The following is a 284,901-nucleotide window of genomic DNA, read 5'->3' as shown; positions in this document are numbered from 1 at the left end:
AAGAAGTCTAGTTACAAATATAATTATTTTGAAGTGTTGGTGCTTAATGTAACAAAATCACATTTGAGATTTGTGCTGGTTACTGTATACAGGCCAACAGGGCACCATACAGACTTTATCAAAGAATTTGCTGACTTTCTGTCAGAGTTAGTACTGATTGCAGATAAGGTCCTAATTGTTGGTGTTAAAACTAATTGTTTTAATATACATGTAGATAACGAAAAAGATGCATTGGGATCGGCATTTAAAGAAATTCTTAACTCTATTGGAGTTAGACAACACGTGTCAGGACTTACTCATTGTAGTAATCATACTCTAGATCTATTATAATCACATGGAATCAATGGTGATGACGTTGAAATTCTGCAGCAGAGCGATGACATCTCAGATCATTGTCTAGTCTTGTGTAAACTACATTTAGCCAAGGCAGCAAAGCCGACCCCGTGTTACAAATATGTTAGATCTATCACTTCTGCCACTAAAGATTGCTTTATAAATAATCTTCCTGATCAGTTTCATTATCTCAGCATCCCATATAGCTTAGAAGAACTCGATATTGTGACAGAAACTTTTAACTCTTTTCCAGCACTTTAGACACAGTTGCTCATTTTCGCTTAAAGATTAAAGAAAATAGACCAACGTCATGGTACAACGAGCACACTCAGGCCCTTAAGAGAGCAGCCAGAAAAATGGAGTGCAAATAGAAGAAAACAAAACTAGAGGTATTTCACATTTATGGAAAGAGAGCACGATTGCATACAGAGAGGCCCTAAAAACATCTAGATCTGCTTATTTTTCAACCCTAATAGAACTAAATAAACAAAACCCTAGGTATTTATTCGAAACAGTGGCTAAACTAACGAAAAATAAAGCTTGAAGCACAGACGTTTCCAAGCAACACAGCAGTAATGACTTTATGAACTTCTTTACTTACAAGATTGATAATATCAGGGAGAAAATTATAACTATGCAACCGTCTACTACAGTATCGCATCAGAAAGTGCATTTTAGTCTCCCTGACGAAAAACTTGATTCATTCATTGCTATAGGAGAGGGTGAATTTTATAAACTCGTTAAATCATCTAAATCGACAACATATGTTAGACCCTATATCGACTAAACTACTGAAGGAGATGCTTCCAGAGGTCATAGATCCTCTTCTTTATACCATGAATTAATCTTTGTCCTTAGGATACATACCAAAAACTTTTAAGCTGTCCATGATTAAACCGCTTGTTAAAAAACCTGAAACTTGATCCTACAGAATTATTCAATTACAGGCCGATCTCGAATCTACCTTTTCTGTCGCCTTTTGCCTTTCTCTTCACCGGCGAAACCGATTGGGTGAGCGGCACACGCTTATGACGTCATTGTTGGCTCCACGCTGGCGCACTACACGCGGAGTCCGGTGAAACCATAGTGTCAGACATGTTATTGTGTTATCATTTTGTTTGTTATGTTTATTATGTTTATATGAGGATTTGTTTAAAACTATATCTATTGCATATGGTTAAAGTATATTGGAAGATTGATGATTTAATTACCAAAGCAATGGTATGTCCGTAGAGGGGGCAGAGTCTGACCTATAAAAGAGGAGGCCAGAATCAAACTTAGGGCTTGTCGAAGAGAGTCAGAAGTGAGCGTGCAGCTGTGGTGCCGTGAGCGACTAATCGAAGCGAGTATATTGAAAATACCCTTTGTGTATATTTTATTTATAAATTTGGTTCTTCTTTATTTTACAGTTTGTTGTTTGTTTGTCACTTTCTATTTTGGGGTTTTGAAGCTAGATTGTATATGTCTTCACCCCAGCACTCGTGGACGTTTTTTTGTAGCCTATATATCTTCAGTGCTGACAATAAATTACACCTTGCACAACAGTGCTGTTGTGGGTAGAGCCATCATTTATTTTCCTCACAAACGGACCCTCACGCTACCCAAAACAGATCTTCGGGGGTCGCTATTTAACAAGATCCTTCAAGGCACAAAGAATTTCAATGGATTTAACTGTGGAGAAGCGAGACATTAAAAGAAAAGTTTTTATGAATGAATGGCTTGCTCATCAACAACACACGCTTTTGCACCACCTGCTGGTGAGGTCGACTAACAGCAGATGGAGAGAATGCTCAGTAATCTACTGTTTTTCCTGCATTTGCTGGATGTCAATGTTGAATGCGAAGTTGCAAAGCTAAATAAAATGGACTGAAAATCGCCTGTTGAATATTATAGGTTGTATTTTTAAACAGTTAGAATATTTTGGAAGTGAAATAGGAAAGTTGAATATGGATTATTTAATTTTTAATAATGAAAATGTGTTTGAAATGTATTGAATTGAAATATTCACTGCTTAAATATTCAACCATGTTGAATTTCAGCCCATAAAAATGCAAGCCCTAAAAATACAATACTTTAAAATGCAAGCATGGTTAATGCAATGCCTATTTTTTTCGAGTAGCGAAATTCAACAGGCTATTTTGTTTCAAAAACATTTGGCATTATTTTACTTCCATAGAATCTCCTCAACCATCACTAATGTGCAGCATCCACCTGGGTGATGCAACGGCAGCCATTTTGCGCCAGAACGTCCACCACACACTAGCTTATTGGTGGAGAGACAGAGTGATGAAGCCAATGAGTATATATGGGGATGATTAGGAGGCCATGATTGACAGAGACCACTGGACAAATTTGGCCAGGATGCCAGGGTTACACCCCTACTCTTTCAAAGGAAGGATTTTTAATTATCACAGAGAGTCAGGACCTTAACGTTTCTTCCGAAGGACGGTGCTTTTTGACAGTATAGTATCCCCATCAATATACAGAGGCGTTAGGACCCACACAGACCACAGGGTGAGCACCCCCTCCTGGGGCCTGTTTCAAAGGAGGTTAAGTGAAAACTTTGAGTATGTTAACCCTGAAATGAGGGAAACTCTGGGTTTCTGTTTCAGAATAGGAGGTATGTCAAACCCGAGAAAGCAGCAATGGTGCGTTCACACCAGACTCGAATAGAACGTCTGGCGTGAGTGATTTCAGTGTTTAGTCAATGTAAAGACGCGTTTACGCGCATCTGGGTCCTGCGGTGCGAAAGACGCGTTTAGCGTGGCGCGGTAGATGCGAATTCGCCTCATTCGCGCGTCTGTTGGTGCGAATGACAGAAATTGAGTGTCTGGTGCGATATGCGCGTTACGCGCGAATGATTTTATTTTGTGCATTCACGCGTTTGACAGGAATTCGCATCTGACGACCAAGAATCTGAACTTTGGCGTCTGTTCGTGCCACGTCAACCACTCAGGAGCCTGCTTGCTGCTGTCACCTGGTGAAGTAAATATTTTATCACATAAAAACTTGATTTCAATATGAGACATATTAATTTTGTATTGAATGCCATTTATTCCCTATCTAATCTAGATTATATGAAACATTATTATTCTGCACTTCCCTTTTGCTCCTTATCATTACTTGGCTCCTGAGCACATATTTCACCATCGAAAGTTGGTGTTTCCGCAGACAGAAACTTCTTGACAAGTGTTGTATTCCGTGCAGACTTTGCTCCAGTGGGTGACTGAACAACAACGCTGTTACCTTCTCTGCGTACAACCTTGTGAGGAGTGCTGTGAAATGTTGTTGTGAATTTGTCTGTTTTATCCTGTTTCACAAGCACTTGATCTCCAACCGCTATGCCTGATGTCTTAGCGCCTCGTCTGTGGTCTGCGTATATCTTGGCTTTTCCTTTCTGCTCCGCGTCTTTGTCTCGAGCTTCAAGGTCACTATGTGGAGTTGTGATGTCTGGTAACTTCCCTATGATCTTCCTCTGAAAAAGAAGTTCTGCTGGGCTTTTGCCCGTTGTGGTGTGTTGTATGGACCTGTAGACAGTCACATATTTGCGTAGCTCTCTTTTCCAATCCTGGCCCTCAGCATGGGCAATCCCTACTCGTTTCATCAGTGATGCGTTTTGTCTTTCCACTTCTCCATTTGCTTGTGCCCACTTTGGAGTTGTTCTGATATGGTGTATTCCGTTCTCCTGACAAAAAGCCTGAAACTGACTGGATTTGAATTGTGGGCCACAATCTGACCTGATTGTTAAGGGAAGTCCGTGCCGACTGAAAATGTCTTCCAAACGGTCAATCATTTTTTCTGCTGTTGTTGACTTGAGGATTGCATATTCATAGTACCTGCTGTAATAGTCGTCAACAACCAGAATCGAATGTCCATCCGGTAAAGGACCAAGTAAATCTGTGGCTAAGTTTTGCCATGGCCCTTCAGGCATCACTGTGGGCGACAGCGGTTCAGGAACATCTGGTTTCGCTACCAACTGACAACCATGACATGTCCTCACAAGTCTTTCTGCGGCCCTGTCCATTCCGGGCCACCAAACCTTTGTTCTCAGGTGTTGTTTTGTTCCTACCACACCAAGATGACCCTCATGTGCCAACTGTAATGCTCTTCCTCGCAGCGACTGTGGCAAAACAATTCTTGTTCCTCTGAGTATTATTTGGCCAATGACACATAGCTCACCTGCAATATGTCTGTATGCAGGACAATCATCAAAACAACCTGTTTGAATAGCAGTCCTCAGTCTCTGTAAATCCACATCATTTGCTGAGATCTGCTCGACTTCCTTGGTGGTCAGGGCGCTGGGTGTGGCACAAACTGCTATAAACCGCACATATTCCTCTGCTTTGTGTGTGCATCTCACCTTTGGCTGATGGGCCCAGCAGACGTGACAGAGGATCTGCGATGTTGTGTGTTCCAGGAATGTGAATCACCCGGAAATCATAAGGCTGTAATCTCAAGACCCACCTTTCGATTCGTGTGCATGGTTTTGAGCGAGGGCTATAAATTGCTTCCAATGCTTTGTGGTCTGTGATGAGATCAAACTTCCGACCATAAACGTAAGGGGGCAATCGTTCACATGCCCAGACCAGAGCAAGTGCTTCGCGCTCTGTTTGCGAATACCTTTGTTCGCACTCTGTCAAGCTCCTGCTCACATAGCAGACAGGAACCATTCCTTCACTTTGGTCCTGAACTAGTACTGCTCCAACACCATTTGGTCCAGCATCAGCAATAACTTTAGTTGGTGCGTCCTTGTCAAAGTAAGCCAATGTTGTGGCCTCGGGCAACTTATCTTTGACAGTTTTGAAAGCTTTCTTCTGATCAGTTCCAAAATGAAATTTGGTGTCTTTTTTTGTTAGTCTGCGCAGAGGTTCTGAGATGCTCGCAAACTGAGGTATGAAGCGGCTACTATAGCCAGCTAAACCGAGAAAGCTTCTCACCTCTGAAACGTTTTCAGGCTCTCTTGCCTCCACAACTGCTCTCACCCTCTCTGCCGTCGGGCCTATGCCTTTCACTGACAACAGCATGCCCATAAACACCAATTTGTCCATGTTAAACTGGCCCTTCTCTACATTCAGAGTCAAGCCGCAGCTTTCCAGTCTCTTTAGTACTGCATGCATTCTTTTCTCATGAGCCTCTTTGTCAGGCGCATGGATGATGTCGTCTGATATGTTCTCTACTCCTTCGATGCCAGCTAGAACAGCGGCTATTTCGTGCTGGTACTGCTCACTTGCTGATGACACTCCAAACACCAGTCTTTTGAACCTATATATGCCATTATGAACGGCGAACGTGGTGATGTCTCTTGATTCCGGGGTCAATTCCAGCTGATGGTACCCCCATTTCAGGTCTAGTTTGCTGAAAACGACTGACCCATTCATACCTTGCAAAAGTTCATCCACTGTGGGGATCGGGAACCGCCCACAAATGATTGCAGTGTTTGCTTGTCTCATGTCCAAACACATCCTTATTTCCCCATTCGCTTTGGGTATTCTTCCTTAAAATACAGGTTGCATAAGTCAGGAGGACAACCCTATTTAAATTTACAAATAAAAATCTGCTGTCTCTATGGGAATTTAACAAAGGGGTGTCCTCCTGACTTATGCAACATGTATTTTAAGGAAGAACATTTATTTATTTACGATACATTATTCATTCACAAAGAAAATTGGTGTCCTTAAAGGTTGGATTTTTCCTCATTTTTTAAATTAAGGCATTAAGATCAATTTCCAAAAGATGATTTTTTATGCCTCTTTTTAGTCAACTTTAGCATGGGTGTGTTCACTTATGCTAGGCTCTGTATGTGGCGAGCCTGAGTATAGTTTCACACATCAGCCCAATCTATTCTGTAAAGTTAGTGATACGCCGGGTCAAGGTTTTTTGGCACATTAATCTGACAATAAATGTGGCACACCCAGTTTTTCTTATGCACACCCAGAGACGCTTTTCTGGCTACGCTAGTGGTTCAAGCGTCCAACTAGACGCGATAGACGCGAATTTGACGCTCTATTAGCGTTTGGTGTGAACGCAGCATAAGTCAAGCCTGTTTCTGAAAGAGAGGTAGCCTAACTTACTCAGAGTCAGTAAATTTACTCTGTGAACCTAACCTGGTCGGTAGCAGGTTTTCTTCTGTAAACCCGGAGTTATTCTTATGTAGTAAATGCATAAGAATGCAATGCAAAGTAAGAAAAGCATTTTTATTTTTTTTATTTTTTTTGTAGTAGGCTACAGTACATTCATTCATTGCGCATTTTTCTATATAGGCCTAACATCAGAGATGCAGAGCACATTAGTAAGGCCACTGTATCAGAGCGGGAAGGAAAGTGTGCCTCGCTCTCATGCATTTCTGAGAGTTTTTGTGTTTCCTTGACACAAACCTGTGAGATCCATCAAAGAGGAGTTTGCAGGTCAGTGGTGGAGAAATCGGTTTAAATTAGGATAATCTGATAAATGACATTCACTTGATAACATCTTGCTGCAACCTCCAGAAATAACCTAATAATTAGAATTTCCTTTAGGATTTCCAGTGTGGTTAGATGTACTGATGACACACATAATCCCATCATCGCACCTCCCAAAAATGAACCAGATAACTGAATGGGAGGATGCCAGATGGAAGGGTAGATATATGCTGTAACCACCACAGCTGTTAAATACACAAATTATTCACAATTTATTTGGTCATCTTTATTTCCTTCGAATACAAAAACAACAGTAATTCTTTTTCCTGTTGGATTTTAATATTCTTCCAGTATCTCCTCTTCATCTATCAGTGGTGGTGCAGGTCCAGCCTCTGTTGGCAGAGTAGTAGTCAAATATTAATTTCATTAGCCTAATTACAAAATGTAACAGGTTGAACAGAACAGAACATTTAATTATGTGAAAAGAGCATTATACAACATGGAAACATGTGCTGCACATTGAAATAGACACTGAATTATATTTATTAAATATGTCAAATGTCTGTAAAGTCCTACAGCCATGAACCTTTAAAGATTTAACTGATTGAATTATGGTTTTATTGGTCATTTTTAGTTGCTGAGCCTGTCACATTCTTTTCCCTTCTTTCTTCTTTTTTTGCCTGTTGGATACCATGAAAATGAGTATTAGTTCAATAACTTACCTTTCTGTCAGTTTTCACCTGATAATATAACAGTGATTGAGTATTATACTTGTGTATAGACTCGGAAGTATGCAGACGTATTTTTGTCGGGTGCTGTTGCCATGGTGAATCATAATTTCGGATCTCCATTGATCATGGCTTTTCATAGTCATGGTGTACGCGCTTAACTTAGATTCAATCTACTCAGAGTAGATTAAACTAACTCAATTCAGCTATTCTGAAACCGAAAACTCAGAGTTTCCCATTTCAGGGTAAATCAACTCAGAGTTCAAGTTTTAACTTAGAGTTGGTTGAACCTCCGTATTGAAATAGGCCCCTGGCCTCACTAACACCTCTTCCAGCAGCAACCTAGTTTTCCTAGGTCTCCTATCCAGGTACTAACCAGGCTCATCCCTGCTTAGCTTCAGTGGGCAACCAATCTTGGGCTACAGGGTGATATGGCTGCTGGCTGACAACAGCACTGTTATTTTGTCAATAATAGCACAGTAAACAATAAATAAATACATAAAACTGTAATACACTATGTACACACATTGTTATGAAAGAGTAGGAGAGAAATTTTCCCTCCACGGCCCAAACATCTTTTGATGTTTATATATTTATTTTATAAATGTTTTTTATTATTTTTTATTTGATCATTATCACTATTATTATCATCATTATTTTTATTTGCAATTAGTGTTGCAGTTGCTTTTGGCCTACTCTCTTGGGGCTTTTAGAGACTAAGGCACAGTTTTCTGCAAAGTTCTTTGAAACAATATGAATTATTATAAGTGCTATACAAATAATAATGACTTGACATGTCTTACTTATACTTACTTCTTAGTGATTTGTTTGATTAATGAGATTAAGGTCTGTTTTTAAAATACATTATATGTAAGTTTTGTTCATGGCCAAGAGAGGGAGCCCCAAGCTTGATTTTATGTACTGTATGTGAAATTATGCTTATGTGCAGACTGGAGAATGTGACTGACTTCACATTTACAGTTTTTTTTCTTTTCTTTTTCTTTTTCTTTTTAAAGGCCCTTCGAAGTGATGTTGCTATTAAGTAACAGGAAAATGTAACAATTAAATAATAAAGCATAGTGAATTAAAACAAGTGAGTGGTCAGTTCATGTCATGGCAGTTCTGAGCAGAAACAGGAGTTTTATCCAGACTGACAGCTATATTAACAGGAGGGTCCTGACCGCCGAAACATGTCACGATCCATCTATGAACCTGTACTGCATGTTATTTTAAACTAGTGGATGAATACAGTGTTCTGTGAGGACTCATGGAGGTTAGCATTCTGAAGACAAATTTTAAAGTGAACATTGGTTCACTTTACACTCAAGCAATAAAAATTATGGATAAAAAGCCAATCTGTTACCATCACTGTCATATACTCAAGACATATAATTTATTAAGCTTTGAAAGCTTCAGTAGGCTAATTTGTGATTTCTTAAATTCACTTTTAAGTATTCCTATTCATAATAGCACCTTGAGCCACTTAGCAAATTTATTCAAATACAGAACAGCAAAAGAGTTACCAGAAGCACCACAAATCATAACTGTCCAACACCATACTGTAGGACAAGCTTTGCACAGACAGCCTTTTCTTTTAAGAGCTGTAAGCTCCGGAATTCGTTACCATCTGACATTAAGATCACATCTGACTTAAAAAAGTTCACTTCCTGGCTCAAGTTGTGGCTAAAGACAAACCAAAACTGTAGCCATTTCTTAAATATTGTAATTTTTCTGTTGATGGCAGTGAGTGAGTGAGTGAGTGCATGTTTGAAGAAATGTGATTGTATTGTACTTGTATGTATCTGTTTTATAATGTACTTAGAAAAGCCCAACCAGGGACAGGAGTTTAAAATTAGCATTAGCTATAAACTCTATGTAGTTGTAGGATTTGTATTGTAACTATGTTTCGTGCATTGTCCCTGTTAAATAAATAAACAAATAAATAAATAAAATATAACTGTACTTTCTTTTACCAGCCAAGATGTTGAGAATAATCTAAAAATAGAAGAAAAACATGCAACAAAGATTCAAACATTTAGTGTGCAACTCAGTGTATTTTTGAAAACAATCAAAAATATGTATGCTATATCTACAAATATATCTAAAAGAAACTTTTACAAAATATCCATGTGTGAAGTCATTTCCATCACAACATGCCCCTTATTACATGTTAATATATTAATCTAAATCACTGTATGCCATTTTTTTTCTCATCCCTTATCACCTAAGCATTTTTACAACATGCATTAGGCATCTCAGTAACCTTTAGGAACCTGAGCTCCACCCTGTCACTTCTTTGTTTGCCTTTCTGAAATTATCATGGGAAAGTGTTCACCTTATGCTGAAAGGGCAACCGCATCAAATAGTCTTCACTTCCTTTGTACACTCCAGCAGATTGTTTGTACAATGGAAGTATGGCTGTAGATGTGATCAATTAGATATGATAGATTTGAGAGGTTTGGGTGATACTAATTTTTAAAACAAAGTAAATTAAAGGCAATTTTTTAAAGTCTTTTAATAGTACTGTTTACTAGGATTTAGTGTCTTTTTGAACACCAGGAACAACATTTGAGGGGGATCATATACTGCTTTACAAACATGTAACCATCACATTCTATGCATTATTATAAGTTCTACCAGCAATGGGCATGCTTTATTTATCATTAGCATACATACATTTGCATGACATTGCTTATATAATGTGAATAAAGCAGGATGCAGAAAATAGATTCACTAAGATTTACTGATAACATCTGCTTGTCAGTCTTTCAGTCAACTGTCAGATCCATCATTCAAAAAGCAAAAACTGATTTTAAAATTGAACCCTCTACTGCATGCATTTTGATGGCACATGATACAAATTATTCCACATAATTTCTTGTCTCATTTGGGAACATTTTATTGATTTATTGATAATTCCCCCACCCCAAAATATTTTTTCGGTGAAGAATCATAGAGAAAATTATCATTATGCTATACAAAAATCATTTTCCCCCCCAAAAAATGTCAAGAAATCAGTAAAAGTAAAAAGGGGGAAAAAAAAACTTGAAACACATCGATATATTTGATTTGATACGGACATCGGTTTGTATCATGTAGCGTATCATGTCATATCATGTCTTTGTGTATAATCATCCTCATATACACTATATTGGCAAAAGTATTGGGACACCCCTCCAAATTATTGAATTCAGGCGTTCCAATCACTTCCATGGTCACAGTTGTATAAAATCAAGCACCTAGGCATGAAGGCTGCTTCTACAAACATTTGTGAAAGAATGGGTCGCTCTCAGGAGCTCAGTGAATTCAAGCGTGGTACCGTGATAGGTTCCCACCTTTGCAATAAGTCCATTCGTAACATTTCTTTACTACTAAATATTCCACGACCAACTTTTTATTGGTATTATAACAAAGTGGAAGCAATTGGGAATAACAGCAACTCAGCCAGGAAGTAGTAGGCCATGTAAAATCACAGAATGGGGTCAGCGCATGCTGAGGCACACAGTCCACAGACCTCCAAACTTCCTGTGGCCTTCAGATTAGCTCAAAAACAGTGCGTAGAGAGCCTCATGGAATGGGTTTCCATGACGGAGCAGCTGCATTCGAGTCTTACTGTACATTACCAAGTGCAATGCAAAGCGTGGGATGCAGTGGTGTAAAGCGTGGGATGCACTGGTGTAAAGCGTGGGACACAGTGGGGTAAAGTGTGGGTTTAAGGTGGTGTAAAGCGTGGGATACAGAGGTGTTAAGCACACCACCACAAGACTCAAAAGCAGTGGAGACGTGTTCTCTGGAGTAACGAATCATGCTTCTCTGTCTGGCAATCCTGGGTTTGGTGGTTGCCAGGAGAACGGTAATTGCCTGACTGCATTGTGCCAAGTGTAAAGTTTGGTGGAGGGGGGATTATGGTGTGGGGTTGTTTTTCAGGGGTTGGGCTTGGCCCCTTAGTTCCAGTGAAAGGAACTCCTAATGCTTCAGCATACCAAGACATTTTGGACAATTTCATGCTCCCAACTTTGAGGGAACAGTTTGTAGATGGTGCCTTCCTGTTTTAACATGACTGCACACTAGTCCTGACCTCAACCTGATAGAACACCTCTGGGATGAATTAGAGCAGAGACTGCGAGCCATCTATCACTCTGTTTCCTCTCCACCAATAAACTGGTGTGTGGTGGGCGTTCTGGCGCAATATGGCTGCCGTCGCATCATCCAGGTGGATGCTGCACATTGGTGTCACTTAGTTGACTTTGGGTGTTCCTGTGCACCCAGGAACCCTGCATCTTCCCTTCTTGTAACACATTATTTGCCATTGTCAGGTATTGTCCAAGACATACATGAAAAGTACCCCTTATCGCACAACGTTGCCCTGAGGCAAAAAAAAAAAAAATTGAATTTGTGAACATGCAAAATAAAAAAAACTTAATAAAACCTGCCAAAAGGCTTCTATACACCTTCATACACACACACACACACACACACACACACATATTTTTTTATGTACAGTTCATGTCATTTTGAAATAAGATTACTTAAGCAAATAATCTTGCCTTCTTCTCACACCATGTGCTCCTGTGACCATGTGTCAGACAAGGATGTCCCACCTTCAAATGGTGCATGATAGTGACCCTCGAACCTTATTGGACCGTTCTTTGATACTTTTTCAAACATTCTAATTGGTTTCAATCATTTAAAGAAAAATGTACTGAACACAGGGCTTACGAAAACTTAGGCAACGCTGTGCTGTAGAGGGTTACATTTTATTGTAAGGGTCTTGTTCTTGTATTTTATGGGTTCAATGGAAAAATTTAACTGCCATTATTTTTAATTATGAAATAGCCTCACTTTAAATCAGTGCCAAACTGGGTTGGTAACTAAATAATTTATAGGAATAATTTAGGGAAGGACTAAGGGACATAGGGAATGTTACATTTCTTAGCATTTTAAATTAGGATCAAAACACCAAAAATAACCTGATATTGTACTGTTAAGTCCTCACCCCTGACTGGCGTTGGGGGAGGAAAAACAAATTTAAATAAATAAATAAATAAAAAATGGCAAAGACTTGACTTCTTTATCTCCTGACACAGTAGACGCTCACTCAACAGTTCCAAACAAAAGTAAGATATTTATTTACAATTATCTATTTTCAGATGCCCCAACACCTGTGAATAGATGAGTCAAACTCCTGCAAGGACTTGCAGCAATGCACCAATGCTAAATTTTATATATATACTAATCATTTGTTAACAACATGTATTCATTACTTCAATTCTCATTGAATATGAGAATTGAACTGAGCTGGAGAATTGAAAAATCACTGTTTTCTCCAGAGCAGTGATATATACAGGTCCTTCTAAAAAAATTTGCATATTGTGATAAAGTTCATTATTTTCCATAATTTAATGATAAAAATTTAACTTTCATATATTTTAGATTCATTGCACACCAACTGAAATATTTCAGGTCTTTTATTGTTTTAATACTGATGATTTTGGCATACAGCTCATGAAAACCCAAAATTCCTATCTAAAAAAATTAGCATATTCCATCCGACCAATAAAAGAAGTGTTTTTAATACAAAAAAGGTCAACCTTCAAATAATTATGTTCAGTTATGCACTCAATACTTGGTCGGGAATCCTTTTGCAGAATTGACTGCTTCAATGTGGCGTGGCATGGAGGCAATCAGCCTGTGGCACTGCTGAGGTGTTATGGAGGCCCAGGATGCTTCGATAGCGGCCTTAAGCTCATCCAGAGTGTTGGGTCTTGCGTCTCTCAACTTTCTTTTCACAATATCCCACAGATTCTCTATGGGGTTCAGGTCAGGAGAGTTGGCAGGCCAATTGAGCACAGTAATACCATGGTCAGTAAACCATTTACCAGTGGTTTTGGCACTGTGAGCAGGTGCCAGGTCGTGCTGAAAAATGAAATCTTCATCTCCATAAATTTTTTCAGCAGCTGGAAGCATGAAGTGCTCCAAAATCTCCTGATAGCTAGCTGCATTGACCCTGCCCTTGATAAAACACAGTGGACCAACACCAGCAGCTGACATGGCACCCCAGACCATCACTGACTGTGGGTACTTGACACTGGACTTCAGGCATTTTGGCATTTCCTTCTCCCCAGTCTTCCTCCAGACTCTGGCACCTTGATTTCCGAATGACATGCAAAATTTGCTTTCATCCGAAAAAAGTACTTTGGACCGCTGAGGAACAGTCCAGGTCAGGCGCTTCTGCCGCTGTTTCTGGTTCAAAAGTGGCTTGACCTGGGGAATGCGGCACCTGTAGCCCATTTCCTGCACACGCCTGTGCACGGTGTCTCTGGATGTTTCTACTCCAGACTCAGTCCACTGCTTCCACAGGTCCCCCAAGGTCTGGAATCAGTCCTTCTCCACAATCTTCCTCAGGGTCCGGTCACCTCTTCTCGTTGTGCAGCGTTTTTTGCCACACTTTTCCTTCCCACAGACTTCCCACTGAGGTGCCTTGATACAGCACTCTGGGAACAGCCTATTTGTTCAGAAATTTCTTTCTGTGTCTTACCCTCTTGCCTGAGGGTGTCAATGAGGTTTTGAGTAATGAAACAGGCTGGGAGTTTTTAAACGCCTCAGGAATCTTTTGCAGGTGTTTGGAGTTAATAAGTTGATTCAGATGATTAGGTTAATAGCTCGTTTAGAGACCCTTTTCATGATATGCTAATTTTTTGAGATAGGAATTTTGGGTTTTCATGAGCTGTATGCCAAAATCATCAGTATTAAAACAATAAAAACCCTGAAATATTTCAGTTGGTGTGCAATGAATCTAAAATATATGAAAGTTTAATTTTTATCATTACATTATGGAATATAATGAACTTTATCACAATATGCTAATTTTTTGAGAAGGACCTGTATATAAAATCCAACTTGGTGTCAATACAGGCAGATCAATAATATTGTTGAATATTAAGTGTCCCCAACTAAGCAAGCCAAAAGCTAAAGGCGACAAAGACAACAGTGGCAAGGAACCTAAACTCCATCAGATGACAGAATGGAGAAAAAAAAACTTGGGAGAAACCAGGCTCAGTCAGGGGGCCAGTTCTCCTCTGGACAATGAACAGCGTATGATTATGATTCAGGCAGCATTACAGGTCAGAAGTCAGATTACATTGGAACATTTAGAATATTTATCCAGTTCCATCTGGTTGAAGATCGGAGTCATCACGCAGGTATTGAGACGGGTTAGTTTGGGGATCAGTGCCACTGTGTCAGGGTTCTGCCCTGGCAGCTTTGTCTGTGTTGTCTTTGTTTCATGTCTCTATGTTTGTATTGTGCTTCAACATATGGTTTTGTTTGTGTTGGCTATGTGCTCCTTTGTTCCAGCCTCCTTGTTTCCCTGTACCATGCCCTCTTGTCTAGTTGAGTCCTCGTTTGTCTGAGTGTTGTCACCTGTTCCTTGTCCGAGTGTTGTCACCTGTTTCTAATGTTCTTAGCTCCCTTTATATGTGTGGTCTTTCCCTCATGTGTTGCCAGTTCGTTAGATGTTGTGCTGTGTATTTCTGTTACATAGTTTGTTTCTTATTACTAAAGTCTATAGTGTTTTATGTGTAGAAGTTCTTTAGGGCTTTATTTCTGCCATCTGTCCTATCTGTCTTGTCTCCTGTGTCTCTAGTTCCGGTCCTGTCCTGCTAGCAGAGCGTCCCTGGCTGCTTACACTCTTTGCTTTGGAGCAAACCTGGTGCTGAGCCTGAGATCCCTGAGTGCCTTGCTGTTATACTTGAAGTTCCTATTCTGGCTATTGCTAGTATTCTCAGTTCTCAATCTGCTCTGCCATTACTACTCCCCAGCCTACAGTCATCTTGTGCTAGTTACAACTGCTGCTCGGCTAGTTAAAACAGTCTCATTGTGTCTCAGCCCTGCAAATTGCCTGGACTGTTCACCTTTCCCACCAGATCTTGTCATCTGTCTACGGTTTGTCAATAAACCTGTTAACACTCGTTCTGCATTTGAGTCCTCCTTGACAGACCCGTGACACACTGGCTGTTGTGTCGTTGGGGCTTTCACAGGGGAGAGTCTAGTTGACACTATCTCTGCTGACACTTCAGGAATGCGTTGTGGTCGTGTCTAGGTGTAGTTCCACCATCTGATCTGGATACAGCCCGATGCGGCTGACTACATCATGCATTGTGGTCTTGTCTGGATGCAGGTCCACCATCTGATCTGGTTACGCCCCGGATCTGGCTGACTGCAGTAAACCTCGGAATAAACAGAAAGACTAACATTAGCGTAGATGCTATTCTTCTTATGATGTAACAAGTACATTCCAATCTTTCGGAAACATAAAGTGTCATTTCACTGCTACGCTGACAATACGCAGATTTATATGCCAGTGAGAGAACTAAATTCAAATTCACTTGATACTTTATTAGCATGCTTACATGATGTTAAGGAGTGGATGGCTGCAAACTTTTTGAAGCTTAATGAAAATAAAACTGATGTCATCATGTTTGGCCCTAAAAAACATGACGTGCTGCAGTGCTTAAATACAACTTCTTTGAATGGTTTTGTTAAATCTAGTGTAAAAAATTTGGGATTTGTTCTGGATAGTGATTTAAAGTTGGACAGGCAAATTAGCTCTTTGTTGCGATCCTGTTTTCTTAGCCTACGTCTGTTAGCTAAGACTAAACCATTTCTATCTATTTCAGATTTTGAGAAAGCCATTACATCCATTGTCTTTTCTAGAATGGACAATTGTAACTCCCTTTTTTATGGTGTTTTTGGATAAGATTTCGACCGGAAATATGTCAATGAAGTGTATTAGAACTTCCTGTTATCGTAGCGGCAAATACGAAAAATTGCAGAGTCGAAGATTCGCAGTTTCTGTTGTGTTCCAGGCTGTTTGTCTTCCACCCAAAAACAGCCCTACCTTTCATTTCATTCTTTTCCTGTGGATCCAAACCTGAAACCCAAATGAATACAAGTGATTCGAAGAGAGGAAGGGACAGTTTTAATATAAAAAGGCACTTCGCTCCAGATGATTACATTGGTGGCTGCGTCGTTCGTCGCCTGAAGAGTGTTGTCCCGAGCCTATTCCCTTGGAACAATTTTACTGCTCCTTTGAGAAGGGAGTCAATATATGACAGAACCTTCAAACGTCAGTCTATCCATCTATGCTGTGAAGATAGCATCATGGTGGCTAATGCAGTAAGTATGGATCACGACTATGTGACACACCCACCTGCACGTAAGATTGTTCATAATGTGTTTAGTAAGTTAACGCTAGTCAACTATGTGTACCGTTAATGGATAAATGCACTTCTAACTGAACAATTTAATATGTCTATGATATACTGTAAGCGGTTCACGAAATTCAGCTAACATTAGCCTACATCTGTAACTCTGTAACAATCTCATGCTGTCTAGCTATAGGGGGCATGCTCTGAATGGCATTCTTTCTGCAGTGATGTCATTGGAACCAGGAGCTGATATCATGGCAGACAAAAGGTTCCTCATTCAAGACCTCCTTGCTGACATTGGAGCTAAGCTCATCATTCCACCTTTTAAGCGTTCAGCTCAATTCAGCAAGGAGGAAACAGAACAAACCCAAGCCATTGCCCACCTCAGAATTATAGTGGAGAGAGTGATCGGTAGGGTAAAGTCTAGTCACATCTGGGACTAGGGTTGGGTATCGGTTGGGATTTATCCGATACCAGTACCTACTCAGTATTTTTTAAACTGTTCCGGTGCTTAAATAGTTCTTGAAACGGTAGGCTATTTAAGATAATGAAACCGCACACAATTTGTATAATTGTTTAATAATAAAACCAATATAAAATAAAAATTCACATTTACATAATATCAAATAAAACAATATTGTATCAAACAATGTAATAATACTGGAGATTAATAGAGATTACTACCAGGGTAATCTAATCTCGACATGGCTCCAGGTTCCCATGTTTTGTCTGCTTGAACCAGTCATGCAAGTTATCTGGTCGTTGTACTAGTTACGGCAGCGCTTAGCTTGGCGAGTTTGGTATTTCGTTCCCACCGCGTCTTAGCTACGCAGCGTTGAGTGAACCTATTGAAGAGAACGTCTCTGATTACTGGTGTAACCTATGTTCTCTGAATAGGGAACGAGACGCTGCGTTCGCTGCCAAGCTCCTTGCGCTGCCGACAAGCTTCCTTTTTCGGCTGAGAAATCTGAGGAGCAGATGATGCGCACGCTAATATAATATGATGACGTAAGAGCGTCGAGGCGGCGCCCGCACCATCAGCCAATGGATTGCTGTGATTCTATATGGGCTTCAGACAATCGGCACACCCAGAGGGGGTTCTGACGCGTAATTTTACACGTGAAATGCAGCGAAACCTTGGAGCGGTTTGTCTTCGGCATCTTCATTAATCCCCTCGCTATCAGCAGACGTTCCGGGAGTCTCCTGCATATTGATAACAGCTCCCTGATGCCCGCAAATTAGTTCAAATCTCCCAGAATCTAGAGCGAGCAAGAGCGCGCATGCGAGACAGAACAGACTGTGCTCCAAACTGTATAGTGCACGCACGGCGGAGAGAGCGAGAGACCTTGCGTGTATGCGCCTCATGACACAAAGTCAGGCACCGAAATTTTCATTTTTATTCGGTCTGGATACTACCGTTTACGTCAGAACGGGTTCCCTGTTGGCACCGCGTTTCGGCGAACAGCCTGCAGACCCAGCTGTGAATAATGCGCGGTCTGGTACAGGATGGCAACTATGTTATTGCAGAAACCTTTACCAGCTGCACAACTGCAGGAGAAAGCTTTCAGGTTGGCACTTTCTGCCTCCAGTGATATTTAGACACATTAACAAATTATATGGGTCACACTGAAGTCATTACTGCGTCAAAAGGGGTGTATACGGGAGAATTCAGACAATGAATTCGCCCGCTAAATGTGCTGTTTGGCAGGGATCTTTGGAACTTTGTTACGCGTACCTGTAAATGCCCGCAAAGGCCCGAAAACAGGAACTTGTCTGACCACATGCTGTTAGTTGATGGCTTGCTTTGTAAATGCTAATTTGTTTTGGGACTGGCAGGTCAAGATTGCCACTATTCCCCTGCCCCCCTCATTAGTATTCAGGCAAGGTGGGCTGATAAGTGCTTTACATTGTGTCAATCTACAACAAAGACTGTAGACCCTGAAAAGCAGTTTGTATCTAGGTGTCCTCTGCTCTTCAAGATGGCTTGCAAAAGATCGCTGGAGTTTTACGGAGAGCAGAGTAGAGATGTTACTCCTTTACGTCGGGACAATGTGGCTATTCAAACTCCGAGTCCGAACGAAAACAGACTGGTGTATATGGTAATTGCAAGTTTGAAGAGGATATTTGAAAAGCTGGAGACGATGGACAAGAGGTTGGATAAGATGGAGGCTGACATCAATGAGCTCAAAGAGGCAAAAGAGGAGCCTGCTTCAAAGAAATTAAAGAGACCTGGGAATAATTCTGTTGCGGTAAGTTATTTTCTGACCGTCACAAACATTTGACGGTGTCCGCTTAACTTCGTGTGCTTTATTTATTAATGTATTTGAATTGAGCCCTCATACTATGTTGGATGTTTACAGAAAGCTGTACGGAGATTGCACAATGGGGAAAACAACATACACAAATATGACCCACAGACAAGGTATATCTTTAAAACTATTGTTTCATAACAGTCCTTTCTTCTAAATTATATTTTAATCAACCTTCTTTAATTACTGCTCAACAGTCTATCCTCCCCCCACAACCTCGAGGTCACAACCTATCTTTATAATTGCGTTTCCATGGCTGTACTGGACGTAGATCCTGCTGTTTTTAAAGGTAAGTCACAAGAGAATGTCCCAATGCTACAACTATTTATCTATATAGATTAGTTAGTTATAAATAAACACATTCTCCCCCCTCACTATCTTCCTCTCTCTAGCATCCTGCAAGGCGTATTTTGAAACTGTTAGAAGGGGTTACAGGATGGCCCAAGATGAGAACAAAGACAAGATGGAGGACAGCAGGATCATTGTGCGCATGAGACAAAGAAAAAGAAGAGTAAGTGTAAATAAATATAAATCTCAGTAAAAGACTCAGCCTGGGAGAGGCTCCCATCCCAACCAATTTGATATTTTCAGTGGTTTAATTACTTTTTTCCCTCCTATTTTGCAGCTGCTGAGCAGCAGGACTGGCGTTCTCCAGACAAGAGGAAGAGGCAGCTATCTGGAAGACTACAACAGTTGACCACATGTCTGAAGAGGAGTCTGCTATCTTGGATGGAAAGTCAGTGTGGGTTGTTCGGCCTCCAACCCGCAGTACAGTTTTGTCTGCGCTGTGTGGGGTGCTACAAAAAAGACTGGAAGCAGACCAGAAGTACTTGGGAACTCATCATGCACGAGTTGGTGCAGATCGAGTCGCGGTGGAGGCCACAGAAGCTGGCCTGTGAATTATTTTAGTATTACGCATCTAAATATTATTCTATAGTATAATTTGAATATTCTTTTGTTTTTTTATATATAGTATTGTTTATATTATAAAATATTATTTATAGATTGTATTATATAATTCTATATAGTTTTCTATATACAGTATATACTACATTTATATATTCTATACAATTCCATATTGTTATCTATTTATAAATTGTATTATTTATATATTGTGCTATTTATATATTCTAAAGTATTTGTATATTATATTGTTTTCTATATATTATACACAGACCTTATATATTATATGGGGTTATATATTGTATGACTAATAGTAAAGTGTATTCTGTGCTAATGTATTTTTATTTATAGAATTTTGAATGTGTGTATATATATGTCATGTGCCCAGTGTCATTTACAAATAATAAAAATAACAAACTCAACTTTGTCTATCTGATTGTCTTGACATTATAACCATGAACACCAATGATAATAAATATTAATAATGAGTAATAATAAACCCAAATGAGGCCATAAACTGGACCAATAGTGTGGGGGTTTAGAGGAGGGACAAAGCATTGAGCAGCCAATCCTATGTAAGACCTCTGACCAATTGAAGGAGGCCACTGCCTTGTCTCCCAAAGGTGTGAAATGCTAATATTCCCTTGCATTGACCCCGACCGGGGGATTATTCACCATGGTAACTGATGGCCCTTAGTGGCTCCCTGCTGTGCCCCAAACTTGGTACATATCCAGGAGTATTCGGGATTGTGTGACGGGACAGCAAACTCCCGTACAAACACGTTTATTTGTGGAGTACACAGGAGTACTCAGGAGTTTTACATGCCCGATTACAGCTCTTTTCACGCAGTGCATACTTATGCAGTTACATCAATGTTCATAATAACATGAAACTATAACTTTCAATAAAGAAATAGAAAGTGAAGAAAGTGCCGCAACTGCAGCAAGAGGAGCGAACACGCAAGAACGGGCAACTTTTTGAACTTTTGCCAACCGGCATTCTGTCAATAGTCAAACATCCAGTTTGTGAAGCTCCTCGCTCTTCCTCGTTGACCTGAAGCATCTACCTCTCATTACAACCTGTCCCTGGAGTACATTTGATACTATAACCGCATGCAACAAGAAAACCTTATGTGTTATCTCACATAGAAATACCCAACTTTACTTCGTAACATTAACGTTAAGTCACAACACAATGTCAGTAACATTTCACATTTACCTTGTACAGCTTCATTACTAGTTGTTATTTTATCTCATGCCATCTCACTTAAAAACACACACAACATATGCACTGCGATGTGTTAACCTTATATTACAAATTCACAACACCTAAGATTAACTATTTCATACTTTACAGTTAACGTTAACAGAGTTATAACCAGTTATATGGCTAAAGCGAACTATAGCAATTTCTTCTTTACTTACCTTGATAATTGTGGATAAACTCTTTGTGGAATAATTTATATCCTTTGTCCAGTTTGTTTCCTTAATTGGACGAATGCATCTCCACACTCTTCACTACATCAGCGCTGTCAGGCTAGTCGAAAACACTCTAGTTGCCATTTATCCATCAACAAAGCTTACACCGGAACTGGGTTTACGCTTCCTTGACGTATTTCCAGTTTTTACATAAACGGTCCATTGGTTTGCTTCCACTTCACACAACCAACTTGACCCTCTACTCACCATGTACTAACTCTGGCAGCCATTTATAGTCTAGGCCACACCTCTGAAGTGTACAATTCTACAGGTAAGTTTTACTTTCTTACATATGCTCTTCTTATCACCTTATGCATACAAAACAACATCTATCCATGGTTAAATTACACAATAAAACAATGCAACTAATGATTTAACAAATATAAACCTTGTTTTACAGGAATATTCCTCTACGTGAAGTTTTATGACTTATAAATATATGACCATTCCATTATTTTATCCAATCTGTAACATTTTTATCATCACTGTGCATTTCTTGTAGAAAAAGAGCAAGTTGTTTCTGTTTCATTGTTTCATACACTTGCATTCTCTTTACATCACCCCTGGCTCCATTCACATTTAAAGATGCAATAAGGATATCTGCCATTTGTAAAGAAAAAAGTGAACAAAAAAAATTAAGCCATACAGAAACAGAAAAGAGTTATGCCACTTTGTCATCATTATTATTCAGCTGATTTTGGATTTTTGAAACAATATTTTTCAGTCGATCTACTTCTTTATCTAGAAAGCACCCATCTGACTCTTAGTGCTTTCCACAAACCGTTTCAGGTCTGGGAAGAAATCGGCAATCTGATTTTTTGTCGCTTTTAAAAACTTTTTAATTTCATCAGCACTGTAATCATTACATTTCTATTCACTATGTGGAGCTGAAATGACTAATTGAATTTGTCATCTCCGCCCATTTCCGTTGTCTAATGGAGAAAAAGGAAATGAGGTAATTGACCCTTCACTAAGCCCCGCCCTCCTTAGTTACTGTTGCTACGCCTGTCAAGCTTTCGCGTCTAGCACGTCTATTACAGTGTGTGTGCACCGGTGTCAGACATTCCCAATGAGATAATTAGTCATTTTTGGCGAACATGTGAAATATCTGAGAGAGCAAGACAAAAGGGACTGCAGTGTGCATTCGAGGGATATGTCCACGACATAATATGCAACAGATTAGAGAATAATTTCATAAAAATTGAAGCTAAAGCCTATAGTCGCATCAGCAGCGCCTCAGACGCCGACCATTCAATGAGAAACACACAAATCGAGGAACAGCGATGATCGTGCACAGCAGGGTAAGTTAAATGTGAAACTAATCTAATAATTATAAATCAAACAGTTTATCCATAAATCTTGTGGAATAACACTAACACCGGGAGAGCCGCGATCGGATTGGGTTAAAGTTACTCGGTCAGGGGAAGTAGGCCGTCGATAAAAAAAAAATGCTGAAATATATTTTAAAGTATGTCAGTGAGCCTCCGTCTTGTCTTTAATTGTCTTATTTCACGTTAAAATATGTGCATTATGAACAAAGAACCGTCATTATTTCCAAGCAATAGGTGTTTTTGTTAATCCTGTGGACGTGTAGTTGTGAATCACACACTGCTGATCCACGCACATCATTTCTCCCCTCTGCTTTTAGATTTTAGGGAAGGAAAAAAATTCCACTCTCCCGTCCAAACTCTTATGATACCGGGTATCAGATTTGCATAATCCATACGCACAGCGCTTCGGCATGTTTCCCTCGCTCGAAAGCTTGCCAGACCTCCCGCGCCTAGTTACGGTTGCTAAGACACGATTGGCTAGTGGCAGTTTTCGGGCGTGGCTTAGCGAAGGGTCAATTGTATAAAATGAGGAATTTAAACTAAAGGGGAGAGAAGAAAGTGTGGAAAGAGACGTGAAGTTTGTTGTTGAGAGTACGCTTTGTCAATGTGAGAACCAAAAAGCCTCAATGCAAGTCGAACGCCTAATGAAAGTAACCACATGAACGAACTGCTGGTAGTTGGAAAGTGGAATATTAAATAAGAAGGAAGGGGTTTTTCTCTTACCTGGGTGGAGGTGACGTAGTCAACAGCGGGTATAACGATGTGCCTTTTCTGAGGCGGATGCTGGAGAGTAAACCGCTCTCCATAACGTTGTCTTCAGCGCGGTGCGTTTAAATAAACCCAAGCGAACTGTGTTAACGACCGCCTGGATCCTGGGCTGCTTCCGTTGACGACCAACAGATGTTTACCATTGCTGAAGGTTAGCGGCTTTGCTGGATACATGGCTGGTCTCATACAATTCACACAAAACACTCACACACCTCTGCGGCCGGTTTATCAAGGTTCCTCCCTCTCAAACTAAGTAACATTTTTATTTTTATTTTATTTACTCGGTTTGCTTTTGTTTGCATTTTTTTGCCACAAAACAAAAATTGTAAATTCTTATATATATTTTATTTGGGGCGGGAGGGGGTGGGGGATGATATGATATGATTCTGTCCCTGGTGGAATGAACTTTCGAATCCGTTTTTTTTTTTTTAAATGTAAATTTAGGCAGCATTGACAACTTCAAAGTTATATTGTTGGGGTTTTATTGTTGTGTGTGTAGGCCCATTATAATTTGTTTTTTTTTATTGTGTGAAATACAGACATTCTAAACTGAATCCTTTGTACTTTGAGCTTATTTCTTTACATTTGAGTTGGTATGCAACTGGTGGTATTTAGTAGCCTGGGAAAACCCAGACGAACTTCCGGCAAATTTAGATTTTTTCTGCAAGTTAGTCTGGTGAAGAGCTCATTCAAGCTCATTTTCAATCTTTCCAAATCGAGGCACCAATCACAAACGTTGAGGCGGGCTTTACAAGATGACGATCGATCTGATTGGTTTTAAGGTCTATTCAATTGCTTACAGAGGCATTTGAGCGACATCCGTTGGTGACGCCCCTTTGGAAATGAGCTGTGAATTAACCTTCCCCAGACCCTAACTTCGTTACGACTGAGAGGGGTCTGGTTTTAACCAGGCTAGGTATTTATGCTATCTGGGTTCTTTCTCTTAAAGTATTGACAGGGTTACTCCTGTCTGGCACCCGAATTCATTTACTCTAATCTGAACAAAATCATTGGTTGATTATTTGAATTTATTATCGGGTCACCACTGTTACAGTGAGCAACTTAAAGCACTAGAGTCAGACAATTCACTTTCAATATTATCTGTGTCATTATTTTGTTCTTTTCTTGCTTGTTTTGATTCTTCTTCTCTGTCTTTTTCCTTTTTAGAGGAGTTTTGAAGATCGCTTGATCCATGTTTAAGCAAGCTCACACTCAACCTTATTTGATCTTTATCAGTAGAATCATTGTCTTCCATGATTTCGATCATGGTTTTGAAGGAATACAACTTTGTCAAATGTTTAATTTAGTTTCATATATAAACTGAGAAAGTTCTGTAACTTGAATTTAGCATTCAGCTGTGGAGCACGAAACTCCTGTTTTATTCTGTGTCTCTATATACAGCTGTCAGACGGGTTTTCTTTCTATTGTAAGTTAAATGAAACATGTTAATGAAACTCTTGGAGACTCTCGCGAGCTTTTGTCTTAGCAAGAGAGAGTCCTGTCACTCCTGTTCTGGAGTCTCAGGGTTTGAATAAGTTTTCCCCTCTCTCTTTTAATGCAGGTTCATAAACTGGTATACGAGTTTCCACCATCACAATGTAATCCCTCCCTCTTATAATGTATATATATTACAATGTTTGACTGAAGAAGTCAGACTTGATTGAGATGACTACAGCGATGAAATAAAGAACTTATACCTCAACAATCTCCTGGTCTGCAACTCTATCTTTTCTACACTTGAGAAGAAAAAAAGTTCACAACAGATGGTGCCGTGACCCGGATGGAGCTGAAACACCTGAATCCAGAACTGAATCTCAACAAAAGATTTCAACAAAGACTGAATTCCAGACTCAATCTTGAAACTTCAAGCTCAAAAAAGAATCTCAACAAAGAATGAACTTCTGACTGAATTCCATACTGAATTTTGAAACTTCAAGCTAAACAAAGATTTCAACAAAGAATTATCTTTCTGACAGAGTTCCAGACGGAATCTTTCCGTACAACTAAAGATTTAATGAGTTTCACTCTATTCAAAGAACAACTGCAGACCAGTACAAATGTGTTTTCCTCTGCACCGCCAGAGAAAAGAGTTAACAGACAGCTGTAGAGTTTGCTAACTAAAGTTACCCTTTAAAAGTTTGCTTTTAGAGATGAAAGATATCCTCTGTTTTTGTCAGGCAGGGAAGTGTTAACATTAGCCTACGTGTTAATATATTGGTTTGGTTACCCTCTGGTCACAGAGAAGGTTAGCATTACGTGCTAATAATATTTTGGTTTTATCCTCTGAATAGTCAGGGAAGTTGTTTGTATCCTCTGATTCAATCAGGGAAGATTAGCGTAAAGTGCTAGTAATTTGTGTTACCCTTTGCTCTGTCAAAGAAGGTTAACAATAGTTGATCTGTGTTAACAAGTGTACCCTCTGTTGATCAGATAAGTTTTAGTGTTTTTGATTGTGTGATAAAGAAACATCACAAAATGGTTAGAAGAAATGCTCGGCTGGTTCCAACAACGGAAAAAGGTGGTCTTGCGACCCCTTTGTGGTCAGATAGTGAATTTAAAACACTGTTAGGAGAACAAATGAACCTAATAGTCACAGAAAAAGTTAGACAAGAACTAACACAGAAATATGAGATTCATCCAGACAAGATTTGGTCGGTAGATGAGTGTAAAAAGGTGCTTGGAGCAAGTATCCGCAAAAAAAATGTGAAAGGGAAATTATGCTGCCATAGAGAATTTGGTTTAGCAGTAGCTACACAACAGTCTCAGCATAACTCAGAACTAGAAAAAGAGAACAAAGAGCTACGTGCTAGAATTTCTTCTTTGACTAAGTAATTGAACCGCAACAAACCTATAGAAAAAAATGATGTAGAAGAAGTTAGTCAGCCGGATAACATTTACCCTGACTTACGAGCGTTCTTTGAAACAGATGCGGCTCTCCGCCCAGTAATTGATGTGCCTGTAGATTCAGTAAATGTGTGTGGTGCTAGAAAGAGATCGCAGGGAATTGAGGGAACTGAAAGTGTTCCTCCCAACTCTTCTGTTGTCCAAATCCAAACTGTTGCAAAAGCACTTGGACCTAAAGACATAGAGCGACTGTCCCAGAGCCTACCTTCAGCACGTAAACAGTTTTCTGAATTTAGAAGAACATTAATCAGCAAAATGCGTCTATATGACATGTCGTTAACAGAGGTCACACAGTTAATGTCACAAATTTTAACTGAAACTGAATTCAACAGTTTTGAATCTGTTGTGACTTCTGAACTACAACATGCCAGTAGAAGTGATATCAGAGAAGGTGTTTTGAAAATCCTAAAGAATATCTTAGGGCCCAAAATAGATTGGTCTAGAATTACTAGCTGTGTACAAAAGAAAGATGAAAATGTGTGCGAATATACTGAGAGGTTTTGTCAGTCAGCCGTAACGTACAGTGGAATAGTGGATGACTCTGAAAGTGTGCTTGATGACAAAGGACCACTGATTCGTATCTGGTCAGATGGTCTTGTTGCTGAATACAGAAGAGCTTTGCCATTCCTAGATATAGCTTGGTCTAACAGAACTCTCAGAAGTAACTTAGACAGTTTGGCAGCATGGGAAAGAGATGCTGATGTTAAAGCCAAAGTGAGAGTAGCAGCAGCAGCTACATTTAGCACAACGCCACCAGTAAACAGGTGGTCTAAAAAAGAACGCAAATGCCACTACTGTGGAAAATTAGGACATTGGGAGAAAGAGTGTAGGAAGAAGTTGCAAGATACAAAAAGAAATGCTATGCATAATTCTGCTCCTTCTCAGCCTGCATACAACCCTGAAATAGTTCCGCAAATGTCCACTGAAACTTTAGGACAGCTAGTTCAGGCTCTTCTAAGAGCACAAAAAGACCAGGAAAAAAAACTAATTGTTGGGGCTGTGAGTAGGTACCTTTCACCTGTAATCCATCATAATGACAAAATAATTTTTGTGAAAGGTAGCATACAAGAGAAAGAAATTGATTTTTTGCTTGATACAGGTGCAGAGATTACAGTAATTCCTACAAAATTGGCTAAAGGTTTAGACATACCGTACAAGAAAACCAAACTTTCTTTAACTGGTGTAGTAGGTGAAGATTCTGTTTTGTATGAAACCCCGCCCATAGAGGTACAATTTGGCCCTAAAACTCTGACTACAAAACTGCTATGTGCTCCATTAAACACAGGTGCAATTTTAGGCATGGATCTCCTGAGACAGGTACATCTAACTTTAGACATGTCCTCAGAGTCTGTTAGCATTCAAATTTCCTCAGCACAAGTTTCTACCAATAATGTAATCCCTCCAGAGTATGCTTTCTTACAGAATCATCCAATTTGGGCTAAAGACAAGGATGATTGTGGTTTGTTGACAGGTGTAGAACCAATAAAGTTGACGGGGACTCCACCTCCGGTCACCAAACAATATCCGATCAATAAGGAAGCTATACAGGGGATCAAACCTATTGTAGAAAAGTTGCTGACGCAAGGAGTGCTAGTTAAAACCAACAGTCCCTGTAACTCACCCATTTGGCCCATCAAGAAATCCAATGGGACATGGAGACTTACAATAGACTACAGAGTAGCCAATAAAAATATTGATAAAATCACCCCTCTAGTGGCAGATCCTTCCACAATTTGTAATGGCATACCATTAGAGAGTAAGATTTTTTTCAGTAATTGATATGTCTAATGGATTCTTTTCTTTAAGTCAAGTCAAGTCATCCTCATTTATATAGCGCTTTTAACAATGTAGATTGTTTCAAAGCAGCTTTACAGAGATAAAGATATAATTTAAGGTAACAGAGATTGGTTTGGTTTTATAGTGGCTCTTGAAAAAATGTTTTTTCCAGCTAAAGTTAGTTTTGATTGATTCACTTCCATCTAAATGATAGTTTGTTATTAAATTAGGGGCCGCTAAGACGACACCGTTCTCTCTAAACAGACTTTAAACGTGAACCTGTGATAGACGCTGATGGCGTTCACATGCGCATTAAGAATTGATTCTATAGTTATGTGCGTTTGAATATATGTGCGCAGGTTTATAATTCCTTACAAACCATGCCTAAACAAACTACTTGTCTATAAATTTTGATGCAGAATTTTTATTTTATCCTATCACTTTGGGTAGGTACGCGAACCGAAAAATTCCACAACGCTTTATCTGTAGAGTGGTATAGGGATCCTCCATAGGGAGAGGCTAGTTGGCACTTCAGCACTGCATTGTCATCGGGTCCAGGCGAAAGTCCTTCGTCAGATCTGGAAACGGCCTGGATCCGGCAGGCTGCGGGAAAACCTCGGGATAAACAAAGACACTAAAATTAGCGTAGATGCCATTCTTCTTATGATGTAACGAGTACATCAGGATTTGAGGGAAGTGTTCCCAGTTCCGGCTGACCTAATCTAAGCAGCCTAATATTAAATTATAGAAGTCTATAGAATGTTATGTGAATGCTAGGTCAAAGAGATGTGTTTTTAGTCTAGCTTTGAACTGACAGACTGTGTCTGCTTCCCGGACAATGTTAGGAAGATTGTTCCAAAGTTTTGGTGCTAAATAGGAAAAGGATCTACCGCCAGCAGTCGATTTAGATATTCTAGGTATTATCAACTGGCCGGAGTTTTGAGATCGCAATAGACGTGAAGGACTATAATGCGTTAAGAGCTCGCTCAAGTACTGCGGAGCTAAACCATTTAGTGCTTTGTAAGTAATCAGCAATATTTTAAAATTTATACGATGTTTAATAGGGAGCCAATGCAGTGTTGACAGAACCGGGCTAATATGGTCGTACTTCCTGGTTCTGGTAAGAACTCTAGCGGCTGCGTTTTGGACTAGCTGTAGTTTGTTTATTAAGCGTGCAGGGCAACCACCCAGTAGAGCATTACAATAATCTAGCCTTGATGTCATGAACGCATGAACTAGTTGTTCCGCATTTGTCAATGAGAGCATATGACGTAATTTAGATATATTTTTAAGATGGAAAAATGCGGTTTTACAGACACTAGACACATGACTTTCAAATGAAAGATTGGTATCAAAGAGCACACCCAGGTTCCTAACTGACGGCGAAGACTTAACAGAGCAGCCATCAAGTGTTAGACGGTATTCTAGGTTATTACGTGTGGAAGTTTTTTTTCCAATAATTAGAATCTCTGTTTTTTCAGAATTTAGTAGTAGGAAATTACTAGTCATCCAATTTTTAATATCAACTATGCATTCCGATAATTTTGTGAATTGGTGAGTTTCGTTAGGTTTGGAAGAAATATAGAGCTGAGTATCATCAGCAAAACAGTGAAAGCTAATTCCATGTTTCCTAATGATATCTCCTAAAGGTAGCATGTAGAGAGTGAACAGCAACGGGCCTAGTACTGAGCCTTGTGGTACGCCATACTGAACTTGTGATCGATAAGACATCTCTTCATTTACTGCTACAAACTGGTAGCGGTCAGATAAATATGATTTAAACCATGCTAATGCAATTCCACTAATGCCAACCTAGTTTTCTAGTCTATTTAAGAGAATGTTGTGCTCAATGGTGTCAAATGCAGCACTAAGATCAAGTAACACTAATAGAGAGATACAACCACGATCGGATGATAAGAGCAAATCATTTGTGACTTTAATGAGAGCTGTCTCAGTGCTATGGTGCGGTCTAAATCCTGACTGGAAATCCTCGCAGATACCATTTCTTTTAAGAAACGAACACAGTTGTGAAGATACTGCCTTTTCTAGTATCTTTGACAGAAAAGGTAGATTTGAGATCGGCCTGTAATTGACTAATTCTGTAGGATCGAGTTGCGTTTTTTTAACAAGCGGTTTAATCATAGCCAGCTTAAAGGTTTTTGGTACGTATCCTAGAGACAAAGATGAATTAATGATGTTAAGAAGAGGATCTATGACTTCTGGAAGCATCTCTTTCAGTAGTTTAGTCGGTATAGGGTCTAACATACATGTTGTCGATTTAGATGAATTAACGAGTTTGCAAAATTCTTCCTCTCCTATGGCAACAAATGAATCAAATTTTACCTCGGGGAGACTATAATGCACTCCCTGATGTGATGCTGTAGTAGACGGTTGCATAGTTATAATTTTGTCCCTAATATTATCAATCTTATTAGTGAAGAAGTTCATAAAGTCATTACTGCTGTGTTTCTTGGAAACTTCTGGGCTGGAAGCTTTCTTTTTCGTTAGTGTTGCCACTCTTTCAAATAAATACCTTGGATTATGTTTATTTTCTTCTAATAGGGTTGAAAAATAAGCAGACTTAGCAGCTTTTAAAGCCTCTCTGTAAGCAATCGAGCTCTCCTTCCATGAAATCCGAAATACCTCTAGTTTTGTTTTCTTCCAGTTGCGCTCCATTTTTCTGGCTGCTCTCTTAAGGGCCCGGGTGTGCTCGTTGTACCACGGTGTTGGACTATTTTCTTTAATCTTCTTTAAGCGCAACGGAGCAACTGTATCTAAAGTGCTGGAAAGGAGAGAGTTAAAAGTTTCTGTTGCAATATCAAGTTCTTCTAAGCTATCTGGGATGCTGAGATGATGATACTGATTAGGAAGATTATTGATAAAGCAATCTTTAGTGGCAGAAGTGATAGGTCTAACATACTTGTAACACGGAGTTGGCTTTGCAGCCTTGGCTAAATGTAATTTACATGAGACTAGATAATGATCTGAGATGTCGTCGCTCTGCTGCAGAATTTCAACAGCATCAACATTGATTCCATGTGATAATATTAGATCTAGAGTATGATTACGACAATGAGTAGGTCCTGACACGTGTTGTCTAACTCCAATAGAGTTAAGAATGTCTTTAAATGCCAATCCCATTGCATCTTTTCCATTATCTACATGTATATTAAAATCACCAACAATTAGGAGTTTATCTGCAGTCAATACTAATTCTGATAGAAAGTCAGCAAATTCTTTGATAAAATCTTTATGGTGCCCTGGTGGCCTGTAGACAGTTGCCAGCAGAATTCTCAAACTTGATTTATCGTTTACATTATATATTTTTACATTAAGCACCAACACTTCAAAAGAAATATATTTTAAACTAGATTTTTTAGTGGTTTTGAAAATATTACTATAAATTACAGCGACACCTCCCCCTTTGCCTTTCAGGCGAGGTTCATGTTTATAACAGTAATCATGCGGGGTGGACTCATTTAAAGTAATGTAATCGTCTGGTTTTAGCCAGGTTTCTGTCATACACAGCACATCTAGGTTATAATCTGAAATCATATCATTAACTATGAGTGCTTTTGAAGTAAGGGATCGAATATTCAGCAACCCAAGCTTTATCGTTTGCTCATCTGTATTATATCTATTTTTTATTTGTTGAATATCAATTACATTTTTAACCTTAGATCGGTTTGGACGTTTTTTGGATTTCCAAATTCGGGGAACAGACACAGTCTCTATATGATGATATCTAGGTGAAAGAGGCTTTATGTGATGGGATTTATCTGACCTTGGTGACGCGAGGCCGCTAGCAGACGGTCGGTTTAGCCAGTTTGTCTGCTTCCTGACCTGATCCCCAGATTGTCATGTTTTGTCTCTAAGACTATGAACCAAATTACTAGAGAGAAGAGCAGCACCATCCCAGGAGGGATGAATACCATCTCTTTTCAACAGGTCAGGTTTGCCCCAAAAACTTTTCCAATTGTCTATGAATTCTATATTATTTTGCGGACACCACTTAGACAGCCAGCCATTGAGTGATGACAATCTGCTAACTATCTCATCACTCCTTCGAACAGGAAGGGGGCCAGAGCAAATTACAGTGCCTGACATCGTACTTGCGAGTTCAAACACCTCTTTAATATTAATTTTGGTGATCTCCGACTGGCGGAGTCGAACATCATTAGTGCCGACGTGAATAACAATCTTAGGGAATTTACGATTAGCATTAGCCAGCACTTTTAAATTTGCTTTGATGTCAGGCGGTCCGGGCTCCCGGCAAACATGTGACTATGTTGGCTGGTGTCCCTATTTTCACGTTCCGTGTAATAGAATCGCCAATTACCAGGGCATAATCAACAGAATTCTCAGTGGGTGTTTCACTGAGTGGGGCAAATCGATTTGTTGTGGTAATCGGAACGGAAGAGTGGTTTTTTGATCCGTGACTAGAGCGATCCCTCACTGTCACCCATCTGCCTGGCTGCACAGGCAATAATTCAGCCGGAACCGAATCATGTAAAGAGTTCACTATGCTAGGCGCATCCAAAGTAGAATCTAAAGCTCTAGCACACTTACTATCCTCAATTAAAGTTTGGATGCGTGTTTCTAATTCTGAAATCTCCTCCGTCAGCCTGACTGTCTCCTTGCATTTATCACATATAAACCCTATATTGCCGACGGGGAAGGCTATGCTAAACATGTAACATGAAGTGCAGGTGACAATAACAGGACAAGACATTACTCACCGTGTTTGTTGACTGATTCTTACTCACCTGGGCTTTTTATGAACTCCGACGCGCGGGCGCGCGAGAGAAAAAAAATAAAAAAATAACTGAGCGCACGGGTGGCGCGTTAACCGGCTAGCGAGTTACTAGCGTGTTGTTCTAACAATAACGGAAGCTAGCGATGTCAGGTTAATCTGGGATGTTGTCTAAGCTGTATTTAGTAGTATAAACAACTAGAAATGGTAGTAAATGATGGTTCAAAACAGAAAGAAATACAAAGCTAATACGAGGCTTAGACGGAGCTTACAGCCTCGAAGCAAACAAAACACAGCAGGCAGCTAGGCAGACACGAGCAATCGATCAGGATCAGGAACAGCAATCGAGCTGCCGAGAACGTGGTAATATTTAATTACCACGTTGCACTCTGACAGCCAGCCATGGTTAGCTTTCACAGTTGACTATGAGCAATACCAGTGGACACGTTTGCCACAGGGATTTCAAAACTCCCCAACCATATACCATCAGGCTGTCAGACGTGATTTGTGTGACCCAGAATGTCCGGTAAAACAGTCCACTATGATCCAATATGTCGATGATATTTTGATTGCCTCAACAGATCACGAGGTACATCAAACTGAATTGGCATCATTGTTGGACTATTTGCATAAGAAAGGACACAAATGCAGCTTTCACAAAGCTCAAATGGCTAAAAAGCAAGTCACATTTCTGGGTCAAACAATTGGTGCAGGAAATAGATCCATTACACAGGATCGAGCGGCTTCAGTCAAAGCCATACCCCCGCCTACTACCATTAAAACACTCCGATCATTTTTAGGAACAGCAGGTTACTGTAGACCTTGGATTGAAGACTATGCCTCAATTGCACAGCCGCTCTATGACTTGTTGAAAAGCCATGGTAAAGATTCTGATACTGTTTGTATGGAAGAATGTCACCTCAAAGCGTTCAATGATTTGAAGAGAGCACTATGTCAAGCACCAGCATTAGGAATTGCCCAAACTGATAGACCATTTGTGCTTTATGTCCATGAACATTCAAGCTTCATGACTGCATGTCTAATGCAAGATCATGGGGGCAGTTTACGCCCAATTCATTACTATTCTGGTAAACTTGACATAGTAGCTCAAGGTATGGGCCCATGCCTCAGAGCAGTACAGGCCGTGCATCTAGCGCTTCAGGCTTCATCAGGAATGGTGTTAGGTCAGTCTGTAAACGTAAGATGTCCACACGCAGTGTCCGCATTAATGAATCAAGCAAAAGTCACTTCTGTCACTTCCTCTTGCTGGGGAAATTGGTTAGCAACTCTCACAGCCCCGAATATTGTCTTACAGCGTGCACCTGTCACAAACCCATCCTCATGTATGATGTCTGCAATGACTGAGAATTTGTTAGAGGATAAAGGAGAAATGACTCACGATTGTGTTACGCTTACATATACACCTACGAGTGTAGTAAAAGAAACTGGCATAGAGAATTCAGAATTTGAGTTGTTTGTTGACGGTTCAGCTCAAGTAATTGAAGGTAACAGACGATCAGGTTAAGCAGTAACGTCCACTACAGAAGTGTTAGCTTCAGGACGTCTTCCAGATCATTTTTCAGCTCAAGCTGCTGAACTAGTAGCCCTAACAAGAGCATGCACGCTAGCTTCAGGATCATTTGCTAATATCTACACAGATTCCAGATATGCTTTTGGGGTAATTGATGATTATGGTGTCATTTTGCAAACCAGACAGTTTCTAACTTCTGCTGGATCCCCCATTAAGCATGCTGAATTAGTGAAAGATCTAATGTTTTCCATGAAACTTCCAAAGAAATTAGCAGTGATCAAAGTGAAAGCACATCTCACAACTAATACTACGGAAGCTAAAGGTAATGCTCTTGCTGATATGGCAGCTAAACAGGCTTGTTTCTATGCAACTGTACAAGTGTTTTCAGGTAGTGCAGCACAGAAGACAATTATGCCTCCTGAATCAATAATTGATCTGTACAAAGACGTTCCTCTGTATGAAGCATGGACATGGTTAGACAAAGGAGCCACAGTGGATTCATCTGGTTGCTGGACCAAAGGGGGAAAGTATGTCGCTCCCGAATCACTGCTGCCATATTTGGCTCAACAAATACACAGTTTAGGTCACAGTGGTCCAGCAACGATGAATCACAGGTTCTCAAATCAGTGGTGGAATCCAAAATTCAGAAATGTAGCCACAGAAACAGCCAAGAGGTGTGTTACATGTCAGAAGAATAATGATATACCAGCAGCCACTACACCAGCAGCACATACCCCAGCTCCACCAGGACCATTTCGTCACCTGCAAGTTGATTACATATCATTGCCTCGTTGTAAGGGAAAAACTGATGTTTTGGTAGTAATAGATACGTTCTCAAGATGGGTAGAAGCTTATCCAACAGGGCGTGCTACAGCTGCACATACTGCTAAATGTCTTGTCACTGATTTCATTCCCAGATGGGGATTACCAGATTGCATTGACTCAGATCAAGGTACACACTTCACAGGACAGATAGTCAAGGAAGTGTCTAGAATGTTGCAGATTAAGTGGAACCTTCACTGCCCATACAGGCCACAAGCATCAGGACAGGTTGAACGATCGAACAGAACAATCAAAACCAGACTAAGCAAAATGCATCAGGAAGGGGTACCATGGGTCGAAGCACTGCCATCAGTACTGTGTAGTATGAGAGCATCACCTAACAGAACAGTAGGACTGAGCCCTCATGAGATTATTACTGGACGCCCCATGCAGATGCCAGGTGTGACTGATCTTAGAAATGCTGATGTACACATTGCCTCAGATGCCCTGATTGCTTACTGTGAAAACTTAACAAAGGCGGTACAGAGTGCCAGAGGGAGAGTTGAGTCATGTTGGCAGACTCCACCAGAAGGTGGACACACAATCATCCCAGGTCAATGGGTCATGATAAAGTCATTCAGAAACAAGCCGTTAGAACCTAAGTGGCAGGGGCCACATCAAGTGATGTTGATTACAGCAGCTGCAGTATTGTGTCAGGGAAGGAAAACCTGGACTCATGTGTCACACTGTAAGGTTGTTCCTGCTCCAACAGGGATAGGACAGGACACAAACCAGTGAGGAGCCGAGGGAAGAACCGATTGCAACAGGCGTCGGAGGCCAACCCTTCGGTGAAGATTCCCTCATAGGCCCTATCCTAGTCCATCCTTACCTCACTGTTCCTTAGGTGTCAAAGGTTTAAGAAATAGGGAAAGATGGAACAACAATAGCAGACTCGGAAAATTTACCACCCTAGTGTTTGAACCAATACTGCTCTACTGTCGAGCAGACTCAGAAAAGTACAACCCTTGAACAAATACTGCTCTCCTGTCTTTTGTTTTCTTTCTTACTCTGTGCAGATACCACTGATGACTTCCCGAGACCCATACGCACTGACCTCGTCATGTGCGTATGAAGCCACAAGAAAACCTCAAGAAACAACTTGACCCACTTCCGAGCCAACTATCACAAAAGGATAAAGAAAAGAAAAAGAAAAAAATACACAACGCAGAGACTACGAAACCTTCAGTCATCCATCGACATGATCAAGATAGTCCTACTACTACACATCATGAAGATCGTACAAAGTCCGGACTCCAGAAACAACATATTCTTAGAGCTGATGAATATGTCACAAATGCCTTGTTTGCTGGAAAGAAAGTGTGCATGTCACATCCGAAGATGACTGCATTCCAGGACTCACTTGTGCACAAACATGTTGGTCCAACAAGACATTCTTGATCTTTCAGCACAAATTACACCAAGATGACTGAAGATAATTCTTCATGGTTCAGAAACTTGATTGATCACGAGACAATCACAGTTCCAACCAGAAAAGACTCACGGACCCTAATTGCATGTTTTGTTTCTGTGTCAACATGCAATTACAGAAAAACAAACACAGAACTTGCCTTATGTGCCTGTAACTATCACAAGTTGCAAGAATGAATTTTTAATTGTTTAAATTTGTATATAGTGTGGGAGTTATTTAGAACTCCCAAAGGGGGAATTGAAGGAATACAACTTTGTCAAATGTTTAATTTAGTTTCATATATAAACTGAGAAAGTTCTGTAACTTGAATTTAGCATTCAGCTGTGGATTAACAACATGTTAATGAAACTCTTGGAGACTCTCGCGAGCTTTTGTCTTAGCAAGAGAGAGTCCTGTCACTCCTGTTCTGGAGTCTCAGGGTTTGAATAAGTTTTCCCCTCTCTCTTTTAATACAGGTTCCTAAACTGGTATACGAGTTTCCACCATCACAATGTAATCCCTCCCTCTTATAATGTATGTATATTACAATGTTTGACTGAAGAAGTCAGACTTGATTGAGATGACTACAGCGATGAAATAAAGAACTTATACCTCAACAATCTCCTGGTCTGCAACTCTATCTTTTCTACACTTGAGAAGAAAAAAAGTTCACAACAGTTTCAACTGTTTGCTCACGAGGCACTTTGTTTGTTGTGCACTTGACACTCTGTATTGGATTCATAGGTACTGGCACAGATGTTCCAGCAGTGCTTTCCTTGTCTTGCACCAACCTTTCATCTATCGTATCTTGCCTATCGTATCTTGCCTAATTATATATCTGTATAGGCAGATATAATTATATATCTGCCTATACAGATATATAATTAGTAATATACAGATATATAATTAGTAATATACAGATATATAATTAGTAATATACAGATATTAGTAGACCGTATAGTTGGAATCATCTAATCTGAATTTCAGATTTAAAGGGATAGTTCACCCAAAAACGAAAATTCTGTCAGTATTTACTCACTCTCATGTTGTTCCAACCTCGTAAGACCTTCGTTCATCTTCGGAACACGAATTATGACGTTTTTGATTAAATCTGAGAGCTGGATCACTCCTCCATAGGCTTTGTAGCGACATTGAGTCTTACATTTAATTAGCTCAAATTATATATAGGGAATTTAATAATTAATCATGAATGATTAATATATTGCATATTACAGTTAAATTATCGAAGCTGAAAATAGATCGATTGTATATATGAATGATCACCATAATGGGTTATGGTTCGTCATTAGTATATCAATAGTCTTATTACAGATCGATTATATAAGATAACCTTAAATGGAATTAATTTAGTCATCGAACAATCTGTTTGTCCAGCAAACGGCCGTAAGATTAGCTCATCAACTTCCCAATAAAAGTTATCACTTCTTATAGGTAACGAGTACATCAGGATTTAAGGGATGTGTTCCCAGTTCCGGGTAGAGTGGGGGAAAACGCCCCCCTTAAGGAAAATGTGACATTACAGTGAAACAAAACATAGATGTGACTAGAATTGCCATCCTGGTTTTGAGTGACTATGGCAGGAGTTATTCACCAAATTTTAAAATTGCTCAGCCTTCATAATTAATTAGTATTTTGACTGAAAATATTTTTGTACAAAGGGGGCGTTTTGCCCCAGCGGTGGGGTAAAACGCCCCTCAAGGTGGGGTAAAATGCCCCCTTTCTTACCAACCAGTTTGCTTCAGATCAACAGTAAAATTAACAGGAAATAGTTTTTAATCTCTAAAAGTAAAAGGCAAGTAATGTATCAACATGTATATGTTAATATTTATTTCAGGAATGTCCAAAATAGCCAAGTTTAACCACCTTCCATCAGTTAACTGACTGTGCTAGCAAACTAGCTAGCTATGCTCACTTTAGTTAATTTTTTCATGTTTTGTTCAAATATTTTGATTTTACCACCTAGTTATACTGCATTTAGTGTAAAACAAAGAATTCGATAGACAAAAATATGTTATTATAGTAATTATGATAGAGATAAACTATGCCCCCTGGGGGGCGTTTTACCCCTCAGCGTAGGGGACGTTTTACCCCACAAGCTATGACTTTAAAAAAAATGATATTCCTTATAAATAACATATGATCTCAAAATACAGATTTCACTATTCATCTATCATACATCACTGAGATATCCTGCAGAACAATATTCTCTTAAACACTTTGTTTACTAATATCTGAAAATTATAGCATTTACCATGTAATCCTCTTCTCTTCAAATATGTCGCTGGTGTCAGCTTCTCCATAGAGATTTGTGTATCCCCGTTATCAACATAGTGCATAGCAACAGTAAAAACGTATCTTAACTACCTCTAGTTGTTATTTTGGGAAAAACAGGTGGGGGGCGTTTTACCCCAGGGGGGCGTTTTCCCCCACTCTACCCTAAACTCCAAGAAATATTAATTTTCTGGCCGTGAACATTAATTTTCTTGTGTTTATAAAATTAAACTACTCAACGTAGTAAATAATAAAGCTTTTTGTAGCTAAAGGACCAACATTTCATTGACTTTGTAAAATGAGCATTTTAGACAATTAGCAATCAAGAATATAATGGTTTTAATAAAATGAAACTACGGATACAGAATTCTACATTTAAACACGGGATACATGTATGTACAGTAAACAGTAAAACTAATGAGACAGACGAATAACGAGAGAGAGAGAGGGAGAGAGAGAGAGAGAGAGAGAGAGAGAGTGAAACTAACGGTCAGGACGAGAGAGATCACCGGGGTGATCGCAGCATGGCAAAAATCACAGACGTAACCCCAGTGGCGTAACTTTGTTTTAAAAAGTGGGTGGGACAGGTGTGTGTGTGTGTGTGGGAGGGGGGATGGAATATAGTATAGAATATACAATAGTACATTGTGTTGAATTTGTCGTTTAATGAGATCTGATCCGACTGTCATCTTTATGTACTTCAATGGTCCAGCGGCAGAACTTATGCCAAGCGTGCCAGAGGTTCTGGGTTCTAATCCACACTAAGTATAGTTTTTTTCCCCCTCATTAAAACCGATTGTTTATTAGTGGTTGTATATCAAGCAGGGACATGTTTTTTGTGCATTATGTTTTGTGATTTCACCGCAACGAATAAAGAGTCTCTCTGCAACGGATTGAAGCGCGCGTCCGTATGATTCGTGAAGACTTTGCGCGAGTCACAACAGAACACTGTGTCCCGCGCCACTGATAGCAGAAGCAACAAGCACTTTGGTCACTTGATTTCAAAAACAACACATTTCAGATCGCCTCTAATTTAACAAACAAACTAAATGAATGTTCTACTAGAGTTAACTGGAGATGTTTTATTTATTCAAATTGGTACAGCCGTGCCGAGAGATGTTTCAAAAGTGGTGGGGACACAATCCAACCTGGCAAAAAGTGGTGGGGACATGTCCCACCCGTCCCACCCGCAAATTACGCCTATGCGTAACCCTTAGAGAGACAACAAGAAATCACATCAATCAAATCAAATCAATAACCTATACTTGCGTATGGTTCTCTTTGTGTTGCTGAGGAACGCAGAGTCGTATGCGTGTTTGTCCTTCGGCGCTATAGGCTTGTTCTCTCGTGTCTTCCGGGGCAAGCAGACTCGCGGGAAGTTTTAAAGGTTCACCGAACGTGAAGTTACCAAGGAAATAGTTCAGAGTTCATCTCCCTCGGGAGGGAGAGGCAAAAATGAGACTGAAACTTAGTAAAGACAGGAAAAACGGAGATGAGAGCTCACACTCCCATCTTCTTCTGTTGAGCGCAGCTTGCGTGTTTCCTTTAAGAGCCGCGGGGATTTCAAAGAGTCCTTTTAAAGTTGAAGTTGCAGGCTGTTCATTTCACTGAACGTAGGAAAGGTCCGAAGACGAAAATAAAGAAAAGACTTAAAGAAAAGAAAATAGAAACGGAGGAAAACTCCCTAACGGGAGTCATGGGTCTTCTCTCTGGAAACGTAAGTGCTCTCTAGTGCTCCGTGAGAAACTTCTGTGTCAGTCTTTAATGGAGAGGAGGGGTTCACGCCTGCTTCGCGTACGTGAACCAATTATCTTAGAGTATCTCGAGCGGGAAAAGTTCTTCTTTGTCCTGTCAGGATAATTTATGATGGTATGAAATTTTGTCATTTCTACCCAGAAAGATTGTACACACAGAACAATACATTTTACTGTAATATCCTATGTATGACTTGTTTTGTCAAAACAAGACGGTCAAACAGGTACCAAGAATGGCCGGAAAGAGTAGAAGAAACATAAAGTTACATTCATATGCAGAATTACACACATTTAATGTTTACTCACATGACTATAAAGCCATAATACCGGCTACCATGACCTAGGAAAGATCAAATTCATGTTTATACATTTCTTAAGTGGTTATACTTAAAAATATAAGAAAATATAAGATTGCAGAGTCTATTCCTCTTTCTTTATCAGAATTCAAGTGGGAGCTGTGATTCCCTTGGAATTCCTTTTGGGGGTCATAAAGTTTTATGACCTAGCAAGAGGGAGAGTTACAGAAGATGATCCTGTTAGGTAATCTTTCTTTAGAAATACACTTAAGATTCGAAGTTACAGACCAGTCTCCAATTACATCTATAGAAGAAGACAAAACTACTTAGATATGCATGCATACAGGAAGGTCAGATAACATTCTGTGTTATATACATTAAGGACATTCCTATCCTAAGTCGCACACAAAGGACGTTTGTGTGCGGGAATGTGTGGGTATCCTTATGGTCAGCATCTGTCCATCCGTGGTGTGTACCACGTGAGGGTTTCGAGAACAACGGGGACCTGTTTCTTGATTGCGCAATGCGTCATAAATGGAGTTAATCAATGACCTGCTGGCAGACATTGGGGCACCATTTCACATGATTCAAGGTTTTGTGAATTAAACATATATGTGTTCATATTTGTTCAGTAGTGAAAGGAAAACAGGATTCGGTCAGTCGCTACAGCTTATTAAGGGATTGAAGCTTGCCAGCCCCTAAAAGTTATTAAAGATATTGTTAAAATAGTCCAAGTGACTACAGTGACTAAATCTTATCAAACGACGAGAATAATTTTTGTGCGCAGAAAAATAAATAAAAAACGACTTTATTTCAACTATTCGTTTCCTTCTCTGTGGGCCTTGAGTCAGTTCACTAGTGATATAGCGCAATTCTTCTGTTGTTGTACGTCACACGAATCACACACATGACCAGCGTCGGCCAATAGTGAGCCTACGTGTGACGTAGCTCTACGCTATCACACTAAGTTAACTGACTAGAGGCCTACAGAAAAGGAAATGAATAGTTGAAATAAAGTCGTTATTTTTGTTGTTTTTTTGCGCACAAAAAGTATTCTCGTCGCTTGATAAACTTAAGATCGAGCCATTGTAGTCACTTGGACTATTTTAACGATATCTATAACTTTTCGTGGCTGGCAAGTTTCAATTGCTTAAGAAGCCTATGGAGGAGTGATCCAGCTCTCAGATTTCATCAAAAATATCGGTAACACTTTAGAATACGGTTCCTTCGTTAATGAATAACAACACAAGAACCAATGAGTAACACAATATTAACAATCTAGTAACTATTATTAACCAAAAAGAAACTCTGATTAACGAACTAGTAAGTAACAGCGCACATATGAAAGTGGTAGTTCACTATTAACTGATCAATAACTACAATTTTTTTAATGCTTCCCAGAGAACTACTGAAAGTTTATTAACAATCTAGTAACTACTATTAACTAAAAAGAAACTCTGATTAACAAATTAGGAAGTAATAGTGCACAGATGAAAGTCATACTTCATACTTCTATGGGAATTACTAATTATTCGGATCCGTATTCTAAAGTGAAGATCATGGGAACTAACTAGTAATGACTCAAGTGTTACTACATGATCTAGTCATGATTTTTGGTGAACTTTATACTTTTAGAAAATTTCTTTAGAAGTATAGTAACACTTGAGTCATTACTAGTTAGTTACCATGATCTTCACTTTAGAATACGGATCCAAATAATTAGTAATTCCCATAGAACTATGTAGTAACACTTGAGTCATTAATAGTTTGTTCCCATGATTCTTACAGTAGTTACTAATGAAAAGCCAATAAAGTGTAGAATCTTCTCACTCACAAGACACACACACACACAAACACACACACACACACACACACACACACACACACACACACACACACACACACACACACACACACACACACACACACACACACACACACACACACACATATATATATATATATATATATGCTAGGAAACATAAATAAATTTTTTTTTTGTGAGGTAAGTTAAATAATAAATTCAATCTATATGTTACTTGGATGATGACTCAATATGTCAATATGTTCCAGTCGTCACCGTGACTCTAGTGATTCAATGCCAGTCCAAAGGAATGCCAGAAAATTGGCCACAGGACAAGTAAGGTCCCGAGTCCCGACAACTGCATTTAAAAATCCATTTCTTTAAAATTATTCAGTTGATAAATGGACAGCATAGGCCAATTATTAACAGCTTACATATTGATAATTTAAACAACCTTGTGTATTCGTTTACGGTAGCAGTTCAAATGTTAATGTAGTGCTAGTCATTTATCCTGCATTGGTAATTGATTAGTTTTGTATGAATTATGAAAAATTTCAGTAGTACTCTGGGAAGCATAAAAGAATATAGTAGTTATTGAAGTACCACTTTCATCTGTGCACTATTACTTCCTAATTCGTTAATCAGAGTTTCTTTTTAGTTAATAGTAGTTACTAGATTGCTAATAAACTTTTTCAGTAGTTCTCTGGGAAGCATAAAAAAATAGTAGTTATTGATTAGTTAATTAGTGAACTACCACTTTCGTCTGTGCGCTATTACTTACTACTTCGTTAATCAGAGTGTCTTGTTAGTTAATAATAGTTACTAGATTGTTAATATTGTGTTACTCATTGGTTCTTGTGTAGTTATTCATTAACGAAGGAACCGTATTCTAAAGTGTTACCAAAATATCTTAATTTGTGTTTCGAAGATGAATGAAGGTCTTGCGAGGTTGGAACAACATGAGGGTGAGTAAATACTGAAAGAATTTTAATTTTTGGGTGAACTAACCCTTTAAATTCAGTTCTGTTCTCAATCAAAATCATGTAAGTGAATCTCCTAAAATACACCACATGTTTGATGATAAACTCAGATTTACTTCGATCACGATTACAATCTTTTTCACTGGAGCAACCAACTTCATCTTTAATAAAAGGTGAGATATTTGACAGGATAACCTTTCTCGCAGGAGTTAAAAGAGGGAGCACAGGTGTAAAAAGGCCACAAATTACAACTCCACTTTCTACTACTTTTACTCTTTAAAAAACAAAACAATGACAGCATTCTGTCAATATAGCTTAACTCGTATTGAACCCAGAACATTTAAAGGGTCATTCCACCGGTGGAGAAATGAATATGTATTGAAAGTGGGTCATATATGTAGTAGAATAGTATCATAAATTTCTAATTTGGGACCTTCTTGGCCGATAAAAGGCAGAAAATGACTTTTTAGTGCTTGTGGATTGTAGACAACAATCCCTATAGTGCATTGCAATGCTCAGCTCCGCAGACCACTCCCACTACAGTAGCTAGCTTAACTGCAAGATATTTGTGCAATGAACCTGCCACGTTAGCGTGTTAACAAAATGAAAATAAACTTACTTTACAGAAAGACGACCATTTGACCCTGTAGGCTTTGGCTGACGTTGCCAGTTGACGTTAGGTATTCTAAAGTAGGTCTCCAGGACGCCGCTATCCATATGGGGTGCGAAACTCGGGTGAGCAACAACACACACGTCCGTGTCATCCTCCGATTCCGTAGCACCGCTGGAATTCTCGGCAGCAGACAGACTCTTGTTCTGTGTCCATTGGCGCACAGTGAGAGCACAGGCACCATCAATCTGCCCCAGCTCGAGCCATTGCGGGCTCCTCGTCCTCGTCTCGTCGGCTGTGGTGACAGCAGCTTCAGCCGCCTCCTGTTCCTCCATAGCCCTCTGCTGCTCGTCGCTATACTGTGGCTCATAAAGGCAGCCACGAACATCCGTTTCTACCATAACTTCGTCAAAATCCAGATCCTCCATAATGCATCCGTCTGCGTATTCAGTACCTTTGTCCATATTTTCAAAAAGTTTCTGCCGGTGAAATCAAACGCACCGGCACTGATCTGTGATAGGTCTGTTAGCGCATAAGGTCCAACCCCCTATGGGCGGGTTTGAAAGGGCGGGAACTACTGCTTGTAGTCTTCACAGAAGTCCCCCCCCCTTTTACACTTCTTCCTACAATGACGTAAAATGACGATTTTTGCGTCATTGTAGGAGGAAGTGAAAAAGGTAAATATAGGATTTCTCTCGTCTCAGGGGAAAATGAAAGAGTGTTGCACGACCATTCAATAGTATGACTGGATTTCTAACAATGGAAATCTTAATGCAAATGGGTGGAGTGACCCTTTAAAAATATAGAAAACTTCTATAGCTCCTAAACATCAGTCACTGCTTACAGAACTGTCACGGTCACCTCAGCTATTCGTTCCCCATAATCCTTTCTCCTTCCTACCTGCACACTCTCCACCATCACCCACACCTGCCATCAATTACCCACATCAGCTCTACACCATCAAAGCCTGCACCACACTCATCATGATTTGTCTGGTCTACAACTAGGGCTACGTCTACACTAATCTGGATACATTTAAAAATTGCGTGTTCGCTTAAAAACGCTCTCCGTCCACACTAGCGTTTTTAGGTGTTTTCCGACATTTCAGTCAGAACGAGAAACATTTGGAAATCTGAAAATGCTAAATTCACCTTACTGCGTATGCGTAAAACCTCACAAAAGCTCAGAAAGGAATACAGATGGAAAACTACAGTTATCGGGCAATTCTTCTGGCAGGATAATTTTATTTAGCAAAATTTCTCACCATTCACTGATGCGTCCAGGTCGCACTGTCACCAAATGCTTGGTCACCGTATGCATTGGATATGAAGAGAGTGCAAAGTAACATATTTAAGCAACTGAGTGAAAGTGAATAGCACATGACAGGCACAATACCAGTATAAACATGAATATCTATTGGTACAATATGTGTCACACGACTAAACTTAAGTCATAATTTTTTTAATACCTCTGTTTCGACAGTCCCCACTACAACGCGAAAACATTATTTTCAAATTTATCCACTTTGGAAAGCATTTTCAAAAAGGTTAGTTTTCATTAATAAAAACGCGTGGATGGTGTGGTGCCGTGGATGGTGCAGTGTGGATGGAAGGCCAAAACAGAACAAAAAAAAAGGGAAATCCGTTTTCTAATGAAAACGTTTTACTGTGGACTTGGCCTAGGACTACTATTGATTCTGATGAGCTTCTTACCTGAGATACCCATCTCTGTGTGGTTCCCTTCCTCTCCAATCCCATTTTATTCTATCTTTTGTCTCCCGATCTCCAAGTCTGTTCTCCAGAAATCTCTAAGAGAGAAAGATATCCTTTACCCAATTTATCACCGACTATTGTGTGTGCTTTTGGTGAAACATACCTTAATTGGACTGATCCATCTTCATCTCCATCCTCCTGGTAATCATTTACCTGATAATACTCACCTATACATTCTCCGGTTTATGAATAAAAAACATTGTTACTCACTATTCCTGCGAGTCTGTGTTCCCTGACAGAAGACCAGATCCTAAAAAAACAGCACCAATGTTGATTTTTCACAACAAGCATTCTACTCCGCCCAATCGACATCCTGTACTCCTTCTCATAAAATAGGTGTCCGATTGAGGTATATGCAGAGGAATTCTTAGAGCTGTTCTCCACAGTGGAGCAATGTATTGAATCTGTTCCTGAGAATTGAATTTCCGATTCTGTTCCTAAGGGAAAAGTGTCTGAACCTATTCCTGATAATATAATCTCCAAGTCTGTTTCAAGGAGTAATTTTCCCATATCTAATCCTGAGAATGTAATCCTCGAAACTGTTTCAGATAATGAAGCCTCTGAGTCCCTTCCCGTGAGTTTCAAGTTTATTCCAGTAAATCACCAAGTCTTTTCCAGTGAGTGAAATCCCTAAGTCCGTTCCATTGAGTGAAATTCAAGAGAAAGCAGCTCTAGAGGAAGCTGTTTCAGAGCCGGCTCTTCCTGTCTATTCTGGTGTTATCGAAGAGGAGGTCCATTCCCTATATGCTGCTGCTATGTGTTGGGCTTCTATGTGTCCATAGTTACCTCGTCAGGGCCAAGGAGTCGGCACCACCCTGGCTTCCTGCACTGCTGGCACCTCCCTGGCTCCCTGAGCTACTGCCACCTCCCTGTATTGCCAGTGCAACCCTGGAGGCTGCCCTTACAATGAAATTCAGTGTAATTGACAAAATCTGGTAGAGCTGTTTGACTGTTTGTCAGTAGTCTTTTGCATAATGGTATTATTCTCTCCTTATCTATACTGATGGAATATATTCTACCTAATGCAGAGTTCAAGGTGATTTTATGTTGTTACACTATCTGATGTTCTTGTTACCCTTGTGAAAAAGAAGTAATCTTAACTTTATTGAACATGTTCTTGTAGTGTACTTTAAATATTAAAAGTTTTTTTTTCTTTTTTTTAATCTGTCCTTGTAGATAATTGTGGCAAGCAGGCCGAGGGCCGTGAGCAGAGGTGTCAAGTAACGAAGTACAAATACTTCGTTACATTACTTAAGTAGAAATTTTGGGTATCTATACTTTACTTGAGTAATTATTTTTCAGCCGACTTTTTACTTCTACTCCTTACATTTTCACGCAATTATCTGTACTTTCTACTCCTTACATTTTATAAATAGCCTTGTTACTCCTATTTCATTTCGGCTTGTTTTCATTTCGGTTGTCATCGTTCAAAAAATGGCCAATTACACAAACGTTTAATAGATCTGAGTCCCACCTCCTGAACATCGCTAAACTGATTGGCTCTGTGTTTTCTTTCTAACTTGTGAGAGGCTGTTACATTTGGTTGTGTGAAGCGGCAAAACTCATCCGAAGGAATTAGGAAACCTAAATGCGGTAAGTGACGGAGAAATCAACTGTTTTCTGTTCAAGAATACGGGGCAAAGCGCGTCAAATATTGATTTGGGGACAGCCGTTTTTACAATATTGTAAGACAATCGTGGGATAAGTGGCAAACATAATCGAGAGTGTGTGTGTGAGACAGAAAGAGAGAGAGAGAGTGTGTGTGTGTGTGTGTGTGTGTGTGTGTGTGTGTGTGTGTGTGTGTGTGTGTGTGTGTGTGTGTGTGTGTGAGTAAGAGAGAGAGAGAGTGTGTGTGTGTGTGTGTGTGTGTGTGTGAGAAAGAGAGAGAGAGAGTGTGTGTGTGTGTGTGTGTGTGTGTGTGTGAGAAAGAGAGAGAGAGTGTGTGTGTGTGTGTGTGTGTGTGTGTGTGTGTGTGTGTGTGTGTGTGTGTGTGAGAGAGAGAGAGAGAGAGAGAGTGTGTGTGTGTGAGAGAGCGAGAAAGAGAGAGAGAGAGAGAGAGAGAGAGAGAGAGAGAGAGAGAGAGAGAGAAAGAGAGAGAGAGAGAGTGGGTGTGTGTGTGCGTAACCCTACATTATAGGATCAAAATATCCCCATAAAGATAGCAGTATCCGAAATCCTTGTCGGGATTTTTTTTTTAAATTTTATTTGAAAACGGCTTATTAACCAGACTAAGTGATGTTTTTTGAAAATGCAGAAAGTTATCTGTGATAGGGTTAGTGTAGGGGGGTAGAATACACAGTTTGTACAGTATAAAAATCATTGTCTATGGAAAGTCCCTATAAAACATGAAAAAATAACATTGCTTGGTCTGTTGAAATGAGAGGCCTGTTTGATCAAGTTGAACCCTTGTCATTCCAGTCTCATCAGCTGGACTGAAAGAAGTTTCAGTGCACTTAGGACGCTGAAAACATGTCTCAGAGCAATGGTCACAATGGCACTTGACAGTATTGCTGTGTGTCGTGTCCAACAGGACAAACTTGACAGTATTGATGCAAAACATATATGCCAACAGTTAATTTCTGTTAAAGGGATAAGTTCACTTATTTAAAATTGAAAATTCTGTCATCATTTACTCACTCTCAAGTTGTTTCAAACCAGATTCGTTCTTCTGCTGAACACAAAAGAAGATATTTAGAAGAATGTCGATAACCAAACAGTTGATGATAGCCATTGACTTCCATAGTATTTTTTTTTTCCTACAATGGAAGTCAATGGCTATCATCAACTGTTTGGTGATCGACATTCTTCTAAATATCTTCTTTTGTGTTCAGCAGAAGAAAGAAACTGGTTTGAAACAACTTGAGAGTGAGTAGCCTAAATGATTTTTGTTTTTGGGTAAACTATATCCTTTTAATGAAAGATGCCAACGTGTTTGGCTTCTTTAAAAAGCAAGGAACAGACAGTATTGCACTATTGCATTGCACTATGAACGGAGTAAAGTTAAGTCTCTGTTAAACTGCCTCCTTGTCTTTATTAGTTACCTTTAACATTACAGAATTAATGAATTAACGTATTTGTTAAGGTCAGTATAGACTAAAAACCTTAATACATTATCCTATTAATTTCCTGATTCCTCCACTTCTGTGGATGTCCCCAGTCCCCACCAATCTCAAAATCAAACCTACGCCCTTAAAGAGAAGTATAAACATATACCATTTCGATGATAACATGCCTCTGAAGTTTGACTTTTTGCACCATTACAATACTTATAGGCAACTAGTCATCATATCTTCCTCTCCATGAAACACATGTTAATGCTCAGTAGTACACACATATGGTTCTTTAATGTATTTGCATTTTACTAAAATGGAAATTGGACTGAAATTCATTTTCTATGGGCATATATGTGGCTGAAATAGGTAGTGCATCCCAAATTTTTCAACATTAACATTTTAATATAACGTTATAGTCATGGCCTTTAGAAAAATGTTGTTTTGAGGAGGTGGTAATGCCCCTGTGGTGCGGCCTAAGCTTCATCATTGAGTCCTTAATGGCATTTTTTTCTTTGCATTACTTTTACTTTTATACTTTAAGTAGTTTTGAAACCAGTTACTTTTACACTTTTACTTGAGTAAAACGGTTGAGTTGATACTTTAACTTCTACAGAAGTCTTTTTAAACCTTAGTATCTATACTTCTACTTGAATAACGAATGTGAATACTTTTGACACCTCTGGCCGTGAGAGAGCGGCACGAGGCCGGTGGCATGATTACAGATGAGCGCCACCTGCGCAACGCACAAGCGGAAGCGGAAGCATAAAAGGAGGAGCGAGGCCAGGCCTGGATTTTATTTAATGTTGTTTATTATTGTGTGTGGCAGCAGTCGACCGTGAGGGACTGCCGTACTTTAATTTTGTATTTGCTTTATTTTGTTATTAAACTGATTAAATGTTCGCCGGTTCCCACCTCCTGCGTTCACACAGAAGGTGTTCTGGCAATTTCCCGGGATCAACGCCCTGTGTGAAATGGGCTCATGAGTCAGCTGAGAACCCAGAGCCAGAGGACACAGAGGTAGGTAGTCAACCAGAATGCCTACAGGGCTGCCAACTCTCACGCATTGAGCGTGAGACACACGCAATTGACCCAATTCTCACGCTCTCACGCCACACCCCCGATTTCTCACGCTGAACTGTCAACCCGGTCAGTCAAAAGCCTGAAAGATGAGTTTATCTATATATCTACCTGTTGAGCCACTCGTGATCGACTAGTTATACCGCAAATTAGTAAAAATATCCCCTAATCTATCTAGAGCGAGCGAGCGTGCATGCAAGACAGATATTGTGCTTCAAACCGCGCGCGAGAGACCGTGTGCAAGGTGTCGTCGTCGTCCAACTGAATTTCCATTTTACACTAAGGAACAAATATTATCCAACAGAATGACTTTACATCTGTATAATAATACATATCGTAATTTCAAAAGCAGTTCTGTAAAAAAAAAAAGAAATATAGCCTATATATATTATTATTATTTGTTTTTTTATTTAAATTTTTTTTGGATTCCCTATTCCAGAGTTTTTAAAAACATGGTTTTAAGCAAGGTACGATTTGCCAGGGGGGACGGGGATTTCCTTCTGTTCTAAACATCCCTGCTGAATTATTTTAATCCCCCACGGCTTTTCAAAGGCTACGTTTACACATATACGTTTACACATATTACAACATCGTGCACACAACCCGCATAAATACGCCGTTAGTGCCATCATAACTATGCCAAAATATGGCCGGCAGTGTAGGGAGAAGGATAAAGCCATGCAAGCCAATCAGAATCGACAAGAGAGAACCTAAAACCCCGTTTCTCCCAGTTGACACGGCAACACATAACCGGCGTTTTCAGAAATCTCCACTTTGGCCGGCGTTTTTAGAGATAATCGTTTTCTGTGATAAAAACGGGTTTTTCGTGTAGTGGGAGACCTGGGACGGTTGTAACACGGGGCTAGTTGTAACACTATCAATTCCACCAATCAGGGGTAAGATAAGAGTCATGTGACATTTTCAGTTTCCTCAGGCTTCCTTTACGATCGCACACGGAGGTTTTCAAGTCTGTGTTGTAATCTCTCATGAAGCTACAGCAGAAAATCAAATTCTGAGATAAGAAAGTAAAAAAACATAAGATAATATTTTGTTTAGTACTTCTACCGTTGTAGATAATGTTGTATGAGTTATATTAGGTCAAACTGTATTTTCTATAGTAAAGAATGGTGTATCAGCCTCCTGCTAATTTCAAAGCACCATGCTAATACACCTATTTAAACAATGGTGACAGTGGCGGGGTAGTTTGTAACACGTGTTTTGAAAGTGTTACAACCATCCCTATACATACAACTATGAATTTTTTTGTGATTTTAATAATTATACAGAATGCCTAGAACTCGGGTGAGAAAGACAGATCGTGGAGTCGATGCCAGTCTTTTAAAAAGAGCAGCAGAGGAAGTTTGTTCTTGTCACCGTTTGTGACTTAAAATGCATTTCATTTGTTTTTCTTGTCACCATTGTGACTGATAAAGAATGCATTTCATTTGTTCGTTCTGTGGAATGGGGGTAAGTGTTTATGTAATTTGCTTTCTCACACGCACGCACGCACGCACACACACACACACACACACACGAATGTGCACACAGACACGCACACACACACACGCATGTACACACAGACACGCACGCGCACGCGCACGCGCACACACACACACACACACACACACACACACACACACACACACACACAAATGTGCCCATTCAGACATGCGCGCGCACACACACACACACATATATATATATATATGAATGTGCACATACAGACATGCACACACAAATGCACACATGTGCATGCACAAACACAGAAAATGCACATACACTATCCATATTCACACATATTTTATTGTTGCAGCCATTCGTTTAAAATAAAAATGTTGTTGGGGCATATGACTTGGAGTACGCTTATTTATTGTGCATTTTGTCTGTTACAACTTACCCCAGTATGTGTTACAACCTACCCCAGTAGTGGGGTAGGTTGTAACAAAGGACCACCTTGTATTCATGATCATCTCACAAAGTCTGTGATATATTTGAAGAAATTTAAATTGTTGACATTTGTAGTAAACAAATATTTGTACTTTGCCTAAAAGTTTCAGATGTGTAGCTAAAAAAAAGAGGTAGTTTTAGGTGCTGAAGAAAAAAGTGTTACAACCGTCCCCGGTCTCCCTAAATGAGAGGCCAAACCGCAGGGAAATATCTGTGTTTTCCCTTCGTGTAAAGGGGGCCAAAATGCCACAAAGCGTTTTGAGATTATTATGAATGAAATATTGAAGTTTATAATTAAGTGTTTTGGCACACCACGACGAGTGGCGCTATGCATTGTTCTAAAGTCGGGTTTTATCCTGGCATCAAAAAATGAACCGAAAGCCACTTGCCTCAGCTCAGTCACGATAAGAAATCGGCTATGTCTAACTCTAAAGCCTTTAAATGTCTAAATATTTAATAAATGTTATGTAATCCATATGAAACCGAGAGGTACAGAGGATCTACTCAAACATGTTTAGCTATAATTCATACAATGAGATACAATTTAGACAAAACGAAATTCACTTTAAAGAAAGGCTTTCTACAAAACTTATTGAAGTGGTCAAAATAATGTCTGATCCATATATTGCGCATCCTGTCTTACTCATGCTGTTCACTTTTCATAATCAACATGGAAAAAAATAACATTATAATATTTTAACAAATATGAAACTAAATGTTCTTATTTAATGGCTATAGTAGACCTACAGACTCTCTATTGCTGCACATTCAGAATTTTGCACACATACATTTAAAGGCATTTGTTTGTGCATAGTAAAATATATCTGCAACATTTATCAAGTTCACGGATAATTGTGTGTGCATGTATTAATCATTATGATACTAAAATCATAATAAAGTAGGCTACTACAAAAAATCAGATGAGCCCAGAATATGAACGCAACACTTTTAATTAAACGTTTAGCATTTTCCTCCCATAGAAAACCATTATAAAATGCATAATGTGGCTTAATGCAGATTAGAATGTCCCTGTAGTAAAGGTTCAGTGTTGGTGTGATGGAAGAAGACAGGGGTCGGCGTGACTGGGACTCGTACACTTTTATTTAGTTAAGAAACAGAAGAAATGCGCTGTGCGCGCTCTAACATAAATCACGTTCACGTTCAAAATATCACTCTTTCCACTATATCAAATATCACTCTTTCCAATATCAAATATCACTCTTCAGCGTCCAGCTCACGTCTCGTGCACGAGTACCCAGTCCTTCTCTCTCGCGCTCTCTTGCAGCAGCCAGCTTTTATGCGATCTCCCCACGCCAATTACTGCAATCAGAGACAGGTGTTCGTCATTTTGCACTTGACCTACTTACTCACCGCTCGGCTCCGTCGTTGCTCTCGCACTACAGACTTCGCTGAACCACGCCCCCCTCGCCACATACCCCCACCGCCCGACTCAGGCCGGGGAGCCGTCCGGCCTGCAGCCTCCCCCCTCTCCCCCCTCCTCCTGGAGAGGAAGTCAGCCACAACCATCTGTGCACCCGGCCTGTGGATCACCTTGAACTTAAAAGGCTGTAAGGCCAGATACCAACGGGTGATCCGCGCGTTGGTATCCTTCATGCGGTGGAGCCACTGCAGGGGAGCGTGGTCCGAACAGAGGGTGAACTCTCGACCCAGGAGGTAGTAGCGGAGGGTGAGAAGGGCCCACTTGATGGCTAAAGCTTCCTTTTCAATGGTGCTGTACATAGTCTCTCTCTTCGAGAGCTTCCGACTAATGTACAGCACCGGCCGTTCTTCACCCTCTATCTCCTGGGACAAGACTGCGCCCAGCCCCCTGTCCGACGCGTCAGTCTGTAGGGAAAAAGGGAGAGAAAAGTTAGGAGCCTGTAGGAGCGGTCCGCCACATAGAGCAGCCTTTATCTGGGTAAAGGCCTGCTGACACCGCTCCGTCCACTGGACAGTATCTGGTGCTTCCTTTTTAGTCAGATCAGTCAGCGGGCTAGCCAGGTCCGAATAATTAGGCACAAACCTCCTGTAATATCCAGCTAGCCCCAGGAACTGTCTAACCTCCTTTTTGGTCTTAGGTCTTGGACAGGTCGCAACTGCTGCGGTTTTATCAATTTGGGGACGCACCTGTCCATGACCCAAGTGGAAGCCCAGATACCTAACTTCCACGCGCCCAATTGCACACTTCTTTGGGTTGGCGGTGAGCCCCGCCCCTCGCAGCGTCCTGAGGACAGCTCGCAAATGCTGCATATGCCGCTGCCAGTCGTTACTATAGATGATAATGTCATCCAAGTAAGCAGCAGCATATGCAGTATGCGGCCGGAGAATTCTGTCCATCAGGCGCTGGAAGGTCGCGGGAGCCCCGAACAAGCCGAAAGGAAGAGTAACAAATTGGTGTAATCCAAACGGCGTCGTGAAAGCAGTTTTTTCTTTAGATATTGGAGATAAGGGGATCTGCCAATACCCTTTTGTCAAATCCAGTGTCGAATAAAAACGAGCGGTACCGAGCCGATCAAGCAATTCGTCAACCCGCGGCATTGGATACGCATCGAATTTCGACACAGCATTCACCTTGCGATAATCCACACAGAACCGGACGGAGCCGTCGGTTTTAGGCACTAAAACTATTGGGCTTGCCCAGTCACTGTTGGATTCTTCTATAACCCCCATGTCCAGCATAGCTTCTAATTCATCCTGAACTACTTTCTTTTTATGTTCAGGTAAACGATACGGCCGGCTGCGTACTATTACGCCCGGTTCGGTCTCAACGTGGTGCTGAATGAGATTTGTCCGACCAGGTAGGGGCGAAAACACATCAGCAAACTCTGCTTGTAAATTACGTATGTCAGTGATCTGGGACGGTGAGAGGTGGTCTCCACCAAATGCCAGAGCGAGAGATTGGGATTTTGAGCTCGCTTCTGGACGAGATCCTCCTCCCCACTTACCACCGTCGCCAGCATCACTGACTCCGCCTCATTCCATTTTTTAAGGAGGTTAAGGTGGTAAATTTGATATGCCCCGTCCCTATCTGATCGGACAACCTCATAGTCGAGGTCCCCGACTCGCCGTGTGACCACAAACGGCCCTTGCCACTTCGCGAGTAATTTAGAGCTGGATGTGGGAAGCAATACAAGGACTTTATCTCCCGGTGCAAATTTGCGTAGTCTAGTCCCCCTGTTGTACAGCCGACTTTGCTTGTCCTGAGCCTGTAACAAATTCTCCATAGAGAGCCGCCCCAAAGTGTGGAGTTTTGTTCTCAGGTCCAAGACATACTGAATTTCGTTTTTGCTATTCGAAGGTCCGTCCTCCCAAGCTTCTCTAAGCACGTCCAGCACCCCGCGGGGCTGACGCCCATAGAGAAGCTCGAAGGGGGAAAACCCCGTGGAGGCTTGGGGGACCTCGCGTACAGCGAACAAGAGGGGTTCTAGCCACTTATCCCAATTTTTGGCGTCTTCCCGTACGAACTTACGAATCATGGATTTTAACGTGCGGTTAAAACGTTCCACCAAGCCGTCTGTTTGTGGGTGATAGACGCTGGTGCGAATCGATTTAATGCCCAATAATTCGTACAGTTCGCGAATAGTGCGTGACATAAAAGCCGTGCCTTGATCGGTGAGAATCTCTTTCGGGATTCCTACCCGGGAGATTAATTGAAACAGTGCGCTTGCCACGCTTTTAGCGGAAATATTGCGAAGCGGCACTGCTTCTGGGTATCGCGTTGCATAATCCACCAGGACTAATGCAAAGCGATGCCCCCGTGCAGATCGTTCTAATGGCCCGATGAGGTCCATTCCAATTCTTACGAAGGGGACCTCCATTAAGGGAAGAGGGCACAAAGGTGCTTTTGGGTTGGCCGGTGGATTCACCAACTGACATTCACGACAAGACGCGCACCACTTGCGCACGTTCTCGTGAATGCCCGGCCAGAAAAATCGGGTCATTAAACGATTTAGTGTAGCTGCCTGCCCTAAATGACCAGCCATCGGATTACAGTGAGCCGCCTGGAAAAGCATTTCCCGACGGCTCTTTGGAACTAATAACTGAGTTGTATCTTGCTTTGACTGGGTGTCTTGGGTCACCCGATACAACTTATCTTTTATGATAGCAAAATAAGGATATGAGGGCGGTCGGTCGGGGTGGAGGGGCTGCCCGTCGATCGTACGGACCTGGTCAAACGCATTTTTAAGCGTCTCATCTCGGGACTGTTCCAGAGGAAAGTCATCACGCTCTGAAAGAATCCTTCTTTCAACCGCGTTCCGAACCTCTGGGACAGATACCGAGGGCCCCGGCACAGCCTCTCCAACCTGAGCGACCGCTCCCCTCTCCTGCTTCCTTTTTGTCCCAGAAGTACCCGCACACAAATAACCCAATAGTGTTTTAAACCCCGGCCAATTGGTCCCCAAAATTAACGGGTGCCGGAGGTGTTGGCTAACGGCCACCTCCACACTATGCTTTTGGCCCCGAAATTGGATAATGACTGGCATTAAAGGGTAATCCATCACCTCCCCGTGCACACACCGAAGCCTAACCGTGCGGCTCTTATCCAATGCCTCTGGTTGTATCAGATTTTGATGGATGGAGGTTTGGTTACAGCCTGAATCCACCAAAGCCTGATAGGTACCCCCCTTAATACTCACTGGTATTTGGTACAACCCAGCTTGATCGGGGGCAGCCTGCGGTGTGTCAGGGACCCTGACCAGTGTCCCCACCTCCATTACGGGGCACCGATCGATAAAATGTCCAGGGTCCCCGCAACGCCAACAGGCCGGCCCAGTCCTTCCCGCCGCCCCAATGGCGGGAAGTGGGTCAAGCGATTGGCGTGGGGAGAGCGGGGGTGCAGGAGGCGGAGTGGCGGAGGCTGTTCCCCTGGACGGCGTTCTGGGTGCGGGAACAGGCTCAGCCGTAGGTCCGGTCCTCCAGCGGGGCGCTGGCCTGGGCAGGAATCCTCCACGGGACCTGGGTAGAGGGACAGGGCGAGAAGAGAGAGAGAGAGAGAGAGAGAAGCTGCTGGAAGGGGTTCGCCGACCCCTGGGCACGCCACCATCTGGTCCTCCGCCAACTGGATGGCCTGGTTCAGCGACGTCGGGCGGTGGCACTGGACCCACTGCGCGGTCTTCCGGGGGAGCGGCGCGACGAATTGCTCCAGTACCATGTGGTCTATAATTCCCTCGACGTCGCGTCCGTCGGCCATCAACCACTTGCGGCACGCGTCCCGGAGCTGCTGCGCAAAGGCGAAGGGTCGGCCGGATTCCCCGAGCTCCAGTGACCGGAACCACTGTCTGCTCTGCTCCGGGGTCCGGCCAACCCGCTGCAGAATGGCGCGCTTGAGGTCTTCATAGACCAGGAGGTTCTGGACTGGCAGCTGTTGTGCGGCGATCTGGGCTTCTCCGGCCAGCAGCGGGATCAGCCGCATCGGCCAGTCCGTGGACGGCCAGCCCCAGGCCTCGGCCGACCTCTCGAACAGCTCGAGGAAGGCTTCGGGATCGTCTCCTGGACCCATTTTGTGGAGGTGCATGGGCTGGGCCGAGGCTGGAGCTGGCGATGATGGTGTGGCCCGAACCTCCTGGTCCATCCAGCTCCGGAACTGCTCACGGTCCTCCTGCTGGGCCCGGAGGAGTGTCTCGAACCGACGCTCCTGATGCTCCTCCATGGCCAGCAGGGCCCGATGTTGTTGCTGGTGGAGTCCCGCGAGCGCGTGGATGATGTCCGCAAGTGGGGACGGGGGCTGTGTGGCGGCGGCCTCTTCTTCCATCCCGGGTTTCGGCACCAGTGTAATAAAGGTTCAGTGTTGGTGTGATGGAAGAAGACAGGGGTCGGCGTGACTGGGACTCGTACACTTTTATTTAGTTAAGAAACAGAAGAAATGCGCTGTGCGCGCTCTAACATAAATCACGTTCACGTTCAAAATATCACTCTTTCCACTATATCAAATATCACTCTTTCCAATATCAAATATCACTCTTCAGCGTCCAGCTCACGTCTCGTGCACGAGTACCCAGTCCTTCTCTCTCGCGCTCTCTTGCAGCAGCCAGCTTTTATGCGATCTCCCCACGCCAATTACTGCAATCAGAGACAGGTGTTCGTCATTTTGCACTTGACCTACTTACTCACCGCTCGCAAGTTATAGCAAGTTATGTCGAAATAACAAGATATCTAAATAACAGATATTATGTCGAAAAATATATTGACTTATTATGTCGAAATAACGAGATGTGTTGAAATAACGACTTAATATCTGGAAAAAAACAAGATAAGTTTTCTTTTTGTTTCTTCACAGCCTGAATATAATTGCTTCCAGAAATTATTTTTGGGGGTGCTTTGGTCTTTCTTGGGGGTGCTGAAGCACCTGTTAGCCCCTCCCTAGCAACGCCAATGAATATATACCAATACAAATGAAAAATGTTTACAGCAATGTTAAATCAATAGCTTGTTTGCATATGACGTCACGTCACTGTGTTGCCATGGCACGAAATGCAGATGGAGGGCAGGAAGTGAATTTCTACATTTAAGAAGCAATATAACAAACTTGAAATGCCTATGTTTTACGTCGTTTATGGTTGTTCAAACCGAGAAACCACAAGGAGTTTTTATTGTGTACCAAAAGTAGTTGTTCATAAGGGGGGAAAATGCAAGAAAATGGACGAAAAACGGCGGAAAAAAAGGCTTGCAAACCTACGTCTGCGGTCGGGAGGAGCCGAATCGGAAAATGCACGTGTGTGGAGTGATCACTTCGTCAAAGGTGAGTTAATACAACTTATGTGGCTATGTTTGTGTAACGTACCAGTTTCCAAACTTCTTAAAGTCAAAGTAATTGTTTCTTCTTTTCTTTGAGTTTGTAAGTTAACCCCTGTAACTGAAGACAAACACGTAACGTTAGCAAAGTTACCTACAAATTGTTTTGGGGTACATCCTTATTGCCACAAACATTTAATTTGTGTTGTTCTCTTTAGGCTGCCCTAGTTCTTTAAATGACGTTGAGTCTGTAGACTGGGCCCCTACAGTTAACCTTGGCTATCAAAAAGGGAAGCCCGTGACAGAAGCATCGCAAATACGAGAGGATGAAGTCCAGGGACGATCAACATAGACACGCAGAAGGTGCAGAGTCCTTGCTGGATCTCCATAGTCCCTTTCACACAGAGATTCCGGAAAATACACGGATAAAGTGACCCTGGATTTGACCCGGGTTCGTTTGATTTTGGTTCATTCACACTGCCAGTGATTTTCCAGAACCAGAGAGTGCGTTCAGAAACAATCCGTAAAAATCCCGTAAAGACACGTGACATCGATGTGACATGTAATGTCTTAGCAGCGTCTATAGTTTGCTAATGAGCTGTGATTTCTCTCTCGAGAAACCACGCTTGTGCTTTTTTTTTCTCTGATTCGATCATAAACTAGCGCATTACGTACCGTTTCACTAGCCTGCTTTCACTTCAGCATCATTATTATGACAAGGCATTGATTACGGCTTTTGTTCACACAGCGCGTGTTCCGGGACTGATCCCGGCAATGTTACTAGGTCCCCAACCCGGCATCAATCCCGGGTCGTGTTTGCGTTCACACAGAAGGTGTTCTGGCAATTTCCCGGGATCAACTCGCTGTATGAAAGGGGCTCATGAGTCAGCTGAGAACCCAGAGCCAGAAGACACAGAGAGGTTACATGATCGACAAGGTGAAATAATTGTATTAATAGGTGTTACCAGTATTCAAGTTGTATAAGGCAGGCATGTGATTCCGACAACAAATAATGCATGTAAACTAAAACAACGAATGTTGATTTATTTAGATTTATTTTAATTTAATTCTTATTTTTAATTTAACACCTTTTTTTTACAGTTTTATTTACTTTATTTTTAATATATAGATATTGTTTATAATTTTTTTATAGTGATTAATGAACTGTATTAAATTAATTGTTCTTTTGTAATTAAGTGTTGCTTTGGCAATATTGTTGTTTTATGTTCATGCCAATAAAGCTAGATTGAATTGAATTGTAAACTTTGAATTAGGCTTCCACAATAGATTACTAAATTCTCTACGAACTACCCTGGTTAAACAACTGCATAAAAATATGAATGCAAATAACTTTGGTGCTATATAAGAATGTGGACAACTAAGCAAGTAAACAATTCACGTCATTAATAATTTGGAGAGTAATGTGAATAACTAATCCCTCTCCCTACTTCTATGTATGCAGATGCAGGATGCCAGACGGACCTAGCCATGGATGACATTGAGAGGATGGAAGATGTTCTGAAGCAAACCACAACAGAGCTGGGTGATCTTGGGAATAAAGCACTTGACACACAGCTTAGCCAAAAGTCTTTTCAGAAGAATAGACAAGACAAAATTTTACACTGGACTCCCCAACTTCTTAGTTTTAATGCAGGTTTTTCAACTGTGTGAGCCTTATATAACCTGTGACCATGTGTCTGTGCTTTCTAAATTTGAACAGGTCATTTTAGTTATACTGAGGTTGAGACTAAACCTTCCTCTGAAAGATTTGGCTTTCAGGTTCAATGTCTCATGCTCCACAGTTTCTAGAATTTGGCACAAGTTAATTGGCATTCTTAATGAGAGATTGGAGTTTTTAATTGAGTGGCCAGAACGACATGTACTTCAAGCCACAATGCAAATGGCATTGAGGCAAGCATTTGGATGTAGAGGTGCTGTGATCATAGACTGCTTTGAATTATTTATTGAACGACCTTCTAATTTGCTTGCTAGAGCACAAACCTGGTCAAACTATAAACATCACCACACTGTGAAGTTTCTGATCGGTGTTGCTCCCCAAGGGTATGTCTCTTACATATTTCCTGGCTGGGGAGGAAGAGTTAGTGATAAGCAGATTACTGAAGAGAGTGACCTCCTAAAAAACCTTTTACCTGGAGATATTGTTCTAGCAGACCATGGTTTTAACATTGGGGATAGTGTAGGATTCTACTGTGCTTCACTACAGATACCTGCATTCACAAAGGGAAAAAGACAGCTGTCAGCATATGAGGTGGAAGAAACTAGAAAAATAGCTAAAGTGCGTATTCATGTGGAAAGGGTTATTGGATTGGTTAGAAGGAAGTATCAGATTTTGCAGGGCCATGCCCATCGAACACATGGCAACAAAACCAGGCGAGCCACTGACATTGGAGTTATTTGCTGTGCCTTGTCAAATTTGTCAGAGTCTGTGGTCCCACTGGAGTAAAGAAATTACAAAAACTAACAGAACATGGCATATAAACGGGTCATAGTTGGTAAAAGTAATATCTGTGGTTAATTTGTCATTTCAGTGTAAAAAGGAACAAAGCCAGTAGTAGTGCACACTAATGCAATAATCGACAAACTATGAAGTAAACCTCTGATCATAAGCAATGATATGACTTTTTCTGTTTAACAAAACATGCTCAGCTGCGCATTTGACATTATTTCCTATGATATAAATAGACAACTGTTTAAATGAAAACTTTGGACGTTAATGATAAATTATATATTAAATGTTGGTATACTAACAGAATATCAGCATAACAATGCATTGTGTTTTTAGTGAACTTTTTGTGTAACCTAGGAGTTCAATCCAATCTAAAAGTACTGTGGAGTCCTGCAAAGATTCCCATCTACAAGATTAGCTACAGTAGCTTTGTTTGAATTTGAAACTGTTATGAAAGGTAAGAGAGGACCCAAATGGGAAAGTGCGATATAACACTGTCTTTAAATAAACAAGGAATCAGGCTCCAGAAAAAGGGCATAAACAGAAATCCTCTTGTTAAATGAATACACAGAGTAGAGCACAGCAGACTGAACCCAGGATCTGGCGGCAACAAGCCTCAGGTCTCTCAGAGAGGAACAGGTAGACAGCAGGCTGAGGCAAGGCGCTGACCAGCCTTCAGCAGCAGGAAAACTGGGCAGAGTAGACACTCACCTAAAGGATTATTAGGAACACTATACTAAAACTGTGTTTGACCCCCTTTCGCCTTCAGAACTGCCTTAAATCACGATTAAATCATGATTCCCAAGTCATAATTACGCTCAGATGGCGAGAGGCGATGAGAGAAGTGTGCGCAGGGGTGGACCTGTTGTCAGAGGGGAAGCGTTGAGAAAGGATGGCTCGGACGCCCACCTCTGAAGCGTTGACCTCGACTAGGAATTGTTTAGAGGTGTCGGGAGTCATTAGGATGGGTGCGGTAATAAAGAGGGTCTTTAGGTGATCAAAAGTCCTCTGGGCGGATTCTGACCACCAAAAACAGGACTTGACAGAAGTGAGAGCCATCACCGGCGTGGCCACTTGGCCAAAATTTCGTATAAATCAACGCTAAAAATTTGCAAAACCAAGAAAGCGTTGAAGCACGACGTGAGAGTCAGGGACCGGCCAGTCGGTGACCGCCTGAACCTTAGAGGAATCCATGCTTATCCCTTCTGCCGAGATGACGGACCCGAGAAAAGTCACAGAACGTGCGTGAAAGGTACACTTCTCAGCTTTGACGAAAAGACGATTCTCGAGAAGGCGCTAGAGGACACAACGTACGTGTTGAACGTGAACTTGGAGAGAGGGTGAAAAGATCAGAATGTCGTTGAGATGTACAAAAACAAAAATATTAAGCATATCTCTGAGGACATCGTTTATCAACGCTTGAAAAACGGCCGGTGCGTTTACCAGACCTGAACGGAAGAACGCGATATTCAAAGTGCCCTAAAGGTGTATTAAACGGCGTCTTCCACTCGTCTCCCTCCTTAATGCGAACTAAATGGTAAGCGTTGCGGAGATCCAACTTTGTGAAAACCTTTGCTCCCTGCAAGATCTCAAAAGCAGATGACATAAGCGGTGTAGCGACTGACCGAATCCTGTTTTCCTTTCACTACTGAACAAATATGAACACATATATGTTTAATTCACAAAATCTTGAATCATGTGAAATGGTGCCCCAATGTCTGCCAGCAGGTCATTGATTAACTCCATTTATGACGCATTGCGCAATCAAGAAACAGGTCCCCGTTGTTCTCAAACCCTCACGTGGTGCACACCACGGATGGACAATATACCCTAAGGATACACACACACACCACACATACCCGCACACAAACGTCCTTTGTGTGCAACTTAGGATAGGAATGTCCTTAATGTATATAACACAGAATTGTATCTAACCTTCCTGTATGCATGCATATCTAATTAGTTTTGTCTTATTCTATAGATGTAATTGGAGACTGGTCTGTAACTTCAAATCTTAAGTTTATTTCTAAAGAAAGATTACCTAACAGTATCATCTTCTGTAACTCTCCCTCTTGCTAGGTCATAAAACTTTATGACCCCCAAAAGGAATTCCAAGGGAATCACAGCTCCCACTTGAATTCTGATGAAGAAAGACTAATAGACTCTGCAATCTTATATTTTCTATAAGTATAACCACTTATACTGTAATGTATAAACATGAATTTGATCTTTCCTAGGTCATGGTAGCCGGTATTATGGCTTTATAGTCGTGTGAGTGAACATTAAATGTGTGTAATTCTGCATATGAATGTAACTTTATGTTTCTTCTACTCTTTCCGGCCATTCTTGGTACCTGTTTGACCGTCTTGTTTTGACTAAACCAGTCATACATATGATATTACAGTAAAATGTATTGTTCTGTGTGTACAATCTTTCTGGCTAGAAATGACAAAATTTTATAGCATCATCAATTATCCTGACAAGACAAAGAAGAACTTTTCCCGCTCGAGATGCTCTAAGATGATTGGTTCACATACGCGAAGCAGGCGTGAACCCCTCCTCTCTATAAGAAACTGACACAGGAGTTTCAAAAAAAAAAGAGCACTTTCCCTGTGAGAGGTGTCCGGTCCCATGGCTCCTTAGGGAGCATTACACCGCGTTTCTTTTCTTTTCCTTTCTTTACTAAGTTTTATTTTCATTCTTCGCCTCTCCCTCCCGAGGGAGATGAACTCTGAACTATTTCCTTGGTAACTTCACGTTCGGTGAACCTTTAAAACTTCCCGCGAGTCTGCTCGCCCCGAAAGACACGAGAGAACAAGCCTATAGCGCCGAAGGACAAACACGCACACGACTCTGCGTTCTTCAGCTCACACAAAGAGAACCATATACGCAAGTATAGGTTATTGATTTGATTTGATTGATGTGATTTCTTGTTGCCTCTCTAAGGGTTATTGTCTGTGATTTTTGCCATGCTGCGATCACCCCGGTGATCTCTCTCATCCTGACCGTTAGTTTCACTTTCTCATCCTCTATCTCTCTCTCTCTCTCTATATATATATATATATATATATATATATTTCACTCTCTCTCGCTCTCACTCAATCTCTCTCTCTCTCACTCCCGTTGTTATTCGTTTGTCTCGTTAGTTTTACTGTTTATTGTACATACATGTATCCCGGGTTTAAATGTAGAATTCTGTATCCGTAGTTTCTTTTTTATTAAAACCATTATATTCTTGATTGCTTTAATGTCTAAAGTGCTCATTTTTACAAAGTCAATGAAGTGTTCGACCCTTTAGCTACAAAGCTTTACAATTCGTTACTATTTCAGTAACCTAAATTTTATAATAACAGAAGGTGATTTTTCATGGCCAGAAAATAGCTTTTTTGGAATTATAAGAAAGAGATAATTTTTGTTGAAAATTGATAAATTAATCTTACGGCCGTTTGCTGGACAAACAGATTGTTCGATAACTAAATTAATTCCATTTAAGGTTATCTAATATAATCGATCTGTAATAAGACTATTGATATATTAATGACGAACCATAACCCATTATGGTGATCATTCATATATACAATCGATCTATTTTCAGCTTCGATAATTTAACTGTAATATGCAATATATTAATCATTCATGATTAATTATTAAATTCCCTATATATAATTTGAGCTAATTTAATGTAAGACTCATTGTCGCTACAGCGGCAAAGGGATAACGATTCTTGGCGGTTATGTCATTCCGCCCTCAATAAAAAAAAAAAAAAAAAGGACAAAGAGCCGTATTTCTTCTTTACAAAGAAGAATCCCGCACCAGCGGGAGAGGAGGAAGGAACGATAGTAACGGCGTCTAGAGAGTCAGAAAGATACAACTCTAGTGCTTCACGCTCAGGAGCCGACAGCGAGTATAGCCTTCCACGAGGTGGAGTAGAACCATGAAGAAGGTCAATACTGCAAATGTAGAGACGGTGAGGGGGGAGAGAGGTGGCCCAGGAGCGACTGAAAACTGCCCGCAGATCGAGATACTCCTCAGGAACCCCAGTCAAATCGCCAGGCTCCTCCTGAAAAACAGAGACAGAGGAAACAGGAGGGATGCCAGACATTAAACATTCTACATGACAAGACAGATTCCACGAAAGTATGGTGCCCTTGGACCAGTCTAAGTGGGGATTATGCTGTACGAGCCAGGGGTGTCCTAAAACTACTGGGGAAAAGCGAGAGTGAAAAATTAAAAAAGAGAGTCTCGCGATGGTTTCCGGAAACAGTGAGGAATAGAGGTATGGTCTCGTGGTCTACCCTGGGAAGGGCGCTACCGTCTAGGGCGAAAAGGGGAGTGGACTCCTCAAGCTTCTTCAAAGGAATACCTTGTTCCAGAACCCACGCCTCATCGATGAAATTCACCTCAGCCCCTGAGTCAACCAAGGCCTTGCAGGAAACACAGGAACCAGGCCAGTGCAAAACGATAGGAATGGTAGTGCAGGACTTAGGAGGAGAGACCAGAGAAGTTGCGCTCGCCAGTAACCCCTCCTCTACTGGCAAGCGTTGGCTTTTAACTGGCATGTAGAAACGAAGTGGCTGGCCGACCCGCAATACATGCAAAGACGGTTGATGATTCTACTTTCTCTTTCCTTAGCGGAGATGCAAACCCCCCCCCCCCAGCTGCATAGGCTCAGACTCAGAACTGGCGGAGGAAGGTGCAGTGGCAGCGGAGGGAGATTAGAGAAGAGAGGTCTCCATGCTGCGGGCACGGCGGCGGAGATCAAAACGCTTCTATGCGGATGGTAAGATCAGTGTGTGGGTCTAAAAGTGCGGGTATCTCACAGGCAAAAATCTCATCCCTTATCTCAGCAATAAGTCCCTCCAGAAAACGAGGGACCAGCGCTGGTTCATTCCAGCCGCATGTTGTAGCCAGGGTGCGAAACTCAATAGAAAAGTCCGCAGCAGTGCGTCTACCCAGGGTAAGTTGCGAAAAAAACAACTTACCCTAGAGGGACGAAAGGATTCGGGATGCCTCGTCCCTGTGAGCAGAGCCATCAAAGACGCGTATCATCTCCTGCTTGAACAGAGAAAAGTGATTAGTGCAATCTAACTCAGCCTGGTGGCGGTTCCCCACTCGCGAGCCCGTCCAGTGAGGAGAGAAATGACATAGGCGATCTGGGCTCTGTCCTTAGAGTAGATTGCAGGCTCGAGAGAGAAAACGACCTCACACCGAGTCAGAAAAGAGCGACATTCCGTCGGCTCACCAGCATAACACGGAGGGTTGTTAATTCTGGGTTCAGGGGCCTCCGGTGATCTCGAAGAGGCAGGCTGATCTCGACGGAGATGATGTACTTGCAGAGACAGATCAGACATCTGAGTGGCCAAGGTCTACACAGCGTGTCTAGCGGCAGACAGTTCCTCCTCACGCCTGCCCAGTATAGCCCCTTGGAGTTCGACGTCCGCCTGAAAATGGTTCTCCTGAAAATGTTCTCCTTCGCTGGGTCCATGTTGGCCAGATTATTCTGTTATGAAAGGTAAGAGACGACCCAAATGCGATTTAACAATGTCTTTAATTAAACAAGGAATCAGGCTCCAGAAAAAGGAAATAAACAGAAATCCTCTTGTTAAATGAATACACAGAGTAGAGCACAGCAGACTGAACCCAGGATCTGGCGGCGACAAGCTTCAGGTCTCTCAGAGAGGAACAGGTAGACAGCAGGCTGAGGCAAGGCGCTGACCAGCCTTCAGCAGCAGGAAAACTGGGCAGAGTATACACTCACCTAAAGGATTATTAGGAACACCATACTAATACTGTGTTTGACCCCCTTTCGCCTTCAGAACTGCCTTAATTCTACGTGGCATTGATTCAACAAGGTGCTGAAAGCATTCTTTAGTAATGCTGGCCCATATTGATAGGATAGCATCTTGCAGTTGATGGAGATTTGTGGGATGCACATCCAGAGCACGAAGCTCCCGTTCCACCACATCCCAAAGATGATCTATTGGGTTGAGATCTGGTGACTGTGGGGGCCATTTTAGTACAGTGAACTCATTGTCATGTTCAATAAACCAATTTGAAATGATTTGAGCTTTGTGACATTGTGCATTATCCTGCTGGAAGTAGCCATCAGAGGATGGGTACATGGTGGCCATAAAGGGATGGACATGGTCAGAAACAATGCTCAGGTAGGCCGTGGCATTTAAACGATGCCCAATTGGCACTAAGGGGCCTAAAGTGTGCCAAGAAAACATCCCCCACACCATTAAACCATCACCACCAGCCTGAACAGTGGTAACAAGGCATGATGGATCCATGTTCTCATTCTGTTTACGCCAAATTCTGACTCTACCATCTGAATGTCTCAACAGAAATCAAGACTCAGACCAGGCAACATTTTTCCAGTCTTCAACGGTCCAATTTTGTTGAGCTCTTGCAAACTGTAGCCTCTTTTTCCTATTTGTAGTGGAGATGAGTGGTGCCCGGTGGGGTCTTCTGCTGTTGTAGCCCATTTAAATAAATAAAACAAAATAAATAAATACTGGGTTAATCAAAGACACTAACAGGAAAAGGGATCCCTGACCCACCTTGTAAGTAATCACTCATTAGACTGCACCCACACAGTGACCCTCACTACAAAGGCAATGAAACAAATCCACAGTCCAGTGTGTTGAACACTACACCCCAAAAGCGGGTGGGCCAGATAGCCTTTCACAAATGTCTCAGAGAGAAAACCACAGCACTTAAATTGCAGGTTCCCAAGAAAAATACTCACAACGCATTAATACAGAAGACAAAAGCAGCAATACATTTACTATCAAGACAAAACAGCAGCGTAGTCTGGGTCCGTGTGTCCTGCTGATTACAGAGCTCCGAGCTGGAAGCACGCTGTTAGACACGACCCCAACCTACACACACACACACACACACACACACACACACACACACACACAGCAGTGAAGTTTAAGCACATTTAAAGCAGAAGAGAATCCCCAAAAAGAGATCATACTCACTGCGTCAGAAAAACGTATCTAAAACCACTGAATGCTGCAACATGCTCTCACTGCAACAACTGCAGAACAAGCTTTAGGTTACACACAAATATTACACAAAAATAAATCACATGCCACTTTACACTCATCCACATGCCAGAGATTGTAGAAACAAGTAACCCAAACTACACGACTCGATCCGGGAAGGGCATAAAACGGACAATTAGGAATGGCTGAACACAAGCTCAGCTACCTGTGCACCTTGCTTTTATTAAAAGAGCAATCATGATAATGATTAACCAGCCGGTATTGAACACAGCTGTATCCATGGGGAAATTATTGCCGTTCTCCACCAGGGGGAGTAATGGAGGAAAATCCCCAATCTGCTACACTTGCATAGCGATACACGTAATAATCTGTCAATGAAGCAGGAAAGAGAAAGCTAGAAGTAGCAAACATAATCAGAAGGGAAAAGAGAACCGGTGTGGGGGAATTAGCCCGATTGCTGGTAGAAACTAGGATCAGCTGAGAGTGATTGAAGGTGCGTGTGATTATGTGTGTGTGTAATGGAGAGAGCGAGAGAGAGAGAGTGTGTGTGTGTGTGTGTGTGTGTGTGTGTGTGTGTGTGTGTGTGTGTGTGTGTGGCCAGAGGAGGGAGAAAAAAGAAAGATACCAAACTATAACAGAACTTCAAAGTTCAGATTTTAATGAAATTTTATAAATTTTACAAAGTGTACACTTTTTTAGGTCTTGTAAATAATACACCAGTAATACCTTTCATTGTATAATTTAATCTTTTCATTGTTAATAATAATTGTTAATAAACATCTGATTGTCAAAAAATATTCATTCATGCTAATCAGTGTTTTTCATTGCCAAAAAGACTGAATGAAGGACCAGAGCTGTGTTATTTTGTAACTTGCTGTCCTAACACTTCACAAAGGCACAATACTCAGCATCCACAATGTGAAGCTGTGCCTGGACTTGGAAGTAGTAAGCATGGCTCCTGTCCAGTGTAACATCATCCCCATCTTTAATGAGGCTGAATCCCTTGTCTCCAGCACACAGGCGTAGATTTTTCTTCATTTTCCTTGCAGTGTGGGCACTAAAATTCACAATGAAAACAAAATGTAAAAAAGTTATATTTTTGCTTATTTCACTAATTAAAACATTTAATATTATTTGCAGACTGTGTGGTTTTCAGATCTTGTCACTTAGTGTTGAGCCAGGCTGTGACAATAGTTAAGTGAAATTATGATTTTACATGTCAAACATCTTTTTAGCACGTTTTTAATGAATCGCCATATTACCTTTATCTCACAAATCCCAGTTCCATGACAGTCACATGTGACAGTCCCATCAGTCGAAGCCCATGCAGTAGAAGCCCTCGTGCTCCAGACCCATCAGCCTCTCATACTCTCCTCTGGCTTGTGCCTCATGTTTACATCCGTACCTGTAAATAGTACCAAAAAACAATCAGCCAAAAATGAAATGGTAATTTAGTGTTGATTGTTGAATCAGAAAACTTTGGAGTGGGTCAGTATTTTAGGCAACATTATTACAATTCAGTGGTTTATAGATGTACCACTAGCCTAATCCCTATACTTAACCCTACTCCTGCCTAACCCTTGCCTAACAAGCCTACGCCTTATGTTTACCCTTGTGGTAGTCTTACCCAAAATCTCACCTCCGTCTTATCCTAATTCAATCCCTGTGTTTGCCTCTGGGTAGAATATGGCACTAATCAAGCTCTTGGATGGATTCAGAAGGTTAGTTTTAAGAACTTGTTTCAGCTTAGAGGCAGTTTTGCGTCCAGCTCTTTGTCGAAACCAGATCCTGGATGCACCCTGGCTTTGAGTTGCCATCTCTACAGCCTGGACCAGAGAGGGGGTTAGCTCTTCTAGCTGAAAATCCTGGAATAGTTTCCAAGTTCTTTGGGGGGTAGCTGCAGAGTCTCTGGTGATCTGTATTCAAGAACAGTTTTAGGCAGCAAACAAGATTTGGGGACAAATTATTTATGGTAATTCTCCCTAGCCATCAGTGCAGCACTCCTTGGACAGTTTCTGCTTAAGGACTCAAAACACCTAGCATACGTTTCTGACCCTTTCTTCACCCTTGGACATTGAACTGGGTTCACAACCTTAGGTTGTTCAGTTGATTTCCCAACGATGGCATCATCCAGTTTTTGTTTTTTTGGATTTTGCTGAGGAGAAGTCTATAAGAGCTACAGGAGCAGCAGGAATCTGGAAAAATTGAAAAGCATGAAAAACATTAAGTACTTCCCTATTGCTGGAAATGATAAAAAATAACTGCCAATTCTTAACACAGACTTCTGGGGTCTATAATATGGAATATTAAGATATGACATTGCAACTACAATTTGTGTTGTTTGTATTAGTCTAAGACAAACCATATGAATTGTGGTTGCAGTTTTAGGTCACACTTTCCCTGTGTTACCTGCACAAGCGTGTTTTAGGAATTGACAGCCGCTGTAATTTCCCTTAGTAAAGTAGGGTACAAAACAAAAAATTTTTTATGTACGGTACATTTTGAATACCTTTTTTACATGTGATGGCATCAGCCATTTGCACTTTTCCGTTGTGCAGGAGGCTGTATCTCGCATCTTAACACCAGCTTCAATAGAAAAAAGAACTGCCCCTACATGAGAACAGGACTCTGACAATCTGAGAAACTAATAGAATAGACATTTCTTAATTAACCACAAATTGAACATTGTATTTTGCATGGTTAATCTATGGGTGTGCACTGGCGATATGTTTAAAACAAATAGAACAAGCAACACTAACAGCTAACAGTTATACAAAATACAGGCGAAAATAACTAACCCTGCCATGCAATTGCAAAGAGCTGTAATGACTTCTCCGCCTTTGAGAGTGGTTAACATAATAAAGTAAAGTAAACAACCATAAAAGTAACGTCGAGAAGCACCGCAGCGTTGAATTGTTAAGGTTAACGTTACGGATTAATCCACAGGACAAAAAAGAAATGTCACTCACCCGGGCGAAAACCAAACGACAGTCATTGTGGAGCATCTTAGTACCGAGATCGTGGACCCAACCACTTACAAAAAAGTTGTATGCCTCCATACTTTTGTATGCTTTCATTTGTTGTCTTGAGTAGAAGGATGTCTGTAGGACAAGGTAGTCGCTGATATCTACCGCCTCGATGGCAGGCAAATCTTTCGATTCAGTTGAAAAAACGCTCCTCTTCGTAAAGAAAGGATCACGTACAACATATGTTTCGATTTTTTGTTTATATCTTTCTCTTCTATTAGCGTCTAAAGTAGTACAGTACAGACTTTCCTCCATCTCGTTCATTCCGCTCTTCACTTCTTGCCCTCCATCTGAATTTCGTGCGTCATCACAATCACGTGACTGCAAACCTCCTATCAAGCAGTCTAATTGTTTGAAAGAATGCTTTAACTTCACGATTGTGAAAACTATCGATAGTTGGCCAACATACAAGATAGCTAGTTGAAATATGTTATCTAACTTTTTAAATGTGCAAATAAAGTGCATGTTCTCTTCTGTATACAACGTAATTAGTGTAACATTTGATGAGAGCAATTATATAAATACATCATGACGGGTTACCGCCTCCATCAGCTGTTGTTGTATCTGATCTGAACCGCGTACATGTGACGCCACATGGGGCGAACATCTAAACTCCACCTGAGTCCATTTCACACAATGCCTTATAGCTGATGCCTTTTAGTCTGATGCCTTTTTGTCTGAGGCTGTTTCGTCTGATACCATTTTGTCCGAAGCCTTTATGTCTGATGCCGTTTCGTCTGATGCCGCTTCGTCCGATGTCTTTATGTCTGAGGCTGTTTTGTCTGATGCCTTTATGTCTGATGCCTTTTTGTCTGGAGCTGTTTCGTGTGATGCCTAATTGTATGAGACCAGACACCTGACATTGTTTTTCCTGAGACCTACAGCTTTTCAGTCTGAGACGCGATGCCATTTTGACCAATGACTGAAGCCTTTTAGTATGAGGCAATGATGCCTTGTCTTCATATGTCTAAGGTCTGAGGATGTCCTAAAATATACACCTCACGTCTGTGCAGCGGCTCTACTGGAATGTAGAAAGATTTATGTTGTAATGTGTCATTGATAGTTTAAAAAAACGCTTGAATTTAAATAAATAAACAGTTAATAAACTCGTTAGTAAACGGTTACCTATTTAAGCATCAAGAACGGTAAAACATAAATGATGTCAGCATTGGTCTACAATGAGATTCGATCTCGGATCACTTGAAGCTCTGTGAGGCTCATGTTATTGTGTTGACCACAGAGCTACCATCTAAACACTGTTAAGATAACGTCTTTTATGCTCGTAAGCCTCATTGATGTAGCCTAATATGTTTATATTGCAAATGTTTTATGTGGAAATGTTTTCATTATTTATTCAATTTATTCAATTTAATTTAAGTAATTATAGTATTGTGATTATGAATTTGTTTAACTACAATGTTTCACTTGAATTCATCTGCTACCAGCTTTCAACCACTCTGAATGAGCTGCGGCGTGGCGGCAGATTACGCAATAGAGAGGATAAACTGATACTTTTCAAAGTCTGTGATTGTAGCGCCTCTTAGGGGTAAAAGGCAGCATATACACACCCGCAATTTACCGCCGCGGAACGGCGACGGTAAAAGTATTATTTTGGTTGAGTACCAACTGTATTTTACACTGGTGCTGAAACCTGGGAAGAAGGAGGAACGCGCTGTCAGAGAGCCCTTGCCGATGTGGGGAATTCCCGGTGCGGGCCGCCTGGGTGCTGGAGGGGTGGCTGCCGTCCTTGAGGGAGCGGAGGAGTTGGCGCCGTTCGCCATGGGCCGGAGCCTGCTGCCATCCCCCTTGATGGGGAGCAGCAGGGAAAGGGGGACTCCTGCCATCTGCCCGAACCTGGAGGAGCCGTTGCCTTCCACCAGGCGGCAGAGGGGTGTCGAACCGTCCACCGAGGGCTATCCAGCCCCACCGCCAGGCACCACGGAGAAGATCACCCAGCTGGTGGAGGATCAGATGGCAGTGCGTTGTGGGAACCAGACCAAGATTATTTACTTATTTATTTTTCTCTCTTCCCTCTCTCCTCTCTCATCTCTGTCGCTCCTCATGCTTCCGTCTCCTTTTCTCTCGCCTCATTTGTCCATACCCCCTGGGTCCCCCCAGGGAAGGGGGTCAACTATATTTTAGTTTACCATAAATGCTTCTCAGTACATTTGGCAGTAAATTTTAACCATTTTTCAAAAACAATAGAAGTAATTATGAAATTGCTTGTAAAGATGTACTTACATCCTTCTTTGGTGAGTCAGAAAAAAAGTTCTCTGAAGGTCAGCTAAATGCATTAAATATAAATTTAAACTATAATAAATTTTCAATTAATTGAAATTAACATGTAGCCAGAGACTACAGATAAAAATAAAACAGCCTTTAAGCTAACTCTGGCACATTTACCAAAAAGTTTAAGATTCAGCTGGGAGAATATCTAGTCATTGATATCAGGTCTGTAACATGATTAGCCCTAAAACGACACTGCATCACTCTTCGGCATGATTGTGTCAATGACATTACTAAATGGGCCCAGGAATACTTCCAGAAACCACTGTCGGTGAACCCAATCGCCTGTGCCATCTGCAGATGCCAACTAAAGCTCTGTCATGCAAAAAGGAAACCATATGTGAACATGGTCCAGAAGCACCGTCTTGTGCTGTGGGCCAAGGCTCATTTAAAATTGACTATTTTAAAGTGGAATAGTGTTCTGTGGTCAGACGAGTCCAAATTTGACATTCTTGTTGGAAATCACGGACGCCGTGTCCTCCGGGCTAAAGAGGAGGCAGACCTTCCAGCGTGTTATCAGTGTTCAGTTCAAAAGCCAGCATCTCTGATGGTATGGGGTTGCATAAGTGTATACAGTATGGGCAGCTTGTATGTTTTGGAAGGCTCTATGAATGCTGAAAGGTATATAAAGGTTTTAGAGCAACTCCACTCCAGATGACGTGTATTTCAGCAGGACAATGCAAAACCACATATTGCAGCTATTTCAACAGCATGGCTTCCTTGTAGAAGAGTCCGGGTGTTTAATTGTCCTGCCTGCAGTCCAGATCGCCTATAGAGAACATTTGGCGCATCATTAAACGAAAAATACGTAAAAGACGACCACAAACACTTCAGCAGCGGGAAACCTACAGTATATAAGGCAAGAATGGGACCAACACCAAAACTCCAGCAACTCATAACCTCGATGCCCAGACGCTTTCAAACTGTTTTGAAAAGAAGAGGAGATGCTACACTATGGCAAACATGCCTCCGTCCCAACTATTTTGAGACCTGTAGCAGGAATCAAATTTGAAATGAGCTCATTTTGTGCATAAAATTGTACAATTTCTCAGTTTAAACATTCATGTTATCTATGTTCTATTGTGAATAAAATATTGGCTCATGTGATTTGAAAGTCTTTTAGTTTTCATTTTATTTAAAAAAACACCCCAACTTTTCCAGAATTTGGTTTGTATATTTTTGAAACCGAAAATGAAATGAAGTTCCTGAAAAGATTCAATGAACATGAAAAGAACCATCAGCTTATTATTTTAAGAGCACCTCATTAAATGTATACTTGCATGGCCTTTGCAGTGAAAGCATTTCTTGTTCCAAAAAAAGGGTCTTGATGGTTCCGTGAGTGTCAAACGTTGATGTTGCAATCTTTTTCTTCTCTGTTGGATGAAAAAGATATGATGAACTTGCATGGTTACTAGTAGTAGTAGTAGTAGTATACTTTATTGTCCTCGAAAGGAAATTTGTTGTGGACTACATGTTGCTGCATATACAGGTCCTTCTCAAAAAATTTGCATATTGTGCTAAAGTTCATTATTTTCCATAATGTAATGATACAAATTTTATATATTAATAAAAATATTGTATTATATTGTAACATAATGTAATAAAAAACTTTTATATATTTTAGATTCATTGCACACCAACTGAAATATTTCAGGTCTTTTATTGTTTTAATACTGATGATTTTGGCATACAGCTCATGAAAACCCAAAATTCCTATCTCAAAAAATTAGCATATCATGAAAAGGGTCTCTAAACGAGCTATTAACCTAATCATCTGAATCAACTAATTAACTCTAAACACCTGCAAAAGATTCCTGAGGCTTTTAAAAACTCCCAGCCTGTTTCATTACTCAAAACCGCAATCATGGGTAAGACTGCCGACCTGAGTGCTGTCCAGAAGGCCATCATTGACACCCTCAAGCAAGAGGGTAAGACACAGAAAGAAATTTCTGAACAAATAGGCTGTTCCCAGAGTGCTGTATCAAGTCACCTCAGTGGGAAGTCTGTGGGAAGGAAAAAGTGTGGCAAAAAACGCTGCACAACGAGAAGAGGTGACCGGACCCTGAGGAAGATTGTGGAGAAGGACCGATTCCAGACCTTGGGGGACCTGCGGAAGCAGTGGACTGAGTCTGGAGTAGAAACATCCAGAGCCACCGTGCACAGGCGTGTGCAGGAAATGGGCTACAGGTGCCGCATTCCCCAGGTCAAGCCACTTTTGAACCAGAAACAGCGGCAGAAGCGCCTGACCTGGGCTACAGAGAAGCAGCACTGGACTGTTGCTCAGTTGTCCAAAGTACTTTTTTCAGATGAAAGCAAATTTTGCAATTTCATTCAGAAATCAAGGTGCCAGAGTCTGGAGGAAGACTGGGGAGAAGGAAATGCCAAAATGCCTGAAGTCCAGTGTCAAGTACCCACAGTCAGTGATGGTCTGGGGTGCCATGTCAGCTGCTGGTGTTGGTCCACTGTGTTTTATCAAGGGCAGGGTCAATGCAGCTAGCTATCAGGAGATTTTGGAGCACTTCATGCTTCCATCTGCTGAAAAGCTTTATGGAGATGAAGATAGGAATTTTGGGTTTTCATGAGCTGTATGCCAAAATCATCCGTATTAAAACAATAAAAGACCTGAAATATTTCAGTTGGTGTGCAATGAATCTAAAATATATGAAAGTTTAATTTTTATCATTACATTATGGAAAATAATGAACTCATCAGCGTCACGGGTTGGCTTCGGTGTGAGTGGTTGAAATAGCACGTCGATAAAGATGACAGACAAGTGGCTTATCCAATCATATGCAAGGATTTTTGATAAGGCCCAGCCTTCTGAAGTGCCATTTCAATGGATCGGTTCCAGATGGATGAGTGAAGCTAGGCGGAGCGAAATTCATCTGGCTAGGGCCAGGTTAATATTGTAATGCATTACTTTTAAAAGTAACTTTCCCCACTGTTCAGCATTCGTACAGATACAGGCACAAATGAATTCTTATACCGATTTAGTTTGCACAATGGGACTCTATATCTTCTACCGGAGGGGAGCATTTCATACTGTGAATACAAAAAATGAGTTTGGTCCCCCACGATTTTCTGTACCTGATTCAGAATGCGATTCTCATATAAATTTTGAAGATTCAAATATTCCTCATGTCCAACAGTTTTTAATGCTGTCAACACCAGGTGTGCTAATTTAGATTTAAGCTGTGTAGTTAGGTTCCCAAACCATACTGTAACACCATACTTAACAATACTTTCTAAAACAGCTTTGTAAAACAACATCATGATTTTCTTATTAACCCCATTAAAACGTAATCTACGTAAGAAGTACAGTCTCTGGTGCAGCCGGGTGCAAACCCATTCCATGTGAGTTTTCCAGGTAAGTGAGCTGTCTATATAAACATCCAAATACTTGTAGATCTTGCTGGTTGTGAGTCAAGGCCTGTTGCCCTGGGGCCTGCTGAGGCCACGCAGAACAGCACAGCACCCCGAACGTACCGAGAAGGCCAAGAGAGGGATGGGCTTGTGTATATGCAATTTAAAACCTCAGAAAGGTCCCACCTCGCAGGGTTGGCTTGACCAATAAGAAAGGTGGAAATTCCAAGCGGGAGAATTTGATTTTTGGATCTTTTGTTTCAAGCGTGTTCATTTGCATGTGCAGCTGGATTGGTTTCTGATGAAGAAACTATGAAAGATTCTTGTAAAACGAATATGTTGCGCAGGTATCGACATATACACTATCATTTCAATCTTCAAAGTACCAATTTATAATGACCAAACATGGTATAGGTGAGGGTACACTGACCCCTGGTTCTATTATAAAATACACAGTATATGTATATATATATATATATATATATATATATATATATATATATATATATATATATATATACACAAAATAATAATAATAATAATAATAATAATAGTATTAAAAGACACTACACAAGACAGTAAATTATCACATACATTGTCCTTAGATGCATGTTCATTTATAGATCAGTTCGCAAATTACACAAAAATACGGCAAGGTTCTTAAACTCTAAAGGTCTTACGGGGTTGGAACAACATGAGGGTGAGTAAATACTGACCCCCAGGAACTGATGAGCAGCACAGAGTTAGCAGCGGAGGCAGAGCCGAGGAGCTGAACCACACCAGTGGTGCCAATGGATCCAGGGGACTGGCCATGACCAGCGATGGAGATGGGAGTAGGAGGACAGGCAGGGATACAGGTTGTACTTTCTCTTAATTAATTACACAAAAATACGGCAAGGTTCTTAAACTCTAAAGGTCTTACGGGGTTGGAACAACATGAGGGGGAGTAAATACTGACCCCCAGGAACTGAAGTAGAAAAATAGCCTTTGGCTTTAGATACAAAGCCCAATTGATACGTTAGTTTTAAAAGATCTGTCAAGCCAGCATGTGGTCATAGCTAAAGTAAATATGAAAGTCATGTTTCAGCATGGAGGGAGGCAGTGAACTTTACACAAATTAACCTTTAAATGTGACTGGACAGGCACCACCGGTTTAAAAAAAATCAGCGCAAGGTGTTTGTAGTTCCATTTGCACTCTATAAATCGTCTTCACTTTAGAATCTATAACGTGTTTTTCTTTAGATGACAAAAAAAGAGATTCACAATCAAACAACAGCAATATGCTTAAAAATCCTAAACGCAAGCTAATGGAATTTCTTATCATAACTGGAAATAGTTATTTGGTTAAATTTCTTGTAGTCTGATGCTGCGCGGCTGGTTGCGTGGAAACTGATCTCTCTCTCTCTCTCTCTCTCTCTCTCTCTCTCTCTCTCTCTCTCTCTCTCTCTCTCTCACACTCACATACACTTACTCTCGGCGTCCAGACGCGTCCACGGCTCGCGCTGCGCGGATCTCCAGCACTAAACTAGACGGAATATTTGCGCAAATGACAAATGCCGAGAAAAGCAGAGAACATTTTAAAAGACAGAGAGGAAAAATGTAAGTCAGTCTTATGTTTGAATGAGAAGCACAGTGAACGCTCGCTATTGCATGCCAACGCGATTAAACGTGAAAATATGCAGTAGACCTGGCAGCTGTAAAGGTTCATAATAATAGCGTAAACTATTGGTTTTATTTGTAATGCCATTTTTTCCTTCACATGCAAGTGAATGAAGAACAACTATGTAGTAATTTTAACTAATATTTTAACTTGAATAAAACGTATTACAAAGTCATTTAGATCTCACAAGCGAAAAATATTACTCTGCAGTTGTCTTAATAATTAATGGGAACAAAATGTGTTTTTAATAATGTGTTTAATGGTTCACTGATGTCACTTAATATCACTTAATTTGTCAGTTGACCTTTAGACCTTTGGAAAGAGTTTGTGTGTCAAGGCTTTGTGATTATTGATAGGTCAAATTTATGTAGATTATTGATTAAAAAAACTAAAAAAAAGTTCAGGTTGGCATCCAGGGCTCCATGTAAACTACCTCACACTCCAGCATTCAGGAGCAGTCAGACATTGTTTAAAATGAATTATTAAAGAAGACTAGAGACAAGGATGCACAATAGTTTGTAGACTAAGAACTGTCTCTTATGGTCAGCTTTCGTTGGTTTCATAAGACATAAACTAAACCAAATGATGAGCTGCCACACGCGTAATTTATTATAACAACCAATATGCTGTTTGGTGTACATCAAACAGCTATTATAATATAGTTGTTTTTTGTTTGTTTGTTTTTTACCACCAATCTCTGTTCCCTCACACACATATTTTACCTTTTCACTATACTGTGTACTGTATAAAACAGAAAATGTGCAATTTTGTCATTTAGTCATGTTAAATAAAGTTAGACTTGAATATTACCAGGTAAAATGGATTTACAGTGTTCTGCTGAAGACTAGCTAAATTTACATTTAACTTGAAGAGGCGACATGATTTTAAATTCTGAAATGTGTTTTTTTTTAACAATTATTGAAATTCATTCATTCATAAAACCTGTAGATACATATTAACATGCATCTCAGTGATGGTTGCTAAATTGGCACCGGACCCCCCAAAATTGCTGCCATCTTTGCTTATGAGCAGTTGGTTTTTGAAGATTTAAAGCCTAATACTTGAGCCATAATTTGAATGTGACTAATCACTCTGAAGCTGGAGAAAGTCCATTTCATTTTATTTAGTCCGAATACATTGACACATCTGAATGGCCATCAAAGTTGAACTGATTTATTTTAACTTCAACTCATTTTAGAGCTCTCTAGAGTCAGTCATCTACCAGGCTGTCTTGTCTCATAATGCTTACATTCAGAAAGAGCAACAAGAATAATTGCTTAAGAAAATGACTAAGTGGCAATATCACGCCAGTTGTCACCTAAGTCAAGTTCTATCTAATGACACGCCATTCAGTACACTTCAAAAAAGTTCAGTTCAGCTCTGTCAAAGATTCTATCCACCAACCTTTATTTTTCATTCTCTTCAATATTTACCTGTTTGAGAGTCCGGAGAAATCCTATGAAAATCATTGACAAGTCATAGAAGAAGTTATGAATTGATGAAGACAAAAATATCTGTGTACATGACTAAAAATCACATGAATTTCCATACTTCTACGAGTTGATTTGTACTGCTAAGTGGCGATTTGGTGCGGGTCTGACTGATGGACCAGCATAGTCATGTTTTTAAAAAGGACATAATGCTAGATAAGTTAGTTAAGAAGTGTGGTGGGCTAACCAGCATTCCATACAGCCAGCAAGCATCCAAAACACATACATGAAATAATGGGGTAGGGATGAGGCAGAAATAGTAATCAAATGTCTGTAATTTGCAACTCTCATCCATTATGTTCATTAATATCACTATTTACATTACTTATTTACTTTCCTACTCCAATCTAAACATATTTGTTGGCCTGTTATTGCAGGGTCAGGGTCACATCAGTTTTCTCCCCCAGAATGTTCTGTACTGAACCTTTTAACCTCATTTTTCGTCCTTCTCATCTTTCTTCTTTTCTGTAATGGAAGACTTGCTCCTCAGATTCTCTTGTTTCCTCTCTTGTTCTCTCTGTTGAATCATGTAAACATCCTGTGTGGTTTCTCCTCACCCCCTGCATGCTTCCCTCTCATGTATTGTTTCAAGCTTTACTCTGTCCTTCGTTGTCCATTCAGCTGCTATTGAGCTTTCTTTGATTTTTTTTCTGGCTCTCCGCTATACTTCTCTCCAAATCTCTGTTTAAGGTATTTGTTGTCCTCATCTTTCACTGTCTGTCTGTCTCTCCTTATGTGACCGGCCCACACTATCACTTGCGAAAATGTCATGACAGAACCCTGTTGTGTATTCATGAACGGTACAGCTTGGGGTTGTTTGTGACTCTTATCTAACCTCTCCTCCACCACTTTGCTCATTTTTCCTAAGGTCAACCTTCCCCACTTTAAGAAAGAAAACTTTATGGGACTAAAATCAGTTTCTCTTTAAACCTGGGTAAATAACTGTCTTTGTTTTATTTTGTTTTTTTGTCAGGGGAAGACTTTGGTCAATGAATCATGAAAGCTAAAGTAATGCCCTCTTTTCTCTCTTTCTCTTTCTCTCTCTCTTTCTCAGCCTTCAGTATTTGGCTGGCATTTCAGCTGCTTTTGGAGAACGTCTTATTTCCCCCTCCCTTCAACAGTCCCTCCTTTAGGAGACTCCCACTCGTTATGTGATACTAAGAGGTACTTAGAGATCGATTTCATTTTTAATCTGTGTAAGTGGACAGTGGCGGGTCCTCTGCCATTTGTCAACTACAAAACCCAGTGACTTTTATTCTTTCTGGATTTGTTATTTAAAATCGAGAATTAAAAGTGCACTCCAAAAAAAAAAATTTACTGACAATTTACTTAAAGAAAACAAATGAATCCCACAAATGAATTATCCATTCAGATTACTTAATCCATTCGAGTTGAGAATATAGGAATTATTTTATTTGTGTTAAAGTAGCATTATAGAAACTGGGAACAGGATTTCCTCTTCCGCTCATGGTTTGCACGGAGCTGAATAGGAAGAGTAAATGTTGAAATAAAGTTTTATTTTCTGCATTTTTTTTAGCATGATGAGAAAATATTTACTGTTCTATTATGTTGGTATTTAAATAGTTTCTGTTTTGTTGGGGAGTTTTTTGGTTACCATTGGTGAAGTGTCAAGCATGCGCTTGGGTTGAGGACATGCAAACAAAATTCTAGTTTCTTTGATAATCACGCAACAACTATGGGTGTTTTGAGTATGAGTGCTAAATGTCATGTGTGCAAATAAAATACAGTCATTTAAAAAAGAAAGGACACCCTTTAGAACTTTATGGTTTTTGATCAGAATGGTTTTACGTTAACAGGTCTTAAAATTAGGTAAATACAACCTCAGATGAACAAAAACAAATGACATATTAGACTGTGTCATTATTTATAATACAAAACAGAAAAGCCATGGGTGACAAACTAAGTACACCCTATGATTCAGTCGCTTGTTTAGCAACAATAAGTTGAAGGAATCATTTTCTATATGACAGTATCAGTATCTCGCATCGTTCTGGAAGAATTTTGGCCCGCTCTTCTTTACAACGCTGCTCCAGTTCATTGAAGTGTGCAGGTATTTTTTTATGCACAACTGCAAGGTGCCCAGGTTCTGTGGCTGCAAAACAAGCCAAAAATCATCAACCCCTCCATCAGCGGGATGGAAAGTTGGTATGAGGTGTTTGTGTTGATATGCTGTGTTTAGTTTTCACCTAACTTGTCGCTGTGCATTATAGTCAAACATCTACACTTTGGTCTCGTCTGTCCATTCAGCTGCTATTGAGCTTTCATTGATTTTTGTCTGGCTCTCTCAGCTATACTTCTCTCCAAATATCTGTTTTAGGTATTTTTTGTCCTCATATTTCACTGTCGGTCTGTCTGTCTCTCCTTATGTGTCCGGCCCACACTACCACATGTGAAAATGTCATGACAGAACCCTGTTGGCCCTTTGGGGGGAGTATAATAGCTGTAATACATAAATAGAGAACCGGTGATTTTTTTTTTTTTTTTTTTTTATACTGGTGGCTTTGGATTTATAAAAAAATTTTCTTACAATAGTTAAGGTTGGATGTTATTTAAGCCAACCTAGGCTTCTGGCTTCTAGAGCATGTTGCCTTGAAGATTTGTAAGAGGATAGCCGCTTCTTATATGGTGCTGATATATTAATGAGCTAAGGTGGAAAGCTATTTTTAGAAGGATGGACAAAATAAATCAAAAAGTGTGAATTACAAGGCAAGTTGTTGTTCATCGTTACTTGCACTTTAGAAAAAATTAGCTGCATCTTAAGTGAAACTATTATTATGGATTACTGACCACAACACTGGTGGGATTAAATATCCAAAATGGCAACCACAGTTCGAATAGCAGGCAGTGTTTCTTGCCCGCTCTCTCTTGTACTGTACATCATTTGGGCTGTTGTCTTTTCCATCTGCAATATTTAGGACAACCAGTGTTTGTGGCAAAACTAAAGAAGTTAAATATAAGTATTCAAATTAAGGTTTGTTTGGGGAGTTTATGAAACACAGATATAACTTTGGCTCAGGATAAAGCATATTGTACTTTGCAAGTCTGATATGTTCAAATGTCTGTCAAACTTTAACTGAAAACAAAAAACACTGAATATTTAAGTGTATCATCCAAGTTCGGATATCCATAAAAACTGCCTTTTCAATTGGATTTTTGGTAGAGAAGAGACTTGCTTTTACATTTTAAAGGAGTTAATAAATATAAAATGTGCTGAAAGCTTCAGTCAAAATACTTTGGGAAATACATTTTCTCTATCTGTCAGTCACTTTGCACATTTCGGTTTTCCAATAGTATGTGTTTGCTAACATGTCTTTGGATGACAGGGTTATGGATAAAGGTTGAGGGTAAAACAGCTAACAGCATCAAGCAGGGCAAAGCTGGTTTTCTGTAGCTGGTTGCATAAACTGCTAAGACTAGTCTTACAAGTTATTCATCAAATTTTTTTTGCTTTAAGACTGTTCATAAAATGTTCAAGTCACTTACCAAAAAAAGTAGATTGGTTTAAGTTGATACCAAAAAAGTATGTCTGATTGCCTCTTGACTAACTGTTAGTTGGTCATATTAGTACTTAAGGCACATAAGTGCTATTGTTATGCAACTGGCTGGTCTAGCTGATGGTCTAGTCTGGCCAAATTGACAAGTTCTTAAAACCCATCTTAAACCAGCAAACAAGTCCAATCTGACCAGACTAGACAATGTTTGTAGAGGTACTAGATGCATTGTTTTAGTACTGTTTATTAATAAGAAATGTCATAAATATTTCTCAGGTGAACCCCATGAGAACTTCAGATGAATAAAAAAATTTACCCATTCTGAAATCATGGCTATCCACTCTCACAGCTAAATGCTGGTTTTTGTATGATTGTATGTATGATTCTGTATGATTTCCATCAGACTCTGAGACAAGCTAAATAAGCTGTCTTGTCACAATGCCAGAGAAGGAAATGGCAAGTATCTGCCTCTCTAAAACTCTTTATGTAGCTAGGCCTCTCTGTCTAGTTAATTGAATATAATATATAACAGTTCTTGTTCCTTAACAAAAGAAAACTCATAAAAGGTATTTACATTTGGTCACTTCAAATGCTTTATGTGAGCAAAGGGAATCCCTGCAATCCATGTATGATGGAGCAATCATGAGAGATGTGACAACTGAAACACTAATTGCACATTCAACAGAAATTTTCTCACAGGGCATTAGAATAAAAATGTGAACACCATTTCGCTTATGTGGCTAAGAGCAGATGGACCCCAAGGAGACAGCAAAGTGTAAATAGGCTCAAAAATCTATAAGGCAAATTTCTTGGTAACTCTGCTTTGCGATTCATATTAGATTTTTAAAAAATAAAGAAAAGGGCAGACTTTATGTAACTGTTCTACCTATTTGAAGTTTCTAGACCCGAAACATCTTTTTCACATGCCTTTTGTCAGTCCTGGACTAAATTAATGCCTGTGGCAGAACTGTGAATTAGGCCAGCATAGCTGACCATAGCAGGGAATTCAATCAACCAACACTTTTGAGGAAGTGCCGCTTTTTCCCTTTTCAACATGAGTGCATATTCTTTGAAGGATTTCTGATTGTTTGAGCCTTATTTAGGGTGTGTAGCTAAACGATTATAAAGCCGTGGGTAAAAAATAATAGCTAAAAGCATTGAGCAATTGCTTTGAGCAATAAGCAAACCATTTACTATGAGTAAATTAAGATTTAAAGGTTAAGGCATCAATCTGCTTTTTAATCTGTTAATTACATCTGGGTTGTGTGGGTTTGTGAACCATCTGTCTGTTATTCTACACATACATTCGAAGGTAGGCTATAATGTGTTAATTACGGCCAAAGTACAAATTCTTAAATCATAAGAGACTGGTGAGGCATTTCTGCAATAGATGACAAGAAAAAGAAAATTAGATTTAATAATAGATTGTACATGCAGTTAAACAATAGCATGGCTGCATTAATGGGTATTTGTGATACCATGGTATTAAATAGCACTGGGCAATATAGAACAAAATATAATCTCTGCATTATTCATTCTTTTGACAATGTTTGAAATATATATCTATATTTATGCATTTGCTCTGAAAGGGTTTAGGGATCATTTGTTTCAGTTAGATTAATCATTTTAGACCAAATGTTTTAAAGGGGTCATACATGCACTTTTACAAGTTGATTGTACTGAAATGTGTGTTGGCAGTGCCTGCACACAACCATCATATAGTGATAAAAATCCATCCAGTGTTTTTGTTTTAATCTCCTTATATGTTTTCCCCTGCCTCAAATTGAGCCGTTCGATTTTGTGACGACTCTAAATTGGACGCCCCTCCCACGATTGATAATTGACAGCAGCGTTTCAACACAGACCCGCCCTGAGCGAGCTCGAGCTGTCATCGTAGTCCGCCATTGTTGATACACTGGAGCAGAATGGCGTCTAAGCGATTGTGGTGTTCTGTTCTTGGCTGTAATAAGGAACACAGCAGTCATTTTGGTGTTCCTAAATTTGAACCGCTGAAGACGCAGTGGCTGAGTTTTATTTTTGAAGGGTATATTCCCAACGATCTACATGAATGCTTTTATGTTTGCGCTAATCATTTCTCTCCAGACTGCTTTATAAATGAGAGTCAGTGTAAATCTGGATTTGCTAAGAAGCTGGTCCTGAAAACAGAATCGGTACCTACTATTCATGTTCCTGCTGCACCTCCAGAAGAAGTGAGTGTAACATTTTATTAACCTTTAAATATTAATCTTTACAAATCGCTTGCACGCTTCAGGATGAATGCGGCTAATGTTTACACTCAGGGTATATTACGGCATGTTTTCTATGTAACGTTACGACGTTCTCAATATAATTCATAATATACATTATTATGACAAGCCTACATTTACAAAAAAAAAGTTTCAACATCAATCTGTCAACGAACCAACCTGTAACGTTACATCAGTAAGCACATAGCGTCTGTATCTCACTACTCTAATGTTACCCTGCCAGTATAGAAAAATAGATCAAAGTGACATTACGTTAACCAACCATTCAGAAAAGTCCTGTTCGAGCCTTAATTGTCGAACTTTTTCGGGGCCGTCATCTTGTCTAGTGTTCTGACGATTCATGCTATCCCTCGAGATGTGCTACTTACCAGTTATGCGCATGTGCTGACTCAATAGAGAATTTAGGAACATGAATTTTAGGAGTTTAGGAAACAATAGAAATAGCATTTTTCGACAAGGCAGCACAAATCGTCAGAACACCGGGTCCGACACCGGTTTAAATTGATATGGTTGCACGGATGTATCCTCGGAGACTCCCGCTGCCATTCTTGTTCCAAAATATACCCTCAACTGTTGTCAAGGCAACACTTGTGAGCAAGCTCATTATCATTTAAAGGCATATGCACTGAAACGGCCTGCTGAAAACAGAGCTGTTTTTGACCAGGTAAAATTAGTGTTTTCTTACAATACTAATAAGAATTTTTACGAAAAGCATATTACAAAGTTTTCATTTAGACCCTAAAGATTCATATTAACTTGTACAAAAATGGCATTATATGACCCCTTTAATCAGTCAACAGAGTCTTAACATTCTCATACTACAAAATCATTGGACACATGAAGCACAATGGCATTCCAAGAAAACCCATTCTGATCTATACATATTCCGAAGTCTGAAACATTAAATAAATACATGTTCTCTATTAACTGGTTATGGTATTCTTCAATTTTCTAGGCTTGCAAGCTGTTGGGGATTTTGATGTTGGGTACAGCCTCCTGGATATTCTCAGCACAGGTGATACTCCAAAGGGATTATGCCCGCCGTCCCACAATGCTGCTACCATCAGGTTGGCTGCTTCGGCACTCTGTGGTCATGTGGTTGCTTGTTCACTGCTTGGTGCTGATGACACTGTGTTTCCACCACGTTGCAACTTCCTGCTCCAAACGTTGCTACTGTTCAGACAGCGAGGACTCATTTGGCGGCAAGACCATGCGCTGCAGCAACCTGCATCTTACTGAGATCCCTCAGGACATTCCCAATGACACACGACGCCTCTACCTAGACTACAACCTCCTGACCAGCATCCCTGCCAATGCTTTTCATGACCTTCCACTGCTAGCTGAACTAGATCTTTCCCATAATGAACTGGCTTTGCTTGAACCTGGAGCCTTTAGAGGCTTGAAAGACTCTCTGCAATTTCTTGATCTCTCGTCTAACCAGCTCACGATGTTGGACCCAGATGCCTTTGAAGGCGTTACAGCAAGATCTAACCTCACTGGAAACCCCTGGCACTGTGACTGCAGGCTGCAGAGAGCCCTTCGACGGCTAGACCTAGAGCATATGTCTTTGACTGGCATTATCTGTCAGACATCTGAACTTGAAGATTTTGGAGCCCAAGGTGTGCCTTTCCTGCTGGCCAAAGACCTGGACCTGTGTGTGGTGCTCAAAAAGACCACAGATGTGGCCATGTTGGTGACCATGTTTGGATGGTTCACCATGGTCATCTCCTATCTGGTCTACTATGTGAGACACAATCAGGAAGATGCCAGGCGCCACCTGGAGTATCTCAAGTCTCTGCCCAGCAGGCAGGGCAAGTCTGAGGAGTCTTCCACCATCAGCACTGTGGTATAGCACAAGGCCAAGTGCTCATGACATGTGGAGGAAGCTTCTCAGGCTGCCAAAAGGCAATGGACACACTGGGCAATGGGCTACCTGTCTTATACTTAAAGTTTAAAATTTATTAAACCCTTGGAAAAACAAAACCCCCTTGAATCATATACCACACCACAAGCAACCATTCAGGATTGATCTGTACCCTCCCAAAGAACCAGAAAGAACTTATGCCATAGGATGCTTCTTGGCCAGTGGATTGCAATGTCCACAATAGGGAAATGTGAAACATATCATGCTGAGACTAAAACCATCCACAGACATGCAGATGGACATAGATGGCTAGAGACAGAAGAAGGGAAATCACAGAGGCCATCTAATCCAATTCAGATGAATAATTGATTCAGAAATGGCCGAACTTGAGGCTCATCTTGACTAAGAGGTTTTTCTACTCTGCACGCTTTTAAAGGAGGCGTTTTCTTTTTTTTTCTTTTTTATTCAGTGGCTTTTTTTCAGTCAGATCTCCATTTGACAGGCAACGCACGGAGCGTAAAGCACTCATCCCACTGGGTATTTACAAAAGTACTTTTGTTGTCCCTGCAGGCAACATCAAGATTTTACAGAGCAACAAATTTTTGCATGCATCAATGATTCTTCAGGTGTCTCAGTAAACAGTATACAAACTGTGCAAAAGTAAAAATCACTGTCGATTGCTTTGATACTCAGTTGTTAGGTTTTTAGGGAAGCACAGAAGAGCTATTTTCTTCATGGATCCTCAGGCGTTAATGACGTTGTGACTTAAAAGAAATAAACAGGTTGGCTTGTTATTTTCATGATCAGTAACTGTAAGATAAATCACTGTTAAAGTCATTTCAAGGGAAAACACCCTGAGGCATTTTTTCTAAAAAAAAATATTTAAAATGTTTCAAAACTTCTATGCTTAAAGATAATGAGACAATGTAGACAACCACATAGTGTGTTTGCACTGTTAGAGTGGATCCTTGGTATGTCACATCCACTACTGTGTGATTGTTCAGTTTCTTATGTGGAGTGCCAGCAAGAATAATTCAGAAAGTCTGCCAAGATAAACCATAAGTTAAAATCAGCCTGAATGTTCTGCCTGCATGATTGAATGTCTTCAAAGCTACAAGTCATACCCATAAATTAAGAAAATAGCATTTTCTTAAAGGATTAGTTCACCTCAAAATGAAAATTTCCTGACAATTTACTCACCCCAATGCCATCCAAGATGATCATGTCTTTCTTTCCTCATTGGAAAAGAAATAATTTTTTTTGAGGAAAACATTTCAGGATTTTTCTCCACACAATGGACTTTACTGGTCACCAACATGTTGAAGTACAAATCAATGCAGTATCAAAGGGTTTTAAAGTGCTTCAAAGGTCTCTGCACGATCCCAGCTGAGGAATAGTGTCTTATCTAGCGAAACGATCGGCCACAATATAACATACTGGCAGAAGAATGAGAGACCTAAACATTTGTGTTTCAATCAGAGCAGTTAGCTGTTAGTGGAGTTCTCACGATCCCAGCTGAGGAATAGTGTCTTATCTAGCGAAACGATCGGCCATTTGATATACTTTTTAACCACAACTGTTCGTCTTGTGCTGGTCTGCGACGCACTCGGCATTACGTCATCACGTTGGAAAGGTCAAGTGGAAGTACCGCCCCATTTTTTTAAAAGTGTGGAGAAGGAGGATCGTTCAAATTTTACTGTATGTTGAATGACATATTTATGTCTTTGTGTCAGTTTATTGTTCAAAATGGTCCTTTCGTGTGCGTATCCTGGATGTTTAAAACAATGGGGCGGTACTTCCACTTTTATCCTTTCCAATGTGATGACGTAATGCCGAGCGTGTCGCAGACCATCACAAGACGAACAATTGTGGTTAAAAAGTATAGCAATTTTAATTTTTTTTAGAAAATGACCGATCGTTTCGCTAGATAAGACACTATTCCTCAGCTGGAATCGTGCAGAGATCTTTGAAAGCACTTTGAGCCCTTTTAAACTGCATTGATTTGGACTTCAACACGTTGTTGACCAGTAAAGTCCATTGTGTGGAGAAAAATCCTGAAATGTTTTCCTCAAAAAAATTTATTTCTTTTCCACTGAAAAAAAAAAAGACATGAACATCTTGTATGGCATTGGGGTGAGTAAATTATCAGGAAATTTTCATTTTGAGGTGAACTTTTCCTTTAATCCTTTACAAAAGGCAGTGTGGTGTGTGTCATGAAATTACTCAGAAAAGTCCAAAAGCTGCCTACCAAGACATTTTAAGGTGTCATATGTAATCATGACAAGAAAGTTGCAATTGTGCTGGCATTGGGCTATGTAGACAGTAGATAACAAGGCAGCTCACTAATGGTAACACTTTACAATAACGTTTCATTTGTTAACATTAGCTAACTGCTTACTATATAGAACCTTATTGTAAAGTGTTAGTGAAATAAATGATTTGGTCATGCATATGTTGGATCTTTTGTTTCAGTGCAAGCAACAGAAAAGGATGACTTATGTGGCAAAATGAATAAGTAAAGGTATTTGATTTTTCCTGTTTGCTTGAAAGTGTTATCTGTAGTGCCAACATGGCATTGTTTTTTGGTCTCAGTGATATCAGGGTGTATTCAATCCATTGATCCTAACAAGAAATTTCATGCTGAAAATTAAGGTAAACTCTGAGAGGTAAACCTTATTTTCATTTATAAAACTACTTTATTTTTAATTTAAACATGGATTGTGCACTTTTAGCTTTAAAAAATAAAAAATAAAAAAATACAAAGAAATAACAACACACTTACAGAGAAACCACATGATTTGCCCATGTTCTCCACGTGATCACATGTGGTGACATGTGATCACATGTAACAAACATGTTACCACATATTTGTTACATGTGGTAACATGTGGAAAATGTTTCCACATGTTGTAATATGTGATAACATGTGAAGCACATGTAGAAAACATGGTACCACAGGATATACCATGTGAACACATGTGGAAAATGTTTCCATGGATAACGTGGAGCACACGTGGAAAACATGTTACCACATGTCCCAAATACCGGCACATTTTCAAAGTTTCAGCATTATAATTTCAACAAGTGAACTAACTTGCCACAAACCCATGAAACCACATAGCAACCACCCAGAACACCCTAGTAACTGCCTAGCAACGCCCTGGCAACCACCCAAAATACCCTAGCAACCACCTAGCAACGCCATAGCAACCACCCAAAATACCATAGCAACCACCTAGCAATACCATAGCAACCACCCAGAACACCCTAGTAATCCCCTAGCAACGCCCTGGCAACCATCCAGAATACCCTAGCAACCGCCAAGCAACACCATAGCAACCACCTAGAACACCCAAGCAACCCTCGCATTATTAATCATTACTTGAATAAAACACTAAAATATAGAGACAATATTATATAGATGCATTTGGGTGATTAAAAATATTCGTTAATCATCTGTAAAATGAAATCCTAATGGTCACTCAACGACCATGTCATCTGTGACCGTGAGTTTCTAACAAAAAACAACACTTTACTAAAAATAATAAATACATAAAATAATTTACCATTATTAATGTGTGTTTATTTTTGTCTGCATTTTTTTTTATCATATTTAATGATTATACACATAATATCAATATATAATTACAAAATAAAGACATTATGGTTGTTATTAATATTATTTTATAAAGTAAGTAACATGTAAGATAAAAGTAGTTTAATCACTACGCGTGACGAAACCTTTTCTGCGACAGCTCCAGCACTCCGGCGCACAATGTATACCTCAGCGTCCGAATTCACTCACTTCACTTTGTTAACTCCTTAGAGATATAATCATAATGCACTCAAATTAGTTTAAATCTCCCGGAATCTCGAGTTTGTGAGCTCCAAACCGTGTTGCGCGCGCTCGGCAGAGAGGGAGAGAGCGAGAGACCTTGCGTGTGTGTGCAAATGTCAAGTCAAGTCAAGTCACCTTTATTTATATAGCGCTTTTTACAATACAGATTGTATCAAAGCAGCTTCACAGTGATAACATGAAAATAATATAACAAAGTTTGTTTCTAAAAGAAAATTGCGTCAACATCCACCTTAAGTAAGGCAGATCAATAATATTATTGAATATTAAATGTCCCCAACTAAGCAAGCCAAAAGCCAAGGCAACAGTGGCAAGGAACCAAAACTCCATCAGGTGACAGAATGGAGAAAAAAACCTTGGGAGAAACCAGACTCAGTCGGAGGGCCAGTTCTCCTGTGGCCAACGAAGGAACAGTGCATGATTCATGATTCGGGCATCATTACAATTCAGATTGGATCGGAACATTTAGAATATTTATCCATTTCCATCTTTTGGAAGTCCAAGTAATCACGCCGGTGTTGAGACGAGTTGTTGAGGATCAGTGCCGTCCACCATAGAGGGTCCATATCGCCGGTGTTGAGTCGTCTCTTCACAGGCTTTGTGATTGGGGCATCTGAAGTCTCCGTGAGAGGCTGGATACAAACTGGAGCTGACGTACACCGTTTTTCTCGGGACTAGCGTCCCGAGATAACAGCAGAAAAGCAAAAAGGGAAAATAATTAGCGTAGCTGCTGTTCATAATGATTTCCATAACACGGGCGTAAATGATAAAAAACATGAAGACAGTGATTCTTGCGTCCCAGAGTCACCCCCCTCCGTCACCCACTCAACTCAGCCCTGCTGAGTTTGTGTGTGTGCATGTGCGTGTGTGCCTCATGAAGCGCTTGTAAATGTTAGAAAAATCAAACAAATATGTCCATTTCACCTACAGGACAGCAGTGGTGGATGCAGAACGTGACAGATGGGTGGGCTTGGATTAAGTCGAGGTGGGCCTGAATCTAGGGTTTAGTAGGCTATATTTATGGAGATGAGAAATAAAAACCGCACTGTACAGCTATGATCAGTTGTTCGGCAGAGCTTTCGAAGTTGTTACGGAAAGGGCGAAGCTTAGCTGACCGGTTGGTTTTTGTCACATGACCTTGCGGCACACTCTGAAAAGTTTTATCCAAATAGAAAAACGTAGAAAGTACCGAGAAATATATCGTATATCGCCATTTAACCAAAAAACACTGAGATATGATTTTTTTGCCATATCGCCCAGCCCTACCCATAGACATCATATAGATATATTATGTCTATGGGTATTCCCGAGTCATATTAAAGATTTTTCACAATGAACGTATCTTTCATGACCGATCCATCACTACAAGGTGTGATTTTATTGGTTGTACAATCAAAGCTCGCTGCTGATTGGCTGCGAGGTCGACTTCACAGGAGCAGAACTGAAGTTCCCCCATTATTCTCTTGAGGTAAGTGGAGGCGGTTGTTTTCTAATATGCTGTTTTATAAAGCATTGAATTGTCAAATGCAGCTCTTTATTTGACTTAAATGTAGGTAATATTATTCGTATTGTTGTAGTTAGAGTTGTAGTTAATATCGTTTTTTCCTCACTAGTAGCCTAGCTTATCTGGTGATGTACAAGATACAAAATGACATGACAAATAAAAAATAAGACCAACAGATTATTAATGATGGTTGTCTCGTAATGTCTACACTACAGCATAACTAACATTTGTTATATATTTGCAGGTCCCAGAAGAGCCTTGGCAGACACTAATTTACTCCCCAAACACCGGTTTAAAGGTGCAATTAAAGCTATTTTTAATACATGCAATATTCTGACATGCCAATCAAGTGTGAAGACCAGAGGCCTTAGAGGTTAGAGGCCTCCTTCTAGACATGGTTTCCTTCCTGGGTTGCTGTAAAGTAGATCTCACTGCCCTGGACTGTTGCCCACGGAACCTTGAGGAATCTAATGGCAGCTTTGGATGTTGTGAAAAGGCATTTATGAAAAACATGACCTGGTCTAGTTACAGAGCCTAAAATAGCTTAAGTCCCATGTAACATACTGGCAGAAGAATGAGAGATCTAAACATTTGTGCTTCAATCAGAGCTGTTAGCTGTTAGTGGTTAAATACAGAAAATAATTGGAGGAAATCTTAAGGTCAACATGAACTGCTGTCTGCAACCAACTGAACTTCTGTAACATGGGGGATTGTGAAGTGAAAAGCGGTTCCCTTTCAGTCGCTCACGTTCGACATACTCAACGTGTCACCTGATTGGGATCACACCAGGGAGCCAGTCATCTTCGAGTACTATTGAAACGAGCCAATGGAATTGGCGTGCTTGATTTTCATCACACACTCCACGCCCGCGGCGCAGTTATAAATACGGAAATGGATGCACGCACTAGTTGCCTTTCGCTTCGGAGCCGATCGTTTGATGTCTCTGAAGAGTGCTGTTGTTTACTATGAGTGAATGTGTCGGTGTTCTTCTGGAAGACTCTCCCAGTGCTGGTGGTTTCAGCACAGCACACTCCCAATGCATGAGTGCAGCGGTGATCGCGAGATTTGAGGTCTCAACTGCTGTTTTAACAAAACAACAAATTTCTAAATGTTTGTGTTTGTTGACGGCTGGTTAGAGGGCGGAAAAGTGAGTGCTTCACTTGGGTCCTATTTCCTGAAAGAGCAACACAGGGGCATTTGCGTCTTTTTCAAGATGTCATTCCACCCGTGTGTTTCATGATGGAGTCCTGGGTCCCAAGAGAGCAAGTCTGGCAATGTGCGACCTTGTAAAGCCTTGCACCCCTCAGCCCCGTCTTGTTCGCCCTTTTTCGAAAGCCTCTGTTCAATTTGTTACACAGAGATGCATTTCTAAATGCTTCGTTCCCAAGATTGGTCTGCAGCGTTCGACCTGAGAGCCAAACCCTCAGTCCGTAACAGACCTTTTGTTTCTCCGGGCCAACGGTCCCTAGAACGAGTGTCCATCAATACCGGCTGAGGGGCCACGGACAAAGGGCATGCAGTAACGGAGGTCTGGCCGGCCCTCTGACTGCTTTGGCATCCATTGCCTCGAGTTGCTTGCAGTTCATCTCGCTTTGAGACACCGCTGACAAGCCCTTTGACAGCCTAAGGCCCAGGGAGAGTGGAGTCTCCATCCCCAGGCAGTCCATCTGTTTGGGACCACTTCGGGGCCGCGCAGTTACATATGTTGCCCCTCCAAACTCGTCCCTCCGCCAGTTGTTCTTTTCTCCTGTCTGAGTGGACATCCCTCGACACAGAAAAAACTCTGGCCCCAGGGGCCCCTTGCAGAAATGTATTCCCCAGTGAGCCTTCTTGCCCACAACTGTGCTAAAGTCAGGGAGGAGATGAAGCAGGTCTTGCTAGCAGGTTGCCCCTTATTTGCCCAACCAGACCTCTCCTCTCGACAGCCTGACTCCTTCCTCTGAGTATATTCCCTATAAAGAACGGGACGCGGAGCCTCTGGTTATTACCGCAATAATTTTTATGCCGTAGAGACCATCAATTCTGTGAGAGCACCCTCTCGAAGTGAGGCACGCTCCCCCTTAGAAGTGGAACCTATTCGTTGAATTGCGTCGTTTCTCCATGAGGAGATACCGAAGGTGTTCGATCACTTCAGTGCTTCTTTCCTGTTAATGGGTTGGACTGAGGGCTGTCTCCTCCACCTCAAAAAGTTGTTGTCTCTGTATTGACGCAAATCATGATGCAATGGACACAAATCCGTGGGAAGCACGACTTGATCGTCAGGTTCCTGAGGTGAGCAAGGAGACAGATCTCTGGTGCTACTGCACTGCAGGCAGTGATTTAAAAATCCTTTTTTTAGAGAAACAGTTCTCCTGCTTGCTGGGTCTTTATCTAGTGGGTAGGGACTTGCACGCATTTTCGGTCAACGAATCGTGGTGGGCCTGCAAGGGCTGTCCCGGAGGAGGCAGACCCAGCACTGGCTTTTCTCTGTCCGTCCGCTCCATTGCGATTATACGTGCTTAGAATGCAAAGCCTGGACCTCAGACCAGCTCTTGTCTGTTACAGAGACCAGCAGAAGGGAAGGCTGTTTCCAAGCAGAGGTTGGCCCCACTACATGTGGTTGCCTTCATCTTGGTGAGAAAGTTTTCCCAAGAAGTACGTGCCCACCTGGGTGGTGAGCTCCTCCTAAGTGAGACTATTGCTCCCTCCTAAGCGTTGACACAGACTGCCTTGCTGAACAGATGTTAAATAGAGTTGGGAGCTGGGTGACATCTATCACGTTCGCTAGAGAACTAGCCTATGTGTCTAACCGCTTCTTCCCGTGGGCTCCCTTCACATGAAGCCAGTTTCACTGTAAGCCCGGTCCGAAGTGTCAGCTTGCTGCGCCATTCCCCTCCTATGGACTGGATACCTGCGGAATTCTTGCTCCAGTAGAATTCCCCTTATTAGCCGAACCCTGTCGATTTCCTCTGAAGGAGGGAATGGCGACGTAGGCTTGTCGCCACTATTGATGTACCACCGCTGACTCCGAGTTAGGCTCGGCTCCTCTGTGAAAAAGTAACCAGTGCGTGCATCCACTTTCGTATTTATACCCGCGCCACGGGGGGTGTAGTGTGCGATGAAAATAACGCACGCCAATTCCATTGGCTCGTTTCAATAGTACTCGAAGATGACTGGCTCCCTGGCGTGACTCCAATCAGTCAATACGTCGACTACGCCTCTGTTCCCTCCTTCAGTTCCCTCCCTCCTTTTCAATAAGAAATAATTTAGAACATCTGAATGTCTGCAGATAAACCTCTCTATCTCTATCCAGTGTTATTATAGTATTGATTTTGAAAATTAGTTTTTTTATATATATTATTCTCGATTTTAAATTTAATTTGTCCGTTTTTGTATTGTAAAAACAATTATATTTAGTTATCATTACTTTAGTTTTAGTCATTTTAGTTACTGTATAGAGATTAACCTCTAACATGCAACGTTAATGAATATTAGATTTAAGGCATTATTAATTTCTGATGGTGTAAACCTTACAAAAAGAGAATATGACACATGTTTACAATTTTTTTACACAATTCCAATTTACCATGTTTAGCACTAACACATTTTCTATCATCTCCATATGATACACACATTAACAAGTTTTGGAGACGGAATTGTCATAGCGTGGGGTTGTAAATGTAGATATTTTGAAAAAGTGCACACCTGTAAGTGTTTATTCTGATATTTTAACGTTTTTCAATATGATGCATCATTCATGTTCATTGACAAATGGACAGAGTTACATATACCATTATTTTAATCCTTGTGCCTTATGAAAAATATTGAACCCCATTTATATAATTGTTATCCTTGAGCATTTTGAGAAAGAAAAAAAAAGAAAATCGCTAAGAAATTGTGTGGTGGCCCTCAACCGGTCTTCTGTGTATTTTTCTAGACGATCTAACAGAGATGCTGGGTTCAGATCCAAGTGCCAAGATTTTAATGAGCAATGCTGATAGCAAACAATTCTAAGTACTGAATCCCAAGACAATATCCAAAGGGTCAAAATAAGCAGTCAGGCATGATGAAGGGTAAACAAATGCAGATCACACAATTTAAAACCACATGTACTGTACAAGATAACTGGATACAAGATAACAGAAGTCAGATGAACCATGACAGACAGGACTATGATTATATAAAATTGCAGTGGCAATTACATTCAAGACTTGACAAAAACTGCACAGAGAGTGAATGAGACTATAAATACACAACTATGAAAAATGATGAGCAGGTGTAAGCAATCAAGATTTCAATTCCGTAAATCTTGGTTACAGCGAATTCAGTGAGTAAAACAATCAGCAGACATTCAAACCCTTTTTAAAAAATGTGCCTGTATGAAAACAGATTTTCATAACCATATCAATTTGAAGGATGCTCTGGCAAATATAAAGTCTTATTCTTTGAATTATGGGATAATGGTAAATGTTATTCTCATCTGAATTGATCAGATCAGCAAGAAGCAATGGTTGTTAGTGTTATTAATCAAATCTTGTCATGACATGAGGCAGCAATTGTGCAAGTGGATGAAATTAAAGTGCTGCAGCCAAAGCTTTTGTCTGGCTTCCGAAGACTTGGTAAATAATTATGATTTTTTAAAAATAATATGTTCATTTTGGGGATAAATATTCTTTAAGGAAGGCAATTTCTCCATAAAGGATCAGTACTTTTGAAATATAGAAGGTAAGACTTTCACTTGCTCACATCTCACTCTCACTCTCATGCAGACATGTGACAAAGATGGAAACAGAATCAGACAACATATGGAGACGTGTTTGAGTGTGTGTGTGTGTGTGTGTGTGTGTGTGTGTGTGTGTGTGTGTGTGTGTGTGTGTGTGTGTGTGTGTGTGTGTGTGTGTGTGTGTGTGATTGTTGGGGGGGTGTGTAACAGGTAATGTTACAGTCTTCTACCAAACAAACACCTGTTGCCTCAGGTTCATTTACATTTCAGACTAGCTCACCTTGCACTTTGGGAGGAGTGGAGTCGAAGAGTGTGTGTGTCTGTGTGTGTGCATGCTCAGGAGTATTTTCCGCCCTATGATGGACACAGTTTTGAATCATTGAATTGAATCTGCTTGTGTTTCATGAGGCTTGACATGTAGACCCTTGCAAAAATCGAGTGCAGTATGTATGGTATCAAATGATATAACCATACATACCATAGCATTTACATGATACTTTAGCATATTTCATATTTACTATCTAACTGTCTCTCACTTTGTTTTACTCCATTTGTCTCTGTGATTCTATGAACAACATTGCCCTCTACAGGTAAGTACATAGTTGCTGCATGGTCACAAAACACTTTCATGACAAATATCTAATCCCAAACTAACCACACTCAAGAACCCTGCAGATCTGACTTACAGGTTGTTGTTGTTGTTGCTTTTTTTACACAATTGCTTATACATTAACATTCTAAATAACACACAGTGAATGAAACCTGACACTCAAGGAGCAAAACCATTTTGCAAAAGAATACACTTCTCTACATTAGACACAGAAATGATGTCACTTCTTTGCCATTTCAAGGCACTGCTTATCGCAAACATGGTTTTGGCCAATAATTCGATAAATCTCAGAGAAATTCAAACAAACATCCTTAAGGACTACAGTTCAATAATGTCCATCAGGTCTCTATCAACACTGGAGCGGATCCTTAAAAACACATTACACATGAAACAACTCCCCGAGTCCCTTAACCCTTATGAAAAAGAAGTATACTTCAAGTTCATTTTATGAAGTATACTTAAGTAATGTTCAAGTATATTTTAAGTATACTTTATGTAGTAAGTATACTAATATCAATGTTTACTTGTAGTGAACTTGTAAGTGTACTATTTCAATACTGCTTGGGACTAAATACTATTTCAATACTGCTTGGCCCACTTTTAGTATATAAAAGTATAGTGTACTATAAGTGTAACAGTAGTAAACTTTAAGTACACAACTAGGTTTCTCATTTGTAATGCATCTGTACTACAAGGTAACTTAGAAGTATACTAGTAGTTTACTATTTTAGTACACATAGTACGTTTTTTAGTTTATGAAAGTACACACTGAAGTGTAGCCTACTCTCAGTAAACTACTAGTTTAGTAGTTTATACTGCAAGTATACTTGTAAGTTTTCTTTAAGTGAACATAACATTATACTTATAGTTTACTATTTATATATTATTTTTGCACTTGCCGTATACTACTTGTTCAAATGTAGATATTATTTTTTATACTTGAAAAATACCTTTAACTCTACTTTAATTTGTAAAGTACAGTTTAATACATGCATCCTCTTTTATCAACACTTGAATGTCGGTGAGTTTCATAAAGAGAGGTAACATTTTAAACAAGAAAGTTGAGGAAATCACATTTTTGTCAAAGACTACGCCTTGATCAGATTCAAAACGATGATCGAAAAACAGATGGAGTAGATCGAGTCCAACTTCAAAGCTTCAGCCGTTTTCTCTTCATGGTTTCGACATTTCATTTGGTAACATTATGCAGTTTTGATTTACATGCTGTTTAATGTTTGATGATCACGTTGTTTTACATTTGAGTGAGCAATATTCTATAGCTTGTTTCAGCTTCTTCTTCTCCTGTATTTTGATCCGGAGATTCTGTACTAGAAGATGTGACATAGCGCCTCCTTCACTGTATAACAGTGAAAACATGGATAGCTGGAAAATTCAGTCAATGGTCATTGGTGAGGAAAGAGTAAAGTAGAATTAAAGTAAATTCCTATGAACACTACCAATGGGCTTGCCTACACAAACATTCAGATATGCAGAATTAGAAACATGTTTTATATATACTAATCAATATTTCAAACAATGTAAGTTTCATAAGACTGCGTATGAAAAACTATGTGAAAAAGTGTATTTAATAGGCTACTCGATGAAAAGAGTTAACACAACTACAAGCCAACTATACTTTGAACACTTAATTATACTTTGAATTATATCTCGATCAAAAGATTGAGTACATTTTCAGGCCAAATATACTTGGACTTTTCTCTCAGTATAAGTCAAGTACACTTAAGTGTAATTTTAAGTATATTTCTGAGAAGAACATAAAGTATATTTTTGATAAGTATATAAAATGTAGACTGAACGTATACTTTCTTATTTTTAGTTTAAAAGAAGTATACTAACACTTGAATAAACTTCTTTTTCGTAAGGGAACCCCTGTATGTACAACTTTGTTGTACTATATTCTATTTAGAATATGTTCTGATTTGTGCAAAATGCTAACCTTTGGAAATGCATGGATGTATTGACTGATTTTACAATGTGGAGAGAAATAAAAATGTTCATCAATTAGCAGTACGGGTCTTGTGTGTTGTTGTGTTTGGCATCAACTTTACATCTACTTTGAAGTTGAAAAAAACAAAACTCATTAATTGAACCACAATGACCTCTCCTTATTTTTTATTTTGAATAAAACGTTTTTAATACTTTTTTTAACATAGTTATTAGTTTTGTTTGTAATTTAAAGGCAGTGAATGAATGAGGCATTTATATAGCGCTTTAATGTACTACTGTACACCCAATGCACTTTACAATCATATGGAGATCTCTCCTCAACCACCTCTAGTGTGCAGCATCCACTTGGATGATATGACAGCAGCCACAGTACAACAGCGACAATGCGCTCTCCTCACACCGGGGGTGCTTCTCAATACTTAGGTGGTATTCACTCCAGGAAAGTCCGCTAGTTCACTTGCTTTTGTCCGGACCAAATACAATGTTAATTTTTGTTTGTTTGGTGTGGTTCGCTTTCACACTGCCTTTTTTGCAAGTGAACCAAAATTTGTAGTAAAACCAAAGGTGTGGTAAGGTCATCCATTCATTGGACAGAAATTATCAAGCAGGGAAAAGCAGGAAGTGCCCAAACAGGCTAATCATCTCATTTAAATACAGGCTGATGGTCGACCTGCTGGGCATTGCTGCCTGATGCACCTCCACCGGTGCCTTTTGTGCAGGTGTGCTCCACCTCTTTGGGCATAAAACGGGTCATCAGCTGGGGACCACCAGTCATGGATGTTTTGCTCCTTTAACCCCAGTACATCTCCTGGTGGCGGAGCGATGGCAGGGATCATTCCCTGCCACCCCCTGCTGATGCCCTAGGTCAGGTGTCTCCGACCCTGCTCCTGGAGAGCCAGTCCAAACACACCTGGACCAGCTAATCAAGCTGTTCAGGGTTGCTTGATAATTATAGACAGGTGTGTTGGAACAGGGTTGGAACTGAAGTCTGCAGGACAGTAGCCCTCCAGGAGCAGGGTTGGAGATCCCTGCCCTAGGTGTTACTTGGCCCCCATCCTCTATGCTTCCTCCTTAGGCCTCATCCACACTACTCCATCCATTGGTTGTTGCGTTAAATCTTACCCAGATACAATAGTGCTATTTTCTGATTGGCTATTGTGTAGCTCGACGAACAACACGAGAGGAGACGCGCTTGATTCCTGCCGGTTCCACAGTGAGAGCGGCGCGGCCAGAGTTTTGGGCGCTGCGGTATATTAAATATATTACAAATAGTTTTTCAGCGTGCGACATACAATGTGTGGCGGGAGAGCGTGACAAAAGACCGAAATGAGTGACTGTCACGCTCAATGAGTGACACTTGAGAGTTTTAGGTCTTCGTTTTTGCCGTTTTAGTGTGGACGGGAGGTGCAAACGTTGCAAATGGTCTCCGTTTCTAAACTAAAACGTAGTAGTGTGGATGGGGCCTTAGCCACAGCCAAAAGCTGCCCCTCTCATTTCTTTAATGCCTTTTCGACACCCTGCTCCTGTACATCCCATTTCGCGGAGCAGGCGAACCGCTGAAAACCCAACGAAGACCCTGCATCCCACTTCAACGGGACGAGTGGTGGCTTTCCAGCCAGCCTCTCTGCAGTCTTCTACCAGATCTGCATACTTGGCACGCTTCCGCTCGTTGGCAGCCTCCATTCCCTCCTCCGATGGGACAGTAAAGACCAATGGAGATCTTTCTTGGTGCAATTTTTCTTCTTTTACTGATTTGGTGTTATCAGCTACTAATGTAATATCAATAAACTTATGAGCATCATATGATACAATGTCATCTATACAATGTTGTAATTAGGAACTTGTGAAGACGAAGATGTGCTGCAAGACTGTCCCTGCGGAGAGAGCATGCTCTTAACTGATAAAGTTCAAACATTATTAAAAAAAGTGAACAGTAAGTAATAAAATAAGAACAAATAAAAAAATAACAAGCAAATATGAATACTAAATAAAGTTATTTCAAATCTTACAGTAGTAGGCTAGGCTACTCATGTACAGGTATGCTCAGGTAAATTAATAATTAAGCCTAAATGTAGCCTAAAATAACACTATTTGTTCACTGTATAAATTAAATATAGTTTTATTTTTGTTAAAGCTATATTTTGTTGTTTTATTAACATAAACTACACAGACAACAGTAGGAATTGCGTCTTCTGTCACTTTAAGACCGAATGCACGGATCGAAAAAAACTGACAAAAAAGTCATGGTTTCTTTCTCAACTGCTTACTTAAGACATAAATGAGAGAATACTTGCCGAGACCCTTATTTAGATGAGTTTTTAACATAATTGAATTTGTGTGTGCATGTGTCCGTTCAAGGGCAAAGAAACGCAAAAGAGGAATCAATTCGGTGTTCGAGCGCAATCTTAAACGCGCGCCTCTCTCGCCCTCTCTCTGCGAGCGCGCTTCGAGTGTGTACACGCGAGTCCCGATGTTCCCCTCTTCTTCTGTTTAAAGTCGTTTGAATGTGTAAATTGGCAAGACAAAACACGTCCAAATTACAAACTGTCACTCTATGATGCAGTGGCGGCGGGTGAAAAATTAGGTAGGGCTGTGCCATATTCAGTCAGTTTCAATAGTTTGGTAACCATGGGAGCCAGGTATTTTAGTCTTGTGGCTCCCAGGTTAGACATCCGTCAAGCATCCACCCTTCTCTCCTACATCTCACCGTTCTCTCCTTGTTATTGATTTGTTATTTGCTTGAATCCCTCTTTGTTTGTATCTTTAACCTCACTTTGCAGGTGACCTTTGTATATTAATAATAATAATAATATGTTTATTTTCTATAGCGCCTTTCAAGAATCCAAGGTTGCTTCACAATGTAATACAAATAGCAAACAAACAACAAGCAAACAAATACAAAGGCCATCTGCTTATGAGAGACAAAACAGATGGAAACAAGCATACACGGATTGACATGAATCAAAGAAAGACATATTGTATTTGTTATGTTCTCTAAGACCTTTGCATTTAGTTTGTTACTTTCTCCCCCTAGTGGTCATCTGGGAGTAATTCATTGTGTTCATATATATAATTCTTACATTGCTTTTATTGGTTGATTTTATCACATGATGCAGTCTGATCAGGAAGCACATTAGTAGTTATATTGCATGCGGTCAACTTGCAGTTACAGTCACCTTATCCTGTTCCCACTCTGTTTGTGCCTTGGGAAAGCATCGCTTGTAAGTTGTATTTGAATTTATAGTTAATCACTTTGATACACAAGTATCATGTAAGACATTCTGTGATGTTACTTGAATATTTATTTGTTAATAAGTGAAAACTGCTATTGTATATCTAGTGATGGCAAAATGAGGCTTCCTGAACCACTGAGACCTTGCAGCCCATTGCTTCACCCAAAGGTTCATTACTCGAAGCTTCATTCAGCATTGCTCACTAGTGACACCTAGCTACTGTGCAAAGAAGTAGCAGACAAATTAATTAATTCTGAACCAATGACCTGAGCAGACTTATACCCCCCCACCCACCCAAACACACACACATTGTTTTATTTACTTATTTATTTTCTTCTCACTATTAAAGTCTGTAACCTTTCATTTGCAATAATAAAAAGACCTGAGCAGACATTTGTCCATTGCCTGGGTATAAAATAAAATATGTATCTTTCTCTGTCTGAATTTACTTGTGCAGAGACAACTGTCACATACATAGTTAATTAATTATTCAGAAATTGTTTGGATAGTGACAGTATGAACAACAAAAGTGACACTGTGTTGAGTGCAGTGCTTATGGTGGAGTGAGTGTAATAAAGTAAACTGCAACAGAATAGTCTGGGGTGGAAAAAGTTAAGATTGTTTTTGGGGTGTTTTGTGCAGTGAACTGTTTCTAGTTTAAGTGCAGTGTTGTGCTTATGGGACTGGGATATAGAGGAGCAAACTGCAACTGCAGTTTGGGGTGGGTGAAGGAAGGATTACAATAGATTTTTATTGAGAAACAAAACAATTTTCAAGTGTGTTGGGGTTTAGACGATTCCTCTTCTTGGACAAAACCTCTCCAGTCTTGGAAAATATCCTTTCACATGGAACAGAGGATGCAGGGGAACATAAATATGCCAGTGCCAGCTGGTATAAATGAAGATACTGATGCTTGTGTTGAGGACAGACAGGGGAGGATCTCCTCTTTCTTGCGGCTCCATTACCAGGAAAAAGGAAGAGTCGCAAAAAGCAAACAAATCCAAAAGGGCGATCCAAAACAATAAGCAGTCCAGTCCAGATCGGAAAATCCAAAGCAATCCAAATAATCTTATCTAATTAATATAACAAGATTATAATACAGCTACTATAATTAATAATAACAATATACTATAAGTATTCTAGCTTGATATAATGTAATAATATACAGCCCTAACAACACATATGACACAATAACGACAATGACAATGAGAATTCTCTAACTCTCTGACTCTGACACTGACTACTACAACTGCGTCTGCTACTCCTGACAACACCCACAAGGTGGCGCGAGTTTCGACACTCAAACCGAACCGATGACGTTTCCACACAAACCGAGGCCTCGTTCCCTTTCGAAGGGAACTCAACAATACGTCAACGACGTTATGGGGAACGCCTCAGGCGTGACAGGTGTCTGAAATCACTATCAAATCACGTCAATCATATTGACCGGCGACAGCCCGTGAATCATTAGCGTGAATGATTAACGTGCGACCTGGAAGTATAAAGGGGCGCCTTGCAAACATGACAAACCATCTCATCGTCTTCAGGGACTGTTTGTTTGAAACGCTATTCAAGTATACGAAGGTAAGAGAAGGATGAAACGCACAGCTAAGGCAGATTGTTTTCGTAAGTGTGCCGACCCGTGTCCGAGGTTTCTGACACCGGCCGACACACACGAGCTGTGCGTTTTTTGCTTGGGTGAAGAGCACGCACGGGAGGTTCTCGAGGGAGCCCTCTGTGCTAACTGCGAGCGTTTGTCTCTTAAAACGCTCCGCTCTCGTCTGGCCCTCTTCTCGAGTGAAGGGGGTTCAGCGTCTGGACCCCACGGCGCGGGTCCCGCTCGTGCCGAGGCCGAGCGGCGACTTAAATCATGGGGCTCCCAGATGGAGCTCGTCGATCGCCTCGAGAGGGTTGTTAACCTCTCAGATGATTCGACGGCTGACGAGGGCGAACTGCAGGTCGATGGGGAAGATTACTCACCGACTGTACCTGCAGTTGATGCTCTTCAGGACGCGCAGGAGATGGCTGAGGAGGTGTATGATCAGGTAGATCCTGAACCTCCTCAGCCACCCTGCCCCGTGTATGCAGAGCTGGTTGATGTGATGGAGCGCGCTGTCAATAGGCTGCAGCTGCCTTGGCAGCGCGCTAGAGGAGAGATCGCTCGCGGTAGGCTCGACGATCGGTTTCTCCCCGGCCATACACCACCAGCTCAGGTGAGCCTTCCATTCCTTCCTGATCTTCACACGGAGATCGAGAGGGCATGGAAGAGCCCATACTCTGCCCGTATTCACCGACATCAGCGGGCCAGTTTCGCTGATGTCGAGGGGATCGGAGAGCATGGGTACGTGTCAATGCCGCCCATTGACGAGACGTTCGCGAACTATCTCGTGTCTGGGCGGGCAGCGACATTGAAAGCTCCAACCCTGCCATCCAAACCGCTAAAAACAACGGCTCGTTTGAATGGCAGAGCATACACGGCAGCAGGTCAGGCCGGTGCTGCACTGCACACCATGGCAGTATTACAGGCGTACCAGGCCGACCTGCTGGGGGATCTCGACCAGGGGGCAGGGATGTCCCCTGAGGCGGTGGCTGAGCTGCGCCGCACCACAGATCTGGCTCTCCGGGCCACCAAGCAAACCGCTGCCGCGATCGGACGGTCGATGGCGGCGATGGTGGCCACGGAGAGGCATCTGTGGTTAAGTCTAGCCGACATCGGGGAGAAAGAAAAAGCCTTTCTCCTCGATTCGCCGGTTTCGCCTTCCGAACTCTTCGGCACCTCCGTAGAAGCGGTGGTGGGGAAGTTCAGGGAGGCGAAGGCGCGCTCAGCAGCGTTTAAAACTTGTATACCGCTGAGATCCGCGTCCGTACCCCGGCAAGCGGGAGAGCCTGGCCCTTCACGGTCTGAGGACCGTAGGCAGGGTCAGCGAGCCAGTGTCGCCTCTCGTGCGCCCCCTCCCTTGACGAGCAGGTCGCAGAGAAGGCGTGACTCCCGCAACAGAAGAGATGTGAGGGAGGTTATCCAGCACAAACGCACACAGCGTTGGTAATGGATAACCTCCCCGGAGGGTCACGAAATCTGCCCTCTCTCTTCTGACCCCCAGGCGTTCGTAACATCAGGCCTGGGGATGGGCCTATGATGAGAACTATGTTCTGATGGCCCACCTAGGCTTGGTTAGTGGAAACGCCCCTTTCAGGCATGTAAAGTGGCGGATCCCAGGTTTGTAAAGAACTATCTGGCGAGTCTTCACTTTGCACGCCGCAGGTGAGCTGCTGGTCTTTTCAAAGAGTACTTTTTGTGATTAAAAAATAACATATCTCTCTTTACAGACCTCGTTCCCTGTATAGAGTCATGGGGTCATGTCAAGGTAATAAGGTAAGAGAACTTTATTGGATTATCAGGGCCCTGAAGTTCCCCGTTGGGTGGCCAGAACGGTAACTGTGTTAGCCTTCGGGCTGCTAGCCACCTCAGGGTAGAGTGGTTGGTCTCTCTCTTTAAATTGTTTTACTTAGAGTGTTGACTGACGCTAGAGCTTCAGATAGATCTTATGTCCGGCCCACAGGTCCGTTTTGACTTTTTCCTGAGTATGTCGCCCCTTGAGCTCTGTTTGGGTTTTCATTAGGCTGAGCGATTCTGCAGCCCTTTGTATAGAATAATACAGACTATATTCTTTAGTAAGGCTGTGGCTCCTCCGAGCCCTCAGATAGATCTATGCTTGCAGGCTGGCCCTCACCAGGGCCGCCTCTGTAGCTGGCCTAGGCTGTGCCAGGGATATTAGAGGCGCTCTGCTAAAATTTTTTAGCATTTCTTCCTCTGACCCTTCACTGTGTGAATGTTGGTTTCTAGCATCCCTGTATAAACAGCCTCCTCCCGTGGGAGTCGTTAGGCCAAGGCCCGCCCCCTTCTCTGCATTCTGGGGTGACTAGAGTAATGCAGCGTGGTGCTGAGGATGGTTTGTAAGGACATGGTAGGCCTCAAACAGGCCTCCGTGGTATATATGTCTTTATTGAGCAGGGTTAGGCCGTCTTTCGCTTCACGAAGAAGACTGGGTTTCCTGCCCGACCCTGCCATGCAGAACTGGCCTATGGATTTAGGCCGCCAGTTTAGGCTTCACTCACCTCGCTGAGCTACTGCTCGAGCGCTAGGTTGTAGGTGGTTGGCTTTCATTCAAGCCCCACTCCCCTAGGTTGGGCACAGATACATTTCTGTCACCCCTAGAGCCGCTGGCAGGCCCGCACCCTGATAACCTCAGGGTGAGGTGTGAGTATTCCCCTGTGATACAGGGTAGGTCTGAGCACTTCACTCCCAGTTCTGTTTTATCCCACCTCGCACCACTATGGCTCGGGTCGAGTATGAAGTAAGCTTCACTTCTTCTTTGGTCGAAGTCCGCTCCCCTGAAGCCAGAGCATTGCCCTGAGCTGACGCCCATGCATAGATGGTAGGCCCCTGACTAACTGGGGCCTCCGTTGAGGCAGAGTGGCGTATGTTGTACTCCCCTTGTTTTAAGGGTGCTAGCTTTCTTGCGGAGTACACTGCCATGGGCAATGTGATTAGGCACCAGGATGCTGTAGGCGCTGTGTAAACAGTTTTTTCTGCCAACGAAGGCTGCGCCATTAGGTAGTAGGCCTCAGCAGGCCTCCTTGATTGGACAGCCCCCCAGAGGGCACTGTAGGCCAGCTCACTTTACGTGGTTGGCCTTGGTGGTTCGGGCAGTTGACTCACTGATGGGTAGTAGGCCTTAAACAGGCCTCCTCGGAGGTGAGTCCCAACATTGTGGGACATACCTTATAGCGGTACTGGAAGCCCATTAGTGAATTATGCTGTGTAGTATGGTTTCCAACAGTGTACTTTATGGCAGAATATGACTTGCTATTAGCTAGTAGGCCCGACCAGGCCTCCCTGATAGGCGAGTCCCCAGCTGGCTGGCCTTAGCAGGCCACCTTATACTTTGGATCAGGTAGTAGGCCTCTCCGGGCCTCCCTGTAACGCTCCCTAGTGGTGCTGGGTTTATGAAGCTAGTGGTCTCTTGCTATCAGTTTCAGCTAGCCTTAATAGGCAGCTGCTGAAGGCGAGCTTGCGCCCTGGCTCGCTAAAGTGTTCATTCTCTGCTAAAGGTTCCCTCCCGGAACCTTTTCTGCCTACAGCCTGGTTTGCCTACCAGGTAGACCTTGTGCTCCCCTCACGAGGGTCTCTATGAGCATGCGGCTTCCTGAGTCTGGTCAGACGGTCGTAGGCCTCTCGTGAGGCCTCCCAGTTAGATCAGCCCTTAGGCCTTCACAGGCCTCCTCAGTGTTTTGAAACACAGACACTGGATTGATCCGTGGATCGAGTAGAGAAACTCCCCTCGCTAGCAAGGGTCGGAAAGCACTATGCTGAGTCATACTCTCCGGGATATCCCGTCTCTGAGATCCGGGCCGAGTGGTTCACTGCCAGCTTCGCAGTCCCTCGGGTTGGATGCCTTACTTAAGGCATTTGTCCAGAGGCTCTGTCTTCAGACAGACAGGATTTGGCCAGACTAAGTGTCTATGTACTGGCGCCAGGTCAGGCCGTCCTGATGGCATTTCGGGGTGAGTACGTTCCCCTGAATAGTGACTGGCGGGGGTTCCCTTGGGTTCCCTAGCCACATTCCCTAGAAAGGACCCCTTCTAATTGGAAGCTGAGGTTCCAGGCCCGGAGCCGGCCCAGGTAGACCTTTCATTTAACCATGTTTATGAAGGTTTTTCTGTGAGGCTGTAGCTTGGGCTATGACCGTAGGGAATGCTGTCACTGACAGCCCAGTGTGACCTGAGGGTGAGTGGTTCTAGCGTTTCATTTGAAGTTGCTGGTTCTGACAGTTGTCACTGCCACCTGGCATGCACTCCCCTTAGCATGGCGGCGTTGGTATATCGTTCCCCATAACGTCGTTGACGTATTGTTGAGTTCCCTTCGAAAGGGAACGTCTCAGGTTACGACTGTAACCTATGTTCCCTGAGAACAGGGAACGAGACAATACGTCTCCCTGCCAGGTCGCACGTTAATCATTCACGCTAATGATGTCACGATTCATGAGTTCGCTGTTTTCTTCATGTCTCGTGTCATTGTTGTTGTGTGTGTGTGAGTGGGCGTGGCCGCTCGTGCCACTGATCAGCGTGCCAGCTGATCTCGTTCCCTGCACCAGCTGCTGCCAATTCACTCACCTATAAAGACTCAACACACTCTCCTCTCTTTGTCAGATCGTTGGTTTGGTGTTCTCTGTGTCGTGCTTCGTGTTCCTGTCGCAGTCTGTTCCAGTTGAGTTCCTGTTCGGTGTCTTCGTGTCCTGTCTCGTCTGGATGTCCATCTGCACTGGATTCACCATCACCCGCACCGGTATCACCACCACCTGCACGCTGACCACTGAGTCCCTGCGCCACCATCTGCAGTGTCCCTCGTGATTGTCTTTGTGTCTTCTGACCTTTAATAAAAGAGTCAACTTGCATTTGCTTCCGTCCAGTTCTTGTGACAGAACGATCTGACCTACAATGGAAGCAGCAGGGGAAACAGCCTCTTCCTTGGAAGACTTCATCAAGACCTGCATGGCGCGGATGGATTCCCAGGAGAGGAATACTAATGAATCGGGTCGAGCTATTCAAGCTCTTGTGGCGCAGGTGTCCGAGCTCACCCAGCGATTCCAACTGATGCAAGCTCCCACTGCGCCACCCACACCAGCCGTTCCTCTCGTACCACCAGAGAGCGCCTCCCAGTCAGAGCCCCGCTTACCTGTTCCTGAGTCCTACAACGGTGAGCCGAACTTTTGCAGAGCATTCCTAACTCGCTGTTCGATGCACTTCTCTTTGCAGCCCAGGACCTTTGCCAGTGAACGCAGTAAGGTCGCGTTCGTGCTCACTCTTCTGACTGGGAAGGCAGCGCTATGGGGAACGGCGGTGTGGGAGAACCAAGACTCGTGCTGTAACTCGTTCCAGACACTCGCCGCCGAGATGAGAAGAGTTTTTGACCGTGCGGTCGCGGGAAGAGAGGCGGCCCGGATTCTAGCAGACCTCAAGCAAGGTGAAGGATCTGTATCTGATTACTCTATCGAGTTCCGGACCTTGGCGGCAGAGTGTCAGTGGAACGAGGAGGCGCAGTGGGATATGTTCCTGCATGGGCTGGCTGACCGCGTCCAGAGAGAGATTTATGCCCTGGACTTACCTACTACCCTCAATGGGCTGATCGAGTTGGCACTCCGTGTGGACTCCCGACTCTCCAGAGTCGAATCTCGGAGGTTACCCGCACGGGTATCTGGAGCGGCGGAGACTTCGCGAACCAGCGGCGGGGACGCGGTCAGCCCCGTCTACGATCACGAGCCCATGCAGGTCGGGCGAGCTCGGCTTTCCCGGGAGGAGAAGGAGAGGCGGAGGTCCCAGGGCCTTTGCCTTTACTGTGGTGCAGCAGGACATTTTGCTTTCAACTGCCCGGTAAAAGGCCAAGCCCGGCAGTAAACCTGAGGCTACTGTCGGGTGGGATCTCCGCCGAGAAGACCTCATCAACATCAACGCTCCTCCCGGTAAGACTCAGGTGGTCCGTTCACTCTCACGACTGTCAAGCACTACTGGACTCTGGGGCTGAAGGTAACTTCATGGACCACACTTTTGCACTCAGGATTCAGGTTCCCCTTCTACCCCTCAGTCACACCATCGCAGTGCACGCGATTAACGGACAAACACTCCCTACCATCTCTTATACCTCTGGACCCCTCACACTCAGCGTATCCGGCAACCATTCCGAAACCATCTCTTTTTATATCTTGGACTCCCCCCTGGCACCCATTGTTTTAGGTCATCCCTGGCTCCTCAAGCACAATCCCAAAATAGACTGGCAGCAGAGATCAGTGTCTGAATGGAGCAATAAATGTCATGAGTCCTGTCTTGTGTCTGCTTGTCCGTCTGTTTCTGTTTGTACGTTTCAGGAGGAAGCAGCGGACTTGTCAAGCGTGCCCACGGAGTACCTAGACCTGAAGGAGGTGTTCAGTAAGTCTCGTGCTGCTTCTCTTCCTCCGCATCGTCCCTATGACTGTGCTATAGAGTTATTGCCAGGTACGTCTCCGCCTAAAGGCAAGTTATATTCACTTTCTGTCCCAGAGAGGGAGGCTATGGAGAAATATATTTCTGATTCTCTAGCAGCGGGGTTCATCCGTCCCTCCTCTTCTCCAGCGGGGGCGGGGTTCTTTTTTGTGGGGAAGAAGGATGGGTCTTTGCGACCTTGTATTGACTACCGGGGGCTGAACAACATCACGGTAAAGAATACTTATCCTTTGCCGTTGATGTCTTCAGCCTTCGAGAGGTTGCAAGGAGCATCTATCTTCACAAAGTTGGATTTACGTAATGCCTATCATTTGGTCCGCATCAGGAGGGGGGATGAATGGAAGACTGCTTTTAATACCCCCAGGGGGCACTTTGAATACTTGGTCATGCCTTTCGGCTTGTCCAACTCCCCAGCGGTCTTCCAGGCACTCGTCAATGACGTGCTGCGAGATATGGTCGACCAATTCATATATGTCTACCTGGATGACATATTGATTTTTTCTTCTTCTCTCCAGGAACACGTGCAGCACGTTCGACGAGTGCTTCAGAGACTGCTAGAGAATGGGCTTTTTGTCAAGGCGGAGAAATGCGCTTTTCATGCACAGTCTGTTCCTTTCCTTGGGTACATTGTGTCGTCTGAGGGAGTGCGTATGGATCCTGAGAAGGTTAAGGCTGTGGTAGATTGGCCAAGTCCAGATTCCCGTAAGGCCCTACAGAGGTTTTTGGGGTTCGCCAATTTTTACCGACGATTTATTCGCAATTTCAGCCAACTAGCCTCGCCTCTGACCGCCTTGACCTCTCCCAGAACGGCGTTCAGGTGGTCAGACGCAGCGGAAGCTGCGTTTGCCAAACTGAAAGGCCGCTTTGTTTCAGCCCCCATCCTGGTTACCCCTGATTCATCACGTCAGTTTGTGGTGGAGGTCGATGCGTCAGAGGTGGGGGTAGGTGCAGTACTATCCCAACGCTCTCTCACAGACGACAAGATGCACCCATGCGCGTTTTTGTCCCATCGATTATCCCCTGCCGAACGTAACTATGATATTGGTAATAGAGAGTTGTTGGCAGTCAAATTGGCATTGGAGGAATGGCGCCACTGGTTAGAAGGGTCGGGGGTACCTTTTGTCGTCTGGACAGACCATAAGAATTTGGAATATATCAGAACTGCTAAAAGATTGAACTCTAGGCAGGCTCGGTGGGCACTTTTTTTCGGACGTTTTGACTTTTCTCTCTCGTACCGCCCGGGCTCCAAAAACATCAAGCCCGATTCTTTATCGCGCATTTTTGACCGTTCCGATCGCCCGTCTACTCCCGAGAGCATTTTTCCAGAGACTCTAATTATCTCTACTCTCACATGGGAGGTCGAATCGAAGGTCAAGACGGCCTTACAAGGGGTAACGCCTCCGGTCGGTTGCCCACCGAACCGTTTATTTGTGCCAGAGGAATTACGGTCCGACGTTGTTCAGTGGGGGCATTGTTCCAATGTGGCTTGTCATCCAGGAGTTAGCCGCACTACATCTTTAGTCAAGCAACGATTTTGGTGGCCTCGTATGGCTCGCGACGTTCACAGTTTTGTTTTGGCTTGCTCAGTTTGTGCCACTGGTAAGACTTCCAATCGACCCCCAGATGGGCTCCTTCAACCGCTGCCGGTTCCTTCGAGACCCTGGTCCCACATCGCTCTAGATTTCGTCACCGCCCTCCCACCCTCTCAGGGTAACACGGTAGTTTTAACCGTGGTGGACCGGTTCTCGAAGGCGGCCCACTTTATTCCCTTGCCCAAATTGCCCTCAGCCAAGGAAACAGCGGTAACAGTCGTTAACCACGTCTTTCGGTTACATGGCCTCCCGACAGACGTGGTTTCCGACAGAGGTCCCCAATTTGTGTCCAAATTTTGGCAAGAATTTTGTAGATTACTGGGTGCGACTGTTAGTTTGTCCTCAGGGTTTCATCCCCAGAGCAATGGCCAAACTGAGAGAGCCAACCAAGATTTGGAGAGAACGTTGCGATGTATGGTTTCCAAGAATCCTTCCTCATGGAGCCAACAACTGTCAATGGTGGAGTACGCCCACAATTCATTACCAGTATCATCCACGGGCCTATCTCCGTTTGAGTGTAGCATAGGGTACCAGCCACCAATTTTTCCTAGTCTGGAACCCGAGGTCGCGGTTCCCTCCGCTCACGCCTTTGTCCAGAGGTGTCATCGCACTTGGACTAGAGCCCGAGAGACTCTACTCCAAGTGGGAGCGCGCACCAAGGCCAAGGCTGATCGCCACCGGCGGAGGCCTCCCGTATACGTCGTCGGTTCCAAAGTGTGGCTTTCTACCAAGAACATTCCTCTCCGCTCCGTCTCGAATAAGCTTGCTCCCAAATTCATTGGTCCGTTTACTGTCACCAAAATCATTAGTCCGGTGGCAGTCCGCCTCAATCTTCCTCCAGTGTACAGGAGAATTCATCCCGTGTTTCATGTATCCAAAATTAAGCCCGTTTTTCGTTCTCGTATTAATCCGCCTGTCCCGGTTCCCCCACCGCCGCGACTCGTAGACGGGGAGACCACATATTCGGTTTATCGTATTCTGGACTCAAGGCGGAGGGGACGCGGGTTCCAGTACTTGGTGGACTGGGAGGGTTACGGTCCGGAGGAGAGAAGTTGGGTGCCTGCTAGAGACATTCTGGATCACTCCCTTATTGATGATTACAATCGACAGGTAAGGGAGTCTGGGGACGCCAGGAGGCGTCCCTAGGAGGGGGGGTACTGTCACGATTCATGAGTTCGCTGTTTTCTTCATGTCTCGTGTCATTGTTGTTGTGTGTGTGTGAGTGGGCGTGGCCGCTCGTGCCACTGATCAGCGTGCCAGCTGATCTCGTTCCCTGCACCAGCTGCTGCCAATTCACTCACCTATAAAGACTCAACACACTCTCCTCTCTTTGTCAGATCGTTGGTTTGGTGTTCTCTGTGTCGTGCTTCGTGTTCCTGTCGCAGTCTGTTCCAGTTGAGTTCCTGTTCGGTGTCTTCGTGTCCTGTCTCGTCTGGATGTCCATCTGCACTGGATTCACCATCACCCGCACCGGTATCACCACCACCTGCACGCTGACCACTGAGTCCCTGCGCCACCATCTGCAGTGTCCCTCGTGATTGTCTTTGTGTCTTCTGACCTTTAATAAAAGAGTCAACTTGCATTTGCTTCCGTCCAGTTCTTGTGACAAATGATTCACGGGCTGTCGCCGGTCAATATGATTGACGTGATTTGATAGTGATTTCAGACACCTGTCACGCCTGAGGCGTTCCCCATAACGTCGTTGACGTATTGTCTCGTTCCCTGTTCTCAGGGAACATAGGTTACAGTCGTAACCTGAGACGTTTGTCATTAGTCACGTGATTTCCACGTTAACAACACAAGCCTCGAATCGCGGCTTCATCTGGCACGCCCATTTTTTCTCGACACAAGCTCCGACGCCTTGGTTCAAATGTCACATCACTATGTATATCCTTTCAACTAAGAGTTTGCCAATAGTTCGTTAGTATAGCTGTTGAGCTGCACATACTATATTTACAAGTTATTTACAGCTATAAGCATACCAGCTGAATGTAATATATATATGTTACAACTTTGTAGCATAACGGTATATTGTTTTATGTCTGTTAATGTATGACGTGTTTGAATAGCATTCAGTGATTGGTGCTATCTTTCTGTATCATTTCAGTTTTACAAAAATACCTTCATGAGAATTACGACAGCAGTAATGAGCCTTAAACTTTACTCCAGCCTCTGACTTTCTCTTGAAGCCTGTTAGCTATCTGTCGATTTGTGTACAGTCACACACACTGAGGACAGAATAGTATTATTTATCAAAATATACATATATACGACGAAGTATGTAGCAAATAGAGCTGGAAAAGTGAAGAACAGAGAATGCAGTGATGAGGATACTGATTTATTGGGCAAGCTTGAAGATATAAGTTTTAAGTTGTTTTTTTGAAGGTCCGTAGGAGAGTCTGACCGAGGGTACCACGAGTAGGTTTTCAGTGCTAGACCTAAGGGCCTGAGTTGGAACATATGGCTGTACCAAATCAACAAGGTATTTGGGTGCCGGGCCATGTTCAGCTTTATATACTAGAACTAACAGTTTAAATTGGATGCGGTTTATGACAGGAAGCCGGTGCATTTGGTGAAGGATAGGAGTGATGTGGGCAGATTTTTTATTAAATGTGAGGGCACGTGCAGCAGTGTTTTGAACCATTTGAACTAACTAGTCCACCCATAACTGAAGCGGGTGGAAAAGATGAATTCGGATCGATCGTGAAGTAAATTAGAATATCATCAGCATAGGTATGAAAATTGAGACCATGCTGTCTGATGATCTGGCCTAACAGTAGCAAGTAGATTAGAAATAGAAGCGGGCCAGGAACAGAGCCTTGGGGCACACCATGAGAAACAGGAACAGAGCTTGAGCGATTGTTACCTAGCTTAACAAATTGTTGTCTATCACCAGGGGTGTGAAGTAACGAATTACAAATACTCACGTTACTGTAATTAAGTTGTTTTTTTCAGAAATTGTACTTTTTTGAGTAGTTTAAAATTTTTGTAATTTTACTTTTACTTGAGTACATTTTAAGTGATGTATCGGTACTTTTTCTCCGCTATTTTCCTTCTGTTTGTGGTCGTTACTCGTTAAATGCTTGTTTTAAATGTATTTTATTTTTATCCATCAACGTGATTGGATTGAGTAAGCGGTCTCGTGACTGTCATCAAATCAAATTAAGCATAGACAACTTTAACCGCCTATTCCTGCTGTTACTCGTGACTGCTGTGGAAGTGCATTCTTCACGCATCAATCCAGATATCAATCCTCTAATAAGGTACATTTAACATTTCTGCTTAATATGATATTTATATATGCTGGCCTGTCTACAGGGCCTAACATTTGGTCTGAGGCTGGGGGTATTGCGTGACGAGTTCATAATGCGGTGAATTCCCGCTCCCATTTACTTCAAAATCACATTATAGAGAGACGCGCGTCACGATCTGTGCACTGCCGCGTCTCGCGCTCGCCATGCTGCCAGATTCAGAATCAGTGTACTCTATGAACCATGGCGTTAACTTGAACTGCATTTCTGTCAGTTTGTGACTACAGCTCGTTAATAAACAACGTTTTTTGATTGATCCATTACAATCCGTCGTCATTTGGCAAGTGCACTTGCTCAAAAACATTTTTCATGTTGAACTTTTTTTTTGTGTGTGTATGTGTGGATGCTGCTGATAAAACAGCTTCACCGAGACTACAGAGACATGCATTTGTGTGTGTGTGTGTGTGTGTGTGTGTGTGTTTGTTTGTTTCTTTTGTAAAAGTTTCCTGGATATAACTTCCCTATTTAATGCACAATTTTCCTTAAAAATTATATTATCAGCATTACAATGTGAGTAAATGTAGCCGTGTAAAATGTAAGGGATGATGCCACCCTTCTAGAACAAATTGTAACATATTTAATATCATGGAATTAGAGTGTGTAATTAGTGTTAGCTCACTATCTTAGCCTTTTTCAGTGCATTAGGTGAGGTAATCTGATAATATTAGTGATTCTCATTTATCAAAATGATAGCGTTTTGGAGAGAAATTGGGTATTTTTTAATCTCTCTATTTGATGCATTTTAAAAAGATGGATGATAGATATTCTTCAATCTTTTTAACAAAGAACAAAATATAATGTGAATTACAGTATGTACAATTTTTTTTAATTTATAAATTGTAGTGCACAGTGTTTATTGTAAGGGGTAGAATCCGCAGCTCAGTACTCACTACTCACTACTCATGAGTACTTTTAAATAAGCTACTTTTTTACTCTTACTCAAGTAGTTTTTTGGACAAGTACTTTTTACTCTACTCACACTACATTTTTTGGAATGTAATGCTACTTTTACTTGAGTATGTTTTTTCAGTACTCTTTCCACCACTGTCTATCACATAGATACGAGGTCAGCCACTGAAGTGCCGCCTATTGCAGACAATCGTGAGATAAGTGTAGAGTGGCACACAGTGTCAAATGCTGCACTGAGGTCAAGGAGAACCAGGATACTATGTGCATCTGAATCAGAAGCCAGAAGGAGGTAATTTAGTACTTTTAGAAGAGCTGTTTCTTTGCTGTGATATGTATGGAAACCAGATTGAAGGGGTTCAAAGAGATGATGTTTCTCTAAGTGTGATTGCAGTTGTGCCACAACTACCTTCTCAAGTAGCTTGCCAAGGAAAGCGAGATTTGATATCGGTCTATAATTGCTGTAAGTGGCGTTGTCGAGGCCGGGTTTCTTAAGGATTGGGGTAATGGCCGCTACTTTCAGATTAAGCGGAACAGTGGCAGTGGCAAGAGACCTGTTAATAAGGCGAGTAATAGGTTGAATGAGTAAAGAAAAATGATTTTTTAGAAGGTATGTTGGAATAGGATCAAGTGTACAGGAAGTTGAATTTGATTTGTTAGTCATATTTGCAACCACAGATGTATTTGTAAGTGAGAAAGTGTCTAACAGACAACCAATCAAATATGGAATTGAGGGGGTAGTGGCAGTAGAGGAAAATGACTGATAGATGTTGTCAATTTTTTGTAGGAAAAAAGACTGAAAACCTTCACAAAGATCAGCAGAACCAGTAAGAGCTATGGTGGACGGTTTGACCAGTTTATTTATTTCTGTAAAAAGTGTTTTATGTTTGCATTTAGCTTTGTTAATAACAGTAGAGAGATAGTTAGAGCGTGCAATGTTAAGTGCTTCTTTGTATTTCACTACTGAGTCAGAAAAGGCTATGGCATGAACAAGAAGGGAGGATTTGTTGTGGAGTCTTTCAAGACGCCTATATTGAGTTTTCAGAACTCTGAGCTCAGGGGTGAACCAAGGAGAGGAGTGAGTAGACGGAACAGTTCTAGTTATTAAAGGAGCAAGCTCATCCAGTACATCACCAAACGATTTATCATAGGTAGAAACTATCTCATCAGGACAGGACACAGCTGATTGAGTGAGGAAGGAAGAGCAGAAAGAGCAATGACAGTGGAGAAATTTTCAACAGTTATAGTTTTCAGATTTCGGTAGGATATAATAGTGTTAGTTATAGATTTTACAATGGGTAGTAAGAAATCAAAGAGAATTAGTTTGTGATCAGAGATGCCCAGATTATGACCCTGGACATGCACATTGTCAATACCAACTGTACAGAGCAGATCGAGAGTATGAGAGTGAGAATGTGTTGGAAAATCGATATGCTGAGATACTTCAAAATAATCCAGAACAGACAAAAAGTCTTTTGCAGCAGAACAATCGGAATCAACATGTATGTTGAAGTCACCAAGCATCATTATTCTATCATGCCGGGCAAATGCGAGAGTGAGAAGTTCAGTCAGATCAGAACAGAAGTTTGTTTCTAGGGGGTCTATAAATCAATAGAATCAGAAGCGTAGTGGGGCCAGCCAGTTGAAGTGAGAGACATTCAAAACTTGGAACATCAAGAATGACATATTTAGTCACTTTGTAATTGTTCTTAAAGATCACTGCCAGACCACCACTTCTACCACTCGAGGTTTTGTCAAATAACTATATCCAGCAGAGGTTAAAATGTTCAGCTCAATGAAATCGTCAGGTGTTTGCCAGGTTTCAGTCAGAAAGAGTAAATCCAGGTCTCTCTCAGTTGTAACTTCATTCAGTAGTGTACCCTTGCCAGTCAGGGAACGAGTGTTCAAAAGTGCGCAGTTGTATCGATGGGGAACATGCGACGAGTAGGTCACATCTTTGTTACTTTCTGCCCTTGTGTATTGTGCCTTGATGTTGATGTTGATGTTTATTTGTTTATAACCCAATGGTTCTCAAACCTTTTACAATTTTGTACCCCCTGAGGCTTTTAACATCCTTCTGCGTACCTGTTAAGTAGTTAAACTAGGGTTGTGTTCTCAGGTGGTTCTAATGTATCTAACCTTCCTCTTGGTGTGTCAATCAAAACACAGGAATGGATCAGGACAGTCGGGTTCACTCAAAGGCTAGATCTCACACTGTTCATTCAGACTAACTCCATGACAGCGGACAAATACCAGATTACCATTGAAAATAAATGCTATGACTAACAAGGATTGTCTGCTGATCAAACGGGTACTCTCAATCAGTAATAAACGCACACTATAGCACACAGAATAAGGGTTATTTCTCCCAGTCCTGTGCAAGTCTCTCTCTCGCTTCATTCGGCTGCGTCCGGGAATGATTGACAGGTGCACTCAGCCCCGCCTTTCCAACATTGCCGCAGCCAAATTTATTTGGAAATTTGTTCTGTTGTAAAAATTACTTCAGGGTTCCTGTTGGTTGTCTTCGCTTCCAGGATGCTCATCCTCTTCAGGGATTTCACGAAGCACTATCAGACGAGCTATAGGCCGAGTATACATTCTGTCTTTTATCTGTATCTCAGCTGTTCTGACACGGCCATCAGCTCCTGGGAAGACTTTAAGAATTCTTCCGATCTGCCATAGGGACCGAGGTAGTTGGGGGTCAACGAACATGGCTACAGAGCCAGGCTCGATGTTAGGTGATGGTCTTTGCCACTTTCCTCTCGTCTGCATTGCCGGTAGATAGTGCCTAATAAATGCAGTCCAGAATCTGTCAGCTAATACCTGGGAGTGTCTCCATCTCTGGTTTGTGAGGAGTTCAGACTCTGGATACACCACCTGGGGTAAGGAACCATCTGGCCGCCCCATCAGCAGGCAATTTGGAGTAACTGGGTCCAGATCAGCCAGATCTGCCAAAACATATCATAAAGGCTTAGAACTTAGGATGGCTTCAATCTCAATCAAAACTGTCTGAAGCACTTCTTCGGACACCGTGTCTGAACCTAGGGTTGCACGAAGGGCAGCCTTTACAGAACGGATCTCCCTCTCCCATACACCTCCAAAGTGCAGAGAGGCTGGAGGATTGAAGTGGAAACTGATCCTTTGTTTGGCTAACAGCTGTTGTAAGTCTGGACTGAGTTGGCTGAAAGATTCCCAGAGTTCTGTCTCTCCACCTCGGAAATTGGTGCCCTGGTCGGGATACAGTTCGGCAGGCTGACCACGTCGACTAATGAACCTTCTCAGTGCCATCAGAAAGGCATCACTGTTCATTAAGGCCAGGACCTCTATGTGCACGGGTGGTGAGACACTTGAATAGGAGGCCATACCTCTTCTCTACCCGGAATCCCAATTTCACCACCAATGGCCAAAAACAGTCCATTCCTACTGAGTAAAATGCTGGCTTAAACAATCTGAGCCTTGGAAGAGGGAGATCAGCCATCTGCTGTGTTGCTGGCTTCGACCTCCACTTACAACAGTCGAGACATGCCCTTTGGTGCTTCCTAATTGCCTCTCTGCCTCTCAGAATCCACACTCTCCTGCGGAGCTCAGCAAACACTCTATCAGGTCCTGGATGGTGAAGTCGAGTGCCATAGTCCTTAATCAGTAGCTGAGTGTTAGGGTGATGAGAGTCAAGTACAATAGGTGGCACGGTAGCTGGATCAATGGCTTCCACTCTCCTCAGTTGTCCTCCGACTCTGCTGAGTTGGTTTTCGGAGTCAAATACCGGAGAGAGAAATAGCAACCGACTGTTGGAGCGAACTGGCTTGTTGGACTTGAGCAGCTGAAAATCCTCGGGGAAACTTTGTAGCTGTGTCTTTCTCAGGACAACAGTCTCTGCCTCTCTGTAGGTACTTGTTGGAGGAGATTTATCCTGGGCAGCCGCCCCATGCAGCTCCTGTGCAACTGCGTCCACCAAATCTTTCCAGTGGTTGTATTTCCTTTCATTCAAAGTTAACGGCACAGTCTTAGTGATCCCACAGAAGATTCCTCTAAGTTCAGCTGCATCTTCAGAGTTCGGAAAGCGTGAGGTGGGGTGAGATGGCCACTTCTCCTGAGGTTGCAGTAGGAACTTCGGACCTTGAAGCCATCTGTTGGGGCCGATAAAGTCTTGCAACCTCTTGCCCCCAGTCAGGTCATCAGCCGGGTTTCCTTCAGAATTTATGTATCACCATTCTGTCCGGTTGGTCAACTCCTGAATCTCCGCTACCCGGTTGCCCACGAAGACTTTGTACCGACAGGACTCAGAAAGGAGCCAGTGAAGGACAATGGTAGAGTCAGTCCAATAGGTGACCTTGCCGCTTTCGTGGGGCCACTTTGGACCGAGCTAGAAGAAAGGCAAGGTTAAGTTCCCCCTGGTAACATTCGGAACGTAGATAAGCAACAGCCCCATATGCCTTCTCAGAGGCATCAATAAAAACGTGAATCTCCCGGCATACATCTGCTTGATCCATATAGGAGGGGTTATAGCACCTAGGAACCGTTACCTGCGATAGGAATTTAAGCTCCCCTTCCCAGTCTGTCCATGCTTGCCTGAGCTCACCTGGGAGTTGTGGATCATCCCAGTCCCGATGGTTTAGCCAAAGCTGCTGCACGATCATCTTGGCTCTGGTAGTATAGGGAAGGATGACGCCAAGGAGGTCGTACTGACTCGCCAGCACCCAGTAGATGCTCCGAGGATTCAATGCATTGTATGTGACAGGTCGGTGTTTGAACCCAAGATGGTCCAGCACTCGCAGTGCCAGCTCAGGCCCAAGGTTGACTCTCGTGGGTCGGCCTTTTCTTGAGAAAGCCACATCTCCAGCTTAGGGGACCTGGCTCCGGGAGGTAGATGACTGACAACTTCCGCTGTATTACTGGCCCACTGCCGGATGTCGAAACCACCAGAGGATAGGAGGGTACATAATTTATCCACTAACAGTCGTGCTTCTTGAACAGAACTCAAACTTTGTAGACAATTTGTAGACTTTGTCCACGCAGAAGCATCTGTCTAAAGAGAATCTTACATCCTCATCAGTCGAACTGTGTAGTGCCACGTGCCACTGAAGAGTGAAGGATGCACATCAGGGGCTGCCCGTAGTCCCGAAAGGAAGTACTTGCCACTCATAAGTATCTGGAGGGTCATCCCGACACAGGTCATGCCATAGAAAACATAGGAGTGGTCTATCCTCCGGCAGTAACAGGACCTGATGAAACATCCCGCGTATATCCCCACTTATGGCCACACTATGCTCCCTGAACCGCAGGAGGACACCCAAAAGAGAAGGGCTCAAGACTGGACTAGGTAGTAAAGAGTTATTAAGGTTTAGCTCCTCATACTCGAAAGAAGAGTTAAACACTAGGCGGTTCTTATCATTGTGAGTGACCATGTGGTGTGGGATATACCACTTCTCTCCTGTGGCTTCATCTTCCTCATGCTGCAGTTTGATGGCAGCACCAGTCAACTCCAGCTTCTTTATCTCAGACTTATACACCTCCGCAGGGGCGTAGCCATCATTTCAAAAGTGAGGGGGACAGAATGTCAAGTGTAATACCAGTTTTATTTTTCTTCAGACTTTTGTTGACAGATTTTTGCTTAATTGGCTTAATATGCTATTTATTTTAAAGCAATAAAGCAGAACAAAAATAAAGAAAGTTTCCAGTACTTTATATTGCAAATGCAGGGTTTTTCCTGGCTTAAAATGAGCCGAAGGTGGTAAAATCCTGATCATGTATTTTAGCTTTTAAAACTACTACAAACTTTCTAGTTAGGCTTTTTCAAGAGAACTTAAAGTTTGTCTACAAACTTTTTTTATCTAATTGTAAAGTGTTACCAAATTATGATAAACATCATGTACACATGTTACAACGCTGCCTGATTCAAGCAGATCGTGGCTGTTAATGCATGAAAATAAAAATTCAGCATTAACATTCACCATGTTTATTCTAATTTGAAGGGCTTTGATAACATATCTGTGAAAATAAAATGCATAACGATTAAAAAAAGATTGAAAATATTGCATGTTTGTTCAGGTAGTGAATTTACAACAAAACCTGTTAATTATTCAACAAGAGAAATAGGCAGAGTTATTCATCATTGTGCAACACAATTCGGATACTACATGACAACTTACTTACAGTGCTTGACTTTTTCGTGAAAAAGGAGTGAAGAGTTTTTTGCCATTTTGAACTCTATGAAACTGATGGATTCGGCGCGGGTGCTGGCGTGTCGTAAGCTAATGCACTCGTGACTGATTACCATGGAAACGACTATCCTTGACTCTATTGATTTTAAATATCGATGTATACACACCCGTGAAAACCTCAGCTTGTCGTTGACACACTTGCCCTATGAAAAAGTGCGGGGGACGAATTTACATTGTATAAAAAGTGGGGGGGACACGTCCCCCCGTCCCCCGTGTAATCTACGCCCATGCACCTCCGCCTTCTCTGGTGATCGAACAAGTCGACGCTCCATGCCTCTGAGACTAGGCATTACTGCTTCCTTAGGAGCACAAAAGAAAGGGAAGTCCTTCCTGCGCAATAAAGGCGTTGCATAGCGGAGGATGCCGTTAACTTCAACCCGAGTCGTCTTAGTCTCCAAAAGACTGATAGCCTCTTGGTCCTCTTTGGATCGGGTGATCTGCTTCTCAGAGCGGTAGGGTAAGGCATCAATCTGCCACAGCCTTTCAACATCTGTTCAGCAGGAGTGAGGGATAAGAAGAAGCACTGTTGTGATCGAAAGTTGATCCTTCAAGAATCTCGCCGGTCCCTGCAAGGTCCATCCGAGCCTTGTCTGAACAGCTGCAGGTCCTCCAGAGGGGCCCAGACGAACAAGCGATATGGGAGTAATGAGGTGCGTATTATCAGCCACAATCAGTAATAGTGGGGTTACTCCATCGAATGACTGCAGTGGAAGGTTCTTCAGGTGCTGATACTTCTCCAGTACATTTAGAGGGTAAGAATGGTCCGCTAGACCAAGGCACTCGGCAGTGAAGGCAGCTGAGATTCTAAATATCTTCTGTGGTGAGTTACTGGAGAAATCTGGAAGGAGACTACGGCACCATTAACAGTTTGAACCTCTTGGCGGATAGTACGCAGGGCTAAGCTCTCCATGGGACCATGAATTCCAAGTTTGGTGGCTGCAGGGGATAGAAGAATCGTCCTCTCCGAACCATCATCCAGGACGGCATAAGTATCCATGGTCTTGTCTTTGTGACGGAGCAGAACTCTAACAACCTTGAGGAGAACTTTCCTACACCCTGTAGGTTTATCCAGATACAGGGTTTCAGTCACGGAATTAACCAGACATGACCCTTCAGTCACTGGTTTGGAGTTCACTTCATGAAGGATCTGTAGGTGTCTGCCTTTACAGATACCACAGGGCTTTTTGAGGGTAAACTTAGCTGCTGGGTGAGCACGCCCACAGCGCCAACAACAGTGATTCGTCTGGATCCAATCTGTGATCTGCCGTTTGTTGAAGGACTTAAAGGTATCACACTGACTGAGGTAATGGTCATTTTTGTCACAATACGGACAGAAAGCTTTGGGCTGTGCTTTGATGATCCCTGAACTGGCTATTGGAATCAGAGCTGGTCCTATAGGTAAGTTGACCGGGCTCTCGTCCGCTCCATGAAGTACAGTAGCTGAACGTCCGGCAGGGTTTGTCGCTCTCCCCCGGTCCGTCTTCTGCTCTACCCTCCGCCGACGGTCCGAAGTTTGACTCTCGCTGCTCTGACAGCACGCTTCATACTGTAACCATTCAGAGAAGTCTATGAGGTTATACACTGCACCAGGACGACGAAACATGCGTCTTCTGAACTCCGACCTCTTTTCAGGAGGTAGTTTGCTTAGCAGCCTCTCCACATGCGAACCACACCTCAATTCCGACTGACCTTCATGGCCCAAAGTCTCCAGCATACCGAAAGGGATCTAATTTGCAAGGCAAATTTGTCAAAGGATGCTGTATCACCTCGTCGTATATCAGGAGCGTCCATCACCTTAGCTATCCTTCTGAGGGCTAGCTTGTAAGGTTGTCCGAACCTCTGTCAAAGCTGCCATGGTATCACTATACGGGAATGGTGAGTTCAAATAGGAGTCAGCTACCAATCGGGCTTCATCTAATCTCAAATGATCCATCAATATCTGATAGCGGAAGAGCTCAGTCGCATCCCGGGGTAAAAGGTTCTCCAGAGCAAGCTTTAGTCTGGTGAACTCACTAGGATCTCCTGTGATGAAGTCTGAAATGGTCGGTGTAGGCCCACGGTAGGTCTTCTCTCTCTCATTTGAATGCAAGGTGGAAGCTCTGGGCATAGGTGTCAGACATCTAGGTCTCCTTGACTTATAGCTTTCAGGAGGTTGAGGATGGTAGGCAGCCCTAGCAGGCTCAAACCTCTGCTCTGGATACCAACTTGGCTTATGGGAGTAAGTACTGTACTCATTGAGTGGTGGAGGTAATCTGCGAGAAGGACAGTCTGCTTCGGGTTCGAAATTGAACCGTAATCCCCTCTAAGGGCAGACGAATCTGAGTTTACTGGTGCAGCAACTGTGCTGGCTTACCGCCTTGACTGCAAGTTGGTAGATGAGTGTGGAAGTGGTGTTGGAAGAGACTCAGAGCGCAACATGGATTCTGAAGGCCTGAGTGCTGAGCTACAGACAGTTGGTGGAGATAATTGAACCTCAGTCTTTTCCCAAGGCCGATGATATGGTGAAAACTGAGATTGAGTAGAGGGCATAGGAGCTCTCACCTGATGTCTTTCATAAGAATGCTCTCTGTTGTAAGCAGCCGATGACCACTCATCCACCACATTCCAGGAATACTGACTCAAGGGACTAGAGGCTCCATCGGAGGGGGAGGGAGAAATCCTGGCAGCATCCGATGGATCCCCTCTCTGTGGCTCCTCTGCATCATAAGGCATCATCGGCTGTCTGATCGGTCTATGTCGTGCAGCTGTAAGATCGTAGTCCTCGAGATAGGCAGGAGTGCGAACATGGCGTTGAGGTCTGCCACTATCTGCATTTAACCCTTCTGGTTGCATATTAGAGCTGATAGATCCACTTTATCCAAAAGCAATGGCCGATATCCGGCTCGAAGGACCAATTTTGTTAAGTAGTTAAACTAGGGTTGTGTTCTCAGGTGGTTCTAATGTATCTAGCCTTCCTCTTGGTGTGTCAATCAAAACACAGGAATGGATCCGGACAGTCGGGTTCACTCAAAGGGTTTATTGAACACTGAGAATTCGTTGGTCTGTGTGAGGTATGTGTGTGTGGTACAACAATAAAACAAATAAATAAATAATCCGCATAACATGACTTAACTGTTATATCAAAATAAATCACACTATACATCACATTGCATTGCACTATACAATGTTATTGGACTTTAACCATGAACGATCATAACGACAAAAACATAAAGATCATGGGTTTGTGTACATCATAATATAATCCATACACAGGAAAAAAAGAACAATGACAAGGCTAATATCTTTAAATAGTTCTTCATAATACATTAATATATATATATATATATATATATATATATATATATATATATATATATATATTTCATCCCTCAGGCTTAAACGGAAGGTAAATTCAACAAGAAAAAGGAAAACTTAAAGGATTTTTTTTTGGATATAAAATAAAGAAATTAACATATTAAACAGATGTTTTTAGGATTTCTTAATAAAAAATTATATAGTTATAAGGATAAAAATGTGGGTCACATTAGTAGAGTTTAAAATATAACAACTTAAATCAACCCTAAATGTATTCACAAAATAAATTGGCAGCTGTTTCTTCAACAATACCACAAAATGAGCAAGTTTCATCAATACCAAGATATTTACAGATAGATTAATTAAACTTGTCGTTCGTATCTTTTAAGTTGTTGCCCTTGTGATAACGTGTCATATCACATGATAACGTCAACTTGGCAGATGTCAGATCGTATTCATACTTAACGAGATTTGGCAATATAGTACCTACTCTTTTAGCACTCGTTAAGTAAGTACTTACTGAAATAAAGTACCTACTCATTGAGTATGCGGTTTCGGATGCACCCTTGGTGTTTGGAGAAGGGTTTGTATTTAGAGCAATGGCAACAGCCAAAAAAAAGGAAGACTTCCCCTATCTGGGAATATTTTGAGTTTATAGCTTCCAATGTATGCTAGCATTTCTCAAAAAGAAGGAAAAAGAAAAAATTATTTATTTATTATTTAAAATTTTACTTATTTTATTGTTGTATGTAATTTCTTACTTTCATATAACTTTTTCCAGAAGGTGAGATGCTTGGTGTGTAACAAAGAGCTTGTGTATTGAAACATCACATCATCCATGCTAAGGCATTTCAGAGCTTTACATGAACTGCACAGCCCAAAAACAATACAACCACACAAAATAGGACTGTAGCTTCATGATTTTTATTCATAATTCTGAATGCATTATCATGATTTCAATTAATATATGTCTATATAACTTCTTTCATTATAGCATCTCGCAAGCAAATGGTTGATGAGGCACTGGTCAACATGGTCATAAAAGACTCACAGCCATTTACAGTGGTTGAGGATGAGGGTTACAGGGGCCTCATCAATGCCCTTGATCCTTCCTATATAATCCCAACCAGATGAGGTGAGTATAGCAGAGGTCGATTTTGATGTATAATCTATATTATATATCTTTATATATAATAATATAATTTTACTATAAATGTTTTGTGAACTCAAAAAGGCTTTAAAGAAAATGGTGGCTTCAAAATATGAAGAAGAAAAGAAGGCCAAGGCCAACATGGAAAAAAACAATCTGATATGTGGACTTCTATCAACATGGATGCAAATCTTGCAATAACCTGCCATTACATTGATGACAGTTATAAGCTGAATACAGTGTTGTTGGATGTTGAGAAGTTCCCAAAGACACACAGCGGAAAATATGGCCCTGGTGAAAAAGAATGTCATGATGGAGTGGGCAATCAAGGACAAAGTGAAGTGTCTTGTAACAGATGCAGCAGCAAACATGATTGCTTGTGCAAGAATTCTGCAAGTGAGACATCCAGTTTGCATTTCACTTGCACCATGGTTGAAAAGTCTTTTGATCAGGTACCAGCTCTGTGGACATTGGAACAAAGCAAAAAAAGTGGTCACCTATTTTCAAAGCAGCACCTCTGCCAAAGAAATGTTGACCCAAATGAAGTAAGCGATGAACAGGCCAGTTCTTAAACTAGTGAATGAAGTGGAAACAAGCTGTGTTAAAATATGTTCATTATGTCCTCAGTTGTATATTGTGTAAGTAATGCAGTACTGTTCTGTATTGTGCATATGTTTATACCACAGGTGGCCACTAATGTGCAGGTTATAGAGGACGCATTTATGTTATTATGTTTTTCCCAGTTGATTTACCGTAGTTAAGAAAATAATAACTCTATGCTGTCCGACCGTGAGACTGATGTGTCTGCAGCTGAAAATAAATATGCCAAGAAAGGCTAAAGATGATTAATATCTATCGTCGACTCTTTTCCTCTGAATGCAACGTTAGCAACAACAATAGTGTAATATAACTCAACAGGTTATGTGCCCAGGAGTCGTTCGGAAGAAAAGTTTGTCGTTTTCCACCGTTTAGAAAGTCGCAACAGACCGTGTGCTAACAGACTGCTAGCTAAGAAAAAGAGCAAGCTGACATGACGGAACAACGAAGGACGTACAGTTTGCCTCGCCTGGCGTTCGATGGAGATGAGACTAAGTATGAGCTTTGGGAGACTAAAATGTTGGGACATTTTCATTTATCAGGGCTAAAGAACGCGGTGCTGGAAGAACCGGAGTCAGAAGCCGAGATAGCAGCTGATGCAAAGAAAAATGCTGACGCATATGCAGAGTTGATTTTACTACAAGATGATAAAAGCCTCTCATTAGTTATGAGGGATACGCCCAACAATGGAAGAAAAGCTCTGAAAATATTGAGAGAGTATTATGCAGGGAGGGGAAAACCCCGTATAAGCAACTTGTACACCACGTTGACATTGCTTTAGAAGGCAAACGATGAAAGTGTAATGGACTATATCATCAGAGCAGAAACCGCTATCACAGCACTACGGAACGTGTGTGAAACATTAGGAGACGGACTGCTAGTGGCTATGTTCTTAAAGGGATTGCCTGAGAGTTTTAGGCCATTCGCAATACATGTGGCTCACACAGACGATAAAATCACGTTTGCAGAATTCAGGACTAAACTATGTAGTTTTGAAGAGACAGAGAAGATAAAAGCAGCTGAGTCGAGCGCTAGTGTGATGAAGACTCAAGATAAAAGACGAGCGCCCGTGGCTGGATCAAGGACGACACAGAGATGGTGTGCTTCAAGTGTGGCACCAAAGGCCACCGAGCGAAAGGATGTCGAAAGACAGCGACACCCAGCATTCAGCATCCAGGAGAGGGGTCTGATGTTGGACATGGGGGCTACCTCTCATATCATCATGGACATAACCATGTTCAAGAGCCTTGACAGCGCGTTCAGGCCCGAAACGCACAGTGTCGAGCTGGCAGACTGCACCCGATGCAGTGGGGAAATGCTGAGGTTTCCCTCATCGACAGCAAAGGACAGCGACGCAAGGCGGTGCTTAAAGACGCTTTGTTCGTACCGTCGTACCCTCAAAGCATCTTCTCAGTGAAGGCAGTCGAAACTACTACAACCTGCAGCGGACCTCGGGTTACCACTGGACCAATGCCAATATGCAATGGTCCGCGGACTAGATTTGGAGCTGTGTCAACCTGCAGCAGGATACGGGCTTGCATTGGAGCTACATCCACCTGCAGCGGGCCTTGGGCTAGTATTGGAAACACGTCCGCCTGCGGTTGGAGGCGGGCTAGCATTGGAGCTTCCACCTCCGTCAGCGGGCCGCGGGCTGGCGCCTGAACAACGAAACGGCTGCAGCTGGAGGCGGGTTGGCATCGGAGCTTCCACCTCCAGCGGCGGGCAGCGGGCTGGCATCTGAGCCATGAACACCAGCAGCTGGCTGCAGGTTGGCGTCGGAGATTCCAGCTCCGGCGGCGGGCAGCGGACTGGCACCGGGGCTACGACTACTAGCAGCGGGGCCGTTTGGACAAGCGAAAGGGCTGATAAAACTTCCACCACCAAAACCTACAACTACAAAGGTATTAAACAGACAATTGCAAACTAAACTTTTACAAACTGTTAACCATGCGAACATTATATAGGAGCCCAAAGCTAAACCAAAGGGATTTTTGGGGGGTCACATTAATATTAAAAGCCTTCCATCTAAAACGGAACAACTGGAAAAATTATTATATGACTCAAATCTTGACTACCACATAAAAAAGGAGGTGGTGTGCTGCTATATGTTAAAAGGAATATCCAATGCAAGCAGATGGTTCTTCCCGAAAATCGTGTGGAATGTGTGGGAGTTACGATTTGTCTATCTCCAGAAATGTCTTTTAATGTTGTAGTTTTATATAGGCCGCCTAACGAGAAGGATGCATTTTTCGATATATTAAAACTAAGATCTACTCAACGTCTTTGGTAACAAGGAAACTATTCTCATGGGGAATTTTAACTTAAATTGGTTGGATAAAACGCGTTCTAATACGTTAAGGCACCTTGCCAAACAGTTTAATCTAACTCAAATGATAAAGAATCCAACTAGAATAACTAGCTCCACTAAAACAAGATTTGCTAGATATATCAAATTGCTAGATTTGATATTTACTAATAAGTCAGATTGTGTCAATAAAACCTATAATCTAATAACTGGTCTATCGGACCATAATCTAACACTGGTCTCTAGGAAACTTTCCAAGACCCGTTATAGAAATCAAAATAGAGATAAGACCTATATATCACTTATCCCTAAGCGTGATATGGAGCTCTTGGATATTGAAATAAAAACTACTGTCCAAAATAATTTAGTTTGTGGCCAAGACTGTGAGCAGGCCTGTAGCACTCTTAATAAAATACAACTACTCAAATTCTCTCTAAATACACAAAAAGATGAAAGATAGATATACTGCTCTAAAAAAGTGTATTGACAATCTCTCTGGGAAAGAGCGGACTAAAAATGGACCAATTGAACTTAATATAAACATTGATAACAATGAAACAATCGCACCTGGAATGCAAGTTACTGCAAATGACCGCTTAATGGTTGCCAACATGTTTAATGACTACTTCATCACTTCAATTCTGGAACCGAGTAAACACTTAGAGCTGCTTTTAACACCATTTGTAGCCATTGTTGGGGCCACGACTGTTGGGCCCACAGAAGGACGACAACCCACTCTGGTGGAAGTACTGGACTTTGAATATGTAAATGAAGGCAAGGTCAACAAAGTTATTACATCACTCTCTAACTCGAGAGCAAAGGACTTATGGGGACTCATGTGAGAATTCAATATAAATAATTAATCTTGAAGGAACTATTGAGCTCAAAAGTCCCAAAATTTCATTCCGGGTAACTGTCCCGGCTTAAAATCTGAATACAAAAATACGACAAAAATGTAAAAAATATAAATCAAAGTATTTATAATCTACTTAGGCATAATTGTATTGATGTTTTCAACGATACCTACAAATATAGTGATAATACTAAGTTTATTTACATTTTTATGACAAAGACATTTGTCTCCAAATTGTGATTTCTCTAATGCCATTCCTGGATAACAGACATAAATTACCATTTTGGACTATAATGCATTTTGGTATGTCATGTGACATAATATTGTATCAAAAAGAAGACCCTGAAGGAGCACCAGAACATGTGCAAATGTGAGTAAGCTTCTCTTAAAATGTTGATATTTTGACCTTTTCGGTCACTGGTGCACTTTGTAGCAATATCATGTGTCCTTTTGGATAACACTAATAAAACATTTATAATGTTTTTATATTGAAAAAATGTATTATATATATATATATATATATATGAGTTATATATTAAATAAAAAATATTTGTTTTGTCATTCCTGGATAACATTTCATTCTTGAATAACAAAAAACCTCTGTTAGCCAGGACATGTCATCCGTTATCCAGAATGACATAAACGTAACAATCTAGTTTTTAATTAACATTTGTAAACTTTTAGGCATAGTTATTTTAGTTGTATTATTAACATTAACATTATTTACATAATTGTATGTTTTTTTGCCATATTTTTGCTGTCATTCATCATGATTTCATTTGATTCAATTAATCACATTCAATTATCTTTGAATTTAATTTTGTAATGTTAATAATAATGTAATCACGAATGATGTAGTCATATTTATTAATTATACCCCATTTTGGTAACACTTTATAATAACTGCATGCTATTAATCATTAGTTAAGCATTAGTAAATAGTTAATTCATAATTTATAAAGCATTAATAGATATTAATAAGCAGTTCATAAATACAGCTATAAATGCTTTATTCTTGATTTATAAGCATATCTATAATGTGTTTAATAATTGTATTTTCATACTTTGTTAATGATCAATTTATAAATTCTAAATGAAGTATAGCATTATTTACAAACCAGTTATTTGGGAGTTGATAAGTGATTCATAAGATCACTTAGAAAGTGTGAGTAAATGTAGTAAATTCAGGTAGTTATAAAGACATCTTATAAAAACATTATTTAGACATAGTAATAGCTCCTTAGTGTGTTAGTAAATGCTTTATTAACAAGTATTTCTACTGTAATTCAGGGTTAATTCAGGTACTTATAAAGCATTTAGTAGTGGTCAGTTAACTATTTTGTGAGCTCATCTAAAGTGAGGACTAGTTATGCCTTGTAACGCATTTATAAAGGAGATTTTTCTGCAAGCATCTCTTTCACCTTTTTCAGTCTCTCTTTATTGTTTAAAGCAATGGTACGCAACAGGTGCTTTAACAGGCATACAGGGCAGACTCCTTATGAGTTACTCAAGAACAGACAAGAAGCCTAATGTATCTAAAATGCAAAGGTTTGGGTCTGTATGCTACACGTACAAACAGGACAAGGAAAAACTTGATTCCAGATGTGACCAGGGGCGTTTTGTAGATTATGACAAGAACAGCCCGGTGTATTTGGTCTATCATCCAGATACGAATAAAGTACAGAAACACAGGCTAGTGAAGTTTATGAGCAAGGCAGCTGTGGAAAAACAGATACAGACAGGTGAGCCAGATCCAAGCGACGGCTATGACAGTGTGAAATCCAGTACAGAAAATGCTCCAGAGCCAACTGTTCGGAGTAGAAGTGTACATAGAGATAGTCCAGGTGCAGTAACAAGTTATAGTGACCATAATCAAATACAGCCGCAGTGTGTGACAAGTGGTGAACCCGAGAGTAGGAGTTATTCGACTAGAGATAGAAGAACACCGAGTTACTTAGATGACTTTGTAACTGAAGACAGTGATATAGGCCATAAGGTGAACTAGGAAAAAGTGGCTAGAAAATGATTTTCGTTCCCACACCTGGGCACTACTTTTTAAATTAATTTTTGCATAGACAATACCATTATCGACTTTATGTTAAAAGTTCTCCGCAAAATACCCTGCAGTTTTTTTTTTAATCCATAAATGTATATAATTGTGAATTGGAAAAAAAGAAAATCTTATGCTTCTGATTTTGTTTGTAACTTTATTTATATACATTTTAGCAACACAAAATATCTCTCAAACTGACATTTATACATGTACCTAAACACTTGAGACAGATTTTGGTGCATTATATACTCAAGTGTGAATGTAGACCATGAAATATGGCACATTTGTAGAAAATATCCTTCAACTTCACGGATTGGAATTAAACATAAACATTATAAATTTAGCAAAACTGTGATGTTTTATACATCAACATTTTCAATAGGTACTGTGCAATTACAGAAAGATACAAATATAAGCACACTTTGGCCCAAGTTGGCTGAAATGACTCGAAATGCTACACTGTCCCCTTATTTTTGAATGCTGCCAAAAAAAAAATACAATTCTACAACAGATTTTTTACAGCTCAAAATCACCTTAAATTATAACACAGCGGATATTTACTCATCGGTATCATTCCTATCACTATCAGAGGCATCATCCCATGTCGGTCTTTCTTCTTTTTCCTGTGAAACATTTGCACAATTTTGGCACCGACATAAATCAGTACAAGACAGTCTTGCAGACATACAGGAACATCTTCCAGTCTCACATTTGCTATGCTTGCAACTGCAGTGGACCGCCTGCAACACACTTTCAGGGGCAGGATTTCTAGTCATCCAGGTCACTGTTAACTCACCATCCTCGAGGTGCCATCCATTGCCAACGGGTGAAGGGGCACACATTATACCTTTCAGAGAATGTCTCATTATGGCTGCTTGGTAGTTTGCCCTTTTGCAGTGTTGGTACAGGGCGTCACTTTTCGGGGGCATGGATAGTTCTGGCAAAGCTGACGACGCCATGCAGAATGCTTTGTACCTTGCATCGTTCACATTTTCGGCAGATGACTGGCCATACAGGTGGCACACATATGTGCAAAGTAGCTCAAAGGTAGACTGGTCTAGGTTAAAACTGCTACCCAGATTTGTAAATGCAGTCAGATATTCCTCTTTCTCACAAGCAACAGAAAATGCCTTTCTTTTGCCTTTGCCATAAAAGGCACTTGTAGAGTCACAACCTGAGAAGGTATGGATCCCAATAAGTGCCAAACAGACACTTGTGCCAAGAGCTGACGACACCTTAGCTAAGTCAATGAGCCTTATTTTGTTGCCAACCCCCGTGAAAAAATACAACCTACATGGTAAATCTGGCTGCAGACTTAAAGCAATCACTGCGACATCAGTATCAGGGCTCTTGATGACTACAGTTTGATGTTCCTGTGCTGCATGTTGTGCATGTAAAAACACCCTGGTGTCACATTCCTCATGATCACATGTCAGATCGTCAACAGCACTGAGAGTTTGTAAACCCTCCATTACAGTCACGCAGTGACACAGGTCTCCATGTGCTATGTACAAGCTTAAGTCCTTGCCCACAGTGGTAAGATCAGCCTTTCGCCACACAACATAGAGGAATTCTGCCTGGGCTTCTTTGTTTGTTCCATCTGATAGAAACTTTTTCCATTGTGTTGGTGTCTTCTGATCCCGTCCATAAATTTTCACCAGTTGTGTACCACATGTACCAGCTCTACGTGACCGTTCTAGGTTTTTAATACTCATTTTCGGATACTGGTCAATCACAAAGTCTATCCGTGTACAGTTGTGTTTCAGAGCAAGCTTGACTATGTACTGCAGTATGGTGTCTGCAAGCTCTCCAAAGGTACTTGGTATGGAACGAATGGCTTGAATGACTGCCATGCCATCGAAGAGAATAGCTCCATCTGTCGGAACTTCGTCAACTAAACAGTCTCCACCTTTGGTTTCCAATAAATCCATAAGAGCTGATTTGTTTGTTTTAGCAAGTGAACCATCAGCACTGGCTAAAGGATATGACACAGTTCCCAAGGAGTAAGACAGAATTTCCCGCAGATCTATTTTTCTACTTTGACCTATGACAAGTAATCTGGAGAATAGTTTCTTGTCGGCACGCAGAATCACTTCCTTGCCTGCTGCAGATTTCTTCTTTGTCTTGGCTTGGTCACTAAAGGTCTTCAGTTTTTGTGTTTTGATGGGAGCAAATATGTCAACTGATGGTGATAACAGTCTTTGGTCCATAAACTCTTTGACAGCCTTTTCCCCCTTTTCCGGAGCTGCAAGCAAATCCCTCATGATTTCTTCAGCTGCTACTGTCCCAGAGCTAAGACACACAATGCCATCTTGGTGCGTGTCAAAAGGATTCAGCATGGAATCTAGGGTGGAAATTATTCTGGTCACAGCCTTTTCATCAGCAAGAATTCGTGTGCTGTCAAGGTCTTTACGTTTCCTTATATCGGGAGATTTACCTGCCATTGCCTCACATTGTCTTGCTATGGCAGCCCTTTCATGTTGCGACAATATCCAGCGATATACTGCAGCACGATTCTGTGTTAACCCTATCCAACCACCCTCTGTCTTCGAATCTCTGTTGCATGTTTGCTCAATGGCCTGGTCACAAGCAATCGAGGCAAATCCATGGACACTTTGACGTTGGACAGTCCACTGGCCTTTAACACTGAGCTCACTGTGGCAAGAAGGATGTGTGAGGGGCAAATTTCCAGCCAGTATGAAGGTAAATACCTAGCATAATTTACACGATCGTACGCAAAAAACCATGCCATCATCAAGCGCACTGTTGACAGGTGAAGCTGCCAGTCCGATTCTCGTGTTGCTCTCACAAATAGAAGGAGTATCTGTACCATGTCGATGTATGAACTCCAGAAGGCAAACGTTGGGTTTTCTGCACTTCTTCTTTTAACAAAGTATTCATATTTCGAACACATTTTGTCAAATTTCTCATTTGCAAACAAACATCCATTTTTCTGTCCGGGAATGCACATTTGATCTCATTGATGACATCCAGACACTCATATCTCTCCTCTGGTGGCAGAGAATCTAAGAAGGTGAGAAGTCTGATGCGTTGCAGACTCTTATACAGAAGTTTGTGTGCCCTTATGCTGCGGTTGTAATGATGACCACTGATCACTCCATTGATGGATCCTGGGGCAACAACTTCGGACTCAATGAGTATGTCTTGTGTTATGTAATGTGTTATGTAATGCAGTACTGTTCTGTATTGTGCATTATGTTTATACCACAGGGGTACACTAATGTGCAGGTTATAGAGGACGCATTGGCGTTATAATGTTTGTCCCAGTTGATTTACCGTAGTTAAGAAAATAATAACTCCATGCTGTCCGACCATGAGACTGATGTGTCTGCAGCTGAAAATAAATATGCCAAGAAAGGCTAAAGATGATTAATATCTATCGTCCACTCTTTTCCTCTGAATGCAACGCTAGCTACAACAATAGTATAATAACAGCACTTTTCACATGCTTCAATGGCTGCATGAGGAAAGGCAAACTGTGGGAGCATCCCTTGCCTCACTTAAAACTGATATAGCTCCACTTCATGCACAGGACTATGAAGCCATACAGCAAATTCTGTGTGTTCTCGCCCCATTCCACCTGGCCACAGCTGTCCAAGGAAAAACGAGTGTCTGGCTCCAAAGTAATTCCTTTGCTAAAAATGATTCAACATTCTTTACTGGTTGAACAAATTAGGTATTTATTTTTATTTATGTAGAATACTCATTAGCAATTTTATTATTTTTGCACAGAGTAAATCATTTTGTATTTCATAGGTTAACCATGGAAATCACAAAGGAATTAACTGAAAACCTCATCAGGCACTTGAGGGAACATATCTGGAATATGGAGTCGCTCAGCATAATGACCATGGCAACTCTGCTGGACCCAAGGTTTTAAAAAAAGTTGGGTTTCCTTAACCAAACTAAAATGACAGAGGCTGTCAAACGGCTAAAAGCAGAATGTGGTAATGTCATCAGAGCTCGAAGATGAAAGACCATCCACATCATCAAGCACTCAGTCAACAGAAGCACCATCAACCCAACAGCCCACACCAAGCTCAAGTATTTATTTATTATTATTTTATTTTTTTGTATTGCATTTTATAATTGTTGACCGTTGATGTGTCTTATATTCAGTCAATGTACATGTGCAGTCAGTCTCAATCAAAATTTTTTCTCCTCCTCACACTGAGGTGGAAACCTTTCGCTTCTGTTGGACAGTGCTGTAGACCAGCACAAACAAAGCTCAAATGCCACTTCTGATGCAATTGTAGAAGTGGATAAATACCTTAAAGAGACAAACATACAAAGAGCTGAAGATCCACTTGAGTACTGGAGAATGCAGAAACATGTCTACCCCCATCTATATACATTGGCATTACAGTATCATCTGTACCATGTGAAAGAATGTTCTCTAAGGCTGGGGAAGTACTGTCTAAGAGGAGAAATAGACTAATTATTAAAAATAATTAAAAACTGTATCACCTTTCTCTCATTCCTGCAGTTACATAAACACTATCACTACCAAGTGTCAAAAACACATTCAATAACAGATGATCCTATGACACAATGTCCTTATTCACTATGTGTGTGTGTAGAGAGAGAGACAGTAGGCCTATAGATCTTATTGAATCATATAAGCTCATTTTATATTTTATTGTCCCACTTTAATGGGTAAAGGAATTTATTTAATGGGCAAATCAAACAAACATGTAAGGCTTTTATTTGTACACAACATTGAAACCATGGAGTCGTTTTGTGGTTGCTTCATCTGACAGAGCTACTTGCAAAGGCTTCTGGCTGCTTAATTTAAATAAGCACCAGATGGCGCTGTTCTCGACACTCTCAAAGCTTTGAATCTTTTCCCGGAACAATCAGGGGAAAGCCTCGGTTCCTGAGGATTCATTTCCCCATCCCTATTATCTGCCTGTGTCCTGGTTTTCCAGTTCCGGTCTTACCCTCTAGATTTTTTTGTCATTGTTTGGACTGATTACCCTGTGCTTTTGACCAGTGCCTGTTATACGGTCTTTGATCTTGGATTTTCCCATTAAAAACTGCATTTGGATTCTCAACCTTCGTGTCTCAGAGCAGTTCGTTACAGAAAATCCAAGATCATGAACCGAATAACAGGCAGTGGTCAAAAGCACAGGGTAATTCAGTCCAAACAATGACAAACAAATCCAGAGGGTGAAACAGGAATGGGAAAACCAGGAACATATGGAAAAACAGTAGAAATGCAGTGTCACACATAGCCTACTACAAGACTTAGCAGGGAATGAATTTGAAAACCAGGCTATTATAGGGTGTGTTAAACAAGGTAATGATACACAGGTGGATGCAATCAGGGATGATGAGTCCAGGCAGAGAGTTATGGGAAATGTAGTTTCATTAGGGAATGACAATAGTCCGGGGTGGAGGGCCCTCTGGTGGTAATGATGGGCACTCTCACTGGTTTTTATTCGTTATTTGACACTATAAACACACTGACCTCCTCAAGCTTTTATTTTGGCACTTCAGGTCAGTGTGTGTGTTTATGGTCACCGTGATTTTGCCAAGTAAGACATGGTCCTGGATCAACATATTTTGTTGATCCTGGATCAACATTCCTGTCCCAAAATGTAGTCCTTACCCAATCCCTACCCCTAAACCTAACCCTACCCATAACTTTTCTCTAAAATCAGAGGGTAATGATAGGTGAATGACACTGATGTTTAAGTACTTCACCTTGGTTCTAAGCCTAAACTTGACATAAACTGTAAACTTGTCCCTCAAATCTGATTGGTTAATTGGAAAGTTGATCCAGGATCAACAACGATGTTGATCCAGGAACATGTGGTACTTGGTGAAATCACGTTCACCGTGTGTTTAGTGTCAAATAACGAATAAAAAACATCTCTTCCGAGGAAATAGACTCTTGGACATGGATTATAGTGATAATAACTACCTAAAATAATAAATACGTTTGACTGATCTGTCATGTTCGCTTGCATAAAGGGCAGCAAGAGCCTATCCCCTATCACACACTGACCTCCTCGAGTTTTTATTTGGGCACTTCCGGTTAACAGCATTTTTTTTTTTTTTATGCATATTAGTTAAATATTTAGTTTCACCCGAAACATTTAGATTCAACATTTAGATTTAGATTTAATATTTAGATTTAACATTTAGATTTAGATTTAACATTTAGATTTAATATTTAGATTTAACATTTAGATCTAGGTTTAACATTTAGATTTAGAATTTATATTTAACATTTAAAATTTAGGTGTAACATTTAATATTTAGATTTAACTATTTAAAATATCTCTAAGTTGACAAATATTGTTGTAAATGTGCTAAAAAGTGACTGTCAAAAATTCATACCAGTTTTTTAAAGGGTAACTAAACCCCTGGTCAGAGCCTGACTCCACCCACTGGCAATATTTGAAAAAAGCTAGAAAAGTGGGCAGAGCCCAGCGGAGGGGCGCGTGCACCTGAGACTCGTCTTTCTCTAGGCAACGGTGTGGTTAACTGGTGGTTGCTTCACGAAACACCGCAACATCCAATAGGAAAATTCAACTGCAGTAGCCACCATTCAACCTCAAGAGGGCAGCACTCAGCCGTTTTTGCACCATATATTGTAGAATTAAAACACTTTAAACCCAAATGTCAAAAAAATTACTTGAATCAATGAACAGCAATAATAAAGCCCCAGCCTTACAGATCATTAACTAAAAAAAGTTGGTTTAGTTACCTTTTAAACATTGCTTGAAGCTCAATGTGACAAAATGTTGCTGACTGTTATTTTCAGCGTGAGCCAGCGTATTTTCACCCCATACGGGACCTCATCGCTTTCACATATCACAAAACGGAAGTCTGAGTACGGTTCACTTTTTGGTCCCTTTAGGGGGGTCTGAGATCACTTGGTTGTTCATATTCATAGATGCCAGCTACGTCACTAGAAATAGAACGCCGCCATATTGACGACCGATCTCGCCCGGCGCCGCCCAAACTGACCATTTGAATGAGAGAGAAAGAGATAGATGGATAAAATTTTAATTTTAGACTCCAATCCTTATTTGTTACCCCAAGTTTTCTTTTGTCCTTTATCATCTGCCCCAGACTTGCCCCAATTTGCCTTCCATGATATATTTACCTTGTGCATAACCCCTCCTCATACAGTGGGGATGGATTATCCATCTATGGGCTTGAAGGCATTCAAAGAGTACAGACGCGTATCAATTTGCTGTGGCTGGATGGGTTACAAACGTAAAAGTGCGACACCTGGCCACCAAGGATTTATATTTAATCATGGGAAATGTTGGTATTATAAAAAATCAAATGTATGATTTTGGTGGTAGTTTGCTCTGACTAGGTTTGCGAGTTGTTAGCTAGCTAAGTGGCTCACCTGGTAGCTTGCCAGCTGTTAGCCACGGCTCACGGCTAGCTGTCATTAATCTGGATTAGGCCTGTCGTGATAGTCAATAAATCAATTAATCGCACGATAAAAAAAATGAGCTCGATAATTTTTCCCGCCGCGATAATTTCCATTTGCATGCTTTGTTTTTCTCGTCTCTCTCTCTCTCTCTCTCTCTCTACCAAAGAGACTGGATGACAACCCTGTTTAAGACATAACCGACATATTTTACGTGAATACTCTCCAAAACGGACATTTAAACATAATGTTGTATGTATTTGTCCATTCAGACATGCACGAAACAGAGCTCAATTCATTACTCGCGCGCTGTATAGGAGTCTATGCCTGCACGCTTCGGCTCGGATGTGCCGAAAGATGAGACATGATACAATATTAGACATTCATACAATATGAGACATTTCTTCTATCCTTTTCTTTTGGTATAGAATAAAATACCAGTTCGGGGTTCCTCTTTCGGCTGTTTTTGCAGCCAACTGCACAACACATTGCAGGCATTACTGAGACCGCCGGTCGTCAAGATGGCGACGCAAAGCTACAGTGACGTCATGTGAACCGAACGAATAGGTACACGCTGAACCGCTCTGTGAGTTTGAAGGGTTCAAACAAACTAGGTGTGAAAACACCCATAGGCTAATTACCTTTATAAGTGGAGGAGCGCACACTAGCTAATATTTTTTTAGTGGTTACTCAAAACGGAAAACTCTTGAATATTCATGTATTCAGAAGGCGGAGGTTCAAGAGCTTGTGTGTGTGTGTGTGTGTGTTAGAAGCTCCGATTACCTCATGCAGAAAAGCACTAAAATGTCAGAAACTGTTCTGCCTTTTATGTTTAAACTGGAGTCGATGATGGAGACACTCAAGAAGAAGTGACAACATCAAAAGTAGAATGCAACAGGACGTTTCTGAATGGTAAGTTGATGAATTATGTTGCTGATGTGGAGTTAACTATCTTCAATTAGCATATTCTGTCATGATAATCCGCTCGTTTAAATCCGGGAACTGTTGCAAGATGCCTACAGAGCCTACACATTTGCATTTGTGTTACGTACTGTATTGCATGTGAAAATACGGATGCGACAGTTTGAGCAGACCCACAAATGTGCTCTACTACAACAACTCTTCCTCTTCTCAAAATGGACTGTGTTCCCGGGGGCGGGGTTTATGTAAATTGTAAGGTTTGTGATGTCACTAATCCGGGAAAGATAAAAAAGATAAAATAGTAGACCATCCGGGGACTTTTGACAATTCTCTTTTCAACATACTATGCTTTGGGACACACCTCTTCACACACTTAATCTCACATAAGGATGGACAGTATATGGACATCGGGATGCAGGGAGAGAGATATTTGGAGGTCATGATTGATAAGGGCCAATGGAGAAAATATGGCCAGGACACCAGGGTTAAACCCCTACTCTTTTAAAGGAAGTGCCATGACCACAGAGAGGTTTAACCTCTGTATAACATCTCATTCAAAGGACGGTGCTTGTTACAGTATAGTGTCCTGTCACAAACATTAGGACCCACAGAGACCACAGGTTGAGCACCTCCTGCTGACCTCACTAACACTTCTTCCAGCAGCAATCTTGTTCAAAAATCTATAAAGAGTAAGGATTCATTATCTGAATGCCGTGCCATCATAATTTGTGATTGTAGCAGCACTTTCAATCAAGAGTGAGTATATGTTCTGTCGGTCTACTCTGAGCGAGTTCATGCTAATGGAGGGTTTCGTGCGAACACACGGAATTTAGCAACAACCCATCTTCCCCTTTCTCTGTCTATGAAGCTGTCTGCCTGTTTTTGTTTCTCTCCGATTCTCACAATGAAAACAGACAAATCTTTTTCTGGTAAAATTGGAGATTTCACAGTGTTGATGTACATGATGCGATGGTGAAGTCACATTTATTTTGCTTATGTCTTACACATGATACTGCTTGTTTCCATAGAAACCTTTCTTCCCCTTTCCCCTCATCTCGTTGACACTCTCTTCCCCTCTGCTTCCTTTGATGGAAACTCTGCCTGTGAGATTACACAACACCATGCATTTCTACCATGTGCTTAGTGTCATCATGACAGAGTAGAAAATTTGTGCTTTTTGACTCAACTCATCAAATCTATCTATCTAATAGTTAAAATACATTTTTACATGTTTTTCTCACCCCTGGACTGACATCATTCTAACAATTAATCTAATATATAATTAGTTCGGCAATAATCTCCAAGGAAGCCTACTTAATGTAATCTTGAGGACTATTATTTAAAATAATAATTTGAATTGATTGTGACAGATTGAGTTTTGATTCATTTACATTCAATCATTTAGCTGACACTTTTTTTCCAGTGTGCACTAGGAAAGAATTGCTTATGTAATATATTAGCTCATAGTCATAGCCATTGCAAATGTTTACACATTTATCAAATCAGTAGTGAAAATCCCATTGTACGTCATAACTGATTGGCCGCAGAAGTTGAGGTTAGCGCAACATGGAATTTCAGGGGCGCATTCATTTAACCCATACAGTACATGACCTTATGAAGCAATACTGATATATTTGAGTGTATATGTCACATCACTGTTTCTATTTCTGCTTGGGAGTGAAAGATGATAATTCAATGGTTCAAAAAAGACACTTTGTCTTGTATAATCCATGGGAAAGAAAGAGTGCAATACTGACATTAAGAGACTTTTTGGGTCACACAGAATTTGAATACACCCATGCTGTATGAAAGTTAAATATGGTATTACATCATAATATAATATAATATAATATAATATAATATAATATAATATAATATAATATAATATAATATAATATAATATAATATAATATCATATATAGTCATATTTTCTCTTGACCATAGATGGCGTAAAAACCCTTATTAACATTTAATGAGTGGCTATGCTCTTATTTACTTTGTCATTTCATCTGAATATCAACATTTGTGAGATTTAGTCATGAAAACCTGTTTGATTAATTTATCTAATTTTGTTCTCTGAAAAATTCTCTGATTTGTGACATATTATAATGAATATCAAATGCTTTTTTGACTATTTTTTATTGAGGGATTTTTTTGGACACATTAATGTTTTTAGATTTGTGAAGTAATTTATTTTATTATTTTGAAGTCAAAAGGTAAAATTAGACCCTTGGGGTGAGATGGTCTCTATGTAAAAGTCTTGTGCTACTACACGTACAAAAGCTGTTTCTATTTATTTCTCTTAATTGGCTGATGATCACTGTCCCTCAAAAATCAAAGAAAAAATATTTTAGATCATATTTTACATATACAGGCATGTGGTAAAAAAAAAAAAACAACTCTGAGCAAACTATCTTAATAATCTTAAAAATAAGTTTCACTTACTATATCCAATTTATGTTTTAGTAATCTCAGATTTTGTATTGTTCTCTGTTCATGATGTTTTATTTTTTAATAGAGTTCAATTGAATGTAGTAAAAAGTGGCTGTGGTAAATAAAACTGTCTAGCATTTAGCTACATAATACATTGCATCATAACTATCATTAATAACATTTAAAAAATACATTGTACATTTAGTTAGTAAGAAATGACTTGGAACATTTTTATGATATTTTTGTATATACTCATATATGAATGTACATGAACTACTGGTCTCTCAAGTATTATATAATGTTTGTTATGATTTATTAATGTATAGTCATCAATGAGCTTAAGTATGCTTTGACCCACAATTGGTTGTCTACGTCAATGTAAAAAAAGAGGAATTTCCCCTGCAGGATATATAAATTCTGAACATGATGGGGCTTTGTTACTGCTGGAGTCTGGTGACTTTTCTTTTTCTTTGCTGTTGTTATAATGAACTTCCAGGGTAAGCCTTTTCATTTTTGATTATATGAAATAATGATTCTAAAGAATTCTGTTTAATATACTGTTTTCAATAATATTTGCATTTATACCATCTATACCACTTTAATATAGATTTATAAGATTGATGTATTAAAAAATATAAATGAATAAGTGTTTGGAAATAAGTTAGGTAAAGTACCAGTCAATTAGAATCAGGTGCATTTATGCGAAATCATGATGTCCAACCATGACTGAAGCACATGTGAGTGTCTGAGCCATGAGTGTGAGATCTGCGTCACAGTTACACACTCTCTCTCTCTCTCTCTCTCTCTCTCTCTCTCTCCTCCTGTAGCTCTGTTATTCACGTTAGTCGGAATCGTGGGATCTGCCCCTGTCTCTCAGAAACTGGACATTATGGAAAAGGAAACTATTGAACAGGCGCACAGTTTAATCAGCAAAATTCTTAAAGATATTCCTACAGTGCACACAGCCTGGATAAACAGCAAGGTAAGCACATATGTTTCAGGGCTGTAACCCATTGAGGGGCAAAACATCCTCCATACTAAGAAGAGTAGTCAATCAATATTGGGTTTTCACTGATTGATTCTTAAACGGTTTCAATTGGTCCCTCTGAACTTGAATATTTGGTAACATGCTTGCTGTTTAACCTATTTATAGACATTTCTTTAATTTTTTACATGTGCATTGGCTTGTGGTTAGGATAGTCTTGTGGCCAAAGATCTGACCTGAACTGCAAATGTTAATACAAAAAAATGTTTGCCTTAACTTTATATCCTTATATAACTCTTTGGACACTTTGGTCACTTTTAAATCCCACCAGATTTTAAAACCTTTCTCATAACCTCACTTTGTAATGAATTTTAAAGCTGTTTTTATTGAAAATATGGAGTTTCCTAGCACAGTTCCTTAGAGTAACATCAGTGTAGTTCGCATGAACTGTGGACTGCGTTCTACATTGTCTGACAAGCATTACAAGGTCCAAATACTTCTTGAGGCCTCTGAATGCAAATGAACTTTGCTCTGGCATGTCGAATCCATGGTGTATTGACACAAGAACAAGAAATGGTGTCCTGTCGTGTTTAAACACGTCAAATGCTTATCTTTTCTCTCAGAGTCTGACTTTGGGCGACAACTCAACTTGGCTGCAGCTGCAGTTCTTGAAGACATGTATGATACCCTCTGCGCCGGTTCTCCAGAACATCTCCAGTAACTTCAGTCTGGTGAGTTTCATTCCTTGTTTTTTTTTTTTACATTAATTAATGGCATTTGCCAAGTCAAGCATGTCTGTTACTCTTCATCATATAGGCTAAGAATATATACAAATCCTTAACACTGTGTAGTACTGTAAACCTGCACCATTTGTGCTTCAGACATGAATGATATTTGGCCTATTCTTGATTTCTGAGAGACGCACCAAGATGGCAACTAGGCTATTTAATTTGCAATCTGGCTGTGCTCATTTATAGAGTTTACACTCATTCACATTCACACACACATTAGTGATTTTAGAGGTGCATGTGTAATATCATTCTATCCCCTGGCTCAGCTGTTATACAGCAAACACAAGGAGTTATTGTGTCTGCTGAATTTTTTCCCAGTTATTTGGTAGAATTTGTTTGTTTTGAAGCAATTATATGTGCCTTTCTGAATAAGGTATTCAGTTTCTGGAGCATCCGATTATGCTATTCCTTTTCTAAGCAATCAGACTTTTCTATAAAAAAAATTAAATAAAAAAAGTTGTAAACTAAGCAAAGATTATTGAAGTACATTTTACAAGAAAATACTATTTCAGTCTTTCTACTTCAACATTTCCTGTGTTACATTTTTGAAGGCATTTTTTTCATGTAATTGTAGTGTAATATTTGGAGAATGATTATTAGGCTTCTTTTAAGAACTTCATAATAGCAGATTTTCAGAGGAACACAATTTAAAGACAATTATAATAGGATTGAAAGTTCAGCAAATAAATTGTGAGATATGTCCGTTATTGTCACAGGAAACCTGCTTTGCTCACATAGTGAAGGGACTGCAACTACATCTGAATCTCTTGAAAGAGATCAGCAAATCAACCATGCTGAAACAGACAGACAACGTGAAAGGACTTCAGCCTGAAATTCGAGACCTTCTGCTTCTAATCGAAAAGGTAAAAGACATCAAGGGATTTAGGCTTGGTGACTGTTCTTCTATTAACCCATAGAGGAAATTTATATGATAGTTTTGTACTACTATTTTGCAGTCTCATGTCCTGAATTGCATGAGTGTTAGTCATGGCTTTATTTAGAGACTTACTTTCAAGCACTGCTAAATTTAAATCATGTCTGGAATCGTATTACAGTGTCCCTCTTAGGATAGCAATCAAGTTGTGCGTTTAATCCATAGACTTAATCTAAAGTAATTTAAATAGGGAAAGTCAACCTGATCTTTTTACTAATTACTAATTAGAAAAAAATGAGTAATCAAACATATACCTAACAACGAAAGCCCATTGTAATAAGAAAAAAACAACTATCTAAACTACTAAAGTCTTACTCATGATCAAAGTGTGTTGGGAAGGTGCAACTTTTGGTTTTATTTCCAAATGCAGTTTAATGGAACTGTCTAATAATATATTGCATGTTTGAATGCTTCATGTATTTATGTATTTTCACAGTTGCAGAAACAGGCGGGATTTGACCAGTCAAAGCAGGCATCAGACAAGCATCATGATCTGGCCAAACATCTGACCAGTGAATACATGACTCAGGTTGCAGCCCACCTCACTCTGCAACAGCTTCAGGACTTCAGTAGAGACGTCCTCCGCAGTATCCTCAGTATGACCTCCGATTAGTCCATCTCAGACAATACTAACACTGTGCAGCTCTGCGTAAATGCAGCATGCGTATGAGTGGTCTAGACCATAGACTGTAAAAAAAGATGGACGACGCCCCTTCGTTCTCTTCCATTGGCTAGAAGTGAAGCCGCCATTGTCCCGATATGGCGCTGAAATCTTGGGACTTGTGTCTGCGCAGTTGCGATTTCGGGACCAGACATGCCCAGTAGTGAGCAGGAAGTAAAGCTGCGAAATCAACATCCCGCTCTGGTCCCGCCCTCAAGCCCAATTAAAGCCTGTTTTATGCTTCTGCGTCGAATCGACGGCGTACCCCCGCAGAGCCCTCTGCGTTGCTGCGAACCCCTCCGCCGTAGCTCGACGTGCACCTCCAAAAAATTTTAACTATGCGTCGAGGCGACGCAGACCACAAGGGCTGTGATTGGTCAGATCCACCGCGATGCAACTCAACCTGACGCAGAGCCATAAAACGGCCACGACGCCGTAGGAGTGACGGCGTAGCTACGCCGTGGAGTTGACGCAGAAGCATAATGAGGCCTTTATACTTCTGTGTCGAACTTACGCCGTATCTACGTCGTAGGCTCTGCGTAGCGCGCGTACCCCCTTCGGCGTACCCCGACGTGCACCTCTCCAAAAATGTAACAACGCGTCAATTCCACTCGGACGCAAGCGCTGTGATTGGTCTGCTAGAACCCCTCCCTCGGGTTTCACATGCTCCCTCTGCATGTGTAATTGCGCGTCAATGCGGACAACACACAGAAGTATAAATGAAAACCAACGCATAGTGTATAGCGTAGATGCTCCGGCGTAGGTCCGACACAGAAGTATAAATCAGCCTTCACTCTCGCTGAATCAATCGTAAGCATGCGCCTCTGCTGCAGAACAACCCCATTATGTTGGTGTGAAATAATTAATTATAGAAATTTAGATATTAAATTTAAAGCTCCAATCTCCTTAGTCCTCCAAAGATCCCGAAAAAAAGTCCGTTGTTGCTTCAGTGACTACTTTGCTCAGAGAACCTGTCAATCACAGCTGTCAATCATGTACGCCACAGCGCCGTTTTTTGGCATCAAATAACTAACTAAAAACAAACTTATTTTAAAAACAAACACTTGAAATTACATCAGCGTGATGAAAACTACAGTAAATGACAGAAACTATCTTTGGAAAAAAGATATGTGAAGTGTAATTTAATTGTTTAGTTGGTCTCACATCCCATTGAATAACATAGGGAGGCGGGGTTTATGAGCTATACTCGGACCGGTCACTGGGGGGCGATCGAGACGTTTTGGCTTCACTTTTCAGGGCTTGTGCGGCACGCTAGTTATTTAATGCTATAAAAACGGCGCTGTGGCATACATGATTGACAGATGTGATTGACGGCAGGGCTGCCAACTCTCATGCATTTGACCCAATTCTCACGCTCTCACGCCACACCCCCGATTTCTCACACAGAAGTGTCAACCCGGTCGGTCAAATGCCTGAAAGATGAGTTTATCTATATATCTACCTGTTGAGCCACTCGTGATTGACTAGTTATACCGGATACCGATAAAATATCCCGTAATCTAGAGCGAGCGTGCATGCGAGACAGATATTGTTGACCACTTGATTTATTGTTATTTATTATTTATTTTTGTATTTATTTTGTATTTCATTTCACATCTTATTTATTATTTATTAATTTAGGAGCTCCGTAAACTACAATATTAATCTGCCTCAGAAAGCAACATATAATTTAAATGAATATGTGAAGTATTATATAATTCTATACAAAGGTTATTTATTGAGGACAAGTTATTTATTGAGCATAAGTTGCTAAATGAGATCATGGTCATGGGACTGATCTTCTGATCTCTGTGAGAACTACCTACTGCTTTTATTACTCATTTCATGTGATATTATGGTTCTTGTTTTTCTTTTTCTTACTTATAAAAAGCACCCATAAATGAGATTTCATTTTATTTTATGTACGGATCAAACATATATTATTATTTATTTATTTTAAGTGAATAATTATTTTTTTTGCCATTATTTATTTATGAAATGTTTGGAATATTTGAAGATGTCACATTTTATCAAAATAAAAGAAAAAAATATTGAAATGTTTGTGTTTTAAATCATGCTAACAAAGAAAGAGAAAAAAACCCTTCTTGAGGCTAATGAGTGTTAAACATTTATTTTTTATTTTTTTCAGTTGCTCATATTTTCTCTGTATTTTTCTGGAATTGAGATGTAATTATGTCATCTTTAGAGAGAAGACAATGATATAACAACCCATTCAGTTATAGACAGATAATGCACACCAAGGTGGTTATGTGGCCACAACGCAACACATTGTTGTCGTGGTTGGCTGCACAGATCTAAGAAATAACTAAAACCATTTTGCGAATTTTGATTTTGATATGGAACTGTAATGCGGTCGACAGACCTGGGACTACTTCAGCGGTGCATTTACTGAAAAGTAAGAGTATAGGGTGCTACAGTGCCCTTCTTTTTCAGCTGCCTTTGTTAAAGTGTTATAAGCCATGAACCAAACCAAACGGCTATGAGGTGAATCCTAAATGAATCAATAATTGAATGAATTGAAGAAATATACTATTTGAAAATGGGATGAAAAGACAACATTACAATTCTGTGCACTTAACCACTGTAATGAGGAATAGAACTACAATCCTATGAAGCCGTGTGAATGACATGATCGATTAATACTGTAGGTGTTGATTATATATAGCCTATAACAATATAATTTAGGTTTACTGCAAAATATGCATATAAAGGCCTTTAGATGTATGAAGACTTTTCGTGCAATTTCCTCGATACAGTTCACTGATTAGTGGAGCGTCTTTGCATAATCATGAGGAATGTTGTTTTTGACTAGGAATTCTGATGTTAAACTGATGTTAAAATTACGTTGCAGACTGATGGCTTCAACAAAAGAATACCTATACAGTCAACTCTGGTAGTTTCCTTTTGTTACCAAAAGTGAGGTGACTTTTCATGAAGTGTATCAAAACATTTGCATGTATCAAACCATTTACAAGTGGCTGAAATTCTTCAATAAATGCAGAAAATCTTCATCAGACATACCTCTCTTGACCCCATGTTGAGATCTGGGGAGTAAGGTGTATATATATATATATATATATATATATATATATATAAACAAACAAGCCCAGCCCAGACAAGAAAAAGTAACGCAAAAGTAAAATAACGCATCACTTTCCATAAAAAGTCACTAAGTAAAACAATTAGTAACTTTTTTAGAGAGTAACGCAATATTTACTGATACATATTTATAAACAATATTTACACTGATTATGGAAATAATATACTTTAAAATAACATACTTGCAAATTAAATGGAATGCTATTGAACACTTAACTGCAATTTTATTTACAATTGATAAAAAATGTTTTACTATAGTTAAAATTTATATTAAATGCAATTACTTGAGCTTTAGAGTGCGTTTTTGATCCACTTAAGTGGGACTTAAGTACATCTTTATATATAATGTCATAATTCTGTTATCTTTGAAATATGGTTAGAGTTCTGCTGAAAGTACTGACAAGAATTTATGGTAAACTAAAAGTATAATTTAATGTGATTTATATTGAAACTGTCATGGGTGGTTGCAGGAAGGCGGGTGAAGATGAAGATTTATTTCCATCAGGAAGTTTTAAGAATAATAATTCAAATCGACAGGCAAACAGGCAGGAGCAACACACACTAAACGTAGACCTGACCGGATAACAAACAGAGGGAAAGGAGGAACTTAAATTCACAACGAGAATGAGGAGATAACAAACAGGTGAGATGATCTGATAAGTGTCCATGCCAACTGATGACTGGCGGGAAACAAAGAAACAGAACACATTTGACTGAATCTGAAGAAAACCAACTGAAAGTTCATGAAAGCAAACTACCTGAACATAACTGTGACATGAATATCATGTATTTAAATATCTGTGTAATTACACATTTGTAATGATGAAGTTCATTTATATATTCACTTTAAATGTAATATTGAATAACACATTACAGTTACAATTATAATCAAGTCAACACTTCAATTTCAGTGTACTAAGCACAAAGACAAAAGTCTTTAAAGTAAGAGTTTTAATTATTTCAAAGTGACTTCTTAAAAGTGTACATTGTGTTGACGTAATGAGTGCACTTAAGTGGTCTTTTTCAACTTCATTAATATTACCTGCAAACAGCTTTTTAAAAGTACATTTTAAAGATTTGAAGTATTTAATACAATTAAGCACACTTCTTTTTCATAAAGGTAGAGAAGCGTGGTGTAGGCTATAAAAATTGTGGGGGAAACTAATTTTCTATGCCAACAATGCTTGCTGGTGAAAATTGGATAGTATAATTGCCAGTTTTCCAGAAAGAAAGTAACATCTGAAAATTTATTCGAGCTTTTTTAAAAATGCATAATAGGTATATAGGTATAATGACAGCTCATTTCACCTGCCATTCAGATTATACTGAGCGGAGCGGGTGACCGGTTTAAGATGGCGGCTCCAATTCTCGTCCGTGCCAATAGGCAGTAGCGGTCGATAGGGCGTCTACCTATATGATGTCTATGCACACACACACACACACAGTTCGATCGCGCCCGCGCCTCTCTCTCTCGCGGGCGCACAAACACACACTCCAGCATTGCAATCTCGACATGAATTGTGACTGCATGCAGATAGATGAGAGAGAGCGAGGAGTGTGGACTTACTTCTGGTGTCCACCCACGAACGGGTTTGGGAATTGCTGCCTCGAAAGGCACTGGAGACCTTACAGCCACAGCTCGAGCGGCCGTGTGGAGAACACGGTCCACCCGAACTCAATATCTCTAGACTCCTTCGGGATCTGGTCGAAGCTAATACGGGTGATATTATAAAGATAACATGAATTACATAATTAGCATTTTATGTCGACATTGTAGTAAAATAATTAAATCTGGAAAATATTAAATAATTAAAAATTATTTGTATAGCGACTCCTAGGCCTAGGGTATTCCCAGAGAATCTCAGCCATTTCCGCCAATGCCAATACTCATAAAAGCTTAAAAAAGTTATTATACAAATCTAAAATAAGAGTCCAGTCAGATAAACAGAATGACTGATTTTACTGAGAAAGAGTAAAGGGAATCCTCTGACAGACATTGTTCTGACACTGTGGGCTCTGGGCTTGACGTCGAAAGAGCATTATTGACATACAGGATATTATGTAACAAGTTCTATTTTTTATCCAGTTCTTAGATTTTTTGAGTATTCTTTTCCATTTGATTATACACTGGTATTTCCCGTTCATATACAAGTCCTATGGTTTCGGTCGAATTTTTTTTTTTTTTTTTGCTGACCCGCAACAAAATGAGTTTACTCACTTTATCCACTATGACGTTATGCCCACTACAGTTAAAAGTTTTCTTAATTAATGGATTATTATGTAGGATGCATTGGTTATATCACACATCATTGTTCTCTAATTAAAAATTTGGTTTATCCTTAATTGATTTTGATGGTGACTTACCTTCTGTTGACTGTAAGTGATGTTACACCTCTACTAACTCTCATTAGAGTGTCAGTCGAATATGACTGGTAGGGTTAGAGTTAGAGTAAGTTGACGTTACTTATAGTCAACAGGATGTTTAAAAGGGACTATTAAAATAAAGTGTTACCAAAATATTTAACACCAAGTGAGAATGCCCAAAGTTTCCAAAGAAGTAAATAAACGAAATTTAAAGACTTTATGAACTAAAAACAATTTTAAAACACTGAACACCCAAACTGTAAACAAATGAAGTAGGCTACAGATAAAGTTCGCGCGCGCACACACACACATATTCAAACGTGCATATCTATAGACTAAACACGTAATAGGCCTACGCATGTGCACGCGTACGTTTGACATTTTTAAAGCTTGCGCAGAGATAATATATACACTCAACTAAAGGATTATTAGGAACACCATACTAATACGGTTTTTAATCACCTTTCGCATTCAGAACTGCCTTAATTCTACGTGGCATTGATTCAACAAGGTGTTGAAAGTATTCTTTAGAAATGTTGGCGAAAAGTGAATACCCAAAACTAACTTTAGCTGTACAATAACTTTTTTCTTAGAGCTGCTGCTTTGAAACAGCCCATATTGTTAATAACGCTATATAAATGAAGGTGACTTGACTAACCTTTCTTTGTTTTAGGGGATCTTTTGGTTTGTCTAAACTGCCTGGGTCAGTTTGCATCAACTGGATTTGGGTCTTGACATTCCCATGCTTGCCTTAGTTAGGGTTGGATGGTATACCTATAGGCATTGTTGGGTTGGTCTTTGTGCTGTGCCTTGCTCTCAAATGTTGTGCAACAAGATTTTCTGATGACAAGTGTCAAGATTAACATTTTGAAAAATCTTGAAAAAAAGTTTATTTAACCTAAATGGGTCTAATTTAATAGAAAACACGGAGTTCATACTTTAGGAAGAACTGAGTAAAACTAAATTTGGTGCTGTTAAAAAGTAAAATTCTGATAGCTTAAATCAGTTTTATGTAAATGTAAATCAGTTCTTTATAACAATATAGCAGACTAGTTGCATAAAATGCATATTAATATCAGTTGTCATATCTCCCAATGGTATCTCTCAGTAAGATGATATTTAATTGCTTAGTTTTATAATCAAATCGCTGTAGTTTTTATTGTGGGGGCAGGGGTCATATAATGCAATGCTGTACAATGATGATCAAGAGATAAATATTCCTAAAAGTCTGTTGTATCATATTTGATACATTTTAACTTGATTTTTCAAAGAAAGAAAAAAGTAAACCTAAGTTAATTCAGAGCAGTTAATGTTCTTTTTGCATTACTAAAAATATGTCATATCTTTTGAACCAGCCATTTGAACCAGAAACAGCGGCAGAAGCGCCTGACCTGGGCTACAGAGAAGCAGCACTGAACTGTTGCTCAGTGGTCCAAAGTACTTTTTTCCGATGAAAGCAAATTTTGCATGTCATACAGAAATCAAGGTGCCAGAGTCTGGAGGAAGACTGGGGAGAAGGAAATGCAAAAATGCCTGAAGTCCAGTGCTGCTTCTCTGTAGCCCAGGTCAGGCGCTTCTGCAGCTGTTTCTGGTTCAAAAGTGGCTTGACCTGGGGAATGCGGCACCTGTAGCCCATTTCCTGCACACGCCTGTGCACGGTGGCTCTGGATGTTTCTACTCCAGACTCAGTCCACTGCTTCCGCAGGTCCCCCAAGGTCTGGAATCGGTCCTTCTCCACAATCTTCCTCAGGGTCCGGTCACCTCTTCTCGTTGTGCAGCGTTTTTTGCCACACTTTTTCCTTCCCACAGACTTCCCACTGAGGTGCCTTGATACAGCACTCTGGGAACAGCCTATTTGTTCAGAAATTTCTTTCTGTGTCTTACCCTCTTGCTTGAGGGTGTCAATGATGGCCTTCTGGACAGCAGTCAGGTCGGCAGTCTTACCCATGATTGCGGTTTTGAGTAATGAAACAGGCTGGGAGTTTTTAAAAGCCTCAGGAATCTTTTGCAGGTGTTTAGAGTTAATTAGTTGATTCAGATGATTAGGTTAATAGCTCGTTTAGAGACCCTTTTCATGATACGCTAATTTTTTGAGATAGGAATTTTGGGTTTTCATGAGCTGTATGCCAAAATCATCCGTATTAAAACAATAAAAGACCTGAAATATTTCAGTTGGTGTGCAATGAATCTAAAATATATGAAAGTTACATTTTTATCATTACATTATGGAAAATAATGAACTTTATCACAATATGCTAATGTTTTGAGAAGGACCTGTATATTGTATGGAATTAAAAGGTTAAAAAAGGTAAAATATCACTCAGACGACAGAAGGCATGTAGTGGATTATGTATGCACATCTCGATGGAAATAACATCACAACATTTATTTCCATCAAGAGGATTCATTTTTGGTCAAGATCTTGTGTTGACAAGCACTCTGTAAAGTCTACTCCAGCACATCCCAAAACCTTTCAATGAATTTAAGGTCTGGACTCAGAGGTGCCAATTCATGTATGAAAATTATTTTATACACCCTCTCAACCATTCTTTCACAATTTGAAATTTCATAGACTCGTTTGTCTTTTTAAATCCAAACAGCGACTTCCTTTTTTGGCTGGGCAGTGTATATTTATATATGTATAAAGAAAATTTTAAATCTTTAAATCTAAATTTGTAAATCTTATTTTAATCAAAGAATTAACTAAGGGCAGATTAAGAAAAGGTAGCCAACTAACGCTAAAATACACCTCTCCCATTAGTTGTTCCAATGAACACAGATAACATCTAACGGTACAAATCATCCACAGACAGATATTTCTTAGTGTGAAACCAGAGATGATTCTGAATGTTCAGAGGAAATCTAATAAGTAACCGCTGCTGAACAAACACTTTTGCTCATGTTTGATGACAGGAGACAACACAAGACAAATTATCATTATCAAGACAATTTTTAAAAAGACACTTCAAAGAGAAGCAACATCTCTAACAATTTTACCATTTTATTGGAATTTTTGTAAAAATATACAATTTTAGAGTTCTCATATTTTGCAAGAAATCCAAATCACCTTCATTGTTTATAAAAACACACAAAAAGTTGTCAACAGGCAATAATGCATGAACTGTTATAACATATATAAAAACAAACATTATACCACAATGTTACTTTCTGTTTTCACTTCTGAGTGATGGAAATAAATGTCAAATTAATGTGAACAGTCAGCTGTCAGCTACTCTCTGTGTGTCAAATCAGAACTAACACTGAGCTGTCCTCGAGACGACACACGTAAATGCAACATCACAACCCCCAGTGGTTACTGGAAACCTATGTAGATGATAAGAAATGACTCTTTTGGGAAGGGAGGTCGTAGTGGTTTCCTCACTCTTGCACACCCACCAAAACCACATATTCCTATAGGCGTGCTGGAGTGAATGTCCTCTATAGAGCAGCGATGGCTTTAGCTGCCATCCTACGGCCCAGTGGAAGACTCAAGTCTGTGATGGACAGCACAGTTTTGGGTTTTGCAAGTGCCTGAAGCTTCACCAGTTCTGAAATCTGTGAAAACAAATTCAAAAAGTAAAGGTTTTCCATACTAAAATTTAGAGCTGAACGATAATTTAACTGATAATCATATTTTATGCCAATACAAAAAGATTGAGATAACTTTTTCAGTGTCCTTACTGTAGTAACAATAACAGTAAATGATGCATAATTACATGCAACTAACTATAAATCAAACCCTACAGTAAGTAGATATTGTTAATTAATATTACTCAGTACTTAAATGTATAATTACACTGTAACAATGACACCTTAAACAAAATATAACCGATTTCGATTATTGATCAAGACTTCTCATTTGAGAGTTTTCTTTGGTTACCTTTTATTTTACTTTGTTCTTGTAACAGTGTAATTATTCATTTAAGTGTTGAGTAATCTCAATTAATGTACTTAATACTGGGTTTCGTTATGGTTTAGGAGGTAATTGCACGTAAATATGCACAATTTAATGTAAATAAAGTGTTATCCTTTCTTTTTACATTTCATTAGAATTTTTGCACATTCATATAAGCACAAATCAAGAGAACGCCAACTCATACGCAAGGTGTATTTAATCTGGTCTAGTTTCCTGAATTATTATATGTATTATTTACATCAACACACTCTCAACTTTATGAAAAATGGTAAAACCTTAAAGGGTAACTAAACCCCTGCTCAAAGCCTGATTCCACCCACTGGCAATATTTGAAAAATGCTGGAAAAGTGGGCAGAGCCCAGCGGAGATGGAGGCGACGAACCGAGGGCGGGGCTGAGCGGGGTGGGGGTGGGAACTTTTCTCCCCCACCTTCACCTGAAGTGGAGGAGGGTGAATTGTCTGTGGACACGAGCTCAAACTGTGGTCTTGACTCCCGCATTGCGATCGGCATCCGATTATTCTTATATTCAGTCATTTTGAGGTAATTTTTTCCAGGATTATTATTACTATAACGTTCAATATATTTTGCTGCTATGTGAAAAAAATTATCAGCAAATCGCGCCGGCGCGTTTGTCGACACCAGAGGATTAACTTTAGCCTAATAAGAAGGAACATAAATCGTGATTAAAAATATATGCTCACTCACATCATGACGCCGCTGCGGTGATGGAGTCCATGCAGGAAGAGCAGCGTTTGGCAGCGCGAGCTGTGTGGAGAAGCCCATTTCCACCTCCATTGCGTTGGAGAAGCAATCCCACGTAAAATGCAGGTTGCACACTGGAGCGTTAGGCGAGATTAACTACCTAGGCTACACGAAATAATCTAAATAACTATATAAATGCTATGCTAACTAGATGCTAATATATACAGTATCTATCCTGATCGTTTTCAATACTTGTAATTCCAACTCCTGACTCGCTACAGTAGTTTTGACGGAACCAGATGCTTTTATACCAGGGGCTGCCAAGGGCGTGGTGAGTTCGCACCAAGGGCGTGACAAAGTGACGTCAGAGAGTATTCTACGTCAGAGAGTACCCCTACTGCAGGAGCTTTCCGTTTAACCTGAAGAGGGCAGCACTCTGACGTTTTTACACCATACAGTGGGGGAAATAAGTATTTGACCCCTTGCTGATTTTGCAGGTTTGCCCACTTACAAGGAATGCAACGATCTATAATTTTAATCATATGTACATTCTAACAGTGAAAGACAGAATCCCAAAGAAAATTCCAGAAAATCACATCATATGAATTTATTTAAATTGATAACCATCTGATGAGGAAAAACAAGTATTTGACCCCCTGGACAAACAGCATGTTAATATTTTGTAGAAAAGCCCTTCTTGGCCAGCACAGATGTCAAACGCTTTTTATAGTTGGTGACAAGGTTTGTGCACATTTCGGCAGGGATGTTGGCCCACTCCTCCCTGCAGACAGCCTCTAAATCTTTCAGGTTCCGAGGTTGTCGCCTGGCAACTCGAATTTTAAGCTCCCTCCAAAGATTTTCAATTGGATTCAGGTCTGGAGACTGGCTAGGCCACTCCAGAACCTTGATGTGCTTCTTCTTCAGCCACACCTTTGTTGCTTTGGCGGTGTGCTTAGGGTCGTTGTCGTGCTGAAACACCCATCCTCGACCCATCTTCAGCTCTCTCACTTAGGGAAGGAGATGTTGGTCCAGAATTCCACGATACATGGCCCCGTCCATCCTCCCCTCAATATGATGGAGTTGTCCCGTCCCCTTGGCTGAAAAGCACCCCCAAAGCATGATGTTGCCACCACCATGCTTGACGGTGGGGATGGTGTTCTTTGGGTTGTACTCTGTGTTCTTTGCCCTCCAAACACGACGAGTTGAGTTGAGGACAAAAAGTTCTATTTTGGTCTCATCTGACAACATCACCTTCTTCCAGGCCTCTTCTGAGTCGTCCAGGTGGTGAATGGCGAACTTCATGCGGGCCAGTACATGTTTCTTCTTGAGCAGGGGGACCTTGCGTGCGCTGCAGGATTTCAATCCATGATGGCGTAGTGTGTTACCAACAGTTTCTTTTGTAACTGTGGTTCCAGCTGCCTTCAGTTGATTCATCAGTTCCCCCCTTGTGGTTTTGGGATGATTCCTCACCGTTCGCATGATCAGGGACACCCCACGAGGCGAGATCTTGTGTGGAGCCCCAGACCGAGGGAGGTTGGCGGTGGTGTGGTGCTTCTTCCATTTCCTGATAACTGCACCGACAGTTGATCTTTTCTCTCCAAGTTGCTTTCCGATTCTCTTGTAGCCCATCCCAGCCTTATGCAGATCAACAATCTTGTCCCTGATGTCCATAGAAAGCTCTTTGGTCTTGCCCATGGTGGTGATGTTGGATGCTGGTTGTTTGGGTGTTGACAGGTGTCTTTTATACAGGTAACGAGGTGAGGCAGGTGTATTTGATGTAGATAATTGGTTGGGATTGGGGCTGTGTCTTAAAGAAAGACTAACTGGCTTGTAGGAGCCAGAATGCTTGCTGTTTGGTAGGGGGTCATATACTTGTTTTTCCTCATCAGATGGTTATCAATTTTTATAAATTCATATGATGTGATTTTCTGGAATTTTCTTTGGGATTCTGTCTTTCACTGTTAGAATGTACATATGATTAAAATTATAGATCGTTAAATTCTTTGTAAGTGGGCAAACCTGCAAAATCAGCAAGGGGTCAAATACTTATTTCCCCCACTGTATATTTGAAAATTAAAACACTTTATACCCAAATGTCAAAAAATGTACTCGAATCAATGAACAGCATATATGAAGCTCCATTCTTACAGATAATTAACTAAAAAAATTTGTTTTAGTGTTTAGTTACCCTTTAAGAATTCCAAATTGTTAATGTTTTCCTATTAAAACAACACAACTTTGTATTGTAGCACAGAGGTTGCACAAGTGCATCCACAATCGCAAAAATAATCAAGTTTTTGTTAGGATTTATTATAGTCAGTCACTGAGAATGTTTGATCCCAGTTTTAGTCATAACAAATAGCACAAGCGGCCCCGTGAATGAACACAGTTTGGCTGTATTAAGCTTTAATTTGAGCAGAATAATTGTAATGGAGATCGCTAAACTCCAACAAACCAAAGCAATGCAAGATATCAGAAATGTCAAATTATAAATATCAAGCAGGCAAATAATCGCAGACGATTATACTAATTTAAGTGAGAGAAGCAGAAATGTTGATCATGATTTAAATACGATTAATTGTGCAGCTTTACCAGAATGGTGAATTTATATCAGTGTGTGTTGTGCATGTATAGTACTGTAGTAGATGATTCCCTCACCATGGTAAAGGGCAAAAATTGCAAGATACTGCCCCGACTGCCCTGTTCTGAGCACTCCACACACTCCTCGATAAAGCTCTGGACAAACTGTGTGTGAGGGCCTGCTGTCTTAGACCCCAAAAGAGAGGAAATCAACAGGAACAGATTTGCTAGAAAAAAGAAAAGAAAAAAAGAGACAAGATTCTGATTCCAAGCAAGGCTTGTAAGAGGTAGTGCAGTGGTACTACAGTACAGAGATGGTAATACCATGTTATTTAATCTATATAGTGGGACTAAATGTTCATCAGAGATGCAGCACAAACCTAGCACTCTGTTGAGAGGGTCTCTCATATTGACGGTGTGAAGCTGAGAGGCAGACAGTGAACTGCTCATGGAACGGTCACCTAGAAAGATAACATCAGTTTTAACAGATGATGTAACATACGTAGAAACCTCAAAAAATTTGTACTATGTCACAGTGGCTATCAAAGCGGATTTCACATCCCTTTCCCGGTTTACTTACTTTCATTTCCAGCTCTTCCTCCTTTTTAGTGAAAGTGACAAAATAGTCAATGCTTCCAGAAACTTATAACAATAGAGGTTTCTCAATATTCTCTCTTTCTATTTTCTATCTATCAATTTATGTTTATTAATTTAGCAGATGCTTTTATCCAAAGTGGCTTACAAATGAGGAATGCAACAAGCGATTCACACTAAAAAGACAATGATGTGAGAAGTGCTACCAATTCAAAGGTTCAATTGTCCAGATTAGTACAAGCTAGAACAGGGAGGGGGAAAAGTCTATATTTTTAGTGAAGTAACAATAATCTTAAAGGCATTTAAAAATATTTGTATGAATTCAGCAAATAATCTTAATCTAAATGAAGGCAATGAACAAAAATGTTTTTTGGTTTGTCTTTGGCAAATTACTTTTTTTGGAAAATTAGTTTAATCCATTGTGTCATGGGCATACAATGTGATACTGCCACAGGAAGCTCAAAACTATCGCAAGCTATGTTGCATTTTTGTGGGGATTTTTCTGCAAAATTGACATCTTACAATTATTGCAGCATAGGCAGATTTGGTTAACAAGTTTCTAGATTGACTAAGAGATAAGAATCGCACATCAATCCTCAGATGGATGTGATTTTAATGCAGTTGTTGTTTTTTGTGCAGCTTGTGTTAAGTGGGGCAGGCAGGAAATGACCTGGACTGGACAGCATGACAGACTCGTCCTCATTGGAGCTAAGCAGACGCATCAGTTTAGATGGCTGTGTGTCATCCAAAGGGAACAGGCTGGTGTAGTCCTACAACCAATGAGAGAACAATGAGTGAGACTTAAATTTTAGTTTGTTTTAAGAAGTATGTGCTAAAGGGGTAAGACATACATGTGTTAATTTTGCAAATGTCTGTAAGCACACACAGCTTTACTGAGTTCAGTTAAAGTGCCCATTATGCTTTTTTAGACATTACCTTTCATGAAGTGTGTAATATAGATGTTTGTGAATGTAAAAGGCCTGGAAAGTTATAAAGATCAAAGGGAACAATACATTGAGTTATTATCGGTCTCCCAAAGAAACTAAAAAAAAGACTGAAATGAGTTATCAGTAATTCCAGCCTTACTTCCTGTCCAGACCTACGTAGGTTTGTAACAAATTTGTATAATGCCAGCCTATTGTCTTCATTGGCTGCCCGCGAACAACATCTACTTTGACAAGTCCTCAAATACTGTAGCTGTAGTTGAGGACTGGAAGAGATTGGTTTCTTGTTGTCGACATGTCAAGTAGACACACTTTTCTGCGCTGTAAAAGCAAATCCACTTAGCAAGCAATTATCATGAGGATGAGGACCCGGGCTCAAATTGATTCGCTGTTGATATCACGGTGTATCAAGTGCTAAAAAGCCTCTGGAGCTGAAATTTAGATACGGTAATTCAAATAGGCATTTCCTTACTGACACACGCTGTAAGCGGTACACCAATCACAACAGACTGGACATTCTAACCAATCAGAGCAGGGTAGGCTCTCTGAAAAGAGAGGGTTTAGAGAGACCAAATCCTTTATCGAACTGTTTCAGACACTGTGAGAAAAGAGGTTATGCTGCAATATATATATATCATGAAAAAATGTGTATTTTGACATATGCATGTAAACCTATTGTAGGAGACATCCAAAACAATATTAGGAAATACATTTTTTAAATGATGCTTAAAAAAGCATAATACAGGCAATTTAAAACATAAGCTGTGTGAGAAACGGTGTAACCGACCTCTATATCCTCACGTTGTCTCTTGCGCTGTCGTGCCGATGCTTGACCCTTATGATGAGACGAGTAAGAACTGAGAGCACACCACACTGACAACCTATAACACACACCCGCACACACACATTATCATTTTAAAGACCTTGTGAAATCAAAATAGGATTTTTGTGGCTTTTAGTTCGTTTTGAAGTTAACAACTACATGCTAGTATACTTTGAAAGGTTGACAAAAAAGACATTTAAAATGTAGTCTCTCCTCTGTGTTAAAGCAGGTGTTCCCCCACGCAAATTCTGTCAGATGAAAGAAGGTTTACATCTACTAAGGGTGATTGACCTCATAAATGTACATCTAACTAACTAAATTAAAAAAAGAGAAACCAAGGAAAAAGCCTGACAACTTCATATTCATCACAACGGATCTCCGTTTTGAATCTCAGACTGAAAAAAGAGGAAGCAGATGAAAGAAAGAAAGTCAAAAGAGGAAAGAACTCATTCATTCATACATAAATGTGTCATTCATTTATGAATCATGTTCAAACCAACAAAAAAAGCACAACAATAAATAAATAAAAATAAAGTAAGATATTCTTAATATAATAAAATTAAAATCAATGTAAGATTTAAATTAAATAAAATAATTTTAAGCCACCATGTGTCTCTTTTGGAATTGTTCTTTTTTTTTTTAAAGGGGTGGTAAAACATGATTTCGCTTTGTAACTTTAGCTAGTGTGTTATGTTGCGGTTTGAGCATAAACAACATCTGCAAAGTTACAGCGCTCAAAATTCAAAGCGAAGGGAGATATTTGCTTTTTAAAAATTCAATTTCTAAAGACTAAAGCAAACGACCAGTTTTGAACTACACGACATTCCTCGGGAGTTGCTGACGTCAGCATATCCCATTATTTACATAAACCCCTCCTCCGAGAATACTTAATAAGCGGGGCGAGGCCATTTTATATTGCTGTTTTGGAGATGAGTTGTCGCAATGCCGTCGAAACACTGCTGTTATTTTTATCCCGGTTGCAGGTCCACTTTGTTCAGCCTTCCTAGGAATGAGGGAGTTAGGGATCAATGGTTAAAATTTATTTTTAACTCGGTCCCTCATAATTATGACCCAAATCTTGCTCTCTGTGCTGTACATGTTACGGAGGAAAGCTTTCACAATCTTCACGAGTTCAATGCAGGATTCGCACAACGGCTTGTCCTGAAAGATGGAGCAGTTCCAACTTTAAGAACAGAAGCTGTTGTTTACGGGCCACAACCTGTAAGCATGATTTATTTTCCGTGATGTGTTTTCCTGTAATAGTTCGTATTGTTAATTGTACGTTGTAGCAAGGAAGTAAACAAATGGCTGTGCTGGTTTGTTAAATGCTCATTCATACTTAACGTTATCCGACAAACACCTAACGTTACAAACTTTTTTTAAATCTCAACAGCGAACTTGGAATTAGTGTACATTATTATTTGATTAGAGCTTTTATGTATTGTTTATCGCTTTTTTATCTACAGGCATGCTAAACATGGTTCTGTGTTTGATTTGGCAGCCGATGTTTAGTGTTCGTTTTGGGTTAATAGTTCTGTCGACAGATATTTGTCTACAATCGTTCTAAAAATACAAAAGTAACGGTCGGTGGCATACAGTCAGAAACGATCACTATAGATCCGCAGTCTTTACTAAAAAAAAATCCCTTTGAGGACTGTAGTATAATTTGTTAGAACGATTATATGAAATTCTTGTTAATGAAGCTTATTTTTTTCTAATTCTATAATAATTAGTACAATTAAATAACAGCGCATCTAAAAAGTAATGAGAGAACAACAAAAAAACAAACCTTTCTGTAACGTTGTTTAACAGCCATTCTTGAACAGGTTCTGCTCGATCATCTTCACTAACGTTTCATTGTTTATAAGGCCGGTGACACACTGGCTGCTTAGCGAGTCCGTTTTTATTTCGGCGCCCATGTTCACAGGTTAGAGCTTGCAGACTGCCTGCGTGACGCGCGTCTCGGGTGCGGCTTGAGCCGCGCGGAAAACACATGCATGCTAGAAATAGAACCGACGCCTATTTTTCACGCGACACACAAGTGTGTTGGAAGCGTTTCCAGGCAAAATAGAATAGGAAAATATGTTATATGTTATTTTGTACATGAATACATATTAATAAATTACATTTTGATGGTTGAAAGTCTAGGTTTTGACAAATTCAGATATAAATATAATTTAAAAATAAATAAATATCAATTTTCAAATATTGCACCTGTCAATACAGAACAAAATATTCTGTAGTCTATTTTGCTGCCAATACTGCTGACAGTTTCTTTATATTTATGCTTAACATGAAGTAGGCTATATAGGGCTTCCACAACTCTCTCCCATATGTCGAACAAGGGTGATCTGTGTCAGCAGCGCCGCGTCAGACACGTTTCTGGTGTGCAAAGATACAGAAAACGCGACGCAGCTGACACGCAACAGAAACGCCATGCTCACGCCACGCAGCCAGTGTGTCACCGGCCTAATACACTGCACAAACTAGGTTACCGGTTAAGGTACGGGGCGTGACGTTTCCGGAGAACGTGCACTAGTCTGTTAGCGAATCACAACACACTGGGCCAGCTAACCAATCTGAGCCCATTGCGTAGTTTTGAGGGACTGGCTTCATAGAACCCGTAAACCATTAGACCATTTTTACAAGGAGGGGCAGAGCAGTGTAGAATAAAGGTAAAATATATGAATAATAATGCAATTTTTAAAAAACGAAGCATGACCGCATGTTACAGTGCACCCCACAAACACAATCAAGCCTTCGAAAAAATGTGTTTTACCACCCCTTTAAAGGTTAACATTTTAAATGTTTGTTTTTTTTGTATTTCAATTAAGTTAATATTAATATATTAATAGTAGTGGTGGGCCGTTATCGGCGTTAACGTGCTGTGTTAACGTGGGACTCTTATCGGGCGATAAAAAATATATCGCCGTCAATCTATTCTCAAAGTTGGGTTGGGAGCTGATGACTTTCACCTTGATATTTTAGCGCAGATGTATACCTAGCCGAATTGCACTAGGGGGCATTTAATACCAATATTGAAACGTCTGTTTATCCATACTCCCTTAACAAAGGCATTAGAAAAATATCAGTCTATGCGTTTTATATGTAATATGAGGGAAATACACATCCGTAACGGACGTGACACAAAAAAACCTTTAACTTTTAGGTAGCAAAAGTACAAAAAGTAATACTACCCACCGGATGAAGAAGGGTTGGCTCTCCACAGAACATAAAATATTCATTTTGTCTTATTTTTCGTGTACGCATTTATGAGGGAAATACAATGTTACGTGACAGTTCCCCGTTACGGACGTGAGCGCTCTGAAAGCGGCACTGAAAAACTGCTTTAAAACTTTCACTGAGACATCAAACATAAAGCAAAAGCCTTTCATTAAGGTTAATTTCGTTTTGTATTAATTGTATCTTAATTTTAATCAATGTTTCATCAACCAACTTTAGCTAGTGTGTTATGTTGCTGTTTGAGCATAAACAACATCTGCAAAGTTACAGCGCTCAAAATTCAAAGCGAAGGGAGATATTTACTTTTTAAAAATTCAATTTCTAAAGACTAAAGCAAACGACCGGTTTTGAACTACACGACATTCCTCGGGAGTTGCTGACGTCAGCATATCCCATTATTTACATAAACCCCTCCTCCGAGAATACTTAATAAGCGGGGCGAGGCCATTTTATATTGCTGTTTTGCCTAGATTTAATAAATAAAAACAGCAGACAGATAATCACAACCCGGAGGCGCTGGCGCGTGAACTGGAGCTCGTCTTGTGAGTCATAAATGAACCGAAACACAGCGTATAAGGTAGGCCTACTTGCCTCACGACACGAGTACAGTGGGTGACGTGAGGTGCGAATGTATAATGTAGAGAATAGTTACGAAACAGGAGAGAAAATATAAATCGGGCGCATTAAAAAGAAAAGAACGAGATAGTCTTTGTGTTTTATTTAAAATAAGCTTACTTGGCTCAACAAGTGACACATTATTACATATGCATTCATCAGATATTTTAGTTTTTTTTTACGGTTTTAATTTTAAAATTACTTGGTAGCAGAGGGCCCCATGATGAAGCTCCACCCCCACTGTACTGAGAGTCTAGCTCCGCCCCTGCCCATCTTACCTGCGAGGTTATTTATTTGGGTAGCCCACATATTCTGAATGCCTTCGGCAGAATTCAAATGAGCCATTTTAATCTAGATTAATTCCAAGATTACAGTGAGATTAATCTAGATTAAAAAAAATTATCTATGCCCACCACTAGTAATATTTATATCAGTTGAATCTATAATGCATTAATTTAAATAATTTGGATCCTGCTGCCCCCCTTGGAAGGGTGTTCTAAGTGCCTGTTTTGATTAGTCCACCAGTTAGATTTATGCTTTCAGTATAAAAACTAGTATCATATTAATTCTGTAAATTAAAAATAAGAACTATACACAAATAATAAAACAAAATTATACCCAATTTAGGATTTCATTTATAATTTAGTTGCATTCAATTACATTCTGCCTGCGCAAATATTTACACTCGAATACAAAATATAAAAATAACAATATTGCAAATTGTGATTCTGTTCCATTTTTAAGCATTATAAGGATTAATGTATTTCTTCTGCTGAAAATAAAATATGATATTTGAAGAATATCAACAGTTAATGGGCACCATAGTGTTTTTTTTCTCTCCATACTATGGAAGTCAATGGAGCCCATCAACTGTGTGGTTACCCATATTCCTGAAGATATCTTCATTTGTGTTCAGCAGAAGAAAGAAATTCATACAGGTTTGTAACAACTTGAGGGTGAGTAAATGATGACAGAATTTTCATTTTAGGGTATCCCTTTAAGGCCTAGGATGAATCCTATATCATTTAATTATCCTTAGTCAAACAGATTTGGAATAACAAGAGGGTGAGTAAACCTTACTGCTTTAAGTGTAGCTTAAGTGTAAGTGTACTTTAAGTGCGTAATGTATTCACCACAATTTTAACACAAATGCTATTTAAAAAAAAAAAAAAAACGATAAAAACAAGCCATACTTTGCCAGGGCTCTTCCGGGTGGATCTACCAGGCTGTGCCAATGGGCAGGGTCAGTGAGGAGACGTGGCAGAATGTGTCCCAGCAGGGTGAGGGTGATCTGCTGTGTGTCCAGGCAGAAAATACTGTACAGCAACTCCACCACACGAGACGCCCACTCTTTACGGGTCTCCTTCAGGAGCTCCTACAACACAAACACAGGTGTGTTACAGGTACAATTCATTTCCCTCAATCTTTCATAGTGCAAACACATTTACCTTAACCAGGTTGTTAGTAAACCAGAAAACCCCTCCCATATGTAGTAGGTTCTCAAAGAGATGGAATGCATGGGAGTCCACCCAGCCCTTCTCCAGAACCTCCCTAAACTGGGTTTGCAGAGCCTGGTGGATGGGCTGGCGTGCTGGGAGAAGGTTACGGTAGGGAATAACCTCCTGACCTTCGACTGCTGGCCGCAGGGACAGTCCTGTCTGCTGAAATACATCAGCACACATGTGCTCCAAGATAGAGCTCATGATCACCACACTGGAGAAGGTGTGAGAAAGAGGGAGACAAATACCAATCTTTCAGTGCTATTCAATTCTGTACCTGGAGGACCACGATCAGCAACCCTAATAGTTCCAACCCTAATCAAACACACCTGCCTGAAATCTTGGAGACCTGAACTAACACGGCAGTAAATGGCAAACAACTTTCATCAACTTTTCAACTTTCAAAATATAATCACTTTTACCCACTATATATATATATATATATATATATATATATATGCTCTGTCAAAATTAGTGCGTTAACGTATGCGATTAATTTTTTCACTTCAAACCGTTACAAATATGTAATGCAATTAACGCAGCATCCGTTTTTTCTGTAATCTTTGGCTGCCGTTACATTATATGATCAAACTCTTATTCATCGAAATGCTTTTAAACCATTCAAAAGACAAACAAGAATGCGTATACTTAATGTTTTTTTTTTTAATCTATTTCATAGAGACATCAGTTCCAGTATAGTATCAGTGATACTGGCCTTCATTCATAAAAAGATGCCATTACAATATATAATATTTCAGTTTGCATCTTAATTGTATGTTTTTTTTTTTACCATTTCAATCGATTTAGATAATCTTAATATAAACATTTTTCGGATCTCATGACCTGTAGTTTACTTCATAAGATTTAGTGTGGTTATGTAGTCAGGTGTGTTTGTGTAGAGATCCCTACCGCTCATGGTAGAACTGCAAAGTGTTTTCTCCTGACATAGGAGTCATGAGCTGACGAATCATAGTCTGAGGTTTATCTCTCTCATCCAATCCTAGCATCCGAACATGAGCCACCAGCCATGCCACTGCACAGATGGCCATACTGCACACCTTCCCTTTGATGTTATCGGTGATCTTCTACACTCATAGAAAAAGAAAGAAATCTCTTCAGTTATAGCCATAAAGATGAAACTACTGTATTCTGACAATATGGCACAACTCAGAAAAAAATCTTTGTGCTTTAGAATCTTTGAGCCATGAATGTCCTCACCTGAACAGCCTCTACTGACAAAACTCCATTCTCCCAGGCATTGAGAACCTCCAGAATAGCTGCTGGAGTACTGAGACATATTTCATGCCATTTCATCTGACTGGAGAGAGATAGAAAATGTTTTACTAATAGATCCTTAAGACAGAAAAAAGCAGCACACAACCAAAAACTTCCTCCATTTATTGAAACCAAATTGCAAAATATTAATTTAGAAGCCATAGCTCATTAACACAAGACAGCCCACAAAACCTTGATTCAACAATTCATAAAGTTTCATAAACAAGATTGTCCTGTTCCAAGAATAAACAAATTCTTAATCAAATGCAGTATATACACTGAAAATATGTGATTTTGGATGAAAAAATATACTAATTCCAGCTTTGTTAACATTTTATTAAAAGAAACTCTTTCATTTTAAACGAGATACCATACTATTTGGTATTTATTAAATTATATTTTAACAAATGTCATTTTAAAAGGTGCACTATGCAGGATTTTCTAAAAAAAATAAAAAAATAAAAAAACGACTCATACAAAAATAATGCCTCTAAATTATTATTTATGATCGGCTAGAAGTTTGTGGTGATGTTTGTGTCTACAGGGACACTGCACTGTGCCTGATTAAAATAATCAAGCTCTATACATAACGTTGGATTTATAACTATATTCAACTTTATTTGCATACATACAGTACCCTCATGTAGGGCTATATATACTATAGCACATCTTAACTTCTTGATTGTCTATATTGTTGAAAAATGTAAACAATGTTATCGCACAGCTCTATATAAAGTTGGATATATAAGTACACAATGAATATTATCTAAAAAGATATGCATTTCATCATTTTCATTTATAAGCACTAAATATATATATATATAGTCAAAAATGGCATGCATGGAATTGTTTGAGATGACAAATAAATTGTTGAAGCAATTCACAAACAGTTTAAACCGATTTATAGAAATAAATTAATGGGTGGTAAAATGCCCTTTTCACAAGATGTAAAATAAATCTCTGATGTCCCCAGAGTGTGTGTGTGAAGTTTTAGGACAAAATACCCCAAAGATATTTTTATATAGCATGTTAAAGTTGTCACTTTTTGAGGGTTAGCAAAAACGCACCGTTTTGTGCCTGGCCCTTTAAATGCAAATAAGCTGCCTCAGAGGGCGGGGTTTCAAGAGCTCTTGTTTGTTCGCAGCTGCCATTACATCACGCAGACACACTAAATTGACAGAAACTGTTCTGCCTTTAATGTTAAAACAGAGTCAGACAAAGATGGAGAGACTCAAGAAGAAGTGACAACATGTAGAACGCAACAGGACATCTCTGAATGGTTAGTTGATGAATTTATGTAGCTGATGTGGAGTTAACTATCTTCAATTAGCATATTCTGTCATGATAATCTATAAATCGCTCATATAGGAACTGTTGTGAGATGCACACAGACTGACTTTTTATTGCATGTGAAAAGAAGGATGCTAAAGTTTGAGCTGACTCACAAATACACTCTTATACAACAACTTTTCCTCTTCTAAACATGGACTGCGTGTCCCGGGGGCGGGGTTTATGTACATTTTAGGGTTGCTGATGTCACTAACCAGGGAGGAATGTGGTGTAGTCCCTACCAGCCCTTTGTTGTAGTCCTTTTCTTTAAAAGCAAATATCTCCCTTTGCTTTGAACTTTGAGCATTGTAACTTTGCAGATGTTGTTTATGCTCAAACACCAACATTTCACACTAGCTAAAGTTAGAAAAGTGAAATGGTGTTTTAACAACCCTTTAAACTTAACTCTAACACAGCTACTGAAGTGGACGCTATACAAATCAATGTTTTATGAAGATGTTAATGTGACTAGAGTGTTTGGTAGATGCAGCTGATGTGAAGAAGCGCTTACACAAGCTTCATCTCAGAGGAAGAATTGAGCAGGGCCACCAGACTCTCCACCTTTCCAGACTCAGGTCTGAAGCAGGGGTGGTCTGGATTCAGGGTTTTCCCTTCCTCTGGCATGCAAGTCTGCAACCATGTCTCAAAAAAGGGTGTCTCGCTCGATGGGCTGGGGTCCGAAAGAATCACCTGGACAGACAAGGAAGAGGATGTCAATGACTCAGGTATAGGAGAACGCCTAAAAAATAAGAAGTGTTCTGTAATGGCAGGATGTGGTTATGAATTATGTAATAATGTTACCTAACTTCATCAGACCGTAAATCCTTTTGCTCTATAGCTCAAACACATAATCTGTATAATAAATATGTGTGGAGACTGACCTCTGACCCATAGGTCTGCACAACATGGCACAACATGAGGAAGGAAATGTCAAACAGCAGAGCTCGTACTGACGCAGACTTCGCTGGAAAGTATATTCACAGGTGTTATGTTAAAAGTGTGTATACACACACGCTAAAAATAATCAACCCAAGTTCACACGGCAGGTGCGCCCCGTTTTACTCTAGTAATACTCAAGGACAGAGTGTCCTTCCCTTTCCGTTATAATTTAGAAAAATACATGAAGATGACTATTTTAAAAGTGTCCCGAAATTTTATCTTGCATAAACATATTAGCCTAATGCCCATCTGAATAATAACTGATTAACAGGCTGCATGTAATCGTAGCAAAATAAAGCACATGACTTACATCCTTCTCCACTGATGTGTTTTGGAAACTCATTAAGCCTGAAAGATAACAGCAAATATATATAAATATAGACACTTTGTTCATGTATTTCTTTGAGGAAATATAAGATGATCCTGATGCAATGTATACAGTTTCTGTCATATTGTCATACTTGATGAATTTGCGTGCGAAAGACTTGAGCTTTCCAGTAGCTGCGGCAGCGGCCAGTAGCAAATCAAGACTTTTCCCTGAGAGCATGTGACCCAAAACACCCAGCAGCCCCTCAGGAGACTTAGAATGATCTGCATCCACAGTCTAGACAACCAGAAAGAGAAGAAAATCGGTCAGCTAACAGGTTACAATAAAGTTCTATTTGTTAATATTAGTTAACATGAACTAACAATGAAAATATAATTCAAAAGCATTTATTAATTTGTGTTTTGTGTAATCTTAATGTTAATTTCAACATTTACTAATACATTATTACAATAAAAAGTTGTCTGTTAAAATTATTTAACGAACCTGAGCTTTGAACTAACAATGAGCAGTTGTATTTTTATTAAATAAAGGGTAACACTTTATTTTAGTGTCCTCGATACATATGTAACATGCACTTACCATAGTAATAACAGTAAATTATGCATAATAACATGCAACTAACCCTCCACCAAACCCTAATCCTAGCCTAACCCTATAGTAAGTACATGTTATTAATTAATATTAATCCGTATTGAACATATAATTGTTGTAACTATGACACCTTAAAATAAAGTGTAACCAAATAGAGTTAAAGGTGGGGTATGTGATTCTCTTTTTTGTCCATTTTTTCAAAATAACTTGAAATCCTATTCCTAACCCACTTCCAGCCACTGAGTTAGAAGCACTGAAAGAAAATTAAGCAATTTAATCATCTGTGGAACGGGCAGGACTCGGAAAAACTCCAGCCAATCATTTCCAAGACCACCTGGAATCATTGGACAGTAAAGTTCGTCAATCAAACGGTCGTACCACACCCCCCTCCCCCCCAGCGCGCGTGACCCCCTTCGTGCTCATACTCAAAGCTCGTGACCCATGCGCATCTCTTCAGTAAAGCCGGTTCCATGATTAGTCGTAAATCGTCATTACAATCTCTCGCGCATCTGAGTTTTCGCTCGTGCATGATTGCGCGTCCATGTTCTTCGAATGGGTGGAGTCAGGGCCAGCGTTGGAGGAAAGAAGGTAGGACCATTTGAATTGTGTATTTTCAAAATCTGCCGGTCGTTTTCCAAATCACATCCCCCACCTTTAAAGAGTAATAAATACTGTAACAAATGTATTGTGCATTGTTAGTTAATCTGTATTAACTAACATTAACTAATGAGACTTACTGAGAATTTTGTTTTTTACTCGTCAAATAAATATCATTGAGCATGAAACCATTAACCCACTCATTTAGAAGAGACAGACAACATATTCAAAAACATATTTTACTCTAATAGAAAAATATATATACATTTTACATAATGAAAATAAAGCCTATTTCCAGGACCATTACTTTTTTTATTTTGACATTTTTATAACAATTTAGCACATTTTCCCTCCAAATTCCCATTAGGCCAACTGTAATGCAAAAAATTGTCATTATGACAAATGACAAAAAAACATTTGCTCTAAAACACTGTAAATATAATACTATAAAGTATAAAATACTGTAAGGTAAACTGTCATGAAAATAAAATGTCAATAAATTTAGTTTTTGACCTCATAATGTTTCATCAAAATACCATAACTGGATCAGCCGGTGCAATCTTGTGTTCATCTGTCTCCACTTTTGAGTGCCATGCTCACATCTCAAAAACTGATGTACAGTAAATGTCACCTAAATTTTATTCTTTCCGAAAATCTGTAACACTCGGATGAACATCACTATGCAGAATAGAAAATCTGTCGCTACTTCGGTTTCATCTATATAAAATTAGCTATAAACAAGCTAATTTTTTCTTTTTTGATATTGGGGTAAAATATAACTTGCACAAGTTTTTAACAGACTTTGTGAGATTCCAAGACAATCAATATAAAATGATATAAACCAGAGGAGGACCTTAAGGATGTTGGTGACTGTTGGTTCGGCTCTCAGGATGAGGCCAGGGTTGGGCTGAATATTGGCATTCTCTGCTGTCTTCAGTCTGGGCGCATGTTCTCTGTCCTCAGTCCTGAAAAAAATAAATAAATAAAAAATAAATAATTTTATATATATATATATATGGCACAGAGAGAGAAATCAACAAGGAACATATGTGCATGTTGCCAAATTTTTATTTATGATATAATAAAAATAAGAATAAAATGTTCTGATCATACCGTTTTGCAGTAAGATTGGCAGTGTTCGGATCAGACAACAGACCCAGTTTATTACACTCCTGCAGTAACAGACTCAAGCAGTCACAGCTACACACACACACACACACACACAGAACAACAGCCTTATAACTGAACAAAAACACTATTGTGAAGTCAAAAACACACGTGGAGATTCAATGGTATACATGGTACATAATTATGGTAACAAATCAGTGTGTATATATTTATGTAAGTTCCAAGCTCTACCATTTGATCTAACACCATGGTATTAATAAATGCCTAGAATGTACTGCCAGTCATTTTGAATAAAAGCAACATGAAGTTTCCAGCTTCCTATGTTTCAGCACATAACTAATACAGGTTTTGGTAGTGGCGACATACTTGCATCTCTGGTCGGCTTTATCCAGCAGTGGAGTGAGATTCAGAAGATATTCAAATGCCAAATTCACATCCTCCGTAAAATCCTGACAAACACACACAAGGACAGGTCAGATGGAGTGATTAACATTTCGGATCATGTGGACTGTCATATTTTTCTGGCAGACATATGAGGTTTCAGGTGTCATGAAAGACACAAATTAGAACTAGAACCACAAGAGTTAAAATCCTGAACAGGTGAAGTAAACAGTCGAAAAAATGTACCTGTGTCTTTTCTCCTTGTGGGTACTTCTTCAGCCTTAGTAAAACCTGAGGAATCTGGAAATGTCATGTGAAAAAGCTGAATTTTACTCCATAAACAATAGATAATAATTGTCTGAAACAAAGTCAAGTAACATAGATTAAGAGTCTTGTTCTTCAAATAAGTTAACCAAAAATAAAAATGTTCTGTCTTCATTTAATCCAAATTTTCATTTATCTAACATTAATGGGGAAGGAAAAGCTTTCCACATACATGTTAGACCTTAAGAAGGAACATAAACATGTTTGTTCATAATTAAACTCCACAGAGTAGCTACCTTCTAATTTAGGGCCCCATGAAATACATTTTATTTTCTCCTAAATTCTGTTTTCCATTTTCATTTTTGTGGATTCTGTGTTTTATGATTTAATAAAAATGTATATACACTTTAACAACTTAATAAAGCTTTTAAAATGTAATCAAATGAAAATATAACAATTAACAACAAAGCATTGCATTTTTCTGTTCAGTTCTGCACAACAGAACCGTATAAATTTAAATGGATGAAAAACATTTTTGGTTGTATGATATTCCTTATAAATAATAATATTATTATTATTACTTTGAGAAGCACATTTTAGTATAGGTTAGAGTAGTGATATATTTTCTGTCATAATTTCTTGAACTTAAAGTAGCAGTGTGTAATTTTTAGCGGCATCTAGTGGTGAGATTTGCGAATTGCAAACAGCAAGTCACTCGCGGCCTATCCCTCGGTTTTCAAACTCGAATGAGAAGCTACGGTGGCCGACGTAAGACAAAAGATGTAGTCGTCTGAGTCAGCAGCAGAGAGTAGTAAGTCAAGCAATGAGGTTTCTTTAGCGCTGTTTGTTCGCTTTCGGCTACGGTAGACACATGACGTCACAATATGTCGACCTTCATAGAAGGGGATTCCCGCGCCTATGTAGATATAAATGTCTCATTCTAAGGTAATAAAAACATAACGGCTCATTGAGTAAGGTCTTTATACACCACTGAACACATAGTTATGGATCTTATAATTCATTTCTGTCAATAGATCCTAAGAAATATCACACATTGCACCTTATATATTTATATAATATATAATATACATATATAAATATATATATATATAATATATTTATATAATATAATATATTTTTAATGACTTCTGTCTCTAAATAAATAAAGCTGTCATTTTTATTTCGTTAACGGCAGTGAACTAGCTTGTAACTCTAAAACCAAAAAGGAGGGAAAAAAACGTTTTTGCTTATGCAGAACAAAATTCATTTTTAATTCCTAATTTAAGACAAATAACAAATATATTATAGTTTGAATTCAAGTTTAAAAACAGCGCTGCACATTTTTAGGAAATTAAACTTAGGCTATCATCATTAAATCAGAGGCGATACCGCCAAAAAAAAGAAAGAAAGAGAAACATCGGACCGTATGAAAAACAAGTAGGCAAGACACCTTTCTATAACATCAACATGCATTCACCATTCTTACAATCACCAAATTGGGTTCTGTTCCGTTCAGTTGTATTTAACATTTCTCCTCGCAAAACGTAATTCGTTTCAAACACAGATGCGATAAGAACAATGTGGAAATTATTAACAACACTAACATAACAGCAAAGCTTATGTTTTATGCTCATTTAAGCTCAAACTAACCAAGGTAAAACATTTAACGTTTCAATCTTTAAATTTAACTAAATCGCAGGCTATCATTAGATAAAGTGCAGCCAAACTCAACTTGACTTGTGTTAACGGTGTATGTCCGTAGTGTTGTCTCCGGCAGGGCGTGTTGGGGGCGGGGCTTGGGTAGATGATATAATCGGATATCGCGATATTTTTTAAGGCGATTATCGATAAAATGTTTTTTACATATCACCCAGCCCTACTCAACAATATGTGGGTGAGTAAATGATGACGTCACCTCGCATTCCCTCATTAGTACCAGGTGAAGCTAATCTGCAATCAGTTGTGCGTGCCCAGGCCAGATAAAGCAGCGCACTGTTGCTTTTGTTTGTGTGCACTGGGAGCTGACGCTACGGCAGACAGAAGCGCTGGATCGAGTGTTCGAGCTTGATGTCTGTTTGAACATTGTGCGGGATCGGGTACTCACCAAAAAACTCTGAAGTGACAGCCGGTAAGCTCGAAGCTCTGCTGGTTGAGAAACGCTGAACTTTGTTATGTTTGTTAGTTGCTGTATGTTTGAGATATTTAACAGCTGTTTAAATCATATGGAATATTGGTTTTAAACCCATTTGATATAAATAGAAATAAGTGTTTGACTATATCGTTGTATATAGATTGGGAAATGGTTAATTAACTTGGGTTAATGATGTGTTTGTAATGCTGCTCGAGTAAAATTAAGTCATGTCAAACCTGCCAACTTATGCACTTTATTGGGTTTTCCTGTGATTAACACTGTATGTATGTTTGTCTTTAAAGGTTTTTTACCTACATGAATTCTAAATAAATGGATGGAAATAATTCACAAGGCCTAATCATTGAGTGGAATCCAGTTTATAACTTCAGTAGTGAGAACCTATCTCTTTCAAGTGTGGGGAAACGCACAGTCACACAAAAACGCTTGACAATGACAGAATTTACATTTTATTTATTTCTCTCTTTAACTGGCCTTTTTTAGCACAGCCAATATTACAACTGAAAGTTCAAGAGAGACCAGTGATCAGTGACTCTGCCAAACCTTTAGAAATTCCTGTGTTCATGTCCTCACTTATATAGTAGTTAATTGATATTACTCAGTATTTAAATGTATAATTACACTGTAACACGGACACATTAAAATAAAGTTTGAATGATTTGTCTTTAGAGCAACCTTAAGAAAAAAGATTTTCTTAAATGTTTTTGGAAATACAATTTCTCTTTAAATAGAAAATGTTATTATTTTTAAGTTACAAAAAAGAAGCAAATAGCGGTTTTATAAGATAAAATAAAAAAAGTAGAAAAAAAATATTCTTAAGAATGTTTTGTGAATCCGGCAACCAGGTTTGGAACAATATGTGGGTGGGTAAATGATGACAGAATTTACATTTTCTATTTCTATCTCTTTAACTGGCCTTTTTTAGCACAGCCAATATTACACAGAAAGTTCAAGAGAGACCAGTGATTGGCAACTCAACCAAACCTTTAGGAAGGTGAAGGCGGTCCATTTGAGCTCCTCATTCCCCTCTGGAGACTCGATGAGTCCAGTGAAACAGGCCTTCCATATCTCCAATACAAACAGTGGAGCTGGGATACGCTACAAACACAGATCACAAAAACACATCAGAAAACCCACACATACACCACTTCATCTCAAGTATGAACACTGGTGTCTGAAGCCACCTGCATCCTCTTGATCATCATGAGCTGCTCAACTAACGGCTGCGTCTCTCCAGTGAGATTCATGGTTCCCTCCAACATGACGAAGGCATGGACTGAAGGAAATGTGGTGTGGACCGGTGGATCACACTGAAGACACAACATCTGAGGAATGCTATGAAAACACAAATGAATCATTTAAATAAAGGCAGCTTTAAGTGAAACATGGAAATTAATCAAAATTACCAACTTTTTTAAAGATTCATCTTTGTCATAATATATTAATATAAAGTGGGACTGTGTCTCCTTGTAATTGTTAAACTAGCCTAATGATTAAATGACCAAATTGCATTAAAATCACTGCAATAAATCACAACATTGCTTAATATTATAATTGCCAGCAACCTCTTTGCAAATGCATTGTGACTAATCATTTGGGGGGGGGGGGGGGTTTCCAGCTCTTTCATTGCTGCACTTCAAACAGTGAGTCTGAGGTCTTTTTGGATTCTCACCTATTGACCAATGAAACACACTCCTCAAGATTTTCCTTCAGCGTTTGATTGGTCACAGCATTAAGATTTTCAGACAGCTTGAGCAAAGCTTGCTCTACATTGGTCCAGGATGCTTATGAGACAAGAGAAGACATGGCAAATTAAATGGGATTCAATATAATGATCATCATGCTTTAATAATTTATAAACATTTTAAATGTCATTCACTAAAAATTACCATTTACCCACATACAATTTTTTTTAGATAAAAATAAATAAAATTGGGAAACCATTTCTGATTGGCAATGCAAACAAATTAGTAATCTGATTCTCTGAAAGGCAGAGTTTAAAATAAATTATTTGTAAAAATGAAATCACACTGAGTCATTCTGATTAATAAGCTGATACAGGCCACAGAAAAGGGTTATATTGGTAATGGAAAACTAGATGACTACTTACTGAATCTGTGTAGTATACACTATTTTTTTCTGCTGGCATTATGCAATAAACAGCAGTATGCTATAGTGTAACATGGCCTCATCATGTTGCAAGTGACGCAAGATTGACTCAGAAAATGGATGAGAATATAACAGTACAAAAATAAAACAAAGCAAATATAGCAAAATATGAGATTAACAGTGAATAGGTTTTTTTTAATACATTTTTATTAAGTGACAATGTCCAAAAGTGACACCGGTTTTACATTAACGGAAATTAAAGGTACACCACCATGACATTTGTAGGGCAAGGGCGTTTCCTCCGAGGAGGCAAGGGGGGCAGTATCTCCTCAAATATAACTGTGTGAGAAAATAATCGATATTACAAAAATAAAGCTACGTAAATATTACGAAATGTGACATTAAAACATGTAAAAGTTTTTATTCACTCGTTTTTCTAAAAGTAACATTGTCCAACAGTGACTCCAGCAGGTAAAATTACAGCGAGAGGCTGCGTCTCACTTGCCTCCCCGGAGCCCATTGATTTTTATCAGTCCCCCTTAAGCGTGCGCTATGATTGAATATGATTGGTTCGTGTGATAAATCCCGCCTCTTTTTTTTATGCGCAATCTCGAATTGGCCTGAATGAAGACAATTATGGTGTTAATGGGAAGACTAATTAAAAAACTCAGCCACTTAGATATAACCACTTTGTCACTTCAAAATCAAACTTGAAATGTCCTGAAAACATAATGACTATGGGGGTATATAGTGAGCGACTAGCTTAGCGAACTTAAAGGTACATCTTCGTGTCTGTGACCAGTGTGTACAAGCTTGATGACTGATACATTAGCTGGAATAAAAAAACACTAACTTGATGAAATTTATACTTGGGTTTTAATAAATAAAACATTACATAGTTAGTGTAAAAATACAAAATAGAAATCTGTCTCTATTTTATTTTTTGTAATGCTTATTAAACCATGAAAATTAAGTGTAACAGGGACATAAATATACATTATATATATATATACATACACACAACCCCAAATCAGAAAAAGTTGGGACATTTTGTAAAATGCAATAAAATCAAGAATCTGTGATTTGTTCATTCTATTTAACCTTTTATTAGCTGACAAAAGTACAAAGAAACGTTTTCCAATGTTTTCACTGACCAACATAATTGTATTTTGTAAATATGAACAAATTTTGATTTTGATGGCTGCAACACACCCCAAAAAGGTTGGGACAGAGACCAAATAAAAGTGAAAAGATTATCCAAATTAGATTTTCCAACTATTTTGAAACAGTCTACAATGAGCAGGTAAATTGGTAATAGTTGAGGGTATCATGTTTGGGTGAAAAAGTGCTTCTCAGTCTTTTTAAGCAAAGATGGGTCATGGCTCATCACTTTGTGCCAAATATCTTGAGAGAATTGTCAACAATTAAAAAATCACATTTCCCAATGCAAGATTGCAAAGAATTTATGCCTTTCATCATCTTCCATACATAATATTGTCACAAGATTCAGGGAATCCAGAGAAATCTCAGTCTGTGTTGGTAAGGCAGTAGACCTCTGTTGAATGAGCGTGATCTTTGAGCCCTCAGATGGCATTGCACAAGATAAAGTGAAAGTGACACGTGATGGCCAAGTATGGTAACCCATACTTGGAATTTGACCTCTGCATTTAACCCATCCAAGTAAGTGCACACACATTAGGAGCAGAGTAGTGAGTAGTGAACACACACATACTGCAAACGTGAATACACACACCCGGAGCAGCGGGCAGCCTTGAGTGGCGCCCAGGGAGCGATTGGGGGTTAGGTGCCTTGATCAAGGACACCTCAGTCATATTCCTGCCGGTACTCGAATCGAACCAGCAACCTTTGGGTCACCAGTCCAACTCTGTTACCATTAGGCCATGACTGCCCCCGTGCTACCATCATGCTAATCCGTTAAATACAGACACATGTGCTCAGGAGTAATTTGGAAAACCATTTTCACTGAACAGTCTGACGCTGCATCAAAAAATGCCACTAAATTCTCTGTTACGCAAGAAGAAAGCTTTACATCAGTTCTATGTGGAGAGGCCGGCGAGTTCACTGGGCCAGAGCTCATCTCAGATGGTCTAGAAGACAGTGGGAATGTCTGCTGTGGTCAGATGAGTCCATGTTTCAGCTTGTTTTTGGGAGAAAATGGACACCGAGTTCTCAGTCCCAAAGACGAAAGGGACCAACCAGACTTTCACCAGCGACAGGTGCAAAAGCAAACAGCTGTCCTGGTATTGAGGTATATCATTGCAAAGGGTATGGGTAACTTGCATTATTGTGAAGGTACCATTGACATGGAGGCATGTATTTGGATTGTACAGAGACATAAACTGCCATCAAGATGACATCTTTCCTGGGAAGCAAGACAATGCCAGGCCTCATTCTGCACGTGCTGCAATTGAGTGGTTTCTAGACACTCTGCACCATAGAAGGGATGTGCCTGCCTGTTTACTGCAGTCCAGTGTCTCTTATGGAAAATGTATGACCCATCATGAAAAGGAGAATCAGGCAATGATGACCACAGACTGTTGAGCGGCTGTCTTGTATCAGACAAGATTGGGCAAATATTCCACTAGCAAAACTCCAACAATTAGTATGCTCAACTCCCAAATGATTAAAAAGTATAATTAAAAGGAAAGGTGATGTGACACAGTGGTAAACATGTCTCTGTCCCAACTTTTTTGGGGTGTGTTGCAGCCATCAAAATCAAAATTTGTTCATATTTACAAAATACAATTATGTTGGTCAGTGAAAACATTGGAACACTTTTTTTTGTACTTTTGTCAGTTAAAAAAGGCTCAAAGAATGAACAAATCACAGATTCTTGATTTTATTGCATTTTAAAAAATGTCCCAACTTTTTCCGATTTGGGGTTGTGTATATATATATATATATATATATATATATATATATATATTAGGGGTGGCACGGTTCACAAAACCCACGGTTCGGTTCGTATCACGGTTTTTGGTTCTGTACGGTTCTTGTTATTTTTTCTTTTAATCTTTAACACTCCAGAAATGTACTTCAGCATACGATATAGGCTATAGCTTAATTATTCACAATTCAGGATACAGTATTAAAAAAAAAATGTATATCATGTAATCATGCACAAACTGAATTTGACTTGACTTTAAGCACATTATTGAGACCATCTCTGAGGAAAACTAGGTGACATATTGATACAGCAAGAGAGAAGACATTGATGAAATGCTTTTGGTTATTTTGCAAAAAAGGAGAATGTGTATTGCTATCTCTACGGGGACTTATGTGCATTTTTAGCACACAAAGATTAAAATTAACTTGCATTTATCAAACTGTCAACGTCAGTGTAGCTGTTACAAAATGTTTATCTTTTAAAAGAAAAAGAGAGAAACTCTTAAAGCACTATCTGTCAAATTGCCTATAATGAGGCTATAACAAAAGCAAAGGCATAACCATAAAGTGAAACATAAGTTCAACCTCAACACAAAAACAGTATCAACAATCCCTCTATTCCCTGAGAGTGAGAAACGGAGAATTAACACGAATACGATCTCCGAAGCTGCGTATTGGAATTGATCTCCGTCCACATAAAGGTCACGTCCACACAAAGCCAGAGCTTTCCCTATCCGATCTTTTTTTTCCTCATTCTAAATAAAAAATTCCGTAAACACGGCGCCGTCTCGAGAAATATCTGCGTACACACGAAACCACTGAAACCGACTCAAACCGATGTAGTATACATGCCAGACCAGTATGAGGCGCTGTATTTCTGACACACTAAAAACAGAGAAGACGACTTGCGCATAAACCTTTCGTGCTGTAAAATATACAGTATGTAATATTAGGCACAGTAGCTTCTTTTCTTTTTTACCAAGAACTTTATTGAACAATATGAAAAACCATAAATGGCCTGGTACAAAATAGGGATGAGTCACGATATTCGATTAGTTAGCTAAGCTTGCCACAAAGAACCGGCAAATAGCCTAATCATTATGAATGTGTCAATATAGCAAGGAGACATTTTAATTATTTATTAATAAACTAGTGTTTTCTGTGACGATGCTGACTCGCCACCTTCACAGTATTGTGAAGGTGCCTATAGAGAGAAATGCACACTTCACGGATTATTAGAGTTGTCTGTTTCTTTTCGTTTTGAATTGTTTTGTTTTAAAGTAGACATTTCAAGCTTAGATATATTTCTGTGTTTCTGTTCATTTATGAGACGAGCTCCAGTTCACGTGCGATGCAAGTTATATTGCGTCGGCGCCTCCATGTCCTGATTATAGGCTGCTATATTTGCTTCTTATTTATTAAATCCAGGAAATTGGTTGATGAAACATTGATTAAAATTAAGATGCAATTTATACAAAACGAAATTCACTTTAAAGAAAAGCTTTATACAAAACAAAACTTAATGAAGTGGTCAAAATGATGTGTCTCGATATTGCGCATCTTATGATTAGGCTACTCACGCTGTTCACTTTTCATATAATCAACATATATGAAATGGAAAAAAATAACAATATTTAAACATAAATATGAAACTACATTTTCTTTAATGGCTACAACATGTAGGCCTACAGTACAGAGAAATGTAATGTCTGAGCGAACGCCGTGTTACTGGTGAGCATGAGGAGGCAGAGGTGCGTTTTTTGAATAATAATAAAATAATTCCCAGCGATCATCGAATATTATTTTTGCTTGAAATGCCCATCCCTACAAAATACGAAATGTCTTAATCAGACAAAATACAAGCATCATAGCATAAGAAATAAATATAAATAAATAAAGAAGTAGCCTAAAATAAAGAAATAAAATAAAAATAGCCTACATTAAAGTAGGCCTAAATAATAAATAAAGTTGTTTTTTGCAGTTGTTGAAACTGATTTAGCGTGTCTGACTAGTCGACACGTGGGGTGATGACATCATCGTTTCACAAAATATACGTATTGGCCGTACACACGAAAACACAAGGGTGTCGTTTTCAGATTTATCCACCCTGGGACCCGGTTTCAAAAAATAGCGGTTTCAGTCTCCCAAAATGCTGGATCCATCTGGACGAAACGCCGATCCGATAAGTTTTTTTTTACGTATATAGCTAAACGCGTCTCCGTGTGGACAGGGCCTAAAGCCCAATTTATACTTCTGCGTCGAACTCACGGCGTAGCTACGTCGTAGGCTTTGTGTAGCGCGCATACCCTTCGGCGTACCCTGACGTGCACCTCTCTGAAAATTTAACAACGCAGTAGTTCTACGCGGACGCAAGCGCTGTGATTGGTCTGCTAGAACCCCTCCCTCGGGTTTGACATGTTCCCTCTGCATGTATAATTGCGCGTCAACGCGGACAACGACACAGAAGTATAAATGAAAACCGTAGGTCAGACGCAGCAAATCAGCCTTTAAACGACTGAAAACGCGGATCACGTGACCATTCACCTACACATGCCGGTGTAAACAGGAAACAGATTGACTATTCCTCAGATTTCGCTGAGGTTGATAAGTGCAGATCTGGACATTCGAAAGTTTTCGCACCATTCCTCAGGAACCACAACTTCATTGATAAAATTAGAGATGCACCGATTGATCGGCTGGTGACCGAAATTGGCCCGATTTTCACGTGATCGGTCTTACATATTTAGATTTTTTTGCCAGTCAAATGCACTCTGGCGCCGCATGATTACATCGCGCAACTTCAGCACCACACGTGCACACGGAATGCACATGAAGGAAACCTCGTGAATTACGGCCATTTCACACCGCAAGCGTGAGCAGCGCAGTCTTTTTTTCCCTGGCGTGCATGTTATCAATGAGTGCATTCACACCGAGAGCAGGAGCAGCGCGTGAGCGTCGAGCAGGAGCGTCGCGTGAGCAGCAGTGAAGCGATGTTTTGGGGCAGAGTCTATTTTTGCTGCGCTGCTCGCGCTCAATTACAGTGATTGTTTAGCCTGGCTGGACATGTGGCAGACGAGAGAACAACTGTTTACGAAATAAAACTTGCCATTGATGTACAAGTGATTGCAATAGGCCTGTGTGTGTGTGCGTTTTGAGAAACATCTTTATACTGCAAGGCTATATTTATTTAATTTTTATTTGCTATTTATATATTATTTTATTGCCGTTACCTGTTTTCATACAGAAGTTTAGTTTCCTAAATAAGTAAATATATCATTTTTATTTTTTTAGTTGAATATATGGAAATGAAAATGCTTCTTCCATTCCATAACAATGCGTGAATTTCCCACACCAGGAGTAATCATTTATATAGGCCCTAATTCTATTTTATTGAATTTGTTCAAATGTTCTATGTTCTATGTAAAATGTTCTATTAAAGAAAAGATATAAAATAAATATTAGTGTTTGCTGTAAAGTGGTTAGAAAAAATGAAATCGGAAACGGCTAAAATCGGTATCGGCAGGCCAAACTCATGAAAAATCGGAATCGGCCTAGAAAATTGTAATCGGTGCATCTTTAGATAAAATTATCCCACCATGCGCTGGTTTTCCCAGCTTAACCCAAAACTGACGCTCCATGTACGGTCGATACTGCCGCTGCACACAGGAATTGTCACAGATTGCTCAAATAATAGCTTGCCTCCAGCGCATGCATGTAGGCAGTTATAGTATTGTAAAATGCAGAATGTTCTTGCACTAACGTAACTGGTAGTCCAGGCTGTTGATGTATGTTTTCTCCCGTTGTATGACACCCAATCAAAGAGCCGAGCGTGAGCCTCTGTTAGGCCTGGAGCGGTATGGATTTTTTCTAACCACGGTTGAAAAGCAAGAAATTCCCGCGGTATAGCGGTAAACCGCTTTAAATACGCTCAGATACATTAATTGGAAATGAAAGATGAATACCTTTTCCAACAATTCCTTAATTACAAAAATTAGATATTATGTTTACATAATATAATGTTTTTTTTTATTTAATCTATGTTGATTATATGAAAAGTGAACAGCATGAGTAAGATCATAAGATGGGTCAGACATGATTTTGACCACTTTATTAAGTTTTGTAGAAAGCCTTTCTTTAAATTGAATTTCGTTTTGTATAAATTCTATCTTAATTTTAATCACTGTTTCATTAACCAATTGCGGGGAATTATTAAATAAGAAGCAAATATAGCAGACAAATAATCAGGACGTGGAGGCGCCGGTGCGAGCTCTTGCACATGAACTGGAGCTCGTCTCATAAATTAACCGAAACTCAGTGTATAGGCTACTTGCCTCACAGACATTAAAAATAAGTAGAAAGCTTGAAATGTCTACTTTTAAACAAAATTCAAAACGAATTGATAAAATTTTAGGCTACAGTCAGGTAAGGTCAGGTTTGCCGATGTGCGTTTTATTTAGGCTATTTATTTATTTATTTTTGTGCCTGTGCGCCGATCTGAATTCTGTGGATACAACATAGGCTACTAGGGACTTTAGCCTTTAAATATCTTTGCTGCATTAGATCAGTCTTCTTTCTAGAAGAGCCAGGAGCTTAGCCTCGCAGCAGCAGCGCCTCGCATCGCCCATAGTCATAGACCTTCAGCGGTCATAAAAAAATCAGCGGATGGTGGGCGGGTGCGGTTTTGAACATTGGTAATATAACATTGGCGGATGGATGGCGGATGGATGATGAGTTTTGTGATGCGGTTGCGGATGAAATAATAGCTGCCCAACTCGCGAAAGGTCGGATGTGCTCCATCTATTGATGATAAGTTTTGTTTAGAAAACCTTAAATCCATGTAAAACACAATGTCATTATACATAATCCATGTCATTAGAATCAATGAATCTATATAATTAGACACAACGTGCACACATGTGCAAGCCAATGTTTTTTTTTTTTTGCGGTGATGACGGTGACGAGCTCAGACCCGCGGTTGGAGTCACGTGACCGCGGTAACCGTCCGAGCCCTACCTCTGCGTCATCGTTTCTAAAGTCCTCCGTTTTGATCCGCCTTCACTAAAACGGCCTCCGGAGATGCAAAACGGGGTCGGCAGCGTTTTTAACTTTCTCTGTTTTAGGCCTTAGTTTTTGCCGTTTTAGTCTGGACGGGAGGTGCAAAGTCTGGACGGGAGGTGTGTGGATGGGGCCTTAGTTTCAGTAGTCATGTCAAAACAATAACTAAATCAGCATCCTATAATCTGAAAAATATTGCAAGAATTAGATTCTTTGTTTCCAGTCAAGACTTAGAGAAACTTGTGCATGCTTTCATCACCAGCAGGGTGGATTATTGTAATGGACTCCTTACTGGCCTTCCCAAAAAACAGTTGCAGCTCATACAGAACGCTGCTGCTAGGATTCTGAACAGAACAAGAAAATATGAACATATCATTTCAGGTCTTTACACTGACTCCCAGTTACATTTAGGATTGATTTTAAAGTATTATTACTGGTATATAAATCACACAATGGCCTAGGACCTCAATACATTGCAGATATGCTCACGGAGTATAAACCCATCAGATCACTCAGATCACTAGGATCACATCAGCTAGAAATACCAAGGGTTCACTCTAAGCATGGCGAGTCTGCTTTTAGCTACTATGTCAGCTGCAGCTGGAACCAGCTTCCAGAAGAGATCAGATGTGCTCCTACAGTAGTCACATTCAAATCCAGACTCAAAACACATCTGTTTAGCTGTGCATTTAATGAATGAGCACTGTGCCACTGTTCGTCCGATTGTTTGTACTGTATTTTACTTTCTTTTTATTCTAAACTGTTTTAATTATTCTTATTTCTTTTGATATTTTAATTTCTTCTATGTAAAGCACTTTGAATTACCATTGTGTATGAAATGTGCTATATAAATAAACTTGCCTTGCCTTTAAAAGCACAACTTCATTTTTACCACAATTTTACCAATATTTCTCTATTGAATTTTTATTTTATTTAAAACATTATCTCATAATATTATCAATGCCATTGTAATTGCATTTATGCCACATCTGATCAGCATTAAACAGTTTATAAATAATATCTATATACTAAATATATTTAGATGCTGCTTGTGCCACTGCAGTGCAAAGCTGGCTTTTGTTGATACTGATTTAATTTGATATAATTTATTCATTTAGTTGAATTTATTGTTGTATTTATTATATTAATAATTAAATCAGTGGAATTTTAAGAATTTTACATAAACCGTGAGACAAACATTTAATAGGGTTAGAAAAACATTGCCTTATTTATTAAATCCAGTCATTTGGTTGATGAAACATTGATTAAAATTAAGATATAAATAATACAAAACAAAATTGACTTTAATGAAAGGCTTTGTGCTTTCTGTTCGAGGTCTATGTGAAAGTTTTAAAGCACTTTAGTGCCGCTTTCGGAGCTTGTCATGTCCGTTTTTTCCTCATAAATGCGAACACGAAAAATAAAATAAAATGAATATTATATGTTCTGTTGAGAGCCAACCCTTCTTCATCCAGTGGGTAGTAGACTATTACTTTTGATTTGCGCAGTGGAATTCACTGAATTGATTTCTCTGATGCCAGCCTCTGTCACGTGTTGTGTGAGCTTGTGACTTATTTATTTAATCCAGGCAATTGATTGATCAAACATTGATTAAAATGCGTGGCGCGAGCGACAAATCTCCGACAGTAAACGGATGGCCCATTCTGCTCTGTAACGGGTGCTTTTCCGCGTTTGGGGTAAACAGCTGTAGCGACTCACGCGCGCAATAACGGCGGCGTCCGGTGTAGACACAGTGTTACAGCGCATTCTGCCTATAACGCTACGTTACAACATCAAGCAATATTCTAATAATGTATATAATGATAACACTTTATATAGGGCAATTTTGCATTAAGAGTAGCCTAGTTTCACGTTTAGTAGGTACATTTAGCTTACTACTTATTTAAAATAGTATAAAAGTCTGTACATTATGTAATTAAAAACGTTTTCATTATGATATTATACATTTTACTTTAGTAAAAAGATCTGAGTTATTCCTCCACTGGTAGAGATTAGAGGAATTAAGACTAAAAATAGAAGATAATGTCAGTGACACTTTTGATATATTTATTGATACAAGTTGTTTTATATAACGTGACTAAATTAAAAGAAAGTCGTTAGTGAAGATTATGCAACAGTATTTAGAATATAATATAATATAACATGCAATGCAAACTAGTTTGGTTACAGCTCAAATGTATCATTCTCATTCTATCATTCCCCCTGCCTCCATTACATATCTTTGTCACACAAGTGTTTGATCACCACATTTGAGTGATCATCGCAAAACGTTTATATATTTATTATGTTTAAATACTGTATATTCCGCTGGAATTATGCATCATCAACCTATGCCTTTGTTATTGTAAGAAGTTAGCGACCCCTAGCGGCGAAAAAAAATACATCTTGTAGCTTTAAATAAACTTTTAAAGAAAAGATAGATTTGTTCATGAACGACTGAGCACCAAATAGATTGAATTGACACTATTTATACTGTTGTTTAATTATACAAAATCTTTGCAAGTATATCATGTATATTCTATATACAGTACCCATCAAAAGATTGTACACACCAATAGGAAAGTGTGTCCAAACTTTTGACTGGTACTGTACTATAATAGACATAAATAATATTGCTACTGTACACATAAATAATGTCGGCCGATATATCGGTATCAGGCTTTTTTTTATCGGTATCGGCCCCCAAAAATCCATATCGGTCGGGCTCTACAACAAACTAACACATAGAATAACATTATAACTTTCAACACACTCAAATGCAGTGTGATAGTGTAGACCAAGTGAAACAGCACTGCGTTACCTCACAAGTTTTACTCGTCTAATAAACTGACCTGTGCGAGTATTAATACAGCACTTGCGGGTAGTTCGGTAGAATGAAATCTCCATATTCCTTTATATCCGAGGGACTCGCATGTGGCGCTGATATCTGTCTCTTATTAGCAATCGCACCCTGCTTCATACCACAGTCATGTTAAAAACATCAATGTATTCACTCATCCATAAACATTATTAGATCCATCAGCTTGACGACAAGTTCCATAATTCCGCTGGAATTATGCATCATCAACCTATGCCTTTGTTATTGTAAGAAGTTAGCGACCCCTAGCGGCGAAAAAAAATACATATTGTAGCTTTAAATAAACTTTAAAAGAAAAGATAGATTTGTTCATGAACGACTGAGCACCAAATAGATTGAATTGACACTATTTATACTGTTGTTTAATTATACAAAATCTTTGCAAGTATATCATTAAGAGATCATTATAATTATTAATTATTTTTAGTAAATACACACACACCTTGTTCCTCCAGGCGTGCGATATGCACCAGGGCTCTGTTCTTGGTGCTGTGTAACAGATTGTTCATGCGCTCCAGGCAGGCTCTCAGACTGTTTTCTACTGCAGGAAGACCGCTGGACTCCCGCAGTCTTTCACAGTACCACGCACAGCCCTGCAGGAGCCAAACCACGGCACACAGCATTGCGCGGCACAGGCCTATACACTCCTCTGTCTTTCCATGGCAGCTGCAGGAAAGAAACACAAGAGAGAAAAACATATTACTTCTGTCCTAGGAAAACTGCATCTCACTGACTGTTAGATGGACTGATGCGACTGACTGATGGATGGCTACCTGAGTCGGTTGGAGAACATGTCCATGATCTCAAGCAATGATTTGATACATAGATCCCGTGAAAAATCATCAAACTGTGGATAGACAAATGGAAATTTAGTCAATTAAATTGAGTCAAAAAAGTCTAAAAATAATATGTTTAAAATAAAATAAAAGAACACAAAATAACACAAACCTTGCTGATTGCTGTCAGCACACTGGAGTATGACACCATCTAGAGGTGGGAGAGAGAGAATATCACGTCAAAAAGCTGCTGGGCCTGTTGCATTCATCTTGAACTTATACTGACACCTAATGGTGTAGATGCAGCATCACACAAAAGTAAAGCTTACAGTTCCTGTTGTTGTTCACATGCACTATAAGCAGACAGTCATCATGATTCATTTATTCTGTGAAAAAAGTTGCAAATAATAGGCTATGATAAACCAAGCACTTCAAGCAGTACGTGTTACCTGTGAACTGATAGCATACTTAAGGTAGGACAAGATGAGAGGGTTGGGTGATGGGCCAATCATAGCCTGCTCCAGAAGAGCCTCTGTATCAGGAGAAACAATAATCACACGTTAACAACTACACGACAGGTTACATGCATCACAGCGTGTTATCTAACAGAGCTGCTGTCAACAGGAGGCTTGCAGGTCTGTTCTGACACAGACCTGGACAACAAAGAAAAAATATATGAAATATAAAAAGCAAATAATAAAATGTGCCATATTGTACCATATGGTGCATATAAAATTGTCAGTTTATTTTTTTATATAGAACAAAATTACGATGTAATAATATTGGAAAACAAGTATTATACGTATAGTTAAGCCTTATATCATGTAGCATATTTGAATGATTTCTGAAGAATCATATGAAACTGGAGTAATGGCTGCTGAAAATAGAAAATAAAATACAACTAAATTGTAATAATATTTCACAATATTACTATTTTAGATCAAAAGGTCGACTTGGAGAGCATAAGAGATGTGTACATGATTCCTCAACTGTGGGCAAAATTAATTGCTCACAAATGTCTAAAACTGGGTTGTGTGTAGTGTGATACAGTAATTTCTCTACTTAATATGAGATGATATATTTAGATATGACCTGCTAGATTGAGGTAGTCCCATGTGGCTCCTTTGGGAAAGTTCTTCTTGATGTTAATGGCCCATTGATAATCACTCCATCGCTCCTTCCACGCCTGCAGGATAGCCTGCTTCAGATTCACCACCTTCATTCTGTCTGTTTTATAAACTATACATCAAACATTAATTAATCAACCATATGGAGATCATTTGTGTACGGCAGAAGAACGACAGACATCATCCCTACTTACTCATACCGTCTCACAGAAAAATAACACATAGTTGTCACATAAGGTGTATAAATCAAATATACAAATGGGCTAAAAAGCACATTTATGAATTATTGTTTTTAGGTTCCTACTTACCACAAAATATTCCAATTAATGCAGTAAATGAATCAGGTTTTTGTTCATTTCAAATTCTCAACACCCCAGAGCTGCCATTTTGATCTGTAAGATCGCGTCCTCTGATTGGCCGAGAATGTCTGTTTGCTGCAGTATAGCTCAATCCGATTGGATAGTGTGATATCGGGTTCTCTTATTGGTCGGGAGATTGTATTAAACTTTTGATTTAGGAGGAGAAACGCTGGAAATGTAAGTTTAAACGTTTTCACCACAAAAAATAAACGAATTATATTAAAAGCAATATAATGTCATTTCATTATACCATACCATATTCATGGGTTTCTTTGATGTAAATACATGATACGTGGATAACGTAATCATTCAGTAAGTTATCATGCTAATAGCCAAGCTATATAACATGAATAACCCAACAGATCACGGAAAATACCACCATCAATGCATCATTGTACCATGTTACCCCCATCATGCTATTCTGTGTGTTTTTTCATGCATCTGTCAGTTTTGAGATTATTATCAGTTTTTCAGACTAGTGGACAGAAAACATCCAAAATACACTTCTAACGGTATCTTTTAGAGTACTTCATCTATTTGCATCTGTAGATTTCAGTTACAATAGGCCTAACTTATATCTTTAAAGGCTGCTTTCTCAAAATGATTTTTTTGCCTCCTACATTGAGCCAGAAATCTCAATTTCTGTAACACTTACACCAAACTTTACAGTTTTATTCTTATCTATATTATGAAGGTTTTTTACAAAGGGGTTTGTTCATATAGGCTATAATTTCCTGATTTTATACAACATTTTATTGTATAAAAAAAATGGCGAAAATTTAACTATTTTTGGCTGTTGACAGTATTTTCTGATTTGTGGAGTGAAAACAGAGATATCCTAAATCCCCTCTCTAAAACCCTTTGGCTCTAATATATCAAAACATTCTTTTTTAAACTGACTTCATCCAATGTTCAGATTTAATTAATAGCGAAGCTATAACATGAAATGTGCCATCATCATTGCATCATTGTAGGCTACCTGTCACCATTGACTTTCAGTTTGTTTTGATTTGTCACATGTGTTTTCCTGTCAGTGTTTCCCGCCACTGTCTTTTTCCATGGACACTCATCACCTTCCTCACAGCTGCCTGTCGTAATGTCTATCATCATTGTGTATTTAAGTTCCTTAAGTTTAAGTTCAATCTTCTGTTCAGGGTCCAGTAGTGTTCGTCTGATCTGTGTTCGTCGTAACTACTTTCATCGCCGTCTTCCTTGAAACCAACCCGTGACAGTACTTATGGGGGTAGAATTGTTGCATTATTCCAAATAAATAGATTATGATCCACGAATAAATGTAAAGAGATCCACAAAAATATATCAAATTCACAAATAAATAGATTAAGATCCACAAATAAATGTATCACAAAGAATTATAAAACTCACAAATATATAGAATGAGATTTGCAAATAAAAATATATATTTACAAATGTTGTTTATACCACAAACATAACTCTGCCTGGCATTTATTTGTGAACTTTTTTTGTGCATTTGTAAACCCCCTCACGCATTTGTAAATCCCCAAATCCCCTCATGCATTTGTGGATTTTGAAACACTTCTAGCGTCGACGTGCAGACAAATCCACAAATAAGTGGACTTCACCCACGTTTACTCAGATAACGGCCACATTCAGCTTACCAATCGTAGCACGTTCTCGCTACAATTAGGCCACGTCCACACGAAGCCAGAGCTTTCCCTATCCGATCTTTTTTATCCCTCGTTCTAAAAAAAAATTCCGTAATCACGGCGCCGTCTCAAGAAATATCTGCGTACACACGAAACCACTGAAACCGACTAAAACCGATGTAGTATACAAACCAGGGCCGGGTTTCCCGATAACGATGTATCTTAGCTCTTAAGAGCGCTCTCTACGTGCAAGGTTACGAACCCTCGCCGCAATTCCACGTGCGTTTCCCAAAACTGCACTTAACATGAACGCGTTCTACGTGCTACTTAAGCGTCGCTGTCCATTCGCGAAGTGCTGAAATATAACCTTATATGGAATCGTATTCTGAACGTTTAACCTAATAATCGTCATTTGTTGAGGATTCGAAATCAAGACAAGTCTATATGGATATAAAACACCTATACAGGCTGACAAAATGGCTGAACAAAAACAAAAAAACAAGAGAAGAGACATTTCAAAAATATAAAATTAATGTCCTTTTAGAGGAGATAGAGGGAAACAAAGATTTTATTTTTAACAGATTTAAAGGACACCATACAAATAAGGAAAAACAAAACATCTGGAAGGACATTGTCACATTGCAAACTAACTGCAACCGTGTTCAAAGATCAGGGAAGGAGGTCCGCAAGAAATGCCGAATACATGGCTGGTTTTCGTGCACGTCAGCAAGTCATTGACAGATTTTTTTGAATTCATCCCTATTTTGTCCGGTCTTTAAAGCATATTTCCCAGATTACTTATTTTATGATTTTTTGTTTTTTGTTCATTCGTTTAATTTAGATGTATATTTCTATTTTTTTCTTCCCTTTTTAATTATTTCATTTATTCATTTAAACAAAACACGAGTACAACAAAGTGTACAATAAAGTACAATCAAAACCTGTATATTATACTTACGTTGCAGTGTAAACTGTTAAATCTAGATAAAAGTGTAATCTGCCGGTTGTCCTGCAGGTGACCTCATAAATCTGTCTTCTTACGATGCACTTGGGGATGTACGATTACTCCAGAGCACTCGTTCTACGAAGATTTTCAAGTGCTACTTAAGTTATGATGCTTTTGGGAAACAGACCATAATATTAAGATCAGTCGTACGATCGTTTTTACGATCAACTTAGGCTTACGATGCTTTTGGGAAACGCAGCCCAGACCAGTATGAGCAGCTCTATTTCTGACACAAATACACTAAAAACAGAGAAGACTTGCGCATAAACCTAGCTTATTTTCTTTTTTACCAAGAACTTTATTGAACAATATGAAAAACCATAAATGGCCTGGTACAAAATAGGGATGAGTCACGATATTCGATTAGTTAGCTAAGCTTGCCACAAAGAACCGGCAAATAGCCTAATCATTATGAATGTGTCAATATAGCAAGGAGACATTTTAATTGTTTATTAATAAACTAGTGTTTTCTGTGACGATGCTGACTCGCCACCTTCACAGTATTGTGAAGGTGCCTATAGAGAGAAATGCACACTTCACGGATTATTAGAGTTGTCTGTTTCTTTTCGTTTTGAATTGTTTTGCTTAAAAGTAGACATTTCAAGCTTAGATATATTTCTGTGTTTCTGTTCATTTATGAGACGAGCTCCAGTTCACGTGCGATGCAAGTTATATTGTTTCGGCGCCTCCATGTCCTGATTATAGGCTGCTATATTTGCTTCTTATTTATTAAACTCGGTTACTAACGTAACCTCGGTTCCCTGAGAGGAGGGAACGAGTATTGCGTAAGCTGCCGTGCTTGTGCTTGGTTAGTTCGCTTCAGTCATTTTAACCTAAAGAACTCTCATGACGGGGCGCCCAATATATAGCTCTTGGCCACGCCCATCTTGGCGGGCTCTGACGCGCGCGGGCGCGAAGCGCGCTATTTGGTCGCGCATTCAGAGTCGCCCCGTCATTGGTTCGAGCAAGTTGCCGCAGCACAGCCAATGACCGAGCTGCCTTCGTTCATTGCTGTCAGCTGTGCAGCTGCAATGCGTTTTACATAAAGACTTCAATATTCTCGAGAAAAGGAGTTTTCCCATAGCGTAAGCTACTTACGCAATACTCGTTCCCTCCTCTCAGGGAACCGAGGTTACGTTAGTAACCGAGTCGTTTCACTCTCCCAAAACGCCGGATCCGTGTGGACGAAACGCCAATACGATAAAAAAATGTATAGGCCTACGTAGGCTATACAGCGAAACGCGTCTTCGTGTGGACGGGCCCTTAATCACGTTAGGCTTTACAATCAGAGTGGTCTTTCACAGAAATAACCATAGACAGTAAAAGAGGAAATAACTTTGCTCATTCATCTGCATTGGCTCAAATAGGAAGTGTAAGGCTAAAGGCCCATAATATTGCTTCAGTAAAATATGTTTAAAATTTGGATGTCGTTAGAGTTAGACCATGAGACTGTGTATCAAGCCAGACACATTTTATGAGCCTTTGAAAATGGCAGAGAAACAGCGCGGGGAACAACGCCTTATGGAAGTGTCACGTTATTCATGATAAAACAGAAAAGCGTCAATACGTTGCTGAAGGAATGACTGGATTCAACCTCGTGATAAATACGCGAGTTTGTGTAATATTGGGGAAATTACTGTCACAACAGATTTTCCCACTTCTTCATTCAAGTTTTAAATAGCAGGTCCGTGGATCTAATGATTAAATATATAACATGCATTTAAAAGTGAAATGCCCAGCAGACAAAAGCGATTTTAATTTATCCGTTAAAACGCTTGATCACACAAATAATATTTCATATGAATCAGACTTAATAATATTGTATTGTAAAAGTTACTTACAGCCTATAAATGCAAATGTATTTTTTCAGCATTGCATTATCCACTAAAACCCCATTAGCCTACACGCTGTTACATCTTCAGTGATGGTCATTTGGGCTGATATTTTGTATTCTACATAATATGTCCTATAGCTAGCTATATTTGTCACAAAGATTGTGCTTTAAAAGACAAAATCATCCGTTTTGTAATTTATTACATCGTGTCCACCCCATGCGAGGCTTTCTACATTGGACAAAGGAGCAAATGTGCAAATGATGTGTCCTCCGTGTAGTTGTGTGTAGTAGCTGCTACGTCAGAAGAAGAACGGGCATCCGTTTACTATCAATGAATCATCGTGTCGCGCTGCACCGCGTCCAGTAGCCTAGGCTAGACACTATCACGACTTATGAATTTTCATGTAGCCAGCATAATCAATAAAGAAGATTATGCGTCATGTATCTTCAGGTAAGAAAACAGACGTCATGGGTAAAATGTGTTAACATTGCAAACATGTTAGTTTTACATGATTTGAAACTGCTACGGGAGCAGGGAAGTTAATCGACTAATAAATATAAAGAAGCCTTAAACTCCAACAATCTTTTGGAAACGGGGTGTTTTAACCACACCAACAGCTAATTTGAAATTTGAATGAAGCTCCCATTACAGATGCTTTCAGGGGTGTCGATAATATCTGCAAAATTATTCAGATCCAGTTCTCGCCCCGAGTTTAAAGCCCAGTGCCATAGATACCCCTTTTCCACCAAGCCAGAGCTGGTGCTGGTTCGGAGCCAGAGCCTAGTTTCAATTCGGTTCTTTGGTTTTCCACACGCAAAGCACCAGCTCCGAACCAGGAAAAGTGGTTCTTAAGTAGCACCAAATAATTGCTGGTCTAGAACAGAGCCAAGTAAGAACCACTTGCGTCAGGGGCTGGGGGCGGGGTTACCGTGACCAACAAGACGAATAGAAACTTGTGACCGCCATTTTTAAATAGCAGCTAGTCGAGCTAATAGCAGCTCGATTATAAATATCCGTCTATGTAAGTTACGGCGAGCTGCACAAACGCGTTGGACTCCGATGTATTTTGTAAACCCATGAGCATCCATAGTATTGCAACGTCCGTTATTGTTGATGGCTTGTTCGAGATGCATCGGAGCGGCGCGGACCGATCGGAGCTGCGGGAGTGTTTGGAGAACATACGACTCCTTGTGCTTTTAGATCGCTATCGCAGCGCTTTGATGTCATGCGGAGATCGATCTGCGAGAAGCCGATGCATCTCGAACAAGCCTGGCGTACTGTTTGGCGCTACCGCACTAGCGTTGCTGGGCAACATGAGACGTATACAGTGACGTAAGATTTGGCTCTGTTGTGGCTCTCTAGCCGGTGGAAAGGCAAATCGGTTCTTATTAAACTCGTCAGTCGAACCCACTCTGAACCAGCTTTGGCTCTGGCTCTGATCCAGCACCCGGTTCTTGTTGGTGGAAAAGGGGTAAGAGAGAAAGAGTTGCGACACTCCCATAGACCGCCATAGGAACTTTGGAATGCGGAAGTAACGTTCCAAACACTGATAGTTCCAGCATTGAACCCTTTTCTTTTACTGTCTATGATTGAACCCCATTCAGTTTCAGTCTTTCCGAAGTACGCTCGCTGGTAAATTAATGAAATTACTGTATTTTTTAACACTTTTAAACACATTAGCCGACCTCTCGTGAAACTAGTCAGTAGTTATATTTTATGTAGCCAGTTTTAGTTAATGTTTATTGGAAGAAAATAGGTTAATTGCAGCTATAGCTTACGTGACACTAACGTTAGCTAACTTACGGTAACCTGATGTATATAATATTATGAATAATAATATTATATATATATACCTACATAATTAATATATTATGTGTATGGGTTAGGGTTAGTAATGTGTGATTGAAATATATATATATATACATGTGTACTGTACACAGTAGATCGTATACATGTATTTGTGTGTGTTTTCTGATGAATGGTTTAGTCTATGATTAGGGTAGGATGAAGGGGTACATTAGCCATACTGAAATGAATCCCGTTACCAGTTATTTAGCTACGTATTTAGGAACATAGTTAATTCACTCATTCACTATCTCTCCGGTTTCATTTTATGAATTTACCGAACATTGCTGCAAATATAGTCGTTGCTTTCTACGTTGTGGGAGCAGTTCATTTCCCTCCTAAATCATTCATTTGTACATGCACAGCGTAATTATTTATATTTTATGTTGGTTGGAATTCTGAACGGACCGCCACTGCAGACCTCTTTGCGTGATCACGAAGGTAGGCTAATGGCTGAATCGGAATTTATAAGCAAGATCACGGATCAATAGCCTAATACAGCCCAGTTGTGCTAAAATAAATATCATGACGTCCATCATCAGATGAGCCGCTAAAGCCAGTGCTACTACCCATGCGAACATGAACACTAAGCTTTTCCCTCCAAAAAACTCCCCTAAAAATATAAGTAATATACAGTATTTCGTTGTCACCCTGCCTCTCCAAATGCAAAACTGACATTAACTAAATGCAATAATGCAGTAACAGCTGAAAAAGTTCTTGGGTGTGTGTTTTATTTTATATTTACCGTTCAATAATGTAATCGCTGCTTTCTGTCCCATAGAAGAACATGACAGCCAGCGTATGTTTTGGAACTATTGGGGCTTACATGAACCACGTGACAGCCATAGCGGCGACATCAGAGCGTGACATCTTTCTCTCTATGGCACTGGTAAAGCCTAACCGAGAACGTGCTACGATTGGTCAGCTCAATGTGGCCGTTATCTGATTGGCTTAGGTAAAGGGTGGGTGGAGTCCAGTCCACTTATTTGTGGATTTGTCTGCACGTCGACGCTAGAAGTGTTTCAAAATCCACAAATGCATGAGGAGATTTACAAATGCACAGGAACCGATTCACAAATGCGTGAAGGGATTTACAAATGCACAGAAAGCGGTTCACAAATAAATACCAGGCCGAGTTGTGCTTGTGGCATAAAACACATTTGTAAATATATATTTTTATTTGCAAAGCTAATTTTATTTATTTGTGAGTTTCATATTTTTTTTAACCTCTTTACATTTATTTGTGGATCTTAATCTATTTATTTGTGAATTTGATATATTTTTGTGAATCTCTTTACATTTATTTGTGGATCATAATCTATTTATTTGGAATAATTCAACAATTCTACCCCAATACATGTTACCACCGTCATGCTGTTCTGTAAATATGACAATACCATTTTAAATATATTACAACTATCACTTTTTAAATTATAAACACTATATGGAAATATGGAAATTTATTAATTCCGCTGGTTCTGATTCTGGATCATCTGAATTCCAGTTCCTTAAAGATTCCATAAATACTCTTGTGAAAAAAAATAAAATAAAAAAGTTCTTGTAGTTAAATCATGGTAACACAGACAACTAAACACTCCTAGCTTATTCAAACAATTCAACTTTACTGCATAATGAAGTGCTGTATTTTTTTTCTGGTAATGGATTTATTAGAAGTAAATGCTCATAACTACCGATGTGTTCTCTATTGATTTTATAACGTAATCAGCTTTAGACACAAATACACTAATGAAATTCATGTTTATTGTAAAGTTCTTCAATGAGAAGTGTTGTTATATATTTTTTTTCCTACCCCCCCAAAATTCATACACAAATATTCAGTAACTGTTTACTCTGTTGTACAGTTCTGCAGTCAAAGTTTATTGATCACCATACAATTTACATCTGGCCAGAGAATTTCATCATCAAATATGCCATATGCATATATGCTAATCATACATGATTATGGTGGGGAATGTGAATGTTCTGGGTTAGGGCGATTTTAAGGGCCCACACATTTTTGGGGCCCTCAGAGATCGATTTTATTAGTAGTAAGTAACAGTAGTAGTAATGTAATAGAAATTATAAATGCATGATCTACAAAATTATAGGCCAATGTTGTGTTTGGTGCAAAATGGGTGCGGTAGGGGCCCCAACCTCACATTCTTTCATAGGGCCCAAAAAACCCAAGGCTTCATTACTTTGTATCTTACGTTATGGCCCCGTAGAAGCCGTTTTTGTAAAAATAGGCTAACGATTGCGTCATAACCTCGCGACTTTCAAGGGCAATAGAGAAATTACCGTATAGACAGAGGAGAAGCTTGCAGGCAATCTTTTACTGTCTATGAGGCAATCGGGGGGACATATAAAGTCAAGTGAGAAGCCGATAGAAAGAGAGTCCATAAAAGCAACGGGACAAAATATTTCAACAACGTTTTTGAGGAATTATGTGATTTAGATTTGCTTGGCCCAGCTACTAGAAGATTTACAACTGTCAGGCTGCTCAGTTTGGGTTGTAGTTCCACCAGAGTTCCACTGGGGGGCGATCGCCCTGAGTGCAAAATGAATGTGAGTCTATGGAGCTAGACGGCTAAATTTGTCTCTTTCACCCGATTGCCATTGAGAAATCTCAGATTTGATTGTAGATTTTGCAAGTTCAACATGGGTTATAAGGTCGAAAGTTGAATGAACGAGTACTTATGTCCTTTAGATTTCTTACAGGTTGAGATGTTGTTGCCCATAACACGCTAGCATTCTGCTAATGAGCACTGATTACGACCAGAGAGACCGGTTGATGGCATCGTGGCATCCGAAGCAGGACCAGAATATGTGTGTGTTTTCGGCGTGGTCTTTTAAAACAACAAAACAAAAACTCTTCTAGCGCGTGTATTTACCTGTCTCAGCAGTGTTGTTGATGAAAAATCTAACACCCAGTAATGAGTAATTTCTTTGCATCTCCTTTCGAATACAACATTCAAATTACTAGACAAATTATATCCTGAGAAAAGTGAATTTTTAGGGGTATAGCTCCATTGACCTCCATTCATTCTGCACTCGTCCTGTGAGCGCCCTCATATGGAACCAGAGTGGAACAGCAACCAGTTCAGAAGCCGGAAGTTTACTGAGTGAACGTTCTCCCCATATTAGACATTCTCTGGTACAGTTCTATATACAAATGAAATGTACGAGAGTCTGGTGGGACCAGGCTACCGTTAGGTAGCAGTCTAGTTCCTAGTTCATCCAGGTTTTTCCCAAAGCTGCAAAATTACATTAATGACGTTGATTTTTTTTCTACAAGACAGTTCCACATAAGCTAATGTCATCATCGCAGCTTGCATGATCCCAGAACACCCTTGAACTCAAATATTTCTCTGTTATGACAGATATTGACACAGATGACATATTATATTTATCAAGACTGTCATCAAGCTGTCTGCTATTCAAGCGCTACTTAAACTAACTTTTGTTTTTCTTTTTCTAAATATGTCAAAATTGTTATTGTTTTTTTGTGGATGCTTTCATGTCCACAAATATGTTGGGAATGTCTTATTAATAATTTACAAATGTACAACAATGTACATTAAATAACTATTTCTGTGCCTCATATGTCAGCAAAAGGAGTTAAAATAATGATGATTAATAAAAATGACACACTTCACCTTTAGACATCTTGCACTGATGTTCCAGAATCACTTTTTCAATAAAATATCTAAATGAAAAATTTTGCAAGTTATCTTTATTACTATATCAATCGGTAATACATTGCAAAAGCCAAAGCAACGTTTGACATTAATAATGGCACCTGCAGCATAATTGTATTCAGTCTTTCAGAAATGGCATCAAGTGGTCAGTAATTTTTGTCCATCTTCACTGTGTCCATTTTTCCCGCTGTCCCGTTTTCCATTAACGGCGTTCTGTCGCTCTGTCCGATCTTTACCAGCAGCAGAAAGCATCTTCTTTTTAAAACTGAAATCTGTGCCTCGACTGTTGTCACAGTCATTCTGAAAAAAGGAGCAAACTATCTTTAATATTATGCAAAATTGATTACAGGTGTAATGATTGAAGAATGACTACTTGAAGGAATAGTTCAACCAAAAATGAAAATTCTGTCAGCAGGGACAGAAAGCTCTCAGATTTCATCAAAAAGATCTTCATTTCTGTTCCGAAGATAATGAACGAAAGTTCGGGTTTGGGATGACATGGGATTTGGGATGACATGAGGGTGAGTAATGATAGCACAAGTACATCTTGGAGATGTCTATTTGATGTCTGCATTTAAATCTGTTTCCTGTTAGATGTCATATAGACATTTAGAAGATGTCTTTAAGATGTTCAAATGTATGAGATTTAAAACTGCCTTTTTTAAGACATATATCAGATGTTTTTACACAGCAGATGCTTTCCAGATTAACAGATCTTTAGCAGACATCTTGCAGATGTACCGGTGCTATCTGGACAGATGAACTATTCCTTTAAACAAAAACAACAGACAAATGTTTTAATGTAGCCTATTCAAACAGCACAGCAGTTTATTTACTGAGCACAAATTGAATATGGACAAACCACATTTAATATGATTAAGCTAGTGTGAATATGTTCCACTTCAAAATAATATGATTGTCCTTCCTAATGAAAGATGGTAGTATGCTGCATAGCAGTGTGCCAGCGCCATCGATCTCCAAATGTTCCTCTTTGCATTTGAGAAGAATGAAATGAAAAACCTATGTTAATGTTCTACTGTATATTAAAATGTTCCTGCAAGCAGTTCCGGACCTTTCTGCCCCTTTTTGCATTTAGCATTTCAAAAACTGTAAGACTGATGCCAGACTATCTAGACTCCGAAAGGGCTACTCACTGAGAAAACAAAGGACTTTTCTGGAAATTAACATTTGAACTCTCTCTTGCAAAATTAGCGTCCCCACCCAAGAGTCAATTACCTCAGTATTGTCTTAATTATATACACCTCATTAATGTTTTCTCAGGTAGATTAAGTAAAGGCTTATGTTTCCGCAAATCTGCGTCAGGTTAACCGACTAAAGTCCAGTTTTGAGCGGAGCACAGGACACACCAACTGCGATTTTAGAGCTTCGGCTAACACTTGGCAAGTTCAATTGTACTTAAACTGTAAAGGCTGAAAAGGGAATTTCCATTTATAGGACAAGAAAATGTTTATCGAACAACTTAAAAAGGGTGAGCCTTACCTCTGTTTAATGCAATGTTACTCTATAGCTAAGTGTATGTGGTAAGCCGTGGCATGACCAAATCAATGCTAATATACAGTAAGATAAGTAATGTTGGTCGGGTTATATCTGTAGTTGTGGTCATGACCTCTGACTAGAGATAGTGTTACTTTAATTCAAGTATACAGATCTAGGGGACTAAACAAAATACTTTTAGATGGAGCAAGCATGAAGGCGGCATCTAAACGTTACAGTCAATTACCTCAAGTCTATGATCGTGAAACCAGCGTTAAACGCGAGGCTCTCTGTGTGGCGAAGATTTCTAATGAACGAGTAAAATATAAAGTAAAGAGTTAAATTGAATTATCTAGACATTGAAACCTTCACCCGGTTATCGGAAACTGTCTTTAGGCCAATTGGCCAGGCATTACAATAGCTGCACTCTTAGGCATAATATACACTAGGCTCATTATACACTAGCATTCAAAAGTAAGGAATAATTAAACGGTTAGTTCACCCAAAAATGAAAATTCTGTCATCAATGTCGTTCCAAACCCGTAAGACCTTCGTTCATTTTCTGAACACAAATGAAGATATTTTTGATGAAATCCGAGAGCTTTCTGATCCGTCCATAGACAGCAAGCAAGGTCATTGCAACTTTCAAGGCCCAGAAAGGTAGTAAAAATTGTTGAAATGTAATGTTATGAAGCAACAAGAATACTTTTTGTTTGATTTTTTTTTTTAAATAAATAGACTTTTGTACCAATTTATCCTCAAAGTCTCCTGTACGCTGTTCGCGTTGCTTTGTTTTTGTTTTTTGTGCACAAAACGACATGGTGTGAGTAATTAATGATACGATTTAAATATTTTGAAATAGAAATATTTTGTAACATTATCAAGCTCTTTACTGTCAGTTTTGATAATTTTAATGCCTCTTTGCAGCATGAATAAAGTATTATTTTTTTTATTTAGTTTTTAAACCTCACTAACCTCAAACTTTTGAATGGAAGTGTATCACGGTTACAACTGTTTTCAACATTGATGATGATAAAAATAAAAATAAATGTTTTGTGAGCACCAAACTGGCATATTAGAATGATTTCTGAAGGATCATGTGACACTGAAGACTGGAGTAATGATTCTGAAAATATAGCCTTTCCAACATGTATGTCACAGCTGCGCCCCAATTCAGAGGCTGCATCCTTTCAAGGCCGCATTCAAAGGCTGATTGCATCACCGTGGCGTGACAAAGTTTGTCCCAATTCGAGGGCTCCTTCAAATGCGTCCTTCGTTTTGCGGGTAATGAAGAATAAAACAGATGGATCCTTTGCATCCCACGCTACCCCAGAATGCATTGCACTGAGGTGATGACAGGAGAAATTGCTGAATTTGGGCTGGTATGTTTGGATGAACTATTCTATGAAAGGCACAAACCAGTTGGACTGACCAAATTTAGAGATGTTAGTGGATGATTTGTAGTTATCTCACCCCATCTGAATGCTCGGGGAGGGTCTGATATGGTTGTGATGACTCAGTCTTGCAGGGTCTGGCGTCTTCCAGTAAACCCACTGAAGAATCAAAGTCCTCATCAGTACTGGAGCCCTTGAAGAAAGAGGAATGAGTGCTATAGTGCTGTATCATGCCATAATTGGCTGTTTAAAATAATTCTTCTTTTTTCATACAGGCATTGTAGGTCAAACCTGGAAGCAATTTAGTATTTTAGCCCCTCCGGTTTCATCGTCCTGAAGTCAATGGGGTTTCTAAATGGGTTTTACATTTTTTTTTAACTCAAATCATTTTAATGGATTTTTTTTAAACAAAGCCTGAAAGAGTTTAATGGTGGTGCATTTTGTTTATAGCTTACATTTAGCTTTCTATTTCTGACGATTGCTTCAAAATGTATAAAAGTTTTGGTCATTTGTGAAGATTATGATAAACAAAACCTGTAAGTATCATAAACTTTTGTTGGTCACAAAGCTTATTTTCTGAAATAATCTAAATGCCAATGGAAAAATTCTATTGGGGTTTTGACGAGGGAACCAAGTATAATGCTGACCTCCGGGTTGGCCTACAAAACTATGTCATCACTGCAACACTTTATTGTTCCTCATACAACAATAATAGGAAATATGGAATCTAGTTAAGGTTAGGTAACCTGGGTGAAAGGTTTGGATTGGGACTGAATGTTCTTGGGGGAGCCAGAGCCTCTTAATCTTTCACTGAACCAGGAGAAAGGCACAAACGGTGGACCAGAGGAACGTGAGGACCGGTTCTCTGTTCTCTCTGAATCCCTGCATACAAACACACAAAATACCTCACACACTTGTATCTTTACAGGTACACAAGGAAACATAGGTGCTCAGATGACTGACATTAGCTGAGCAAGGACAGACTCACACACATACCGATTTCCTGCTGATAGTCTGTTGGATCTGTCTTTCCTGACCTTTCCATATGTGCGACGTAAAGTGACCCTGCCCCGCAGAAAAAACAAGCAGATAATATTTAGATCCCAACACTGGCCACTACTATGTCATCTGTATGATGTTAGTGGTTGACAGAGAGCATAACAAATATTTGCTCTCATATACAAATTCCTGGTGTTTAGAGTCGTCAGGAAGTAAAGCAACAAATTGCCTAATTATATAGTTTCTATAGTGTCTGCATGTTTAACATTAAAACAACTTTTAACCTATGCCAATATTTTTACAAATAAAATGTAGCAAACAAACTCCTGATACGATAAAAACTGTAGTTAGATTGTACCTTAATTGATTAAAATTATAACCTAAACATGTTAACATCTATATTAACTGCTTTTATTCAATTTAAAAATATTATTTAATTGAATCAACTTAAATACAGTTATTTACAGTAGGACTTGTAGGAAACTTACCCCAGATCAAGAAAACGTCTCCTGGTTTTCTTGTCCAGCAGCACGGTTGGACTCTCTGGTTCATCAGGGCCTGTGTCATGACTGTCATCTGAAAAAAGATCATCAAATTGAGCATCAGAATCCAGATCAGAATCTGGGGCCAGGTGGTCAGATATTTTATGGCGATTTTTTTTAAAAAAAGATAGGATTGGATCACCTTAAAACAGATATAACTTCGATACAACAGATACGACTTTTCCCGATTACCAAATCCGGATTACATGTGCTCTGAATGGGCATACATATAACAGTGTAGACTACTAGCTACTGTCAATAAAAAACAACAGGTAGAATAGTTAGTGTTGGGACACTTTGTGTTTTTATTTGAATAGTTAGAAACTACCTTTGAGTGGTTCATCTCTGATAAATGACTAATATTTAATGTAAAGTGATAAATGGCAGTTAAATTAAATATTTTTGTTTAATACTGATAGCTGTTTGGGCCGAGGAGATTATATTATGGAGAATTATTTTTTTATTTACTGTACTGAAAGGCGTATTAGGCAACCTAATGTCAACTCTATCTACTTTTTTTAACGTTAAACTAATCAAGCGAAAAATGTAAAGAAATTTGAGTGGATATATACTATATGATGCAAATTTTGAATTATTTGACCAATTTTATAATTTTATTACATTCTGTTGCTGAATTCCACCCTTAATGCATCCTGCTGCTGAGATCACGGTAATGCTGATTCATTTATTTTTTTAGATCAAAGGTTTCCCAATCTTACTAAAAAAAGTTTTAAACAAAACCAAGACTGGGTTATCAGATTCAGAATCAAAATTTGTCCAGATCAGAATAGAAAGAGAATCAAAATTAATATCTATAGTAAACCAGGTCAGAGCTCAGAACCAGAGTGAGAGTCAGATTCATGATCAGAATCAGTTCAGATTTGCTATCAGAATCAAAATAAATTCAGGATTAGAATTCACATTTATTGTCCAAGTTACTCTTTTAAGTATCTTGTTGATTTCTGGCCACTTTAGGTATACTTTTTTAGTATGGGGTTGGACCCCCTTTTTGCCTTCAGGATTGCCTTAACTCTTTATTGCATAGTTTCAACAAGGTCCTGGAAACATTCCTCAGATATTTTTATCCATATTAACATGATAGCATCATGCAATTGCAGTAGATTTGTCGGCTGCACATTCATGATGCAAATCTCTTGTTCCACCACATCCTAAGGTACTCTGCAGGTTGAGATCTGGTGACTGTAGAGGCCATTTGAGTAGTGAACTCATTGTTATGTTAAATAAACCAGTTTGAGATGATTTGAGCTTTGTGACATGCCACATTGTCCTGATGGAATTAGCCATCAGAAGATGGGTGTACTCTGGTCATAAACGGATGGACATGGTCAGTAACAATACTCAGGTAGGCTGTGGCGTTTAAATAATGCTCAGTTGGTACTAAGGGGCCCAAAGTTCACCAATAAAACATTCCCCACACCATTACACCATCAGTGACCTGAACCTTTGATACGAGGCAGGATGAATCCAAGCTTTCATGTTTTTAACACCAAATTCTGACCCTATAATCTAAATGTTGCAGCAGAAAACAAAACTCATCAGAGCAGGAAACGTTTTTCCAATCTTCTATTGTCTAACTTTGGTGAGACTGTGTGAATTATAGGCTCAGTTTCCTGTTCTTATCTCACAGGAGTGGCACCGGTGTGGTATTCTGCTGCTGTAGTACATCTGCTTCAAGGTGATGTCTTCAGAGATGCTCTTCTGCAGACTTTGGATGTATCGAGTGGTTATTTGAGTTACTGTTGCCTTACTATCAGCTCAAACAAGTCTGGTAATTTTCATCTGACCTATGGCATCAATAAGGCATTTTCGCCCACAGGACTGCTGCTCATTTGATATTTTCTCTTTTTGAACCATCTCTGTAAACCCTAGAGATGGTTGTGTGTGAAAATCCCAGTAGATCAGCAGTTTCTGAAATACTCCATGCCACCAAGCAACAACCATGCCACCAAGCCACTTAAATCACATTTCTTCCCCAGTTTCAATGTATGAGTAACTGCCATGTGATTGGCTGATTAGATATTTGCATTAACGTGCAGTTGAACAGGTATACCTAATAAAGTGGCTGGTGAGTGTATATATTTGGTGATGAGATGTACTTATGCAGTTCAAACCTTCGCTCTGTGAGTATTCTCCATAGTGTAGGAGGGGTTGGCTGCCCTCCCGTGACTTGAGGTTGTCTGTCTCGCAGCGATGGGCTGGGGAAGATGTCTCTGAATGGACGCAGGGTCTGCAGGGGGATTTAGAACGGGTGAGGTGCAAAGCCTCCTGAGAGGAGGTGTTCAGGAGGTGTCTGTAGCTCCGTCTTTCATCTTGTACCTCCCTTTCTCCAACCACAGTGTAGGGGTCAAAGGTGAAGGACTGGTCTCTCCGTGAGGAAGGGGAGGAGAGAAGCAGATCAGAGGAGGGGGAGGAGCAGCGAAAGGAAGGGTGGAGTGGAGAAGATGAGGTCTGCACGGAGCCACCGTAACTCTAAACCGCAGACACACACAAAGACACACATAGCATTTTTGAACTGGATTGAAAACATTAACTGTTTTCAACATAATAATAATAATAAAAATAAATGTTTCTTTAGCACCAAATCAGCATATTAGAATGATTTCCGAAGGATTGTGACATTGAAGAGTAATGGCTGCTGAAGTTCTTTAAATTGTAATAATTCAAAATATTGCTATTTTTATTGTGTTTTTGATTAAACAAATGCAGCCTTGATGAGCATCTTGTTGAGCAACTTCTTTTAAAAACATTAAAAATCCACTGCACATTCTTTAGTTATTTACCTATAGTAGTTGATTAATCAGAGGTCTCACACATTCACAGAAAATAGTTTACTTCCAGTTGCATAATAATGTGGATGGGGCATTAATTGAGTCAGGAAATAGTTGTATTATGATGGCCCTTATAACAGCGAACAAGTTTGGAATGACATGTGGTTGAGTAACAACATGATACATAAGAGATTTTCATTTTTGTGTGTGTATACACACCATTCTATCAGTGCTATCATCCCCATCTATCGAGCTCACACTGTCTCTCAGGCGGGTTCGGGAGGGCCGATGCCTCTTGGTTTTGATTGACAGTTGTGCTTTAGCTTTTTGTAGGCTGCTGTCAAGTCGTTCTGTCTCAGGAACCACCTCTGTCAGATCTGATATGGTATAAAACACATACAGTATACATATGTAAGACTTTTTTGATATTGAGTATTTGGAGGTAAACATGATGAAAATCTTGATAAAAGACTGCTGTGCTGGTCTCAACACACACTCATGCACATATTAGTGTTCTCTTTACAATCCATAAAACACAGTGACACCGTAAAAGCAGGCCTGAAGCGCTATTAACCTGTCAACAGCCTAGATTACTTATATGAATGATGGGCGGTCATTCCTCATGTGCACCCTGGGGGTGTGTGAGGGTCAGAAACAGGAAGTACACAAACACACACTGACATATACATGAAAGTGACAAAATGACAATGGGCAATGTGTAGATATGTACAAAATACAAAGTTACTGATTTTTTTCACATTTCAGTATTTTGTGTTTAGAAAATGAACGTGTTAGTTAAAACCAAACAACACAACTTCACACAATTACATTCACAGACATAAATTTGTTGTGATTTAATGATTTTGATGCATAAATAAATAAACAAATTACTATACTGTGGTTAAATTCAGCAGTTTTTTTGCACATTTATTTGAATTCTTTATATTTTATACTGCTTATTATTTAAAAAAAGTATTATGTGTAACACAATTTGTAATGTGTAAAAGTAATATGATACTTTGTTGTCACATGGCATCTATGTTTGTAAAATTACCTCATCACAATGATTTTTTTATTATGAGTGGCGAGTTACAACGAGTTACAACCATCATCTTAGAAATTAAACCAAGGTCAAGTGAAGAGCATTGCATTGTGGGATATACAGCATTGTGGGTCTCTGAAAAACATTGGTACAAAAACTGACACTGGGGTGGTACACTTTAAATTGTACTGTAATTTGTGATATTGTGATGTGATATTATTATTATTTTCTTGCTGTAATTTTATGTAACAACATCCTGCCCAGGGACTACAGATGCAAATTAGCTATCTAGCTAACTCTGGCACAACATTTGTGTTGTGGATGGTCCCTGTTAAATAAATTAACTAAACGAAACAAAAACAAAAAAATACTAATGCACACTATTTAGTCTACTGTACACTTTAGGTAATAATCATATGCTGTAAAATGGTCATTGCCGATTACATTGTTCAGAGTCCGAGTCTGCATAGGAGTGATCCTGAGGTGGAGCTGCGGCATCAAGTTCCCGCCCACAATCCCGCTCCCGCAGACTCAATCGCAAACACAGCTGTCAATCATAACGTTACACCCCATTTTATAGCATCAAAAAACGAATTAAAACCAAACTTACTGGGGAAATGAACACTTGAACATACGTCTACATGATAAGAACTACCTAAAATAACAGAAACTTAAAAAAAAAAGTATTTGAAGTGTAATTGTTTTTTTTAGATTGGCTCACGTCTCATTTGATTACATGGAGAGGGCAGGGTTTGAGACCTATACTGCAGCCAGCAGACAGGGGGTGGTCAACATGCTTTGGCTTCACTTTTCAGGATGTGTGTGGCACACCTAGTAATAATATGGGCCTTTAAGTTACTAATATATACTTTAGGAGTAAATAAGGTACTGCGCTACTATAAGGTTATGCACTACTCCACTTTCCTGCAGAGTTTAGCTCCAGCCTTGATCAAACTCATACGCTGGTAGCTTTCTAGTAATCCTGAAGACTTTCATTAGCTTGTTTTCAGTCTGTTTTATTAGGGTTGGAGCAAAACTGCAGGAAAGTGGGCCTCGGGGGCAAGAGTTGAGCACCCCTGGCATTTCAGAATTACAGGTTTAAGAAGGGTGCTCGGTAACACCCTCTTTGCGGCCGATATAAGCCCTCAATGTGCACTCTTCCCAGGCCCGCACTAAGACGAGCTCCATAGCAAACTTCTACCCAACAGACAATGCGGCATTATGTTACGACAGTGTGGACTCGGAAGAAGGCGGCAAGGTTTTCCATTTGAGACTAGGCCAATATGACCCCATACCCTCTTTAAGTTTAAAACATTAACTACATGTAAAACATGGCTACTCATGTAACCCTGGTTCCCTGAGATAACGGGAATGAACATTGCGTCAGTTTAGCTGAAGCTTATAGGGAAAACTCCTTTCTTAGAATCTTGAAACCTGATTGGTTCACGTCTGTGGAAGTGCACAGACAAATGGCCTTTCAGCCTGCCGAAAGGGGTGGGATTGGCTGCCTATAAAGCCACGCAGAAATGCAGAATCGTTAGAATCTTTTTACTGAGGGCGGCTTAGCATGACTCGTTGGGCAACGTAGTAGCATGGCAAGTTACACAATGCTTGTTCCCATTATCTCAGGGAACCAGGGTTACGTGAGTAACCATAAACGTTCATTTTCAATATGGTTCACTTGCATTGCGTCAGTTTTAGCTGACGTGTCTGGGGAACCTATTCCAATAGCGCCGTGCTACAAGAGCAGAATGGAAGCCGCCACGCAGATATGCTGACAGCTCTATCACCTGGGTTCTGAATGGGGTAGAAAGCAATTTCGGCACGTAAACTTTCCTCTGCCTGAGAAACTTTACATCGCTAGGACTGAACTCAAGGCACGAAGGTTCCACAGACAGAGCCTAGAACTCGCTTGACTGACGCTAAGGAACATAATGACTAGGTTGTGTTTCCCAATCGATTGGCTGGCCACCGGGGTGTGATTTGCCGCAGTGGCTGCCACGTAAACTTTGGGCATGGAGGGGGCCACTGTCCAGCATCTCTTGCAGAAACGTGAGAACTGACACGGTATCACATTCAGCGGGGTCTATTTTCAGAGTTAAGCACCAGCTTGAGAAAGGTAGTGAGATCGTTCTCATGACTTCCCGTTGAAGGCCTAGTGGTTCCCATCAAGGGGCCACACATGCAGGTCCCACAACTCCAGTTGGGAGTGCCAGATCGTTCCTCTCGCCTCAGAGAGAATGTCTCTCCTCAGCGGTATGGGCCATGGAGCTGCTGACAGTAGCTTAACTAATTCTGGGAACCAAGGCTGGTTCTGCCAGCGTGGTGCAACCAGAAGAACAGCACATACTTCTTCCCGAATTCGACTGATGACCTGCTGAAGCAGGGCTACAGGGGGGAAGGCATATAAGCACAGAAGGCAGGCAGTGGGAGTTCTCTTCTGTCGCAAAGAGGTCTACATCCGCCTGACCGAAGGTGCGCCACATTGAGTTGACCGTCTGGGGATCGATCCTTCGTTTGAGGAGCCAGGCACGTGAAACGCCCTCACTGAGTGGAGGTTCGTCTGTGCCCATAGGATAAGACGGCTTGCCAGTCTGTGCCGAGGGCGAGACCTGAGACTTCATTGGTTGTTTATGAAGCCAACCACTGTCCTGGTCCCAGCGGACCAGGACATGATGACCCTTGAGTTCTGGAATCATTTCCAGGCGGTTAATGTGCCAATTCGACATGGGCGACCCACCCCAGAGTTGAGAAAGGGTGCAAATAACTGAGCCCAGAGTTAGCCCATTCTAGTAAAAACGGGGTGATTTCCAAGGGACCAAGGCTCTGACGCAGCCATGGGTCACCCTGAGAGTGACAGTGTGTCGGCCTGTGTGCCAGGCATGGGTGGGGCGAGTCCCTTTAACCAGAGTTTGAGTGGTCGCATGTGGAGAAGGCCCAGCGGAATTACAAAGGCCCAGGAGCTGTTGCCACCTTTTTTTAATAATCCATTAAATGTTATGTGTTACAGTGATTGTCTCATGGTACTCTAATCTAAAGGGAAAAATTAGTGGGGGGAAAAAATCAGATCCAGAGGTAAGCTGCTTATTGGGTCTGGGGGAGTAAGGGCATGCACATAAATATTTAATATTTTTAGGAGCCACCCTGCCACATGGTTCTACTCCATTCCATTCTCTAATTTTTTTTTCAGATCTTAGCACTAATTCCAGCGGTGACGTAGACACTGACTGAGCAAGGCTGCACCTTCAAAGCCTGTACTAAAATCCTATGAAGCCAGCCACTTGAATATTCCCATTACATCTACCATTAATTCCTCAATTCCCATTGCCGTGATAGATGGCATCTAAAAATTCACAAAAATGTTTGATAAAATATGAATAACTCTAAAACAAACCAATGCACATCCACTGAGAGAATCGTAGCCCCTGGTGCTTTTAGAGGCCAGACTGTAGCTGCTCTCTCCTGTAATGCGCTCAGTGTATTGGGAGTGTGGAAATGAAGATCTGGACATTAATGGAGGGGGGAAGGGTTGGGCAAACAGGAGAGGTCACTCACCAAACACATCCTCTTCTGCCTCGGCCAGTGGAGTGGAGGACATCTTAAATCTGAAAAAGAGAAACTTTGAAGTTTAACTGCATGGACAAGAGAACATTTCTATCCTGACCACATACAGAGCAGTGGCGGCCGGTGCTTTCAAGTGGGTAAGCACTAAACAATTGCAAAGTTCAAGGATCTGTTCTCTTTTTTTTCTGTAATGTTGATTCTAAAATCTGTTTCTAAAACTACCACTAAGCAGTGAAATGAAAATAATTGACCAAGCTCCTGTCTTCCCTGTGCTGATTAAAAGTTTACCAAAAAATGAACGTGTATGACTTTTTTTTCTTCTTTGGACCACAAAAGAATATATTTTTGAAGAATGTTGGCAACCAAATAATTTTATATGGACAAATATAAAATATATATAATTTTATATGGAAGAAAAAAGAAAACAAGAAAAAACATAGTTTAAAAAAAAAATCTTCAAAGTCTTATTGGTTTGGAACGATAAGGGTGAGTGAATGATGACAGAATTTCCATTTTTGGCAAACTATCCCTTGTTTCATTCTTGTTTGTATATTCTACATGTTTTATATTACATATAAATTGTTAAATTCACATAAGCACAAAGTCTCTTAGTAGGGGAACAAAAAAATACACATACAGCACTGTTGGCCATGTTAGATTTGGCTGCCACATAGTGTCCAGGCAACAGGCCACTGTGCCATCTGTTCCCCAGCACCTTCAGAACGGTCAGTGCCCCTGCCATTACATTCATAACATCTATCTATCTATCTATCTATCTATCTATCTATCTATCTATCTATCTATCTATCTATCTATCTATCTATCTATCTATCTATCTATCTATCTATCTAGCTATCTAGCTATCTATCTGTATGTCTGTCTGTCTATCTGTCTGTTTGTCTGTCGTCCGTCTGTCCATCCATCCATCCATCCATCCATCCATCCATCCATCCATCCATCCATCCATCCATCCATCCATCCATCCATCCATATGCCCACAGTCTATCTATTTGTCTATATTTGTTTGTAACACAGTAAAAATTCACAGTAAAAATAATAATAATAATTTAAAAAAAATCAGGTTTCAATGCAGACCAAATTACTTACATCTGTTTTTACTTATATTGACAACCACTTAAAAAAAAAGCTTTTCCATGTTACCACAAAATACTTATAGAGTGCACAATGTCATACACACAAATACACAACACTATTATGCTAACACACATGACACTAAAATAATGCAATTCACATGCATTTAACAACATAAGATGTAACATAAAACCCTTACATGAAGGATGAAAAAAAAAAAAGAACAAACCGTGATATCAATGAAAAACCGTCAAGTGTGAGCTGTCTCACAGAGCATTCTGGGAATGTCAATTTACAGTTTTTCACTGTAAATTATAAGATGGCATGTTCTTTTTCACTTCCAAAAACTATATTTAACTGCAGTAGACTATTTTACTGTAAAATTACATGAAATGTCTCATTAGATAGTTTTTCCCTCCGGATCTATTACAGTTTTTAACCGTATAGAGTAAGGTAACTGGTAACAGATTAACCGTAGGATTTTTACAGACTTTTATCGTCATGGAACAGCGAGTAGAGATGGATTGTTATTAGGAGAGGTGGTTGAAAGATACACGTCCCCTGTGGTTAAGTTCAAACTCCTGATCCAGTAGAATGGCTTCTTCTAGGGCTAAACAGTTAGGCCTACTAAATACAAAATAAACAAGACAGGACTACAATTTGATCTCAAACATCTAACTTTTGGTTCTTGTTAAGAAATCAATATAGGCTGAATGTCTGTAAGACTATAAAGGCCTCACTTTCAAAAGACATCTCCCTGTGATGGAGATATAAAGCTAATGGCCATAAAACTGCTCCCTCACACATTATCCCATCTATAAGAATGAGGGGGGGGTAGGGCTGCTAAGTAGCTGACAGGCAGGCAATGGCAATAGCAAACAAATCGATATGGAGATGGGAAGGGACGAATCTGACCTGTATGCACATATCAGCAAATAAAAGCTAACTTTCACTGCAGGGCTAAAAAAAAAAAGGGTACACGCTCATCAACATTCCCTTGCTACGTAGAGATGTATAACCTTGTATGCAATATAAAGCCTGATCAAAACATTACGTGTAAAAGAAGTACTTACAATCTCTATAGAAAGCATTAATATAGCTCACCTCTACAAGAGCTGCAGATGACAATCAGGAAGAACAGAGGCTGTAAATCATGAATATTTCATTATGACACATGGATGGAAGGGGGACAGGATGGAAGAGAAAGATGGATAAACAGACTCACCTCTATGTAGTTGTGTATCCCACAGCACAGCTCAGCTGCTGGGATAGGCTGTCATACTGTTTTTCTGCCCTCCTCACGGGATGCTGCTGGAGGACTTCTGTTCCTGGATGAGCACAAATTTACAACGTCATTGGGCTACTCTGCATGTACACACACACACACAGAGAGAGAGAGAGAGAGAGAGAGAGAGAGAGAGAGAGAGAGAGAGAGAGAGAGAGAGAGAGAGAGAGAGACCGAATGTCAGACACTGCAATACACACCCAAGGACAGTGTTGAAATGAAGGAGGCTGAGAGAGACGGAGAGAGAAGGGAGGAAGGGAAGAAGGGAGAGAGAGACATGTGCATCATGAATCAATGTTATTACCACTCCAACAACCAATCAGCTTTTATACCGGTCACAGAGGAAATCTATCAGTGTGTGCCTACTTCCATTTCACTTACAAATTTAAATTTAAAAAAGGTATTTGCGTGTCGGCTATGTATGGTAAATCTGCCTACATGTGGATTATCATCTTTAAAAATGCAATCACACAACTCAAAAACATATAAAGCGTGATTTGAATATGCATAGTAATAATAAAAAATATGTGTTTTTAGTAAAATAGGCTAAATGTATAGGTGAAATCATGATTTTACATTCATTGACATAGGACAACAGTGTGCAAACATTTTGTGTTGCGCATAAAGAACCTATTTTATGGAATATCGCAGTATTATAAATGATTCATAATTTATCACATCATCATCATTATCATTAATAATAATAATAATGCATGTGCCCTTGTAATCTTTAATCAAAATAACTCCCCCTCCCTCCTTGCATTGACACTTCTCTTCTTTGATATCGTGGTTACTGAAACGAGGGCGGGACAACCTGTCACTCACATGTGATCAACAATCCAATGATCCAATCAATTCTCGATATAGCCTACAGAGTCCCGCCCTACATTTTTTTTGGTTCTTAAAGCCGGAAGAAAATATAATTTTAATATAATTGTTCTTTAATAAAATTTAAATATTCATACACTGAACGTCATACACATCTAAATGTGATCTAATATATTTCATCCTCAAACTCTCATTTTTCGAATCTTTTCTCAATGTATTTTATACCATTTTGATCGTTTTTTTTACCATGAGATAGATCGGAACAAAAATCTCACTCGATAAACGGATGCTATCTCCAGAGAATGTCAATAAGACGGGCTCTGCTATCTCATTTGTTATTGGACTCAGAGCCTTTGAAATACATAAATATTGAACGGCTCTGATTGGACCTATGAAAGCAGGCGGGTCCCTGTTTAAAATCTATAACGCCATTGGTTAAGGATGTAAAAACCCAAACCACACCTTACAATGATTGGTCAGTGACTTTGGCGGGAGGAGGATACATCTGTGATTTGAAATTTGAAAGGCGGTTAAGTAAGACTCGTTGTTAGTCGCGCGTGTGTTGGTCGATTAGTTCAGGCGCTTAGTCTTAACTTTAAATCAGATAGTTTGAGGAATATCCTAGTGATCAGGGATAGTGATTTGATAGCAGTAAAAGACAAATCTGCATAGATTAAAGTTGGATGTGTACCGTTTCGTGCTAGAGGTAAACAGTGACAATGGCAGGAACAGAAGGACCCCTGAAGGTAAATTAATTTGTAAATTAAAACTATCATTATCATAAGCACCGGACTCGTTAAGATGTAAATGACGTACCCATGCTTTTTATTAATAGCATAAGATGAAAGATTACATTAAATGTTTTAGTCTATATGTCCTAACTTACCCTTGAGCGGCATGTAAATCCTCGTCGTGATAGACTGATCTTTTTGTTCACATTGATTGTCCTTAGTAAGTTAACGTTACTCATAAAAGTAGCTACTTTAGCATTGAGATGTTAATTTTTTATTTTAGTATACTAACGTTAGCCTACTGTTAATATTTGGGTCATACTTTTACTCGAGTTTAACGTTAACGTTAGCTGCTAGCTGATATGTTTTTCGCTAGCGAACGTTCCGCTACTTTTTGCGTTTTGTATGGGGTTGGGTAACGTTAGCATAACGTTAACGTTATAGCGTTGTTCTGTAACGTTAGTCTACATTTTTGCATTGCGTTGTATAATGAGTATTTTGATGTTAGGAACGAGTTCAATAAAATTGATGGATTCCTTTTTATGAGTAACTTAACGTTAGACCCTTACAGGAACGTTATCATAGTAATCACAGTTTCCGCTACATACCATACTATTGCGGCAATAAACTAGTAACGTGGTGTTCGCTAATTTACATTGGTCACCAAAAAAGGGGAAAAAGAAATTGACATCGATTCAAAAAGCAACATTTACCATTTCCCCACTAACGTTACCTCTCTTGTGGTCTCCTTTGTCTGTCGTTAGCTTTAAGAATAAATGTGTGCAGCTAAATGTTGACCAGGAACTTTTTTTGAGCTGCATGTTACATTTCACAGTCATTCTCATTTGAGTAATCGATCCACAATATTGATGACACTGTTTACACTCTATCCAAATGTGTCCAAAATACTTTAAAGAATAAGACTGTTCCTCGCCCTAATGACACCTCTTAAGGGTATTATGATCAGATTTAGTTAAAGCTGCAGTCGGCATGATTTTTTTTAATCATATTAACTGAAACTGACACTATGATTCGACAGAACAACAGAAATCAGTGCACTGGCGAGCATTAACTCGATGGGAGGGTGCTCAGTGGTAGTGGGGCAGGGGCATGATAGTTGTAAACATTTTTGGCTAAGTCCCCTCAATCTGCCAGACTTGCTGACTTAAGCTTTAATTTTATGGAGTGGGGTCACATTGACACTAATTGGATATAGTAACATTTAAAGGGATAGCCTAGTTCACCGAAAATGTTAATTCACCTTCAAGTTGTTCCACAAATCTGAATGAGTTTCTTCCATTGAACACAAAAGATATTTTAAAGAATGTTGATAACCAGACAGTTGACTGCAGCCATTGACTTCCATAGTATCCCCCCCCCCCCCCCCCCCCCCACTATGGAAGTTAATGGCTGCCGTCAATTGTCTGGTTACCAGCATCCTTTAAACTATTATCTTTTGTTTTCAACAGAAGAATGAAACCCATACAAGTTTGGAACAACTTGAGGGTGAGGAGGGTGAGTAGAAGTAATGACGATGACCATTTTAATTTGAGTGATCTATCCCTTTAAACCTTTTTCAAGTTACCCCCCAAAAAACTTAAGATTGTATTAAACTTTTATAAACTGTGAATATTATAAACAATATTAAATCTCTTTTTGAACAGAAGTGTGGAAACGGATTTGTTTTGTGTGCTTTCCTGAAGCTCAAACAGTAGAGCAATGCTAAGATCATGGGTTATATTCAGCTAACTAAACTTAAATTAAATTATAAACATGTACACTTGCAATGTAAATTTCTTTAGATAAAAATCATCAGCGTGGTTGAGAAACTGGTATAAATGAATTAAAAAAATGTCATAGTAGGCGTGGGAATCTCTATGCAACTCACGATTCGATTACGATTCAGAGGGCTGCGATGCTAAAACGATTATCACTGCATCTTTTTTGTTTGTGTGACTACTTGTACTTTTAAAAGCAAAGCAATTATAATGACCCTTAAAGAATTTAATTCCAATATATTTTATTAATAAAACAAATGGAAGTGATTTGGCAAGTCACCGGTAAGGTTACATTTACCAGCATATGTCCCAACATTGCAAAGAACCAACAGGAAAATAAATGTGTGCCTGTAATAGCAGCATAGGCTACTTGTATTACAAACTTCAGCATATTCTGAATCTCTAACATTTAATAAAAGACTTCCAACCAACACCCTCCTGTTATGTGCAATGAGCAATATAATTCTTCAGACAAAAAATAAATAAAAATTTTGCTGTAGCAAAATCACAAACCGCGTTTATACAAAAATATAGATTTATGTACCAGAAGCTTTCATACCAAAATAATGCTTGTGGACTTATGCATATTCTGAATAATTAGTAACATACAAAGCTGCTTATACACAAATAAATAATAAAGAGTCTAAGACGTATGACTTGAAATTATTGTTGTATATCACAATCCAAAACAGCTTGCATGAACATCTACAGAGAGCACAGTCAAAATGTAACTTTTTGTGACTGGCATTGCACTCATACACACTGTGCCTGTGGAGGGCAGCACAGTAAACCTATGTATAACGTACGTATAATAGATCTGTTACAGCATATTGATGTGAAAACAACAATACAGAAAGCAGCATACAAAAATAGAAAAAAGGCTACAATGAAATGATGCAAATTTTCTATATGTTAGCTTTAAACGAAGAGGGTGCCGTTAGGATTTCGCGCTCCGCCATCACGCGTCTCTGTTATGCGCACGGCACAGACTGTCCGAGCGCTGCGCTTCGGAGTTCTGCCTTTTGCATTACGTCAATATTACGTTATTAGAAAGATTTTTTTTTGTTTTGAAAATTAATTTTTGACATTTGTGAATCGATTCAGATTCGTCCACGTACGCATTGCGATGCATCTAAGAATCAAATTTCCCACCCCTACTGTGCAGCTGCCTTTAACAATGAAATGAAAGATGCTCATAATCTCAACTCTTTGCAGGCATTTTCTTGACCCTTAACGAGAAGGTCATAGAATTTCAAGAATATTATGTTAAGTATTTCCATCAACTCAAATTCAAATGGGTCAAACTGACCCGCAACATAATGTAAATCGTTGGACTGGTTGCTGTGAATGTTACCTATTGTCCTTTGCCCCACATGCACATCTTCTTTATCTTGATTTCTAAAAAAAAACATCTATCAATCTTATGCATAATAATTGCTGTAATATTTGTGTCTTTTAGAGTTTGTTTGAGAATAAGGCTCTCAGTAAGCATAAGAAAGATGAGAAGCGGCTGTCTGTGGAGCGGATCTATCAGAAGAAGACCCAGCTGGAGCATATCCTGCTCCGTCCTGACACCTATATCGGCTCTGTGGAGCCCGTCACTCAGGTAGAGATCATCCATTTGTGCTGAGAGAGGCCATAGCCTAATGTTTATCAGGACTACCTGTTCCCACCGTTTAAGGATATTGCATACTGCCCCATGACATGTTTCATAAATACTAAAGAATAAGCGTTCTACTAGGGCTGGGCGATATGGCCAAAGAAATGTATCACAATAATTGTTTTATATCACTCCATATTGATAATTATCACGATAAATATCATTTTTATTTCTTTCAAGTTTAAAGGCAGATTTTTGCTCCTAAGTGAAAGTTGTAGAAACCAGAGCGTTTATTGTGGTTTTAAAGTACTCGTTATTGTCAGAACATTTCACAAATCTCAGGTAGAACATTCAAACATTTGTCATTTTTCCTTAACAAAATAAATATATTAATAGAAAATGTATTTCTTAGTTTCTGCATGTGCTAATGGGGGATATTGTTTCAAGTCTTGAAACAGGTTTGTGTTGTCTGACTTTGATGGCACGTATCTTCATGACTTTGATGGCACGTAGGATGTCGATTTACTATGTTAAATTTATGTTCTTTAACAAAAACAGTAACATCTGTAAAAAATTAAACGACATCAATTTTATTTGGTAAAATGTAGGGCTGCAACAACTAATCGATAAAATCGATTATAATCGATTATGAAAATCGTTGTCAACGAATGTCATTATCGATTAGTTGGTCTGCTTACGTCACGGGGAGCGTTTACTGGTACGCACACACACGCAAGGTCTCTCTCCCTCAGGCGCTCTGCCGAGCGTGCGCGCTACACGGTTTGGAGCATAGACATCATATAGATAGACGCCCTATCGACCGCTACTGCCTATTGTCGCGGACGAGCCGTGGGGCCGCCATCTTAAACCGGTCACCCGCTCCGCTCAGTGTAATCTGTTTGGCAGGTGCAATGAGCTGCCAGCGCATTTAATTAATCATATCTCACTGAATACCGAACTGATTTTCACGCGGGTTTTTTTACTGCAAAGGTCATACACGTAGCTACGATACAGGACACATTGAATATTTTGTTCACAAAATACACCTATTAGTACGCAGTGTTTCCCCTAGGATTCTTTTTTGGGGGGGGGGGGGGTGTACTGCTAGTGTTGCGGAGCGGGCGTGTTACGGATACGTGGTGTAATTTTTTGCAATCAAAAACCATGTCTAATTAATTGAAATCATGTATTATGAATCATTAAACAATACTTTTTTTTAAAATATATGAAAAAAAATGTCACACTAATTAATTCTGCGCTAATTCACACTAACACTAATTCTGTGTTGTGTTTTTTCTGGTAATAAAATGAAGACATAAAACAAAAATTGTATCATTTATCATCAATTTTAATCATGTGAAATTAAATAAACTTTTTGTCAAATAACTTGCTGCACAATGAGCTTTACTGTTAAAATTAAAACATGGATTATTCCTTAAAAATTTCAGTTTTGATGATAATTTATTTGGATTAGTGTTAGTGTATTATTACATTGGGACATATCTAAATTCTAATGTACAACAGTAATATATTTCTGTCAAGTTAAACCGAACTTTTATTTTGACGGGTTGCCGTGAAGACCTTTTGAGTTTCTGTGTGTTTATGTCATGATGATAGTTGTTCTCAAATGAAGCGGTTAAATGATCACGAAGTAGGGTTGGGAACATACTGTCTATGGTTGGGAATCGTAAGAAATTTTTCGGTTCCGATTCCGGTTCCGCCAAACGATTCCGGTTCGGGTTCCCATTCAATAAAAATTATTAAAACTAATACAAATAGTAGTACGGGGAAAATACACAATCCTTTTTGTGTTTTATTTCTGATAGGCCCTACTTGTCAAATGAGTTTAACAGACTGGCAATGTCAACAAATGCAACATATTATTTAGCAATATTTTTTTCTGAAGGAAAATAAAAAATGTTGCATTCTCAAGGATAATTTGGGACCTCTCCTATATCTTATTGTATATCCAGCAGTGGAATACCCTCTCAGAAGGGGTAGAATATGCTTGAACACACATGTAAGATCCAGACAGGTGAAACATAATATTTTTTAAATCGGTTTGAATGATTGATTTCTGTGAAACTTCACTTGTTTCCTTACTGGATTAAAGTGCTCTAGCAGTTAATAAACAGAAATGCATGCGTCTTGCGGAAGAACATTGTAGCCGGAGCTACTTCTCTATGTTTATGTCAACGACGCGAGTGAGTCACGCAGGCACTGGGCTACTCCGCAGCAGTGCCGAACCGACCAGTGTAAAGTAGTCAGAGTCTAAACGCTTATTACAGCCTTACCGTAGTGATTCAGGATAAGACAAAAACACGTTTTGAAAAAAGGCATTCATGGTGTAATCGCTCATTATATACATTTTGTAAATTCTGAAGCGAATTTTCGTTATTTGAAGCGACTTTCAAAAGGTGATTAACTGTTTTAACATCAGTGTTTATTCTCGAACTATAAACTTTTATCTCAGTACTTCTGTGATCATTTGAATATTTTTAACACAGAAATATCGATACTGTGTTGTTGAAAAGACAGAAAGTAAAGCTAACGTTAGATGTTTCATGTCAGCGACAGCGCAAACAGATTTGAATGTCCCGGTGTGAAGTTTTTGTCATTTAGGAATAAGATCGCGTGGGTGTTTGAATCGAGATCGTTTAAAGATTAATGGTGCAGCTCTACTGTCTTATTCTCTCTCTCTGCGTTGATATCTAACGCAATTTTTTTTAACTTGTTATACGAATAGCGCGAGGGACAGTGCATTCATTACAATTTTAATATTTATGTGGTGAGACGTCGCTATTAAAGGATAAGCTCCCAGCACTTCGTCCACACATCGCATCAGAACCAAAAACACTACCGGTTCTGCATAAGAACCGGTTCTCGGTTCCCAACCCTATTACGAAGTGACTTTCAGAGTGGATCTAGAGCCTGGAGAGGAAGTTCATGCGTTTGTGTCTTCATATAGGCCAAAAAATAGCGCTAGCGTCACACGTGCTTCAGTGGGTGTGTGTGTGTGTGTGGTAAATGAAACTGCGCGTCGGCGGCACCATTCATTCACACAGAACATGCAGGATTCGTATTTAAATAGTCTTTGTGTTTTAATATTCACACACACTAGTCTACATCGCGATTTGATTTCAAGTGTACTGAACTGCTTTCTATTTTTTCCTCAAATTTACAAATTCCGTGAAATTCCGCGTTATACACTAAATTCCTTTTTTATGACTGGATTTCGTCAGCATTTTAGGGGGGGCGGGGGGTCGTTTTGGGGGGGCGGGGCGCCCCCCCAAAACAATGGTAGGGGAAACACTGAGTACGGTAATGTTAAATGTTAAATCTTACTTGTGTAAAGTAATTCCCGAGTGATGGTCCGCCGATTTGAGCAGGAATATACTGCACAGTGCTCTGAAATCTACTGCTGCTATGCAACGCAAATAGGAGCATGACCTGCTTAATATGGCGGCCGCGTTTCTTGCGCCACAGCGGCCAATAGGGCATCTAGTCTCTATATGATATCTATGGTTTGGAGCAGTCTCTTATGTCTCGCATGCGCGCTCTTGCTTGCGCGCTCTAGATTTCCATAGTAGATTTCGGGAGTTTGAACTAATTCGCGGGCATCAGGGAGCCGCAATCAATATGCGGGAGACTCCCGGGACTTCCGGGATCCTGGGATGTCTGTATTTTGTCTCGAGCATCAGGTTGCGCAATCAGTTCGCTCGCAACGTAAGTGATGGATTAAAATAGCGCTACCGCAGAAATAGGTTAAATTAAAACGGTCTTTACAAAGCGAAGCACTAAATATAAAGGCAGTTAATAACAGCAGCAGTAAAATATTGTTTTTTAGTCACTGTACTCAGTGGTTTTCAGCGAATGCTTGTGCACTAATGCATAATTTCTCCTGTCCTTTACTCAAGCCTGTTAGCTTGCTGGGTAACGTTACCTCCATTCCGTTCTCTTTTTATAGCATTTGTCTACTAAGTTTTAATTGTTTTTCAAACGCGATCTACTGCGGCTCTACATTCACACAATTGTTTTCAGTCTTTCTATATTTATTTAATCAATTTATCCTTATATTATATTCTTTTATATATTATATATAATATATATTATATTCTTTATCCTTATATTCCTTATATATAATTAATTTTAAATAAAAATTAAATGAATTATATATTTTAGATGTTTTTAGTTCAGATATTCACATCTGAACAACATGTCTGTGTAAATTTGTTTTAACAAAAATTGTGTTAAAACATAATATGTTGGATATCATTTTTTTAACAATAATCATGTTTGTCAACTTGCCATCAGCAATTATCATTAAAAACAATGCAAATATTGATATTAGTAAAACTCAATGTGTGGCTTTTGCACTTTTTAAAGTACACTTTTACACATAAATACCCTGATTTACGGTTTTATTTAGTTATAATAAAAAAAAATCTAATTTAATTTCTATCCGATTAATCGAAAAAATAATCGTCCGATTAATCGATTATCAAAATAATCGTTAGTTGCAGCCCTAGTAAAATGTAATATTCTGACTTTGAGTTTTATTAAAATTAACCATTGGTCATCCAGTATGCATTTAAATCATAACCACGCCTAAAACCAGGCATAGCCTATAGCACCTCACTATCATGGCAAAATGTAACTTTAAGGTGTCTATGGTATTTGTATGAAAAACAGTAGCCTAAATACATTATTAAATACTGTAATTATATTCCATTAGTCCTTTAATACATTGAGTACATTAATGATATAATACAATTCAATATGTATATCCCACATTTCATGGTGCAGTTAATATTACTAGGCTAACGTTACAGTAAATCCATGGTGAATTTGTAGACGGAAAAGCCTTCTGACTGTATCGTTGCGCAGAGTGTTTCTCCTGTTTGTCAGTGCTGTTTCATCTGCCTTTAAACTGGTTTAAATCACTGAGACATTTGTGGTGTTTGCTGAATTGAAGCGCTTCTCACTGGATCTCGTGAGGGAGACCGATCAGAGTAAACGCGTCTGCTCTAGTGAGCTCGCGCTGTGCTGCCGTTTGGACTTGGCCGAGCAGATAAATGGTCCGTGTGGCGCGCGGTTCAAATGAGTTTCGTTCCGCTTTTGGCACATAAACATTATCGAACTCTTGATATCATTTTATCGAGAAAATCGTTAACGTTTTATCGCCAAGCCCTATGCTCTACTATTGTGGTCACTCACTTTACTTAAGCAAGAAATTTTGCTAAGCTGTTCTGTAAAAGTCACGTGTACAAGTAACCAAATTAAAACCCTGAATCTCCTTAATCTGTGGAGAAAGACTATCTCATATTTTCTAAAACAGACTTTCAGCAAAACAGTTTTATTCCATTTCAATTTAAAGGTTTTTCATTTAATTTATTTAAAGTTAATCTTAAAATAATCCTACAATGTTAAGGTGCTTTGATGTGAAAACGGTTTTAGATTGAAATGTCATCCCAACGACCCATATAAATGACTTAGAATGACCCAATGTATCTTCACTTTCTTTTTCCTGTTTAGCAAATGTGGGTGTTTGATGAGGATGTGGGGATGAACTGCAGAGACATCACATTTGTGCCAGGACTCTACAAGATCTATGATGAGATTCTGGGTGAGTTTTGTCATGTGGTGTAGTGAATCTCGTGTAGTCTGCAGCTAACTGTTTTTACTAATGAACTAGTCTTACCATTATTAGAATAATTAATTGACTATTCTAGAGATCATTTTTATGATTAACAGCTTTTATTGTATTAGGTATATGCTAAGAATAAAGACTAGATGAAACTATCATTTAAAATAATGACCTCTGCTTAAAGAGTTAATAAAAAAGTTAAAATGTGTTCGCTCTCTCGTACATCATTATATATAATGAAATGCACAACTCAAATTAAATGCAAGTTATACATTTTTGTATCCGTATTTGCCTACGCACTATTTTCTTGTAGTACATAGGCTTTCCTTTTGATTAAAACATGCATCATTACAGTTTGAAATTGTTAATGGGATAGTTCACCTAAAAATTTTAATTCTGTCATTTACTCGCCCTCATGTCGTTTCAAAGACTTGTCACAAACAAACATGGACATTTTTAATATTGGAACCGGACAGAAATTGGTCCCTCCATGTAAAGTCCTTGCAAACAAAACTCATAAAAATCATAAACACATGGTAACATTAATCCATATAAATCAAGGGGTTCAATCGAAGTCTTCTGAAGCGAAACAACTGCTTTATATAATAAAGCGATTTAACTGATGCTTTTATTCGCATAAACATTAATCAACGCACATACATAGAGCACATTAAATGTGGTTAAAGGAAGCAAGCAGGTTTGAACGTTGACTCAGTTTTGACCTTATAAAAAGATAACATGCTCAGATGATTGCTGCTTGAGTGTAATATTCATTCTCTGATTCATAGTGAATGCTGCTGATAACAAACAGAGGGACAAGGCTATGAACTGCATCAAGGTCAATATTGACCCGTAAGTAATGCACATGCTCTGGCTGGTCAGTGTCGTAGATCGAGAGGATGTCTAAGTGGTTTGTGTTTGTGTGTGCAGCGAAAATAACACCATCAGTGTGTGGAACAATGGGAAGGGTATTCCTGTGGTTGAGCACAAAGTGGAAAAGGTGTATGTTCCTGCCCTGATCTTTGGCCAGCTCCTGACCTCCAGTAACTATGATGATGAAGAGAAGAAGGTCACAGGTGAGGTTGCGCTGGAAGTGAATGGTTTTATTTCAAAGCACTAAACTTAATGGGGAATCATGTGTTGTCATCAGGTGGCCGTAACGGATATGGTGCGAAGCTATGTAATATCTTCAGCACTAAGTTCACTGTCGAGACCGCCTGTCGAGAGTCAAAACGTTGTTTCAAACAGGTAAGCCTGATACCTGACTGCACCAGAACTTCCTCAATTTTTAATTTATAGATATATATTTTTGTTGTATGTAGATTCATTTTATTATAACATTATATCTAAGTATTAGTAAAACAAGTATGCAGTAGTATTATTTTGAATATTTGGATTATTAATCCAAAACAATGATTGCCATGATACTAATTTGTATTATGATCACTGATCTATAATAAACAACTGGTTTGTTTTTGACTTAATGTGACACCATCGTGCTGCTATATTGGGGTTCCCAGACATTCTATTGAATAAATAGGAAATCATTTTTTTTAATAGTGAACATTACATAGCCTAACAAGTTTATATCCGAACAGGGATGTGATATCCGCTGGCTCGCCTTCATGGTTTAAAATGGAAATATTTTCAAGATCAGTTCAATTTTCAAGATCGGATTTATATCCATTTTGCGAAAACACATTAATGTGTGCAGGTGTGAATGGAATCGTTTTGATAAATCAGATAACTATCCGATCTGAGAAAACGCATGAAGTGACCAGGTGTAAACAGCCCATAGTGTAACTAAGCCGTTGGCGCTGCAGACATTTGTTTTTATGTAATGTAAAGTTATGTTTATATTAGTTTATATTATTTATTTTACATGGTGTATTTTAAGTGTCGTTCAATAAAACCCATATGATTACTTTGATACTTTATTTGAACAAATAATTATTGCTTTTTTAAATATTTAGGTAACTCTTTACAATAAGGTTCATTAGTTAATATTAGTTAATGTATTAACCAACATGAACTAACAATGAACAATACATTTGTAACTATTTATTAATCTTTGTTAATGTTAGTGTCATTTTTCTGTTCATGTTAGTTCACAGTACATTAATGTTAACAAATACAACCTTTGATTTTTAATGTATTCGTAAATGTTGAAATTACTATTAACTAAGATTAATAAATGCTGTAGAAGTATTGTTCATTCTTAGTATACTAATTAAGGTAGTTAACTAATAAACCATATTGTAAAGTTACCCATTTGTATTTTTACTGCATGGAGCTCGTGAATCTCGTTTTTTATATAATATATTCATTCTTTCCCCCCAAAACAATGGTAGTTTGTTTTAAAATCTTTATTTGTTTCAAGTTTAAAGGAAGATCTTTGCTCTTGAGTGAGAATTGTAGAAACCAGACTAGGGTTATGCCGATAGACGATAGTATCGTGTATCGACTATTGTCTGAGATTTCGCCGATGGCAGATGCCTTTGACGATATCAATACGATAATTGGCTCGTTTTACCATGAACGTATTAAATTATTATTAGTGGTAGTATTATTATAGAGCTAGTATTGTTATTAAATTAATATTAGGAATGACAATTAATTTGCCTTGCCTAAATTCATAACGACATCACCGCATAGCCTAACACTTGCGACAACGCCAACACGCGCTTATGAGGACTCCTCTAAGAGAATGTTTTTAAAACAGAATAAAAACTAGGCCCACATCAAAATTGAATTGCAAGAGAATCCATTCACAAATTGTTAAAAGGGGTTGTTTTAACAGACGCATGCATATCTTATACAGATCCAAGATGAAAACGGCATCGTTGTTCATCAATTTTGTTTCCATAGCACATTAACAAAATGTTTAATGACACTAATAACACTAAAAACAATACAATTAAATATTTATAATAATAATATCACTAAAATTATATAGGCCAGTCTTTAGTTCACGAACACAGCACAACTCTGCCATCTATGAAAATCAAAAGCAGCTTTAAACACTTGTTTAATAAGAAATATTCTTCTAACTGTGCGGCAAGAGCGGCGCGGCGCGTCTTGGACGGTGTGAGCGGCGAGGAGAGTTGAAGTCAGGTCAACTTTATGGTAATAAGCAATGACGCGGTTCGGCGGCAACCAATCGGAATATAGAAGTGCTCCGTCTGAGAGGAGTCCAGAGAACGCAGTCCTGTAAACTTTGGTTCCGACCACATTATTTCCCAAGCAAAATTGAGGAGGTTGATCATTTGAATTTGATAAGACACGCAACACTAGTATTTATAGGCTATATTTTCGCGCTAGAACGCTTGTTTTTCAGCGGGAATGCAAATTCTAATAGCACTTAACCATGAACACAAAAGCCACACCACACAAATGGCTTTTAATTTGTTTATTTCATTAGCAAACATGTCACTATAATTAAGTTTTTTCCATCGATCAATTTTCTGCAAAAATAACGATCGACATGCTTGTTTGCTTTGTGGCCCCTTTAAATACAGTTGTAAAAAAGACCACGCCTTCGATCTACATCAGAGCGTCCACGAATCTTTCCACGGCGTCGCTGGCAGGGCGGCGAGAGCGAATTTTGCCGCTCTCGCCGGCGGCGGTGTGAACGTACAGTAATTTTTTCACTGTCATCATATAGGTCCACAAGAGAAATGTTAAGCCAGTAAATTAAGATAGTCGCTATACCGTTATATCCAACGTCGTCTCTGCGAGAACGCGGCGTTAATGCAGCAACAGCCGAAAGCTCAATCAGTTTCTACTTTCACTTTCAGAGAATGAGTGCGTTTACATGCACGTTCTTAACCCGATTATTCTGAATAAACTGACAATGCATGTGGTCATGTAAACGCATTAACCTGTTTTCCTTTATCGGAGTCAAGTCTATAAGCTTATAAGTTTAAGTATAAACCGATCGACTCAGCTAGATTTCTGCCCCTTACTCTGATTTCTCCCGGCATTTTAAACACAAGAACCCGCGTTCTTTGGGCTTATTGAAGTGCGCGTATGTGAAGTGCATCCAGACAGAGAGAGCACTGGTGGGAGGACATATATTGCAAACTCTGACTCTTTCTTGACCTTAGAAATTATTAAAACGTGTTTTCATCTCGTGCAGAAGTACAGTCAAAATGCTGCATCTGTAACGGCATGAGAGGATCATGTGTGTCCGTAAATTTACCGCTAACATGTTGAAATACTCGAGACAGATACAAAAATGATTAGGATCTTTTTTTCCCCCACTATAGTACCGGGAAATAACCTGATAGCCTAGTGATAAACACTCCACTTTTGCTAGCAAAATAAAAAAAAATATTCTCGTATAAAATGAAGTGATAAAACAAGCAAATTAATGAGTAAATAATCATGTTAATAATCAAATAAGAAAGCCCCGCCCCCTTACGATAATATTGTGTATCGCCGATCTCACAGGCTGACGATAGGACGATATGAAAATGGAGCATATCGCCCAACACTAAACCAGACATTTAATTGTGGTTTAAGCATCAGAGCATGACGCACTTGTCAAACAGGTGAACATTTAACAAATTATTACATTTAGTCTCTTAAAAATGCACATTTGACCGTAGCTTGAGTTGGGATGCTGATGTAAAATTATAGATATAGTTTTTTAGGAAATCAGACATGGGCTGCTCTAAAAGGTTGTCATATAAAAATGAAATCTATGATGTCTGAGGATCACAACCTGGGTGGACAACCCGGTCAACAAGCTGCTGGAAACTTGTAATTAGGGTCAAAACAATGCTACCACAAATTCTGCTTTAACTCCCCGAAATCACCCAATAGTCCAGTCATTTTATGAAAAAAGGTTGATCAAATTGCAACAGAAGCAAACTCAACTGATTTTGTATCCTCAATATGTCCTGTCCTGACTAAGGAAAAAAAGGCCCGAAGAATCCCATTAGGGGAAAGTTTCGAAAAATACCCAAATATAGCCTATTCATATGACTATTCATTCTCTTTCTCACATGAATAGGGTAACAATTTTAACCTTTAAATATCACCATGAAAATTACTGAGTTGATTACTTGCATCAAGATAAACACAAAATGTATTACAAGTTTTTTGAAATTGTTTGTTTACATGGACAAACGGTGCATAATCTAATTACGTATGTGCCAATTTGCATAAATACCACAACAGATCTAAACATTGGGTATAGCAGGTGAAAATATCTTGTTGACATATAACAGTAAAAGACTTGATGTTAAGGTCTGAATGGAGCACATTTAGGCTACCCTTGAACATTAATACATAGAGGCAGGAAGAAGTACTTTATAAACCAGCAGTGCCCGGACAGTCTGTGGTGTGTGCATAACACTGCGCGAAATCCGAACGGCACACTCTTCGTTAAAAGCTAACGTAGGCAAATATGTAACGATATGGCAAAAATATCATATCATATGATTTTTTTTCATTTTAAAAATGAAGCCTTAGGTAACAAAATATAAAATAAAAAAGAATGGCAGACATTTATGCCAAAGTGGCGAAGATAAAAATCGTTGTTCTTAATTTTTAATAAAGAAAATGACAAAGATATACACTACACCGGCTACACAACTTAATATACAAATGAAATAAACAGTGGTTTATTTTTCTCAGCTACACTAGGTGTGTTTAACAGTAGCATTGAAGTAATTAAATGAACAAATATGAAAATAAAACGTACAATAAAACGTAGACTTCACTGTATAAATTATAAATTGGTTCTTATTAAAGCTACTATTAAAGTTCTCAGTCACTTTGTTTTGTTGTTTTATTAACATTAAAGGGATAGTTCTCACAAAAATTAAAATGTCATCATTTACTTCAAGTTGTTTTAAACCTTAATAAGTTTTTCTTCTGTTGAAAATGGTATTTGGAAGAATGTGGGTAACCAAACAGTTGATGTACCCCAGTGACTTCCATAGTATATATTTTTTCCTATGGAAGTCAATGGGGACCAGCAACTGTTTGGTTTGCCACATTCATCAAAATATCATATTTTGTGTTCAGCACAAGAAAGAAATGAATACAGGTTTGGGACAACATTAGAGTGAGTAAATCATTTAATTTTTATTTTTGGGTGAACTATCCATTTAACAACAAGCGGCAGCATGTTTACTATTAGGCTACTGTCTCTTTAAGTCCTGCCCGTGACATGTCTAATATACACGAATTTGACAAGCAGATGTTCTCTCAATTTTCTGTTTGTTTAATTTTATACATAACCAACTTTATGTAAATCTTGTGTGTATTTGACAGTATTAGCGCAATAAGCCTCGAAAGATTACGGTCTAACAGCGTCTGGTTACTGGACTAAGTTGAGTGTATGCGCTCAGAAAAGCGCACGTTAGAACCGCGCATCAGCACGTGAATGACTTATTTAACCGGCAAGGCTTTAAAGCACATGCAAATAATCAACTTTTGTTAACATTTGATGTGAATATACGTTGCGTTTTTGCCTACAGTATGTTGAGACTGAGGCGCCAGAACTGCAACTGATAGAATGCACGATACTACGATATTACTTCAAAAGCAGATCGTGGAGACATTTTAATCGTCCACGATCAAAAATCGTGATATTGCACACTCCTAAGCTAGCGTTTGGAAAATTGTCAATTTCATTGTGACCTTTTTCATACGAGAGCTGCTTTCTGTATTTAGTTTTCGCATCAATATGCTGTGAACAGATCTGTTATAAGTAGGTTTACTGTGCTGCCCTCACAGGCACGGTGTGTATAAGTGCAATGCCAGTCACAAAAAGTTACATTTGGACTGTGCTCTCTGTAGATGTTCATTTACTTTTTTGTATAAGCTGTTTTTGATTGTGGTACACAGCAAAACGTTCAAGTCATAACTTTTAATTATTTGGTACATAATTCTATTTTTGAATGAAAGTTGTTTGTGATTTTGCTACAGCAAAATGATTATTTGTTATTTTGTTTGAAGGATTATATTGCTCATTGCACATAATAAAATTCTAACCAGCATCATCCTGTTATTAAATGTTAGAGATTCAGAATGTTCATCTACAAGTATGCTGCTAGTACAGGCACCCGTTTCTTATTTCTTTGCAATGTTGGGACATATGCTGGCAAATGTAGCCTTTCAGTTGACTTGCCAAATCACTTTAATTTGTTTTATTAATAAAAGATATTGGAAGTAAATTCTTTGAGTCATTATAAATACTTTGCTTTAACCTGTTAACCGTTTCCAGAGCGTCGGCGCACTGAAGCGGTTTTTTTTTATTTAGTTCAAATTTACTATCAGATTTAATGTTATACCTTGACAAACTATACATCATTAAAAAGATATAATACTCAAGATTCAGTATTTGACCACTATTGTATTCTGAGAAACTTATAGTGACAGTTATGTCTTAATTTGTGTCAGGAGTTATGAAATGGAAAAATGAGTCGATACCTTTAATATGAATTATGAGCGTCAGCTGGTCCATTCATAAAAAACACTCCGTGCTGTCGTCATGACAGCGATTCACAAAACATCGTCCCTCAGGGCTTTAGCTCAAAAATGTGCAGACTTGGAGAAATATTGATATATTCTCATAGATTCACATCATATTTCTATAGACAGGAATAATATTTGTTGAATTTATACCCAAATGCGTCGATGTAATCATTATGATCGCTTCTTACTGAGATGTGCTGTGTTTTCAATTCATACCAATAGCCTGAGAGCGCTATATGCACAATAACAGTCCATATATGGATCACGAAGAAGACCCATAGTCATGTGACATTCCAGGACGTCACTGATACAGAAAGTAGCTGACAGAGATCGCTGTAACATGCAGATAAAGATGTTTTGAAGACAATAAACATGATTGCAATGATATTTGAGTTACCTGTGTTCTTCAAGCCATGCCAGGTATTTCATAATAATAGATTATATTTATAATGCAATGCTAATCGATATAGATTTCATCATCGTGCAGAACACTATAAATAATAAATTTTCTGTCGGATTTTTTTTTATCTGAAGCCAAATTAGATCACAGAAGATTATTTAAAACACTCGACTTGCGTTATAAAGTAAGTTTGGAGCACAAACATGGTTTCAATCTCATAAATGGTCGTGTATTGATGGTGTGCTAAGCTAACATGCTAGCTAGCCCAGGTGCACCTGCCACCAGCAGTTATTGTTTTATGATTTTTTTCTAAATAGGAATGCTTACTGAAATGTTTCAGTGCATTTGATACCAGTTTCAAATATTTAGTGAGAACTTTGATAAAAGAAATTAGGGTTTGAAACCCTATGAATAGCCTGTGAATAGCCAGTCGTTAGTAGCTATAATGCAGACAAAAGAAATGCATATTTAGAGCCATAACCAGTCTGGAGAGGTGTAAATGTGTGCAAGGAGAGACTGACTCTGAATGGGGCTCGTTTGCACCACAAAATAATAGAGACAATAGACTGATTAGATGACTCAGAAGATAACTAAACATCAGTTTGCATTTTAGAGTCTAATCAAAATAAAGTAATTTGACATGATCTTGAAAAACATTTAACTAAATACAGAGTTTTAGACTTATCATTTTCAGATTTTAAATATAAAATGGTCACACATATGGCTTTAGCTGCAGTGCATTTCTAGATTGCTCCAGGGCCAACTTCAATTTTATTTTTATGAAGATGTTTCATGAAAGTAAATTTCTAATAACTTTACAAAACTTTGAAGCTATTTAAACATTTTTTTTTTCATTATGACAATAATTATTTCTACATTTACAATAAACTACTAGGTGTCAGCTTTCAAATGAGATCATACTTGTGCTTTTAGTGCAAAGGGTTCATGAACTGTATCTGTTTAAGTTTGGGTATGCCATTTCTGGGGATTTTTCAAAAGTGGCCTTGAAGGTTAACAGGTTAAAAGTACCAAGTAGTCACAAAAAAAAGATGCAGTGATAATTGTTTTAGCATTGCAGCCCTCTGAATCGTAATCGAATCGTGAGGTGCCTAGAAATTCCCACCCCTAATGCTGACAGTGATGTTTAATTTTCATGAATAAATAGGATAAGTTAATATTACAAACCATGTTTTCTGAACATAAACATTAAATGTTTGCAGTAACAATTTATATACCTATCCTAAAATCTAGTCTTGTTCAACAAATGCTTCTAACAAGGTCAATCAGCTTTGAGTCATTGATGCCCTCTGGTTGTTGGGAATATCAATATGGCTGCTCAAACACTTGATGCTTAACTGCTTGCTGTCCAGTCATATTTGGAGATCAGTGATTATCATATGACTTAATGGTGTCAACTGTTGATCAGAATGTGATATGCCTTCTCTTATAGTGGTAAAGTGTATATAGTGGAACAAAAGTGGTAAAGTGTTTTAATCTTTTCCCCAAAGACATGGTTTGATAACATGGGCCGAGCCGGCGAGTCTAAGATCAAACCCTTCGATGGTGATGACTACACCTGCATCACATTCCATCCGGACCTGGCAAAGTTTAAAATGCAGGCTTTGGATAAAGATACTGTCGCGCTGCTAACTCGACGAGCATACGACATCGCTGGAGCCACTAAGGGCGTCCGTGTCTTTCTCAATGGCAAGAAACTGCCAGTGAGTAGATGATTGGGTTTTGCACTTGGACCTCATGAATTTGTCTGTTTATATCACTGCAATTCAATTTTTGTCCTAAGTTTAAGTTTCTTTATCTTTCAGGTGAATGGTTTCCGTAGCTACGTGGACCTTTATCTGAAGGACAAGGTGGATGAGACTGGTTCTCCCCTTACGATAGTCCATGAGAGTGTGAATGAACGCTGGGAGGTGTGTCTTACCCTTAGTGATAAAGGGTTCCAGCAAGTCAGCTTTGTTAACGGCATCGCCACAACTAAGGTAAACGTCTTCAGGTTTACAACATGGCATTGTTGTTGGGGTTTAGCGTTTAATATAATGGTAATGAAATCCAATTTCTGTCCCTGTTTACTCAAATGTTTGATGCGTAAGGTTCCTTAATAGTAGTAATAGTCCATAATTCATGTTAATCTAGCAGTTTAATCCCAAATCTACTAACGAGAAATTATTGCTTGATATAAAGATTTGATTTAATTTACATTTGAACATTTATCAACGCACAACAAATTGCTTACAGAATTCTTACAGAATGTCTTCGTGACACAAGAACACTGTCAAGTCACATTTATATAATGCTATATACAATACAGATTTTCAAATCATTTTCAAATTTATTTGAAATTTGACTTCCATATTTGGTATATTATGCCTCTTCTCGTCGACTAAAGTTTGGTCTACTATTAATGGGCAGCTCTAGATTGGCTCCACCCTCCTACGTACTTCCGCTCAATTTTTTATTTTCCTTCTCTGTATGCTGTATGGGTTTGTGGTATATTCGCAGGTTTTCTCCGGCCAATTTTTACCTGTCCAATCAGCGAACAGGGGTCGTGGCCGAGAACGATGACGTTGAGGTCGTGCGCTAGTTTAGTCACGACCAAACGTTAGCAATTGGTTATGGCAGATCCAATAGTTTTAACTTCAGCAGAGTACCCGCCTTCAAGGAAGTTAATTTATTTTTTATTTATTACAAGTTATTTGTGTCGTGAACTAGAGGTGGGCGATATATCGTTTAGACGATAAAATCCAAATTGTTGTCTGGACGATATGCAAAATTGGGATATCGAATATTTCATAATTTGTACAATCCGACCCCCCAAACATGAAAAGAGCTGAAGGAAGTTAAAGAGAAAACAAATAACGCACACTATAACCTTCTAAACAATTATATGTAGCGATTTTAATACTGTAGGGGTTTGTTTGACTGTATTTTATTTTTTGTACAAAATCACGATCGTTCCTCAATTGCACGAGAGTAAGCTGCTAAAGTTACTAATTTGCAATATACAACTACGAAGTTCTTACCTGTGTGTTATGACGTTTAGGTTGAAGCAACAATCCAAAATCGTAAAGAGAAGGCAAAATATGCGTTGTTTGTGGAAAAATGATCTTAAGTTTTTCTTAAATGTCTGTGGCGTCCTCGAGTGGCGAGCTTCGTGATTGCATCATTAGAAAATTGCGTTGTATGAGTCCAAAAGATGGAATACATTTTCCCAAGAGATCGGTTCCGTACGCATTACAAACCGAACCATTCCGGTGGTTGGACCATTTTTCCTGCCGACCAAAATCCGCGCTGGAGCGAACACCACAATGTTGCGCAACATCAACTGGCAAATGTAATGAAAGCGTATCGAAACTCATTATTTTCTGCTTTACGGACCATTTATCATTTCGCACAAATATCAGTGCAGCGCGATCCGATCTTGAAGCAACACCGTTACTACATAAGAGATCCAGTAAACAAAGCATTTGAATTCGCCACTTAAATAATAACATCGCTACGAGATCTAGTGAGAAGCATTACAATTTCTCCATTATTAACTGATCAAACAGCGCTGATGTGGAAACCAGGAGAAACATTGTTCCATGAATGAACTAGTTATAGGTTTTAAGTCCACAGATCATTCACCATGGATTTAATGTAGTAACACTAACTTGTAACCATGGAAGTTTGGCAGAAATATTAAAATGCTTTCAAGTACGTCACACATCTTTTTCCAGCACTTCAAAACTCAAATGTTATATGTTATTTAAATTTAATTTTTAATGTGATGACCAAAAAATTATTTGTTCATCCTTCAAAGATTACCCCCGTTTATAAAACTAAAAGTTCCAAGATGTAGGAAAACTCACAATTATTTAAAAATAATTTTTCTATTAATAAATAGGAAATTTCTATGGCATTTCTTTATTTTTGCTGTATCGAAAACGTACCGAACCGTGACACCACTGTATCGTATCAAAACAAACCGTGTATTTTGTGAACTGTTACACCCCTATTAAAAATATAAAAGAACAATAAAGTCTTTGAATAATAAATGACTATTGAATAATATTTTATTATTTTAAAAAGTTTAGGAGTCTTTAAATCAATAATGTCTTATATCTTTTATGTACTAGTAATTCTATACAATAATAGGTCAAATGCAGCAAGTCAAAAGACCAACTAGACCTTCTGTACAAGTTTGCACATTTCTTTGAAGGATTGCAAAAATATCGTCTGAATATCGATATCAGATATTGAAAAAAAATATCGAGATATTCATTTTTGTCTATCTCCCACCCCTATCGTGAACTAGAGGAAAGGTGTCATGCTTTTTTCCCCGCTGATGAACAAAAGTGATCCTTTTTTCCCCGCTGATGAACAAAAGTGATCCATTGTTTTGGATGTTATCGTTTTCATAAGGGCGAACTGAAACCCCATTTAGAGTTGACCTGTAAACATATGTGGACATAATATGCCCATTTAATCTTTCCTCTGTCAATTTACAGTATCTGAGACAGTGCTTTCAATACAGTGTTTTGTGTTTTAGGGTGGCAGACACACAGACTATGTTGCAGACCAGATTGTGTCCAAACTGATTGAAGTGGTTAAAAAGAAGAACAAGGCTGGAGTGGCTGTCAAACCTTTCCAGGTACATGCAGATTATCAGCAAACCTTATAAAACTTAAGGATTATGGCTCTCTGGTTGACCTGGTTGAATTTCTTGTGCAGGTGAAGAATCACATGTGGTTGTTTGTGAACTGTCTGATTGAGAACCCCAGCTTTGACTCTCAGACCAAAGAGAACATGACCTTGCAGCAGAAGAATTTCGGTTCCACCTGCTCTCTGAGTGATAAGTTCATTAAACAGGTGAGAAATGTGAAACTTTATTCATTCATTTTGAATTAAGCATGAACCATGCTGAATGGGATAATTAAAGTGCTTGTAGTCTGCATATAATGCTCCTCTTCAGCATTTAATTAATTTTTATTTTATTTATTTCACATCCTGCCCAATGATATCCTTCAAACAATGTTGATATTGAAGGATATGGAAACAAATATAGTGAATGTAATGTAGGCTATGCAATATATTATGTGCAAAAAGGTGGTTAAAATACCATTACATTGTAACATTACAATCTAAAAACAAAAATAATGCTTTTGTTTTTAAATTGACTAAAGGCTAAACTGAAAATGAAAATGAAAACAAAAGAACAAACTAGTTATATTAGTCTCCATTTGAGACTGAGGCGCCAGAACAACTGATAGAATGCACTGTAGCATGATACTACGATATTTCTTAAAGCAGATCGTGGAGACATTTTAATCCTCTACGGTCAAAAAACGTGATATCGCACACCCCTAATATGTAGACTTCCATGGAACATTAGGTCATGGAAATTTATTGGTAAAAATCTGTATGAACCCTTACTTCAAAACTGTGAATTCACCTCTCTGTGTCTTGTCTGTAGGCAAATGTCTGTGGAATTGTGGAGAGCATTATGAACTGGGTGAAGTTTAAAGCCCAGGCTCAGCTCAATAAGAAATGCTCTGCTGTCAAACACACTAAGATTAAAGGAGTCCCCAAGCTGGATGACGCCAACGATGCAGGTAACGGTTTGTTGTGCTCTTAATATGTTAGGACACTTTGTTCTGCCTGGATATTCATTTCAGGATGATTTGTTTGTTACAGGTGGAAAGAACTCCACTAGCTGCACTCTGATCCTGACTGAAGGAGACTCGGCCAAAACTCTGGCTGTGTCGGGTCTGGGTGTGGTGGGACGTGATCGCTATGGTGTCTTCCCTCTGCGTGGTAAAATCCTCAACGTGCGAGAGGCGTCACACAAACAGGTCAATAAAAAAAACTACACTTAATGTTTTTTATTAACTTTGATAATTTCCATTACGTGGCCCCACACCTGCAAACTTGTCGCTTTTCGGCGACAATCGCCGTTTTCTCGGCCAATTGGGTCATTTACGTGAATCGCGTAGAACCGGAGAGTTTTTTCTTTGGGGGGGGGGGGGGGAATTTGGGTTAGGCCATTTTTCCTGCCGACCAAAATTTCGTTCTTTCAAATGTAGGCGCGTTGCGCGTGGTAAGCGCGCTCATAATCCGCCGGAGCCACCACAACATTGCCCAACATAAAATGGCAAACGTAATGCAAGCGGAATGAAACTGCTCGTTATTGTGTGGTTGACGGACCGTTTATCAGTTTGGACCAAAGCAGCGCGAGCCGAGCTTGATCAAGCGACACTGTTACTACACAGCGCTAAGAGATCAAGTAAAGGAATAATTTGAATTTGCCACAGAAGTAATAACATCGCTGCGAGATCTAGTGAGAAACATTCACATTTCTCCGTTATTAATGGATCAAACAGCACTGACGTGGAAACCAGAAAGAAACATTGTGCCATGAATGAACTATCCAGTGTCCACAGATCAGCAACATTCACCATGGATTTACTGTAGTAACACTAACCGCAACCATGGAAGTTTGGCAGGAATAGTAGGCTATAATGCCTTCCAAGTAATATTACGTCGGTTTTATTTTGACATTATGAATACAATTGCTGCCCTCAAACTAATCTGAACTAAAATAAACCTTTGTTTATAACTACTACAATATTACATTTCATTTTTTCCAAGGAGCTGTTTTGTTTTATATGCTCCTAAGAAGAGTCAATTATAGCTCCAGAATTGCTCAAAGTAAAACAAATATCATACTTTATGATGTTAGTTTTCATTTAAAAAAAGAATAAAAAAAATTAAATCAAGAAAATTACCAAAAACCTGGTAAACTGTAAATTCTAACAAAATAGGTCTATTTAGATAAACAATCTGGCGGGCATGTTGTTTTAGGTTAATACACCAACAGCAAATTTCTGTCTAATAAAGCGCTCAGAAATGTGTGAGCCCCCCCGCGACACTGTCACCTTTTTTACTCTGAGGAGTTTGCAGGTCTGGGCCCACAAAATATTATTTTTTTGTTTAGTTCTTGACCAGGGTTTCCGCGGGGCATTAACCCTCTGGTGTCCAAGGTGTTTTTGGGGTCCTTGAGATGTTTTGACATGCCCTGACATTTGTGCTTTTTTTTCAGTTGCTTATAAACATATTAATAGCAATGGTGTAATTACACTCTACTTAGCACAAACAGGGCTACCATAATATGTGAGCAAAATGTATGTACATGTTTGCATTTTTGAGAGAATATTGTTTATGCATGGTTATTAGGGCTGAAACGATTCCTCAAGTTACTCGATTACAAAAATTCCTCGAGGCAAAAACTCTGCCTCGAAGCCTCGTTAAATTCCTATGACGCGCACTATACGCGTGGCGCAGGGATTTGATTGTTTCACACCGACCGTTTATTCACACGGACCTGAAAGGAAGCATATATTTTGAATTTAGTTGGCGCGATGGCGGAGAATAAATATGTAAATAAACGGCAGAAATTGTCTTAAGTGTGGGATCATTACACACTTAATTCACTTAATACACTTAACTCGCTGAAACAAGGTAATGTAGTCTAACGTTAAGCATATTGATGTTCGCTGATTTTAATCCCATACTGTATTTGTAGCGATGTCGTGCTGCAGTTTGACTAGATATGATTTTTAGCTCTGATGACATTTTTAAGTATAAACGTAACTATCACGTTCAATTGCAAGAGAGTATAGCCTAAAAAAAGAACCCCTTCACACACACACACACACACACACACACACACACACACACACACACACACACACACACACACACACACACACACACGCCAGTCAGACCAATTGCAGCAATGCATCACATATGCTTTAACTTTTATGTAGCCACGCAACAATAATTTCAGCATGCATTCACTGTACACACCGGGACGTGATGGAGGAACAAATATTGTATTGCAGTCTTTGCGAGACCTTGTTTGTATTTCACGTCTGCCAAATAGTTACAGACAACAACAAAAAATTAAAGTCCCCAGCCCAACAGGCTGTTTGTTAAACAGTTTTTAATAAAGATTCGGAGTACTCATTTTTCAGTTAAAACGCACGGAACAAAAAGTGCGTCAGCCTTTACTGTGTGTTCAACAACAAGTCACGTTACAGCTCTTCTTCAGCGTTAAACTACCAGAACACACAAATATGCTTAGATGCTTAGGCCCTGTCCACACGGACACGGGTATTTTTATAACCGTGACTTTTTTTACGCGGTTCGGCCGTTCGTCCACACGAAAACGCACTGAAACCGAACATTTTTGAAAACCCCTGCCAGGGTGAGGATTTTCAGAAACGCCGGTTACAGTGTTGTCGTGTAGACAGTGAAACCGGGGTTTTTGCCTTGCGACGTCAGAGTGTGCGCCGTTATCAGCTGTGTTTGACATCAGATTTGCGCTTCTGATTGGCCAACGTGGCTTTAGGGTTAAGGTTTATATCACCGCCTGCTGGCGTGGCATGCTCTTGACCGCGCTTGATTGCGTGTTTTTACGTTTTCATGTAGACGGAGACCGAGCATGTGTGGACGGGATTTTTTTTAAAAACGCTGTAGGAAAAACTCCGGTTATAAAAATAGCCGTGTCCGTGTGGACATGGCCTTAGAGTGGTTATATTATAACATCTTAAAGGAAAATTCACATATGAGATAGCTTTATAACTTGCATACTATATAACTTATAACAGCTTTAACTGAAATAGACACAAGTTTAATATAACTATTATGTTAATAAAACACACACACAAAAAAATATCTGATTAATCGATCAAGTGCTAGATTAATCGATTACAAAAAGAATCGATTGCTGCAGCCCTAATGGTTATTGAAAAAACTAAAACTTAAAGTGTCTGAAATAAAACACGTACTAAATGTGTCCACAAGACTTTTGACTAATGGGCGTTGTTGCCTAGAGTTTTTGCTTCAAAATGATATTAAAATCATCCTGCCTAATCATTTACACAAAACAATACATTGATTTAAATTTAATAAGACACCTTTTGTTTGGAAAGGCAATATGCATGGAGGCGTGTTCACGCCGGAGAAGAGAAAGGCCGGATAATGTGCCACATACATAATGAGCTGCATATTAATTAGCCTTTCACACAGGTGTATCACTGGGTCCCAAAGAATGCAAGGACAAAAGAAATTATCTATATATACATATTTTACAATTAGAAATTGTAACCAATTACAAATAGGTTACAATTACAACAACAATTACAATTTTAACAATATTTCAAGTGTATTCTTTCTTTCTAAAAAGTATACATTTTATCATGCGTATTAAAAAAGGTAAGGAATCAGTAGTAGGGATGCTCCGATTGATCGGACGCCGATCATGATCGGCCGATATTGGCTAAAAATAGATCGATCGGCGAACCCCAAAAGCGTCGAATAAAAAAAGCCGATCACGTGACGTAAATTACTCGCACGACTTTTTCCCACCTGCATGTGTGGCGCACGGGCACACAACAGCAGAGTGGAGCTTGGCAGTGGCAACATGAGTTCTCCTTCACCGGAACTAATAGGGAGTCTCCCAACGGATTGAAGCGCGCGTCCGAGTGAAGACCGTGCACCGCGCGAGCCACAACAGAATGCGGTATCTGCGCCACTGATCGCTGCGACAACGAGCACTTTGATCACTTGATAAAAAAAAAAAAAAACATTTCAGCGCTAGATTGCCTCTTATTTAACGAATGAACAAAATTAATTTGTATTGGTACATTCGTGCCGCGAGATGTTTCAAAAGTGGTGGTGGTATTTTATTTTTTTTTGATCTGACGTAGTTGGTTCCTCAACTACATCAGAATCAGATTATTTTATTTAATGCCATGTCAGCATTCAAATTTATTTTCATGGCAAAAAATCAATTGTAAAAATACAAATATCATATAAATACAATAAAACAAAACAAAACAAGAAGTAATTTTATACAATATATATTTTTAAATGAACATATGATAAAAAATCCAAAACCTTTTCAGGCATAACCTCATTAAATATGTCCTTAATGAAGTAACTTCATAAAAGAGCATTCTGCTCAACTTCATCAGACGTTCATAATAATAACAGAAAAAAACTTGCCATAGTTTTGTCCTTTTATCAGTAGCCAGTTTTGGTGGTACAAGTTGTACATTTTGTTGCCAATTAGTAAATGTAGTGGCTGTATGAAGAGGCTACAATTTCCAAATATGCATAAGTGTAACTTGATCCCCTCCGGTTAGGCTGATCTGATGATGTGTTGGTCTGCCTTACCCCTCTTTGTTTGGAATAATTTAATGTTACTCTGCCTTATTTGGGAAAGCTGGCCTACAGTAGCCTTAAGACATCTCATTTTCTAAATACAATTAAATAAACACATTTCGTCAAATAGTGCAAACTCTGCTAGATTATAGATAAAAGATTCCCATTCCCCTGCCATTCTGTGATCGGCAATCGGCAGATCATGATTTTGGTGATCGGCCCCAAAAATGCTGATCGGAGCATCTCTATTCATTAGTTTGAATATTGGAACAAACACTAATAACATCTTAGTTGATAATTCAATATACCTACTTTATTTTTGACAAAACATCATACTATAGTATATTTAACATATGAGCAGAAATTGGTGAACAAAAGCTTAACTATTTAATGTGACAGTAGTCTTTTTTTTACAGTCAAAACTTTATAATCTATCCAAAACTAATCACAAAATCTTGTCTAAACATTCATATTTAGTCTGTAACATATTGTGTATGATATATTAGCATATACATGTTAATTTGCAGTTTGTTACTTATATAGACATTTTATTTCAACATATTTCAGTCTATTTTTACTCCTCTTAGTAGGCTATAGCAATATAGTTTGGATGTGTTCATGTAAAAATAACGTTTACTAATGTAGGTGCGAGAGTGAATGAACGGCACAGACACGCGCTGTATAACTGTAGTAAACAATGCGCGCGCGTCTATCCTGTTCATTCATCATTTAGCCTACACACAGACACGCAATTCATATTTAAAGTCTTTTTGCGGTGTACAGACACTATTCAATATCGCGATTAGAACAAAGCACTTAAGAATAAATGACTTACTACATCAGCTGGATCCGTTGCTCTTAAGTCTGAATGACCAAAAATGACGGAGTATTTTAAGTCTATTTTCCTGCTATGTGAATAAAATCGAGCAAAACCCTCTGGGGTCGAGAAACGTCATTAAGTCATTAAATGGATTTTGTGTAAATTAAGGCCTTAAATGGTATTAAATAGCCTTAAATTTGAACCCTTCTGGTATTAAAAATTTAGATTAGTTTTAAAGAAAATGTTACAGTATCAATTTGTTTGAATATAGCCTTTATTATTAATAATATTTATTCACGGTCACAAAATATGTACGTTAGTGTGATAAACGCCGAACCGGTTTGATTGCTTCCGGCTGGAGCAAAATTGCCGCGATGCGGAGGGGCTGGTGTTGGGCGATATGCTCCATTTTCATATCGTCAGCCTGTGAGATCGGCGATGCAAGATATTATTGTGAGGGGGCGGGCCTTACTTATTTGGTTATTAACTTGCTTATTTACTCATTAATTTGCTTGTTTTATTACTTCGTTTTATATATGAGAATCTTTTTCTATTTTGCTAGCAAAGGTGGAGTGTTTATTAATAGGCTAAATCAGGTTATTTCCCGGTATAGTGAGGTAAAAAAAGATCCTAATCATTTTTGTATTTGAGTATTTCAACATGTCAGCGGGAAATTTACGGACACATGATCCTCTCATGCCGTTACAGATGCAGCATTTTGATTGTACTTCTGCACGAGATGAGAACACGTTTTAATAATTTCTCGGGTCAAGAAAGAGTCGGTGTTTGCAATATATGTCCTCGTACCAGTGCTCTCTCTGTCTGGATGCACTTCACATATGCGCACGCCGCACTTCAATAAGCCCAAAGAACGCGGGTTAATGTGTTTAAAAAGCCAGGAGAAATCAGAGTAAGGGGTAGGGCTGTCACTTTTTATTCGATATTCGAATATGCATTCGAACATGACTTGAAATATCCGTATTCGAACTATAAATAAACTATCCGGTTTTTAAAGTGCCATGTTTAGCGCATTTTTTACAGTCTATGATTAGACCGTTTTTTATTATTGTTTGCCATCTCATCCAGGAGCGGGCGCTCTAAACGTATTGTAGCGTAAGCCCATGACCAAATCAAGCGAATAATAGCCTCCCTGTTTGAAAATGGAAGATAACGCACAGAACGACAGCCCGAGCGGAGAATTACGACCTCAACTCATCTAAAAAGTCGAGTCTGGAAATATTTTGGGTTCTACAGCTACACCGTATACCACTTCTCTCAACATTGACGCGCAAATCTGTGTCCCAGGCACGTGTGCGTGCACGGAGCGCTTGTTCTCCACCGCGGGGAACATCGCCAATAAAAAGAGAGCCGCACTTGACCCAGATCAAGAAATTATATATTTGAATACATTACTTGATATTCGATAACCGTTCGAATTTGATTTTTCTCAAAAGTGACAGCCCTAGTAAGGGGCAAAAATCTAGCCGAGTCGATCGGTTTATACTTAAACTTATGACTTGACTCCGATAAAGGAAAACAGGTTAATGCGTTTACGTGACACATGCATTGTCAGTTTATTCAGCATAATCGGGTTAAGAACGTGCATGTAAACGTGCTCATTTACTGAAAGTGAAAGTAGAAACGGACTGAGCTTTCAACATCTGTCGCTGCATTAACGCCTCATTCTCTGTCACTATATCGTTATATCCATCGTCGTCTCTATCTTAATTTACTGGCTTAATATTTCTCTTGTGCACCTACATTAACAATATTCTTCTAATTTTTTCACTGTCATTAAACAAGTGTTTGAAGCTGCTTTTGATTTTCACAGATGGCAGAGTTGTGCTGTGTTCATGAACTAAAGATTGTTATTAGGCCTATATCATTTTAGTGATATTAATATTTAGTCATTGTATTGTTTTGACAAAACGTTTAATGACACTATGGAAACAAAATAGGCCTGACTAACAACGATGCTGTTTTCATCTTGGATCTGTATAAGAATGATGCGTTCAAACAAGCACTCTTGACAATTTGTGAATGGATAACCTTGCAATTCAATTTTGATGTGGGATGTAGTTTAGTCGGTTTTAAAAATATTTTCTTCGAGGAGTCCTTATAAGCGCGTGTCTGTGTTCTCAAGTGTTTGGCTATGTGGTGATGTTATGAATTTAGGAAAGGCAAATTAATTGTGGTTTCTAATATTAATTTAATAATAATACTAGCTTAATAATAATAATAATTTAATACATTAATGGTAAAACGAGCCAATTATCGTATTGATATTGTCAAAGGCATCTGCCATCAGCAATATCTCTGACTATCGTTGATACACGATACTATCGTCTATCGGCAAAACCTTAACACGGGCATTTTGTACAGTGGTGGACAGGAATAAAACTAGACTAGAAAAATGGAAAAAGTGTAAATTCCAGCAGAAGTGGCTGGATGACAGTTTAACACGTTCAAATATTTAACGCTATTAACACAGCCTCCATTAATTTGTCACCCTTCGGCTAGTTTTACAATATGATCCCGCTCTTATTCATGAAAATGCTTTTAAACCATTCAAGCCCGACAAGACAAAATAGACCGCTGTCTGTGAAAGTCCTGTCTATGTAACGCACACGCATACAACGCACAAAGACGCGATAGTATTGTGCGCACAAGACAGCGTGCCAGAATACAGTTCTCTTTCGCGCTTGAACAAACAGTAACACACAATCATGCCAAAACGTGCAGAGTTGTGAGAGAATGAGGCGCGTGTGAGATCCGCATCTCTATCAGCAGCTGGTTTTAAAGGGACAGTAGCCACTAATTCTGTCATTAATGGTATTCAAAGAACAAAGGGAACAGAGAAAATCACTAACTGCTCTTGACTTTTGTAGCTTTAATAAGGATTAGTCTATATTTAATCTATGTATTATGCCTTGCAGACCTTCATTCATAAAACGATGCCATTAAACTAGGGATGCACCGATACCACTTTTTCAGAATCGATCCGATACTAAAAATTCTGAGTATCGACCGATACCGATGCCGATCCGATACCAATTCTTAAGTAGAATTTATATAACTCTCTGTGTGTTGACTGATAATCACTCTTTTGTGTGTTAAACACAATCTACTTAATACAGACAACTTCATTATAAAGAAAAACAAATCCAAAAAATATATATTCATATTCTATGACAAAAATGTTTTTATAAACTAGATTAGTGGATAATTCAGCAGTAAAATTTAGTTTAGAAAAATCATAAGTCCACAATAATTGTATAAAATCTGAACATCTAGTGAAAAATACAAATAAGAGACAAAAAGTGTAACACTAAATCTGGTAAAACGTTACACATTGCTCTTTGTATTGTAAAATACATTCATGAAAAACAAGTTAACAAAAATCAAAAAGATAAATTATTTTATATATAGCTATAGGCTACTATACAATTGAGACATTTTAAATGTATAGCACACCTGTTTAATGAGGCTGCAACATATGATAGATAGGCCATTAATAATCTTTCATTGCGTCACTGTATTATGATATGAAAGGCTGCAATACAGTGCGGCTCAAACCGCTTATGCGCATCCCGAGCGCAGAATGATGCGCTTGAAGCAATACAGAGTCACAGCGCGCAGAGTCCGCATTGAAAAGTTCAAAGCACAAACGAAAGGCATATTGATGCGTAGTGTAGGCTATTATAGGGTATCTATCTATGCAATAGTTTATCGAGCCTTTTCTTTTAACAGTTTTAAATTTTAGTTACTGTGCGCGTGAAGAACAATTATAGTGGACTCTAGTGTTGTGATCTAACAGACACCCGGTAGAAACATGATTAAGTTAATGTTACAGCAATAATCCAACAAGATAAAGTTGTTTTATGCGAAACCATAGAGCTTTATATAAAAGTATAACATCAAGTATAATAATAGTAAATAGAATCATCTTGGAGAGAGTTTCATCATGTTGACTGTCGTAACCGAAGGCGACGCTGAATACTAGATGAAGAATGATTGACAGCCGCCTGCAGCGGAGGGAAAAGTTTACGTGATCTTCAATTTAATTACTTAAATGTTAATTTCTATCTCACATTATACTATAATGGCTTCAGAACACTTGTAATATAGTGCACGAAAACTTTATGGTGTTTTATAATGTTTTTGGTGCTTTTGTGGGGCTTAACAATAACACGGAATAGTATACGCACAATATCGGATTTGGATCGGCCTCGTCTGATCGATACCCGATCCGGCAAAAATGGCTGTATCGGAGCCGATACCGATGCTGAGTATCGGATCGGTGCATCCCTACATTAAACAAGTATTTGAAATATACTGTCTTTATGTTGGTTCTACATTAATTTTGAAATTAATACATTTTAAAATATATAAACTAAATGTATACAAAAATGTAAGTGTTTTTAATTGTGATTAATCACAGAAAAAAAATTGTGGTTAATCGGGTTAAAAAAAAGTGTATATACTGTATAATCTGTGGCGGTTAGGTCATGGGTCATGTATGGCATTAAAAAAAAAGCATTAAAAAGCATTCAATTTAATTTGAAGATATCTGTAGAAACCATGTTGACTAGCTCAGTTTCCTTTTTCTTATATTTTTCCATGTATAGGTATCTATGATTATAATACTTGTGTAGTGTATGTTAGCTTAGCAGGCAAATTAAATGGCATGCAAACTGAGAAATGTCCAATAGCCATTTGAAGTTTCTCTTCCATATAAAGTGAATGGTGACCACAACTGTCTCAGATTCCCATTTACTTGCATTGTACTGACAAAGATATATTCTCCATGCAAGTCAAATGGGTTACCGTAGTTTTACATTCTATGTTTCATTCATTTAAGACATGTTTTCTTTGTAGATCATGGAGAATGCTGAGATCAACAACATCATAAAGATCCTAGGTCTGCAGTACAAGAAGAACTACAGTGACTCTGAATCACTCAAAAGCCTGCGTTACGGCAAGCTCATGATCATGACAGATCAGGTCAGACTTGACTACATAGTGTCTGTTACAGGATATTGGACTGTTGTAGTGGTTGCCTGTGTAATGTTTGGTGATTTCTGCAGGATCAAGACGGATCTCACATTAAAGGTCTTCTCATCAACTTCATCCATCATAACTGGCCATCACTCCTGCGCCACAACTTTCTTGAAGAGTTCATCACCCCGATCATCAAGGTAGATGCCAACTGCTCGTCATCAACAGTGCATACAAATGTTAGTAGCTGAAAGCATCTTGACTGTGCCTGTCTTTGCATTCTAGGCGTCCAGTAAGAAGCAGGAGCTTTCGTTCTACAGTATTCCAGAGTTCACTGAGTGGAAGGAGAAACAAAGTAACACAAAATCCTGGAAGATCAAATACTACAAAGGTTTGTCTCAAACACCTGTGGTAGTCCACTGGCAAATGTAAGCAATGTTTTTACTCAGTTCCCATTTCTCTGCACAAGTGAAGGGGTCATAGACTGGGTCACCTGCACACTGGGTGTTTACTAGGGCTGGGTGGCATGACAATATATGTTGTCGCGATTGCTGAACTGTAGTATGAAATCAATGTCACATTTCCAAAGGTTAAAACTAAGTGATTTTCGTTTTATATTCAGTATTGCAGGGTTTGAAATTAACACCCGTCAAATGCGGGTAAAAATGAACAGTGGTGGGTAACTCTGTTAAATCACTAGCCAATTTGGCATGTTATTTGTTTACTCACTTTGCTGGGGAGGTTTGTGTGAGCCAAATCTCTGCAGATTTAGTGCAAATACTCAACTCGTGAGTCATCATGATATATTAAATACAGTGTTATCTGGCTTACTTTAACATGCTTGGGGTTTACTAGATTTGAATGGATGGCAACTTAATTTAGTAGCCAAATTGGCCAGTGAGTAAATCTCCGCCTAATTCACATCACATTCGTACACGCATGAATTTGTTCTTAACATCGTTCTGGTGTTTGTGCATGGGGCTGCTCATTTAAGATAAATTCACTAGGTTAATCATTTGCATAAAACACTCCCAAACCATCTCCATATAAGGGCTTTCTGCACTCTGTCCTTACAATCTTCCTGCCACTCGTGTCAAACATGCCACTGTTTGCAGACATACTCGCGAGCCATGCCAAGTGTGCCATTCTCACAATAAACACCTTTCATATAGACCCAGATTGCAGACCTCTCCTCTACATGTGTGTATATCTGTGTTATTCAGAGAAATTGCACTTCTGAAGTAGGGATGCAACGATACCGCTTTTTCAAAACCGATCCGATCCCAAAATTCTGAGTATCGGCCGATACCGATACCAATCCGATACCAGCGCAGTTTTTTTTTTTAAATCAAGTAGAATTTCAATAACTGTGTGTTGAACTGATAATCACTCTTTTGTGAGTTAAACACCATCTACTTAATACAGACAACTTCATTATAAAGAAAAACAACAAATCCAAAAAATATATGATCATAATATATGACAAAAATGCTATTATAAACTAGATTAGATTTTACTGCTGAACTATCCACTAGTCTAGAAATATCACGAGTGCACAATAATTGTATAAAATCTGAACATTTAGTGAAAAAAAAAACATTTAGTGTGGAACAAATAAGAGACAATAAGTGTAACACTAAATCTTGTAAAACGTTACACATTGCTCTTTATATTGTTGTAAAATACATTCATGAAAAACAAGATAACAAAAATCAAAAAGATAATTTTTTATTAGTGGCCTAGGCTATGTAATTTGAGACATGTTTTAAATGTATAGCACAGCTGTTTAATGAGGCAGCAACATATGATAGATAGGACAGAACAAGAAAGGCTATTAATAATCCTTCATTGCGCAAAAGGCTCCAATACAGTGCGGCACAAAGCGCTTATGCGCATCCCGAGCGCAGAATGATGCGCTTGAAGCAACACTGAGTCACAGCGCGCAGCACGTCGAGTCCGCATTGAAAAGTTCAAAGCACAAAGGAAATACATATTGATGCGTAGTGTATTATACAGTATCTATCTCTATGCAATAGTTTATTGAGCCTTTTCTTTTAACGGTTTTAAATATCAGTTACTGTGCGCGTGAAGAACAATGATAGTGCTCTGACTCCAGTGTTGTGATCTAACAGACACACGGTAGAAAGTAACATGATTTAGTTACAGCAATAAAGTCCAGCAATATAAAGTTGTTTTATGCGAAACCATAGACCTTTATCTACAGATCAAGTATAATAATATTAACATTGAATCATCTTGGAGAGAGTTTCATCATGTTGACTGTCGTACCCGAACGTGACGCGCTGTTTGATGCTGAATGGAGAATGAAGGACAGCCGCAGCAGAGGGAAAAAGTTTTCTTTCTTGAAATCTTGAATTTAATGACTTAAATATTAATTTATATCTCACATTATACTACATAATGGCTTCAGAACACTTATAAGATAGTGCACGAAAACTTTATGGTGCTTTATAATGTTTTTGTGCCTTTTGTGGGTTAACTATAACACAGAATAGTAGACGCACAATATCGGATTTGGATCGACCTCGTCTGACCGATACCCGATCCGGCAAAAATGGCAGTATCGGAGCCGATACCGATGCGGAGTATCGGATCGGTGCATCCCTATTCTGAAGTTATAACGCAGCTTTTCATAATCTTTAACTGTATATGATGAAATGTATTTAAGATGAAATTAAATTGTATTTAATAATTTTTATCATATAAGCCATAAATATAAATGTATAATAAGTTAATGCAACATACTTAAATATAAAGGGGGGGGCGTGCACCTGAGACACATCTCTCTGTAGGCAAGGGCGTGGTTAGCTGGTACCCTCTTCCAATAGGAAAATTCAACTGCAGTAGCCACCGTTCACCCCTGAAGATGGCAGCACTCAGATGTTTTTACACCATATATTGTAGAATTAAAAAAACTAAACCCAAATGTCAAAAAATTACTCTAATCAATGAACAGCATTTATGAAGCTCCATTCTTACAGGTCATTAACTAAAAAAAGTTACCCTTTAATGTTAAAGTTAAAAAAAGTTTAAAAAAGTTAAAAAAAAGTTTAAAAAGTTATCCTTTAGTTATTACCCTTTAATGTTAAACAAAAAAATATATAAAGAAAATTACTCTCTGCGATTTGACTTAATAACTATGCACAGTATGCAGGTTTAAAAAAAAAATTTTTTGCATTTATTCAATTTATGTAGTATTTCTTTCTTGATAAATCTACTGTACCTGAGGAATTATTTTTCTATCGTATTTGTTTTGTTATTTGTAGTTTGCGTTCTTTAACTAAAAATTACGAACTATATCGTGATCTATTGTTATTGTGAAATAAGATTTTTGTCGTATCACCCACCCCTAGTGTTTACTATAACACTTGAAAGTGGTTCTAAAACGTGCATGTGTATTTGGTCGTTTGTAAATATCTCACACGTAGTTTTCTGTCTGCCTCTCTCCAGGTTTGGGTACCAGCACATCTAAAGAGGCCAAAGAGTATTTTTCGGATATGACGAGACATCGAATCCCCTTTAAGTACTCTGGGCCAGCCGATGATGAAGCTATCACCCTGGTAACCATTTTTCTTTTATAGTACATTCCTGCTATTTGGGAATCTGGTCAAAAAATAGTCACATTAAATCATAAAAGGGGCTTTAAAATCAATCTTCCTGAAGATGTTTGTGGCTTTGTCTATTTGCAGGCCTTTAGCAAGAAGATGGTAGATGAGAGGAAGGAGTGGCTGACCAGCTTCATGATCAACAGACGTCAACGCAGAGAACACAACCTGCCTGAGGTACCACAACCCTGAAAATCAATATAGAGATGTGCTATTTAAGAAGAGCTGAAATGTTCTGACAATAAAGAGTAGTTTAAAACCACAATTAACGCTCTGGTTTCTACAACTTTCACTTAGGAGCAAAAATCTGCCTTTAAACTGGAAAGAAATAAAGATTTGACATTTATCTTGATAATTATCGATATCGACTGATATAAAAAAATTATCGTGATCATTTTTTTTTTGGCCATATCGCCCAGCCCTAATCATCTCACACATCGTTTATCTGCATTCAGATTTTTTTAACATGTTTTTTATCATATACATTATAGCATAGAAAACACCCTATCTTACCTTTCAACCAATGTCTAAACATAAAAAAAAAATAAACTTATACAGCCATGTTACCTTTGCAAGCACAGACTGTTATTTAGTTTAATCAGTCTTTTTATTATATAATTGGCATCAAACAAACCAAATATTTCTTATTCACAGTTATTGGAAATATTTAAAAGATTGAAAAATTGTGCATATCTATTTGGTGGTTGTGCAATCAAGTATGTAAATAGCCATTAAACAAAAGAAAAGTAGTATGGCGTGCTTTTTCTTTGCGTCCATTTCCATTGTGCTTCGTCGTGCTGTTGAGAATGTCTTGTGTTAACCGTTAACATACTCTGAGTTGGTCGAACTTGCTCCTGATTCATACCTTGAGTAAGCAAGGTTTAGGTTAATCAAAGAGTTCAGTGTATGTTTGATGGAAAGATAACCGTGTTTTCTGGAATACCCCCCAGGAAGCATGATCTTGTTTCTGCTTTTTTTGCAGGAGTATCTGTACGGACAGAAAACTACGTCCCTCACCTACCATGACTTCATTAATAAAGAGCTTGTGCAGTTTTCCAACTCTGACAATGAGCGTTCGATCCCCTGCTTGGTGGATGGTGAGAAACATTACATGTTTAGCAACATTAGTCATTTCAATATTCATTGTTATAAAGGCTATTCCAAAGGTTAGGCAGTACAATCCAGAGTTGTCACAAAACCATAAACTCATTTTGCGATAGTATAGTATACCTGTAAGTACTCAAATAATCCCAACTTAAAATATATGTTCGTGCTGCCTTAATTTTAAGTTTAGTCAACTCAACTAACCAAGTTGTCACTTAGTACAACTTCACATTTCAAGTTGACTAAACTTAATTAAGGTGGCTTGAACAAATTTAAGTAGGATTTTTATTTATTTATTTTTTTACTTTTACCAAGTATTATCCTGATGCCGTGCAGTATTGTGAATTCATAATTCCCGTCTACAAAATTGACCACATTTTCATAAATATGTAGATGATGCCTTTCTAATGAAAACAACTAGACTAGATTTTTGATGGAAGTGTTGTGCAGGTCTTAAATATTTTTATAAAGGTATTCATAGGGCTGGGTATCATAACACAATTTTCGATACCGATACCTTGACTTCGATACCGGTTCCTGATCGATACTTTTTTCGATACCGGTTCCTGATCGATACTTTTTTCGATACCAATTTTATGAAACCAGTTTTAACAATACCTAAAAAAAAAACTTTTTTTTTCAGTCAGTTTGTTGACTTTTTTACACATATTTTGAGTATGTAAAAAAGAACCAATGCTAAAGTTTTCTGTTTCCTAATCATTTAACAACATGTATTCTTTACTTCAATTAGCTCATTTTTCTTAATGCATTGTTTAACAATGAAACTGTGTGTAATGCATTTCAATTCATTTTCATTCAGTCACCTCTGATAACAGATCACTCTAAATTGTAATTTAGACACATGCATTTTCTGTAAAGCTACTTTGAAACGATATGTATTGTGAAAAATGCTATAATAAATGTGAATTGAATTAAATATAGGCTACTGGGGTGCGGGATATATGCCTCGCGCTCAGCACACATGAAGCTTGCCGCAAAGCACTGGCGAAAGTAGCCTAATGATTATGGATGTGTCGGGAAACGATAGCAAGGAGATATTTTAATTGTTTATTAATGAACAATTGTTTACAGTGTGTTGGCAGCAAAGATGATTATTGCGATGCTGACTCGTCATTCCTGCAGTAGTGAACGTGCACGCGCGCCTATATGGATTAGGTAATCAAACTATTTATTTTGAATTGTTTCGTTTAAAAATAGATATATTTTAACCGTATATAGGACTATTCCTCATGTCTGTGAGGCAAGTATCCTATACGCTGAGTTTCGGTTCATTTGTGATGCGCTCCAGTTCTTGCAGTCGAAGACGGATAAACTTTCTACTCTCAAGTGTATTCTGTGCGCTTTTCTTATGATTTACCGTGTTGCCTTCTGACATAGGTAGGTACACTTTTGATCATTTCCACATATTTTCTATCTATCTGGGTTGGGACGCTTACACACACACACACACACTACAGCCTCACGTGCGACGAGCCACGTCTCTAAGCAGCCACGAAAACTAGTGTTTTTCCGCCACAGCCAATCATGCTGCATGCTTATTGTTTCACTGACGTTGACGAGATTAACCACTTAGGTACCGAAACTTGGTACCAAAAAACAAGACCTGTTTCGATACTCGGTAGTATCGAGGCAATTCGGTCGGTACCTAAAAAGTACCGAACTCGAGACCCAGCCCTAGGTATTCAAAAGTTTTAGATTGGAAGTGCTGAAACCTACAGATACCCTGTGTTGGATTGAGACAATATAGTTACTATTGAACAAATTCAGATAAATTATGTGTTTGTTTCAGGTCTGAAACCAGGTCAGAGGAAAGTGATTTTCTGCTGTTTTAAGAGGAATGATAAGAGAGAGGTGAAAGTTGCTCAGTTGGCTGGATCAGTGGCAGAGATGTCGGCGTACCACCATGGAGAGGTGAGGACTGGTTTGGTTCAACTCGCTTGATTCATTGTGCAATGTAAGAACTTTTTGTGTTGGTTTTGTTTTTGAGCAAGACACTGCACCATAATAAATCTGAAAATACATATTCAGAAGATTTGTGCTCAGAACATTTTGTGTTCAGTAATATAACATGATAATCTATCTTTGAGTCTATCAAACTGATGTCATGATGAGGTTAAGCCAATTAACCTGGTAACTTTCACATGATCCAACAAACAATATTTTTCTAGGCAAATTACCTTCTGGTTATATACTGATTTAAAATCATAAGTGATCAAGGTTTAGCTAGTTAGCATGGCCCAAGTTATTTTCCTCATATTTAAATGTTTTTGTCTTCCTTAGGTCTCTCTGATGATGACCATTGTGGGTCTTGCTCAGAACTTTGTGGGCAGTAATAATTTGAACCTGCTTCAGCCTCTGGGTCAGTTTGGCACACGTCTGCATGGAGGCAAAGACTCTGCCAGCCCCAGATACATCTTTACCATGCTCAGGTACACAGACACAGCCAGTGATTATGGCTCTCTACCAGAACCCAGTGAGCTGTCTTCGTGTCAACTAACTACATGGGCTGCATTGAAACCATTATGGAATCTATGGAGCCCTTTTTTTTTTAGCATGTCCAATTTAATCTAACAACATATCTTATGCCAAAGTTTTCAATGTTAACAAATTAAAATTGCATTATTATTAAAATAAAAAATATCTCTTCTCAGTCCGCTCGCTCGTCTACTGTTCCCTGCTATGGATGATAACCTGCTGAAGTATAACTATGATGACAATTTGCGAGTGGAGCCAGAGTGGTACATTCCCATCATCCCTCTGGTGCTGGCTAATGGAGGTGAGGGCATCGGCACAGGATGGGCCAGCCGCATCCCCAATTTTAATCTGCGAGAGATCATCAACAATATTCACCGCCTGCTCAATGGAGAAGAGCCACTTCCCATGGTAAAATAAATGTAACGTTTTTATTACCATAAATGTATAGTGATTTTCATAATGCATGTTGTTGTTGTTCCAAACCAGCATTGATTAACATTACACTCCTAATGCCCACTCCTGTTACGTATAGCTGCCCAGCTATAAGGGGTTCAAGGGCACCATTGATGAACTGGCGAAGAATCAGTATGTTAATAATGGAGAGGTGGCCATCATTGACTCCACGACCATTGAGATCACTGAGCTGCCAATCAAAACCTGGACACAGGTGTGTGACATCTGTTCTTATACTTGTATTACATTTGATATAGTTTTAATGCACAGTCATAGAGCATAAAGCATGTTTCCTTATAGGACTCAAATGTTGACATTTGCCCTCATTTGGTATGCGGCAAGTAGGGGTGGGCAATATTTAGGTTGAAAACCGATAGAAATTTTGGGTTATCATGCCATGGTTACTCACATTATAGCGCAGTTATTTGCATTTAATTATGCATAGTTATAGTTATTGCTACAGTAACTACATGTAATGTGAAACTAGGACACCTTGTAAATGTTACAGAAAATTGTCATTTACTCACCCTTCTCTTTCCAAAAAAAAAGGCTAGTTCATTTTCGAAAGACGCATGATCTTTCAATGGAGGGACATTAATCTCTTAGGCCCTTATTTAAAATATATTGTTTTGTTTTCAAGATGATTGAGTCTTGTTGGTTTGGAAATGACACGAGGAACAAATGACGACACCCATAAATGAATAAACTTTCCATTTAAGCCTTTAGCAGTGTCTGCTAGGATTAAAAATGTATTATACAAATATTCTAATCTTTCATCCACTGCAAATTCATGTTTCATGGTGTTTACAAATTAAATTAAAAATTAGCGAAGTGTTTAACCTCTCAAATGTGATGTAAAGCTGGGTGATGCAGAATATTAAGCAATTTCTTTTCTTTGAAATAAATGATTAATAACAACATCTTTCAGATCTATAAGGAGAATGTGTTGGAGGTGATGCTGAACGGCTCTGAGAAGGTTCCTCCTCTGATCACAGACTATAAGGAGTATCATACGGACACCACAGTGCGTTTTGTCATTAAGATGACAGAAGAGCGCCTGAGAGAGGCGGAGGCAGCTGGACTACACAAAGTCTTCAAGCTACAGAGCCTGCTCACCTGTAACTCCATGGTGAACAAAACACACACACACACACACCACATTTTACACCTCATAACATGCATTCGTTTTTAACCTAATCGTTTTTCACCTCATCGTCCTACAGGTGTTGTTTGATCATGTGGGCAGTCTGAAGAAGTACGAGTCTGTTCAGGACATCTTGAAGGATTTCTTTGAGCTCAGAATGAAGTATTATGTCCTCAGGAAAGACTGGCTTCTAGGAATGCTGGGAGCTGAAAGTGCCAGGCTCTCCAACCAGGCCCGATTCATTCTGGAGAAGATCCAGGGCACGCTGGTCATTGGTGAGACATGCTTTGTTTTCCTTTTTTGTCATTCCTTTCACAAAACACGCAAATGCAGCACGCATTAACAGGCTAGAGCATGTTTTAGAGTTAACTCTTTATACAGCTGGTTCTTAAACTGACTTTAGATAAGCACTTTTTTTTTGGACTACAGGAGACTAGTTTTATAGTTTTCTGCTATAACAGGGTTCCCGCGGATCCTTAAAAAGTCTTAAATTAGATTTTTAAAATTTAAGGCCATAAAAAGTCTTATAAAGTCTTATTTTTACTTATGAAAGGTCTTAAATTTTAGATGACACTTCGACTTAGACATATCTAAATGTTTTCCAAATTAAAACTATCTAATTAGCGTAGTATTATTTTTTATTATTCTATCTTTGTGGATTTGCTTGTTCACGTGACAATTCGCATCACATTCGCGGCCGGCAGAATAACGTCTGTCTCCTGCACGCGAGAGAGGAGAGAAGAAGAAAGTTGGCAAATGTCAGTTCAGTAGTAAGTTCATTCTTTGTGCGTAGGGGTGTGCGATGTGTATTGTCTACTATGATATTGTAATCATTGTTTTAACGATGTACGAGGCACTGTGAGCTGACATCGCATTTGTCTCGTGCTTTCACTGCGTGATGTGTCAGTGCAGTTATAGGTAGGCCTATGTCCCCAAATTAGTTTTTGTCTTATATTTATATTATGTTCTTATATTAGAATATCACATCAGTAAGAGTGCCGTTTTCCCGTGAACAAGTGTGATATTTTGTTATACAATAGTTAAATTAAAAATAAATTAACATTGTGAGTTACTTTTTAGACACCATATTGACAATATCATTTGTTTTCCCTTTATTTCGCTGACGAGAATTTCCAAATGAAACCGTAGCAGAGTCTAATGCAACAGACACCGATGATTTCTTGACTGAAATCCACGTTTTAAACGAGTCATTTTAACGATTCAATGAACAATCACTTGTTTCTTTCCCGAATGAATCAGCCGTTTGAACAAATCGGTTGAATGAATGAATGACTCCCTCAACTCGCTTACGGTATTAAGACAGTGACTTGCTGCCGCCTACTGGCGGTTTTAGTTTCATATTTAAAGTACCCTTTAATTAAAACGTTAAAATTAGAAATCATTTCATATTTAAATATTGAATATGGATTTTTTTTTTAAACTATCTCATAGCTTTATTTATGCAATTGTAAATGGAGTGTAAATATTAATGCCTCTTCTGATGCTGCTTCTGTGTCACCTCTGAACTGCAAAGATGGATTTTGATTGAATGATTTAATTTGACTGGTAACGGTGGTACTGTATAATTATTGTGTAATTAAGTATTATTGTATAAATAAGTATAATTACTGTATAATTTAATTTGAATATTAGTATTTGACATAAAAGGTGATGCAGAACTCTAAATAAGTTTAGAAAAAATGTCCATATATAGGTGAAAATGCCCCTGGAAATCAATTTAAGGTGGCAAATATTGCACGTTAATTAATCATTTCTGTCACTGCTGTGAACTGACCACTGCATAGAATATGAAAAATATGAATATCTTCGTGAGTCTGCTGTCAACAACAGGCCTAAACCAGGCATTGCACCAGCACAAAAACACAATCAGTAAAATATCATCTAATTATTATCAACAAAACGTTTAAAATATCGAGATATATTTTTGTCAATATTGCACACCCCTAATGTACGGTCTTAATTTTGATTGCTTCAAGTCTTAAAAAGGTCTTAAAAAGCCTTAAATTTGACTTTAAAAAGTGTGCAGGAACCCTGAGAAAATTGGGCTTTAAAATATAATAAATCTATTTTATTGATTGGTAAAACACACTATTCCACATCCTGCCCAATTCTGTCCTCAAACAAACCTGCCAACTGAATGCTATGAAAACACACACACACACACACACACACACACACATATATATATATATAAAAATTATAGTGAATATAGCTATATGCAGAAGAGCTATAAAGGCAAATGGACCATTTAAATTCCTACATTAAAAATTAAGATAATAGTAAAGATAATAAAACAAAGTCAGTTTTAACAGATAAGAGGAATTTTCTGCAGGAACACACACATTCACTCTGGACACAGTAAACTTTGTCACTTTATCCTGTAAATGTAAGAAAAGTCTTAGATTTATATTCAATTACATGCTGTAATCCATATGTCAGCAAAATTAAAATTTGAGCTGAATATTGTCTCCCTCTCTAATGCGTTCCATCTGTTTGACGCGTGCGCTGGTGCTCATTCAGTAAAGTCAGAAGTTTAACGCAGACCATCAGGATGAGCCTTTGTGCAAAATGGAAATACTCCTTGGAATTTGTAACACTTACAGAAAAGGATGTAACAAAGTGAAAGTTTTGCACTGAGAAAACATATCGCACATTAAACAGTAGGGATGTGAATTTCTACCAAAAATTGCATTCGAAAATCGGGGAGCAAAAGTCAATTATCGTTCGACAATCAAAAAAAAAAAACGCACTCACAATGACAGAAAGGGAGGCCAATTTCATCTTTAGCAATTTGTCATCAAACAAACTGTTTATTAATTGAACAAGTAACATGTTTTCGTCGTTTTTTTTAACATGCGTAGTTAAAACAGAAGAAAAAAACAATAAGCACGACAGTCCGTTTTTGCATCGCCAAACCAGATGCTCGTTAGATAAAACAAATAATGTCATCATGACATAATCATTTTATGCGAACCTGCCTTGTTACTGCAATAGCCTACTTTTTAAACAAATTAGTTTCAATCAAAACTATTCGTGTGATGCCACTGCGCAATACACACACATTACCGCAGGATGGCGGGTGTTCAAAACGGATAATGTCATCATACTTGTAGTAGTGCTATCGTCGCGTAATAATCTGTTTGGTTTTAAAATGTATTACCTGAATGAAATTAATTCTAATGTATCGTCCTGTGGAATCATTCATTCACAGATATCATACGAAGATGTTCAACTAGATCTTCATCGCTGGCAAAAATATGATGCATTTGCAGATTTGCTTTCACTAGACTAGACTGTAGGCCCACGGCTACTTCATCCAAAGCTCTTGATGTTCTTAAATCTTCCTGTTACGACACCGTGTGTGTGAATTGAAAGCGCTTCAGACGATTCAGTGCGTGCATGAAACTGAACAGATCATTCAAACTGATTCGCGAACCGATTTAGACAGATCTGCCAACTTGTTTGAAGTCTTTGAACAGAATCGACTCAAAAGAGTGATTCATTTGTGAATTGAGCATCGCTCATGCCCATAAAAAAGATACGTAAAGTAACCAGATGCACGCTAGAGGTCTTCACGGGTCCAAAAATTCATGCCAGAACCGGAAGAGACCCGTAATGTGCTACACCGAACCGACCCGGACCAGTCTATTATTTCAAAAGTTGGACCCGGACCTGTGCAGCTCCGAGAAATGCCATAAATGTATTGCCCGGACCCGACCTGGACCCGTCTATTATTTGAAAACTGGACCCGAACCAGGCGGGAAGACACAAACCCGACTGGACCCGATTGTCACATATTATTTCACACAAAATGCGAAAAATAAAACTTTTTGTCTTACCTAATTTTAGTAGCCGTCGTCTCACTTCCTGGTAACGTTACCTGACTGACTGTGATGCATTACAATCCACCGACAAGAAAGTTCTATCAATGTTATTTCTCTCGTTATTCCAAGCTTAATCCACTCATTATTTCAGCTTTAAAAGTCCATTTGATGTCACAGTGATGGATGACAAATGCAACTTTGCACATGTACATTCTGACTCGAGTTGACTTGCATAATAACTTTAACTGTTTGCCCTTTTGAACTATAATAACGATTGCTCGTTCAGTGCCATGGCCGCTGACGTTATTTATTTGCTATCATATCTGTGCTCTGAATTGAGTCTGAATCTGACCACCAAAACTTTAAGATTAAACAAGAAAGACGGTTCATTTATATTATTATAAAAATGGGAGAAAATGTAAAGCGCGGTTTGGCGGAAGCTCTGGTTGCCATAGAAACATGCGCGCTAGCTGGATGGATCAACCTAAAATGTTTTTTAACGCAATTTGAGCGTCATAGAAAACATTTATGTGACAGTTCACCTCAGATTTTGTTGCTGATTTGAATATTATCAATGTATTACACATGTTAAACAGACCCGGGACCTGAAGTAGCCTAATAGATTCGGACCCGACCCGGACCCGGCTGATCATTTAAAATATAGACCCGAACCCGTACGGGTCCCGAGTCGACGGGTCTCGGGTGCACTGTGAAGACCTCTAATGCACGCATCTGTCAAAGCAACTGACAGGGCAAACTAAGTTAAACACTTAATTTTGAAGCTTAAAATAAAGAATTCTCGTGTTTTGGGCGTCTTGGATCACGTACCTTTCCAGCATCAGCAGCTCACAGTGTATCCTCCACTATATTTAGATGCATTTTGTTCATAGAAATGCAGTTATTTGACGTGACTGGCGGAAGTTTTCCATTCACGTTGGGCAGACACAACTAATGACATTTGTTGTCTGTGATTTTCATTGTTTATCAATTTTATTGACTGGTTGTTACTAGGGCTGGGGCGGTATGGATTTTTTCTAACCGCGGTTGAAAAGCAAGATTTTCCCGCGGTATGACGGTAAACCGCTTTAAATAGGACGTGGAAGCGCGGGTGCAATCTCTTGCGCGTGAACTGGAGCTCGTCTCATAAATGAACCGAAACTCGACGTAGGCTGGCCCTAAATGTCTACTTTTAAACAAAATTAAAAACGAAATGATAACATTTTAGTCTACAGTAGCCTAGTCAGGTAAGGTCAGGTTTGCCGATGTGCGTTATAGGCCATTTACTTATTCATATTTATCTCTGGGCGCCGATCGGAGACGGAGTTCACTGCTGATATTCTGGGGATACAACCTAGCCAATATACTAGGGACTTTAGCCTTTAAATATCTTTGCTGTTCTAGAAAGAACACTGATCCAATGCAGCAAAGAGCTTTCTAGCCTCGCGACAGCAGCGCCTCGCATTGCTCATAGACCTCAAAACAGTCAGCGTCGCGGATGCGGTTTCAAAAATTGATCAAAAAACGTTGGTGCGGATGGATGGTGGACAGATGATGAGTTTTGTGATGCGGATGAAATAATAATAGCCCATCCGTGCATCTCTAATACGAATAGAATGTTATTATGTGTCATGGAACATTGCGCTCCTCAACTCGCGAAAGGTCGGATTTGCTCCATCTTTTGATAAGTTTTGTTTAGAAAACCTTGAATCCATGTAAGCCACAATATCATTAGACATAATCCATGTCATTAGAATCAATGAATCCATGTCATTAGACACAACGTGCACACATGTGCAGGCCAAGGCACTTTTTTTTTTTTTTTTTGCGGTGATGACGGTGACGAGCTCAGACCCGCGGTTGGAGTCACGTGACCGTGGTAATGCGGTAACCGTCCCAGCCAGGGCCGGATTAACCATTAGGGCAAATGGGCACCCGGGGAAACTCCCGACTCTCCCGATTTCCTGGTGCCCAGGGCCCCTTAGATGTCGTGGGCCCCTGGGCACCAGGCAATCGGTAGAGTCGGGAGTTTCCCCGGTGGGCCGGTAGTGTTTCGAGGCCGCGAGGGCCGGTCTGATAAAATGTATTCATTGCAAGTTCGCCATGCGCACTTGTGGCGTAAGCGAGGGGAAGAAAACAAATATTTTAGATAACGGAGCGTATATTTGCACTAAGTGCCTAGCTTTTACGCAAAAAGACGCCCTTCACGAAATAATTACAGTGGCGCAGGTCGTAGCGCGTGAAGTGCTAGAAAGCAGCTTTTGATGCGCTCGACCCGAGTTCGAATCCGCCTTTTGCCGAACTCTCTCTTCTCCCTTTTCCCAACACATATGAGATGTAAAATGTATAACCTTACCTTACATAAAGGTCTCTAGCGTTGTATTTTGCAAACAAACTAAAATCGAAACCATGATATGGCTTTGTGCCTTTATAAAACAGCACAAGACTTTAAGAATAGGCATCCTGTTTGTGCTGCGTGATTTAAAGAAAAGTGCGCTCTTTGCTCACGCGATCAGCATGGTTACCTTGTGTTTTCTCCTAAATAAAAGCTCAAGGGTTTATTTCTTGCAAGTGAAGAAATGGGAATAATTATAAATCATTTTCCTGTATTATAGTGTAATGTAGACTAAAATATACTTTTGAAATATTCATTTTCATTTGTATAGTTCATTTATAGGCTATATGGATTTTACGTCATAGGAATAATTATATAAATCATTATTACATTATTATTATAATTGTTTGGCATCCTAAAACACCATTGATAATGTAATGTAGACTGAGACTCTCATAACTAAAAAGATGTTTGAGCCCTCTTTATTTTCCTGGTACAAATCAACGCTTTTTCTTTGTTCAACGAGCAGTGCATGGGTTGAAGCTCGTAATTTTGATCTCTCAAAGAGCACGAGATTGATGCATTTAACCTTAAAATGTACAAAATTTTCTTGCGGGGAAGCATGCCCCCGAACCCCCCTAGAGGCACAGAGGTCCACCCAACATAGTTTTACAAATTCCTATGGCAAAGAATGACCATTTATGAACTTTACTCCAGCATAGTACAACAAGGTTCCTTTAAGTCAGTAAAACTGTAAATGCCATATTAAAATGTCCTTGGACAAAATATACATTTGGCCTGCCTAAGGGGGGGCCTACAAGACATTGTGCCCAGGGGCCTCTGAACTCTTAATACGGCCCTGGTCCCAGCCCTAGTTGTTACAGCACTAGGTTAATATTTCAAAGTGAATGAATACAGCCATAAATATTGGTTTTGTATTAGTTTTATTAAATTTATAGGGTAAAATAGTAAGTGTACTATTATTATTTTATAGTCATAATATATAATCTGACTATTTTTGGCTAAATTGTGCCACCATACAAACAAGCACATCAAATCTGGAGCCTTTAAAGGGGAACTCCGGCGCAAAATGAACCTGGGGTGTAATAACAGTCGAACCACGAACGCCGTGCTACGAGCTGAACTGTGATGGGCTGATCTTACAGTTCAGCTCACTTGGCACGGCGTTAGTGGTTCGGCTGGTCGAGGCTGTTTCCCAAAGATGGCTCCGCGATGGTACTGTGTTTATAAAGTATATTATTATTATTATTAAACTGTCTGTACACTTACAAAGTTCTCAGTGCTTTGGTTTGTATGTAGAGACCCTCATTAAGCTACCGTGTTAGTGTGGGGCTATTTTGAGCCTTGTTAATGGTATTAACTAGCGATTTCCCTTTACTTATTAAATGCCCCATATACTAGCGTTATAAGCTAAACAGTTTTTAGAGATAAAACTCTTTACACTCGATTATCATGAAAACAAATCCCAGAGAACAGTCGACTCGGTACCAATGTGTTATTACGGCCCAGGTTCATTTTGCGCCGGAGTTCTCCTTTAAGAACAAATACACATAAAATCGTGCGACCCTTTATTTTTTTCTAATATCTTTTAATGCTACGTTGCTAAGTAAATGTAAGCATGACAACCTTGTAATGTACATGGGAATATGGATACGCATTGTGAGATCTAAATGTAAATATTGGGGAAATGAGTTTGCCCAATTAAATATCAAATCACATGTTAATCAAGTCAACTTGGAATCTCTATACTTCAATATTTCATTTAACTAGCATATTTTTAGAATAGATCTTTAGGTTTTTGATAATGCTTCTCTTTATTTTTAGAAAATAAACCTAAGAAGGAGCTGATCCGCATGCTTCAGCAGATGGGCTATGACTCTGACCCTGTTAAGGCATGGAAAGAGGCTCAGGAGAAGGTACGCACCACAACCGCCTCGTATTAAATCAAGCTTTTGTTTTCTTCCTTTGACTGTTACCTGCATCACAATCATTTTCATTGTTTGGTAGGATGTTGAGGAGGAAGCTGAGGAGGATGAGGAGAAAGAGGAAGATAAGTCTGGCCCTGATTATAACTATCTTCTCAGCATGCCCATGTGGTTCCTGACCAAAGAAAAGAAAGATGAACTGTGCAGACAAAGAGATGCTAAGGTGACTATGAGTCTGATGGATGAAGACAGAGCAGGTGATTTAGTACAGCAGTGGGGTTTTAAAAGGTTCTCTCACTTTTGTTCTGCAGATGACTGAGTTGAACACGCTCAAGGTGAAGGAGCCCACTGATCTGTGGAAAGAAGATCTGGCAGCTTTTACTGAGGAGCTGGAGGTAAATGAGATGATCATATCACTTTACGGTTTTTACATTTTGGTGTATCCTTTATCTAAAATGACACTTTTTCTGTGTGAAGAAAAGAGATAAGTTGTCATTTCATAAAAATCAGGCCTTCATGTTTTCGAAATTAGTATTTCAATGTATAGCCTATTGATTAGTGATTTAAGTTATCTATTTATGTAAATAGCGTGTAGAACAGAAGGAGATGGAGGCACAGACTGTGATGCCTCAGGTAAAAGGTAAAGTAGGCAAATCTAAAGTGGTGAAGGTAAAGAACGAGACAATGCCCACCCCGCAAGGCCGCCGTGTCATCCCCCGCATCACCAGCACTATGAAGGTTCAGGCCATTAAGAAGGAGGGAGCCAAACGAGGCAAAGCTGCAAAGGTATGTACAGAATGAGATTTGCACGCGTGTATAAAACAGCTTGTTAGAATACCTATCTGAATGGTCACCATCACTAAAAAAGAATGCACTGATATTGTAAAATTACTTTTTAGTTATTTTTTTTTAATTATTTTTTTTAAATAATTTTTTATTTATTCCTGTGATGGCAAAAGTTAATTTTCAGCAGCCATTACTCTAGTCTTCAGTGTTTCATGAACCTTCAGGAATCGTTCTAATATGCTCATTTGTGTGGGACTGTTTAACATTGTCAGTGGTTTTCATAACCAGAAATGATCTTATAAGTTTAGGCAAGGCTGATCCTGAGGGAATACTCGTGTGTATTTTTAGAAAGAGGCTGGTGTGGTGATGAAGATGGAGTTTGATGATGAAGCAGACGTAGCGGCTGATGGCTCTGAGATTGGACTGACTGCTAGACTCACTAAGAAGATCAAGAAAGAGCCTGCCAAAGACAAAAGTAAGAACACCCAGACATTTACTATTTGAAACTGGAGGATGTCTGTGGACTGCTGCTTTTCGGGTCTTCAGAACTATGATCTGTCCTGTAACAGACTGGTTTAGTCACATAATTTACACATCATTCTTTTACAGTCGTTTAAGCCAAGGCAAAAAAGCTATAGTTCATCAGCGTTTTGCTTCCATAGCACATAAAAAAAAAAGAAACTTTGACACTAATATCAACACATTTACTAATAATTATTAATAGGCTCCTATTACTAACTAAAAGCATATAGACTAGACGGTCTTTAGGTCCGAACACAGCACAAATCATCTATGAAAATCAGAGCAGCTTCAAACACATTAACCTGCGTTCTTTGGGCTTATTAAATGAGTAAAGAAACAAATAAGCAAACTATTATTCATGAATCAATATTTTTACTCAATGCAAAATAGAAGTATTTTAAAATTACCTTTAAGTGCAGTAACTCCTAATATTACATGTTTATTTCTTGCAAATGCACATTTGATAGTATCTGATTCTCAAATCATACTCAGTTGTTTCATTGCACTGTTTCTTCTGGTCTCCACGTCAGCGCTGTTTATGGTTTATAACAGAATTCTAAGCAGAATGTGAATGCTTCACTAGATCACATGTAGTGATGTTAATTCTGCAGCGAATTCAAACTGTCACTGGATCTCCCAGTGCTATGTAGTAACGGTGTAGCGTGATTTCTTCCGCTTTTGTTTGTTTGCCGTTTTATGTTTTTCAAATGCAACAGAAATGGCTACTCTTATCAGTTGGGCATTGTGGTGGTTGCAACAGAGCGACCTCTGACAAAATTGTCGCACCGGCAAGAAAAAAGGTTGCCGTCTGGAGCGCAGGTGTAGTACAAAGAAATTCTGATCCTAATGTTTCATCTTGATTATGTGACAGACTCAAAGTCAGGCAAGCAGACCACCCTCACCTTCAAACCGGTCCAGAAGAACCACCCCTGGTCTTCTGAGGAGGAAGAGTCGAAGTCTGATATGGAGTTCATCCCTGAGGAAGTGGCTCCAAGAGAGAAGATGCAGCGCAAGGGTGAGGGTCTTTTTTACACGTACATTTGTGTATGTCGAATGAAGCCATAATATAACCTTATATTTTAAGGGATCTAAAGGTTTTTTTTTCTTTTAGTATAATTCTAAGTGTCTCCGTACAGGTTGTGGTAATAAACTTGAATCACAGCTTTGATCCTAAAACTAAGCATTAGACATATTATTGGGAGATATAGACAACCAAAAAGCAGCAATTCTGATTCAATGTAGTCAATGAAAAGATCACAACTGCAAAAATTGAATCTTTACTCTATTTAGGCCTCTGAATTTTAAGTTATTTTTTCCCCAAGTTTATTATGACGACCATTATGAGTGAAAAGGGTTTATAAACAGCCAAAACGTGTTCATCTAAAGCCCTATTCGGACAGAATTAGCTTTACAAGGGTAGATGGAGTTATGTAATTTTACCACAGGACGTCTAATAATAATGGCCAATTTGCACGGGACAAGATATATCAGTAAAACTAGAGGGGTAACTAGATTTACACACCCCGTCACCCTCCTGTCGTCATGTGTGTATTGTTGCTTCCTGATATCATGTGCCCAAACACATAACCTATATTTAAAACAGTTAAGTCCAGTCAAACAATGTATTAAATAAGTTAAGTAAATTCAGATTGGATTATGTTGGTAATAACCACTTACCTAAGGCTAAAAAAAGTTTTGTGCCTCTAAAAAATGCGCTCCACCACCTTTCTGATCTGAATGCTGTGTAAAACACTGAGTTTTGCCACAGACTTGTCCCACTGCCTAGAACGCAACTGAATATTTTTTCAAGCGCCTCAATACTTGAAAAACCGCAGAAAACGATTTTTAAACAGGAAATGACGGAATATTTACTTGCATATTTACAGCGGGTTTTATATTTTTCCGGGCCTTTTTACAGGAGGTAAAAGTCACCGTAATCTTTACTGACGTTGTCCATAATGATTACTGCAGGGATTAAAGTTCTCCGTCGCTACGACGGATTTCCGTTAATTGCAGCGAGTCTATGACGGATTTCCGTCAATTGCAGGGTTCCCGTCTGTCCTTAATGTCTTAAATTCACTTTTCATAATGTTAAGGCCGTAAATAGGCTTTCATTTCTCAAATAGTGTGATAAATGTCTTAATTTTAGTTTGAATAGGTCTTAAATTAAGGAAAGACGAGGTGTATTCACCCTGCTGAGGGGGATGTGATAAAGCCTGGATCGGAGCGAAAGCAAGTTCCTCTCTCCACTCTAACATTCTGTAATCACTTCGCTTATGGTCCAGTCCGGGTTTTCAATTCCCGCTCACGGAAAAACTGCTCCGTGTTCACTCAATAAATCTTAGTTTTGGAGAAGTGCATGTCAGGCTACAGCTGGTTTGCTGCGGTCCGAATCCGAGCGAGTTTGTTCCCTGCGCCCCCCGCAGCGTTGGTCTGGTTTCACGTTCAACTTAATTCTATCGAACCCTGGTGCGTTTGCGTGCATATTACGTCAGCGCAAACGTGCACGGCCCATGATAGAAAACAGAACGCGGGTCAATATTGACCTGAATATAAATATAAACCTCGGACTTGCGTCCTTGATAGTTCGGACTTGGCAAGTTCGACTCGGGAGAACGAACTCCCGAGGACGCGAGTCCGGTTATTCTGCAAACGGATCCGCGGCGATCTTGGTTTCGTCACTCAGCTCGCTCTGGCTACTCCGGTTATCTCTTTATGTATATTTTAGGCAACAATAAAATGTAATATGGTATAAAATACAACTCTGCCTCTTTTCATCAACAATAAAACGAAATATATACAAAACACCTCTTTTCATTTATAAATGAACATATTATCATAAACATATTACTATTAGGCCTATATGGCCACACAAATGTGGTTCAGACAACGCACATTGATTATCTTCACTCCATATATTTATAACAACACGCAATATAAAACGCAACCCTGCTTCTTTTTGTTTTCATTTTAAAAATATGAAACATTATTGATCATTAAAACTGACAAACTTAACAAACAGAGACAGGGTTGTATCATTTTATTTTATTATGCATGTACACATACAAGAGAATGCATAGTAAAATATATAAAGAATATTTTATATATTTTAGAATATATAACATTACACAACCCTGTTGCTTTTTGTTAAATGTCAGTTTTAATTATCAATAATATCCATAAAAGTATAAGTAGCCTAATATGTAGGCTATAAGAAGCTATACAATGAGAAATAAAGCAAACAATTCAGTCAAACATTAGTCAGCTCTCTAATAGGCTACACAGTTAAAGTTAAATAGCCTAAATATATAAAGTTATGAAACTTCACTTTGCCCTCAGCCAAAACGATTTGCCATTAAACAAACTATATATTAATATAATTTAGCATTGTTTGGTCTTATAAGATAAATAAAAACATGCACTGAAAAGTTATGTAGATGGTTGATTATTTGTCAAGCTAAGTAATTTTTTTTCATAGATTAAAATAGCTTTTAAAATATGCAAACGTGCAATATTAAAGCGGTTTAAAACATATCCCCTTAAAACGATATTGGTCTCGATTATTTAAATAAAGTTAAAGGAATATGACTTGGCCTGAAAAAAAATTTCAGTCAGAAGAATTTTTTTCACTTTAATCCCTGTTACTGAGATGGCACATTCGGACGGCTCTAAAATCATTGAGAGGCTCTTATATTCACTTATGTAGAGCATACAGTATGCGAATAATTGAAATCCATGTAAAAAAATTAAGAAACTGGGAGAACCATATTTAACCAGTGAATTTTAGAACTCAAGCTAATACTTTTTGCGTGTCCTTGCAGCTGCTGCTGAAAAGAAGTACAGTCTGTCAAGCAGTGAGGATGAGTTTGATGACTGGACGAAGAGCAGTAAGCAGAAGTGCGCTGCTGTTATTGACGATGACTCCTTCATCCCTGAACCCAGCGATGCACCTGACAGTGACGTAGACTCCCCTCCTCCCGCACCTGTTGTGTAAGACTGACATGACTTGCTTTTTACTTCACAGATCTTGTCTATTCTCAATTACATCTTTTAAAACTCTCCTTGATTCTTTCAGGAAAAAAGCTCCAGCGAAAGCCAGCAAACCAAAGGCAGAGAAAGCTGAAACCGGCAGCAAGTCCAGCTGTAAGTACCACACAATTCTCTGCCCATCACAGATCATTCTTTAGCTTTGTCTGTAACATCACCTGCCAGCTGGTTTATATGTTCACTGTGCTTGTTAAATTAGCTCTTTCTGAGACCGGCCAAGAGCCAGCTCCTAAACCTGTGAAAAAATCAGCTGAAGGAGCCGCCAGGAAACCTGCCGCAAAAAAGACAAGTGCTGCTTCGAAGAAGAAAGCAACAGGTACTAGAATGTTAACATTTTCAGAGAATGATTAAAATTCTTTGATAAATACCTGGTTTCAGTAATAAAATGGCATGTACTTGGTAATACTGAATATCAGTATAGATAATTTTCTTAAATCACTTTCTTTCTTTTAAATCTTTCTAGACACAAAACAGCCCTCAATCCTTGATGTGCTCTCCAAGACAAGTCCTAAAAAAGCCAAAGCAACCAAGAAGCCGACTGCTCTCAAACTATCTTCCACTGACTCGGAAGACGCAGCCGCTGCTGTAGTTGAGAAGAAACCAGCCAAGAAGAGGAAGACTGCTCTGAGCAGTGACCAATCAGACAGCTCGGACTCAGACAGTGGCAATCTCATGGCTCGCCTCAAGGGCAAAAGCACTGCTGGAAAGGTAGTTTAGCACTTTACTGTTGAGGAAAATTAGCATTTTAATTAAGACCAGCTGTATCATATTTGATATGCAAACTTTCTAAAGCCTCTAAATTATCAATAACTGTGGTACACAATCTACAATCAATGCGTGACACTTGAGAGCCCTGATTTCGTAACAATGTCCGTTATGATGTTGTTAGACATGATGAGCGCAATTTGCAAACTATTATGATAAATTTTAACAATTTACACTATTTACAACATGTAGGCTTATTTATGTCCTGATAAATATGTGAGATATTGACAACTGTTCTCATGATAATCGCAGGAATCAACTTTAACAGTGAAAGACTGAGCGAGTGGGACTCTTGTCCGGTTCCTCGTGCTGTCAGATTCTCGTTACCTTTTTCTAGACTCTTCCGACCGCGCTTTACCTCGTTTTTTTCGCCATTCTGAAAACGCAGGTCCGATGCTTACTCGTGTCTGACTCCTCGCTCGGTCAGTCTGCCATTTCCTCTTTCTCTGTTCCTCCGACAATGCTTTTCTAGCTTTCTGCTTCTTATATGCCAGCTTTGCCATGGGACGATAGTTGTTCTTATAGCTAGCCATATCCTGGATGGGGGCGTGTACGCATGCAGTGCCGTAAAGCAATTCGTTACCTCGCGAGACCTGATATCACACGATACTTCCTAACACTGAAGCCGGCGGCCCGCCGGCCCAAAGTTGCAAGGGTGGTTTTGCGGCTCACAGGCATCAGGGGGGTGCGAGACGGGCACCATTCAACACGAAATCAGTAATATAAACATTAAAATGACTCCAAAGCTGTTCGGTTAAGGTAAAAAAGTTACTTAGTTCTGCTTTAACGTTAACTGACGAGAGAGCGCAATTCTGTTGAATGCTCTTGATTGCTGATCGTTCACTCAGCACGTGTTATTTGAATGAATACTAAATCGTATATTTAAGTAAAGTAAAACATGAACTGTTACCTGATTTATGTATAACGAGTGATTCCCTACATTATTACTGGACGTTTGCAGTCAAGAAGTTCCATGCACGCAAACATCAGCGCACGCCCTGCAAACCTGCGTCTCCGCGCGGGAATACTGAATTAAATTGTCTTTCACGTCTTGCGCTTGTACGGACGAATTTACACAAAATTATGTAAAAATGCCCGTCTTGGCGAGTATCCTAGTAAACAAAGTCAGTTATATCTCAAGTGAAGTAGCCATGTTCAAATGGGGTCTTAAAGGGGCAGCAGTTTAACAAACCCACTGCTGTTTTAATGTTAATCAAACAATGGACATATACATTACTCACTGCTCTTGACTAAATAAGACTACCCTTTTCAACTTTACAAAAATATCCATCTATATTTAATTTATCCAGTAATGAATATGAAATTTTTACACATTTTATTACTTTTCTGTACCTGTTAGATATACCAAAAAACTCTAAAAACACTGTTTATTTCATTTGTAGCATTTCTTTGTTCTATGTATTTATTTGTAAGTTGATTATTCGTTCTGATTTTGTTGCTGGCTGCTTACCTTTAATGTTTTAAATTCACGTTAATTAGGCTGGCAGTTTTTGTTGTAGTATCAAAATTTGATTAAATAATTGATATTTCACTGATGTCTAAACATTTGTACCACCGACCCAATCCTCAGCACTGACCCTTCTGGAGCTGCTCTAGTCTAAATATGTGCTGTGCATTCAATGAAAGATAAAATATGATAGAGCAATAGAATGTACAGTAACAGAAGCTCATACAATGCATTTTAGGAGGCTTAATTAAGCATGAAAATACTTGAAAGAAATGTATATTTGATGAACAAATTAAGCCAACTAATATGATTTATATTCTTTTGGTTTATCTACTAATACATTTAAAAATGACAAATGCAGTGAAAATTCAGGGATCCGTTACGGTATTGGTATCTCGTTCTGCAAAAAGTGGTATCGGTGCATCCCTAATTCAAAATATTGTGATTTTTTTTTGTTTTTGTTGAAAAAATACAATTGTTTCACGCTAAATCAACGCCGCAGTCCGTCTGAGATATAGAGCTATTTTTCATGGCTATGAGCATGATATTAAGTATATGATAAGTATATAATACAACTTTCATTCTTCAGATCAATCATATATTTTAATGGGAAAAAAATCAGTTTCAATATCCTTTTAATGATTAAGGGGATTTCCCATGCCTGACATCGCTCGTCAGTGGATTGACCTCGATGAAGTGAAACATCAGATACCATATATATATTTAATTTGATTTAAAAAAAATAATATAAATACAAATAATAATAATAATATAAATTCAAATAATAATAAAGATATTGTTTGATAAGTGCTGATTGAAGTCCTTGAAATCCTAAAAAGTAGTGCTTAAAGTCCTTGAAAGTCCTGGAATTTCATTTGACAGAGTCTGTATGAACCCTGAACAAATCTCATAATTTTTAATCGGAGTGAAAACAAATATTCTGATTAAATTTATTTAAAAATTAAAAAAATGGCATGCAGCATTCAAAAAGTGAAACTGTTAGTAATGAAGTAAAAATTTTTGTAAAGCAGTTTATTTGCATTGAGTAAAGTACAAGCATTAAAGGGATAGTTCACCCAAAAATGAAAATTAGCCCATGATTTACTCACCCTGAAGCCATCCTAGGTGTATATGACATTCTTCAGAGTTATATAAAAAAAAATGTCCTGGCTCTTCCGAGCTTTATAGGAGTAGCGTAAGCTTTAACGCCTCTCGAGGTTCAAACAAACTCAAGCTCCTCTGACATTTCTCTTAAAAAAAAAAAATTCGTTTTAGACTTATAATTCGTGACTGATGTAAATCATAGGGTAATTTTAAATTTTTGGGTGAACTATCCCTTTAAAACCATGATACATTGATTTATTGAAATGCTTGTTTAATCATTTCATTTCCCATTTCAGAAAGCGAAGAGCTGGGATGATGACGACAGCTTTCAGCTAGAAGAGAAGATCGTGACGTCTGCAGCTCCCAGGAGTCGAGCTGCACGCACCACCAAACCTGTGACCTACGCTCTAGACTCAGAGTCTGATGACTATTAAATGTTATGAAATAAGCCTGCATTCATTATATTCAGACCTGTTCGATTTTTCTTTTATTGGAAAAAGATGTTTTTTTAAAAGAAAAATAAACTTTAAAGCAAGTTAGTTTTAACTTTAATGCAGAAAGCCTAATTTATATTGGCTCTTTTAAAAAAAAAGTCTGACAAAGAAACCTGGTCAATACGTGTTTCTTGTTAGTTTCTCACCTTGTTCACCTTGTTCATTGTTTTTTATACCTGTTGTCCTGTCTTGTAAATATTTTATATGTTCTCTTTTTTTTTTTTTCAAAGCTTGTAATAAATTCTTCAATTGGGATTTGTTTGACTGGTTTTTGAGGAGGCTATTGACTGCAGTTAGTTGCTATTACTATTTGTACTGTTGGTTTCTCCTTTTTCCTGCAACCACTTCCTGCTCACACATGAGTTACATAATCGGATTACTTTTTTCGTTAACACTTTATAATAAGGTTCATTGTTAACATTAGTTAACTATTTTAGTTAACATGAACTATGAATGAACATTACTTATACAGCATTTATTAATTTTAGTTAATTTCAACATTTACTTATCAATATTAGAATCTGAAGTTGTATTTATTAAGAATAGTTAATGCACTGTGAACTAACATGGACAATGAAAGATTAATAAATACTGTAACAAATGTATTGTTCATGTTAGGTAATTAATTAACCTTATTGTAAAGTGTTACCCTTTTTTCAAGTAACTAATAAATTGACGCATGATGGTTTTTGTAGTTCTAGAATGTGAGCATGCATTTACTCTTCTCTGCAGCTTTCAGTATTTCTCATGAATAAAAACAGTGAAATGCAAACTGAATATTACGCCAACCTGCAGAAAACTTTAAATAACAAATATACTTTACTCTCCTTTTTTGAGCCAATGTCTTTGCTGCTGACCGATGAGCCAATTCAACCATTCTAATAAGCAAAATGACATTTGTGTTTTGTTTTTATTGCTAAAGTAAGTTCCTTTATACTTTGTCTTATTCTTCCGCAATCCAGATTTGGCAGCACAACTCAAAGCGCCCTCTACTGTACAGGTGTGAATGTTCATTTCACATATGGTGTGAAAGGGCCTTTACAAAAACGTTTTATTTATTAAAATACAAGCAAGCCCAGTTCAGGTGGGAAAAAGTAACATTATTTTCCATAAAAAGGAAAGCAATTAGTTTATTAGGGGAGTGTAACAATATTTAATGCGTTCCTTTTATAAGTAACTTTCTCCAACACTGCTTGATACTGTACATGAAACTCCTAATCTACAAGAATATCTTAGCAGGTTCAGGTGTGTTGATCCGGGTTGGAGCTGAACTTTGCTGGAGGGTAGATCTCCAGGAACAGGACTGGGCACCCCTGGTATACACAATGTCAATTAATTACAGAAAAGCATACTGTGGCTATTCTAAAGTCTTTAAATACAAGATTAGGTTTAGTCCTCTCTAATCATTCCATCCTCTACAATCCAATCCAGGATTTGAAACTGTAATAAGCAGGATATTGCCGTTAAATAATGCTCTTGTTACAAGACAAAGATGTTTGTCAGCATGACCCTGTTTATTTGCAATACCTCACTGTAGACAGGAGATGGTAGAATTGTCTCATTTTCTCACAACAGTGTTTTGAGAAAATGAGTGAAGTGTTTTTCACTTTCTCCTTTTTGTCTTTTGTACTTCCCTGCTATAGGCAATTGTGTAGCTGTTCATAAATGCGAATTTAACCCTAAAAGTCATACGTGGGTCAAAATCACTGATCTATATAAATTTATATAGATCAGTGGTCAAAATTCACTCTTATCATCAGACATTGCAGAAATTTCTCAATTAGGCTACAGTATCGTTGATCATGTGACAAAAAATGCTTTTTACAAAAAGGAGTTGGACAGGTTTATAGTGAGAAAGTCAATAAAATAAAAAACAAATTTTTCAACAGCCCCCCTAAGCCCCAATGAAGTACTACTGTGTCCCAGTAAAATATTTCTGATAAATCCTTGTCCTGATATATTACTGCATATCAACCAAGACTGAGGTTCATTTTAGCGCAACAAACTTCCGTATTCTTTAAAGCAGGTTGCATCACTGCTATTTCAGGTCTTTTGTACGTGCTTGGTTAAATATAAAGCAGAGTTTCTCAAAATGCATTCAAGGGAGCGAGCAAAGATGAGCATGACTGATATCCATTGCATATGTGGACTGAGGACTTAAACACACCAATACACATTTTATTTTAGGCCTAATTAGATTCGATCCATTGATAAGTGTTAGTATAGCAATGAGCTTCTTACACAATTTGCATAGGCCTATAGAGCAACCCAGCTGCATGTTCACAGAACGATAACGTTCTGACAAAGTTAAGGGATAGTTCGCCCTGTCAAAATTTCTGTCACAATTTACTCACCCTTAGGTTGTTCCAAACTTGTATTCATTTATTTATTTTGAATAAATGAATACAAAAACGTTTGTTTGCATTTTGTTTTGTGATTTCACCGAAATGAATAGTCTCAAAACAGCGTTAAGGCCATTGACGGAAGCGTTTGTCTGTGTGAACACTGTGAAGTGTGTGTACGAGCCCCTAGGGAACGCTGTTGCCTTCTGCCACTGATAACACTCAGCATTATTTCAAAAACAACACATTCCACGATTTGCACACATGCACCCACATAAAGTCACTATCAGACATGACCTTAGTTGCAAAATCATATAGGATTTATTGGTCAGTAGGCCTACTACAACTTATCAACTTCAACAGGCATCTCTTTGTGTTTGTGATGTGAAGTCTCTGAGTGGCGTCTTAACATATATAATTCGAGGGCGAGATATGCCTTGCAATATTTTCATGTCTTTAAAACACCGTCTACACCAGAGGTACTGCTCTGCAACAGCTTGATGAGGCTGTCTACACCGGATGCATCAAAGTGAAGGTTGCATATGTGTCCTTCCTTTGTGTCAGAAGTTACACAAGTGCAGAGATAGAGCATCAGTTTGTTAGACATTTTATCGTGTCACATCACACCACATCCAGTGTTGACAGAATCACTAATCATAATGGGTTCTATTTGTTTTTGATCATGCCGCTCACATCTGGTGTAGGCACGTTGTTCTGGTAGTTGTGACGTTTGAAGTAGATTCTTTGTCTGGTTTACGTTTACCTGCCACTGGCAGTCCTTGCCCATGCTTAATGCAGAACCAGGCATCATTCATTTTTACACGGCTCCCTGCAATACTCAATTCTGATTCTTCAATCAGTAATTCACGCCATCTAGCGGTCTGTTATTCCACGGCAACAACTGCTACAACTGATAACAGACCAATCAAGTGGGTAGGCCTACTGCGAAAAATCTTGAGGCAATAAAATGTCAAAATAATATTTTTTGTTCAGTTGTTGGCAAGTAACCGATAATGTGTGGAATAATTTCACAGTGGGGTCTTGTATCACCCTGAAGAGGTTTCTTCTGCATAACAATCTGCTGACTGTACACTATTCCTTAGCCTTTGCCGCGCCCTCCTTTTTATAACTCATTTTTTTATATAGAAATCTGCCGCTGTAGTTCAGCTTTTGCAAAAGCATTGGAGCTGGGTTTCATATTACTGGGTTAAAAGCAATGATATCCCCCCTTCCAAATTACAAGTGTGAAATCTCTAACCCGGGGTAAAAAGTTCAGAACAATGATATTGTGGGGTTAAGCACAGTGTGAAAATCTCTGTAATGGATTAGTGTCATAGGTTGTTTATAGCTTTATTGTAGATTTATAGATTACTTAAAGAAAATAAATCTCTCTCTCTCTCTCTCTCTCTCTCTCTCTTTCAGACACACACACACACACACACTCTTGTATATGTGGTTTACGGGGACTCCGTGGGTGCAATATATTTTTTACAAAAGAAACTGTATATTCTATCCCCTTACACTAACCCTACCTCTAAACCCACCCATCACAGAAAAAATGTAGTACTGTACTTAGTACTGTATGTTTTTAAGACATTTGGGAAGTTTACATTGTTATACCCTTGTCAATTATACTCTTGTCTGTCCTCATAAACCATATAGGAACACACACACACACACACACACACACACACACACACACACACACACACACACACACACACACACACACACACACACACACACACACACACACACACACACACACACACACACACACACACATGTGTCTGTGCCTGCGGGTATGTAGCCACATGTATGCAGATTAGGTTCTTGTATTCCTTTGATCTGCATAAAGGGAATTATAGATGGCTCTTACGTAACTGTTCTCCTGCCCATAGAGGAAAAAAGATTAACGTCTCAAACTTTATTCTGCTTTACTTACAGTGTTTTCCTCTCTCCCTCTCTGAAGCCCGGCAGGCTTGTGTGCGGTGTGGAGCTGTGTCTGTATATAGGTCAACTCACTCAACGAGTGATTCTCTGCATGGAGAAAAGGAACAGATTGGAGCAGTGGGAAAATATAGGTGCCGGTACACCCCTTCTTCTGCATACATATGAGGGTATAGAAGAGAGGCAGATTTCAGCAAACTAAACTGTACATTAACCCCCCACCCACCCAAAAAAGTTTATTTATTGATTAATATTTGTTTTCATTTACTCACAATGCTGATGTATTTTCATCTTGATAGCACTAATATATAGACTATATTTGCTTGATAATGGTGTTTACAATACACAGGGCTACTATAATATGCAACAACAAAAAAACAAGATACTGGTTTTGCCAATGTTTGCGATGTTTAATGTTTTAAAGATATGTACGTTTTGTACTAATCAGCGAAGTTACTGTTTCCGTGGAAACAGCAATCATGAAAAAATAGATCAGCAGTGACTGTCGCTCCCATGATACATTACGAATGACACAATATATATATATATATATATATATATATATTAGTGACTACATAAATTCTTTTTATTACAGTTATTTTGTCAACTGCAATCACTCATAAAAGGTGATTGATCTTGGGCCTGGTTGATTTGATCAATTTCTTACAATTCCTTGATGAAGCATTTATTGTGTATACAATTCCCTCTGGAAAATGAGAATGGGAAAACAACACTATTAGGACAAAGGCCACTGAACCCCTACACCTCATGTGTGTAAAAACAATTAAATATCAGAATAATGGCAATAGTCAAACTTTGAATAGTCATGCCCTTGGACCGTTGGCTGAATGTCTGATGCATAAGGCACACAAAAATGGGAATCACTTCTGGAATTTCAAAGTCATCTTCTGATTTGTTAAAGTCTACAGGACAGGATGCCGAACACAAAGTTTTATATAAAGTTTCATTTAGCTTGCCACAGAGAATAAAGGAAGTGAAACTGTATTTACATCTTTTCAAACATTCTCTAATATGGATGACTCAAGTATCATCTATGTTTGAGTTTCAAATGAATGCATTTTGTCAAGTGGAATTAACTTTTACAGATACTGTACCTCGTGTTAGGACACTGTCAATCGGAACACAGCTGTAGTTTTATGTAAAAGCAGAGGCTCTAGGCATGTGAAGGGGGTGGATTTACAATCCCTCTTCTTGTATCATAAAATGAATTGGAAATCGTAGTTTTCTTAAAACCAGTTTATCCATTTCTGGTATTTATGTTACAGGCAATGTCTATATTTGATGTCTGAGAGGTGTCTGGCCCACGTCAGGAATGCAGTAACAGTGTTTACTCATTTACCCTGGTTTCCAGAGGATAAATATCTGCTTGTTTTGTAATTAATTATTTTGCTCATACAACCAAATTAAACAAAGAGTTACATTTTTAAGAAAGATAATTGTCTCTAAACTTTATTCTGCTCTTCTCATTATAGCTGTATGAGACATGTAAGACAACTGTGTGTAAAGTCATGAAGGTCAGTAATGTATCCACTAACACATATGCATACTGAGCACGTGTAATTCTTTTTAGGATTTATAGCACCATTGGTCACTCTATGTTGTGTAGAAGTGTGTATCATGCTCTGTGTGGATGTAGTTTTCATGTTCTGTTCCAGTGAAGTCCTGACAAAACTCAGCCTTGAAGGTAAAATGTTTTATCTATGTGCTTGCAGGGATTCTTTACATTTTTAGAGGCATGTAACCATGCCAAAGAAATAGTCTCTAGGAGAGTTTAACAGTGTCCCAGATGAGAAGAGTCCTTCTACAATTTAAGACTCACCTTACCGAAATTTTCTTACGTATATAGAACGAAGTGTGTCCAAGATAATGCCTTTAAATGACCTAATTTGTGTAAAGAACCTCCAGGGCCCTATGCTGATTTCCTAAAATAGTTTGCGGATTTTCTCTCAGACCTATAATTGGTCAATATCAATAAAGCATTGATTGTTGGAGACCTTAACTTTCACGTAGATAATAAAAATGATGCGTTAGGGGTTGCGTTTACAGGTTTACTAAACTCCTTTTGGGGTCAAGCAAAAAGTCACTAGACCCACTCATCGTTTTAATCATATGATTAGATTAAATTATATTACATGGGATATTTTACTGCAAAGTGATGAGGTCACTGATCACTAGCTTGTAACGTGCATACTGCGTACTGCTGAAATTTGCCATATAGCGCCACATTATCGACTAGATAGAACAATTATCCCAACCACTACAGATAGATTCACAAACACCCTGCCTGATCTATCTCATCTGCTCAGTGTCAAACACATAAATGAACTAGCAGTAAGGACACCATTTTCTTTAGTACATTAGAAACTGTTGCACCGATCAGATTAAAAAAGATCAGAAAAAAAAGTTATGCACCATGGTACAACAGCACTGCTCGAGACTATCAAGAGAGTAACTCGTAATCTAAAGCGCAAATGGTAACAAACTCATTTACAGGTTTTTAGAATTGCGTGGAAAGACAGCACTTTTTGTTATAAAAAGGCTGTAAAAGCAGCAAGGGCTGAGCATATCCGTAAACTAATAGAAAATAACCAAAACCGGTTCTTGTTTTGTTTATTGGCTAGATTAACAAATAAACAAATAAGCCTCAATAATCGCCTCTCACAAACAATTGCAGTGTTTTCAACTATAGGAAAGGAAGAGTTAAATAAACTTATCATTGCATCTAAACCAACATGTTTATTAGATCCAATAGCAACTAAACTACTGAAAGAGTTGTTACCCGTAGCAGAAAAGCCTCTTCTCAATATATTTAAAGGGGTGGTTGATAATGATTTCACTTTTCTAAATTTAGTTAGTGTGTAATGTTGCTGTTTGAGCATTAA

At 39.4% G+C, this 284,901-nt stretch overlaps 5 protein-coding genes and 1 long non-coding RNA gene across 10 annotated transcripts; 3 read left to right on the top strand and 3 right to left on the bottom strand.

Moving 5' to 3' along the window:
- Positions 1–69,774: 69,774 nt before the first annotated feature.
- LOC143714569 (uncharacterized) lies at positions 69,775–71,084 on the bottom strand. The gene is made up of 3 exons (XR_013195544.1): positions 70,962–71,084; positions 70,545–70,647; positions 69,775–69,857 (listed from the first exon to the last, which is right to left on the bottom strand). It is a non-coding gene; the product is annotated as an uncharacterized LOC143714569 (long non-coding RNA).
- A 7,523-nt stretch (positions 71,085–78,607) lies between these two features.
- Positions 78,608–88,049, top strand: lrrc3ca (leucine rich repeat containing 3Ca). The gene is made up of 2 exons (XM_077205980.1): positions 78,608–78,726; positions 87,012–88,049. Exon 2 carries the CDS (start codon positions 87,036–87,038, stop codon positions 87,906–87,908), a length of 873 nt encoding a protein of 290 aa, XP_077062095.1. The 5' UTR covers positions 78,608–78,726; positions 87,012–87,035; the 3' UTR covers positions 87,909–88,049.
- A 57,176-nt stretch (positions 88,050–145,225) lies between these two features.
- csf3a (colony stimulating factor 3 (granulocyte) a) lies at positions 145,226–150,311 on the top strand. The gene is given in 6 exon segments (XM_077205787.1): positions 145,226–145,338; positions 145,340–145,380; positions 145,711–145,865; positions 146,492–146,599; positions 147,376–147,522; positions 148,030–150,311. Coding segments are annotated over 6 exon segments (660 nt in total). The 5' UTR covers positions 145,226–145,306; the 3' UTR covers positions 148,207–150,311.
- Positions 150,312–156,721: 6,410 nt separating this feature from the next.
- On the bottom strand, positions 156,722–192,903 carry med24 (mediator complex subunit 24). Of its 2 annotated transcripts, none has more exons than XM_077205951.1 (26): positions 192,797–192,903; positions 192,454–192,600; positions 191,811–191,893; positions 191,534–191,572; positions 191,359–191,432; positions 191,028–191,251; positions 179,309–179,420; positions 178,821–178,971; positions 178,621–178,734; positions 175,470–175,523; positions 175,209–175,291; positions 174,828–174,914; positions 174,568–174,679; positions 172,660–172,802; positions 172,509–172,546; positions 172,141–172,223; positions 171,771–171,949; positions 169,874–169,973; positions 169,565–169,740; positions 168,605–168,869; positions 168,350–168,531; positions 163,263–163,356; positions 162,202–162,301; positions 161,318–161,398; positions 161,016–161,164; positions 156,722–157,293 (listed from the first exon to the last, which is right to left on the bottom strand). In XM_077205951.1, the coding sequence occupies exons 2-26, from the start codon at positions 192,581–192,583 to the stop codon at positions 157,177–157,179; spliced, it is 2,970 nt and encodes a 989-aa protein (XP_077062066.1). In that variant the 5' UTR covers positions 192,584–192,600; positions 192,797–192,903; the 3' UTR covers positions 156,722–157,176. The 2 variants fall into 2 exon arrangements, with proteins under 2 accessions (XP_077062066.1, XP_077062067.1); XM_077205952.1 differs by having other exon boundaries at positions 192,454–192,588.
- Positions 192,904–200,968: 8,065 nt separating this feature from the next.
- Positions 200,969–218,206, bottom strand: samd14 (sterile alpha motif domain containing 14). Of its 4 annotated transcripts, none has more exons than XM_077205784.1 (11): positions 218,132–218,206; positions 216,998–217,100; positions 216,877–216,916; positions 214,672–214,721; positions 210,294–210,451; positions 209,418–209,775; positions 207,232–207,319; positions 206,741–206,809; positions 206,491–206,626; positions 205,824–205,937; positions 200,969–203,156 (listed from the first exon to the last, which is right to left on the bottom strand). In XM_077205784.1, the coding sequence occupies exons 4-11, from the start codon at positions 214,712–214,714 to the stop codon at positions 202,995–202,997; spliced, it is 1,128 nt and encodes a 375-aa protein (XP_077061899.1). In that variant the 5' UTR covers positions 214,715–214,721; positions 216,877–216,916; positions 216,998–217,100; positions 218,132–218,206; the 3' UTR covers positions 200,969–202,994. The 4 variants fall into 4 exon arrangements, with proteins under 4 accessions (XP_077061899.1, XP_077061897.1, XP_077061901.1 ...); XM_077205782.1 differs by lacking the exon at positions 218,132–218,206 and adding an exon at positions 217,258–217,292; XM_077205786.1 differs by lacking the exons at positions 216,877–216,916; positions 218,132–218,206 and adding an exon at positions 217,258–217,292.
- A 186-nt stretch (positions 218,207–218,392) lies between these two features.
- Positions 218,393–277,961, top strand: top2a (DNA topoisomerase II alpha). The gene is made up of 35 exons (XM_077205950.1): positions 218,393–218,631; positions 221,854–222,000; positions 227,530–227,620; positions 228,430–228,493; positions 228,572–228,717; positions 228,792–228,889; positions 237,041–237,253; positions 237,356–237,529; positions 240,079–240,180; positions 240,261–240,398; positions 241,003–241,141; positions 241,224–241,381; positions 251,455–251,580; positions 251,664–251,774; positions 251,860–251,965; positions 255,046–255,155; positions 255,285–255,377; positions 256,183–256,297; positions 258,115–258,236; positions 258,606–258,754; positions 258,977–259,208; positions 259,333–259,467; positions 260,182–260,382; positions 260,477–260,672; positions 268,420–268,511; positions 268,603–268,743; positions 268,832–268,915; positions 269,109–269,306; positions 269,655–269,781; positions 270,700–270,843; positions 273,650–273,818; positions 273,904–273,971; positions 274,075–274,191; positions 274,339–274,583; positions 277,509–277,961. Exons 1-35 carry the CDS (start codon positions 218,605–218,607, stop codon positions 277,644–277,646), a joined length of 4,716 nt encoding a protein of 1,571 aa, XP_077062065.1. The 5' UTR covers positions 218,393–218,604; the 3' UTR covers positions 277,647–277,961.
- Positions 277,962–284,901: the final 6,940 nt, after the last annotated feature.

This window comes from Siphateles boraxobius, unplaced genomic scaffold (assembly GCF_051911475.1).
Source record: "Siphateles boraxobius isolate OS27281-9 unplaced genomic scaffold, OSU_SipBor_1 55, whole genome shotgun sequence".
NCBI classification, from domain to species: Eukaryota; Metazoa; Chordata; class Actinopteri; order Cypriniformes; family Leuciscidae; genus Siphateles; species Siphateles boraxobius.
Note: the sequence above shows the minus strand (reverse complement) of the source record. Positions and strands in the feature narration are given on the sequence as shown.

What these genes read in the sequence shown, in the direction of transcription:
- top2a (XM_077205950.1), top strand. Translation starts at nt 218,605, where the DNA reads ATGGCAGGAACAGAAGGACCCCTGAAG. An exon ending in GAGAGGCGTCACACAAACAG is followed by an intron (nt 241,382 to 251,454) that starts GTCAATAAAAAA and finishes TTTTCTTTGTAG; the next exon opens with ATCATGGAGAATGCTGAGAT. An exon ending in GAGAACACAACCTGCCTGAG is followed by an intron (nt 255,378 to 256,182) that starts GTACCACAACCC and finishes CTTTTTTTGCAG; the next exon opens with GAGTATCTGTACGGACAGAA.
- samd14 (XM_077205784.1), bottom strand. Translation starts at nt 214,714, where the DNA reads ATGTCCTCCACTCCACTGGCCGAGGCAGAAGAGGATGTGTTTG. An exon ending in AGACGTTTTCTTGATCTGGG is followed by an intron (nt 206,810 to 207,231) that starts GTAAGTTTCCTA and finishes TCTGCGGGGCAG; the next exon opens with GGTCACTTTACGTCGCACAT. An exon ending in AATCCAAACCTTTCACCCAG is followed by an intron (nt 205,938 to 206,490) that starts GTTACCTAACCT and finishes TCTTTCTTCAAG; the next exon opens with GGCTCCAGTACTGATGAGGA.
- lrrc3ca (XM_077205980.1), top strand. Translation starts at nt 87,036, where the DNA reads ATGTTGGGTACAGCCTCCTGGATATTCTCAGCACAGGTGATACTCCAA.
- med24 (XM_077205951.1), bottom strand. Translation starts at nt 192,583, where the DNA reads ATGAAGGTGGTGAATCTGAAGCAGGCTATCCTGCAGGCGTGGAAGGAG. An exon ending in CAGTCACCAACATCCTTAAG is followed by an intron (nt 172,803 to 174,567) that starts GTCCTCCTCTGG and finishes CTGGTTGTCTAG; the next exon opens with ACTGTGGATGCAGATCATTC. An exon ending in TGTCAGTAGAGGCTGTTCAG is followed by an intron (nt 169,741 to 169,873) that starts GTGAGGACATTC and finishes CTATGAGTGTAG; the next exon opens with AAGATCACCGATAACATCAA.